The sequence below is a fragment of the Pongo abelii genome, chromosome 17 (assembly GCF_028885655.2).
Source record: "Pongo abelii isolate AG06213 chromosome 17, NHGRI_mPonAbe1-v2.0_pri, whole genome shotgun sequence".
NCBI lineage: Eukaryota > Metazoa > Chordata > Mammalia > Primates > Hominidae > Pongo > Pongo abelii.
The window spans coordinates 40,704,604-40,992,961 of NC_072002.2; the positions used below are offsets into that span (position 1 = coordinate 40,704,604).

At 41.9% G+C, this 288,358-nt stretch overlaps 2 protein-coding genes, 1 non-coding gene and 1 pseudogene across 6 annotated transcripts; 2 read left to right on the forward strand and 2 right to left on the reverse strand.

Moving 5' to 3' along the window:
* Positions 1 to 5,010: 5,010 nt before the first annotated feature.
* On the reverse strand, positions 5,011 to 210,615 carry KCTD1 (potassium channel tetramerization domain containing 1). 4 transcript variants are annotated; one of them, XM_024235808.3, is made up of 5 exons: positions 210,491 to 210,615; positions 51,808 to 51,986; positions 26,419 to 26,563; positions 9,648 to 9,953; positions 5,011 to 5,931 (listed from the first exon to the last, which is right to left on the reverse strand). In XM_024235808.3, the coding sequence occupies exons 1-5, from the start codon at positions 210,497 to 210,499 to the stop codon at positions 5,773 to 5,775; spliced, it is 798 nt and encodes a 265-aa protein (XP_024091576.1). In that variant the 5' UTR covers positions 210,500 to 210,615; the 3' UTR covers positions 5,011 to 5,772. The 4 variants fall into 4 exon arrangements, with proteins under 4 accessions (XP_024091576.1, XP_054393727.1, XP_024091577.1 ...); XM_054537752.2 differs by lacking the exon at positions 210,491 to 210,615 and adding an exon at positions 133,349 to 133,368; XM_024235809.3 differs by lacking the exon at positions 210,491 to 210,615 and adding an exon at positions 102,336 to 102,422.
* Positions 145,305 to 147,013, forward strand: LOC129051523 (glutamic acid-rich protein-like). The gene is made up of 2 exons (XM_054537754.2): positions 145,305 to 145,732; positions 145,911 to 147,013. Exon 2 carries the CDS (start codon positions 145,914 to 145,916, stop codon positions 146,454 to 146,456), a length of 543 nt encoding a protein of 180 aa, XP_054393729.2. The 5' UTR covers positions 145,305 to 145,732; positions 145,911 to 145,913; the 3' UTR covers positions 146,457 to 147,013.
* Positions 150,831 to 153,432, forward strand: LOC100451041 (anamorsin-like; annotated as a pseudogene).
* Positions 210,616 to 242,502: 31,887 nt separating the features above from the next.
* LOC112130024 (small nucleolar RNA U3) lies at positions 242,503 to 242,715 on the reverse strand. The gene has a single exon (XR_002912338.3). It is a non-coding gene; the product is annotated as a small nucleolar RNA U3 (small nucleolar RNA).
* Positions 242,716 to 288,358: the final 45,643 nt, after the last annotated feature.

Consider the following 288,358-nt stretch of genomic DNA (forward strand, 5'->3'; position numbering starts at 1 on the left):
GTTGCAGTGAGCTGAGATCATGCCACTGCACTCCAGCCTGGGTGACAGAGTGAGATTCCATCTCAAAAAAAAAAGTGGAATTCAGAAATCTATGGGGAGATGGGGTGGAGGGGTGGTGCTGGGCTGGAATTATAACTTAAAAAATGCCTTTTGTGTGTCTTAAGAACAGGCAAGTTTGGAAATCACTGATAGAACCCATGATCAACTTTTATGGAAAAGAGCTGCCTGACAGTGACAAAGTCAGACACAATGCATATTCTCAGGGTTTTAGTCCTATATATGAATATTAGTCAGTCACAAATGTTATGAGTAATTCCTACCAGTAGATTCCTACTAATAGTTACTGCAATGGCATTTTTGTCTAGTGTCTTACAATGGAGCACACTGCAGCTGCCAATGACAGCAAGCTCATTTTTTGCATGCGTTGGAAAAGGAGAAATTGTTGAGTTCAAAGTATTATTCAGACCTGGTGTATGTGTATGTGAATAAGTGTTGTTCTTTGTGATCAGAAGATATTATCAAATCAAACTAAAAATTTGCATCAAATTTTCCTTTTTTATAAAGTATGTCCTCGATCAACTTAGTTTTTGTGATCTCACATGCAGTCCCACCCAAATGGAATTTTTCTAGAGTGTCTAAAATTGTTTTATTTCATAACTCTCAGAGTTGCAAACTTGTAGTCTGCAGATGTCTTGTTTGGGCTGTACATTTGAAAAAAAAATGAGTTAGCCCCAATATTTACACATCTAGAGATTTCACACAAAAGTCTGGATTCCCAGGTTTTCTAGAAAAATGAGATGTTTAAGTAGAAGGACGCCGTTCTCCTGTAGCTGCAACCTGCTGGGGTTGAGTAGGGGCTGCTCCTTCAAATGTTCCAGTTTGGCTATCTCTTACTGATTCATGTAACTTGCCCAGCCCTTGGAGACATCTGAGTTTGCTGTGCTAACACTAAGGTGATGTCTTATTTTCTCATACAACTTTATGTCATCAGCTCTTAGCCTGCTTCATTCATCATGAATGGATGAATGGGGAAAACAGCCACTTAACTGCCCCTCCCACCAACAGACTGTTCCCAGACAGTCAAGCCTGCAGACTCCCTAAATGAGTATCTGCCCACCTTCTGTGATTCTCCAGTGGTTCCTAAATAAAGTCCGAATCCTTGTCTGGCAGTCAAGATCAGCTTCCCTCTCACACTCCCAAAATCCAATTCCACCTTCCTTTTCTAGCCCATGCTTCCCTCGTCCCACACCATGTGCTGACCCTGCCTTGTGCTTCTCCAGCTCAGAGCCTCTGCCCCACCCCCAAATACTCCTTCCTTGCAAAGCCTACCCATCTTTCAAGCGCCACCTCCCCAAAGGATGGTTTTTCTAATTTCCCAGACTAGATATGATCCCATATGATTGGGCATTTCTAGAATCCTTGGTTTGTAAATATGAAACGACATATTCCATTGTGCCTTGGACAGTAGTTAGGTATGCACATACCTTAATTCACCTCTAGATGTGCAGAGAGCCCCGCTCCTCTCACTCCCCAGAAACCCACAGCGGAAACCATGTCATGGTCGCCCTAGTATCAGCAAAGCCAAGTGCCCAACATACTGAAGAAGATGGTCAAAATACTTTACAGGAGTGCATTTCCGTTATAAGGAGAAAATGCTGTTAACTAATAATCTACTCCTTCCTCCTATTGAAACGTAAAACTTACTTTTTCTTAAATAGTTGTTTTGGGTCCTCTTTATAAAACTTAATCGAACATTAGCCTTTATCATATCCTTTATTTGATGTCTCAGGGTCTTAGTTACTTTAACCAAGAAATAGGGATGGATAATACAACCTCCAGTGTGGTCATAAGGATTGAATGAGTTAACAGGTAAAGTGCTCAGTACGGGTCTGGCACACAGCAAACACTAAATGGATGACTATTATTATTATGGAGAAACTCATCTAATATTTGGAACCAGTTTATAAGTGGCTTGCCTTATTCTAGTTTTCTAAAATACTTCTTAGAAAAGAGCAGGTCAAATAGTGTAGCTTGTCTGCCCTAGGCTAAAGAAATATATTTTGCTTAAAAAAAAAAGAGAGATTATTTCAACTATCAAAGATTCAGGCAACAGTGGCTTTTTTTGAGATAGTCTTGCAGTGTCGCCTGGGCTGGAGTGCAGCGACGTGATCTCGGCTCACTGCAACCTCCACCTCCTGGGTTCAAGTGATTCTCCTGCCTCAGCCTCTCAAGTAGCTGGGACTACAGGCACGCGCCACCACGCCCAGCTAAGTTGTGTATTTTTAGTAGAGACAGGGTTTCACCCTGTTGGTCAGGATGGTCTCGATCTCTGGACCTCATGATCCACCCACCTCGGCCTCCCAAAGTGCTGGGATTACAGGCGTGAGCCACCGCGCACGGCCAACAGTGGCTTCTTAAAAAGCAAACTTTTATAGCTACCAAGGTAATGATTGATTCAGGAAAGGATTACCAATGGATGTTAAAACCATTTGGTGACAGTGTGTTGAGAAACAGGATATTTATAGTCTCATAGCGTCATCCCACAGGTAATCATTAATTACAAAAAGAAAAAGCTACCTTTACACTGGATAATTTGGTGAATGTTACTTTAACCAAGAGGCCAAAACTGCCATTACTAATATGGGTCAAACTGAGTCTTGTGATATGATGCACTGAGAACATGATATCACCTATGTGGTATTCTTGAAACCAAAAAACCTGACTCTACCAGTGAGGGACAAATCAGACAAATCCAAATTGTGCAACAATCTACAAAACAGTTGACCTAGACTCTTCCAGTAAGTCGATGTCATGGAAAGACCCCTCCGCCTCCAAAAAAAAAGGAAGGGGTGGGGGGTATTATTAATAAATACAATGCATAATCCTTGATCAGATCCTCTAGGTGAAAAGCACACCTATAAAGATCCTTTTGGGAACACTGGCAAAGTTTGAATATGAACTTTATATTGAATAATAAAAAGTAGTGAAAAATAAGATTGTGATTCATTCACGCCTGTAATCCCAGCACTTTGGGAGGCCGACAGGGGTGGATCACTTGAGTTCAAGTGTTCAAGATCAGCCTGGCCAACATGGCGAAACCCGTCTCTACCAAAAATAATAATAATAATAATAATAATAATTAGCTGGGTGTGGTGGCACATGCCTGTAGTCCCAGCTATTTGGGAGGCTGAGGTGGGAGAATCACTTGAACCCAGGAGGTGGAGGTTGTAGTGAGCCAAGATTGTGCCACTGCATTCCAGCCTAGGTGACAGAGTGAGATCCTGTCTCAAAAAAAAAAAAAAAAAAGGAAAAGAAAAGAAAAAAGTCGTGATTCAATTATATTTTGACATTTTGATTGACCTACTCTTTCCTAAAGTATTTTGGTATCTGGGAATCTACATGTTTCAAGACCTAAAAAGGTGAACATTACAAGTGAAATGTTTGCTCCATTGAACTGGATCAGAGTTTTTGTAGAAACAATGGGCAACTGGGATGCAGTCATATAAATGGACCGAAGAACTTAGAAAAGAACAAAGTGGATGCCAGTAGCCAATGCACACCATTCTGTGCAGTATTTGGCTGGGACAATGCTAACTGCACATGGGCAGTCCTGGGTAAACATTAACTGATGACAATAACCAGCAGAGTCCCAAAGTGATGCCCTTGCATTATTGATTTGAGGAAATTCTGCCTAATGAGAATGGATTGCTAGTAAATCATAGAGCAATTTTATTCTCCTTTCAGTAAGACATGGATGACTGAGCAGCTGGTGGGAGCAGCCCTGTCTGTCCCCATCTGAGAGAGTGGTGTATTAGTCTCAAATAGGGAAATTACACAGCAATGTGGAAGCCTGGCTAGCCGTCATTAAAGTAATTCAGTGTTTGGGCCGCCTGTGTTTCAGGCAGTGATAGCCATTAACAGCTCACTTTTAGTTTCAGAAGCCAGAGATATTTTCATTACTAGTGTCCTCAGGCATACACTTTTTAATTTAAAAAAAGAAAGTAAGCTCAGGATGGAAATAACCCATCACCACAGGAATATCTCTGCACCAGAAACACATTCTAGTTTACCTGTCAATCTTTCCAGCATGCCAGATTTGAGTGTCTGGAATGAGGAAGAGGAGGGAAGAAAGGTGGGTGTAGGGCTGATGGAGGAATCAGGGTCACTAATACCCTGGAAAAGCTGAGGACTTCATTCTAAAGTGCTGTTGAAATCTCAGGTTTTTTACTTCTCTGGCTAATAATAAAATGATAGTTCTGGCTCTGAGATGTTCCCTACTTCTTCCAAAGCCATAATGCCCTACTTTTAAGATGCTTTGGACAGGTGTTATGGTAGACTGAAGTTGGTCACAAATGCTTTGTTACTTTCCCCAACAGGAGGTTCTTATTTCCCCCTCCTTGAGTCTGGGCTGGCCGTGTGGCTGTTCAACCAACAGAAAGCAGCAGAAGTGTACTGTGCAGTCTGGGGCCCAGGCTTTTAGAGAACTGTGGCTTTCTCTGCCTCCTTCTTGGAATCCACTTACCATGTTGAGAGAGGCCCAAGCCACATAGAGGCCAACAGCCAAGTATTTGCAGCCATCTGGGTGAGCCATCTAGGACATTCCACGCCAATCAGACCCCTGGATTGGAGAAGTGGAGCAGACATGGAGCAGACGCAGCCCAGCGAAGGCCAGTATCACAGGCCAGAACAAAATGTTTTAAGCCATTAAATTTTGGTGTGACTTGCTCTGCAGCCAGAGACAACTGAAATAGGTGTAACCGAAAAGTCCGTAAGAAGGAAGATTTACCTTGCTAACCAATGCAGAATAACAAAGCACAGGAAATAACATTTGCTGAGTCGGAAGACAACTGTCTGGAACAGGTGATGACATTCTTAGCCTTTGGTAGGTTTTGACTTCAAAACTGACCCCGGCTTTCAAGCCTCTTTTTGATGCTCAACACGGACAATTTCAAAAAGAAAAAATTTCACTTTAATCCAGCCTCACCCCCACATGTGTGTTTCACACAGACCTTATTTTTTAAACAGAGTTTATTGTATTTAATACATTATAAAATTTGAAAAATTGTAGGAAAGCAGCAGACTTGAACTGGAGCAATTCTAACAAGGAATAATTCTGGCCCCTTGGCAAAACTGATCAGTTTTAAAACAAAGTAAAGTTCACATCTGTGAGGTGGACAAAAAAGAAGTGTGACTTCTGTACAAACTACATTTAAAATTTCATGTCTAACATCTTTGCAATGTGCTCATGAGGGTTTTTCTGAAGTCCTGCCTGGTCCCTGCCTAAAGAGAGACGTGGAACCTCCATATACAAACAAACTTGATTCAAGGTGTTTTGTCTGTTTTGTTTTTTAAAAAAAAGGAAAAAGAAAGACAAAGGAAAAAGAAATATGGATGGCTGTTGGCAATGGAAACTGTAAGGAGACTGTGTCCTCACCACTCATGGCTTATTTGTCAGAGGCCTCGGGAGGCCCAGGACACTTCACGGCCATCACAGCACCAACTGCGGCTATCACCTTTTTTTTTTTTCTTTTTTGCATTTCCTACCTTTTGACATATATATATATATTTATATATTTTTTACACCTTGAGGATATCACTATTCCAATTGTTCCCATATGAATACAGGTGTGGTCTCTATTGGATATAAATGTGTCTTTTATTCGATTTTAGGTCCAGGACTTGGTTTGCTGTCCCAACTGCACATAAATGTCCCTTTTTTGTTTGAGTTATTGGTTGTGTGTGTCTTCCTTTTTGCATAAGAAATATGTCCGTTTAGTCCAGAGGCTCTTGCTTTATCCGGATGACGGAGGGTACGCGGGGCGTCCGCCTCAGTTCCCGCCGAAGGACATATTCGCTGAACTGGGACGAGTCCACTCCTCCCCCACAGGAGCCCACGATTTCAAATCCTCTTTGCTGCAACCTCTCGAGGACCTGTGAGGGAACAAGACAAGCATCCAGTTAGGGGTGAGGTAAGTCCTATGGCTACATAAACACCCCAAAGTTTGAGATTATGCGCACTCTGGTTCATCTCATCCAGCACCCATGTCCCTGTGAGCTGCTCCTCTCAAAGGAAGGCCCTGGATTAACAGGCAGGAGAGAGGAAGCAAGCATTTCTAATGCCTAAAATGTGCCTTTACATGCTTGCTTTACACACACCAGCTACAACACTTGGTGGTGGTAGGCCCGTTTTATAGATGAGAAAACTGAGGTTCATGGCTAGTCAGTGATGGGACTAGGTTTCCAACTCGGGTCTGTTTGGCCTCAAATCTCCTGTTTTTGTATATGCAATGCTGCCCTCTCTGTCAAAAATGAGGATTCACATTTCAAAGCTCATTTATCACTAAAATACATCCTATGAGATGATAAAGAATCTGGAAAGGACAGTGATGGCAGAGTTTACTTAGCCAGTGATTCATTCGTACTCTCAACTCCGCCTTTGTTCAAGTTTCCTAATACCGAGTTGATATATATGTTTTGGCCTGGAAGACTGATGTAATTTCAATAGCAGAACAAAGGGATTACTGAAGACACTAGAGGATTATCTACAGGTTTTCAAGTTTGTAGCATTTGAAACAGATTTATGCCCTGCATGCATTCAAGGAGACAAGAATCAGCACAATGATTACATATTAGAAAATGTATGAAAAATAAAGATATTCTAAACTTCTTATACAAATGTAAGCCATAGAATCTGTTCCTTAATTTTGAAGTCAAATACCTAACGCCAGCAAGATTCCTGGGTTTGGCACTACATGTCTGACACTCTCAAATGCAGGAAACAGTACCTGTGACTCTTAGATAGACAAAAATACAGGAAACTGATCTGGAGCATTCTGTTTCTTTAAGAATCCAACAAATATTAGACTTGCAAATGTTTCCTGCCCGAGTTCTGAATATAATTAAATTACTTCCACACCACCTTAAAGGCAAAGTGATTCAATCATAACTTAAAAAAAAAAAACAAAACACAAAAAAACACCCACCTCAAAAAAACTTTTATTGGAATGAAGTGAAATGTAGTCAATGTAAAGTGAATCCTTACTTTTTAAAAAAGTATTATTTTTTAGTTGCCTACTTCAATATAGAATATAGTCTGCTATGTTGCAAAACAGCTTACTAGATGAGATTGGAAAGCAAGAGAGTATGTTTTCTAAAAATTAAAACCTCAAGTGCTGGCAAATTAAAAAAAACACACACAAGTCCTTATGAGAACAAAATTAACATTCTACCCAGCAGTGCTGTATTTCTGTAGGTAAATGCACAATGCATATGCATACCTGTCAGCATAAGGACAGGAAGAAAACAGTCCCTAAATTCAAAATCAAGGTGTGCTTTGGTGGCAGGTAAATACAAAGACGAAGAACAGCTCCCTCCATGGATTCCCCAGCAGAGGGAGGAATGCAGCCCTCAGCAAGAGGCACCCCAGCTTGCTTGGCCAAACCAGCACCCTGGAAAGGATTCCTTGCCATGATTAGGAGAGGAAATCCAAAGGGGAGGAAGCCATGAACAGCAGAGAACCTAACCCTGATGACCATTTTTCTTTGAGTCTTAAGGTCACTAAATGCTAACAGGAGGAAATCGCTAAGCTCTTCTTCGGAGTCCGATAGGCATCATGTGATAATTATTCAATGTGATCCAATGTTACCTTGGATATGGTCAAAAGCTTATTTCAATGTAATGCAAACAGCTGATGGAGCCATTACTTTGGAAACAACAACACGTTCACAGCAAAGTTCCTGAAACAGTGATCACATAACAACTTAGTGAGGTATCGGGTGTTGTAAGCCTTATCCCAGAGTCTCTGCGTGCCCATAGGCTGGTGCCTATTTCTTGGTCGGTGCAGCAGGACGCAAGGGTAGGTCATGGCTGTGTCATACGACCATGTTAATCCAGATGAAAATTTCCACATCTGATGTGGGAAACTGTCAAGCATATGAATTGATGATCGTTATTCACCGGCCCAAGGGTGTGGCCGAGGCCTTCCTGTGCTGGCTCTGAATGGTTCTGCCCCTCTGTCTGCTCCAGTGGCAGCCAGGGCAGGCTGTTGTGTGGAAGGGGACAGGCTTTCTGGGCTTTAAAGAGGCTTAAACTGCTGAGGCGGTCTCAGGAACGCTGTGCAGGGCCATGCGGGAGCGCCACACACCTCCAGGGGGCGCTCTCCGCACAGGTGAGAACGCGAATCTCGTCCTCCGGAACCCTGCGACCCAGCAGCCACCCTGCCGCCTGGGAGCATGTGCCTTCCGCTAGCATGCTTAGGGAACATTTTCTGCCAGTTTTCTGCTCTTCTGTTCTCAGACATCTGTTCATATATTTAAAGAGTTATAAATAGTAGTGGAACAATCCTCAAGAGGCAGCACAGAAGAGTGGGTGCTTCTAGTCTCTGTGCTTTGGGAAGGGTTCTGCTGACTAAATACTGAACAAAGTCATGGGCCCATTCCAGTTAAAAAGAAAGAGGGAAAAAACCAGAACCCTCACTCCATTGACTTCAAACAGTTTTGTGTCACACAGAGCTGAAATCAAGACCCAGGTGCGCTTCTGCCTTCCCATCAGCAAGACAGAGAGGATTAACAGTGCTTACCTGTTAGGGTTGTAAGAAGACAACACATGTTCAGGCCATGGCCCAGGGTAGGGCAGAGAGTCAGTGCTCAGCACACGTTAGCCTCTGAGTTCTCAATTCCACCCCCACATCTCCTGCTCCCCTACACTTCTCCATCTCAGGAAATGGCAGTTCCACTCACCCAGTTCCTCTGTCAAAAATCTTAGTCATCCCGGGCTTATGTCTCACAACCCACAGCCATCGTCAGAAAACCTTATTAGCTCTACCCTCCAGACACACACAACTGGACACTTCTCAACTGCTTGAACCACAGCTTGCTGCCTGGTCTCTTTGTTTCTCCTATTCTCTAGCTGCTGTGGCAATGTTCACTTTAAAATACGAGTTCTGTCAGTTCTCCCTTCTGCTCAAAACCCTCCAATGGATTTCCATTTGGCTCACGTACACAAACGAACCAAAACCAAAAGATGCCAAAATAAACAATCCTAGGGCACTTGCCACCTCCTAACGAGGCTCTCCGTGATCTGTCCCTGATTTTTCCGGGCCTCCTGTCTGGGTACTCTCTCTCCCTGAGTCACTTTCTTCAAGCCAAACTGGCTTTCCTGATAGTCCTCAATATGCCAGCATACTCTACCCCAGAAATCCACTTACCACCTCCTGGGCAATATATTTATGTTGACTGTTTGCCTCCCACTCCACTCCCATAATGCAGTTCCATGAACACAGAGCTGTCCATCGTGTTCTCTGTCTGTTTGTCTCACTATGTTGCTGAGGCTGAACCTGAACTCCTGGGCTCAAGTGATCCTCCTGCCTTAGCCTCTGGAGTGGCTGGGACTACAGGCGTGTGCCACCATGCCCAGCTGTTGTGTTCTATATCTGTCTCTTCTGTATCTCCAGTGCTCATCCCAGCACCTGGCACAATCACAAGACTTACAGAATGACTGCTGTAGAGGGTGATAATTCACCTACCCAACAGAAGTGTCACTGAGTGAGTTTCTCAGCTCTTTGGAGGAAAGGCACCATGTGAGGGCAAGGTTAAGTGACAACAGTACGAGTGACATTTGATGCCACACAGTGTGTAACAATGCTATACCTGGACTGAGTTGAGGTGACAGTAGCCATTTAGTGGAAACCTGATGACGTGCGTCGAGTCGTGATTCCAGCCTGCATTGACAGAATTACACATCACGTCGCCGATCTCTGGAAATACTTCTTCTATCAAGGATTTGTCACCGCTTAGCGTGATCCTTTCTCCGAGGTCTGGGGCCACACGCACGACGAGGCACTCACAGGGCCTTGAAAAACGACCAGTTTCTCTGTCCTGCTTCCATCTTTCCATCTCCAACAACATGGGCTGAAGCTGAAAATATTTTGCCTCTTCATATAACAAAGTGTAGTCCTGGAAAAAAAAAAAAAAAGGTATTTCACAGTGCAAACTGCAAACATAAAGTACTAAACATGTCCACATCTAAGAGGTGAATTTTTCCACTTCTTGTTATGTCAGTGATCAAATCTGCATGCGTGTTTTTCACTTACGACATGTTTGTAGAGGCTCAATTTGCATTCATTCATTCATTCATTCAGTGAAGATAAAAGGATCTGAGTAGATTAGGGCTGGTCAGGCCTCTTCTAAGTGCGTTACATGATTTAAATCCTGTAACCCTTGTCATTGCTCAGTGAATTAGGAACCATTATTATTCCCATTTTGCAGATGAGAAAACTGAGATGTGAAAGGATTCACCCAAGACTTGTTTCTTTTAGTAGAAAAAATGTCTCTGGGTATTTCAAGTTTGAGTGTGTCGGTGAGAACCCAATTTCTGTCCTCTTGGATGGAACGCATATATTGACCAAGGGGAGGCACAACCTTGCCAATGGGTACCCTTCATCAGAAGCTCCGGGTCACCTTTGGTGGCCATAGGAGGGTGTGGGACAGAGATAAGAGGGCTAGAGACAGGCGGGGATGGGCACCTGGAGGGCAGGCATGTTACTTTTACTTGAACTTGGGTGTTGATTTGTGATGGTTCGGGGGAGGCTGGTGGAGACCTGGAAGGCTAGTGTACTGCCCTGTGCCACCTGTTGGAGCTGCCATCATAGAGTCAGAGACATAAACAACATTAGGCCTCGACTCCTGCAAGATGTGCAACAAAGAAAACCTGTCCATTTCTGCATTTCTGAAAGCATGAACACCTGGTCTTTTGGCATGGTTTCCTTTCCTCCAGCCTTAAAATAATCTGTTGAATTGAAACAGAAATCTAACAAAACAGGTATTAAAACACACACATAAGCCACTGAATGGGAAGACAAAAGAGAATGAGGGGGAGGCAGCAACTCAGGAACAATGTTAACAAGCAGGTCAATGTTATGGCTAAACGTAGCTATGGCCACAATCATTTCTGGGTGTAAGATAAGTGGATACTTGTCTAGACATGTTGACTGAGAACACTTTAATCAGCTGACACAGGCATTTGTGCCTTCCGTCCATGGGCAAGAGCTGGCAGGGGATGCCCGGTGCCTGCATGACAGCCAATGTTGCAAATATGTGGTCCGAGTGCCTCAAAGAGGCCCCTGATGTCCAGATGGGCTAGAGCACAAGAAGCAGAAGATGACCATGGGATAATTATTTTTATTTTGCACTTTGCTCTTTCTCTTGCAAATCAAGCAATAGCAGCAGCAGCAGTAGCGGCATTATTCAACAACACTTCCAGAGAAAACAGCATGGAGAGATGAGAGTACTTGGGAGTCTTGAGCTGGGTAATCCACTTTCCATATAAAGAAACTCGGATCCGGTAGAAGATGCTGATGACAACACTCATCTCAGTGGAATGGGCTGCAGCTTTATTCTGTCCTTTTCCTGGCAACCCCCTTACCACAGGAGTCTTGGTTCCCTGAAGGAAAGGAGCTCATTGCTCTGAAAATCTTCCTTGCACATGTTCTACCCGCTTAGGCTCCTGACCCAGAGGAGATACTGTTTTGCTTTAAGGAGCTGAAAGCTAGGCTGAGGTGTGGCCACTCTTAAGACAGGGCAGAACTGGGGCCCCTAGACCAGCCTGAGGGGTAGGAGTGGGGAAGCCTCTGCAGGTTCCTCCTGGTTCTACCTGGGATCCCCACTCCGGGGCTTTGTCATCTTGGCATCACACCAACTGTAAGATACTGACCTAAATACTTATTTACCAACAGGACAGCTCTCAAGGAGATTTTAAAACAGCAATGAGAGTTACACAAGCGAGAGAAGCGAGAACTTATGCTATTGCTTTTTATTTTTTTGTGAGATTTAATTACAAAACTTAGCACAAGGAAGGATCTAGACTCCAGTGAAAATATCACTTATAGGCTGGGCGTGGTGGTTCACGCCTGTAATCCCAGCACTTTGGGAGGTGGAGGCAGGTAGATTATCTGAGGTCAGGAGTCTGAGACCAGCCTGGCCAACATGACGAAACCACGTCTCTACTAAAAATACAAAAAATTAGCCGGGCATGGTGGCGGACAAAGCCCTGATCTCCCAGTGTGTCCAAAGTGAATGAAGTGAATGAAGCTAACAGGATTTGGGGTTAGAAGTCCTCCCCACACTGACCCTGAGTTCTCACCATCTTTTCTTCCTTCTAGGTTCACAAGCCACTTGTTTAATAATCCACTCTGAGGTCTGGCCCTGGATGGGCAGTGAGGCTTACAACATAATGTTGCTCCAATTCATTGTTACCCACTCTTGGAAAAGTCGAGAAACACTGGCCCTTTTCAGATTTTTGGTCGTGCTCAGTGACCACTCTGGGATCCTGCTAGGTTTTATTAAAGTGAGAGTCAGAAGCGCTCCTATGAAGTTCATGTTGCCCCTGGGTTAGAGTCTCATGGGCCTAGCCTTGAACTGCTTTAAGCCACCAGGTGTTCTTTTACTCTCTCTTGATCATCCTGGCTCCATTTTTTCCTTTACTATGCTGTTCTATCTGGTCTCCAGAGTAAAGCCACTGCTATGTCATGGGGAGCAGATGACAGAGAACAGCCGAGCACTCATGCTTCTCTCCGGTGACTGCTCACCGTGCTGCCTTGCCTCTAAGCACTGGCCGGCCAGAGAACTGAAATGGTCCTTCTTGCTGTGTTACCATTTTCTGCACATGGTGAAGTGCACATTGGCCATTCATTTTCTTGGCAGGTTCCTTTGTGTCTTTCTATCCTGCCTAACACCCGCTTACAGTCTCAGCTCATCAGAAATGAACCTGCAAAGCAGCGTCAGTCCCACTGGCTGCTGTCTTTAGAAACCTCCTTTCCTTCCTTAGATGGGATCATTTAACTTTACTCTCTAAATACCATGGTTTTTAAAGTTTAGTGTGTTTCTGTTAGGTTCTCTGGCCTTGTGCTTATTTCCTTCAGGCCTCTGAATTTTCCAAAATCTTTCCTTAAGCCTTTGTTCTAATCTGGCAATGTCCTTTCTGGGGCTTTTACAAACTCGAGATGACTGGTCTCTTGTTTCCAAGGTTCTTGGTGGAAATAGGCAGGGGTTTATGGTGCAGCAGCAGGTTCAGCACCTGTTTTTCTGAAGGAAATGAATTCACAACATCCACTTTTCCTCCCTTCTGAGCAATGAGCTTTCAGCAAAGCCACTCAAGAGTGTGCTAGATGCTAGCACTCTTCTGCCCTGTCCTATGTCCATTTTATCTTCTCTGATTAAGAAGCACCATCTGGCCAGGCACAGTGGCTCGCACCTGTAATTCCAGCACTTTAGAAGGTGGAGGCAGGAGGATTACTTGAGGCCAGGAGTTCAAGACCAGCCTGGGCAACATAGGGAGACCCTGTTTCTATAAAAAGTAAAAATATTAGCTGGGTGTGGTGGCCCGGGCCTGTGGTCCCAGCTAAGTTGAGGCTGCAGTGAGCTATGTTTGCATCACTGCACTCCAGCCTAGAAGACTGAGAAAGACCCATCTCAAAAAAAAAAAAAAAAAGGCACCATCCATATTTCTTGCTTAGCCCCATATACATTTAAAGGGAAAGCAGTTACTCACAGACCTATTATCATGTTTAAATCATTTCAAAATCTTAGAATACTTTTTTTTTTTTTCCTTGAGATGGAGTTTCGCTCTTGTCATCCAGGCTGGAGTACAGTGTTGTGATCTCAGCTCACTGCAACCTCTGCCTCCTGGGTTCAAGCAATTCTCCCTCCTCAGCCTTCTGAGTAGGTGGGATTACAGGTGCCCACCACTACGCCCGGCTAATTTTTGTATTTTTAGTAGAGACAGGGTTTCGCCATGTTGGCCAGGCTGGTCTTGAACTTCTGACCTCAGGTGATCCACCTGCCTCGGCCTCCTGAAATGCTGGGATTACAGGCGTGAGCCACCACGCCCGGCCTGAACACATATTTTTAAATAACTTAAGATTTACAATGATTTTTTTTGAGGCAGGAAGATCAAGATCACATTTTACATATGAGCTTCCCTAAGATCCTGAGGACAGGTACATGGGACAAGAAAACAGACATGGGTGGTGGACTCCAAAATGCAAACAGGCCAGGGTTTGATAATTGGAATTCAGAAAACATCCTCCCTAGAGGGAGGAAAACGATATATTCAGTGTATTAGGTTCCTACTGCTGCTGTGAGAAATTACCACAAATTTGGTGGCTTAAAACAACACAGATTTATTCCCTTACAGTTCTCCAGGTCAGAAGTCGGAAATGGATCTCACTGGGCTGAAGTCATGGTGCCAGCAGGGATGCCTTCCCTCTGGAGGCTCTGGGGACAAATCCACTTCCTCATCTTTTCCAGCGTCCAGAGGCTGCGAGAATTCCTTGGCCCATGGCCAGCAAGCACATCACTTCTCTCATCCCATCTTCTCTAACCCCGGCCCTCCTGCCTCCCTCAAATAAGGACCCCTGTGATTATACAGGGCCCACTTGGATTATCCAGGCTAATCCCCCCATCTCAAGACCCTTAACTTAATCACATCTGCAAAGTCCCCTTTGCCATGTAAAGCATCGTATTCACAGGTTCTGAGAACTGGGGCAAGCTTCCCCTCACAGTCAATGGTTCCGCAAAACAGTTGAAAGGTTTATTTTCTGAATGTACCTGAGGCTTTACCCAGTAGCTGACAGGTCCTTACATTCAAAAGGCAACTCAACTGTTCACCCACTTCATTTTAAAAACTGTGTAGATGCCAGATGCCATGGAAGGCACCGTGAGCACAAAAAGGATTTTTCTCTGAGGAATGTCTCCAATACCTCCCAGGAGCTCTAGCTCTCCTCACCCCCAGGCTCAGAGCAGTGGGATCCTGCTCTTGGGACCCTCGGCAGTGGGTGGTTCCCTAGCAGGCAGGGCACCTATGTATCAGGGGTACCACCAGCAAAGCAGGGGTGCCAAGAAAATGAAAGGATTTTACCTTTTCCATTTCCAAAACAGCAACCAAGTAGTGGTGATGATAAGAAAAGACAGATCTCTGCAGCACTTACTTTGCTTTTGTTTTAAAGATTTTGTTTTTCCTGTCGGGGACGGGAGGTTGGGGGAGTGGCCACTGCAGTTTTTTCAGTGTTTAGGGTACTAAAGCTCTTAATTGCCCTGGCTTGTAATACTCCTTTGGGCTGGAATAATTTTTTTTTTTAACGGAGTTTCTCTCTCCTTGTCCAGGCTGGAGTGCAATGGCATGATCTCAGCTCAGTGCAACCTCTGCCTCCCAGGTTCAAGAGATTCTCCTGCCTCAGCCTCCAGAGTAGCTGGGATTACAGGCGCCTGCCACAACACCCGGCTAATTTTTGTATTTTTAGTAGAGATGGGGTTTTGCCATGTTGGCCAGGCTGGTCTTGAACTCCCAACCTCAGGTGATCTGCTCACCTCAGCCTCCCATAGTGCTGGGATTACAGGTGTGAGCCACCGTGCCCAGCCCATTCTTTCTTTTCTTCAAAGCCTGGAGGGCCTGGCCCACGTGCCCCTTTTCTCCTGCCACTACTTGAAAGTTCTCACCAGGCGGTCCCCTCCTCATGCAGGGGCATTGACTCCCAGCTTCTCCCGACTACTCTTGTTTTCCTGGGTCAAGGATACCCAGACTAGGATTAGTCTTGATAGCTGTTGAAAGAAATGGAAGCAGCAGCAGTGTCCCGTCTATGCCCTGCCACTGTCTCCACTCCCATCTTACAGACAGAAGCACACACAGGTGACCGTGCCAGGGTGCTGACGGCGGGATGGAAGGCAGGCCCACCAGCATTCTGAAACAAAACCCTGGCTTGGAAAGTCACGAGGACGGCACACCACAGGAGCTAGGCCTGATGTCTAGGGCGTGCTGAGGGCGGGGGCCAGAGACACCATCAGAGATGGTGTCGGGGTAGGGCTGGCTGCTCTCCCATCCTCCCAGTCCTGCCTCTGGGAAAATATCCTTGGGAGGAGAAAAGAGGTCATGGGCAGTACTAGACAGCGCCAGTCACCAGACCACGGATACAGCCTCGGTGGCGGTAGCTGAGGCCGTGGTCTGGGGCATGTCCTGAGTGGGCACTCCCGCAGGTACCAGTGAAGAAACTCCGGCGAGTGGGGGCTTATCCAAGTCGCCACTCTGCCTTCTCTGAGAAAGTTCTACCCGCAGGAATGAGGACCTAGAAGCAATGTGTGTGTCGCCACAGCTGATTGGCTAAAGGACAGGCATGGAGCCAAGCTGAGCCAATCAGATGGTGTCTCTGTAGGACCAAGGGAGGGGAAAGAGGCCCTGGGCTTGCTGGACTGGCACATGTTAATGGCAGCTCCTGCAATTTAAGTCTTCAGGGCGGTCCTGGTGTTTCCACCCCTGAGAGAAAGCTTCCACTAATTCTATGAGATAAACTAGTAAGCGCTTCCTGTCAATACTCCCTTTAACTCTTCCTTAAGCTGGACGACTGGTTCTCGAGCAGGAGTAATTTTGACACTAGAGGGCATTTAGCAATGTCTGGAGACGCTCTTGGTTGTTGTAACCGGGAAGGGGGTGCTACTGGAATTTGATGGGTAGGGAGGGATGCTGCTGAAAACCCTATATTGCACAGGACAGCCCCACCACAAAGAATTGTTTGGCCCCAAATGTTACTTTGAGCTTGACAGAGATCGTTTTTATTGCAGCCTAAGGAGCATGCAACTCACCTTGATCCAATGATCAGTTCATTCCTAGCATCATTAATGGTGGCTCAACCACATGCCTTTGCTACTGTGATGTAGTATGAAGCAAACAGCATCACTGTGATGTATTCTCCCCAACATGTCTAACTTAAACCCATCATGTCTTTAGAGATGACTTCCAGTTTACAGGAAATTAGGGGATAGATTCATGAACTAAACTACACATGACAAGGCAACCACACAAATCGAGATGGCAGGACATTTTGCAGGACAGCTAGCCCAGTCTCCAGCAAGCTGTAAAGGGCATTGTGGGGTCAAGCAGGGAAACTCAAATATAGTTGCAGAATTGGAGGAAATAATTGTTTTTTTTTTTTTTGGAAAATGGAAAGGTAAAGTTATTGTCCAAAATAAGCACAGGAAAAGATCCAGAAGGCTACTCACTAATGTTTTAACATTGGCAATCTGAGTGGTGGGAACATACGGTATAGTTTTTTTTTTTTTTTAGTTTGTCTATATTTTTAAATTTTCTACAATGTACATGCACTTCTTCTATAATATTAAAATGTTATTAAAAATAAACAATAGAGGTTGGTTGTGGTGGTGGCTCACACCTGTAATCCCAGCACTTTGGGAGGCCAAGGCAGGAGGATTGCTTGAGCCCAGGAGTTTGAGATCAACCTATGGCAGCATAGTGAGACCGTCTCTACAAAAAATGAAAAATTAGCTGAGTGTGGTGGTGCATGCCTGCAGCCCCAGCTACTTTGGGGGTGCTGAGCGGGGAGGACTGCTTGAACCTGGGAGGCTGAGACTGCAGTGAGCTATGATTGCACCACTGCATTCCAGCCTGGGTGACAGCACAAGACCCTGTCTCAAAAAAAATTTTTTAAGGCCGGGAACAATGGCTCATGCCTATTATCCCAGCACTTTGGGAGGCCGAGGTGGGTGGATCACCTGAGGTCAGAAGTTCAAGATCAGCCTATCAATATGGTGAAAACCCGTCTCTACTAAAAATACAAAAGTTAGCTGGGCATGGTGGCGGGTGCCTGTAATCTCAGCTACTTGGGAGGCTGAGACAGGAGAATCACTTGAACCCAGGAGGCGAAGGTTGCAGTGAGCCGAGATTGCGCCATTGCAGTCCAGCCTGGGTGACAGAGCAAGACTCTGTCTCAAAAAAAAAATTTTTTTTTAATTAATTAATTGAAAAAATACCCAATAGACTTTTGAACATATCCAGGGCTAGGTAAGTTGGGAGCTGCCTGCCAGCAAATTTGTCTATGTCTAGGAATGGTGGATATACAGACAGACCATGAAAGATGTGAGCAACATGGGGGACACTTACCAAAGATGATGTTAAAGATAAAAGGCTACAGAAAGAGAGAGAGAGAATTGTATGGTTCTCCATAAAAAATGGGGCCGAAGCTCTAGACTCTTGGTGTGCTGAGAGTTGCAACCACGTGTGTGTGTGTGTGCCTATGTATGCGTACACGTTCATGTGCAGAGCATAAAACAATGAGCAAATCAGTAAAGTTGGAGGGAGGGGAAAATTAAGGGAAGAGGGACAGTCATATCCATAATAAAGCACTGCAGAAAAGTTCTGCAATCACTTATGCAGAGAACAGATCTCAACAGCTTTCCATGGAAGCCAGGACACAAGCAACTGCCACTTAAATGGTGTTCTGAAATATGAAATTATCTCAAAGATGAAATGGGTATCCAGCTCGGACAGCACATTTGCAGAATGAGATTTTAGGCGTGGAGGATCTTGTGACTTCAGGATTGAATGCACTTGTTCACCCAGTATTAAATGGCTAGGGAAAGAAGCAGGTAATCAATAAACATTCTCTCTAGCAAACTTAGTGAAAGAGATTCTCTCCTCATGCAAAAAACCATGTCCTGGCTGGGCATGGTGGCTCACACCTATAATCCCAGCACTTTGGGAGGCTGAGGTGGGCGGATCACTTGAGGTCAGGACTTTGAGACCAGCCTGGCCAACATGGTGAAACCCCATCTGTACTAAAAATATAAAAATTAGCTGGGTGTGGTGGCGCGTGCCTGTAGTCCAGCTACTTGGGAGGCTGAGGAAAGAGAACTGCTTGAACCCGGGAGGCAGAGGTTGCAGTGAGCTGAGATCGTGCCACTGCACTCCAGCCTGGGCGACAGAGCAAGACTTTGTCTCAAAGAAACCAAAAAAACCCCAAAAACCATGTCCCTCCCAGGTTCAAGAGAAAACTCTGACGAGGAAGAAAGCACCAATAGTACTGTTCGGGACGCGCAGACTGAAAGCTCCTATGTGTACCTGTATTTGTGACTCCTGTAAACTGCACTGCTCCTGCTGATGCAATTCCATCACCAGCCACCAGAGCGGAAGGACCCCTTCAGCTTCTGCTGCCCCTCCCAGGTTCCAGAACACCCTGTACTGTAATTTACAGCCTGTCACCAGAGGTTCTGTGGGAAATGTTTTAAGGCCCTGGGATACGTGAGTTTCATTTGACATGCTTTTGTTTTTTTTTCCTGAAGCGTGGGTTACAGCTAAATCCTTAGCCAATTAAAGGGTGTGTTTGGTACTTAGAATTGATAAATAGCAGGTCTTTAAGAGCTCTGGAATCCTCAGGAAGCATGCAAAAGGTGCAGAGAAGCAGCTGTGCCAATCCTAGGCAGGTGGGTGGGCGAGTCCTTAAGGAAACTGGCCACAGTTGAACTCCGTGTGGAAGTTTTTCCCTCCCCAGCACCTAACCTGAATGCTCCTGGAGGAAGAATAATGCCTGCTAGGTAGGTTTATGTGCTGCGGGTTAAACCAAAGTACATGGCTAAAATACCTGGCTCAGTTTCTGGAACATACTGCAACTAAAAATGAATGGCTACTATCATTTCTAACTGTAATTCCGAATATATTCTTTTGTGATTCCCTGCAGCCTGCATCCTTTTTAATAATGGGAATTATAAATTAATATTATTCTGATAAGCAGCACACAATGATGATATTATATACACGTTTTGTATTTTCTACTTCGTCCTATATAATTTTGAAAGGAAGTGCATTGCCTACTCATATTTAGATTGTGGCTTCCTGCATCTCTTTTAACCCTTTTCTGTTGTATTTCAGTGAATTAATACTAAGCATTGATTATGTGCCCAACACACAATGTCCTCTGGAAAAACATAAAAATGTCCCTGCCTGGAGAATCGCTTGAACCTGGGAGGCAGAGGTTGCAGTGAGGCAAGATCGTGCCACTGCCTATCTCAAAAAAAAAAAAAAAAAAAAAAAGGCCCTGCCTGCAAGAACCTTATAATGCAGCAAGGAAGTGAAGATATATACACAAAATATCCAGAGTCCAAACATCAGGAAGTAGATCAGCAGGTTTCAGATGAACTGGCGGGAACAACAGCCTAGTTTGAATGTGAGCCTCACTCCATTCATCTATTTACCCATCCATGTGTTCATTCACTCACGCCACAAATATTTACATGCTTAATATGTGGCAGGTGCTGAGGGTGTGGGACAGAGGCTGCTGGCTAGCTTCCCCAACAGCTATTTCAACCTCTTTCCCTTGCCTATTTCTCTTACTACAGAGGCTAAAAATAAGTAAAGAAAAAAAAATCCCTTTCTCAGCCACCAAGGGGAGGCTCCGTTCTGGCCAATGAGCCACAAAGGGAAAGTCTTCTGTGGGATCGTCTGACAAGGACAGAGTCTTGTGAGTTGAAAAGCTGTCTGTCCCTTTATCCTGCCTTGACTGAGGATGTAACGCCTGGAATGGTGATGCCTGGTGCTGTGATGCAGTCACCATATGATCTTGAGGTGACAGGCATGAGGCCAGAACGTCAACACTGAGGATAGCAAAACAGAAAGACAGAAAGCCTCCTGGTCCTCGATAACATTGCTGGGCAGATACCTCTGCCAACAACCACAGGCCTCTGACTTCTCACGTGAGAAAAACAAATCTCCAATAGTGTAAGCCGCTGTTAACTGGCTGTTCCCACTCTCGTAGCTGGAAGCATCCCTACCTCACAGCTGCGCAGATGGTGCTGCACAGTGAGTGACAGATGCACTGCGTGTGACCATGGAGAGTCAGGGGTACAGGTGAGCCTAAGCTACACTAGGCCCAGGTGGGTTTGCTGGGGGATGTGGTGAAAAATATGAGTCCTGAATTCCAGTAAAGGCCAGGGGAATGGCTGCATAGGCGCACAGAGGGGCAGTTGTCAGGGGGCAAGAGGAGGGTGTGTCTGAGGGACCAAGAGAAGTCCTGTAGGGACATGTGGAGGGTGACAGTGGGTGAGGTGGGCAGGGGCCAGAGCTTTCTGGGCCTTGTGGGCTCTGACAGGGATGTGGTGCTTTGCTCTATGAGACAGAGAAATGAATGGAAGAAGCCATGGCTGCTCATTTCTGCTTGACCCTCTGACTCTGGGAGGACGTGCAGGTCTCCAGGAGAATGCCTTGAAGACACAACAGAGCCGAGCATACGGCCCCTGCAGGTCCTCTGCCTGAGTCACTACATTCCTTAAGAGATACATGACCCTAGTCCTTGCCTTTTCTTCCATATGAGATAAAGTCTGACAGGTTGGTGATGACGCTTCTGTAATCTATAACACGCTGTACTCTTATACCCAAAGCTCGATGTATTCTGCTTGTAGCATCTGAGCAAGTGTGATGTGATTTTCCATATACTGAACCTCCACCGCCTGTATAACAAGCTGTGGGCTGAAATCCTGTGTGGGACCTCAGTAAGTCTTCTGAGTAAAACTAACTTTAATTCTTGAAAAGCTTGGTTTATCTTCTTCATTCGACAGTTTCAGGAACAAGAGAACGTCCCTGCAGAATTTCAAGCAGGAGCAACTCATGATACAGTATCCTTTTTAAAAAGTGTCACATGGTCAGGGATGGCGTAGGATGGTGGCAGGGAGAGAGAGGGGTGGGTGTAACTGTCAAATGACTAAAGGAGGGATCCTTGTGGTGATGGAACTGTTCGGAACCTTGACTGTATCAGTGTCAATATCCTGGTTGTGATCCTAGTATTTTGCAAGATGTTATTATTGGGGGGAACTGGGTAACACAGCATCTCTATTATGTCTTACAACTGTATGCAAATCTATAATGATGTCAAAATTAAAAGTTGAATTTTTTACAAGTGTCTCATAGTTTCAATGCAGAGAACAAGTCAAAAAGGGGTAAGAGTGGGAGAGGGGAGACCAATTATGAAGCCACTCCAAGGAGTCCAGAGAGCTGCTGGGCCTTGGGCTAGGGAGGTGGGATGAGGGTAATGGATTGATTTGCGATACGTCCAGGAGGTTAAGATGACGGATGCACTGACAGATCACATGTGGGAGGCGAAGAAGAGGAAAAAGTCCAGAAGTACTGCAGGTTCCTGCCTTGAGCAAGTAGGTGGATTCTGGCATCTTTTACTCAGATAGGATACAAAGGAAGAGGAGCAGATTTTGTTCTTGGTGGTGGTGGTGGCAGAGGGGGAGGCAGGCAGAGTGAGCTCATTTTTGGGCATCTGAAGTTTAAAGAGCGAATGAACTATCCAGGCAGGGATTCTGGGTCGGCATTTGGAAATACAATCACCTAAACATGAGGTGATTTTCATGTTGCACTAACCAAACCTTCTCCTGATGAAGTCCAGGCTATACATAACTTAGCGAAAAATATAATGAAATCCTATGGCAGTTTTTCCTTACTAGTATACATGTCTGTAGCTGTGATAACTTGACTTCTTTTTTGACAACTTTATTTAAAAATTATTTTATTGTTTTATTTGAATGACTTAAGTCATATGTGAATGCCTGCTCACTGTAAAAACTAATGATAAAATTCATACTAAAGCATACGGAACTAAAAGTGAAATATCCTCCCTCACCCATTTCCAATTCTACTGCCTTTCCTCTAGGAAAATATGAGAGAGTAAGAAATCGTTCCCCCACCTCTCCACATCATGCTTCGGCCCTTCTCTCTACATGAGCTTACTTACTCCCTAAAGTGGGAAAGGGTCCAGAGCTGACTGGGGAGCGCCTGACGTTGGTGGCACCAGGTTGGACTAGTGGCCAGTCACTGCTGGAATCTGTGCCCTGAGCAGGGACCCAGCTTCCTGACTCCTCTTCCTGTCTCCACATGTGGCAAGCACCTGCTTTCTAGAACAGTCCTGGTTCTCTCCCTAGGTCTCTCTGTTTCACCTGCAGCTGCTGTGGGAAGCTGGCCTGCTCTCTTCAACTATGCTATTCATCAGCTGTGGCCTCAAAGACATGGGGCTGCTGTCTAAACCCAGTCAGTTCCCTTGATCATGTCTGAGAGTGTGTGACCCCAGGTGCAGACTGAGTGCTGGAGGTAGAGACTGCACTTTGGCCTTGGGCCTGCAGAGTGTTGTCTAATCCAGCTATTATCTGAGAGCCCTGGATAAAATTTTTGCCCAAATTAATAAAGTAGCATGGAGAAAAAGGCAGGAAAGAGGTTCAAAAGTTGTCATGCCAAGAAAAAACTGTATATACTATATTGAAAATTATCCTTGAAAAGCCTCTAGGAAGCTACCATATTAGAAATCGCTCCTTGGAATACCATGCAGCCATAAAAAGGAATGAGATCATGTCCTTGCAGGGATATGGATGAAGCTGGAAGCCATTATCCTCAGCAAACTAACACAGGAACAGAAAACCAAACACTGCATGTTCTCACTTATAAGTGGGAGCTGAACAATGAGAACACATGGACAAAGGGAGGGGAACATCACACACTGGGGCCTGTAGCAGGGATAGGGGAGGGAGAGCATCAGGATAAATAACTAATGCATGCAGGGCTTAATACCTAGGTGATAGGTTGATAGGTGCAGCAAATCACCATAGCACATGTTTTCCTGTGTAACAAACCTGCACGTCCTGAACATGCACCCCAGAACTTAAAATAAAATAATAATAACAATAATAATAAAAAAGAAATTGCTCCTCAATATGCTTCCTTTCCTGAGCTGGAAGAGATCACTACTGATGAAGCGGCTTTCGCTTAGGAGCCATGTTGCACAAACCAAGCCCGCATGTCTTCAAACCCTGGAATCAAGCTCAGTGCGGTGAGATGCACGCCATTGAGGGGGCCTTGGGAACTGCCCTTGGCTGGGAGCAGCGGGCTCCTGTGCCTTCCTCAGGCTCATTCCAGGGCTACGGGAGGCTCATTCACTGGCTGCAGTTATTACACTCTCTATTTTCTTGCCAATTGCATATAGTTGCCATGTAAAATAAATGTGCACATGATACAACTCCTCCGTGCTCTCTTTTACATTTGGCTAATAATCCTTGGCATGTGCCCCACTGTTCAAAGCCCTGAAGGAGAAGATAAATAAGGGGGCCCTGAGCTTCTTATTAATTTGGGATCTACTCTTCTGGATCTTTTTCTATGCATTTATATATGCGTACATACCTGATCTTTTACATAAACAGAAACATACTATACATATGGTTCTGCAACTTAATATTTTCACTGAATCATGGAATTACGAGATTTTCCCCTCACATATCAACAGATATAGATCTACCACATCTTTTAAACTAGTCCATAGTATGTATAGTCTATAATATTTGTAACCATCTGCCAATGAACTTTCTTTTTTAGAAAGTCCAGTTTTTGCTATTATAAACATGACTATAATAAACATCCTATATATAAATATCTTTACAGATTTACCTGAATATTTCTAGCAGATCAATGAGTATGTATATTTGAAACTTTAACATTTACTGCTGAATTGTCCTCCAAAAATGTTTAATGATTTTGACTTCCAACCACACTGTATATTCCCTAACACTGTATATTATACATCTTTTCAATTTTTTGCCCATCTAATGGATAAAAGGGAGTATCTCATTTTATTTTTATTTGATACAAAAGAAACTGAATGTCTTTTCAAATGTTTATTGCCAATTTCTGTTTTTTCCTTTGGGAAAATTTTGTTCATAGCTAAAAAACTTTTTCTACTGGGTTGTTTGTATGTTTCTTATAGATTTTTAAGATAGATCTTTTATGATGGGTATTCATCTTTTGTTGCAAATGTTTCTTATGGTCTGACACTTGTATTTGTATATGATGTCTTCAATTCAACTATCTTTTTTAAAAGATAGCTTCTGGGTATGAAGTCTCATTTAGACAGGCCCCGTCTGCCTCAAAATTATACTTTTAGAAATTTCTTTGTATTTTTTCATAATACTTTTATTGCCCTCGTTTTTGTATTTTTTCTGAAATTTTTGTGAATTTATGATGTAGGATAGGGCTCTGGCTTTACAATTCCCTCAAATGTCTCAGTGCTGATCATCTCAGCGCCTATTACTGACTATTGCTTTCTTTTCCCACTGATGTGAAATGCCACCTTTATAGTACATCAAATTCCCATGCGCCTGTACATCTATCTCTGGACCCTGTTCTTCTCCATTGATTTGTATATTTCAGCGCTGTCAGAATGACACCTTTAAATTATAGCTCGAAAGTCGGTTTTGACGTTGATAGGACACATCCACCATTACCCACCTTTACACCATTACTATGACCAGAAATACTTTTTTTAGCTATCGTTACACTTTTTTTCTTCTACACAAACTTTATAAATCGTTCAAATTTCATTTTGAAAAATCTATTACTTAAGTGGGTTTGCACTGACTATATAGAATAATTTGAGGATAACTGACATCTTAACAATATTGAGGTTTCCCATCCAGGAACCTAGAATCTTCCTTCATTTATTCAACTCTTTTACACTTGTGTGTAGAGATCTGTGGTTTTCTTAATCAGCTTTTGCTTGTTTCTTGTTAGGTTTATTCCTAGGTGTTATAATTTTTGTTGTATATTTTTCTATTACAGCTTATGATTGGCTCTTGCTATTCTCTAAAAAGGCTATTGACTGGCCGGGCACAGTGGCGCATGCCTGTAATCCCAGAACTTTGGGAGGCTGAGGCAGGTGGATCACCTGAGGTCAGGAGTTTGAGACCAGCCTGCCCAACATGGTGAAACCCCGTCTCTACTAAAAATATGAAAAATAAGCTAGGCATGGTGGTGGGCACCTGTAATCCCAGCTACTCGGGAGGCTGAAGCAGGACAATTGCTTGAACCCAGGAGGCAGAGGTTGCGGTGAGCCAAGATCACGCCACTGCACTCCAGCCTGGGAGACAAGAGCAAAACTCCGTCTCAAAAAACAAACAAACAAACAAAAAAAGCTATATATTGATCCTGAATTGAGCTGCTTTAATGAGTTCTTTATAAGTTCTAATAGCATTAAGTTGACTCTTTAGAATCATCCATTTGAAGAAATATTATCAGCTGCAAAAATTAGATTTTCGTGAATTCCCTTCTAATATTAACACTTTCTATTTGTTCTCCTTGTCTGACTGCATTGCCTAGAGTTACCAGCACAATGTGGACTATCTCAGCGTGACTAACCTTAACACTTGTTACTAACTGTAAAGGGAACAATTCTAAAATTTTACTGTTCATGTTTGCTTTTGATTTCTGGGAGTGGGGAGGGGGAAGTCTTCATTAAGCTAAGGAGGTTTCCTTTTATTCTCTAGCTCTCTAAGACATATCAGAAATGAGCTTTGAATTTAATCAACTCCTTTTCAATTTGTTCAAGTGAATTATAATTCAATTCTTTAAATGAAAAGCGATCCTCTTTTAGTCATGTAGAAGTTTAATGACCATAACCACTATTTCATGAATAGTGAACCATGTCAAAGAGAACTCTGGCACCTTTCGAGTTGGTGTACGTTAATAATGTAGAACTAGAAATATTTTTTTGGAGCACATAAAAAATCACATATTTATGCTATTGGTGATTTAACATGGATCCCTCACCTTGAAATCATCAGGAATGAGGAGTTTGGATGTTCGTAGAAAATTCAAGATATATCTGAACATCTGTCCATCTCTGTCAATGAAATAGTGCTGTTTGAGACTGTCCAAAACAATGGGCTCTGTACCATCAAAAAGTCTTCCGATTCTGTGATAGAAAAGAGGGAACAGTGAAGACAATTAGATCAATTGTTCGGCCACTAGGACTAAGAGGTGTCTTTTATCACTGTCAAAGGTAGCACTTTTTAAGATGGCAGTAGGGAAAAATTACGATTGTCTGCAAAGTGTTGGTCCCCGCTTGATAAATATCTCAGGATGAGACCATTCAAAATAGTCCTAGGCTTTGTCAAATAAATTCTTTTATTCACTGTCTTTCACCTGCAAAGAAAATGTTCCTGACATGGTGATTACGGCTAAGTGCTGTCACTGTAATGGAAGATCACATCTTTCCCCGTGTTACTTAAAACAAGCGTCTCTGCTACTTAAAAAATGTTATTGCTCCAAAGCATCTTTGAAACAGATTCTACTAAAAAAGCAATTTTGTTTTTAAGAAATCGTTTTCTGAGTTTTCCCCAACCACGAATCCCAAACTTTCTAAAAATAAGGCAGAGCCTATATGTTGACATCTACATTTAATTATATAAAAAATAATTTAAAATATCACTCATCTAGGAGAATATGTTTTCCAATAACAATATACACTACAGTTTCTTAGGTCTCAGCAAAAAGCATTTTTAACAGCCAGGCATCATTACAAAAAAATATTTGGCCACTCCCAAAATATGACCTGTTCCGGAACATGAGTAGCTATGCTTAATAACAAGGATCCACAATATGCTTTTCCCAATTTTGGAATGAACATTTGTATGGTGTGCTACAGTTAAAGTGTTTTGCATCTATCATCATTTATCCCACTAATAAAGGCTGAACCTATACACATTAGTATATATTCAGTTAATAGAAGGTGGTCATATCTATACTGTGAAAACATAGAGGGCTGGGTAATGACATGTAAGCATTCCACATCAGAGAATAGAATTTACAAACTAGAAATCAGTTGCTGTACCAAAAGGTACATTGTACTTTCATTAACATTGTGTGGGCAGGCAAACGGCTCCATTTTTTAACGAAAAGCTTTTGCTGATCTCCTAACAAATCTCTCTCTGATTTGGAAGAACATCATTTTGTTGCTCTGAAGATGATTTTCAAATTATACATTTTCTAATCATAGGTTGAAGTGGGGCAGGTGTAATGATAAATCAATAATTTCACCCCTCTTAAAATACAACAAACAAACAAGTAGGAAAGCTACTTCCCTCTCTCCCCCAAAAGAAAAGCATGTGAATTTTTGTTTCAATAAAAATCTTTTAAAGATAATTTTAAAGCTCCTATTTTAAAATCACGTTTAAAAACTCATGTTACCTTACTCTGAAGGTAGTAAGTGCAAAGAGGAAAGCAAGTAATTATGGTAGGGTTATTTTCTAAAATTCAATAAATATTTTTGAGCTAGCATTTTATCCAACTTTCCATGAATTGCCTGTGATTATCCAGGGTGTGGATTACAACCTTTCTGGGATTCTTTCACTGCATGCCACCTAGTCATTCATTTCTCACTGACACATCAATCAAACAGTAGGCTTGAAACTAAAATATGCTTAGTCACTTACTTGTAGTGTTTCCAGGACAATTTGATACAGGATGAAAAAGAATGAGATTTGTTTGCCTATTATTAAAACATTTTACTCTTCACTCTTAATAACATGATAAATTTCCAATTGACAGGGGAAGAAAAGGGAGCTATATTAAGTGCTTTCCAGATGCCTTGTACCATCCTTAGTACTTTATATATGTAACAAACCCATTATCGTCATTTTAAAGATGAAGAAATAGGCTCAAAAAGATGATTAACTTGCCCAACTAGTTAAGCAGCATTGGGGGATTTGTACACAGTCTGTCTGGTCCTAAAGAGGCCTCCCTTACAACGATCGGAATGAAAAGAATTACCAATATCGAATGAAAGCTTATGGTCTAGAGTTTTATTTCTGCAATATATTTGTGGAGTGAGGATTTTACAATGAAATCCAAGCACCTACACCGAAATAAGTCAGTATCAGTGATCTTGTCACTTCAGTAAGACAGGAAAAGTAGGTATTTTGTTCTTTTAAAAATCCTGTTTCTTAATTTTTAGATAAACTCTCATTTTCAGGTCTACACTTGGATGTATGCTTGCAACATCCAATGAATGAGTGATTAATAAACCTATACGGAGTGAATGTGTAAAGGAATCAGGACTGAGGAGTGCTGAATGAGAATGGGGTTTGGCTAGTTACTAGCTGTAATCTAGGTGAATCGACTTCTCTGTCTCCATTTTTTTTTTTTTAAATTAAGTCTCACTTTGTTTTATAAAATAACTTTACCTTTTTCTCAGGGTTGATGAGGAAATCCAGTGTGCTCATGGTGAACTCAAACAATGCACCGCAATGGAAAGTATTCCAAGCCGGCCAACAAACATTTCTATAAAAGAAGCTCTTAAAAGACTGCAAGTGCTAAGGCACAGGATTTAAGGAGAAAAAGGAACAATCCTGGAAGTGCATTGTTTATAGACCTTTCTAAAAATAGGAGAGAAGTGTCATTTAAATGGTTTTTAAGATGCAAAAACCAAGAACAAAAAACAACCTCGGGTGTGGATGCAATGAGGCATCTTCACTTCCAATGTAGTTAAAATGGAAAAAAGCTGCAAAGAGAAGAGCAGGAGGGAGACCTGAAGCGAGCACTAGCAGAGCTGGCCCCACGAATAACCTAGAGGCCGCCTGGGCGTCCGGGCGGGAGAGGCAGTGGGGAGAAGTGGACTCTTCAGGCGGCCTCCACCAAGACCAGAGGAGACGAAAAGCTGAGGAAGGCCTGGATTCCACCCAGCACAAGAGGAACCCTACCCAGGGAATTTTTCTTATGAGGGGGTCCAGTCAAAGGGCAGCAAGAAAGGTCCAGGCCCTGTCTCGGGGGACCCCTTGTCTGGGGAAACCGCAGGCACCCCGCCAGGCCGTGGGAACGCTAGCGGCCAGCTCGGCCAGGCCCGATGGAAGGGGCTGAAAAATGCGCGCTGCCAGGGCAGAAAAGGCTGCGTGGGCTCCGTGGGAGCAGAGCAGGCAAGGGGTGTGGAGAGAAAGGGGAAAGGGCTGGAAGGGAAGGGTGCTTGGGCCGCGGAGGCACAGGCCTGGCGGAGGTGAAAGCCTCTCAGAGCAGAAAACGTTCCCCATTGGAAGCGACAAACGTTGGGAGTAATAAAAAGAAACGCAGGGCTGCTGATTTCTGCCAACTTTAAAAGGAGGAACGTTGGAGTTGTGAAAACACGATGGAGGGGGCATGTGGTGCCAAGGGTCGTAAAATGGCGTCCCTGGGTGGTTTTTGAGATTGGCAGGACTGTGCTGTGGAAAAGTATTGTTTGGCTAAGCAAATAATGGGGAAAATCGGCACAGGCTGTATTTCTTGCGGACATGTGAATGGTGTTACAAATCAAACTGCAGTGATTTGTAAACTCTGATGCCTGAAAACTATGTGGAACTCATTACAGTTTACTAACCTTGGAGAACATTCCTGTTTTTCAACTAGCCAAGACCAAGCTGGCTCCAGACGATGTATGGCTGGTTTTGGATTTTTTTTTTTTTTTCACTGATTGAATCAAGTGGCAATGCTGAGAACGACTTTCTTCCACCAATTTCTTTTTGTTTTTTAAGGATGATCATTACTATTTTAACTAATTTTTTTTACTTTTTAAAACATTTTATTTTGAACAATTTCAAACTTAAGCCAAAGCAGAGAAAATAATAGAATGAACCCCCCATATGACCATCAACCAGCTTCAAAAGCTGTCAACTCCTGGTTAATTTTGTTTCAACTCTACCTCTATGCCTCATTCTCCTTTCCACTGGTTATTCTGAGGTAAATCTGAAACACTGTATTATTTTACTGTACATATTTCATTAACTAATAAGATTGGAACATTCACTAAAAATATGTTCACTAAAAAAAAGTTCATTAAAAACGACAGATACTGAATTCCACTCTTAATATTAGCTTTTTAATATTAGCACTCTGAGGCCGGGCATGGTGGCTTATGCCTGTAATCCCAGCACTTTGGGAGGCCGAGGCGGGGAGATCCCAAGGTCAGGAGTTCAAGATGAGCCTGACCAACATGGTCAAACCCCGTTTCTACTAAAAATACAAAAATTAGCCAGGCGTGGTGGCGTGCACCAGTAATCCCAGCTACTCGGGAGGCTGAGGCAGAGAATTGCTTGAACCCGGGAGATGGAGGTTGCAGTGAGCCAAGATCGTGTCACTGCACTCCAGCCTGGGCAAGAGTGAGACTTTGTCTTAAAAAAAAAAAAAAAATTAGCACTCTGTTGATTACTCTTGTTTATAGAGCAAATAATGCAAGACCTAATCTCTGAGGAAACCAAGCTCATTTGGTGGGAAGTGAGTCTAGTTCTCTCCACTCTCCCTGGCATCGTGTGCTGTCCACACTGTGCATTAAAGAATGGTCTTAAGTCAAAGAGAGTATGGGGCTAGGATCCTACATTTGGCTTAGCGTGAATCATTCATTAAGAATTTTTTCTTGTGTATTCATTCATTTTATGGACCTGATTTCTCTAATTTCCTGTGACTCAGGTTCTTAAGAATTTCTTTGTTTCTTGTGTAATCATTCAGTTACTCATTCACTCTTTCCACCAGTATTAGTGGGGGCTCACTATGCCAGATACAGGGGATGCAGTAGTAAATAAGTCACAGTCCTTGCTTTTGTGGAATTTAAGTCGTCGGGGCTGGGAGTGCGGGTCAAGTGCAGTGTGATCAAGTGTGTCACTGGGTGTGCACAGTGGGCTCAGGAGGTGCACCTGGCTCACCTAACTCAATCTGGGGTTGGCAGGGAAGAACGAGAAAGCTCACTGGAGACCTGAAGGAGAAGAAGTTGGCCAGGTACAGGGGCAGGAGGTAAGGTTAGGTAAGCAGGGAGAAGGGTGGGGAAGATACAAAGGCTTGTAGCCAAACCCTGCCATGTGGTTACTCTCTATTGGGGTGTAGTCAGGCTGGCTGAAAAATGAGGCTGAAGCAGCAGAAGCCAGATCATAACAAGCCATGTGAGCCAGGTCAAGGAGTTTAGATTTGGTCTCAAGGGCAATGGGGACTGGTGTCAGGCTATGTTGTCAGGGACAGTTAAGTAAAAGAGCACATTTAGGAGTGAGACAGAGTCAAGATGCCACATCTGAAATCACGCCTTCTCCCAGACACAGCTTCTGGCTTATCCAAATACTGTCCGTTTTGCCTTGCTTTAACTACGTCATTTGCATAATGCAGTGGTTCTTAACCCTGGCTACACAGTGGCATCACCTGGGCAACTCTGAAAAAATAATGATGCTGGGCCCCCATCCCCAGCTACTGTGATGTAATTGGTTGGGAATGAAGCCCAGGCATCTGTATTTTAAGAAAAAAAAAACTCTCTAAGTCTCAACTGAGTTGAGAACCAGTGTAAAGGAGGTTGAGCAGAGAGACCAAAGAGGAGGCAAGTCTACATCAATTGAGACCCTGTCGTTCTGAAGTGTCAGAGCATACTTTCTTAAACTATGAAGGATCTCCAGGACAACCAAGTTCAGCCTCTCATTTACAAATGGAGACACCGAGTCCCAAATATATAACACTCAAGGATGCATGGCTGGCTAGACACAGAGGTGGCTCCAGACCCCACCATGCTGCCCCTATGGTGATCGGCACAATGGTCAAGTTCAAGCCTACAGGGGACAATGGCTCTAATGCCAGTTACTACTCATCGAATAGCATTATGTGCCAAAGAGTGAGCTGGCTGCTTTAAGGGTTTATATCTCATTTAATCTTTAAAATGAGGCAAGGAAATCATTGGTAGACTGAGAAGATACCATACACTGAACTGAACCAAACCAAACTGAAACACCCCAAGACTTCTGAGGTTCCTTTCAAACTGCTGGTACAATCATGAAGAGGCCTAAAGAGGGATGGGAAAGAGGATTCTCAGGGCAATGGAAACCTCCGGGAAGAGTAGTACACATGAGGTTTCATCTCCATTTACCTTGCAGCTCTTGTTCCATTATGTGCTGTGTCCCTACACTTTATCCTGAAAACTCTTACGGGATTTGTCACTTTACAGCTAAGGAAGTTTAGCTTGAAGAGACTGCCAACTCTGCTGAAGCTGCCTTCTGGCTCCAGGCTCTATACCCCCAACCCTTCCCATGCTGCGCTGTCTAGGGCACCCCATGCCACCTCATGCACCAAGGCATGTAACTCGACACCAGGCCCGGCTTTACCGAGAGGCCAGCAGGTTAATCCTTTCAACTCTCCCCTGCGGTCCATGCATGGTAATTACAGAGGGAGGGCTCATCTGCATTGCTGCAGGATCGACCAACCCAGAAAGGGTGGAGACATCCTGCTCAGGGGTGAGGCTGGGGAAAGAAGTGCAAAGACAGGAGATACCATCTCACACCAGTTAGAATGGCAATCATTAAAAAGTCAGGAAAAAACAGGTGCTGGAGAGGATGTGGAGAAATAGGAACACTTTTACACTGTTGGTGGGACTGTAAACTAGTTCAGCCATTGTGGAAGTCAGTGTGGCGATTCCTCAGGGATCTAGAACTAGAAATACCATTTGACCCAGCCATCCCATTACTGGGTATATACCCAAAGGACTATAAATCATGCTGCTATAAAGACACATGCACACGTATGTTTATTGCGGCATTATTCACAATAGCAAAGACTTGGAACCAACCCAAATGTCCAACAATGATAGACTGGATTAAGAAAATGTGGCACATATACACCATGGAATACTATGCAGCCATAAAAAAGGATGAGTTCATGTCCTTTGTAGGGACATGGATGAAATTGGAAATCATCATTCTCAGAAAACTATTGCAAGAACAAAAAACCAAACACCGCATATTCTCACTCATAGGTGGGAATTGAACAATGAGAACACATGGATACAGGAAGGGGAACATCACACTCTGGGGACTGTTGTGGGGTGGGGGGAGGGGGGAGGGATAGCATTGGGAGATATACCTAATGCTAAATGACGAGTTAATGGGTGCAGCACACCAGCATGGCACATGTATACATATGTAACTAACCTGCACATTGCGCACATGTACCCTAAAACCTAAAGTATAATAATAATAAATAAATTAAAAAAAAAAAAAAAAGAAGTGCAAAGACAGATGGACCACAGGATGAGGACGGCGAGAAAAGGGAAGGGCCCCAGTGGTTGGGCCCTTTTATCCATTTGGCTCTCCTTTGCCAAGAAATGCCTTTTTTTCCTCTATGTCTAGGCTTCCAAGCCATGGGAAATATGGTTTGGACTTTAGGAAAAGATTTCATTTAGTTTCTGGTCCAGAATTATTTTGCTGGCTAACAGATTCAGAGGCTACTTACAAATGACATTTTTAGCATTTGGAGATATTTAATTATAAAAGTGATATCTGCTTATGTTGTCAACTGGAAAAGTATAGAGGGTGAAGGAGCAGCAAAACAGAAGAACAATCTGCTGTGAGCCCACCACTCAGCAGGGAATTACTTTTAAAAAATCTGATTTAAAGAGTATTTTTCTTTCTTTTCTTTTTTCTTTTTGTTTGAGAGTGAGTCTCGCCTATCACCCAGGCTGGAGTGCAGTGGCATGATCTTGGCTCACTGCAACCTCTGCCTCCTGGGTCAAAGTGATTCTCCTGCCTCAGCCTCCCAAGTAGCTGGGATTACAGGCACCCGCCACCACACCTGGCTAATTTTTGTATTTTTAGTAGAGTTGGGGTTTCACCATGTTGGCCAGGCTGGTCTTGAACTCCTGACATCAGGTAATCTGCCCACCACGGCCTCCCAAAGTACTGGGATTACAGGTATGAGCCACCACGCCCAGCCTAATGAGTATTTTTCTATTGAACCATTTTGTTTTTGCAAGCACTTGTAGCTTCATACTTTTTTATGGCTACTAATTTGGATTTCCAACCAACTTTTTTTCCTAATATCTGAAACCTAAGATAGATAAATCCAGGGTGGAGGCTGGGTGAAGGTGTGTAAGTTGTGTGCATGCACAATGGAGATATGTGTGTGTGTGTGTGCATGTGAGAGGCATGTGCAGAGCTGACACCGCAGGTGCAACCTAAACTCAGGACAGCAGGAAGGGAAGGAGTCCTGGAGAGAGGAACGAAACAAAGTGGGTGGAAGGGAAGGAAATGCTAGGTTAATATATGAAACCTTTGGAAAAATAGGGGTTCAATATTGTATTCTCCCTGTTTTTGCATATATTTTTAAATGTCCATAATAAAAAGTTTTTCTGTTAAAAAAGGGAATGCGATGCTGGAGGAAATTATAGTGTAAAAAATGTCATCAGTCAATTTGTTGTTTCAGAAGTCTGAATTATCATAAACAGCATTTAATTCGTTTAAAGTATTATAACTGTTAAAAATTCTAGGACTAGCTCTTTAAGATTTCTAGACTCAAGAAATTTCATCTATATTTCATGAACACAGATGAAAATTAATTCAGAGCTTGTTATAGAAATGGATAGAAGTAATTTAAGAGAAGGGGGAAAAATACCTTCTAAGTAAAAACAAACAAAACAAATTATATCTACTTATGAGGAGATAATGTTTCTAGTACCTGTTCCCTGAGGTGGCATCATTTTCTTAAATGATACATAGAACTGAAGAAAGTAGGGGAGAAAGGAAAGGCAAGTTTGAAATATAAGAAAAAGTATGAGTGCAATAACAAGTCAGGAACTCGGCGTTTTGGAGAATCCATCACTGAGGGCTCAGGGCCACTCGGGGGTAGCTGATTTTCTAGTAAGCTTATGAATCCTCCCCTGACTTCGGTTAGAAAATTTTTAAAAATTAGAGGGTTACATTGACTGTTTACTATGAAAAGTACTGTTACAAATGAAACTGAATTTTTTTAGAATTGACATAAGTAGACTTTTTGTTTCTTCATTTACTGAATGCCCACCATGTTCCCTGTGCTCTTTGGGGCCTTAAACTGGGCATGATATGGTCCCACTGGGTGTCATGGAAGGACAGAGGAGAGGGAACCGGCTGGCCTAGGCAGGCAGGGAAGGCCTCCTGCTGGAGGCAATGACTCTGCAGGGTTTGGAGTAAGGGGAAGGGCACGGGGGCTTGGAGAAGAGATTTTAGCCCAAGAGCTCAGCTGGAGGGAGGCCACGGAGGCAGGAAAGAACATGATGTTTGATGGGTGAGGTACAGACACAGCCAGTGAAGAGCATTTCTCTCAGTATTGACCTGAGCGGGGTAGGTAAGGGTGCTATTATTCACAAGAGTTTTGGCACAGTCCTTCAGTCATGTCTTAGGAACTTCCTAGCATGTTCAGCTCCAAGACCCATAGACCTGGGTTTGAAACTTGCCTTGAGTTTTGATTTCTTCACCTGAGCAATGGGATAATACCTACCTCAAATAATTCTCATGAGGAATAAGTGGATATCTAATAAGCCCTACATTGAACTGAGTGTTCATCCGTGCAGGGCACAGTATAGAGTCTTGACACCTCCATGAGGTAGGTACTATTATCCCCATTTTAGAGGCAAGGACACCTGGCCAACTAATCAACGGTGAGGCCAGAATCCACAACCAGGCAGCTGGACCGCAGGGCCCGGCTGGGACCCGCATCCTCACTGTGGCCATTCTGCTGCTCAGTAAAGCACTGTGCAGGGCCTTGGTAAATGCTGACAGATTTGCATCCTTGGGAGAAAATGTGCTATGCCAGAACAGAGTTCTGACTGAATAGAAAATCCTGCGTGCATCTTGAATTGAAAGAAAACTTTTAAGATCACCTGGGCCTGTTCTCTGACTTGAGTGTTTGTTTAAACATGATTTCTAGGGTAAATGGCTATTTGTCTAAAATCAGTCGAGGATCAGATCATCACAACCTCCCTGGGAAGCCCAATTTAGTATTTTTTCAGCTAGAACGGTTTCTGTTTAGGTTTTCCCTTGCTTTTTATTTGGGCAGGCGAGCATGAACATATGCACAGAACCTGCCCCACAGCCCACGCCCACCCTCCTCCCAACACTGTTCTATATTTGGAGGTATTTCTCACACACTCCTTAGTCTCTTCTCTTAATTTAAAACTCCATAATATGTTTTCCATTTCACAATAATAATTACTATTCACAGAAAAAAATGTTAAAATAGCTAACATGTATTAAGAGTATGAAGTACTCCGCTAAAAACTTTATGGATTATCTAATTTAATCTTTTTTTTTTTTTTGCCCAGGCTGGAGTGCAGTGGCATGATCTCGGCTCACTGCAACCTCCACCTCCTGGGTTCAAGTGATTCTCCTGCCTCAGCCTCCTGAGTAGCTGAGATTACAGGTGTGCGCCACTAGGCCAGCTAATTTTTGTATTTTAATAGAGATGGGGTTTCACCATGTTAGCCCCCATGTCTCGAACTCCTGACCTCAAGCAATCCACCCCACTTGGCCTCCCAAAGTGTTGGATTACAGGTGTGAGCCACTGCACCTGGCCCTGATTTAATCTTATTGCAGCTCTATAAAGTATTTTGATTTTCCTGATGGAGAAACTGAGTTACAGAGCCATCAAGTAACTTGCCAAGGGTTTCTGAGCTACACAGTCTACTGTCCCTGAAGAGTGAGGGCCAGCACATGCTCGATGCTGTCCCTGACTCATAGTGTCCATCTGTCTCAGAAGTCCCAGCTCCTTTCCTGCTCTGGTACCTCCTGCCAATCTTTCTTCATCTCTCAGTTGCGCTCTTTATGAACTCTTTTGCATGTGTTCCCAATGAACTTAATCTGTGTTGGAAGGACTGTTCCTATTCCTGGGTTTCTCAGTATTAGCAACCCTAACTACTGGACTGGGGCCTTCCTGTGTGAAGAAACATTCTTGATTCTTCATCCGTGGTATCAATAGCTCTAACAAATGGAACAGACTCTGGGCCCATCCCCCTGTGACTGCTGCTCTTCAGGTGGCCCCATCTCTCCCTATTTTTTGATTATTTCCCCTGGTGTTTTACTGTTCCAGACTGTTGGAATTAACTTGCATGTCACTGCAGTCACTTCATATAAAAACGCCAGATTAATTATATGACACTATGAGAGGAGTATGGCCAAGCCAGCTATATCTATTTTCAATTTAACAATTTTTCCCACTTGTAATCATGCCAGCAAAAGAACAGTATTTAAATCTTTTGCTTTTTACCTATAAGTGAAAAACCAGAGGCTTAACACGGTGCTTAATTCAAAAAGAAAGAACTAGAAAATAGATGTAATTTACTTAGAGACTAAGGTAAATACATTTTGGACACCTAACAGAAGATATTTGGAAGCAAATAACTGAATCTACCCTGATTCCTTCACACCCCCACCTTACCCCTCCATACTCAGACACACACACACGACTTCATTGATGGTATCAGTCAACAGAATCTCTCTTCAAATATTTACAGTATTGAAAGGTGGTTGGATGAATGAAAAGGAATGAATTATTCTGTCATTTATGATGTCAGAGTGACTAGGAAGCTTAAAAACACATTCAGAACCTAAGCCTTGCAATGACAAAGTCAAAGGAAGGAGACAGCCTCAGGACTGTGAGCTGTATCTCTTGAAAAGGAGGACAGAAAGCTGAAAATTGGACAAGAATCCTAATATACAACTTCAAAAGTATATAGACATTTTAAAGAATCTATCAAAAGTCCATATTACCTAACATTTTAAGAATGTCTAATTGCTTCTTCAAATCACAGTGGAGGATGTGCCTGGTTGGCTTTATGCTCTGAGAAGCTTAAGGTTTCTAATTTATGTCGCAAGCTTATTTAAATAGTCACCAAATCAAAATGACGTGAAAAATATTAAGTTTATATCAGCTAATGATTCAAAGACAACACTTGTGGGTGTGTGTGGTTGGGAAATACCCAAGAAGGCGCTGACAGCATTCTGCCCTTGGGTGCACTGTGGCCAACAACGCACGGTCTGTAGGTGTGTGTCTTGTGCAATTGTCTACGCCCTTCTGGGCTTAGTCGTGGTTTATCATAGTTCAAAAATTTACCTAGAGGCCCCAAGCCAGTCCATAGCCATGCTAGGTGATAGGAGTATCTATCAATATTTCTCCCTACCCCTCAAAGAACAGAACCAAGCCCTAACCTGAAAATCATTTAAAGAAATAAAAGTTTCCCAGCTAACAAGGATTCGTCATTTTTTTCCTCTTCCTTTTAAGATGATCATGCATAGACATTGAAAAGTTTTAGTAGTAGTTTGATGACTTCACTTCCCATAACTTGTTGTTCCACTAGCTTTTCATTCAGAAGGCCTGGGTGAGAAAGAAATACTTTTCTAATTTAAAAATCTGCGTAAAGAATTATCAATGGGTTCCTCAAGAGCCTGACACATGGTATACTTGGAAATACAAAACATATCTTCCCTGTTCAGCTTTTCTAATCGTTATAGACATCAAGCTAGGGTGAAGAATGGAACTTCATTTTTTTTTTTTTAACGTTCCCTAGGTTTCCTTGGTTGATACAACAACCTTTATTCCAGTCCATTTTCTCTGAATTCCACCGTTAATGCCATTTTGTTCCTTCTGCAATGTATCATCAAAATGATGATGTTTTAATGACATACCTTCTTTCGGGCCCCCAAGATTACAGATCAGTGGGATATACTTAAAAGAGCATTCTTTTTTTTTTCTTTTATATTGACTGTTTGTGTTGCTTTGAGACTAGGAGAGTTTTCAGTTTTTAGGTAAGCTCTAAAGCCCTCAGGACTTTCTAAGCTTTTTTTTGAAAATCAATTTTTGGCGGGGTGGGAGGGGCCTCGCCAAGTTTAATGAGGCTGGGTGGGAGTTCAGGAACACACTCAGCTCTGATCACAGAAACAAGTTCAGGCGAGCTCAAATTCACCCTTCAGCTATGAAGCCCTCCCAGCCTGGCAAGGTTTGCCACTGTTTGAAAGTGGTGGTTAGCTGTTATGTACAGTTGTAATTTATCTTCTGAATATGAAGAACACAATAAGAAAAGCTGCATAAGAATAAAAATAATCATTACCACCAGAAAAGATAAACAGCAATGTTATTACTAAGCAAACTGACACTTGGCATTTGACACTCGTTAGCAGCAGGAAGCCATTATCCAACGACAGTGTCTTTTCCACCGATACCACGTCTTGAATAGATACAGTTGGGCAAATAGCTGATAAAACTGTGCCACTGAAACATGATTTTTAAAAAACATTTTCATTTGCAAATGTCACTGCCGTCAGATTGGAGCTTCCAGGTGCCTACTTGTGAAATATGAACGCATGAAAAACACACATCTTTTAAGATTACACCTGACTCTCATCCCCTGCCTGGACCAGGACCATCCTGGGTACCTTTGAAAGGCCAGCACGGAAAGCATTCTGCACCAACGCAGCTGGCTGCTTTGGGGATAAACTGTCACCACTTCCTATCTCCAGGCAGCTTGAGAGTAATCTTTCAGAAGCCAAATATTGGTAATTCATCTAACTGAGGCTATAAATCCTGCATTTTTAGTAAAAAGAAATGGTATTTTCATATGCAACTTATATAATAATAATAGACTGAACTGTCTGGTGATGTGGTGCACCAGACTCTTCTCCTAACATAGCTCACGTTTCAGTGATCCACATTTCAGTTATGTGGCAGTGGACCCATGAGATATCTTTCAGAGGGACTTTCTGATACTACTCATAGGAAGTTTGAATTAGAGATAGTGTTTCCCTGTGTTTCCCAAGCTGGTGTTGAACTTCCAGCTTCAAGCAATCCTCCTGCCTGGACTTCCAAAGTGTAGGGATTACAGGCAATTGTGCCTGGCCTGTTTTTTGTTCTTTTAATCCTGAATATTTAAATGAAAATTATAACATCATGGTTTTGGGGTGTGAATAAATGCTTCTGTTTGGGAGCTGGGGGCAAAGATTATTTTTTCGCATTGGCCTGATAAAAAACATTTTCTCAGCTTGAGAATAACTTGTACGGGATTTTCTTCCAGCCTAGCATACACATAGCATTGGTATCCTTGAAAGGAGATGCGTGAGATTCATGGGCTGGGCTGTATGAAATAACATCTAAAATTTTAAACCCCTTTGAATGGAACTGTTCTCAAGACACAGTAAAGTGGAGCATATCTGTCACATGTTAACGTTGTAAGAGATTATCTGAATCTTCTATGAAATGCCTATGAATTTTTCAAACGAGTAAATCAATCACATGGTTTATTATTATAAAAGTTCTTTCTGGTATGATGAGGGTAGACTCGAAATACGATGAAAAAACAAAGCAAAAATGCCTGGGGTGTTGCTCAATGATATTATTCATGACTGATCAAAAACGAGTACAGTCAGTATTATTGTCCCAAGCGACGTGGATTGTGCCAGAGTCAATAGGAAAGGCCTCACTCTGCCAGTGAGTCTCCTGCCACACCACCATGGTGCCCATGGTACTGCATGGTGACGAGTTTACGTCTCACCACCTTTCTCTGCAGCTCAGGTGCCCCGACTTGGAGAGGCATGTGGATTGCGGGGAAACTTATTCAAACTAAAGATTTTCCTCACAACCTGGGAGATATAGATTAAGTAAACAGCAGGTGGAGCTCAGGAATCTGCATCATTAGAAGTACCTTGAGATGACCCTGACACAGAGGGATTAGGGAAAAGCTATCAATTGGAGGAAAGCATTCTGAAGGCAGGGGTCACTCTTCTGTTAATCTGGTTCATTGCTCTTTCCCTCCAGGATAGCGAGATTAGAAAATTCGTTTCTGGTTTGTGCCTTGAATTAAAAACGATGTAAATCTTTGCTGCCCATATTAAACTAGGCCAGGCAGGTCCTAAAGCTACTCTAGCACCTAAGACTCAAAATGTTTGACTTTCACACTGCAGCTGCCCTGGGGTGGCTGAGTTGCTCCAGGTCATAAAGGGAGATACTAAGCAAAATTAATTCACATTCAACAAATATTTATTAAGCGTTTGCTCTATGCCAGGCACCGAAGACTACTGGTGGATCTGTTATTTGTTTTAGAACCTAGGGCATAGGTTTAGAGGGTTTTTTTTTTTTTTTTTTTTTTTTTTTTTTAAGATAGAGTCTTTCTGTGTCGCCCAGGGTCTGGAGTACAGTGGCGTGATCTCGGCTCACTGCAATCTCCGCTTCCCAGGCTCAAGCGATTCTCATGCCTCAGCCTCCCGAGTAGCTGGGACTACAGGGGCGTGCCACCATGCCCAGCTAAGTTTTGTGGTTTTAGTAGAGACGGAGTTTCACCAGGTAGCCCAGGCTGGTCTCAAACTCCTGAGCTCAAGTGATCTGCCCACCTCGGCCTCCCAAAGTGCTGAGATTACAGGCGTAAGCCACCGCACCCGGCCCAGAGAGCATATTTTTACAATAAAAATTTAAACAAAGTTTCCTGGATTGGTGTGTGAGTGTATGCATGCATGCGTGCTTATGTGTGTTCCGTGTAGGAGTGTGAACCTTGAGTGCCACACTGGTTGTTGCATTGGCGGGGTGTTTTGGGGTCTACTGTTCCAGCAGCAACAAGAAAGGAGGGCACAGCAGGAGGGTGGTGACTAACACAGCCACGGGCCTCAATCCTCCCAGCCTGGAGAGCAGCCCTCAATACCCCAGTGTTGTCAAGTGCACCATTCTTTCCGGTGGGCACACAGTGCAAGGATCAAAGCTGGTCACTGACTGTTGCTAACAACTTTCTCTTCATAGGTACAAACAACGAGCCATCAGACAAATGGCAAGGTCACTGGTCCAAAGTCAACTTTGTCCCTGGCTGCAGGCAGACTTGTACACTGGACATGGGGGCCTGAAAGAAAAGGACTTCAGAAACCCACATGCAAATAAGAACAAGACCCACTTATCCCATTGCCCAGTCCAAGGCGGTCCTTTCCAAACTGTTCCAAGTCATGATACACACAGAAAATGATGGTGCCATATTTGTATGACACAAGAGTTTTGTTCACAGCAGGAAGGACTGGCCTGGAGCTCTGGCTTCCTCGGGGGCTAAAGGGCTCACATGGGTAACCCATGTCCCAGCACTAACGGAGATGCAATTGGCTAGGGAATAAGGTGAAGGCTGCCTTGAGAAGAAAGTGGCTTGAAATATCGTAGACAACTTAACCTTTTGTCTAAAAACCACTCTTAGAACACAGTTCCAAAAGGGGTGTATTGGACTATATGGCTGAACATGGAAAACATTAAAAAATCCTGTGCCCAGTCCCTGCCCCAGACCAATAAAATTGGGATCCAAAGATCCCACTTGGGGTGGGCACGGTGGCTGATGCCTATAACCCCGGCACTTTGGGTAGCCAAGTAGGGAGGATGACTTGACCCAGGAGTTCAAGACCAGCCTAGACAACAAAGTGAGACCTCGTCTCTACAAAAACATAAAAAATTAGCCAGGTGTGGTGACATGCACCTGTAGTCCCAGTTACTTGAGAGGCTAAGATGGGAGGATTGCTTGAGCCCAGGAAGTTTATGCTGCAGTGAACTGTGATTGCACCACTGTACTCCAGCTAGGGCAATAGAGTGAGACCCTATCTGGGAAAAAAAAATTGGAATCTTTGAGGGGTAGAGGCAGGCAATTTTTTTTTGTTGTTGTTGAGTCCCAGTTGATTCTAACCTGCCCCTGAGTTTGAGAACCATCATTATGAGGCTGGGAGCCGTGGCTCATGCCTATAATTCCAGCACTTTGGGAGGCTAAGGAGGGTGGATCGCTTGAGCCCAGGGGTTCAAGACCAGCCTGGGCAACATGGTGAAACCCCGTCTCTATAAAAAATAAAAGATTAACTGAATGTGGTGGTGTGTGCCTGTAGTCCCAGCTACTTGGTGGGAGGATGGCTTGGGCCTGGGAGGTAGGATCATGCCACTGCATTGCACGCTGAGTGACAGAACAAGGCACTGTCTCAATAAATAAATAAATAGAACCATTGTTATCAAAGAGGAGGAAACAATAAGCACCATGGAGTCAGAGTGGGAGCTGGAGGCCTGGCTCTTACCCCATTTCCCAAAGAAGACTGACTCTTAAGGTGAAGCCACTTAACCTCTCAGAGTTTCAGGGCTCTTCTCTGTAGGGATAGAGGGATAAATACAGTCCCTACCTGTAAGGTTATATGTGATATAACCTTATATATAAATACAGTCCCTACCTATAAGGTTATATGAAATGAACCCAGCCCAGCCTTTAAATGTAACTTTATAATTTGAATAACGTTACTCAATTATTTTCCCTTCATTCTTTGGAGGATCTGGCCTCTGAGTACAATATTTTACCCAATCATTAATTTATACATTGAACAAACTTTTGAATGTCCACCCTGCGGCTGGGATGCTACCAGGTCCCAAGGATACAGGATGAAACCTCCCTTCCAGGGAGAGGGTTTCTGTCTATGATGAGACTGAGTTTTGGGTAAGTGAGAAGTTACTGGAAATTGAGTGTATGACCCAGAGTCCCGCCCTGAGTTATTTCACATTAGGATACCCAGTATGACTCATCTGGCCATCAGAGGCTCTGGCAGGGATGCAAATGTGCGATGTCTGTGGCTAGCAGAGTGGCCATTTCATAGATCCAGTGTGATTTGTGTTAGTGACAAAATCTGCTTCTAAATCTAAACTGACATGCAAACTAGATTTTGTCTTGAAAATATAGATGAATAAAGATGTATTTTTTTGGGGAAAAACATGTAGGAATAAAATTAGTTTTAATATAAGGAGAGAACTATATGTCAAAGTGGGCCTATTTATCATGTGTGTTCTTTTTCTTTCTTGTTCTAGAAAAAGAACACCTAGATGTCACGCTTCCATCTAGATGTTCTTTAGCTTTTTTGAAAAATTTTTGTGGGTACATAGTAGGTATATATATTATGGGGTACATGAGATACTTTGAAACAGGTATGCAGTGCACAGTAATCACATCATGGAGAATGGGGTATCCATCCCCTCGAGGATTTATCCTTTGTGTTACAAACAATCCAATTGTAACTTTTAGTTATTTTAAAATGTACAATTAAATTATTATTGACTATAGTCACTGTGTTGTGCTATCAAATACTAGATCTTATTTGTTCTTTCTAGATACTTTCTGTACCCATTAACCATCCTCTCTTCCCCTCCACCCCCAGCCCACTACCCTAGATGCCATTAGCAAAAAGCTCAATTACTTTTGCACCAACCTAAATATTTTTCTTAATATCACTACTCACTGAAACCTTGCTTACTGGTGGTTTACTTGTTTACTGGCTGTCCTTCACCCTCACCCAGGTAAACTATAAGAGCAAGGACTTTTGTTGGTAACTATTTGTGCATTGGCAGATGAGGAGCACACAATAAGTCTGTTGAAAGAATGAAAAAACAGGCCAGGCTCAGTGGTTCATACCTGTAATCTCAACACTTTGGGAGGCTGAGGTGGGAGGATCACTTGAGGCCAGGAGTTTGAGACCAGCCCTAGCAACACAGTGAGACCCCCATCTTTACAAAAAATAGAAAAATTAGCCGGGTATGGTGGTGCATGCCTACAGTCCCAGCTACTCAGGAAGCTGAGGTGGGAGGATCACTTAAGCCCGGGAATTCAAGGCTACAATGAGCTATGATCCTGCTACTGCCCTTCAGCCTGGGTGACAGAGCAAGACCCTGTCTCAAAAAACAAACAAACAGGACAAAACAAAAACAAACACAATAGAGGAAACTCAGACACTGTATGGCTATCTTTCCTTTAAATTAGGCTCCAAGACTTTATGAGCTAGATTACTTTAAAAATACGGCCTTTTTTGTTCCCTAGTGGCAAAGGAAGTTTGCTGAATCCAGCAGTTGTGCAAGGTAAGTTACTGAAGGACTGGCTTTTCAGCACTAAACATAAAATCCAGTTTCATTGTTTTTTTTTAAGTCATTTGAAGCCAACCATTTCATTTACTCTTTACCTATATAACTGAGGAGCAATTTTGGAAAAGCAATATTGTAAGATGAAAAGAAGAGAGAGAGAGAAGAGGAAAATTTCTTCTATTACCCTGGAGAAACTTTCCATTTTTCATTTGCCAGGTGCTTTCCCCCCTTTTAAGTTCCTCCATAAACTAACTTTCTTTTTTTTTAAAGATTAACCCATCTTACCAACCAAAACTGTTCATCATTTTATGCGTTTCCTTAAGACTTTTCATAGCAGCAGGGATATGCTCTCTTTCCATTTGTGCCGAGACTACATAACGAAGGTTGATTTCAACTCATCTAAAAATCCCTAATACCTATTCTGTGACTTTTAAATTTGCTATCGACATTGAATTATAAAGCATGTGGATGTAGAGAGCAGGTTATAATAAAAAGCTCACTATTCCATGTCACGCAGTGATTCCGAAAGCAAGTGTAGTGAATGAATTGAATGCATTTTTTTTTTTTTTTTGGCATTTTTGTTGAGATCCTAAAACAATGGCTTGCGCCATGAGGCTGCTGGACCCATGTCTAGGAACTGTAGTGTTAAAACTGGAACTGTAAAGTCATAAAAAGTGACGGCACAGAATCCCCAACCTTAATACAGGATTACAGCAAACTCCCTAGGCTGGCATACAACAATTACACAGAAAGCCAAATATTTGAATGCAGTTATCCTCTGAATGTATGCACCAATCCCTTAGTGTTGCAGTTGTCTGAATTTCCTTTTGGTGTAGCTCCACATAAGCAATCCGGTAATGGCTAACACATCCGAGAGTGACGCACGCCAAAAGCTGGATTGCTGCTGGCAGGGCACACATGTTTGGCATCTCCATCCTAAAGCTCCAAATACACACACCCCTGGGTGGCCATGGGTGTCGACTGCAAGGCTGAAAGTAGAGTCTCTTGCATTTTGCAATTACCTACATATGCCAGCGTGCTTAGTAACTCTACTGCTATTTAGAAGAGACCAATTTAACATAATCTACTTATGTGGGAGTTAACTCATGTACTGGGTTTAAAATATACAAAAGCTTTGTCAAGCAGTCAGGTTGGATGGCTGAGGGGACTGAAACATGAGATCTTACCTTTTACGTCTAGGTCATTGGTTGACAATCAGTGCTTTTATTTAAGACCCCTGTCTTATTACCGCTTGATAGGTTCGATGAATTAGTAGTATCAGTCTACTTCTTGGTTTTAAAAATGGTTATCCACATCTGAATAACCATCAATACAGCTGCTATTAAGATTGTTTTTGTTGGAGGTAATAGCAGAGGATGAATAGACCTAACTTTGAAATCAGACTTGTGTCCTCTTTTAAAGCAGAAATAGAATGTATTTTCATTATGCATGTGGCTAAGAGGATATTTCAGTGTCAACAGTAGATCTTAAAGAGGCCATATAATATGGTACCAATATTAATTACTTATGAAAAATTACTTAGTTACCTAGATCTTTTATTACCAATGATGTTAATAAAGGGTGCCTTGGATTTTTGACTAAGATATAATCAGGTCTGCCCTTAAAATTTTCAGGGTCCAGGGCAAGAGTGCGAGTGGAGGGTCTACTTTGCATACTTCTAGATATTTACAAGCTACAAATCAAGCTAACAAACTATTAAATAAAATATGTTCTATCTTCTTTATCCATTTATAATTCTTTTTTGATGGTAATATATTTTTCTTGACTTAATACTTATTTAAAGTGAAATTATTGCAAATTTGAACTGGGTGTTTTTCTTGGGGATTACAATTCAAAATGGCAGTCAGAATTGGAGACTCTTATGATCCTCTGAAAGGAATCAGTGTTTACCACTGAGATGGTGGAGATTAACCTCTGTCTCAGAAACACCTCCTAAAGAGCTGTTTTGCATCTTACATACACATTGGTTAAGACAAAATACATTACTGATATATGTAATACTTCAGCTAATTTGAAAACTTTAGTCCCTTTAGCTAAAAAAACACCTGATGATGGAAATGAATTAACAACATGAGTGGTTAACCTTGAGGTGTAAAAGTCAATTTACTCACTGAATCATTACTCAGGGTTTACAAGCTAAAAAAAAGCATGTGCGCGCGCACACACACACACACACACACACACACACACAGAGGAACCACTGGAACCACTGGTAACCTTGGTAATTAGAGAAAGGAAGATTGAAAGCTATTTTCTTTTGGTGAAATGGCCATTATGAGATACATGAAATATTCATTGAGGAAGAGGCCTACATTCTCCAGAAGGGATCATACATCTTGGTGCCATTCAGAGCCAGATGGTGAAAATCAAGACCTCTTTGGAAAATTGCAGAGGTTCCTGTTTTATTGGTCTGGAGCAGGGCCTTGCATGGCTTTTTAATGCTTCGCAGGTGCTTCTAATGTTCAGCTGTATAGTCCATCATACTGCTTTTTGGGGACAAAGTTCTAAGGGTGCTCTTTAGCCAAGAGGGTAGGTTAAGCAGAGACAGAATTTTAAAAATACCTACAACATTTCAAAATGGAGTAAAGGTTCTTTGCAGGAACTCTGAAATTGTAGAAAGACAATATTACATCTTTTAAGGTCACTTTTTACACACAAATTAGTATTTTTAAACTACAGGTCTTTTCCTTGAAATCTTAGAAAAAGCCCCCCTATCCTCTGGGTGACACTAAGGAAGAGGTAGGTGAGAGTGGAACCAGGGGATCCAAGACGGTGGGGCAGAGAATGGTCCCATAGGGTAGGAAGGGTTTGAAGCACCCCAGAATCTACAAAACTAATTGGAATTATGTGTGATTCCATGGCCATAGGCAACCTAATATCCATGGAGTTATCCAAGAGGGGTTAATAATATGCAAGAGATTTTCCCAGAAATTGGAAGGAGCACCTGACGCCTATGGGAAAAGCATGAAGAATTAGTTCTTCTCTGTTTCTTTGATTACTAAAATTTGCATATGGGTCCCATTAAATTGGATGTTGCTTTGACATGAACATTTAATTACCTACAAAAATATGCCCCCCAAAACCCAAGAGGAAACAAAGCAATACCCAATGGTCAATTCGACAGCAAAACCAGTGTTACCTGAGCAGTGTCATTTGCTTTAGGTATTAGCAGCTGAAACAGAAGTTACTTTGTAAAGCTTGTTTCAAAGAGTCTTGACAAATTCTTAAAGATATCTCCTAATGATAAGGATGTCTCGGAACTTGTGACCGGCTGGGGTATTTAAGATAAAGGAGGAGAAGGTGCAGGCCAGGAGTCCCCTGAGACGGGAGTCATCCAGGCAACAATCCAGATGTAAAGCTGTTTCCACGGCTAGGAAAGCAAGAAATGGAAAATATTTGGAATTTGAAAGGCAGTTTGAAAAGAAACAATTCCTGGGTTTGGCAGAAGATTAAGTATGAAGACAATACTATGTGTTGGGCACAGGGCCACGGTGTGCTTTTCATAATCACATTTAATCCTCCCAATAACCTTGCAAGGAGACCTATTTGTGCCTGTTTTACACGAGAGATGACAGGTGTTCAGAAATTAGACCTTTCCATAGCCAAAGAACTGTTTGCCATTTGCCAGAATCCAATCCTAGAACTAATGAATCACAAATTATTTTTGCTGTTGCTCCTGTGATACTAGGACTTACTGGTGACAGAAAGCAGAGGGAAAGTCTAGGAAAGGAAGATCAACAATTCTATCTTTTCTAATTACATTGGTGAAAGAGACATTCACTTTTTTATGTATTTCAGTATCAGGTTGGGGGAGGGGTAGGTTTAGTGAGATGCTTTTATAAAAACATCTGTTTCATAGTTCAGCGCTGTCCAACAGAAATAAAAAGCAAGACACATGTAATTTTACATTATCTAGTAGCCACATTAAAAAATCAAAAGAAACAAGTGAAATTAATTTTAATAATAGGTTTTATTTAACTCAACATATTATCATTCCAACATGAAATCAATATAAAAAATTATTGAGTTTACTTTTTTTGGTACTAAGTCTTTAAAAATCAGTGTATATTTCACTCTTAGATGATATTTCAATTTGGATTGGCCATATTTAAAGCACTCAATAGCTGTACGTGGCTACTGGTTACTGTATGACACAGCGCAGGTAAATAAATTGATGAGATCCATGGAATTTGATGCATATTTCAGGGTTTGGATAAGAAGGAACAAAAGTAGACTCTTAGAAATATCCACGGAAAGATGGACTGAGAAAGAATCTCCAATGGGACACTATTTGAAGTCTTTACCTCATAATATATAGCGCCAGAATAATGAAAGCAGCAAATTATTTGAGAGATAGGAACTGAATGAATAGAGCCTCTCTCCCTCTGTCTTCTACTTTGGCCAGCAGACCAAGTGATACCAGGGAGCTTCCCAGGGGCTAAATCCTGGCAGGAATGAGTCAGTGGAAGGAGACCCACCTAGTTACAATGAGCACAGAAGAAAACCCATTGCTTAAGTCACAGAAAGTGTAGTTTTCATTAACTTCCCTCCTGTCTCAAGGTTTAATTTGCAAAAACTGAAGCAAAAGGCCATCAGACCAGACCAGTAAATCTTGCTACAGTTGAAGGTTTGCTTTTTGTCTCTTAATATGCATTTTGTGACTTAAACCCTAGAATTAAATTCATCTAAAGAGGCAGCTGTGATTTTCTGTAGTTGATGGTGGTATTAACAGAGGGTCGGAAGGAATGGAAATAGGCATTTTCAAAAAGAACACTACTTATATAACAAAATTATTGAAAAATAAAGCCATTATTATAATATGATTTTTTGTAGTGCCTATTCCAACATACTTAGGGAAGGTGGGGACTAAATAATACTAATAGATGACTAATACAATCATTTCATTTTAAAGTATATAGTCTTTTGGATAATTGAATAAATGGAAACCTATTTTATTTAAATCATTTCGATTGTAGAAATTAAATCTGGAAATTAAGAGAGAAAATATTTCATCTTTCTTCTTTCCAACCTTCACATTCTTTCATAAATTATCAAGTAATGGAGTGAGATTTTAAAACAAAAAACAAAAAAGTCGGCCTTCATGTAGTATGCAAGGTGACAGTGACTTTTATGTCAGTGCTGTCTACTTAGACTGTAAGCTGTTATCTGTCACTTCATACGACATTCTGAAAAATGTGGCCGGTGCCCTTCTGAAGCTCAAGGAGTGTGTTTCCAGTTCCTGTGATCAGAAACAGAGAAACACCCTGTTTCCCGATATTACCCCACACGAGTGCATGCCTCCTCCCCTATCCACCAGCAAAAAATTTCCCTTACAGGATCTGGGCATAGCCCCCAAATCTGGGGCAGAGCCAGGCGGGCTGTCCCAGGGTAGAAAGGAAATTATTTCTTTGGAACTCCTTTAGAAATGGGTGGTTGGGGCCAGGTGCAGTGGCTCACGCCTGTAATCCCAGCACTCTGGCCAAGACCAAGGTGGAAGAATTGCCTGAAGCCAGGAGTTTGAGACCAGTCTGGGCAACATAGTGCGACCCCATCTCTACAAACAATAAAAAAATTAGCCAGGTGCAGTGGCTCACACCTAGAGTCCCAGCGCTTTCGGAGGCTGAGATGGAAGAATTGCTGAGGCCAGGAGTTCAAGACCAGCCTAGGCAACACAGTCTGACCCTGTCTCTACAAAAAATAAAATAAAATAAAAGCTGGGCATGGGGGCATGCACCTGTGGTTTCAGCTCCTGGGAAGGCTGAGATGGAAGGGTCACTTAAGCCCAGAAGGTCAAGGCTGCAATGAGCCATGTTTGCACCACTGCACTCCAGCCTGGGTGACAGAACAAGACCCTGGCTCCAAAATAATAATAATAATAAAAAGAAATGGGTGGGCAGGGGCATGGGAGGAGATCTCTCATAAACATAAATGTCTACTGCCTATTTGTAAATCACTCTCCATCTTTAAACAATTTGTATATTTATTTATCTACCTTAGGTTCATAAGTTCCATGGCTCTTCATTTTTTTTAAACTATACTATTTTGGCTTCTTGGACTTTTGCATACAGATCTAAATATAATGCCTCACTGCTGAGAATCTCTTTCTTTTCTAGTTCACAAGTTGATGAACCAACTGATTTCCTATAAAATTATCAGAACCTATAAGACAGCATGTTTTTAAAGAAGGAAGGAACAAAGGTGTTGGGGAGAAATCACCATCTTTTTTTCTACTACATTGAGAATTATGAATATCATTGTAGAGCAAAATATCACAGTATTCCATTCTCCTGTGACATTTTTACACGGACTGAACTAAGCTGCGGGTCCAATCCTGATTCAAAGACGTCCAGCCATTGTCCAAGACATCCAGCCTCGGCAGCAGGGTGGCTCACATAGTGCTTTCCCGTCCTGCCCCCTGCCTCCACGAGGCTAGGCTGCTATGCTGGTCAAAGGAAAAACAGTTAGGTTATCAAATACATGCACGTCGGAGTCTGATTTTTCAGTTTTTCAGATTACCTGGATTCAGGGTATTTGGTGAGGGTGGCCAGGCTGCTGGTGTACATGTGGCCGCCCACATCAATGTGGACAGGCGCATTGGATTTTGTGAGTTGTGCTGGAGTAGGGATGCCTTGGTTGTTCAGTGGAGATGCAGGGGATCTAGTGATCAGAGGTCTTGACATATTGGGCCGACTGTCCTACAGAGAGATAAGCAAGTTTAGACACTTTTTCTCTTTACAGTAGAAAGATAGGAAATACATATAGCATAAAGAATAAACGAGTGATTAACGGTACTCATTCAGTAATGAAACCTGAAAAAACGGCAAGCTCTTGCTCTTGTTATAATGAATATCAGAAAAACAAATTCTGTAGCAAAGAAAAGGAAATCTTGACATACTCAGAAATAAGGAGCTGAACTAATGCTCACTTCAAATAACTGAGGACTATGAAGGCTTATTATACTAAGAAATTCTTGCATTTAACAATTGACACATGGCAACTAGTATGATATGAAAAGTCTATTCATTCCAAATAAAATGACAATCAAACACTTCAAACAATACATATCTAAATAAAATGCATATGAGTTAGCCCTCTCTTTGAAAACTTCCTCATTGCTATGCACATGGAATAAAAACAGACCTCTGACACCTGTGTTCTACAAAATGTTTTCTTAAACTTTTATTTTTCAAATCAGGAAAAAGAGAGCATACTGGTCTAGCCATCGGCTCACACACTTAAAGCAACCTTGCAAAGAGATACCACAAGTTCATCAGTCAACAGAATATACCCTCAAATGATAAATATGTGCTTGTTCATGAACCACAAGCGAACTGCTCTTCTGCATGCCTGACTTCTTGAAGAAATCAAGTTCCCAAAGTGTAACTGAGGCAGATGTTGATGTGCGGTCACACAAGCAAAGGTGCAATGTGAGCAAACAGACCAGAATGAGGATATCACCTGGTGGCAGTAAGAACATGTTTAAGAAATTGTACCTTTTTTTCTTTTTTTTGAGATGCAGTCTCGCTCTGTCGCCTAGGCTGGAGTGCAGTGGCACGATCTCGGCTCACTGCAAGCTCCGCCTCCTGGGTTCACGCCATTCTCCTGCCTCAGCCTCCTGAGTAGCTGGGACTACAGGCGTCCGCCACCACGCCCAGCTAATTTTTTGTATTTTTAGTAGAGACGGGGTTTCACCGTGTTAGCCAGGATGGTCTTGATCTCCTGACCTCATGATCTGCCCGCCTCGGCCTCCCAAAGTGCTGGGATTACAGGCTTGAGCCACTGTGCCTGGCCCGCCCAGCTAATTTTTATATTTGTTGTAGAAACAGGGTTTCTCCATGTTGCCCATGCTGATCTTGACTTCCTGGGCTCAGGCGATCTGCTCATCTCAGCCTCTCAAAGCGCTAGGATTACAGGCGTGAACCACCTCACCGGGGCAGAAACTATACTCTTGAGAAAATAAATTATTACACCCTTTCCATGGATACAATATAAATATTTCAAATGCTATCAAAACATGGTTGTTTGCTTTTAAATTAGAGCCCAAACCACAGACAAGTAAAGATAGGTCTCTGGTATTCAATAAAGAAGGGGTCAAACATTTAGAGTATCTAAGTGAAGAGTAAGCTAAAATAGCATTTATGTACAAATTCTGTAACACCGATGACACACGTATACTCTCAGATTTATAATTTTAGCCAAAGATTGTTTTCAAACATGCAAACAATGTATGGCAAAGCCAGGGATAAGGCACACTGAAGGGATTTTGAAAAATGCCTTTGATGGAGACCACAAAGGGGAAGTCATCTAGTTTTTGTGCATAAAATGCAGCATGATAAAATATAAATTTGCAAAACATCATAGATTTTATGATCTGGAACAGCTTCAGGAGTTACCTGGGGCACAACTGTTAGACTACTTAGCATTAACCACATGTCCAAGCAAGACTGTGAATGCACATGCTTTCTGAAACTCAACATCTACTGTGAATGGGGTGGTGACTGGGCCTTTATGCAAAATGTTTACCATCTGTGTTGTGCGTTTCTGCATGCTGAATTAACAGAGCCTAGAAATGGTTATAGAAAAACAGTTAATGTTTTAGTTCTTAAATCGGCTGGTCGGCTCAAGGGTGTTTACTACATTATTCTTTATATGTTTCTAGATACTTTTAACAATGCAAAATAGATATTGAAAAACACAACAGGATGTTTGTAACACACAAAGAAGAGGAGTTAAAGGGGTATTGGGTATTGGAAAAAAATAAAAAAAACAAGACAGTTGATAGGAAATATGAAACAGGTAACGTTCAGAAATACTAAAAGTAGCATTTTAAAATCTGGATGACAGAAAACACATTTTTCCTTTAAAAATGCAATCATACAACCTCCACTTTTAAGAGATACATACTGACTTCCTTTTAGAAATGATTTCCTGGCTACGGACACACAAACACACACACACAGGCACACACACACCTCCCTCCCTGTTACATTTCAGCCCATCACAGCGCAGCAGAGTCTGTAATAGTTTTTCAATTGGACACATTCTCTATCCTGCCTGAGGGTGCTCAGGCGAAAATGAACAGATTTGCAGGGTTAATATTGTCGTTAGACTGTGACCTCATTCAGCATGGCTCTAACACTGCCAGGTCTATACAGAAAGGGAAAAAAATGAAAGCGTAACTGATCGGTTGAAGCATTCCAGATTTCTCAGAATATATACCATTTACATTGTAAGTCATAAATGCAATGGATATTGCTAAATTTAAAATTAAACCAGTGTTTCTTCAGCTGGGGGTGGGGTGGGCTGGGTGGGGATTGACCCTTAAGGGCAAGGATTAGAACTGCCCTTCTTTGGTGAGCCCTCTTGGTTCTCCTAGGTGCTCTCCCCATCCTGGATGTTCTCCTCTTTCTGCAGGGTTGCTGTGGCTATGCTCATTTCTAAGGCATTAACTGATAATAGTTAACATAGTCAGGGCTTTTCACTTGGTATTTTCCATATGGGGCAGATTGTGAGAGCTTTTTTTTAAGAGACAGAGTCTCTCTCTCTGTTGCCCAGGCTGGAGTGCAGTGGTGTGATCAAAGCTGCTCACTGCAGCCTCAAACTTCTGGGATCAGGCGATACCCCCACCTCAGCTTCCCAAGTAACTGGTACTACAGGTAGGTGCCACCACACCCAGCTAACTATTATTATTATTTGAGACAGGGTCTCACTCTGTCACCCAGGCTGGTGTAATTTCAGTTCATTGCAACCTCCACTTCCCAGGCTCAAGCGATGCTCCAGCCTCAGCCTCCTGAGTAGCTGACACTACAGGTGCAGGCCACTAATGCCCAGCTAATTTTTGTATTTTTAGTAGAGACAGGGTTTCACCATGTTGCCCAGACTGGTCTTGAACTCGTGAGCTCAAAGTGATCCTCCTGCCTTGGCCTCCAAAGTGTTGGGATTACAGGCATGAGCTACCACATCTGGCCTAATTTTTTATTTTTAACGTTTTTAGAGACAGGGGACTCACTGTGTTGCCCAGGCTGGCCTTGAACTCCTGGCCTCAAGCAATCCTCCTGCTTTAGTCTCCCAAGTCACTGGGATTACAGGTGTGAGCCCTGTACCTGATATATAAGAACTTTTAAAATCCTTAGGCTGGGGTTAGGGGAGGATATTTGGGGCTGAGAGTTTGGGCACTTGTAATAGACGGAGTTGATGCTCAATATGTATCCCATTGACTCCAGATGCTTCATCTAACACAATTGTGGCAACGTCTTCCCTTGGCCAGTAGCTGGAGCTGACACTTTCTCAACTTTACCTGGATGGACACTGAAGTCCAGGATGGGATGCTGCTACCTGCAGCTGCCATCTCCCTGCCAGTTTAAGGATGAAGCCAATGCCCAGGATGGCAGAGCTGAGAGCTGGAAGGAAGCCAGGTCCTCGCTGACATTGTTGACACACTGCATCAGCCATCTCTCAGCCTCCCACCTCTAGATTTCCTGTGACTTGGGAAAATAAATCTCTATATTTGTAAAGCTAGTTTGAAATGGGATTTCTGCCACCTGTCTTGATAAGGAATCCTTCCTGTTCCTTTCCTGCGAGGTCATTTGGCTTGGGGGGCCTTGGCCAGGGATGCCAAGCACGGCTGCCTGCTGAGATGCAGCAGAGCCTTCTGTCGTTCATCATCGTCCTCAACTCTACCTTCCCATCATCATCTTAGTTTGTGTATGTCTTTCAGGATTACTTCTGGAGAAAAGAAAACCATAACCTTTAGCCAGAAAGAGTTCAAGGGACTTGGATGTGCCGTCACACTGCTGAAGAAACAACTCAGAGTGCTGAAGACTATTTCGATTTCTGCGCATTGCTCAGGCAGAGAGCTCTGTGATAAAACTCCCTCCGGAATACAGACGAAGAACCCAGGAGAGGAACCCTGTCTTAACATGAAGCTACTTGATTACTGCTCCTCCCCTGTGCAGCCCATTGTTCTCTTGTTCGAAACATTTTTACTAATTTATTTTTATTTTTTAGAGACAGGGTCTTGCTCTGTTGCCCAGGCTGCAGTGCAGTGGCGCAATCATAGCTCACTACAGCCTTGGGCTCCTGGGCTCAAGTGATCTTTTCGTCTCAGTCTCCCAAGTAGCTAGGACTACAGGTGTGCATCACCACACCTGGCCAACTAATAACATTTTTTTGTAGACACAGGGTCTTGCTATGTTTGCTCAGACTGGTCTTAAACTCCTGGCCTCAACTGATCTTCCCACCTAGGCCTCCCAAAGTGCTGGAATTACAGGCATGAGCCACCAGGCCCGGGCTGTGACATTTTATTATTATTATTATTATTATTATTATTATTTTGAGACAGGGTCTCACCTCTGTCACTCAGGCTGGAGTGCAGTGGCATGATCTGAGCTCAGTGCAGCTTCCGCCTCCCAGGTTCAAGCAATTTTCATGCCTCAGCCTCCCGAGTAGCTGGGACTACAGGTGTGCGCCACCACACCTGGCTATTTTTTTTTTCATGTTTTTAGTAGAAATGGGGTTTCACTATGTTGCCCAGGCTGGTCTCGAACTCTTGAGCTCAGGTGATCAGCCCCCCTTGGCCTCCCAAAGTGCTGAGATTACAGGTGTGAGCCACTGCACCCAGCCCATAACATTTATTAACAACTCTTGAGTGCCAGGCACTGTTCAAGGTGATAAGTGAACAAGAGTAAACAAAACAGGCTGGTCTCTGGCCTCACCAGTCCTGCTGTTCAGTGGGAGGGAGCCCATGAAACATGCGACTGCAGTCAGGACAGAGGAAGGCCAGGCTACTATGGCAGCTGATGGAGGGGACATTTAACCCAGGGTTGGGGGCTGGGAAGGATGGGGAAGGATCCCTAGAGACTGAGAACTGAGAAGTGAACAAACACTGGGAGGTTGGAAGGAGAGTGCCCAGTGCTATTCCCAAGGCTCCAAAGTGGAAGAGTGCATGGTACCTTCCAGAAATTAAAAATTCAATATAGTGTCGCAACCATTTATTTTTTTCTCCAAGGTTGAGGGATAATGCGGGAGACAGAAGCTTGTATGTTGATCTGTGGTCTGAGAACCACAGAATTAAATGATAATTTACAATGAAAAAATAAATGAAGCCCACCGTAACATCCTTGTGTCTGCAGAAGAGGAGGTAGAAAGGTAGGGAGCTAAGACCCCACATTCTAAACAGAGCTGTCCATAGAACTTTCTGCAGTAGAGGAGATGCTCTGGACCTGCACAGTTCAATATGGTCACCACCAGCCACAAGTGGGTGTCATAGTGAAACCGAGGAACTGAATCTTTAATTTTATTTTAGCTAATTTAAATTTTAATTTAGGCTAGGCGTGGTGGCTCACGCCTGTAATTCCAGCACTTTGGGAGGCCGAGGCGGGCAGATCACCTGAGGTCAGGAGTTTGAGACCAGCCTGGCCAACATGGCAAAACCTCATCTCTATTAAAAATACAAAAATTAGCCGGGTGTGGTGGCAGTTGCCTGTAATCCCAGCTACTCAGGAGGCTGAGGCAGGAGAATCGCTTGAACCTGGGAGGTGGCAGTTTCAGTGAGCCAAGATTGCACCACTGTACTCTAGCCTGGGCAACAGAGCAAAACTCTGTCTCAATAATAATAATAATAATAAATAAATAAATAAATAAATAAATAAATTTTAATTTAGATAGCTACCTGTGGCTAGTTGCTATCATTTTGGACAGTGTAGTAACTTTGGGTAGCAAGTAAACTTTGCTAGAATTTTTCTTAATATTTGGAAGCCCAAATTATGACAAACTTGAATTTTCCACTTCTGTGATGCAGAAGTGGGGTATTTTAGAACTGAATACAATTTATTCTCATTTCTTAGAGACAGGGTCTCACTCTGTTGCCGAGGCTGGAATGGAGTGGTGTTATCAGGGCTCACTGAAGCCTTGAGCTCCTGGGGTCAAGCGATCCTCCTGCCTCATTTTCCCAAGTAGGTGGGACTACAGGTGTGTGCCACCACACTTGGCTAATTACATTTTTTTTTTCTTTTGTAGAGATGGGGACTTGCTATGTTTATCCAGGCTGGTCTTGAACTCCTGGCCTCAAGTGATCAAATGCCTTACGACCCCTCACAAACACATTCATTTCCCTCTCCCTTTCTAACAGTATTTCTCCCTCCTTTACTGACACTATACTTTTTTTAAAAAAAAGAATGATGCCCTATGGATTTGGTAGAGCACTGAAGAAAAGGTGTCAGGAACAAAAGGGCACATACTGTATGAGTGTATTCACACGAAGTGACAGGCACGCAGGACGATGACAAAGATCAGAACACTGGCCACCTTTGGGAGTAGTGACTGGAAGAGGGAGTGACCAGCAAAGCTGTACATCTTGATCTGAGTGGTGACACAGTTGTATACATATGCACATGAAAGATTCATTCACTTTAAGTTCTATTAAATAAAAATAAGATAAACTGAAAATAATCTTGGAAAAAAAATCCTCCAATCAGAACACTTTACTGTTGAAATACTTACTTAAATTTCTGTGAAATAACACTTATTTTTAAAGCCAAAAAAAGTGCTTATTATTTCCTTTGATAAAATTCACCAAATCTGACTAAAATATACTCTGACATGAAACAGCCCTTAGGAATTCTCTTTCTAATTCCTCCTTTCCCATATCTGTCCTGTATGGATTTTCCAGGCGTGCTGATCAGTGTATCTTTAACATTTCCATTTCCTAGCTGCTTCCCGTAGCTTCATCATCCATCTCACCTACCCAACACAGGAGCAATGATTTTTTTGGTAGTAGAATCCTTCAAGGGATTTGACTTCAGGCATCTTTCAAAAGAAGTAAATGAAAAATCTGCCTTCTAACCTAGCTGTGTGCTGTTCAAACAGGAGCCCTGGGGGTACTGCCTTGAACAAATGAGCTGAAGTTTAAACTGAAAGTTTTAATGACTTTCTTTGTTAAGAATGTATGTCCCTGTCTTATGTCACGTTTCACTATTGAGTTTGACCACATTACCTCTTTCACTGGAGAAAGAAACAGGCTTCTTAGTGATACCTCCAGAAAAGCATGTCAGTGGTAAAATACCTATATTCTTTGACATTTTAATTCATAACATTCAGTAGAGCAGTGAAAGAATTTAATACAGATCATAACTTTTCCACAGATTTCAACCCGGATTTAAATATATTTCTCTCTCTCTCTCTCTTCAACCTGGATTTAAATATATTTCTCTCTCTCTCTCTCTCTCTCTTTCTCTCTCACACACACACACACACACACGCACAACATCTGTATTATATGGCATACTTGGATATGAGAATGTTCTGACTAATTCTGATAGTCTGACAAGGGTAATCAAAGTGTCTTAGGCAAGGATCTTGCTTCCTGGGATGGAAATTTGTGGTTGCCTTGGGAGTGTTGTTTCAGGAATGACATAATCATTGGACTCTCAATAAAGGTTCTTATAAGAAAACATCACTTTACTGACCACAGTTACTTAATTGTATAGCAAGTCTCTCAACCATAACGTCAATGTGTTTTGAAAGAGGCCTCACTGGTTTCTTCATTCATTCAAGCGCTATTTATTGGGCACCCATCACCTGCCAAACTCTATGGTCTCTATTGACTTTAATTAAATAGCAGAATGAGCCTGAAGAGAAAGAAAATGATCTTTCCGGTAATTTCACTTAAGTTAAAAAAAAAAAAAAAAAAAACTCAGCAGTGATTCAAAATTGATGAGTACTGTATGCGTAATTTATTTAGATAACAGTTTCTGTCAATCTTGACCATTTGGGAAACAGCAAAGAATTAGCCCAAAAAAGTCTTTTGAGTATCCAAATTTGATGTCAAGTTTTCTAGTCACTTTATTCACAGGAGCCCCCTTTAAATTCATAGAGATTACTTATTCTTTTTTTTAAGAATGTAATAAAATTTTTTTAAATTTTATTTTTGACACTTAATTGTACATATTTATGAGGTACTGAGTGTTAGTTCCATATATGTATACAATGCTCAAATCAGAATAATTAGGATATCCATCACTTCAACCATTTATCATTTCTTTGTGTTGCTTTTTCTTAATCATTATAAGAAGTGGGATTATTGGTTTTCTGGCTCACAGGACAGTAGCTACTTGCTAAAATCATCTAAAATTAAGTCATCCAAAGATCAAACCTCAGACAAAATTAGACTGGAAAGCATATAATATATTGAATAAAAATTTCCATCCCAAAACAGTAAAGGAAAACATTTTTCTAAGTTAAGACAATTTTCAAAACTCCATATAGCTGGAAAAGTCACATATACAGGGCACCCTAAGTAAGGGTACAGGAGAAAAAGCCCTGTTCCTATGGAATCTGAAGACCTGGTTTGAACTCAGCCACTTGCCCTGTGCGATCTCTGAGAAGTTACCAAACCGATCTAACCCCAGTATCCTCATCTCTAAGACAGGAATAAATCGCCCTGCCCGACAGAGGGGCAAAGATGGCAGTAGATGAGACAGTGTTTGGGAAGACATCTAACAAGAGTGTCTGGCATTTAGAAGGAAAAAATGAAGTTTATTTCTTTCCTCTGAGCACAAAAAAAGTGAAATTTGACAAGCCAGATGGACAGACAGACAAGCCTTCTATGGGCCTAATGAGAAGTACAGTGAACTACTTTAAGGTCGCTGAGTGGCAAGGCCCAACAAAAAGGCAGTGCTTTGCATTGATGTAACACAGTATTACATTGAGGGCTGCAGATAAATAAAAAGAAAATGGGACAAGATGCTAATTATGTGCCTTGGACAAAGTGTATGAAAGGAAGTAGAGAATGAAATCATCACAGTAGGTTCATGAAATGGCACTTGAGCTGTATTGCTTTTTCTTTTCAGATTAAAATCGTAATTTCACAGAATTAAAAACAAATTAAAAATAAGGTGCTTCAAAGTTGTTTCAAAATGACCAGGGACTGTGTTAAATTAATCTGCAGTTCTTTCCTAATCTGAAGTGGTAAAATGTTACCCTTCTTGCTGTGGGGCAGGACAAAGCGTTACTGCTGTTTATCTATTTCACTGCACAGCCTGTCTGCCAGATACAGAGTGAGTGTCCTCAACATGCCTTTTTGTTTTTTTTCTTTTTCATAGTGAAGTATGTATCTGAGAAGCTCCCTTATTAGATTACCAAGCTAAGGCCATGAAAAGAATGACTATTGGCCAACATTTCTCTGCTTTTAGTTCAAAAGGAAAATGGACTTGAGAAAAATAACATCTGAATAGAATTTCACGTTTTTTAAAATTAGATTTCTTACATATTTTTAAATACACTTAAAACACTAGAGAATATTTTAAATACGTTCTACAGCTCAAATATAGATACTATTCACTTTTAAAAAGTTAAAACAGCATTAAAAGTGACAGAGCCGCTTCAGTAATAATAGTGCTATAGGGAAAGGTCATTTTTGCAAATGTGTGTAGGTACAATAAAAAATTCTAGCATTAAATGCACCAAAATATTAGTAGGGATTAGGACTGGGTGATGATGCTATAGGCAAAAATTTTCAGTTGTTTTTATTCCTTTATGCTATACAGAGTTGAATATTTACTACTTTTGAATTTTAAAAATGGAAAAAACAGCACTCGATGGCCCAATTAAATCATTTAGTACATACTCTTGACACACTGCTATATTTTACCTTCATAATAGGGATTTTTGACATTTTTAAGAGGCCAGAATGAAGAAATACAGGTATGGAACTAAACTTAGGGATAATACTTCCCTTTCCTTAATTTTCTTGCCAGGGAGGAAACGCGTGGAACTGAAAATTAAATGGGCTTCAGGTCAAGGGAGCTCGTATTCAGCTGACACAGAAGACGATTTCATTTGATCCTGAAAGACAGGGGCAGTCGCCTATGGTTCCCACACTCTCGGGGTCTATCTGGTCATCTGCCCCCTCTTCCAGATCCCTCCACTCCCAGCTCTAAAACATGGTAAGAGCAAAATGATCAAAGCTATCCAAGCACACTGCCTGTGTTTCCTGAAGTCGCCCTGCACACGCTGTTGTCGGGGGAAGATGCAAACGACAGCAAAGGTTAGCAATGAAACAGCGTCTAACATGTGGAGAGGGCCTTCGAGTCTGAAATCAGAAACCTCTGCACAATGTTAGGTATTATCACCATTTCACAGAGAAGGAAGTTGACTCTGAGGTCAAGTGGCTTAGCCTATAATTATCTAGTAATAAATTTACTGTGATATTTTACATGCTAGCCATTGTGTACCCAGATATGGTTGCCACTCTCTTATTACTAGGCTATACATGCTCTGACATTCCCTGGAGAAGGGAGAGATTTGCCTTGTTCCTTTCACCCTGTCTGTGTTTGGGGGTGAACATACTGGCTGGAGGCTTAGAAGGAGGGTCAGTGATCACAGAGAAGGCGGGGACCAGCTGGCCCAGGAAGTGGACACCCCCCCTACCACAGAGAATTGGCACTTTATTCACTCCCCTAACTCTTAGTTCCATGTGCATTTAGCAGGACACATCGGCCTCTACATAAATCATAAACTTATTAACTTCTTGGATGTGGTCATTGAAATTCCTCATTCAGCAGAGTATCAAAGCTAAATGTACTCCTTTTAACTGAATTGAGTCTTTGGGAACCTCCTCCGAGATTCTTTTTTGGGGATATGAAGTCTCACTCTGTCGCCCAGGCTGGAGTGCAGTGGCGCGATCTTGGCTTACTGCAACCTCTGCCTCCTGGGTTCAAGCAATTCTCTTGCCTCAGCCTCCTGAGTAGCTGGGACTACAGGTGCACGTCGCCACACCTAGCTAATTTTTTTATTTTAGTAGAGACAGGGTTTCACCATGTTGCCCAGGCTGGTCTCGAACTCCTGAGCTCAGCCAATCTGCCTGCCTCTGCCTCTTAAAGTGCTAAGATTACAGGTGGCTCACGAGCCACCACGCCTGGCCTCCTCTGAGACTCTTAAGTGCCCATTTGCTTGACTTTTTTGCATTAAAAAAATAAAAATTAAAATACACAGGTTTATACGTACATGACTTACTCTATATAATAAATGTGTTCATAAAAAGTTCATTTGCTCATGCGTTCATTTATTTAGAAAATGTTGGCTGGTTGCTCTATTTGTTGCCAGGCTAGGGCACTGTGGAAATGAACTCCTCAGGGAGTCTGTAAGTTTAATTTGAGAATTAGTCATATGCACAGGGAATTCCTGATGACAAGAGACTCCATGTAAATAAAAATTTTTTGGCCGGATGAGGTGGCTCATGTCTGGAATCCCAGCACTTTGGGAGGCCAAGGCAGGTGGATCACTTGAGGCCAGGAGTTCAAGACCAGCCTTGACAGCATGGTGAAATCCCATCTCTACTAAAAATACAAAAATTAGCCGGGTGTGGTGGTGCATGCCTGTAGTCCCAGCTACTCGGGAGCCTGAGGCAAGAGAATCACTTGAACCAGGGAGGTGGAGGCTGTAGTGGGCTGAAATCGTGCCCCTGCGCTCCAGCCTGGGCAACACAGAAAGATTGTCTCAAAAAAAAAATTTTTTTTTAAATCAAATTATGCCTGAAATATTCTGAGAACTAAATAATACTTAAATACCCCAAAGAATGCACCTTTCTGGGTTTTATAAATCCAGGGTGTATTTTTTTTTTTTTTTTTTTTGAGACGGAGTCTCACTCTGTCGCCCAGGCTGGAGTGCAATGGCGCCATCTCGGCTCACTGCAAGCTCCGCCTCCCGGGTTCACGACATTCTCCTGCCTCAGCCTCCCGAGTAGCTGAGACTACAGGAGCCCGCAACCACGCCCGGCTAATTTTTCGTATTTTTAGTAGAGACGAAGTTTCATCGTGTTAGCCAGGATGGTCTCCATCTCCTGACCTCGTGATCTGCCCACTTCGGCCTCCCAAAGTGCTGGGATTACAGGCGTGAGCCACCGCGCCCGGCCTCCAGGGTGTATTATTTTTAAATAAGACATACCTATATTTAGTAATTCCACGTTACAAAGATCACATTTCTAACTTTTGCCCCAATTACCTTTTAAAGAGCAAACTATTTGTGGCACTTCTAACAGTGTTGACATGGAGTAAGGTACCTAAACTCAGGACGTTTTCCAGAGGATGTAACAACATAGAGACCAAGTTTTAGCCTAAGCCATGTCACCAATGAGCTACGTGCCCTTGGCAAATTCTTTTCTCTCTCACTTCAGCTTTCCCATTTATAATCTATGCAGTCGGACCAGATGCTCTATAATGCTCTTTCCAGTTCTGAATTTTTACTAGTCTATGATTTTTAAAAAATATAAGCCATAGAGATTCAAATATCTTAAGAAAGCTAGCATTTTAGAAGGTCAGAATTGGAATTCAAAATGCCTTTGAAAGAAAGGAGAACTGGTCATGAAATGAAAGGCATTCCAAAAGTATGAGTGCAAAAAAGAGCTAACCCAGGGAGATTCCTTAACAATCACACCATTTGCTCTAGCTGATCGGGAAGATTACGTTTTAATCACTACTGCTTTCTACTTGCCTCCACTGGCAGGAGAAAACAGCAAATAAAATATGGTGCTTAATAAGCAAAATGCCTACTTGGGAAAGATTCTTAGTGTCATTTTATTGGGGTATCATTTACTTATTTATATCTTTCACTGTTCTAGAATATTAGTCTGAAAGCAGCTTGAGATTCCCTTGTAGAACAGAAAAAAAATTTGTCTCAATGATATAAAGTGATGCTTTTAAAAAATAAAGTAACGATCTCTTGTAAGCAGAATCAGTGCCAAGTTTTCCAAAAGACATATTCGGTAATAAAACTTTTTAAAGGTATGGGGGAGGAGAGAGCCAAGCACAGTGGCTCATGCTTATAATCCCAGTGACTTGGGAGGCTGAAGTAGAAGGGCTGCTTGAGGCCAGGAGTTCGAGACCAGCCTGGGCAACATGGTGAGACCCTGTCTCTAAAAAGATTAAAAAACTAGCAGGGCGTAGTGGTCTCAGCCTACAGTCTGTTGACTCAGGAGGATGAAACAGGAGGACTACGTAAGCCCAGGAGTTCGAGGCTGCAGTGAGCTATGATCATGCCACTGCATCCTAGCCCAGACAACAGAGTGAGACCCTGTCTCAAAAAAAGAAAGAAACGGCAGAGAGATGTTGGAGGGAAGTAGTGTCACGTTTACACCCAGACCTAATGGGTCATGTGTCCTGTTGATAGGCATGCTCCAGGCCTGACAGTTTGCCAGAAACACTCCCCCTGGACCTAGGTGACATCTGGCATTCACTGGGATCTTTGTCCTCAGAAGATATAGACCAATTCTCCTATGGCTGTTGGGCTGTCCAGTTCTTAGTTACATTTATCCTATTTGGACCAATAGTGCTTGCAGCTGAACTGCCAGACCTGGTATTAGCACAGGAGATTTGTTTCTTGGAATATTTTGGAGAGGATAGTGGTTGATGAAACTTCCTGCTTAGGAGCAGATGGGTGAGAAGATACCAGTGAAAGCTTAGATTAAGAAGCAGGCATTAGAATGAGCCCTAAAGACAGCAGTGAACAATCATCCTCCTCAGTATTTTATTGCATTGAGCTATTCTTTACAATTTTCACACTGTAAAGGAGACATCTGTGTTCTTGGAGATACATCTTAAAATAAAAACCAACAAGAGTACAAAACAAACCAACTTTTAAAAGATCAACCTGACTGGGAAGAAAAGTTTCCTATAAAAATGGAAATGCATTAGAAAACCATTGTAACTTGTATTCAGATAGTGCCTTATGCATATGAAGCCATCATTTATGAGATCCCAGAACTCCAAAGACTTTACGAACAATCATGACCCTTGTAAGGTCCAAAGGAAGCAGAAGGGAAAGCCAATGCCATCTTTTGCAAAGAAGGAACACATGGAAGCAGCAATATTTAGATCAGTTGCTCAAGTTCAAATAAGCTAGTTGATTTAAAAGTTAGAAGCAAAATATTCCAGGATCTAAACTTACATCCTCCTATCTTAGATGTCTAGGGCAATCTGGTGGTGCCTGACCCACTAGGGCTTAGACTCTGAAAACAGGCGTCTTTTTTCTTTTTTTTTTTGAGATGGAGTCTCACTCTGTCACCCAGGCTGGAGTGCAATGGCTTGCTCGGCTCACTGCAACCTCCGCCTCCTGGATTCAAGCGATTTTCCTGCCTCAGCCTCCTGAGTGAGTAGCTGGGATTACAGGTGTGTGCCACCAAGCCCAGCTAATTTTTGTATTTTTAGTAGAGACGGGATTTCACTGTGTCGGCCAGGCTAGTCTCGAACTCCTGGCCTCAGGTGATCCACCCACCTCGGCCTCCCAAAGTGCTAGGACCAGGCTGGTCTCGAACTCCTGGCCTCAGGTGATCCACCCACCTCGGCCTCCTAAAGTGCTAGGATTACAGGCATGAGACACAACGGCCAGCAGAAAATAGGCCTTTCATTTGCCTGTGGCAGCAGACGGCACTGCACTAGAGCATTCCTGCCCAAGGAAGTGAAATGGGCGGCAGAATTTCTTTGGTATTGTTAAGAACCCAGCTTAATTTCATTAGATGTTTTTTAAAGCAAAAGACACAGTATATAATGCCAAGACAATGACAGGGGCTGGGAGAACACAGCAGATAAATGCAATTTTGTCTGAGAAGAAAAGGGGTCAGGGTCAGGGAAGCAGGAAAGGGACAGACAACAGCTCCAAAGAGGCCAAGAAGTGAGAAGAAAGGGAAGGGGAGCAGGAAGTGAGGAAAGGACAGTGGTGTGGGAGGGAGTGAGAAAGAAACTGATGGAAAGGAAAATATAGGAGATGAGAAAGAGACAGGAAGACGGGTGTGTGTCGGGAAGGAGGGATCAGACTAGTTTTACCTCCTCATTTTCTTGACCTCCTGTTTACTTACATATTCAGGAGGTCAGCTGCTAATGCCTGTGTGCTTCCCTATAGATCTTGTTTGCCTGTGTGCTTCCCTATAGATCTTGTTTATCCCACGGGAGGAACTTACTTGATCCCTCTGCAAGTGGGCCCTTTTGCATGAGAGAGGTTTGGAAGAAAAGTTTAAAGGGTCCTCCAGGTCCTGCATTTTGCTTCAGTCCTCCCGCCAACCAATCTGAAAGATCCCTCTCTGTAGGGCTTCCTTCTGAAGATCCTGGGGCTGAAGCCTGATTTTTAGAGAATCAGGTTGATCCTTGGCCCTGATGGAAAGTTCACCACTAAATGAGCTCACAGATAAATGGTTACAGCAAGCAGAACAGAAGATCACAGGCATCAGTTGAAAGCCTGCAGATGCAATCAGAATAAAATCAGGTGGTAAGTACCATCCAATTACTTTTCCTATCAACTCCCCACAGTACTTCATGAAATCCTTTTTTATTTTTGGTACTTGGTAGAAAATGAATAAACAGTACTGATGATGACAAAGCAAGCCGATAAGGCTCTAGAATGGAGTGCTCTGATCTCTTTCCAGTAAGTGACCTCAGTAGTGATTTGTCCCTCAGGACAGTGGGCATCAAATGCTTTTTGATTTGTTACCTACCCATCCCAAATGTCAATTAAGAGAAAAAACAAACCCCACAATTTCACGTTGCTAATAGGCACACATGTCAATTAAAGGAAAATCAAACACTCACAAGATGATAGAGATTTTGTGGAAATAAAGTAAACACATAATACTTCCCAGGACAGAAACACTGATGCAGTCACCCTGCACAGCAAAAACTCCAGTAACCAGGGGGAGCTAGGCAGCCTGTGCTCGCTGAGGAATCTCTGGGTTATCAGCCCACACTCTGAGAAGCGGGACATTAGGAGTGCTGGTAGTACTGAAGTTTTAAAAAATGACAAGAAGGCAGCTGATATGGTTTGGCTCTGTGACCCCACCCAAATCTCATCTTGTAGCTCCCATAATCCCCATGTGTTGTGGGAGGGAACCGGTCGGAGATAATTGAATCATGGGGACAAGTCTTTCCCATGCTGTTCTCGTGATAGTGAATAAGTCTCACGAGATCAGATGGTTTTAAAAAAGGGGAGTTTCGAGGCTGAGCATGGTGGCTCACGCCTGTAATCCCAACACTTTGGGACGCTGAGGTGGGCAGATCACCTGAGGTCGAGAGTTGGAGACCAGCCTGACCAACATGGAGAAACCCCGTCTCTACTAAAAAATACAAAAATTAGCCGAGCATGGTGATGCATGCCTGTAATCCTAGCTACTCAAGAGGCTGAGGCAGGAGAACTGCTTGAACCCAGGAGGCGGAGGTTGCAGTGAGCTGAGATCGTGCCATTGTGCTTCAGCCTGGGCAACAAGAGGGAAACTCTGTCTCTGAAAAAAAAAAAAAAAAAAAAAAGGGTAGTTTCCCTGCACAAGCTATCTTCTCTTATCTGCCGCCAAGTGAGACGTGCCTTTCACTTCCACCATGACTGTGAGGCCTCCCCAGTTACGTGGAACTGTAAGTCCAATAAACTTCTTTCTTTTGCAAATTGCCCAGTCTCAGGTATGTCTTTATCAGCAGTGTGAAAACAGACTAACACAGTGGCCAAACACCTCTGCGGGGCTGACTCTGGATTCCTGCAGCTATAAGAGACAGACTCAGAGTGGGTGGGGTGGGGTCCCCCCAAGTCCCCCAACCAGGGCAAAGTGTTTTCAAAAATGAAATATGGTACTCAGAATCACCTAGGAAATCAGACTACCTGCAGGCTCTGCAGGGGTAGGAACTATGATTTGTTTGCTGTACCCACCATCTCTAGCACAGAGCAAGACACTCAGTAGGCACTAAATAAACATTAATATGGAATTCCAGAAGAGAATTTAAAAGGTGGGTGCATCGTAGCTCCTCATCTTTCACCTTCCTTCACATAAACTTTTTCTTCTCTCCAATAACTATATGAAATATTAGAAAACACTTTAGTATGGAGAATAAAAGCAGAAAGGGAAACAAACTAATTTGAAAAATGCAAAGCTATAATTTTTTTTTTTTTTGAGACAGAGTCTCACTCTGTTGCCCAGGCTGGGTCTGCCTCCTGGGTTCAAGTGATTCTCCTGCATCAGCCTCCTGAGTAGCTGGACTACAGGTGCGCACCACCATGCCTGGCTAAATTTTGTATTTTTAGTAGAGACAGGGTTTCACCACATTGGTCAGGCTGGTCTTGAACTCCTGACCTTGTGATCCGCCCACCTCAGCCTCCCAAAGTGCTGGGATTACAGGCGTGAGCCACCGCGCCCAACCAAAGCTATAATTTTTCATGAAGGTTTTCAAAATTTTGCAAATGATTGTTAAAGATTTAATGATTATTTTTAAGGGATACTTACAAAATGACAGTCTACACATGTTGCTCACACACCATCCTTATTCGTTTTTTCTTTTTTTAAAATTAAAACAAAATTTTGTAGAGATGGGTTCTTGCTATGTTGTCCAGGCTGGTCTCAAATTCCTGGCCTCAAGTGATCCTCCCACTTCAGCCTCCCAAAGTGTTAGGATTACAGGCATGAGCTACTGCACCAGCCGTCCTTATTTCCTTATCCCCTCTGTTTTCCAGTGATTCTGAACTTACTGTGAAATCCCAACACACTTTATGCTGCACAGGACACTGTGCTATACAAAGTAAACTTTATAAGTATTATAAATGTAAACTTTACAAGTATTATCTTTTCTGCTGAGGGACAATGTATACTAATGAACTTCTGATGTTATTAATTACAAGAATAATATGTGGTAAATTCATTATTTTTCCTGCTTTTATTATATTCTCAAAGCTTTTTAAATACAAATTCTATCTCAATTAAGACATGGTAAAACAAAATTTGCCCGACTTTGACATTTACGCTTAAATCTCACAAGTGATGATTTTCACCTGTATTCAGAAATGCCTAACTTTAATGATGGTCTTAGATAGTCACTGCTTTAAGAATCCTCATGTAAATGAAAAAGTGCCCTCAGAAGTACAGAAGATACCTCCTTCCTGTTTGTCTTATCTATGGCAAATATGCAAAAGATGAGACTCTGGTATGTGAGCGATACTAAAATATTAACCTCTTGTTCCTAAGTCAGTCCAGTATTTTATGGAAAAATGTTTTGTCGAGACAAATTAAAAAATATTCTAAGTCTAAGTTATTTGAAAATGCTCTGGTCTTCTAATGAAAATCCTAAACTAGAAGTAATGAAATGAAGTTAATAATAACGACACTTAACGTTCTGGCCTGTTTATCACCATTTAGAGGCAATGACCTGATATTAACCGTCACTCAACCATTTATATAAACTAAGACTCAAAATAAATTCCATCACTGGAATTATTTCATCTGCTAATAACATACTTGATATCCTGTTTCATGTACTCGGTCTGCGGGTATTAAAATGTTAAAAAAATTAAGCAGTGATTACCACATCTCTCTCTAAAGATATATTCAGTTGTACTAATATAATTCAGTTGGACAAGAATAAAGAGAAAGACGGGAAGAGGTAAGAAATTAGCATATTTGAAATGTAAAAAGTAATTGTGGAGAGGGACTGTGGCTGCTCTAGGTAAAAGTCTATCTATTCGGAGCCAATTGCTGCCATTTGTTACTCTCAATTTAAAAATCTGTAAGAAAGCATCAAAATCAATTCAGTTCAGTCTTAATGAGACAGCTCTAGCGAGAGCCTATTCACTGTACCTGTTCTAATTAGCATGAATATGTCCTCAATGTCAAATCTGACAATACACTTAACTAAATGAATGTTAATCCCGTAACACAGGACTATATTTGAGTTAGTAGCTCTAAAATAGATTTTGCATATTAGCATTTTGATAATGAATAGCAAATGAATTCAGGGCTGGAAAAGATCTGGTTCATGATCATTTCTGAGAAAAGGGAAACTGAGGCTCAGGGCGACTGGGTGGCTTGCTCAGGGTCACAGCTGAGAAGCACCTGGTAAGCACAGCGGCCAGCTTCCACACACACATGTGCCGGCTATTTTCTTTCTGCTATCTCCCCAGAGAGAACTGCAGCCTGCATAACCATGTAAAACTAAATGGAAGTCAGACGATAGCCCCCTAAATTATTGATGACTAACAGTATTTGTCAAGACTCTACAACAGAAGACCTCAGGTGCCCCCACAGAGGTTATTAAGTATAATCCTTGCTTTTTAATTGCCACTTAAGCTGAAATTACTACCTCTTCAAGATTTATACGAAGACAATTTAGAGATTTAGTTTGAGGTGGATGTCGACACATGCTAATTGACCTTAATTCACACGTATTTCTGAAGTGATGTGAAAGATGAGGGATGAGGAAATTTGACAAATCAGAACTCCCCAAAACCCCCAAAATTAAAAATAACTGCTAAAAAGATGGTGTCAGCTGACTCCATGTTTTAGCTCTAAAATGTTTACTATGTCCCAAACAAGAGGCTGGAAAATTATTAGCTTTCAATTTATGCCTACAAACTCCTCCTCCAGCTTGCCTGGAGGTACTGAGATAGTAAGAAGAGTCCTCACTTTGAACTGGCATGACATTAAAATATCTCAGTGTTGGGCTGGCATCTCCCTGTTTTAATTTCCTAAAGGCTGGAAGTTCAGAGAGCTGAGCTCCCGGCTCCTGCACACACCTGCTGCCCAAAGTCGCTAAGCCTTCTCATGCTGTAAAAAGGAGGCAGCAGAACCCCACTGGTGGGGTGCCCACACCTGTTCATTGTGGAACCTTTTCTTTTCAGAGGAAAGCTTACATTTTAGCTGCAGATAAAAACCAGAAGGCAAAGCTGCCGGGGGAGCGGGAGTGAAGGACAGGGACAGGCCAAGTCCTCCCTGGAGATGGGGGGAACCTCAGGGCCCTGAAGGGTGGAGCGCTGGCCTGGATCATCACAGAGGGGCTTTGGCTGTGACAGCCTGCGAGTCTGCTAATCACAATAATGCCAGGTGGCATTTGGGGGTGCCCACTGTGTGTTAGGCACCATTCTCAACCCTTGACATCACTATCTCATTTAATCTTTACAGTGGCCTTGTGACACTTCACTAAAAACACCACTACGGGCATACGCCAATATTCTTAAACGCTTTTTTGCAAAAGCTCAAAATCTCTCAGTTCAACCCATTTTCCAAGAAACAATCATCAAAGACTTAAAAAAAGATTCCCTAAGAAACTGCCTCTTTTATAAATGGAGAAAAGAACACTTACTTCACAGGGCTGTCTGGGGATTTAATGAGGGTATGAGGTGTCTCCTACAAGGCTACGGGCACAGTAAGAAAACAATAAATTTTTCCTTAAAGATCTATCAAGATTGTGCCCCAGTAGCTACAAAATTCTAAAGGCTGGATTTATAGTTATTAAAAACTTCTATACTCGATTCCTGTGGACTCACAGTCCACATTAAAAGAAGATAAAAGCAGAAAGGTCAGCATAAAAATAATAGGCTGTATAATTTCATTTACATGAAACTCTAGAAAACGGTACAGCTACAACTAATCTCCAGTGGCAGGAAGCAGAGCAGTGGCTGCCTGCAGGCTGGGACATGGGAGGGGAGCTCCTGGGGAAGGAGCAGGAGGAAACTTTCTAACCTGTTGAAAACGGTCTATACCTTAATTGGGGCAGTGTATTTGTCAAAACTCACTAAACTGTACACTTAAAAACAGATGCACTTTGTTGTATATAAACCATACCTCAATAAAGGTGACTGGAAAAAAAAGTAGTTGTAAGGAAAAAGAAGTAAACACAAAATTTCACAACTGGATGCTTAGCCAAATTCCTCTTGCACATTCTTCCAGGGACTGACAGACTACACTCATGTTGTGAGTTGAACTGTGTCCTCCAAACACTCATATGTTGAAGTTCTAACCCAGTACCTCAAAATGTGACCTCACTTGGAAATAGGGTTGCTGCAGAAGTAATCAGTTACAAGGAGGTCATACAAGAATAGGGTGGGCCCCAATCCAGTGATTGGCATCCTTATAGAAAGGGGAAACTTGGACACAGACAAGCACACGGGGAACACGCCACGTGAGCATCAAGGCAGAGATCGATCGGCTGATGTGTCTACAAGCCAAGGAACATCAAAGATTGCCAGCAACCCACGAGCAGCTAGGAAGAATCATGAAACAGATTCCTCCGCACAGCCCTCAGACGGAACCAACCATGCCGACAACCTTGATCTCAGACTTCCGGCCTTCAGAACTGTGAGACAATCCATTTCTGTTGTGTAAACCACTCAGTTTGTAGTACTTTGTTATGGTGGTCCTAGGAAAATAATATAATCTGGTACATGTGTTTTACTCCAGCTACATAAGATTAGACACTTCAACCAACCGTAACTTTCTCAGGTTTAATCAAATCTTGAGGGCACCTCTTTCTGGAGCACGCCCATTACCATTCTCAAGACAGAGGCTACTGGGTTCTTCTGAATAGCGAATCTGCTTGGAGCTCACGAACTAATAATAAAAAGTTGGTATTTTCTGAGCACTGACTATGTGCCAGGCTCTGTGTCAAGTGCTGTGTGCGAGTCAGCTTATTTACCCTCTTCAATGACCATGAAATAGGAATAAATATCATTTTCTGATATAGAAACTGAGGCTTACAGAGGGTTCAGTAATTTGGTCAAGTCACAAAGCTAGTAACTAGCTGAGACCTAAACTAGATTTTAAACATCTCCCACAGTGCCTTGTATACTGCTCCATGAATCTGGAAGTATTACTGTTAGCTGACAGCCATGGGGATAACTTTTGGAGTTTCTGAATTAGAGTTAAAGTTATTTTAAATAGAGATACATTTTTTTCAAGTTACGCAAAAATTACATTTTTTTTCCCATGGTGATGTTGTAGATTTGCGTTTCCCAAAGTGTTATGAGAAACCGTGGTGCTAGATATTACCAAGTGGAGGCAGGGGAGGATTAACCATCAAGTAAATTTGGGAAACACTGAGTTAAACAGGCTTCTTTACATAGGGTTTCCAAGAGGATGGCACTGTTTGCCAAGCTTCCGTGACCCTGGAGAACTCTATTTCTTTAGATACCTATTGAAGGGTCGGTGTTCCCTCTACTTTGGGGGAAACTCTGTTGCAGATAGTGACTTACTTTCTGTATGAAATTGTCGTGGGATTTGGCTATTTTGAGAGTCAATTTCTGCATTTATAAAACGTAGATAATAGTCCTCCCCCTGCCACCCAAAAGAGTTATTGTAGGGATCAAATTAGATATATGTGAGAAGCACATTAAAATCTGAAAAAAGCTGAGTGTGGTGGCTCAAGCCTGTAACCCCAGCTACTCAGGAGGCTGAGGCAGAAGGATCACTTGAGCCCAGGTGTTCAACGCCAGCTGGGACAACACAGTGAGATCCTCTCTCAAACAAATAATAAAATTAAAAAATTTAAAACAAAAAAATAAAATCCAAACCATCATATACCTAAGGTAAGCCTTATGTGGTTTTCTGAGAATCTTACTATCTAACACAGTTTTTTGAGTCTGGAAAAATAGTGGTGGGGAGCCTCCCATAATCTATTGTTGATTCCTCTTTCCTAAATTAAGAAAAGCTTCAAGCAGCTTGGGAAATGCAATTTGTGAAACAACAATTAATGTTTAGGAGATCAAACTCTGGCTGGTGCCGGAATGATGACCTGGATTCTGGGGTCTGAGCACACTCACTGCTGGCCAATGGGGCTTCAAGCAGAGAACAGACTCGAATCTGCAGTCTCAGAATGGCTTAGCCTGAGCAGGATTTGGAGACTGCAGCAGTCACACTGGAGACAATGTAGGGGACAAGAGGGAATGAATTCATAAACTTCTCAATTATTATCTTGGTATCTTCTAACGCAAATACCTTGAGCCCGTCATTGAAAAGATGCATCCTACCCATAACAACTGGATTAGGATCTAGTCCTCACCAGGCACACACTGCCTGCTTTCCAGCAGGGGTAGGGGGATGCCTGTTGCTAGGAACAGCTCCCAGGACCACATCCACCCTTACTTATGGGCCAAGGTGAAGGCGCCAGGGAGCATGCAAGACAGCGCTCACAGGCCCCATCACTATCCAGCTTTAGTGACACAGAGAAAGAGACAAGACTCCCAAAGCTTCCCCTATTACAGACAAAACGAGAAAATTCAAGGTCTGTTTTATTTCAAAACACTCTGTCTTTACAGATAGAATTAGCTCACTTTAACTGTATGTATTATTTATATTTTTTCCTGTAGGAATGATCTGCATTATTTACATGAGCCCCCAAAGTCACTCAGGCTCAGGAATCAGTATCCCAATGATATTATTCATTCTGTATTGTTCTTTTTTCAATATTGTTCAATTTTTCCCTAACCTTTAAGCAGCTGCCATACACCCAAACATTTAAGAAAGCTCTACCTTTCAAAACCCATATGTGGTATGTACATATATGTTTAATTTGCATATGATATCTCTGGAAGAATCTACAAGAAAATGTTAACAGTGGTTGTCTCTAAAGAGGAAAATGGGGGATTGGCAGTCAGAAATAGGAGGCAGAGTCATTTTTCATGGTATATTTTTAAATTTTAACATGTACATGTGTTAAATTTTAAGACATTTTTTAATTTAAAAAAAAATCTAAAGGCACAAACCGCATATGCTCTTCTGGAGTCATTTGTTAGACGCACAACTTTTAGTTCTCCTTTAACAAAATGCCTTGATCTCACTGTTTATATGTACTGCCTGCATGAACTCCACCCAGAAAGGACCTCTGGAAAGAATGCTGAATATCAAAAAAGTTCATTTCCCTAAAAAAAACTCTCTCATAGAAAACCCAGCCAATACTAACTGCCAATCCCCAACACCTTCCTTTGATGAAGGCAGGGCAGAATGATCCAAACACCAACTTTAAAAATCTTGGTTTCTTTTGCACATGCAACTCTCTTTTTCTATCAGTATGGTCTTTCCAGAAGGTCTTAGGGGTTAGGAGGAAGCTCCATTGTGCTAAGCAGGGTGCGGACACACTGTGGTGAGGTAGGGCCACTAGTATCCCCACAGATCAAATCTAGTTTAGAGATACTAAAGAAACCACATGACAAACTGCAACAATGCATGTGCTCTGATCCGCTGGCAGAACAAATCTGCTTCATTTCCAGGGCTGAATTCAGGGATGTGATTACCTTTTGTGAGCCAATATTCAATAATTGCCCACAGCCTCCAGTGAGGTCCAACTAACTGCTCCACCTCATTCCCTTCTCTGCAGCCAAGTCAAACTGAACTAACTTGGTATTTCCCAAAGATTTTCCAAAACCTTTGGGTGATCTGATCCCTCTGCCCGGGATACTCTCCTATGGTCAGCCTCTTCCTGCCTCTGCAATTTCTTTCCCGAAGCCCACATCTAAGTAGCCCCACTCCCCTGATAACCAACTGTCATGTCCCCTTGTTTTCATTTTCTGTAGATACATTTACATTTACTACTATATAATATTTCCTCCCTCCCTGCCTGGCTTCCTTCCTTCCTTGAGACAGGGTGTTGCTCTGTCACCCAGGCTGGAGTGCAGTGGCATGATCATAGCTCACTGTAAACTTGAACTTGTGGACTCATATGATCCTCCCGCTTCAGCCTCTCAAAGTGATAGGATCACAGACATACGCCACTGTGCTCAGCATATTTTCTTAATGTTACCTATTTCCCCTTTCTGTCCATCTCGTTCCCCCTAGGATATAAGCTCTTGAGAGGGCAGGGCGCTTGTCATCTTGTGGCCTGCTATCATTCCCAGAGCCTACACAGCCCCTGTAGTAGGTGTTTAGTGAAGAGTAGTTCAGAGAGAGACATACAAATTATTCAGACAGTTTACCAGATCCTATGTTTCTGAAGGCAGGTGGCCAGTCTTTAACAGCATTTTCTTCTGGGTTGAAAAAAAAATCCAGGGCGGCACAAAATTGTGACAGTGTAAATGTGAGAAAAGAGACCAGTGAAGAAGCAGCCTTCTCTGAGGAAAGCCCGTGTGTTGGTTATGCATTTCTGGAGATTTGGGGAGCAGCAGGAGGGAGACCATGCTGCCCATGCACAATGAACCTCCCTGGGCCTCAAGGAATTCATGAAATTCAAGAAATCTGCGGGATTCCTTCCAGCTCTTGGAGGCTGTCATCTAGATCCAGGTTCGCACATAGAGGACCTCGTGCCACTGCAGAGCTGCAGGATTATTTGAGGTGGCACGCGATGACCATTTTACGGCTTCTAAATAGTCCTACATATGTTTGAATAGGTATTAGAAAATATAACTAGCACATCAAACCTGGGATTTCGTGGTGACTGTCACTTGAGATGAAGCTGGAATAGCCAAGAGAAAGATGCTAGGGAAATAGAAATACGGCAAAATCAGAAAGAGCAAAAGTCAAGCCCAAGGCACACGGAAAGGGGTTCCTCTGCTCTGCTGCCTCCTTCAGCGTGTCCAGAGGGATGCTGGAGACCCAGGAGGGGCTCAGTCAACACTAAATGCTGAGCCAATCCCACTTGAGAAAAGATAAAGAAAAGAAAAAGACTAGGAAATGGAGAACATGTGTGGATTAAAAGCAGCTTATCTCTGAGGGAGCCTTTCCCTGAAGAACTGGTATTTTCAGTCCCATTTATCTTACATTTTGGGGTTTGTTTTTTTTTTTGTCTCCAACAACTTTCAAACCACAAAATACACAATGACCAGTTTCCTTAGGATTAAAGCAACCGATTTTCTGTAGAATGTAGTGATGCGTAAACAGTGGAGCTGTGAGCACTAATGCTTTAACCCCTTAATTCCCAAACTACCTGTTTTTAACTTCCCTGCCCTCTGCCTGGGACATTATCATCAGCAACTTAAAAAGCCAAAGCTTCTCCTCCTTGGCCCTTCAGGGACAGAAATTTACTCTGCAGTGTCAGGAAGGGCCATACACATCCTCACTGACTGGCTCTTTGCAAGGTGGGAGGTGAGGGTCAAGGACAGGTCTGCCTGCCCAGAGGAGGGAAAAAAACTTCTGCTGAAATGGGAACTACAGAGAGCTTTAAAATGGGAGGGAGAGAAACTAACAGAGAGAAGAACAAAGCTAGCATTCGATGCGGAAGGCAATTGAATGACCTACTGCTTTAGTGTCCTAATTCCATGTCAGCAACTGGATTTTTCTTTTGTGTACTCAAACCAAAACAAAGCTATTATTAAGGTTGTGTCAAGATCGTCAAACAGGTGAGGCTGAAAAACACATTTTTATGTTTACATGAAAGAGGGCTACTGTGGGGCGGCGGGGGGGCGGGTGGGAGGGATGACGAGGTGGAACATAGAGGATTTTTAGGGCAGTAAAACTATTCTATATGATACCATAATGGCAGAGACATGTCACTATACGTTTGTCCAAATCCATAAAATGTACAACACTAAGATGAACCCTTCTGTAAAGTATGGACCTTGAGTGATAACGGTGTGTCAATGTTTCAGCAATTGCAACAAACGTACCACACTGTTTCTAGATGTCAATCTTGTGGTAAATTGTGCCTTTTTAGGGGCAGGAGGTTTATGGGAATTCTACATAATTTTTGCTCAATTTTGCTGTGAACCTAAAACTGCTCTGACAAATGTTATTAAGGAAAAATAAATAAGAGAAAAAAGTATAATTGTTGCAAATCCAGTAATTTTTTTCCAGAAAAAGCCAGCAAATAGCAGCCTAGCTCTTCCCTGATGAGCATCTAGTCTACTCAGGCCCAACTCAGCCTGAAATCTAGAAACTCTCTCTGCATACAGGCACTGCACTTAAAATCAATTAAAGTAATGCTAACAAGAGCCTATTTTAATCCCAAAAACACCAGACCCAGCATGTTGCACAGAATGGAACTCATTGGTTCTCTCTGTGGTCTGAGAAATATTTCTAGACAGTATTCCTATTTTATTAGCTTTTCTTTCAATACTATAGGCCCCTACCTTGAACTTGATCCTCAGCTTTTGTCTCCTACTCAAAGTAAAAAGGATGCTGGAGTTCATCTGGTTGAATGAGGAACAGCCTTTAATGGGGAGCCAGGATCCTTTCCGTGGGAGTACAGGGGGCCCCACGTGAGGAGGACGGTCCCAGGATGGTGGAGGGAAGGTGAGACCACAGCGCCAGCTGAACGTGGGTCAGTCTTTTCCTTCTGAGTTTAAAGTCTATAAAAAGTTAATAAAACAATCTAAAGCCTATCACTCCACCTGTCCTCAGGATCCTGCCATGCCTACACCCTGCCATCTCTCTTGCTCTTTCTAAACAGGTTCAGGTCCTCTCTCTCCTTAAAAACGTACGGGATCCACCTATCATCTCCTGTAGAGCCCTGCCTTCCTCCAGCTGCTGCTCTGCTGCCTGCTTGCTTGACAGTCAAACTGCAGCCACGTTTCTGTTCCTCCTTCTTCACCTCTCAGGTTCCCTCAATTCTCGCCAATATGGCTTCTGCCCCATGCCCCACAAAACTGTTCTTGCAGAAATGACTAATGGCCTCCCTATAGAGAAGCTGCAGGACACACACCCAGGCCTCATCTCACTTGAAATCTCAGCTGCATTGAACAAAATGGACCACTCCCTTTGCCCCCGAAACTAAGGCCCACAGTTCCCCTCCTCCTCTCCGGCCACTTGTTGTGGTTCTATGCCGGCAACACCTTCTTTGCTTTGCCTCCATAGATTCCAGTTTCTTGAGGCCCTCTTCTCTTCTGTCACTGTAATTTCTTTCTAAGCAAAACAATCTGCCCCAATAGCTTCAATTAACTTCTGTAAACTGATGAAATTCCAAATTTAGTCCTCCAGCCCACACCTTTGCCAAACCTGTATATCTACCTGCTTATCCAACATTTCCACCTAGTCACACCATAAGCCCCTCAAGCCCAATGCTTCTAAAGCAGACCCATCACAGCCTCTTGTACCCCCCTGCAGTGGCCTCTGTTTCCACACGCAGCACCAGCATGTCAATATCTACTTCTGTTCACCCACTACTGCCATCCTAGTCCTCAGACACAATGGCCTCTCCCCTTGCTCTGATCCCTCTGCAATCCATGGTCCGCATCTCCCCCTCCACTCAAAACCCTTCCATGCCTACCCTGCCTATAAGATGAGGCTTGAAACCTTTAAATGGCCTTCGCACTTGCACCTTAGGGCCCTTGCTGAACTCTTCAGCTTCCTCTCCCACCACTTCCCTATCCTCTCTAGGCTACAAGCCCGTGAACTTTCTTTTCTAGAATATTCTGGAATGTTCCATGTTCTTTCCTGTATCAGGGCCTTTGCTCATGTACATTTCTGTCTACCACATCTCTTAGTCCAAAATCCTTCTCTCTGTTGCTCTCTCTGCACCCCCAGAAGTTAAAACAGAGTAAATCCCAAAGGAAAAGAAGAACCAAGAGAAACTAACCAGTTGAAGAAAAGTGCCAAGAAAGAAAAACAGGTATGTTCATCTCCTTTTATTAACTGTACTTTGTCCTCTCAGACCACATTCTTTACATTTAAAATAAAATGTAACCCAAGAAGGTTGTGCCTAACAGAATATAAATTTCCAAATGATATTAAATAACTTTGAGAATACTGATTTTAATTTCTGCACTTGTGAATGATCAAAAGGACAAATGGGATCCATGACCAAATCCCATAAAAGTAAAAAGTAAAACAGGATTAGTGACAATAGTCACTGATATTTCCTAATAGAGCATGTGCTATGTCCTAACAGTAACAGAATTAAACTCAGAAAGTGAGAAGAGGTGCTAAACATAAACAATGTCAACAAAACCCTAAGGTGGACGGACGGCTAGACCTACAGACAAGGATCCAGGCCTGTCTCTGGCCCTTCTCTTCCGTAGAATGGGTGCTTACTTATGAATCAGTCTCCCAAGGGAATGGAAATGGAAGGCTAGACAGATTCATGCCCTGGATTGATATTTATTCCCTTAGTATTTCAAAGCAGTATATCTAGAGTTCTTTTTACTCTTTTCTCTACACCCAAATTTTAACATGGACCCCCTCAAGTTGGAGTTCTTTCCCTAAGAACTTCTCAATTTTGCCCTGTCAACCCTACACTTTGAGTAAATATATATTGGGTGATTCTGAACCTCTATTATACAGTTTATCTTTGTTGTATTTCCAAGGAGTTAGAGGTTGAGCCAGGGAAAGACAGAAGAGATATGAGGGTTATAGGGAAAGGAAAAAAGGAAAGAAAAGATGAGTAGGCTTGAGGTAGAGAAGAAAAGTACATCCATATAGACTCGAAACACAGAAGAGGCTGAAAGTCCAGATTTGGTGACTCTAGGGCAAGTCCATCTCGGTCCTATCCCTCCCTCATCCACAGAGGGCACAACCTACCCAAACGGACCCACACCTCACTAGGATAGCAGTATTACCATCACAACCACAGTTAATTTGGCTGATGATTTATTTTGGGTGTACGTGATTCCTACTATGTGCTAAGAAATCAACAAAGGAGAACAAATTAAAATTGGAACATACATGGTAGAGCACTTGACTTAACCTTCAGGGCACTGTCTTAATCATCTGCCCCTGCAGAGAACAGCACAGTGCCAGGCACACAGTAGGTATGTAACAACTATTTAAGGGACGATGTGGGTTTTTTTCTTTATGTGCTATTGGAAGAGCTTTTTGTTTCTAACCTTCACAGCTAAGGAATTTGTTTTCATCTTTTCAAATAGGGGTAAAATACTTAGATCCTTTCTGTTCAAGGCAAAGAGGGCAAAGATTATCAAGTAACCTTAAAATGTTACTATAACATATTTTTATTCATTTCTACAAGTACTTTCAGTACTTAGTACGTGCCAACCACTGCGGCAGGCATGGGGAATAGGGCAGTGAGCAACACAGGCCATGTCCCTGCCTTTGAGGAACAGACTTTATTTATTTAAAGAGTAGAAGGAATAAAAATCATTAAAATATTAATTCTCACTCTTAAAAATATATAACCATTATTTTTTTGAAGAACTACTCTGATTACAGCAAATATAAAATGAAACAGGGAGGCTGGGTGTGGTGGCTCACACCTGTAATCCTGGCACTTGGGAGGCTGAAGCAGGAGGATCCCTTGAGCTCAGTAGTTTGAGACCAGCTTGGGTAACATAGGGAGACTGTGTCTCTATTAAAGAAAAATAAATAAAATAAAATAACCCAAAATCAATTAGAAAATTTCAACCACAGGTTGAAATATTTTAAGTCAAATACATACACATTTCATTAAGTCAAATATTGCAAAAAAGAAGTATATGTGTATATACCCTTAAAACATATAAATCCTAACCAAAAATGACAACATCGTAAGGTATACCAAAGTATGTTTAACTTTAAAAAGCCTGACCCAGTATCAAAATTCATATCAACGACAAATGGGAGCTATAAAAACAGAATTTCCCTCAGTGTATTTAAACTTTGATCTAATTTAGAAGCATTTGATTTGCAGACTTTTTTTTGCCAGGATAGAATCATAGGTTCTTAGGGTGGAAAGAGATTCTAAATGTCACCTGACCAGGTATTCCTGGATCCTAGTTGCCCTATTCAGAAGGGCTCTTCCTAAATTTGTTTGGTGAGGTCACCTCATTGACACCAAGTGGGAGGATCAGGATACAGTTTAGCTGTGAACAGCGGCCTCCCGAGCTGATCTCATTCTCCAAAGCTAATCCCATGATTCTTTAGCATTACAAATATGGATGAAGCATTTCACAAACAAGTGCTTACCTTTGTTAACAGTTTCTTTTGATTCCATCAATAATACCTTAGCTACTTTCTTTTATAAGAATGGGGGAGAAAGGCCTGATTTCTTGACAGACCTATCTAGAGAGCGGTAGTTGGAAGGAAAGTGTGTATCCCAGAGAACAAAGATCTCAGCCCTTGAGCAATTCATTGAGATTTTGAGTGGTATGCGGGGATGAGGATGGGCTGAATAAGGCAGGATGTAATCACACCATAAAGGCTACACATAACCTAATAGGTGAGGAGAGGCGGCTTTGTCAAGAAGGAAAGAGATTCTGAGTCTATGAGTCAGGATCAATTCCTTTTTTCTTTTTCTTTTCTTTCTTTCTTTTTTTTTTTTGAGACAGGGCCTTGCTGTGTTGCCCAGGCTGGAATGCAGTGGCACGATCATAGCTCACTGCAGCCTTGAACTCCTGGGCTTAAGAGATCCTCCTGCCTCCAGGGTAGCTGGGAGTACAGACATGCACTCCCACACCCAGCTAATTTTTAAATTTTTGTAGAGATGGGGTCTTATTATGTTGCCCAGGCTGGTCTCAAACTCGTGGCCTCAAGCGATCCTCTAGCCTCGGCTTCCCAAAGTGCCGGGGTTACAGGCGTGAGTTACGGCTCCCTGCTGATCACTTCCTGCCTCTAGGCCAGAAACTGCTACTCACCTTCTCTGGGCCTCCACCTCCTCACCTGTGATGTCTACCCTACCTAACAACAGGTTGAGGTGGTCAGAGAAGTCTGGCTCTGGGTTTACGCCGTGCCTTATTGTGATTATGTTGGCATGAGTGGTCAGTGTGGCCTGCTTCTGTGGGGGTGGGACCCAACTGATGGGGAAAAAGATGACACATTAAGAAGAGGAATCCTGGGGACTACAGTAGCTGCTCAGTTACTTCCATTTATATTAATCATGGTTTTATTAGTTTTCCTGTCTTTCCCACTTGACTGTCAAGTTCATGGGAAACAAGACCTTCACTGCCTTGTTCTTTATTGCGTCCTCAGTGATCAGTGAAGTTGGTGCTCAATAAATGTTTGTTAAATGAATAGAAGAAGTGAAAGACCTGGGATCCAGTCCTAGGTTTGCCACTGACCACCTCCTTCCTGGAGCAGGTCACTTAACCTCTGTAGCCTACGAGATTGCTGTGAGGATCATATGGAATAGAGGACCTTGAGTAGTTACATAACATGTGATACACAGATGTTAGTTATTGGGTTGATTGTGGGAACAAATTCTTCAGGAATGAGATATGTAGTAGCCCTCTTACCAAGCAATACATTGAAGGCTAATAATCTAACTGCAATTCACACTTTATGATGCAGATAATGTTTGCTGACTTTATTTCTAAACAAGCTAGTATAAACTAAATTACGACTAAAATGTGAATTATCTGATAGTTTTTGTCAACTGAGCAAGTATTTTATTTCAGTCAAGTAGGAAAAGGGGGCTAAGAGAATGACTTAATTTGTCTCAAATGAGCACTTTATTACAAAGAGTGCTACTGTTCTATGTAATACATTGCCAGAAAGTTTCATATTCTTTATTGTATTTGGATGAGATCTTTTCTAGCTAAGTGGCCATAAGAATTTTTTTTGTTTCCTCTGTAGTGCAGGCTGTAGTGCAGTGGCACGATCTTGGTTCACTGCAACCTCCACCTCCCAGGCTCAAGCAATCCTCCCACCGCAGCCTCCGAGTAGCTGGGACTACAGGCATGTGCCACCATGCTGGGCTAATGTTCGTATTTTTTGTAAAGATGGGGTTTCACCATATTGCCCAGGCTGGTTTCGAACTCTTTGAGATTAAGTGATCTGCCTGCCTCAGCCTCCCAAAGTGCTGGGATTACAGGTATGAGCCACCGCTCCTGGCCTGTGAGAATATTTTTAAAGGTATTATTAAAAAAAAAAAAAAAAAGCAAGCCATGGAATTTGCAATTTATCATCTGGTTGTATGTGTTAGATTTTCATAATAAAAGTATAAGAGGTTCTAGTTCCATATTCTAGATGACTAAGATATTTATTGAAACACATTTGGAATATGGTTTACTGGTATCATAACATTCTAATGAAAATTATAAATAAAAAGTGACTGATCTCCATAAGTACACTGCTTATAATTAGGAAAAATCAATTTGTATATTTTTTTTATGAGATGGATAATCTTACTGAAACCTGAAGATTTATATTGCCCATACTTGTAATTCATTTCAATTTTTTTATTTACAGTCTACTTAAAAATATACATAGAAAATAAAATCTACTTAGAGTTTGTTCAAAATTAATCCTTTAAATATTTTACATAAACTATATTTAAATTTTTCTCTCTGTGGCATAAAGGAGAGAATAAAAGTTTGTGTTTCATTTTATTTTTATATTTTAGTGAGTCACATAGTACCTATACCTATAATTTAATATCCATCTTTCTCTAAACTTTAGTTTTTATTATTTGTCCCTTGATTATCATTATTTTATCCTTGCCAAAGATGTGAGTTCTCCAACTGGTTTCTTTGTACATCTCCACACTTCTGCCTGTGTTTATAAATATTTTGTAATTTTTTTGGACCCTTTGTCTTATCTTTCAAAGAGAATACTGAAGATCATCTGTAAATTGTATGTAATCTCTCTCATTTTCCTCTAACCTGTCAATAAATCTCTAACCAATAGAATATATATGTATATTTTATACATATGTATTTTAAAGCTATCATTTTTTCAGCACTTACTATGGGCTTTTAATATAAGTGTATTTGTATTATCCCTATTAAGAAATGTAGTAACCTGCCTAAGATCATTCAGGTCAATGATTCATGTAACTTTAACTTGGTCTGTCCCTTGGTAATTCTACCAGAACCCATAGAGAATATTAGTTTTGCTCCAAACTGATGTACCTCTTCCTTTATGACCAGAGGTTCCTTAACCACTTACTTCTCCTATACTTTTTTCTACTGTCTTTTCCTCATTTTCCTTTTTACTCTCATATCACCAAAGTGTTCTTTATCTCTTGTGTTATCTGTCATCACCAGCAAAAGACCTACATGTATGTGATTTTCACTTCTGAAGGATGTTCCTGTAGTGAGAAGTCAGGTGACTCCAAGACAGCAGAATCTTTTCACTCACCTGTTCTGGCTGGGCAAGAGCTCCCTGCCAAGGGCATCATGGAGGGAAAAGTCTGGGGTTGGGGGGGGTTGTCATCCTGTGCCAAGAGGTAAACCTTTCCCCCATAAAGTACCTTGGTATTACTAAACATTTTCTATTTGTCAGGCACTTTATAGTCATTTTTATTGGTTCTTTTTACTAGTTATAACTGCATCAGAACTGCATTCCTTTTCTCTTTTAATTAAGTGCTCTGAATGAAGTGGCAAAGACTGAGGGCCTTGGGGAGCAAGTCTTCAACTGCCAAACAGTCAGTGAACAGATAAAGAACCACAGAAACAGAGGACTGGTCCCAGCGAGTGTCAGACCCCCAGCAAGGAACCAGTCTGCACTGACCCACTGAAGAAATGGCTCCAGGGGGCTTGACTTTGTATTTTAAAAAAAGTCCCCAAGTCAACCTAAGACTGTAGCTTTCAGCCACTGATGTCTCAGGTGTATACTGACATTTGGAAGACTGGGCTGTTCATTTCACCCAACCCATCATGTTCCCCTTTCTTTTCCTGAGGCTCCAAAAACACAAAATCACACTAAGATTTTGTGTTTTCTAAAGACACATCCATCAATATACTTGTGTTTTGGTGTCCTTTTTCTCCTCTCTTTAATACCTAACTGTACCATGTTTATAACTTTATCTATAAGGTACAGCTTTAAAAGTACCACTGTAGAAGTGGCCTGGAGCTGGAACCAGAACTTTAACTTTGCTTCTTGGTAGGTAGGTGAATGTGAGGGTCAGTTTTCCTCATCTGTAGAATGGGTATGATGAAAGTTCCTATCTTTCCCCTTCAGCTTGCTAATATTCTGTGCATAGATTCACAGGACTTATCACACAGTCAGGGTTTATTCATTTGGTTACTTATTTGCCTCCCCCACGAGACTGATTCCACCAAAAAAAAAAAAAGATTTTTTTTCTGTGTCCCCTCAGTCCGTCTAGCCCAGTACCTGACACTAGGAACTGCCCTACTAAGCCCTTGGAATGAAATCACATACGGGAAAGCCCTTTGCCAACTGTGAAGCACTATCTACAAGTACCTTAGTGATTACTCATAGTGTGGCCCCACAGACCTGACAGGTGAATGAAACCACGCTGGGCTCCAAAGCCATACATTTAGTGAGTGTGAGTTGTAATTAACATGTGAACTGTACAGGGTACCAGTTCTGGATTCTGTGGGATTATTGTACATATGCTCAATCTTAAAATATGTGGCTTCACAATAGGGTGAACATTCAGAGTGGCTCATATGTGGTGGAATGTGGCAGCTTACCTGGAGTCAGAACACCCAAAACACAAGTATACTAAGGCTTACTGGAGAAGCCTGCAATGTTACAGCAAAGAAAAGGCTTAAATTTTTTGACAAGGTAATATTTTATTTTTTCCTGGGTTTCCACATTCCCCGTACATGCACTTCAGGTTTAACTGTTTAGTCTTTCAGTTCTGTTAGGCCACTTCTGGTCCCATTTCTGAGATACTAATACACACCCCTTACTCTCCAGGGCTGACCTGGGAACACGCACCAAATGAGATAAGACTGATCTCCAGCCAGTCCTTTGGACTTGCCCTAGGTATTCCACTGTAGTTTCTCCAGTGTCTTCTCTTAAATATTTCTAAGTTATTTTTCACCTCCAAGTTCCTACCTTGCACACAGTAAGTGCTCAATAAATGCTTTCAGAAATGAATCTGGTTTTCCGAGTTTTTCTGAATAGATTCTCCTTCACCTTGCCTTTCTCTCCTTAGATCTTGGCTCACGTCCCAAGAGGTGGTTCTAAAAACCCTTCAAGGGAGGAGTTATAGGATGACATGGGATTCTATGATTCCATGATCCTTTTCATAAACTAAAAAAAAAAAAAAAACCCACGAGACACATTCCTGGAACATTACCACCCCCACCACCTCCATAAAGTGGTCCTGAAAAAAACAGTAAAATCCAGCATTGTGAACACCCTACCATTAATTATAAAAGACGAACATGTGAAAGAACTCTGGGGTGAGCGGAAAAGAAGCTAGCATAATCAGCTTTCTAATGTTCTTGTTATACTTTTATTTAGATCTGTGTGTTTCTACAGCAACATGTTTCTAAACTGCTACCTCAATCCACTGAAAAATAAACATTCAGCAAGTCTCTTTTTTTTCTGGAGTAAAAAAACAACAATATTTGTTCAAGATGTAAGAAAATATCTAAAATCTATTTAGATATAGTTTTGTCAGAAAGAATATCACAAAATAGAAGCCAATATTCCATATAAACTGGCTTAATACAATATGCTATTCTATAAAACCCAAAAACTTATTCCATAAGGATTATGCTGGCTGCATACTGTAAGTATTTGGAGGGCAAATTAAATCAGAGGTAATAAATCCCTGCACTGTCACACTAAAAACAAGTCACAAAAGATCATTAACTGGTCAGCAATAATATATCAAAATACCAACCAATTTTCTTAATTCTGTAGTCTATTTCAACTGTATATTAGTACACCTCAACTTTAAGTGGCATTTCTATTGATTTACATAGTATCCAAGACAGAAGTCAAGTATTAGAAAATTGTAGTGCATTTTTGCATTAGGGAAACGTTAATGTCATAACATAGGCTCTAGCCAAATATAGACCCTACTTCTAGAATACTGAAATTAAGAGGTTTATGTAGATTATAGCTATAATGACCTTCATAATATTTTAGGAATCCCAGTATAATGACCACTCCCTTCATCTCAAGCCATTCCAAATAAAATGTAATCTCTTTTGAAAAACTGTTGATCTCATTCTGTTCATTGTTGTCTCATTTCATCTGTGAATGTGCTGTAGCCTGGGCAGCAATTATGCCCATCAGTGGGCTGCCCAAGTCCTAGTGCTAATTTTTTAGCACTAGAAAATTTCCGGCCGGGCATGGTGGCTCATGCCTGTAATCCCAGCACTTTGGGAGGCTGAGGCGGGTGGATCACCTGAGGTCAGAAGTTTGAGACCAGCCTGGCCAACATGGTGAAACGCCGTCTCTACTAAAAATACAAAAATTAGCCGGGCATGGTGGCACACGTCTGTAATCCCAGCTACTCAGGTGGCTGAGGCAGGAGAATCGCTTGAACCCAGGAGGCGGAGGCTGCAGTGAGCTGAGATTGCACCACTGCACTCCAGCCTGGGAAACAAGAGCAAAACTCCGTCTTAAAAAAAAAAGAAAGAAAAGAAAATTTCCATGCCTCTGTAAAGAGAAACAGGAAGGGTCTGCAGAACTAAGTTAGAAGAAGGTGTGGAGTTAAATCCCACATGGGCCACAGAACATGCAAATCTTAAGGAAAAGTAGAGGAGAGAAAATAGGCTTTGAGGTAAAGCATCCACACGGATGGGCTTTTTTAGGTTAACTGTGAGAGGGAAGAGGGCCCAGGCAGGCCAGAGTGCAAGAGCCTGCACTGAGATTTCGCATCTCCCAGAAGACCTGCAAAAGTGCTACTGGCCAGAGTCTATGGACACCCCAAAAGAAGAAATGGCAGAGAGGCCCCCGGTGCAGCACCTGGACAAGCTACTTCCAAGAGCCAAACTGAAGGCTGGGGCTAGGACTTTATGATAAAGATCTGCATTTGTTCAAATGTAAAGCATTCTGCACTGAGATAACAAAATGATAGCAAATATTCATATAGTGCTCATATTTGAAGCACTTTTCAAGCAGTATCTCATTTAACACCCACGCTCCTGTGAGATCAATGTTATCATCATCCCCATTTGAGGAGGAAACTGAGGCACCCAGAGATCTGGGCAGAGCTGAGATTTGCTCCAGGGGATGTAGCTCTGGAGTCTGTTCTTAACCACTGTGTGATATAGTTTCTCAAATGAGGTTGCTCCAAATCCCAGACTCAGCAAAGGCTGGGGGCCCCACACAGCAAAATGCAAGCATGCCACACACCGGAAATATTCTTTTGTGTGTCTCTGCATACTTATGTCATTGCTTTGTAATGCTGCCTTTTAACAAGTTCTCTCTTCTTCAGTCATTCCAGAAAGCATCACAGGTAATAATGTGATTTCATGTTCTATCAGCTTCTCTTTATTGGATTCTTTTATTTGAACAGTTGATAAGAATTTTGCAATCGACAGGCCATGGGTTTGAAAACAGACTGTGGAATCTGACAGGCTGGGTTCAAATCCCAGCATAGTTACTTACCAGTTGTTAGGGCTTAAACAAGTGAATCAACATCTATGACCCTTAGCTTGCTTCCTCCTTTATAAAATGAAAATAATAACCATAATTCCTGGAAAGGCTGCATGAGGATTAAATGAGAGACTACATCGGCCAGTGCTCAAGATGTTCAGAGCACATGCACTGCCTAGGAGTCTTTTCAAGCGCAGGGGCTGATTCAGGGGCACAGAGTGGCGGGATTTTTGCATTTCCCACAAGCTCCCAAGTGATGCAGATGTTGCTGGTTGGTGGACCACTTTAAAGCTTTCAGTATGTCTTCATTATTATTAATGTTAATGATTATATTCTACTCCATAGCTACAGAACCAGTTAGAGATTGTGACAGTTTACATCAGAACTCTCCAATGAATGAATCAAGTTTGTCTCTGCAGACTGCAGTACAACGAGATGGGTGCCTCGTGCCTTATGCCCCTACAGTGCTCCCCACATTCACTCCTGCCTGGATCTGGTCTAACAGTCCACTCACTGACCCATAACAGCCAGGAATGTGGAAATAATTCACGTTTCTAAGTTAAGTTCCTTAAAACCGCATGTCAAAAACCATAGCAACTTGAAATAGCAGAATTAATCCACAAGCAAAAGAAACTTATCCTCAACACTTATTTCTCAGATTATGATAAAAATGAAGGATTTTTTCAAATATCAAGTTTACATATACGTATATATATACATGAAGATATTGTCTATGAACATTCTGTCTAAATAGAGGGTGAGAAATATGGATAGTGTACTTAACTAGTTTGGTCCCTGGCACACAGTGAAAGGGCCCAAATGGGAACTGGTGCTATAAATAATTGCTTCCTTTTTCTTGTGTTAAGACAGAAAGGATGGGGATTGAATGGGGAGATACTAGGCTGAACTGGGTTAAACTGGACTAGGGACATGAAGTAAAACTAGAAATTCATGATCACAAGCTCCCAAACTAGTCCTGACATTTTAATTTGGCAACTGAATTACTCACAAAGGAAGTAACATCTGTCTCTGTCATCCCTTAGCATTCCTTTCTGAACTCCTCCTCTTGTCGCCTAGAGGCCTAGCACCTAATGCTGTCTTAAATCTGCCAGCCTCTTCGGGTAGCACGTTTTTCCCCCCTTCCTCCCAGACTGGATCAAAACCTTCCAGGGTTCACTGCCAGTCAGGGGAAAGCAGTACACTTGACCCTTGAATGACAGGGGTTTGAACTGTGCGGGTTCACTTATATGCGAGTGTTCTTCAATGAAAGTCACACCAAGTGTGCCTGCCTGTCCTGCTTCCCTTTCTACCTCCTCTATCTCCTCTGCCTCTGCCACCCCTCAAACAGCAAGATCAACCCCTCCTCTTCCCCCACCTCCTACTCAACCTAAAGATGACAAGGAGACCTTTATGATCATCCACTTCCATTCAATGAATAGTAAATATATTTTCTCTATCTTATGATTTTCTTGATAACATTTTCTTTACTCTAGCTTACTTTATTGTAAGAATACAGACGATACATAAAGCATACAAAATATGTGTTAATCAACTGTTTATGGTATTGGCAAGGCTTCTGGTCAACAGCAAGCTACTACTTAAGTTTTGGGGAAGTCAAAAATTTGTTATAAGCAGCGTTTTGACGGCAGGGAGTTGGCGTCCCTAAGCCCTGAGTTGTTCAATGGTCAACTGTAATTCAGGGTGTGAATGAGTCCAGATACTCCCAGAAAAGTTCTGGATTATGAAGAGGATTTTCAAGTGGCATTGGCTCTATCTTCCGGTGGAGATGGTGCTGCAGGGTTGGAGGTGCAGAATGGGCTGGTGGAGTGGGGATCACTAAGAAGCTTGAGTCCATCCTCAGCCCTCTCCTTCCGGGTCTCTCCAATTCCCTCAGCTATCTGGGGTTACATAAATGAACTCATCACTAGAGGCCCGCACCATCTTCCTGCTGCCCTGCAGCCCACAGGATTAAACGCAACCAAAGTCCCTGCCTGGAGAAAGAGGAGCTGAATCACACACCTCAGGATGGAGAGGGTCTTCAGAGAAAGGAAATTCTCATTGGGGGTGAAAATGTGAAAAGCTAGCCCAAAGCAAACTATGTACATGCAGGAGTTGCCTAAAAGCACATATGATTAAAAACTCCAAAAAAAACGCAGACACTTTTGACTTACGATACTGTAAGACAGCTTCTACCTCCGTTATTTTTGAAAATTCTGTTACCCAAGGCTTGGGCAAAATTTATGATATGATATGACCCCTGCCAAATAAAAAACCCTGTCTGTCATGAATGAAAGTTTGCTGTCATATGTAAGTGGATCTTTTTTAGGGAGAAAGAAAAGGCTCTGTCAGGTTGCTATACGCTATAAGCTAAAAGGTAAGAAGTCTGGCTGTAAAGAAAGTGTTGAAAGGAATTTGGAGAATCACTGAAAACCCAGAACATGCCTCATTAGGTTCAGCTTCCTGTAGTGCTACTGTGGGCATAGCAGGGTCTGTCATCCAGTTTATGGTCATGGGTATTAGATAACACAACCTCATATTCAGGTTTAATCTCAACCCATACCCTTTGCTGTAGTGTATCGCAAAGGGCTGAAAAGATCATTTATTTCTGGCCATCTAGAAGCTCATGCTGTCATAAAGACTCAAAACCATTCAGCACCCATCTTCTCTTGAAAGAGAAGAGTAGGCAAAGGAAAAGTTTTCATAAATCTGAAAATCCCAAAGAACTTTATAGGGCCCAAAACTTTAAGAGTTCACCTGTTTCCCCTCTGATGATCATGTAGCAAGCAGAGAATTATTTCAGCTTTAAGGGTATAAGTCCACTAATTGCCCAGCCTCTATGAATCCCTCTTGAGGGCAAGGACTGAATCCTGCTCCTCTCTGCAGCACTTAGCAAGCAGAAAGATGCTCAGTTAACAGTGGATGAACTGAATTCAGCATCTTAGAGCAATAAAAATGTTAATTAAAGAAGTGTGCCTGTGCAATGTTTCAAATCCTAAAGCTACGTTTTCTTTCATGTTAGTTTATCAAGGTCAATCCATATCCCCTTTTTTTGAACCAATTAATTCATACTACCTTATCCCTTATATAAATTCTCCAAAGAAATCTTTAAAAAGGCAACTTGACTATTGGTACAATGCAATGAATGACAGATAAGTCAAGAGAAGTAAAATCGGTTCTACAAATAAAAGTTCTAACATATGACAGACCTACAGATGACTAGTTTACATGTACATTCCTAAGACTTCAAAGACACATACTACACAGGAACTCCTGTATCAATTCTGCTTTCAAAATGGCAGTTAAAACACCAAAAGGTGTCTTGAAACTCAAGTTTTATTGGATAACTGAAGTAGGGCTTTGACTGGCCTGGACCCACTTGGATGATCATCCAAGTGGTCTCACATGTAGCTAGTGGTCCTCGGAAAAGAAAGGTTTCTTCCTGCTTGAAAACTACTTAGTAATGACAAGAGGGTGGCCTTTTGGTGACATTTGCTTGGGGAGCCAAATTTTAAAATCAGGGTGATACAAAGATTTAAGTTTTGGATGAATGTGATCCACTTTCTCCCTGGCAACAAATATTTCTTTTTCTGTTTCATGGGTCAGCTTGAGTACAGAGTGAACTGACATCAGATATGAGTTTATATCAATTTAAAATAATACTCCTGAATACTGGTTGCAACATTAATATGTGAGTGCATGGAAGAGAATATAAAGGTACAGATTTCTTTCCCAAAATGACTGCTGCAAAACACTGAGTGCATCACCTTTTAACTGTCTTTATTTTGATCTAGTTTAAACAGATAAAGAAGCCAAAATTTTGCCAATGAGACTACTTGCCAGGTGGAAAACGATTAATTTATAGATTCCTGGTACAAAAGCCAAAACAGTAGGCGCTCAGTAACTACTTCCTGAATGAAGAAAGTTATATACTTATGTACAAAACATTTAGTTTATCTACCAACTTGAACTTTTCATAAAAGAGAGCAAACATTCTTGCAGTAGAAAAAGGAATGTAGCCACAAACTAATATTAAAAATCAGAAAAATACCCACTCTTTAAAAGGCAGTTAATCTTAATAGCTCCAAATAACCATGGCAAGAAGTCTTGTTACAATTGCTATACTCCTTTCATGTTTATAAAAATTTGATTCCATCTATAAGGAATAAAGAACACCCCTCCCTCTTAGTCTTCAAATTCAAAATAGGACCTTAGCAGTTATTTCAATAATACATAAAATACATGCCTTTCACTATTAAGTAGATACATTAAATATTCCTTCTTCCTTGCCCCTACAGCACCTGAGTGGATTCCCTGAGCTGTCAGCCTCTGGCTTCTCCTCAAAGGTAAGTTAATGAACAACTGTGTCAGCCTGCTTGCAGCCTGCTGCAGTTCCCACCCTGCTAACTATAAGGACCAACGGCCCACGTTGAAGACAATAAAACACAAACAGGGGATGTGCACCAGCCCCCAAAATCTTTCCACTAATAGATGTCCTCTCTACAGAATTCCTGAAAAGTATTTCTGGAAATAATCTAGGTTAGGGTCAAGCAAGTGCAACTAAAGACACCTTTGTCACAGCTTGCAAATGCTTCACACTTTTGTTTGGCACAGCAGAGACATGTCTACAAAAACTGTAGTGACAAAACTATGACATTCAGAATCTAAACTTTATTAGTATTTTTTCCTCTGAGAATGATAAAGAACAAAATTATAAATCTCTATCATCCCTCTAAACTGAAGTACTGTTCTCTGAGGTAGGAAAAATGCTCTATTTTTATGCAAAGAGAATAGTTATAAGGATGGAAGATACAGTGGTAAGCAGTTTAAAATGGACTACATGACCTCCACCTGGGAGCTTGCAAACCGTACCAATAACTGGATCATTTTAGATCACAATAGCTATTTGGGGGACAAGGGACCTAAAACTACCCTTTACTTTTAACACAACCATTCAAGAGAATTAAAGAGTGGACCAGTTAAAGCAACCATCACAAGCATTGCCCTAATTCCTCACTCCCCCTAAAAGCGATACTTTACATGAGCAATCACACATTCCATCTTTGTTAATCCTTGAATGCATTCATTTTTCAACCAGTCCCATAAATAATATACTTAATAATACCCTCAAGAAGTAAAAAGAGTAAGTGCATTTAAAGAAGCAGGCTCTTCATCTTTTGAGAAACTTGCAACATTAGTAGAAAATCAAAACATCAGTGTGTGACCTCTCTGTTATCAAGATGTCTCTAAGATGGTCAAAAGTGGAATTCCGTATGACACTACTTGATAAAGCCCAGTCAGTATTAGGCTAGAGAGCCTATGTTTATGATTAAGTAATAATGACTGAAGCTGGAGCTGCACAGGGCATTTCCTGGGGATTAATGACCAGCCAGAAGAGTTGATGACCCAAAGCAATGCCACAGGCCAGCAACCTCCGCTAGGCATTAAGCCCCAGGAAATGCACTGAACCTCAACTCTTACAGTGATTTTACTACACAAAGAAGGAAAAAGTTTGCTGTCAGCTTTCTACTGAGCAATACTTCGACTGCTCAGACTTCATAAGTGAAAAGCTGACTATTAAATATGTGCAAACTGAACAACTTTTTGTAGTGTTTTAACTAACAGGGACTTGGAGCTAAGATCTTGTTTGAGAGCCATAATAATCATATAAGCCACATATGGACACTCAAATCTATATTTAACTTAGGAGTTACCTGACAATAATGCAAGAATAATAAAAGCATCAGTATACAGTTTTTTGGAACTGATTTATTTTACTCAGGTAAATAAAAGATAATGACTGAAAGATTGCATTCCTTAGAACAAAACCAAACCAATGAAACGAAACCCTCTTATCTTTTGTGGTTCTTTACGTCACAATTCTATATTACACCGGTGTCAAGAAACCAGCAGACAGATGCCAGTAGACAAACTGTTTCATTGTTATCCCAAGGCCATGCATGCCTTAATAAACTTTCTTAGGCTTTTAACTCTTAATTAATCAGGTGCTATTCTAAACTAGGGCATTTCAAGGGTTTTTACTGTATCAGAAGAATGTGACCATTTATTTTTGCTTTCAAAGAAAAAGCAAACCCTCAATTCTCCTCTCCATTCTTAAAACTCACTAACACAACCTGTCAGAAATGGACTACACACCTGAAGTACAGAAGACACATACCCTACAGGTCTTGTGTATTTTAGAGAACTTTGGTGTTTATATTACCACTCACAGCCCCTTTCTCAGTTGGCCTTGAGGCTTGCGCATTAGCTGGTAAACTTTTGAAAGGGTCAATGTGTCCAGAACTGGAATTTCCACTTTGGAAAAAGCACAGAGGTACCTGACATATGTTCCTGGAGGGCCTGCACTATACCTTCAGACTTGCAAAATTCCTACTTCTGCTTGATGGCAGGCAGGTCAAAGTTGTAAAACCTCCAGTGGCTACTCCTGCCTGCAGAATAGAACACAGTGTCCAAAGACCCCTGGTTTCTGACTCCTAGATAGTGTCCAAAACATGAATGCAACTTTAATAATACTCACAAAAATACCACACCTTGGGGAAAATAAGGAAAGAAGAATCTAACACTAGAGGCCCCAATCTCGACCCAGAATTTGGCACTGCTTAGACTTAAATCATGTTAGGGTGGAAATAGTTTCTTCCTCTTTGATGAGGACAGTGAAGCCAAGGAGAAGTGAAGGGATTTGTCCATGCTGACTCAGCTGCTGGGATAGCACTCTTACTCTAATTATCTACTTCATAGGTATTATCTGCCCCCTAGATAGTGAGCTCCGTGGGGCTGGGGGGAGACAACAATGTTTCAGTGCCCACAGTGCTGGGCATCACAGGCCCATACTCCAATTTGTAGCCTGACTGGAATTGCAGATACCACGTTCCCACTTTAGTTTATGGAAATTGCACCCCACACTGCCAGTTTACATTCAACTACATGTTACAGTATAAACTGGCACTCAACTGCCTGGCTCTCCACTCTCCACCCCTTTTCTTTAAAAAAAAAAAAAAAAAAGCTACAGGAAGAGGGATTGGCACGTTTTCTTTTCAATAATTTATAACTGTTTTTCTACCTTCTAAAGTCTTGGCGAATAAGTAATAGAGTGTTTTAAGGGTTACTTGATTCAAATATGTCTTAAGTAACTGCTTCCTTTACATTTACAGTGTTCTCGCAGTCTTTGCCTTATAAAACTCACGCATTCAATGAAGAGCGGCTGCAAGAGTGAGCTAATCCTTTTGTTCGGCGAACTTTGAAGTTTTTCGCCTTACTGCACAGCAGTGATTTGTTAGGTAGCATGCCCTCTCTCACATCTTTTAAGGTTAGGTGTAAAGTTGCCCAAAAAGCACCAAGAGAGTTAACTTCTAAGGGTGAAACGAAATCCGATTCAGTACATTACCTACTTTTTAAAACTTCCCCCCTACCCAGAGCTGCATTAGCACAAAAGTTAGTCCCGAAGTGGTACCAGAGAAACATTTCATGCATAGAGTTTGGTTTGGTTACCTGGGTGGGGGAAACAATAGCAGGTGAAACTACTGTGGGAGAATTGGTGCTTCTGTGCCCATTGGCTTCTGGAAGAAGAGGCAGGGGGTCGTGTTTCACGGAAACCACCACCACCGCATCCACAGGCTCCGAGGGGCGGATACAAAGTCTTTTGGGGGAAGTGGGGCCGCAGATTTCCCCCGACCCGAACACCGACTCGTACAGGGCGCGCTTGGGCGCAGCCTCGGATTTCACGTCGGGCCCGACCTGGCTGTCTTTGGGGAGGATGTAAGTGTTCCCCAGCGAGGGCGGCTGGGGGCGGTGGTGGTGGGAGGGATGGGTGGGGGGGTGGTGGGAGTGGTGCCGTGCCGCCCCGTTCAGAGCCTCGGCGTAGCAGCCCTGCGGGGCGGGCGAGCCCAGCTTGGTGCCAATGCCCGCGATGCTGTTGAGCGTGGCAATGGAGACGGCGCCGATGCAGTGGTTGGTGTAGGTCTTGGAGAGCTTGGCCGCCTTGGAGAGCATCTGCATCCGAGTGCCTAGCAAGTTCTTGCCTATGGCTTTGTTCTCGTACCAGGTCACATCGCCCTCGCTGCAGTGGTCCCGGGGCCGCTGGAAGAACGCCTTGCAGAGAGGGTTGCGTTTCGACAGGTACTTGACGAAGCTGGCGTAGGGGCAGAACTCGGTGCCCGTCTCATACATGCGGGGCAAGTTCTCCTCGTCGCTGCTCTCGGCGCGCTTCTTGCTCCACGAAGACGAGCGCGACTTGTGGTAGGGCCCGAGGGACTTGAAGTAGACGAACTTGCGACCGTCCTCGTCCATGGCCAGCCCAAAAGAGTCCTCCTCCAACTCACGCTGGTTCTCGCGGCCGCGGGTACAGAAGTACATGCACGTCTCGAACCAGACCTTGTTGAGCAGCCCGAAGGGCGTGTTGGTGCTGAAGACGCTGGAGGTGTACAGCTTGCGCAGGTCGGCCCGCGTGATGGCTTGCTTCTGCACCACCGGCCCGGCGCCCTGCTCCTCGAGCTTGCGGATGACCGCGGCCAGCGTCAGGTTGGCGCTGCGCAGCTCGGGATCCTTGGTGAGGTCGAGCGTGCGGCAGTACGGGGGCTCATTGAGGTAGCGGTTGAGGGAGCTGCGGATGCTGATGAGCGACGACTTGCTGTAGAGCTGGCCGCTCTTGGAGCGGGCCTCGGCATAGAAGGAGCGCAGCACGCGGCACAGCGCCCCCTTGTCCATGGTCTCGAAGTCCGGGCTCTGCGCCTTCTCGCTCAGGTACTCCCGGAAGATGCGCACGGCGTAGCGGGTGGCCAGCCGGGTGTTCTCGCTCAGCCGGGCCCGCTCGGGGCGCTGCAGCACGTCGGGGTCCAGCTCGGCGCCGTCCCCGGGCGGCCCACCGCGGGCCCGGGGCGCCAGCAGTCGCGGCGGCGCCTCGGGCTCCAGCGCGGCGCTCTGGTCCATATTGATCATATGGACCGGCTCCGGCTCCAGCTCCTCCCCGGCCGAGTCCTCGGGCTCCAGGGGCTCGTCCCAGTCCAGCCCCATCTCCTCCTCTTCCTCCTCCTCCTCGTCCTCCTCCAGCCCCCCACCTCCGTCCTCCTCCTCCTCCTCGTCCCCCGTTATCTGCACCTCCTGGATCTCGTCCTCCTCCTCCTCTTCCTCCTCCTCCTCGCCCGCGCTGCAGTAGTGCGGACGGCCGTGGCGGCGGCCGCGGCCCCCTGCGCCGCGCTCGCCCTCGCCCCGCTCCCCATTGTTCTCGGCGGCGGCGGCGGCGGCGCTGGCGCTGCCGCCCGCGCTGGTGTTACAGTCCCCGCTGCCAGGCATTCTCGCCATATTGCCGTCTCTCTGCCAGTCCTCGGGCAGGGCGCATGCGCTATATTGGACCGCAGCGCTGAGAGCTTTTGTGTTTAATGACCTTCAGCTACCGGGAGGCAAAGCCGGGCTCTTAAAGGAGCCGCGCTCCAATTGTCATTCCCGAGCGCAGCTCCGGAGGGGCAGCGGCGCGCAGGGGATGGAGGGGAAGGGGGAGGGGGGAACAAGTTAGACGGGAGAGATAGGGTAAAGGACGGAGGCTGACCAGACCTTCTTCCTCCCCCACCCGGCTCCCACTTCTAAGAAAACTTTGAAGGAAAAAAAAAAAAAAAAGGAAAGGGAGGGAGAGCTGTCGGTGGGGGCGAAACACTCCCAACTTACCCTCTGGCGGAGAATTGCGCGGGCCCGGGCGGGAGAGAGGGAGGGCCGGCGAGAGGGCGGGACGGTCTCGTTTCTCTAAGTAATGCCCGAGGAGCAGTGCCCCTTCCACTGCCCCCTCATTGCCCCCCGGAGCCGGGGGTTCGGGGCGGCGGCTGCGCCGGGCGGGCCGCGGGTGCTGCCGCGGGAAACCCGTGTCTGGGGCCGCCCGGAGCGGAGCGGAGCAGGCAGGTTAATGAGCAGGGTGGAGGAGGCACGGCGAGGCCCCGCACCCTCTCGGCGCCCGCGGCCAGGGCGCAGCGGGCGAGGCTTGGGAGCGGGATGGGGCTGGCGGCGGCGGCGGCGGCTCCCCCACCTACTTGCTGGCGGCGAGGCGCGGGGGCCTGGGGCCAGCCGCGCGGCTCCCAACTCCCTTTCCGACTCTTGCAAAGGAGCGAAACACGCCCCACGTCAGCCTCATCCCTTTCGACTTTTCCAACAGCCACATTTAAGCTGTCATTAAAGACCTGGGGCGCTCCCCGTAGGTCTGGGGCAAGTCCGCGCCGGTCCAGCCAGCCCCGGGAAGGAGCGAGGGAGAGAAGACTGGGAGGGGCCGGTGGGAGGGGAGACGAGGGAAGAGGCGCTCGGGACCCCAGGGGCCACAGGGACCCTTCCCCACCCGCCCAGGGCGCCGCCCTCCCTGCCCCCGAGCAAAGTGACACAACTCCCTCGGGCGAGGCGCTCCACCAGGCTGGAGCTGAAGTCTCCCTAAGGCCCATCGGGCAGGCGGAAAAAGCGAACTTGGGTCTCGGCCGACCCTGCCGCAGCCACAATTCGGTAATTCGGATCCGGAGCGCACTCTCACTCAAAGTTTGCCAACCGCCATTCGTTCGCCCTCCGGGCTGCGCTGCCTCAGGCGCGCGGGGGCGGGCACCTCGGAAACTGGAAAAGCAGCCAAAGAGCTCGCCGGGTCTCGCTTTCCCATAGGAGACACTGCCCCACTTCCAGCCAAACGCCCGCCCCCGGCGCGCCCAGGCTCCGGGCGCGTCCTTGCGTCGCCGCCTCCCGCTCTCCCGGCCCAGGGGCAGCGTCCCAGAGCCAGCCGGGACCTCGGCTGTTCTCTTAGGAGGCACGGCCCAGGCCACTTTCGGAGCTCGCGCTGCATCCTAACTTTCACTTCCTCCCGCAGCCCGTGTGTCCCCTGGCGCGCGGGCCAGCTACGAGTCCCTGGGGTGAGGGGACACGAGGGAGTCAGGTTCCCAGCAGCGCGCCCCGGTACCAGGCCGTCCTTCTGGGAGGCAGCCTCGCCTGCTCCTCGGGTGCGTCCTCGAATTTGCCTCCAAGTCCGAATTCTCTGCAGTTAGGCTGTGAGAGTCATGTCAACTGCCTGTTTCCCCCTTCCCGGGCCCTCCTGTCTTGCTCTCAAGGGATACATTTTACGCATCAATTGAAACCCATCCATCAATTTGTATTTTCTTTTATAAGAAAGAATGAAAGACCAGGTCTCAGGGCCGTGCGGGCTTCTGAGTGGGAGTTGACGATGTCTTTTTCTGCAGCGAACGCTGCTGGTCCTCCGCGTGCCTCCCCGGCCCTGGACGCCACCCGAGCTTTGGGGAAACCGCGCCAGGTGTGAAACAAGTTAGAGCAAGTCCCTGCTTCGCGGGCCGCCTCCGGCTCCTTAGGGAAACACACACACACACACACACACACACACACACACACACACACCACGCTCTCATCCGCCCGGCTCTCCGCGGAGAACCGTCCGGGAATCGTCCCCGAGGTGCGGCGCGCGAGGTGGCCGGCTTTGTTCACAATGCACTGCCCTCCGCACCCGCCCTGGACACGTGCAGAAAGGCGTGTTCGTTTCTCCGAGGCTGCGGTGAGCACCTAAGTTAGTTGCACACTGGGACCCCCACATACGAGCTGGCACACACTAGTCACACACGGCTACTTCCAGAGGGCTGGCCCTTTAACCTGGGACGCTCCCAGGTTTTCGGGCCGCGGTGCGGAGAACTCAGGTGGGTGCCCGGCAAGTTACCCACCAGGGGCTGTTCCCCCGCGGCCCTCGCCATAAGCGCAGGGACCCGGGGGCCGCGCTGGCTCCGGGCTGCGCTCCTGGCTTGGCAGGAGACCCAGGCCCACGCTCCAGCCTGGGAGCGGAGCCGCCACCCAGGTCTCCCCACCTGTGCGGGCGGCGGGGTCCACCCCCTCCCACCAGCTCCCCTCCCTACTGGGCGAGCTGCTTTGAATTGCTCGCAGTTTGCCGGAGGCGGTGTGCTGGGTTGGACGCTCCGGGAAACAAAGCAACCCAAAACAGCTCCCAGTTGACGTCAACTTATTTCCAGAAAAGAAAATAGTTTTGTGCTCCCAGGACAAAAAATCCCCCAGGGCAGGTCTCTACTGGCAAAAGTCAGGGGAAGGAGGTGGGGTATAGCAGAACCGAAAAACCCCAAGCGCAAATAACTTCTTAACGGACTTGGAAAAGCAGCAGTTTTGGGTGCTGCTTGGACAGTTTGCAAACAACGGGCAGGACCCGCGCTTAAATTCGGTATGAAAAACGCACCTTGGAAAGTATGCCTTGGCCTGATTATCGGGCAACTGTGGATCTGCTTCGTTGCACCAGCTCCGGAAAGGCTACCAAAATGATCTGCCCGTAGGATACTTCATTAAATACTGGAAAAGAAGACGTCTTTGGGCTACTATCTGTAGGAGTCACGGAAAGAACACCCAGAAAAACAGATATAGATATATACCCTGCTTCCCCTTGACCAAAAAAAAAAAAAAAAAAAAAAAGAAAAGGAAAGTTGCTTAATTTTTAAAACCCAATAACACAAAATTACAGTGGAGTTCATAAAGTAGTTCAATTCCAAGTTTAATAAATGATCCCTTAAAAACATCCTGTGGTTCCATACACTCAATTCCAAAATGAAAGAATCAAAAAAGCTTTCTTCTTATTATTTCTGTAGAGGCAATATTGGTTGTCGTTCTGCCTATCAGCCAGCATCCGATTCCTCTACTTGACCTCTTCATATCATGAAGTCCGTTCAGACTACCACCTTGACAATCGAAGCTGCTGGTCACCCCTTTGAAAGGATGCTTTATTTCTTGTGCAAGATACTGACTTCTTTATAATCCCAGTACTATAGGCAACATTTATTCCAATTATTTAACTGTCAGAACTCTCTAAACTATGGTAAGATGTTTACAACTTTTAACAAGATTCTCCACCTTTTGCTGGTGGGGGTGGGGGTCTCTGTATATTTGTGCTTCTCCACTTCTCAGAATACTTGAAAATAGTGACATGGTTATTTCGGCATGAAAAACTCCAAATGTTTCCCCCTCGATTCATAACCCAACTACTTCCATTTGAGGCTCACATTTTATGAAAGGTTATACTATACAGAAACATATTCAGCTCTTCCTCCTTTTTGCTTCCAGTTTTCTGAGTATCATCTGTTAATATACTGGATGTAGTTGCTTTTTATCTGCCTGTTTCCTCTCTACTAAAGCAACACACACCCTTGTAGTTTCAGTCTGGTGCCTGGGGACATGGTGAGCACTTGTCATTTATATCGAATGAAGAGAATCTGTGTTTGGTTAAATCTTACATTTAGCAGGGAAGTTTTTGTGAAAAATTAAAAATAACATGAATCTGAAGTTCTGTATTAAAAATCAGGACAAATAGTAACTACAAGGCAACATTATTGTTTGCAAGTTAAAATGAATTTAATGGCTGCTTTGGATGAATATTTCCTTATCATTAATTCCCTCTCTAGTGGAACATGCTTTAGAAAGTTATTGCAGAAGTAGAGTGAGGGACCCTTTTCTTTCAGCAGAGTTAATGTTGCCCCTTCTGAAGGCAGATCTGGGGAATGGAAGTGTCTCTATTAAGAGAGGTGGGCTGGGGAGGATTTAAATTGTTAAATTTCAGGAATTTTGTGGGCTCTTGAGAGCAGAGGCCAGAAAAAGCATTTAGTTCATCATTTTAAAGACACAAATTAAAAGAGATGCCATACTGTCTTGATGTAATTACTAAAAGATTCATAAAGGGCTTTCAAGGCTAAATATGAATTCAAATTGAAACTATTTTGGTATATCTTGGTTTTAGAGGTTTTTTTTTTTAATTTTGAGACAGGGTCTTACTCTTTCACCCAGGCTGGAGTGCAGTGGCATGATTATGGCTCGCTGCAGCCTCAACTTCCTGGGCTCAAGTGATCCTCCCATCTCATCTTCCCAAGTAGCTGGGACTACAGGCCTGCTCCACCAAGCCTTCCTAATTTTTGTATTTTTTGTAGAGATAAGTTTCCCCATGTTGCCTATGCTGGTCTTGAGCACCTGGGCTCAAGTGAGCCACCACTCCTGTCTCAGAGTTTAGCTATTAATTCTGTTGAATTCAACTGAAGATCATCTTGAGTAATTTTTTTGAACTCAGATGAAAATTGAACCCATGTCATCTAAATTGACAAAGTGTAAGAAAAGAAAAATAACTCCACATGAGCAGAAACTTTGTCTTATTTATTTCTGTATTTCCAGTTCATTTCCAATTCAGTTTCTTGGTATATTTTAGCAGAGTGACTGGCACATAGTAGATACCCAATAAATATACACACATTTATGTGTGGGGAGAAAGCTAACTTCAACAAAAGGTTGTATAGCAGAGTGGTGAAAAACTCTCTCTGAAGCCAGCCTACCTGGGTGTGAATCCTAGTTTGCCTTACTAGCCACCCTTTTCTATGGCTCAGTTCTCTCATTATATTACCTGGGTGATAATGATAACAGTCCCTACCCCTTGGGGTTGTTTTGAGAATTAAATAAGTTGATACGCACAAAACACTTAACACATTGTCTGGAACATTCATACACATTCAACCATTACTTCTTATTAATTAAGGCTCTATCGTTTCCCAAGCTTGATAGCAAACAAGAAAACTAAGGCCAGAGAGGGTTAAAAAAAAAAAAGGTGAAGACATTTGCGCAAGGTCTCCCAGACCTAACCAGGGCAGGCAAGTCTGGTTCCATAGGCCATGCTTGGACCACTTGACCATATTCAGCCTCTAGGAACCAAAGAATGAAGAGAGAAAGAGACAGAGAGAAAGAAAAGATAAAAAGAAAAAAGAAAAGATAAAAAGAAAAAAGAAAAGATAAAAGAAAAGAAAGGAAGGAAAGAATGAAAGAAATAAAGAGGAAGGAAAGAAAGAATCTTCAATAATTCAGAAAGAAAGAGAAGGAAGGAAGGAAAGAAAGAAAAGAGAGAGAAAGAATAATCAAGGGAACAATTCAGAAGGAAAGAAAAAGAAAGAAGGAAGGAAAAAAAGAAAGGAAAGAGAATCTTCAAGGGAAAAATTCAGAAAGAAAGAAAAGGCAAAAGAAAGAAAGAAAGAAAAGAGAAGAAAAGAAAGAAAAAAACTTCAAGGGAAAAATTCCCTATCATTAAAATACCCCTGTGTATAATAGGATTTGGGAAACTTGGAAAGGCAGAATATACTTTGCCAGGTCTTGGACTGTGACACATGTATAAATGGACTGAGAAAGTGTCACCTTTGACACTTGGCCACCTAAACACTGGTACATGTTTTCTTGGCTATTGGAAGTAGGGACCCATCTGTGTCTTAGAAGAAATGGCAGTGAAGAATTCAGAGACAAAAGGAACGCCCACAAATTCAACCAGACTAGAAAGAGGTGCTTTCTATTGAAATCCTGGGCTATTGTAAATCTCCTGGGGCAAAGAGGGTATTCCTATTTTTTTCTTCAATGCTTTGTCAAAAAACAGGTCAGAGTAAACTTAATGCAGTAATTGACAGGAATAGAATATTTAGTTCCTAATTGCTACCTGGTAACTACAATTCTAGGTCTTTCCACCTAATAATCACCTACTTGTTTCCTAGGCTATTTGTAAAACAAATAATGTACGAGAGAAATGTAGTTTTCCATAAGTAAATTGGGTTTTTGTCGAGCCTAAAAGTGTACCATCTCTCATTGTTATAATATTCTGATCATGAAACTTCACTTGGTTAATAAAGAAGTCAAATGTAAAGGTTGTCAAAGTTAAATGAAACCTAAAATTCAGAATGATAGTCATTTCTTTATCTTCTAGTTGTATATATCTGTAAAAGGTATGTGGGATTAAAGTGGACATTAGTCCTGTTATTAAATAAAATTTTATTTCAGTGTCATTGGAATACTAATTATGGTGGAAAAGGAGATAAAGGTATGTGATAATATGTCATGTAACAAATATGTATTTTTTAAATAATGGAAGAACTACTTACAATGGTCTCACAATCTAAAATATTCCTGAAACGGTTTGCTGTTATTTCAAATAAAGTGGTCTATTAAGTTAGTACAAGCAAAACAAATAAAAACTTAAACACTTTCTACCCAAATGTTGGTACAAAAATGTTATCCTTATCTTCTTTTACTGTCAATATAAATTAAAATATCCTTTTACAGGAGAATCGCTTGAACCCGGGGGGCGAAGGTTGCAATGAGCTGAGATTGCGCCACTGCACTCCAGCCTGGGCAACAAGAATGAAACTCTGTCTCAAAAATGAAGATAAAATAAATAAAAATGAAATAGCCTTTTAAGAATGCAATTATTAGGCAACCTCTTCAAAAGCCATGAAAATGTTCATATTCTTTGATCCACAAATGCTTCTAGAAGTTCATCTTCTTAGGAAATATCCTGCTTTACTTGTATTTTGGTAAAGTTTGGTTTATTGCATCCAGGCCACTTGGACAAATGAATTTTATAGTATATGTCACAAACTATACTGTAGAACTACATTTTATAATGTCTTAGAGACCTCTCTGTTCACAGAAGTTTAGAGAATAAGTATTTGTGGAATGGAGAAGAAACAAGGGTAAAATTAAGGTAAAATCACATCTTATCAATGTTCTATAGCAATGTCAGTTACCATTTAATGAGTATCGATAATGATAGTGAAATAAACGATATGTACTCAAAGGGCAAAACAAGATAAATTTTAAAGCTCGTATTTCAATATCTTCATGACATTGGGAAAGTTTAAGGACCAGATTTTGAAGCTCTAGATATCAGAAATTGGTGTCTGGGTGTATTGGGGCAATTCACAGGATGTGCAGAGGAGTGGGTATGTACCTGCCCCGTGGCTGTGTTTCTAAATGAACTAAAAAAGAAAAAAAAAATCCCCTTTTAAATACCCAGAAGCACTAACCCACATTTTGAACTAATTGACTTACTTTTTCTTAGGAAAGCTTAATTTAACTGATAGGGGCACATGGGTTTATCTGAATATTTAAAGAAGCCCTGGGATGGGTTTGTTCTATTTCTTTAATTTGATGATGGAGATCCAGGCTTTGCACCTGATGGAAGGAGACTGCCTTGGAGAGGGGCAGAGAAGCAGGAAACATTGTGACCTGGCCCCTCTCTTCTGTGACCTAAGTTTGCAGAGCCAGGGCATGATTGCTCCCAGGGGAAGCCTCACCATTCTTCATGTTTAGTCTTCCTACAGCCTGTCCCTGGATTAGGATACCCCAGGGGTCACATGGTGTCATTACTCCCAGTAAAAACAAACTCCCCTGACATGGATTGCATCTGTTGTTTTACAATCTTTTCTCTCTTTATAGCTCATTCCCTTAAACTAAAAAGCACAAAACAAAAATGTGGTTTATCATTCTTTTATGATTATACAAGCAGTATGTGTTCATTGGCAAAGATTTGGGAAGTACAGAAATCTGGAAACATATATGCATCATATTTCTTTCTTGCTAACATTTAGTGAATGCTTGCTGTGGGCCTAGGTTTTTACATTAACACTCTCGATTTCTTCTTATGAGTATATGTGAGGGTTGTTCCTATTCCTATTTCACATGCGTAGAAACCCAGAGAGCTTCAATAACTTGCCCAACCTCATAGAGTTAGTGAGGCCAGACTCTAGGGCACACACACTTTCTGAACAACTCACCAGACCAGGACCTTTCAGTTCTATTCCCACTGCCCAGAGACAACCACCCAAATACATTTGGGTGTTATTTCCGTGAATTCAATCACATGCCATTTACTGTTTAAGTACTACATACAGTATTTGAAAATCTGTAATTCAGACTACGTAATAAGTGGATTTTTGGCAAACTCTGCCAAGCACCTGCTAAGAGACAGGAAGGAAAGAAGGTTCTCTCCAGGAACTCCCTGACTCCAGGGAGGGGAAAATTTTCAATAAGCCCAAAATGGTCAATAGTGTTTCTTCTATTAATAGCATTCCTCCTGTCTGTCTCATGGTTATCTTAGTGCAATCTGCCGTAGAAAACACACAAACTTATTCTCTGTCCAACTCTGGGAAGTTAGTTGAACTGTCAGAGTTTGAGGATGAATTCCTCAAGCTTTTTTTTGCTATTCATATGGTATTACATACAGAATACAGCTTTTAAGTGGATGGTCACTGAAATGCCCAGGAAAGTGTTTGCTGTGGCTACCATTCCCAGTTCTGTGATACTTTGGATATTGAAGTAAGTGCTTTATAGACCTTAGTACCATGCTTTAGTGGTCAACATGCTTTCTAAATTCACTATTAACTTTGCTTTCCTAGAATTGTTAGTTTTTAGATTTAGAGCCTGAGATATAATAACTTTTAGAGTGCATCAGAATTAGCTGAATTACCTGGAGAACTTGCTTAAAATATGCAGATTCACGGGTGCCAACTTCAGAGATTCTGATTTAGTAGCTCTTGAGTGTGGCCCAGGAATGTATATTTTTAACACACAGCTCAAACAATTCTAATACTAATGTGACCACACTTTGAGAAACACTGCCTCAAAGCTCATGTATTAAGCAATAAAATAATTTCCTCTCTAGCAATCATTCTGGGGCGGTGAATTCACTTGAAAATTGAATGCAAGTTGTGAAACCTCTTCAGAAGATGCACACACATACACCAATTTTGCCTACCATTTCAGCAGAGATTGGAGTGAAGCTGCATTCTTGAAGCTCTGCAGCTACCTGGTCTCCAATACCACTTTAATACATATCCTCCCCTGGTCAAAACATCATCTTGGCTCCTTTCTTACTTTAGTTTCAAGTCCAAACTCCCCATAGTCTTGCCACAGTCTAATTTCCTGACATTCTCTGTTTCATCTCCCTGATATGAGTCCAGCTCTCTGTTGGGGAAGACTCCAGAGAGTTCTGGAGAGCTCAGACATCAGGAGGACATTTGGCTGGGAGTCCCCAGGACAGTGATCATGGAACTTGCGTGTGTTTCCAAATCACCCGGAAGGCTTGTTGAAGCAGGGTGCCTACATTTCTCAAAAGAAGACATACAAATGGCAAACAGGCACATGAAAATGTGCTCAACATCATTGATCATCAGAGAAATGTAAATCAAAACTACAATGAGATATCATCTCACCCCAGTTAAAATGGCTTACATCCAAAAGACAAGCAATAACAAATGCTGGCGAGGATGTGGAGAAGAGGGAATGCTTGTACGCTGTTGGTGGGAATGTAAATTAGTACAACCACTATGGAGAATAGTTTGGAGGTTCCTCAAAAAACTGAAAATAGAGCTTCCATACAATCCAGCAATCCCACTGCTGGATATATACCCAAAAGATAGGAAATCAGTATATAGAAGAAATATCTGTACTCCCATGTTTGTTGCAGCACTGTTGACAATAGCTAAGATTTGGAAGCAACCTAAGTGTCCATCAACAGATGAATAGATAAAGAAAATGTGGCTTGTATACACAATGGAGTACTATTCAGCCATAGAAAAGAATGAGATCGGCCAGGTGCAGTGGCTCAAGCCTGTAATCCCAGCACTTTGGGAGGCTGAGGCTGGCAGATCACGAGGTCAAGAGATCAGGACCACCCCGGCCAACATGGTGAAACCCCGTCTCTACTAAAAATACAAAAAATTAGCTGGGTGTGGTGGCACGCACCTGTAGTCCCAGCTACTCAGGAGGCTGAGGCAGGAGGATCGTTTGAATCTGGGAGGTGGAGGTTGCAGTGAGCTGAGATTGTGCCACTGCACTCCAGCTTGGGTGAGAGAGCAAGACTCCGTCTCAAAAAAAAGCAAAAATAGAAAAAAAAAAGAAAAGAAAAGAATGAGATTCTGTCATTTGCACCAACCTGGATGGAACTGGGGGTCATTATGTTAAGTGAAAGAAGCCAAGCACTGAGAGATAAATATCCCATGTTCTCACTGGAGATAGAGAGTAGAGGATGGTTACCAGAGACTGGGAAGGGTAGTGGGGTGGTTGGGGGAGTGGTGGGAGGATTAATGGGTACAAAAAAATTAGAAAGAATGAATAAGACCTGCTATTTGATGGCACAACAGGGGGACTATAGTCAACAATAATTTTACTGTATATTTTAAAATAACTAAAAGAGTATAATTGGATTGTTTGTAACACAAAGGATAAATGCTTGAGGGGATGGATACCCCATTCTCCATGATGTGGTTATTATGCATCGCATGCCTTACCAAAATGTCTCATGTACCCCCAAAATACATACACCTACTATGTACCCACAAAAAAGAAAACAAGAAAAGAGAAGAAACAGAGTGCTGGGTTCACCCTCAGAATGTCTGATTCAGCCAGTCTGGGGTGAAGCTGAGCATGTGCACACCCTCAGGTGATTATGCTGCTGCTGGTTCCTGGACCCCACTGTGAGAACCACTGGCCTAGAAGAGGCAGATACACATCCCCAGAGGGAAGAGTCAGCATAGTAAAGGAGGAATGGTGGGGCTAAGGATCAAGGGTGTGGAGCCTGGTGAGCCTCTCTGGGTCAATTCAGGAGGACTGCGGGGTTCAGAATCTTTTTTATGGCTCCCATGGTAGGAGGGGCTGTTAAAAGGCCTGAAGCAGAGTAGGCTCAACCCTAAAATATCAGCTTCCTTTCCAATGGGGAAATTTCCCCTCTCCTTTCCACTGATCTAAATTGTCTTGATTCTTTAAGGCCCAGCTCCAAATCCCATGTCTCTAGGAGGGTCAAAAGCAGTGACCTTCTGCTGCAGGACGCAATGGCCAGGCCCTTTTGCCAGTGCCCTTCAGTGGAGCACTCTCCCTTTGGTTGTAAGTTACAAGTTCTCGGATTTGCATTTGGCTTTTCTTCCTTCTACTCTCGTTCCTTGGGGTTCCTTCTCTTTGGGAGGCTTCACATTACACGTGATTCTCAACATTGGCTATACCTTAGAATCACCGGGGAGCTTTTAAAAATTTAAACACTGCAGAATAATTTAAGACAAATGTTAGCCCTTACCACCTTCCCCCCACCAGAAAAAAAACAACGGATAAGGAAAATATGGCAAAATTTTTTTTTAAGTATTTAACATAGGTTACATGGGTGTTCATTCTCTCTACTTTTGTGTATGACAAACATTCTCACAACAAAAAATATGTATCAGTGCTAGAGCCCACCCCAGATTTGTTAAAATAAAAGCTCCTCCAGCCACGTGTGAGCCCCCCAAGAGCCCCTTGTACACTCTGGTTTTCTGTTATTAAATTCTTTTTAATCCTTCTTCAGGCCTCTCCTAGACTGCAGTGGTTCTTGTGATTGGCTGCATGTTAATATCACGCAGAGAACTTGCAAAAAATACTGATACCCAGATCCTTTTCCAAAAGAACCAGATCGAATAGGTCTGGGAAGTGGCCTGGGCATGGGGACTTTTCAAAGTCCTGCAGGTGATTCTAATGTGCAACTAAGATTGGGACCCGCTCCCCTTAGACTGGCACCCATTCATACATGTCTATTCAGGTCTGGCAGGGGGTGGGGAAGGGTGTGTTCTGGGGTGTGTTTAGGTTGTCTGTGAACCTGCAGAAATTGTATGCGAAATGTTCTGTATATGTACATCTGTGTATTTTTCTAGAATTAAAATCCATAGCTTTCAACATCTTAAAGCAGTCTGATGCAAAATAGTTTAAGAAATGTTCACATGGGTGTAGAGCAATAAGCATGTGCATCCTCTATCATTGCTAGAAGGGTAAATGGTAGTCTTTTTAGAGGACAGTGGGAAAATGCACATCCCTTTCAACGCAGTAAATCATTTCTAGAAATGGGCTGCACACAAAGATATATGTACAAGGGTGCTCTTGAAGCATTGTTTGTAATAAAGAATCATTGGATACAATCTAACTTCAGAGGCAGATGGTGAATAAATAAATTATGTCTCACCTACTCAACAGAACACTATCTATAAAGAATAATGTAGGCTTGTAAGTGCTGAGTGCAGTGGTCTCCAAGACATTTTTTTAAGCAAGTAAAAAAATTAATGAAAAGTATAAGCCCATTTGCTGAAAAAAAAACTCTGACCTAAAATGATACATACATATTTTACAAATGTAACTGCAGTGGAGTAAAAAGAAAACACATAAAATCATTTACAGTGGTGACTTTGGGAGAAGAGAGTGGCATTGAGAGACTTTAACTTCTTATACTCCATGCTTTGGTATTGTTTGAATTTTGCAACGTGAGTATGTGTCCCTTTATTGCTTATTTAATAGGAATTGGGTCCATCCATGTGCTGTCATCTCTGAACTCTGTCTCCATGGCCTTCGTGGCTCTGTTGAGTGGCCCATGTCTCCAGGTGCCTATTGTAGATATACGTTCTGGGTCTCTCTGCTTGCATGTCAAGCAGGTCCTCCAAATCCAATAAGCCTAAAACCAACACAACGGTCTTCTTACCACGCCCACCCTCTGTTCTAGGTGTTTCTGTTGCGGTGCCTGCCACACCTCAGACCTTTCTAAGGATGCTGATTTGCTCATGGCCACTGATGAAGGGACAGATTTGTCAAGCCAAGTGGTCTGTCACATCACCAGCAACTATAATGGATGTGCCCAAGGATGGGTCCCTGGGCAGCCAATCCCTGGGCTAACTAGAAGGCTGGATTGAAACTCCTGAGCCAAACAGTCTCTCTTTCTCTAGGAATCAGGGTCAGAGTAGTCAGTAGTTAGAAGAAAGGGGGCAGGGCCATGGAATCAGCCCAGTCCCATGCTGGTGTGAGCACCTGCTGAGGGCCTGGGGCTGCTCTGTATCCAGACCCACCGTCTAGTCTGGCCTCCAAGGAGTCTCACTCTCCTAGAGTGCTGATGTTGGGTTTGAATGAGGTTCCACTTCCCTTTTAGTCTCACTACATCCCTATAGTTAATCAGCCCTGTCTTAAATTTCTCTTGCTTACAACCAAGAAATCCTAACTATGCCTTCACCCTCTGCCCAGGTGCAACTCCCAAATCTCTGACTCAGGGAAAGGCACCACCCCATCCTCCTTCTCACTCTTTCTCAGACTCCACTTCCACTGAAGCACCAAGCCCTGCCAATTGTATCTCAAGATTTGTTTGTTTGTTTTTGAGATAGGGCTACCCAGGCTGGCCTCCAGTGGTGCCATCTCAGCTCACTGCAGCCTTGACCTCCCAGGCTCAAGTGACTTTCCCACCTCAGTCTCCCAAGCAGCTGGAACTACAGGCACACATCACCATGCTCAGCTAATTTTTATTTTTTGTGTGTGAAGACTGGTGGAGTGGGGGGGTGGGGGCGGGGTGTTCTCCCTATGTTGCCTGGGCTGGTCTTGAACTCCTGGGCTTAAGTGATATTCCCACCTCACCCTCCCAAGGTGTTGGGATTACAAGCATGTGCCACTGCACCCGGCCTCAAGATTTGTTTTTAAATCCATCTATTATGTCTTCATCCAAAGGTTGAAAATAGTCTTTTCCTTTGTATTAATCTGCTTGGGGTACCATTAACAAAATACTATAGACTGGGTGGCTTAAACAACAGAAATTAATTTTCTCACAGTTCTGGAGGCTGGAAGTCCAAGATTAAGGTGTCAGCAGGGTTGGTTTCTGGTGAGGCCTCTTTTCCTGGTTGTAGATGACCTCTTCTCTTGTGAGAGCCTGGAGACAGAGGGCTCTCTGGCATCTCTCTCTTCTTATGAACACATCAGTTCTACCAGATTAGGGCCCACCCTTATGCCCTTGTTTAACCTTAATTACCTCTTTAACAACCCTATCTCCAAATAGAGTCACACTGCAGGGTTAGAGCTTCAGCATATGAATTTGGGAGGAACCCAGTTCCGTCTGCAACACCATCCAAATCTGCTCCTCCTGCTTTATTTCCCATCTTTGCAATGCACCTGAGCTAGGAACTCTGTAGTCCCCTTCCCTGCTTCCTCTCCTTTATGTCAAATCCATTCCATTCAGCCCATGCTCTCCAGTTCCAATGGCATCACACTAATTCAGGCCACTTCTGCTGTTCAGTGATGCAGCAAACAAAGTAGAAGGTGAAACTGGAGGCAGCACCACCCACAGGAGAGTGGGCAGCCTGCAAACGTGTCCAGGCTGAGTTTAGTCTCTGATCCCCGGTCCTTTGTATCCTTTAACTTAGACTATTGGTGTAAGTTTGTCTTCCCTGAAAACCAACAAACCAAACTATAACGTACTCCCTGCCTACTCCTTTACAGGGGTCCACCATTCTCCAAAACCAGCCTCACCCTCCAGCTACCAGGAAGTAATTGCTCTTCCTTGAAAACACTTGTCTCTCATCCTACCTTGACTCTTATGCCCTTGGCCATACTCTTCATCTCCTGGCTCAACAACTCAACTCCCAGAGATCTTTTTGGAATGATTTCACATGTTACCTCCTCTTGGAAACATTCCCTGACTTCAGCAGGCCTGGGCTTCCCTCTCTGTGAAAGCAAGAGAGTGTAGTATAGCGGTGAGTATATGGGCTCTGGCACCAAACAACTTGGATTCAAATTCTGGCACTGCCACTTATGTGTCGTGTGATCTTGGGCAAAATCCTTCACCTTTTTGTTTATAGAGTAGGGGATTGTTGTGAGGACTAAATGAGTCAATATGGATAAAGAGCTTAGAAGAGTGCCTGGCATACTGTTAAGTGCTTATTCATGTTAGCAGTGATCATGATCTTGCCTTGGTAGTGCCAACCACTGAATTGTGAGTCTTCCAGTCTTAGCTCAAGTCCTCTGAGGCGCCTTCTCTCACTCTGTATGGCAGATTTCTCCTTTGGTTCCCCAGCACTTTAGACAGGTATTGTAATTGCTATTTTTCTTCTTAACCAGACTCCTTAGGCTTCATTCAAAGAGAGGGGCTTTTTTTTGTTGTATTCACATTGCCTAGCATAGTTACTGGCACATAGAAGGTATTTGACAGATATTTCTTGCATGTATTGTAATTGTGAATTTACATGCCTGTATCACCCATTTGGCTGTGAGCTCCTTATATCCATTCATTTTTTGTACAAGGAGAAGGACTGGGGTGCTAACTCAGACTGAGCATGGACTTGGAGCCAGATAGCCTCACTGAGATCAGGCAGTGCTACTTTCTACTGTGTAAGCTTGAGTAAGTCACTTTTCCAGTCAAATTCCGATTAACTCAATATACACCCCAGGCCTGGGCTCTAGCTGCATTGCAGTGTGCCTTATACCTGGACCGTCAATTCCCATCCATGTCACGAGCCTTTCTCCAAACAGCTCCCCTCTGCCTAGGATGCCTTTCCCTCTTACACACTTGACACATTCCTAGTTATCTGTTAGGACCCAGCTCACACATGTCTTTGAAGCTTTTAGAAAGCCATCTCTGATCTTTGTCCTATGGTAATACTTCTATATTATTTTATTATAATAACATCTTCCCAGCAAGGCTGCTGTGTGTGTATGAGTGTGTGTAATAACAGTTTCAGGCCAGGCACAGTGACTCATGCCTCCAATCCCAGCATTTTGGGAGGCTGAGGTGAGTGGATCACCTGAGGTCGGGAGTTCAAGACCAGCCTGATCGACATGGTGAAACCCTGTCTCCACTAAAAATACAAAATTATTCGGGCATGGTGATGCATGCCTGTAATTCCAGCTATTCGGGAGGCCGAGGCAGGAGAATCACTTGAACCCGGGAGGCAGAGGTTTTAGTGAGCTGAGACCGTGCCATTGCACTCCAGCCTGGGCAACAAGAGCCAAACTCTGTCTCAAGAAAAAAAAAAAAAAAATTCAAAGGGTCATAAACACAGCCTGCAATATGTATTCAAAACCAGGCAAGAGGAAACACCACAAAGCATCAAAAGGAAAGAGATACTTGTGACTAAATCCTAGGCTAAAATGATAATGTTAGTCAAGTCTTCTAAAAAGTTAGACCAACTTTTCTTTAAAGAGTAGCTATTATGGAGAAGATGAGAGAAAAGGAGGTGAAGAATTCATTAATATTGGGAAGATCCTTTGAAGGTGAAGACTGCAGGGTGAGAGTGCTAAGGTGTCAGATTACTGTGTAATTAGGGACCAGTTCTGTTCCAGATCATCTCTATCTCTGGCAGAGTCTCCCTTTATTTTTGCAAACAATTGAATTCTTTCATTCATAACCTTTCCCTTTATATGGATGTGGTTCTGAGGGGATTCATCAAAGAGCTTGGAGATCATCAGCTGAATCAAGTTGTCTTTACATACCATGTTATGGAAATGAAATCTTTATCTCCCTTTCTGTTTTTAAAACAGGATTTAAATTCTGTCTTTGAAAATGAAAGCCTTCCCAGAGTATACTCTGGAACTTACATCTCTGAGAGATATAAACCCATCAAGAATGCCCAATGGTACATTGAAAAGTTTTTCCTTTTCACCTGCGAGAAAGAAACTTGTATTTCTTTTTTAAATGACTTTCATTTTGTGGGCATTCATTTGATTCTTCTGGGTCCCAACTTACTTTTCTGGATGAATTAGACTGTCTTTAATTTGCTGCTTGATGCTTGTGTGGGAGTGAGCCATGCTTTGTTTCCAGAACTTCTTCCCTGTGGGATGTTGAGGTGTTAGTGCCAATTTTTTTTTTTTTTTCAAAGAAGGATGGAAGAGTCAAGTTTAGTACTAAGGATTAGCTCAGCAGTGGTTGCTAAACTCTTTGAAATCATTAGATGAAAAGCAAAAATAGAGCTGTACTAAGTATACATATCATTGTTATTTTTGTTATTATTGTGGGAATTTTCCATTCAGAGAGTATATTATTACTGGATAATTTTCTCTCCAGATTTATGATGTTAAGTTTTGTTTAGGAAAAATGTGTTTCTTTGACAAGTACTTTTTACTCCCCCCCCCCCCCACCAAAAGATAACTTTCTTGTCTTGGTAGAAGCTGAACCCTATGGGATTCATTGTATCCAGGCATTATGTTCAGTGCCTAACACAGACCCCAGCACACAACAGGGACCAATTTGTTGAACTGAGTTGAATCTAATGGCTATTTTGAAGTGGTATCAAATAGCTGTAATCAAATATTGTTTCCTCTTCAATTAATTCAATGCAAGATTATGGCATTTTAAACCATTTTCTTCTTGAAATTCCAATTCTCCAGGTTTCATGGTCTGTCCAAGGATCCTAGCACTGTATCTGTGACCTGGGTAGGGAGTAGGAAGCCAGATTCCATAAGGACAGTTTCTGCCCAGGCTTCTGCCCTGTGTTTTCCCTGGCTGCACTTCCCACCCCACCAGGTCCACACCTGCACTGCAGAGGCACGGGACCAGTTCCACCAAACACCTTCTGGCTGTCCTGAAATAAACTGACAGAACTTGCCACTCCCGGTACACCACCAGGCTCTGAGTTGGTTAACAATTCGCTGAGAAGACAGCTCTAGAATTGCTTCTGCCTACGAAGGGTGAGGATGGGTATATATAAGAGATTTCCAACTTGACAAATCCATTTGGGAAGGCTGAATTTGCAGTCTGAGGAGGGAGTTTGTTCAAGGAGCATCTGCATGAACATTCTGCTGGAGCAGCCTGTGGGCCGAAATCCACAAGGCTGGCACTTTGAGGTTCAACTTGATTCTACAGGCTCTGTGGTCTCATCCCAAAGTCACAGCCCACACAACTGGCATTTCCCCTGGTGGTTTGGATTAGACAACAGTCCCCAAGCTCTACTTTGGAGGCAAGATCTAAAAAAAAAAAAAAAAGTTTGGGGGTGGGGGCAAACAGGGAAGGGATTATGATCTATGTATCTGTTCATTTCCAGTCAGGGATTTGTGCCCCAATGTCCTTGGGGTGGTGGAGGCATCAGCCTTGAGGGTAGTGCCACAAAAGGCTGTTCCCTGAGACAAACGAGCAGGGGAGGGTTGGTTTTCTTGGCTGCAAGTGGCTCTCCGGGAGCTAGGGAAGAAAGAAAAGGGAATAACTCTGAGAGGCTCCTGCAAACCCTCTCTTTGCCAGTAGAGTTCAGATACTGCCCAGTCTTCCCTTGACACTAGTTGCCTACTCTTCCACCAATTACATTTTAAAGAGCTATAGCCAAACACCACCAAGGTCTCTATCTTTTAGGATTTCTGCTAATCCTTACCTTCAGATAAGAAATCCCCAGGCATTTCTCAGTGTTTCAAGAAACGGAAGGTTATTTACATACAAACTGTGTAACAGCCACTCTGGAATCTATTTGCAATTCCAACATGCTTTCTTGAGAGTAAGTTAATTGTGTCTCCATCTTAGGGATGGTGTGGGGATGAGAGGGAAATGCTGTTGTTCTAGAGGCAGAGATCTGATGGTTTTTTGTTTGTTTGTTTTTGTTTTTTGAGACGCAGTCTTACTCTGTTGCCCAGGCTAGAGTGCAGTGGCATGATCTCGGCTCACTGCAACCTCCGCCTCCTGGATTCAAGCAATTCTCCTGCCTCAGCCTCCCGAGTAGGTGGGATTACAGGCATGCACCACCACACTTGGCTAATTTTTGTATTTTTAGCAGAGACGAGGGTTTCACCATGTTGGCCAGGCTGGTCTCGAACTCCTAACTTCATGATCTGCCTGCCTCGGCCTCCCAAAGTGCTGGGATTACAGGCGTGAGCCACCGTGCCCGGCCAAGTGCTTCTTTGAAACCATCTACTGTTACAGCAAATAGAAACTTTGAAGATTGAGATTTCTTTTAATCTATATAAAAAAGCAGCTGTCCTTCTCCACCTGCTCCCTCTCTTACTGCATCAGAAGGAGGAGAACAACAATGACATATTTTTCAGAAAAATAGTGTTTTGAAAGCAAAATCAAGATGATCAAGGCCTCATGTTTTGTAAACATTTGTGGGATTTTAAGTTAGCATAACATTTTAGATCTTTTTCTTCTCTGGCCATTGGAAAATTCATTTCCTACCCATTTCCTTCTACTTAATGAAGCATGATTAATAGATTCCACAAGGTGATGTTAAATGAAACCCCACACACAGCAAAGGTAATATAAGTGGAATTATCAAGAGGGAAAGAGTGGAGTGGTTAACAAATATAAATGGATCAGCTCATACAATTATTGTATTTTTTATTTTTTATTTTTTTCCAAGACAGGGTCTCATTCTGTCACCCAGGCTGGAGTGAAGTGGCACTCCTAGCTCACTGCAGCCTCGGCCTCCCTGGACTCAGGTGCTCTCCCCATCTCAGCCTCTTGAGTACCTGGGACTACAGGCACGCACCACCACACCCAGCTAATATTTGTATTTTTAGTAGAGACGGGGTTTCGCTATGTTGCCCAGGCTGGTCTCGAACTCCTGGGCTCAAGCAATCCACCCACCTCGGCCTCCCAAGGTGCTGGGATTATGGGTGTAAGCCACCACACCCAGCCTCAGCTCATACTTTTTTAACGATTTCTTTTCCTACAACATAAAAAAAAAAAAAATGAGGTAGGTTGTGTAGACAGTCATTTATATAATCATTGCATCTAAAACCGTTACACTGTAGAATAGTACAAATAAAAAATAAAGTAATTAACATGATCCATGGAGGGCTTAATCAAGGCCAACACTCTGTTTGCTTCCTGTTAATTTGTAACTAATTTGCTGCTGCTGGTATACTTTTGATACCCAGCTTTGTAGATTGCAAGCAAAACACTGGAAGCTCAACAAATTGCTCTGATATCTTTTGTGCTAAATTGACCCTTGTTGATACTGTTGAAAATACAAAGCTGGATTCCAAATATATTTTCTTTGGGAAAATAAAGAATATTTTCTTATTTTTTTTGGTTTGGGCATAACAATTTGATTTAAGAGGAAGGGACAGGAATTACTGTTTAATATTTTCAAAAGGCAATTAGTCTGTTAACTGATCCCACCTCTATTGCATAAATAGCATTTTAACAAAAGGACTGAGCTAAAGCACTTGTAATAATAATATGTTAATCATATGACCTTTGTATGGTGTGTTAGAGGTTACAAAGCACTTTTACGTGTATTATCTCATCAAAACTTCACAAGAAAAAAATGAGGAAGTAGTATTATTATTCTACACTTGACAGATAAGAAAACAGGCTGAGAGCATTTAAACAACTTGCCCCCAAATAATCCAGGTATTAAGATGCAGGGCCAAGAATTGAACCCTGTGCTTATATCCCAAATCCTGTATTCCTTCACTACACTACAGCTGCCACCTAAAAATTGCAGAAGTACTACATGGGGCTCTGAGAAATAATCTTAGTGCTTTGGGCAGAGCTTCTCTCAGTAACTGATAAAACCCACTCAGATCCCTTCCTTCCTGACAACTCACAGCTCAAATGTCATGGAAAAGAAACACTTCCTACCTCTCTCGCCTTTCTCCCGCCCCCGACAACACTCTTCTATTCAGGCTGTCAGATTCTTCTCGCAAAGCATTTGGGACACAAATCATGGAGGTGGGGGGTGGGGGGTGCGGGGTGCACATTGCCTTGATTCTCATGACAATGACAACTAAACTGTTACATTAATTGTTGAGGGGGAAGAAGGGGTACAGATTATTCACAAAGAACAGATAATTCCCAGCTCACCTCGGGTTATGAAATACCTGCTCTAACTTGATCTTAACCCTCTCCTAGCTCGGATCTGAAATCATCTATTGGAATTTAGTTTTAGACAGAAAGACACACAGCTTATAAAGCTATTCACTCCCAAATAATTAGGAATAATATATTGTCTGGGAAACTGAATTAATTAGATATTAGCAGTCAATTAACTAAAAGGTCACATAGGCTGGGCGCGGTGGCTCACGCCTGTAATCCAAGCACTTTGGGAGGCCAAGGTGGGTGGATCACCTGAGGTCAGGAGTTCGAAACCAGCCTGACCAACATGGTGAAACCCTGTCTCTACTAAAAAGACAAAATTAGCTGGGCATGGTGGCACATGCCTGTAATCCCAGCTATTAGGGAGGCTGAGGGAAGAGAATCTCTTGAACCCAGGAAGGGGAGGTTGCAGTGAGATGAAATCATGCCACTGCACTGCAGCCTGGGCGACAGAGCGAGACTCCATCTCAAAAAAAAAAAAAAAAAAAAAATATATATATATATATATATATATGATTTCAGCAATTCAAACCTTAAGGACAGGGGAACTCATGTTTCAGTTGACAGAAACAAGGAAATTTGGAAAAAGGCTTCTCATTGGGGGATTGTATAACTATTTTGTCCGAGGATGTTCCAGCCATACTCTGAGTGTAACTCCATTCTATCTAAGGATGTTCCAGTTTTACTATAATCGTAACTCTCTATTACTTTCTTTCTTTTTTGGAGACAAGGTCTTGCTCTGTTGCCCAGGCTGGAATTCAGTGGTGTGATCATAGCTCACTGCAGCCTTGACCTCCCGGTCTCAAGCTATATTCCTGCCTCAGCCTCCCAATTAGCTGGGACTACAGGCATGTGCCACCAGGTCTGGCTAATTTATTTTTTATTTTTGTAGAGACGAGGTTTCACTATGTTTCCCAGGCTGGTCTAGAACTCTCAGGCTCAAGATATCCTCCCACCTCAGCCTCCCAAAGTGCTGGGATTACAGGCATGAGCCAACACACTGGGCCTCTATTACTTTCTGAGGATGCACAGGTATACAGATGTTTCTCAATTTACCACGGGGTTACCTCCTGATAAACCCATTGTAAGTTGATGAATTGTGTTGAACCATCATAAGTCGGGGATGTCTATACTCTGAGTGTAATTCCATTATTCTCTAAGAATGCCTCAGTCATGTATAGCTCTATTATTCTGTGAGGTTGTCTAAATCATATACCGAGTATAACTCAATTAATCTCTGAATTTGTTTCAGGCACTTCCATGGTTCTAAGAATATTTTTGGCCAGATAACATTTCCAAATACTCCATTTGTATTTTTATTGCTAATTATAAAATATTTTTACTGGTAAATAGCCATTACATCTAAAATTCCTCAGCTTTTTCTTTTACATAATGTAAAGGCTTAATAGTAGATTTCTAAGTAACCATTGAATATGAAAAAAAGTCTTTCTCTCACTAATTAGAGGGTGGAGACCTAGTATCCATTCATTTCTGCATTAACAGAATGTCCCTTGCACATAGCAGGCCAGTAAATGCAAGTTATTGAATGAATGAATGGGTAAGTAAGTAAATGAATGACTGAGTTCCAATTCTCCAAGCTTTGGAAAAACTGCCATAGCCTTAACAAACAGAGAAGAAATAATCAAGAACACTTCATATTGCAATTTTAAAAAATACCCATATCTGGTTATACAGTTGTCCCTCAGTATCTGAGGGGCACTGGTTTCAAGATACCCTCACCAACAGGATATCAGAATCTGAGGATGCTCAAGTTACTGATATAAAATGGTATTGTGTTTGCATATCACCTACACACATCCTCCCGTGTACTTTAAATCATCTCTAGATTACTTATAATACCTAATATAAATGCTATGAAAATAGTTGTTGCACTGTATTGTTTTTATGTTATTTTAATTGTTGTATTATTATTTTTTACTTATTTATTTTTTAGAATATTTTCAATGTGAGGTTGGTTAAATCTAAGAATGTGGAACTTACAGATAGAGCCAACTGTATATAGATATTCTTGGATCATAAATATGGTATGGTGACTGTGCATAGTAACTGGCATTCATAGTGTAACCCATTTCAAATAGCCATTATTAAAAAAAGTCACGGGGTAGCAAATGCAAGCTTTGCTAAAAGGTGTCTACGTGTATAATGTTCCATGTTGCCTCTTTAGACAATGGTATGAAGTGTTTGGTGTAGAGGTCAAGAAGAACAAATTAACCCATTGAGTGAATTTATTCTGTTTGAATGTGACATAGTACATGATACTTAATTCTGTATTCATTAAAAAAATTAAACTTCATGCTAGTGGTAAGGTTTTTTGTTTTGTTTGTTTGTTGTTGTTGTTGTTGTTGTTTTTTGAGACATAGTCTCGCTCTGTTGCCCAGGCTGGAGTGCAGTGGCGCAATCTTGGTTCACTGCAACCTCTGCCTCCCAGGTTCAAGTGATTCTCCTGCCTCAGCCTCCTGAGTACCTGGGACTACAGGCGCGCACCACCATGCCCAGCTAATTTTTGTATTTTCAGTAGGGACAGGGTTTTACCATATTGGTCAGGCTGGTCTTGAACTCCTGACCTCACGATCCACCTGCCTCGGCCTCCCAAAGTGCTGGGATTCAGGCGTGAGCCACTGCTGGTTTTAAAAATTCTTGGCTGGCACCATTACAGAATGACAAATGAGATATCTTTCTGTGCAAGAAAATTAGGTAATTCAAGGAAAGTGAAAAGTCACAGGCATGGTACATGAGTCCGATTATAACAAGTTCTTTTTATTGGTTTTGGGTGGTATTTTATTAGGGCCAGAGTTATCAGAAGAGCTAAGGGATGTGAACATCAGAATGACTACAATATAATGATCCTATTTAAATGAATCAGTGTGTGGGGTTATGGCAATGGGATGAGGCACTCTGTTGCTTTTGATGCAGGAACTGCAAAGTAGACTATGGGGTTACACCAGTGAGCCACTTGTGCTGCCAAACATTCCAACAATTATTTATTCAGGAACTGCTCCCCATGGTGGTAAACCCTGAGATACTAAATAAATTAGACCATGAGCTAGGTGAGGAGCTCCCATGTTTGTAGACGAGAGGACATAAAATCGCAAGATAGTTGCAGGTCAAACTAGTGTAGGAGTTGAAAAAATGCTGGAAAAACTCAAGTAAACAAAGGTCCTCCTCAAAATGGCTCAGGTTTGAAGGAAATGATTTTATATTAAGTATACAACTAAGTTAATAGTTGAGTTTCTAAGATACAGACCATGTATTTATAGTCTGATTTATAGTGTAACCCTACAGACTCAATAACACCCCCCCCTTTTTTTTTGAGACAGAGTCTTGCTCTGTCACCTAGGCTGGAGTGCAATGGCAGTAACCCCTTTTTATAACAAATATTTCGTAACACCTTACCATCCTGAAATGTAATTCATAGATAATATAATCTAGTTTCACCTATAACCTCAAAAATCACTATATAGTGAGGTACCTGGGGAAGTCAAATTCACAGAAACAAAATTAGAATGGTGGATGCCAGAGGCTGTGGGGAGGGGAGAATGAGGAGTTATTGTTTAATGGATACAGGGTTTCTGTTGTGCAAGATGGAAATTCTGTGGATGGATGATGGTGATGGTTGTACAACAGTGTGAATGTACTTAATGCCACTGAACTATACGCTTAAAAATTAAGATGGTAAATATTACATGTATTTTACCACAATTAAAAAAATCGTGATGCTGCCCTACTTATAAAAGAGACAAAAAGGGCAAGTTGTTTATTTTGAATTAATACGAACAATAAAATGTTTATGTTTGGGCACAACTATGCCGGAAGACATGATAAGGTCGTGAGAAGCTGGTTATCTCTGGAATCACCATGAATGTGTGTGCTACAAATGCAGTCGGCTATAAGTGCCTTTCCAGAGCAATGCTGCTGTGCACGGGATTTGTCAAATGCTGGCCAACTCTCAGAAAGTTCTGCCCAAAGCAAGGCACAATTTTGTCTACATGTGTATGGTAGTTGCATTTTTGGAAAATTCAGTGTCTTTAAAATCTTGCAAAATATACATCATGTTTTTCAATTCAATATGTAAAACAAATTGAATTCATAGATAATTCTAAGCAGATTTTTCACCTACAGACTGGGTTGGATGTGAAAGTCGTGAGAAGTTTTTGTGTTTCAAGACTGGTCCTTGCATTTGCTGGACATCTCCTATCCCTGGTCCCTGCCCACCAAATACCAGTATTGCCCCAAAGTCATTGTGACAACCAAAGACCCCCCAAGTTTCCATCAAACCCCTTCTTGAGAGCCACTGACACGTGTTGGCCATACTTTGTGCCCCAGGTCCAGGGACCCTCTCACTAGTGCTGGTCAGATGCCTCTTTCCACTATGATTTTCTCCGTCTTGGAGCTCATAGTTTGATTGTCTCTTATTGATTATAATTAATAAAAAATAAAACGGCTTTTTAACAGTGCTGCCTAATTAGCTGAAAACCAAATAATAGAGGATCTTAAATAAACACATTCTCCTCTTTTATAAACACATGGCTCCTTTTATAAAAGCTGACAAATAAATGAGCTGATGTCAGATATTCGTTCTAAACATTAGCCCTCCGTGCACGTTGCTATGGGACTCGTGATGCCCTTAGGTAGCACAGTATCCTCCAGCCATTTGAGAAGGATTAACTTAACACTCAAAACAGTTCCCAGTTAACACAGATTTCTACCATTGTCTTTTCAAACACACAAAAAGTAATTCTCAAGAGCACAAGGGCTTTGAGGGCGGGCCTTTGAGTGCCTCCCAGGTAGCTTTGAGCATGGAAGGCACTCAATACATATCTGTTGAATTGAATTTGTCTATGTAAGATATTTATAATAACTATGAATATTAATTAATCAAAACACACTAGCTTCAATCCCTCCAGATAGACAGCATTTTAATGTACTATATTTGACTTTCGAGTATGTCGTCATCTCACAATTGATAAAGAGAAATGTGAGTTGCGGCGAAGATCAAAACTTTTGCACAGGTTCTTCTTCCAGTGATTTTACGATAGATAAAATGAAGAACCTGGAATCTGCAGAGTAATTATGTTAGATAGCTTCACATCATCATTTATTCATTCCCAGGATAAAACTGTTTCTCCTGGGCCCTACGAGAAACAAGTTTGGCTAGGACAAGCAACCCTCAATTATAGTGATATCTTTGCTGTGGAAAAAAAAATAAACGTGTAATTAAATTTTGCAGGTGCAACAATCCTGCTACCACGAACCATGGAGGAAATCTGTGAAATTATCCCGAGCAATTTTCTCCAGTGTAACTTGGAAATTAGCCCACCTGGAGACATAAACCCACAATTTCCTCTGCCATTGTCTTATCACATCCATCTTGTCTTAAATGCTGAGACTCCTGTTGCAGAAAGAAACAGGTTTGAACACCCGAATCTCAGCAATAGAGTAGAATATTTCAGAAGTTTGAATTCCAGACCCATTGACTTTCACGGTGGCTTTAAAAGACCATAAAAACCAACCGAAAGTACTGCAGGGCATAAACTAACCTGCCAGCAAAGCATCGCCGAGTCGTGGCAACTCGGATACGCGTGCAGACTTGAAAATGCAGAGCGCCGCGCCAAAGCCTGCGTTCCTGGGAAACCACATGCAGCGTCTCCCAAGAACGTGGTGTGCGTGCGGGCAGGGTTCGGGAAACAAAGCTACTTCACGCCAGAGACTGCGACCCCCTGGACAGGACCGTTTCTAACTTTCCTCTCTCTGTCTCTCCAGGGGTGGAGGGAGGGGCATGATCCAGACACCAGAACAAAGACAGCCAGGTCAGAAATGGTGTGGTCTGTTTCTGCAAGTCACGGTCGTTGTGACCTGGGGAAATGGCTTAGTCTCTAGCTTGCCAGCTAGAAAGGGAAAGCCTTTATTTGCTCAAGTGCTTTGGGACCTTCAAAGGAAGGCTCTGAACTATTATTCAAATATTTGTACATCATTCAGGTTGTGCTCTTCATACTTCATTATGCTCCCCCAAACTTCTCAGGGAATTTGGATCACTCAGAAACTTTAGCATGCTATCGTCCCTTCCTCATCCTGCCCTCCCTAAAGCCTCATTGAAAGCACTGAGCTTTTGATTATTTGGAGCTTCTGAAACAGAGCCAAGGATGAGGCTTTAAGTGTCAGCCACGAAGATATTCGGTGTTACTTTGCTATTAGCATGGCTTGCTTGCTTTTTTACTTCATATAAATACTTACACATTCCAGACACATGGACGTGTAAGTAAATACATATATTCACAGAAGGATACACCTCATACATGCCTTGGCACTCCTGTGTCTATACTCCTTGTGGATAGCATCGCCTCCAGGAAGCTTTGCTAACACTGCTCCATCCGCTTCAGTAGGAGTAGATGTCCCTTTATAGCCCTCTCCAGGTTCTTATGCATACATCTGTCACAGCACTTTTCACCATGTCGCGTAATTGTGTGTTATTGTTTGTTGTACCATTTGACTACGAATTCTTTGAAGACAAAAATTGTATTGTTTTTTTTTTTTTTTTTTTTTTTTTTCATTTATCCAACAGATTTATTATTATTCTTTTAACACAAACTATACGAAGCATGTACATGGGACTAGGGTTAAACATAGTGAAAAAGGCATTTAACCCTCTTTAGTAATGTCTGAGATATCCAGAGGACCTGGGAATAGTTACAGATACTCTTCACGTCTTCCTTAGAGCATATGTAAACTGAGTCACAGAAATGGTCCTAAACATGCTATAGTTGCCCAAGGTAAATATGCAAACTACTATTGGTTATATTTTCTGTGGTCTTATGTGACTGTATTTAAAGAAATGAACAAAATCCTCTGTCATGTCGATTACATGAATAAGTACTGAGTAAGAGTTTATTGTATAAGTAAATCAATAATCAAATGTTTTTATGAAATGATCACAGTTAAGTTCACTACCGCAGAAGTTAAAATAGAACTGAGTAGCTGCAACTCCTAGCTATTGTTTGTCAAACACAGGAAAAATCCCAGTTTGGGGTATTTTACAGACTTTAGGCTTTTTAGACTTGAGAGGTAACTTCACTGTCAAAGGCTGCAACTGAAGAGCCAGCAGGAAAATTTCCACACTGACCAAACAATGATAGTTGTCCTGTTACCCCCTGTAAAATTTATCATGATGTTGGCTGTTGGCAGGGGCTACAGATGAGATTGGGAAGCATTGCTGTCAACAGCAAAAGTACTTTAATATTTATGCTTTTGGCCTCAAATGAAATTTATATGGCTAACTAAAAAATAATTTATATTTACCTTAACAAAGTATTGATTTATGCTTTGTTTGGCACTCTCAATATCTGTATTCCTTCAATCTTGAAATGTTTTTAGGTGGTTCTTGTGGTGTAATAGAAAAAAATAAATCGCAGCACTGCCACATATGACAAGTTATTTAACCTCTTTAGCTTCCTATTGTATTGTTTATCGCTGTTTCTCCTGTGATTAGTACAATGTATATAGCACATGGTAGGAATTCAGTATATGTTTCTTAAATGGATGAATGGATCCATCATCCATATTCTACTCCCTTGCTGAGATTTGGGTGCTCAAACCTGTTCCATTCATCCATTTAACACACATATACTGAACTCCTATCAAATAAAATGTATAAAAATACATTTTAATGTATTTTTGCCAGTCTCTTGGCTTCCCTTAATTTATTAATCTTTGCAAGTTGCTTTTAAGCTTTCAAGAGTTATACATGCTCCTAGTAGTCATTTCAAACGATTCAGAAGTACATACAGAGGGGAAAAAATGAATCTGTTTTCATCGTTCCTCATCAATCCCACCCCCTTCCTCCAGAGGAAAGCACTGTTAAAGCCTTTCTTCACATTTATAAACACAAATTTAAATATACCAACAAAAATATTTTTTAAAACAAGGTTATATTTTAGGATTTGTTCTGTCTTGACATTTCTACTTAATATATAACACATCTTATTATTTTGTATATATAGGCTCAGAATATTTATTAATCAGGTATTCATCTATGTATTTATTATTAAAATGTTCAATGCACTTTTTAAAAAAAAATTTAACAGTGCAGAAGGTATAAAATGAAGAGTGAAACTGCCTTTGTCCATTACCACTGTTTATTCCATATTGCAGCGGTAAACACTTTGTAACCATGCCTAGTTTTAGTACTTTTGGTGGTTATCCCTGCAACTACGAATCGTTTCTTGATTTCTCAGCATTAGATAGTATCTATCAACTCCTTGATAAGTTGAAGAATTTAGTGGTTTATGTTTAGTTATTTTAGTGGTTACATTAATAACCTTATATAAAATACTAAAATTCCATCTTGCCCCATCAACCTTACTCAGAAAATACTGGTACCCTGCTGTGTGCTTTGTGGATGTTAGAACACCTACACTCTCCTTCCATTTCTTCAAACTTCTCTCAGCTTCACCATCCATCACTGTCAAGGTTTATGATATTTACATCTGGGCTTTAGTAGTTTCCATTTATTCTGTCCAATGTCTCTGCTTTTGGCTAGAAATTTTTTGAAATTTCTTATCTGCTAATGACACCTCCCTTGTTAATGTTGTTACCAATCAATTCTTTTCAGGGTATCTTTGTTATCATCTTGATGGGGCTTAGGGAGGTAGTAGAGCTAAATACAGGCGCTTATTGTGACATCTTGAACAGGGTTCTCCTTTTCTTTTCAATGTGATTATTTCTTTCGGATAAATTCATGAGCATTTCTTAATTTTTTTTTTTAGACTTCTTAGACAAATTTTTGCTCTGTCATCCAGGCTGAAATGCAGTGGCTCAATCATAGCTCACTGTAACCTTGAACTCCTGAGCTCAAGGATCCTACCTCCTCAGCCTGCTGAATGGCTAGGACTACGGGAGTCCAACACCATGCCTGGCTAATAGTTTTTAGATTTTTTTTTTTTTTTTTTTTTTTTTTTTTTGTAGAGATGAGGTTTTGCTATGTCGTCCAAACTGGTCTTGGACACCAGACCTCAAGTGATCCTCCTGCCTGAGCCTCCCAAAGTGCTGGAATTACAAGCATGAACCAGCATGTGTGGCTGAACATTTCTTAATTCTGATCACCCGTAAATACAATGGTGTCTGTGATCTGAATTGTGTTGGAAATAATTTAGGGATTTGGCAAGAAGTCAATGAAGATGATTATTTCTGGGCCATCACTGTAACTCACTGTAGTATTTTTCTATTTGCCCCATCTCCACCTTGCTTTTCTTTTTTCTTTTCTTTTCTTTCTTTTTTTTTTTTTTTGACAGAGTCTTGCTCTGTTGCCCAGGATGGAGTGCAGTGCTCCGATCTCGGCTTACTGCAACCTCAGCTTCCTGGGTTCAAGCGATCTCCTGCCTCAGCCTCTTGAGTAGCTGGGACCACAGACATGTACCACCACACCAGGCTAATTCCACCTTTTATCTTAGTAAGCAGTAATATCAATGTCCTTCTATAAATATTTTTGCTCTTCTATAAATCACTTTTACAAATGTTGGTAGTATATTGTTGTTTATAAAAGAACTGAACCGCCTTTAATGAAAACATATTTACACTAAAATTAAAACTCTATCAAGGATTTGAAATTGCTTGTGTCATAAACTATTGTTAGTGTTTGCTCCTATTTATATTCCCAAGTGCAGAGTAAGCTGCTTGAAGAATTATAAAGAACTTCCAAGGTTGCATCTTACTCATTTTTTTAATACAATTGTACCTAGCAAAGTACATGCCATGTAGTTGGTGTTCCATTAGTTTTGCTGAACTCAACTGAACCAACCTTGGCCATACCTGTGGATTCTCCATTGCAGACTCTGGGCTCTAACCCATGGGAATAGTATGGTTTTACACATTTCTTCCCTAGGTGACTGTATGAAGGAGCCCTTGACATGCCTGAGAAACTCCCTTTTAATCATAATTACATATGACTTCTCTTCCCCTCCTGTATGCCAATATTAAATGAACCAGGGAAACTGATTTCAATTACAGTGGATGCCTTACCCCTTCCAGTTGATCAAATTACACATCCACACTTCTGTAGAGGTTATCCAGTGTAATTCTTAGTACTGGGGAGCATGAACAGGGTACCAATTACTTAAGAAATGCTCATTAGGAATTAGAAAGCAAACATAATTACCACATGCCAGTTGCATAGGAAATAGGAAGGCTTCTCAACAAAGCCAGGCTTATTTTATGTATCCCATATAGTTCCTACAGGATGTGTTTTTACCTGTTTTGTTTTTTTTTTCAGTCCGTCAAATACTGGATGCATATACAAGTTGAAGACTTAACAAGTAGGAAATGTACAGACTGCAAACTCCTTATTTGTCTCACTCCACTATACCTCCAGCACCTAGCTGGGCACACAGTCAGTGCTCTAAACGTATTTATTGGATCTTTTTAATATCTCCAGTAGAAAATAAGTTAATTTTATACAGTGTGAGCTTTTTCTCACCCTCACACACACACACAAAGCATCCAAAGTTTTGAATGTCCGGTTGGTGTCCAATTAGTGTTGGACACACTTGGCAATCAGAACATATTTGGTGATTGGTTAATTGCTTTATTTTATGCATGACCTAAGAACTAACTAAATTAAATAACAATTTTGCAGGTGACCACAGAGAAAACAGAAGTTGTAGATTTTTTCAATAATTGTCATCTGGTGAGTTCCACCTGATTTAGATAAAGTTAGGGTTTTCTGTACTGCTTCCCCTAAGAGGCTTAATTTCCTTCTTATAATTTAGCTGTGGTCTCTTAAAATATAAGTGTAACATAGAAATAGTTTGTGGAAAAAGTCAGATTTTCCATAAATTACATGCAAAACCCAGAAGTTATTTCCCATCATCAAATTTTCATATTTTTATTTCTTGTTAGCATGCAGAAATATTTAATAATGATGAAATCGTCCATAAATGGCCAAGCCACAGCCTGGGAACAATAAGTGGCACTTAAAAAGCTTGTTTTTGACTCCAGCTGGAAGGGGAAAACTGAAGCCATTTCTTCAGCTGGGCACCCTCTCTTCGTGCTTAGGCCTCCCACACATTGGAAGGAGCCCCGTTTATCCTTTGAGTCACAAAGGAAGTATAGGATGATGAAACTGCGAGCTACCCCCATTTTTGCCTCATCTCTATCTACTTAGCTGTGTGGAGAAGTTGGCCAATGGTAACCTAGTCCTTGTGGATTCTCTCAGAAGCAGGTAAGTTCCATTTTTAGTAAGGCTTTCCATGTTTCTGAGAGTTCAGGTTCCACCAGCTCAAAGCCAAGTGGGTGACTTAGAGAGGTGATTCACTGAGTCAACAAACATCTATTGAGCACCCACCCTGTGCCAAGCCCCATTCCAGGCTCTTGGTCTAGGCAGTGAATAAGGCAAAGTTCCTGCTTGCTTCTGGCCGGGGAGACAAACAAGAATCACGCGAATGCATAATATGATGTCAGGTGTCCTGAGTGCAGTGACAACAAGGACAGTAGGGTCCGGGGATACTGAGTAATAGGTGGAAGGTGCTGTGCAGTGGTGGGCGTGGTTTGCATCTAGTAAGGGAACTTAGGATACCCAGGGTGATATAGGAGCTCAGTGTGGTTCCCTGTTGAACCTAGCACCTTTATCATTCAGTCAGATCTAAATTCTGATAAGGACAGGGCACACTCTGTTCACCAACATAGCTAGGCAAGCAGCAGCTGAGAGCACACTCTCAGCCTGCCTTGGTGTGGAGTCCAAGGATGTGATTTATTATTAATATTGTTATCACCTCTGTCGGCCTTGGCAATGAAGTTCCCATTGTTTCTAAATATGATTCTCAAAGAAGCCACAGAAACTCACATACCAGAGGACACTGGGGAGGGAGTGTGGCAAAATGGCTTAGAGCTGGGGTCAGCGTACCATGGCCTGCAGCTAATCCAGCCCACTATCTATTTTTATAGGGCCCATGGGCTAAGGATGTATTGTATTTTACATTTTTTAATGGGTGGCCAAAAATGCATAAATAAACAGATAAATCAATAGAATACTTTGTGACAAGAAAATTTTATAAAATTCAAATTTTAGTGTTCATACATAAAGTTTTACTGGAACACACCCATGCTCATTTTGAACATGTTGTCTTGGCTGTGTTTGTGCTGAAATAGCAGAGTTAATAGTGGTGATGAGATTGTATGGTCCACACAGCCTAAACTATTTACGATTTGGTCCCATAAGACAAAGTCTGTTGGTCCTGGCTAATAGTATGGCTTGTATTCAGCAAGGAACTGGGTATAACATTTTGGTATGTGTTGGAAAAAGAATACTATACAAATATGAAAAAGAATTAGATTTCCATGTGGGTGATGTCTATGATATGTTAAGTAAAACAAACAAAAACAATTTGAGTGTGATACATCTGACTTCTCTAAATATTCCACTGGGATGTCAGTTCCATAAGTGCAGCCCTGTGTCTGTTTGGTACATGTTTTTGTTTTTAGAGATGGGGTCTCATTCCGTTTCCATGGCTCACTATAGCCTCAACCTTCCAGGCTCAAGCAATCCTCCCACCTCAGCCTCCATAGTATCACTAGGAAGCTGGGACTATAGGCACACGCCATCATGCCTGGCTAATTTTTAAATCTTTTAGATAGATGAGATGGCACTGTGTTGCCCAGGCTGATCTCAAACTTCTGGACTCAAGAGATCCTCCCGCCTCAGCCTCCCAAAGTGCTAGGATTACAGGCATGAGCCACCATGCCTGGGCTTTGTTCACTGTTATATCCCCAGTACCTAAAACCTTGTGTCCCCTGGTACACTCTCAATAAGTATTCGTTGAGCTGGGCACAGTGGTACATACCTGTAGTCCCAGCTACTGGGGAAGCTGAGGCAGGAGGATTTCTTGGGTGCAGGAGTTCAAGGCCAGCAAGACCTCATCTCTAGATAAATAAATACACACATATTTGTTGAATGAATGAATGAATACAACACAACACCTAGGGAGCTATATAAAATATATATGAAATTTGGTTTCATAAAAATTTAAAAGATAAAAATATATATTTTTTACATGGCCAAAACCATCATAAGTAAACTTAGTCATGATAAACTTCAAGAAATCACCAAGGGCCTATTACTTAATGAACTCCTACAAATCAATAAGATCAACAACCCAATAGGAAAGTATGCAAATAGGGCTGGGCATGCTGCCTCATGCCTGTAATCCCAGCACTTTGGAACGCTGAGGTGGGTAGGTCGCGAGAGCTCAAGAGTTCGAGATCAGCCTGGGTAACATGGTGAAACCCTGTCTCTACCAAAAAAAAACAATTAGTGGGGCATGTTGGTGCGTGCCTGTGGTCTCAGCTTCTCTGAGGCTGAGGTGGGAGGATCACTTGAGCCTGGGAGGTGGAGGTTACAGGTGAGCCAAGACCATGCCACTGCACTCCAACCAGGGTGACAGAGTGAGACCTCGTCTAAAAAAAAAAAAAAAAAAAGTCAGCAAATAATAACAGGCAATTTATAGAAAGTCACTGCAAATGGCTCCTTAAACCTATTTAAACATGACCAAGTTCACTCATAAGACAAAAGCAAATTAAACGAAATGAGTTACTGTTTTTCCACCTCTCAGCTAATGAGAACACATTGTACTAGTGGAATTGTAAATTAGCAGAACTTTGTAGGGAGTACAGTTTGACAATATGTAACCAAAATTTAAAGTGCATATACCCTTTGATCTAATGATTCTAATTTCAGAAAGTTATCCTATAGAAATATTCACGTTCGAAATGACACAATTGCATGGTTATTTATTGAGACATTGCTTACAATCCCAAAATATGGAAAATAATTTAAATGTCCATCAATAGGTGAAATAAATTAATGTGCAGCCTGCAAGATACCACGCACCTCTAGAAAAGAAAGAGGCAGCTTTTCATGTATAGATGTGGAAGGATCTCCAACATATGTTAAGTATGAAAAAGTAGAATGAGCATGTATAGAATAATACCATTTGGTTTTTTTTAAAAAAAGATTTATATGGAGTTCTTTGCATAGACTATCTTTAGAAAAAATACAGAAGAAACTGGTTAACTTTTACAAATAAAATTAATATTGAAATATGAACTTATGAATTCTATTTAGAGAAAAAATGAGTATACATAGAAAAATCTGAAAGAATATAAACAAAACACATTACAGGGAATTTTCACTTTTAAGTTATATATTTCTGTACTGTCTAATAGTAGATAGATGGTAATTTTTAAAAAATATGATGGAGATAAAAGAGAGCAAAAGTAGGCCAGGTGCAGTGGCTCACATCTGTAATTCCAGCACTTTGGGAGGCCAAAGCAGGTGGATCACCTGAGGTCAGGAGTTCAAGACCAGCCTGGACAACATGGTGAAACCCTGTCTCTACTAAAAATACAAAAATTAGCTAGATGTGTTGGCGGTTGCCTGTAATCCCAGCTACTCAGGAGGCTGAGGCAGGAGAATCACTTGAACCCAGGAGGTGAAGGTTGCAGTGAGCTGAGATTGCGCCATTGCCCTCCAAACTGGGTAACAGAGCAAGACTTCATCTCAAAAAAAAAAAAAAAAAAAAAAAAAAAAAAAAAGAAAAAGAAAAAAAGAAAGGACCAAAAGTGAGCATGAGCTTTCATTCAGAGATGTGGGTAATAGGACTTACTATGACAGCTACTAAAACTACCAAATCATCTAACAAATGTAATCTGGCTTCATGTGTGACATTATTCTATGCAAATGGTACTCTCTGATGTACTCTGTTTCACCTTATAGGAATTCAAAAGCACTTGGCCATATATAAGTTCCATTAAAGTGGATAAAAGTTTATTTCATCTGATGCTGCTATCATCTAAATCTTTAGCACAACGAAAATACAACGAGTTCACTAATGAGTTATTTCAGCTATCATTTTGATTACATATATTAACCGGTGTTTTAGGAAATTTAAAAATATCCTTTCTGTTTAAGAAAAGTTGTCTAACTTCTTTCTCCATCTATCAAAATACAAAAGTGGTTCCTAAGGACGCTGGAGGAAGACTATGACACTCTCAGTAATGGTAGCTGTTTTCTTAAGCACAGGACAGCCACCCAGCTTCCCTGTAAATGAATTCCAGGCACTTCTTGATTTTGAGTTGGGTCTGTTGTTTTGCGTCCTCAAGTTAACATCACTCCATAGATCGAGACATAAATCCTATATAGTAGCCTGTCTTTGTATTTTCCAGAATCCAGTTGGGTTTGGTGCCAGCCCAGAAGGTTTTGTGTATTTGAAGTCATTTCTTATATGAAAGACCAGGGTTCTGAGGCAATATTGGGATTGGAGTGAGGGCTTTGAGGGCTCATCAGGTGTCCTGGCAATACCCGGAACAGATATTTCTTGGCGTGGATCCACCTGTGTTATCCAAGAGTAGCCACTGGCCATAAAATGTGGCAAGACAAATTGAGATGTGCTGCAAGAATAAAATACAGACTGGATTTTGAAGATTGGGGGAATAAAAGGTAAAATATCTCACTAACAATGTTTTATATTGACTAAATGTTGAAAATAATTTTGTGATGTATTGGGTTGAACAAAATATATTAATAAAATTAATTTCATCTGTTTCTTTTAACTTTTTTATGTGATTACTAGAAAATTTAAAACTACATATGTAATTTGCATTACATTTTTGTTAGTGCTAAGTTAGGGGGTTTCCTATTCATTAGTTCTTTCAGTCATTCATTCAACAACTATTTATGAGGAGATTACTATGTGTCAGGCATTGAGCTGGGTCCAGGAGGTATCATGACAAATGAGACACAGTCCCTGCCTTTAAGGGCCTTTCATTTTAGTGCAAGAGGAATATGAGAAGTGCCGAGACAGGTATTCTCAGGGTGTTTTGTGAGTACCTAGGAGGGGGCTCCCGACCGCACTGGCTGTGTAGGGTGTGATGATGGAGGCTGAGGCAAGAAAGGGTTCCTAGAGTAGGTGAAGTATAAACTGAGTGCTGAAAATTGGCAGGAGTTAACCAGATCAGGAGAAAAAGGGATACAAGAGGAAAGTGTTGCAGGCATGGATAACGGCATGTATAAGACTGGGAGGCAGAGAGACGGCAGCTCCCTGTAGGAGGAGCACGTAGTCCTGCTGGAGTGTGGGAGTGAACTGAGGGACTGTGGGGGTGAAAGGCAGGTCTAGATTGCAAGGAGCCCTCCTTCTAGGTGTTTCCTGCTTCTGACTTTGGGTGACGCCTCATGAGCATTCCAGGCCACCCTTGCCCTGGTCTGATGCTGCCTCCCGATACCAGGCTGGAGGTTGCTTTTGGGAGCCAAAGAGAAAAGTGAACTTAACTGGACCCCTAACTGCCCCACCTGTGTAGCCAGAACCTCCATCTGTTGGGAAGGTACATTCCTTGTACATTTTGGCCACCGGCATACTTTTGGCAACCAATGCCTTTTAACAAACACATTTTCAATTATGGTAAGATCATTATCTATCCATATTGGTAATATACTTAAGGCCTAAATTAGTTATCATCCAAATGGAATTCTCTACCTGTACAAAGAATTCAGTGTTTGACTAAGGCATTGCAATACATTCTAGAGTCAGAAGTTTTTGTTCAACTATTTAATGAGTGACTTTAAACAAGTTAATTAACATGCAGGGGCCTCTGTTCATTTTTTAATGAGAGGTTTCAACTCAGTGATCTCTAGTTTTCTTTTAGTTTTAACTTTCACAGAGTCTGGTAAATGGTGTGCACACTAATAAAGAATTATCTAACTAGGAAAAGACCAGGTACAATACCAAGAAGGCAAAAATGGGATTTCATTCAGTTTAATGGTCCAAGTCAGAGAACTAATTATATATTTTGCAATTATTATTCAAAGTATCATATTTTATTGAATTATGCTGTGTGACACATCTAATTTAAAAAAAGACAAAATTGGCAAAATGAGAACAATAAGCACCCTTTGGACAGATTTTCCCTGGTAGTAATTTTTAAATCTCCCAAATATGATTAACTATAGTCGAACTTAAAAAGTACAGGTATGCTTGGGCAACATAGTGAGACCTTGTCTCTATTAAAACAAAACAAAGCAGATTAGCTGGGCATGGTGGTGCATTCCTATAGTCCTAGCTACTTGGCAGGCTTGAACCCAGGAGTTCAAGGCTGCAGTGAGCTAGGATTGGGCCTCTGTACTCCAGCCTGGGCCACAGAGGAAGACGCTGTCTTTTAAAAAACAAAACAAAACAAGCAGTCTCTTCAATACAATTCAATTGTTTTATTGTATTTCACTTTATAGCAATTCAAAGGTACTGCATTTTTTACAAATTAAAGGTCTGTGGCAACACTACATCTAGCAAATCGATCAGCACCATTTTCCCAACAGCATGTGCTCACTTTGTATCTTTGTGTCGTGTTTTGGTAATTCTCATAATTCTTCAAACTTTTTATTATTATTATATCTGTAATGGTGATCTGTGATCAATGACTTGATATTACTATTGCAATTGTTTTGAGGTGCCATGAACTGCACCCATATAAGACAGTGAACTTAATCAATAAGCGTTGCATGTGTTCTGACTGCTCCACCAACCAGCTGTTCCTCAGTCTCCCTCCCTCTCCTCAGGCCTCCTATTCCCTGAAACACAACAATATTGAAATTAGGCCAACTAATAACCCTACAATGGTCTCTAAGTGTTCAAGTAAAAGGAAGCATCGCATGTCTAAATAAAAAACTAGAAATGATGAAGCTTAGTGAGGAAGGCATGTTGATGGTCGAACTAGGTGGAAAGCTAAGCCTTTTGCACAAGTTTTCTAAGTTGTGAATGCAAAGGAAAATATTTTGAAGAAAATTAAAAGTGCTACTCCAGTGAACACACAAATAACAAGAAAGCAAAACAGCCTTATTGCTGATATTGAGAAAGTTTGAGTGGTCTGGATGGAAGATCAAACCAGCCACAACATTCCCTTAAGCCAAAGCCTAATCCAAAGCAGGGCCCTAACTCTCTTCAATTCTATGAAGGCTGAGAGGGGTGAGGTAGCTGTAGAAGAAAAGTTTGAAGCTAGCAGAGGTTGTTGGTTCATGAGGTTTAAGGAAAGAAACCATCTCCATAACATAAAAGTGCAAGGTAAAGGAGCAAGTGCTGATGGAGAAGCTGCAGCAAGTTATCCAGAAGATCTAGCTAAGATCTATTTCTTCAGTAAAGGTGGTTACACTAAACAGATTTTCAATGCAGATAAAACAGCTTTCTATTAGAAGCAGATACCATCCAGGACTTTCATAGCTAGAGAGAAGTCACTGCCTGGCTTCAAGGGACAGGCTGACTCTCTTGTTAGGGGCTAAGGCAGCTGGTGACTTTAAGTGGAAGCCAGTGCTCATTTATAACTCTGAAAATTGTAGGACCCTTAAGAATTATGCTAAATCTACTCTGCCTGTGCTCTGTCAATGAAAAACGAAGCCTGGATAAAAGCACATCTACTTACAGCATGGTTTACTGAATATTTTAAGCTCCCTGTTGAGACCTACTACTCAGAAAAAAAGATTCCTTTCAAAATACTACTGCTCATTGACAATGCACCTAGTCACCCAGGAGTGCTGATGGAGATATACAAATGAGAGATTAATGTTGTTTTCATGTCTGCTAACATAACATCCATTCTGTAGCCCATAAATCAAGTAGTAATTTTGACTTTTGAGTCTTATTATTTAAGAAATCCATTTCATAATGTGATAACAGCCATAGATTATGTGATTCCTCTGATGGATCTGGGCAAAGTAAACTGAAAATACTCTGGAAAAGATTCACCATTTAGATGCCATTAAGAACATTTATGATTCATGAGAGGAGGTAAAAATTATCAACATTAATAGGAGTTTGGAGGAAGGTGATTCTGACCCTCATAAATGACTTGCAGGGGCTCAAGAAACAAGACATCAGTGGAGGAAGTAATTGCAGATGTAGTGGAAATAGCAAGAGAACTAGAATTAGAAGTGGAGCCTGAAGATGTGACTGAATTCCTGCAAGCTCATGAGAAAACTTTAACAGATGTGGAGTTGTTTCTTATAAATGAGCAAATAAAGTGGTTTCTTGAGATGAAATCTACTCCTAGGGAAGATGCTGTGATCATTGCTGAAACGATAACAAAGGTTTTAGAATATGACATAAACTTAGTGATAAAGCAGTAGCAGGGTATGAGAGAACTGACACCAATTTTGAAAGAAGTCCTACTGTGGGTAAAATGCCACCAAACAGCCTTGCATGCTACAGAGAAACCTTTTATAAAAGGAAGAGTCAATCCATGTGGCAAAATTCATACTTGTCTCAATTTAAGAAATTGTGGCCAGGTGTGGTCCTGTGCACCTGTAATCCCAGTACTTTGGGAAGCCAAGGCCGGCTTGAACCCATGAGCTCCAGGTTACCATAGGCTATGATGGTGCCAGCCTGGGCAACAGTGTAAGACCCTGTAGAAAGAAAAGAAAGAAAGAGGGAAGGGAAGGGGACGGGAGGGGAGGGGAGGGGAAGGGGCGGGGAGGGGAGGGGAGGGGAGGGGAAGGGGCGGGGAGGGGAGAGAGAAAGAAAGAGAGAAAGAAAGCGGGAGAGAGATGGAGAATGAGAGAGAAAGAGGGAGAGAAAGAGGGAAAGAAAGAAGGAAGGAAGGGTGGGAGGGAGGGAGGGAGGGAAGGAAGGAAGAAAAGGGAAGAAAGGAAGAAAGGAAGAAAGAAAGAAAAAAGACAAAGAAAGAAAAGGAAATGAAAAGAAAAGAAAAAGAAAAAAAGAGAAATCGCCACAGTCACTCCAACCTTCAGCAACCGCCACCTTGATCAGTCAGCAGCCATCAACATTGAGGCAAGACCCTCTACAGCAAAATATTACGACTGGCTAAAGGCTCAGATGAACATTAGCATTTTTTTTTAGCAATAAAGTATTTTTAATTAAGGAATGTACTTTTTTTTAGACATCATGCTATACCACACTTAATAAACTACAGTATAATGTAAGCATAACTTTTAATTCACTGGGAAACCAAAGCATTCATATGACTCGCTTTATTGTAGTGGTCTGGAACTGAACCCTTGATGTCTTTGAGGGTATCTCTGGGCTATATCTCAATAAAAGTGTGTTATAAAAATATGAAATAAGCTAACAAAACTAGCACAGTTCTGACACAATAAATTTTCCAGTAGCTTTAGAGCATTTTCTAGCAGCCATCACAGAGCATTTGTGTGGAACGTTCTAGATTCTACTGTGGAATATAGAGCACTGTACTGGGAAATACTAAAACAGCATAGTGAAAAGCAGCAGTTCTCAAACTTTTTGGTCTTAGGATGCCTTTACATTGGTAGAAATTATTGAAGACCTCCTAAAAGCTGTCATGGGTTATATCTGTCAATATTTATCATCTAAGAAATTAAAATTGAGAAAACATTTATTTTAAAATTCATTTAAAAATAAACAATTACATGTCAGGATACACAATATACTGTAATGAAAATACCTATATTTTTTAAAACAAAAGATTTAGTGAAAAGCATGGCATTGTTTTACATTTCTGCAAATCTCTTTAATGTCCGTCTTAAGGGGCGACAGCTAGATTCTCATATCCACCTCTGTGTTCAACCTGTTGTCCTATCACGTGTCATGTGACCTCTGGAAAACTCCACTGTACAACTGTGGGAGAATGAGAGTCAAAGAGACAAATAATGCCTTAGTATCATTGTGAAAACAGTTTTGACTCACAGACTCCCTGGATAGTTTTTTTAGGAACCCCCGGGGTCCCTGGACCACACTGAGAACGTCTGGAATACAGATCAGCTGAAAATAATTTGTACTCTGTGGAAAATAGAGTTTGAATGCAGGGATTTATCAATAAGTATGGAATAGTGACAATTCTGCAGAGTAATGAAGAGTTGGGCACAGCTTTGAAGGGTGACAATTGCCTAGGGAGCAGTTGACATTAGAAACAAGGTAGCTGATGTGTGCGACACCTGTCATCAGGGGCCCAGAAAGCATTTCTTGGAGGCTGGGCTGTCAAAGAAGCACAGTACAGAGAAGGAGGCGCCGACTTGGGAGGGACTTCAGGCCATTTGGAGTTTGCATGAGATAGGAGACAGTTTGGAGAGCAGAGAGAGGCTCTGGAAGGTTCCTGATACCCCACTGGAGACATCATCCAATCCATTGCTTTTCACACTTTCTACAAGGAGCAGAACTCCTTTTTCACAAGAATCGAACGCAAAGCCCTAATATATACAGTATAGAGCAGTGTGTTGCATTGGATGAAATAGGGAAGAGGTCCATGCGGCTTGGCTTACTGAAGCATGAACTCAGATCCCTAGGCTCCCAGTAAGAGTGGAGGAAACCCACTGATCTAACTGCAAACAATCAGCAGAGCAGGGATAAATACTCTCTAAGGATCCCTCTCCTAGGCCTATGTGTGGGGGGAATGGAGGATATGAAGGGAGATACCTGCATGAAGCGACCTCATAATTAAAGGCTCTGTCTAGACCTGTGGCTGTGGGATAAGACCTGGGTGAGGACAGGATGGTAACATGAATGTGAGGGCAACAGAGAGACAAGACTCGGGCCTGTGGCTCAGAATTTCTGTCTTGGACCTTGGGTTGGCCATTGGCCACAGGAGGACATTTAGAAAGAGTGAAGAATGAATAACAACATTAATTGAGCATTTATTATATGCAAGCCATTCAGTTAAGCACTTTCCACGAATGGTCTTGTTTCATCCTCATGAAACCTCTATGGGATTTTATGACTTTCCACATTTTATGGAAACAGAATTGAAGAAATTAAGTAACTGGAGCAAAGGGGCATAGGTCACAGTGATGGAGCCAGGCTTTCTGAAATTCTCAATGTAAAGCCAGTTATATGAAGTCTTTCAGACTTTAAGTAAACTTGAAAAGGGTTATCAAAGACATCGCAACAATGCTTTCAAAGTATCTTGGCTACTGCGGTAGTTACTATCAATGGCCTAGCCATTGGCCACTCTCCTTTCTTTCTTGCTAACAGAACCCCATTTTTATTCAGATATCTGGTGGCTGTGTGCATCAAGGAAGGTTAGACCCCTCCCTAGCCCCAGTGGGTCAACCTTGACTGGTATAAGCACAGCATGGTGATTCCATCCCCTGCCAGAAATGAGCACACAAGGCAATTCTGGCCAGTAAGAGAGAAAGGGAAGTTTACTGGGAGACTACTATTATATGTGCCTGCTGATAAAGGGATGCATGGGAAGAAACAGCATCTTCTCTGACTTCATGAAGTCATAAGTACATGTGATACCCAGATTATTGGCAGCCACCTTGTGAGCATGCGGGGAGTCGATCTGAGAAGGCAGAACTGAAAGGAGGCAATGCTTCTGTTGTTAAGTTGCCAAATTTGTGAATCCTGGAACAGCCCTATCTCTGTACTTCATAAGTGAATGCGTCTTTTTATTTATTTTATTTTATTTTATTTTGTTTTATTTTTGAGACAGAGTCTCACTGTGTTGCCCAGGCTGGAGTGCAGTGGCATGATCTCAGCTCACTGCAACCTCTGCCTCCTGGGTTCAAGCAGTTCTCCTGCCTCAGCTTCCTGAGTAGCTGGGGTTACAGGCACATGGCACCACACCTGGCTCGTTTTTTTTTTTTCACTTTAGTAGAGATGGGGTTTCACCGTGTTGGCCAAGCTGGTCTCAAACTACTGATCTCAAATGATCTGCCTGCCTTGGCTACCCAAAGTGCTGGGATTACAGGCATGAGCCACTGTGCCTGGCTGTGAATGCATTTTGCTCATTTATTAGAAATGTATTAGACCATTTCTGAGTCTCTTATTATTAGTGGCCCAAAGCATCCTAAGCAAATTGTGACTTACATTGCCCTATCTATTTAGAAAGGTAGCTGATCAAGCAATACCTTAAAACGTATGGTTGTTTTCTTTTAGCAAGTCTTCTCTTAGAAAATATAAACTTAACCAGGCCTTCTTTTCTGCTTGTCTGGTACAGTTTTACCTGCTGAAAAATGAATAGCTATTTGCAGAGCAATGTTAAAAGGTTACATGATGCAACTGCAAATATTCACTTATTTAGGCTATTGTTTACGTTCTATTATGGATGAAAACTGCCTATATGCATTTTTGGTATTTCTAACTCCAGAAATCTGGATGTATTATACACATGAAGTATCACGTTTTATCTTGTGTTCAAGAGATTCTGGCTAGGTCCTACATGGTATCTCTTACAGGGACTAATTTTAAATAAAAACTAATAACTTTTTTCTAAAGGTTTCCATGCCTAATAGTCCTGATGGTAAACCCCAAATCATGGCTGCTTTGTTTGACACACCAGGAATGCTTATTACTTATATACACTAAGGAGAATATGAAGATCAGTGGTTCAGATTAGATAATGTAAAAGAAAATCACTGACTTTTTTTTTTTCAATTGAGTCAGGGTCTTGCTCTGTTGCTCAGGCTGGAGTGCAGTGGTGCAATTATAGCTTGAACTCCTGGCCTCAAGCCATCCTCCTGCCTCAGCCTCCCATGCAGCTGAAACTACAAGTACATACCACTACACCAGCTAATTATTATTATTTTTTCCATAGAGACAGGGTCTCACCTTGTTGTCCGGGCTGGTCTCAAACTCCTGACTCCAAGCAGTCCTCCTGCCTTGGCCTACCAAAGCGTTGGGATTACAGGCATGTGCCACCATGCAGGGCCTGAAAATACTTTAAATAACTAAATTATTTTCAATCTCCTTTACTCATCTTTTAAGGATAATTTTATCCTTTCAGGAAGGGTTACTGAAGGTACAAGATAAAGCATGTTGCTCAAGGTCTCCTAACTAATAATAATAATAATAATTTAAAAAGGCCCTGAGCTGGGATTAAACTGCAAGCCCGTCTTACTACAGAGCCACATCCCAAATTCTATTCAAGGTGCAGGGATTTCCCCAAGGCCTTCGCCACGGCCACATTCCTGCAGAAATTGCAATACATACTAAACTGCTCAAAAGGTGTGCAAAAGGAGAGGGTGGAAGCAACAGACCTCCATACTCTACATACACAGAGTAAGCTGTACAAATTCTCTAGTTACCCTTAAGTCCTGCCTAAGGCAATCAAATAAACAATCTTGGGACACTAAATTATCTAATTCGAACCACCGAACTTTATATTCCTCTTAGTGTATATAATAAATAAATTAGCACTCCTGGTGTGTCAAACAAACCAGCCATGATTTGGAGTTTACCATCAGGACTGTTAGACATGGAAGCATTTTTAAAAAATCAGTTTTTGTGTAAAATTAGTCCCTGTAAGAGATACAATGTGGGACCTAGCCAGAATCTATTGGACACATGATACAATACTATTTTTAACATTAGAGCATAAATCATGCACTGTATAGTTACTGTGTAAGTAACTACAACTACTAGTTACTTTGTTAGTCTAGTAACAACTTCTGACACCTGGGCATATTCATGAAAGTCTTTACCATGTGTAATAATGGCTCATACAGAGCTTCCTCACTACAAATTATGAGAATTAAGGTCTCAGTTCCCATCTCTTAAGAGTAGGATTGTCTAATTCTTAAAACCATACTTGAAAAAAATCCCTTATGATACAAAAAGTTAGAAACAGTTTTTTCTTTACGAGAAAAATAATTTAAATAATCTTTCAAATTATGTAGTTCTTCTGCAGTGAAGTGTAAGAAGATGACAGTGAAATGGCAACATATGCTTTGCTGAGAAAATCAGGAAAAAGAGGAAAAACTCAGAATTCTGCAGTTGCCTTGGGATTGTTCATTTATAATAGTTCCATGGCTACCATCACCAAGCTGTGGGCTCTGTGCCCATCATTCCATGTCTGCCAATCTCTAGTTCTCCCCCCAGCATCTGTTCAGGGGTTTCTACCTTGCATGCATACTCACCTCTATTCAGCCCAGCCTAGTAAACCATCACTGTCGATGCTGATGGCCCATCCAACATGAGCCCTATATGTTCTTGCCCTTCTCTATTCCAAAGATCTTGACTTCCATCCAGTTCAGCAACCCATCCCCATGACCACATCCTTGACTTTGTCTTCAGTGGGAAGTGCTCCAGCTCTGAAAGCTTAAGCATTATAATCCCCTTTGCTCTGTAACCTTCCATTTTCTACCTTTCTTATGTCCCTGGAAGCAGATAATCTAATGGGGAAACGAGGGCAAGTTTTAGAAGCAGAGATCTGGGTTTAAATGTTGGCTCTGCCACTTGCTGGCTGTGTGACCTCAGGTAAATTATATTTCTGAGCCTTATATTCTTTGTCTGTGACAGAGTATTTTGCAGGATTGTAAGGTGGGCTGCATATGGCTGGAAGCACCTGGCAACACAGTTGATGCTCAGTGAAGCTAATTTCTCCCCTTCCCTCTCTCTTCCTCACACCTATTAACTTTATTGTTCAATCTCACAGAGAATGCTGGTCTCTCCAGTCTCTCGTCCCCCTCTGGGCTTCAAGGTCAGTCATTTCATTTCTCTGATGTTCCACCACATGGCTCAGGTTAACACCAAGCCTGGGACAATGCACCACTTCCATGCTTCACTCTTGCTCTTGGACTGCCCAGAACATTTAGCTTGGCCAGGGAGGCCCTGCACATTTCTGTTTCTGAAGCTTCTCATAAGGAAGGAGGAGGAGGAGGAAGACAAGGAGGAGGAGGAGCAATATGAGAAGGAGGAAGTGGAGGAGGAAGATGAGGAGGAGAAGGAAGAAGATGAGGAGGAGGAGGAAGACACGGAGGAGGAGGAAGACAAGGAGAAGGAGGAGGAAGAAGACAAAGAGGAGGAGGAAGATGAGGAGGAGGAAGAAGACAAGGAGAAGGAGGAGGAAGAAGACAAGGAGGAGGAGGAGGAAGATGAGGAGGAGGAGGAGGAAGACAAGGAGCAGGAGGAGGAGGAAGACAAGGAGCAGGAGGAGAAGGACAAGGAGGGAGGAAGAAGACAAGGAGGAGGAGGAAGATGAGGAGGAGGAAGACAAGGAGCAGGAGGAGAAGGACAAGGAGGGAGGAAGAAGACAAGGAGGAAGAGGAGAACAAGGAGGAGGAGGAAGATAAGGAGGAGGAGGAGGAAGATGAGGAGGAAGAGGAGGAAGAGGAGGAGGAGAAAGAAGAAAAGCAGGGGAGAAGCAGTCAAAACAGGATTATAAAAACAGTGGAATATTTTATGTTTAGAGGAAATACCCCAACCCCATCCTTGATGTCTTCACTTATGTGGAAGAAGAAATCACATTAGCATAACAAGTGGCATGATTTACCATCTTGGTGAGCTTGAAGGAGCTGGGCTTGGACAGCTCCTCTTCTGCTCTCCAGGCATTTCTCTGTGCTCTTCTACTCCATGGTCTAGAAGGGTTGCTCCTTCCTCCTCCTGCTAGGGAAGGCTTAGGTCAAGAGCTGCCAGTGACTGGGAGGGGAAGTTAGCCTAAATCAGTAGAGTATTAGGAAGATCACTTGTCTGCAAATGTATGCTGCATTCTCTAATATAAGCTTATTTAGTAATAAAGGTAAATTTTGGCATTTGTGTACAGACATTTCTTAATTGATGTCTAGAAGTCAGGTGGAGGAGAGAAGTGATTTTTGTTGGGTCTCCTTAAAATCCTAAAGTTTATATTTAACAAATTAAGTCTTTTAAAGTTAAGAATATAGTGCACATATAATTGTGCTGTTCCTATGACAGAGAAATTAAGACAAAAATCCCAGTAGACCCTAGGTGAGGGGATCCAGGTAACTGCAGCACAAATGCGTTGCAATCAGAGAGTATCTGCTCCTTTCAAGCCTGTTACTGGATCTGCAGGCCCCGGTGATGGCTAACTTTATGTCAACTCAGCTAGGCTGCGGTGCCCAAATGTCTGGTCAACCAACAGTCTAGACGCTGCTAAGAAGACATTTTGGAATGAGATTAACATTTAAATCAGTGAAGCAGATGACCCCCCATCATGTGAGTGGGCCTCATCCAGTCAGTGGAAGGCCTTTAGAGAAACGATTGAGGCCCCCAGGAAGCGGGAATTCTATCTCTAGGCTGTTTTTGGACTCTGGGCTGCAACATCAACAACTTCCAGCCCACCTGCCAGACCTGCAGATTTGGGACTTAGCAGCCCTCACAGTCATGTGAGCCAATCCCTTAGAATAAATATCTCTCTCTCCATTTTCCTCTCCCCCATTTCCTCCCCTCTCCCTCTTCCACTTTTCCTCTCCCCGCTCTTCTGCTCTTTATCTCTCTCCTCTCTTCATCTAATTGATTCTGTATCTGTGGAGAACTCTGACTCATACCCTTATCCTTGATGTATAACTCTATTTAGACATTAACTTGAAAGTCTAAATTTAGGGCTTGATGAATGATTTCAGGCCTGGCACAAGGGGCTTCCTCACTACCCCCTATCCCGTTCCTGTGATAGGTCCTTAGCATCACTATACATTTCTTATTTCCAACTTCACCTCAGCCCTCAGTTTCCTTAGAATTCCTTCATTCTTCTCTGATATGACAGAAGCCACAAGGGCATCTCTAGTAACCTGTCTCCATTCTTCAGTAGAAACAGAATCCCAGTTTTTAGGCAAACATTTGGCCCTCTAGAATAAAGATCACATTTTCTAGTTTCCCTTGCAGTTAGGCTTTGGCATGTGACTATATTCTGGTCAATGGATGTTAGAGGGAGGGGCCTGCACAACTCGTGGGCAATGTCCTTCCTTCCTCCTTCTTGCTGGCAGAATGGAGGGGCTAGACTGCCACAAAGTGACTTTGGGATAAGAAGTCACACACAGAGAAGCAATCACAGAGAAGTGCCTATGTGCCCTGCACTGTGCCACCACCACCTACCTGAGGCTCATCACTGCTGGACTTCTTGGGCTTCCATTTACTTTTAAGTAGACCCTCTTCTAAGTTTTGTATTGAATAAGGCAAAGCTTTAACATTAGAAATGTATTGTAGGCTGGGTACATTGGCTCACGCCGGTAATCCCAGCACTTTGGGAGTCCAAGGTGGGAGGACTGTTTGAGACCATGAGTTCAAGATCAGCCTGGACAACATAGCAAGACCCTATCTCTACAAAAAATAATTTTAAAAAGTTAGCCAGGTGTGGTAGTGTGCCCCTGTAGTCCTAGCTACTCAGGAGGCTGAGGAGGTGGGAGGATCACTTGAACCCAGAAGTTCAAGGCTTTAGTGAACCATGATCACACTACTGCACTCCAGCTAGGCAACAGTGTGAAACTTTGTCTCAAAAGAAAAATTAAAAATAACTAAAAGTAAAGTAATGTAATCCTAATTGTAATGGACTGAATGTTTGTATCCCCCACAGATTCATGTGTTGAAGCCCTAACTCGCGTGTGATAATATTTGGAGATGGGGTCTTTGGAAGGTAACTAGGGTTAGGTAAGGTCAAGAGAGTGAGACCTTCAAGATGGGATTAGTGCCCTTATAGGAAGATATACCAGAAAGCTCTCGCTCTCTCTCTCTTTCTTCTTTTTGTGTGCACAAAGAAGAGGTCATTTGAACACATATTAAAAAAAGGTGACCATCTACAAGACAGAGAGCCCTCACCAGAAAGTGAACCCTGCAGGACCTTGCTCTTGGACTTTCCATCATCTAGAACTGTAAGAAAATAAATTTCTGTTGTTTAAGTCACCTAGTCTACAGTATTTTGTTATGGCAGTCCGAGGGGACTTAATTCTAATTAAACACTAATTCTGACTCGTGTACCTGGCAAGGGATTTCTGGTGAGGGAGTTTAGTGGATAAACAACTGATGCTTTGAATTCAAATAGATTTGCATTTGGACTCTACATTACCAACAAGAGTTGGGTAATCTTGACTAAGCTGGTTTACCACCTTAAATATCACGTTCTTCTTCTGAAAAATGGAGGTAATATTCAATTTACAAGGTTTTTGTGAGGATTAAATCAATGTGCTGGGCACAAAGTAATAGTTTACTAAATGACAGGTAGCCATTGCTACTGTTGTTAAGAATGTTACTACTCTCTATAATGTTTGTCTTAAACATTCTTCTCTCTTCAAGCCTTGAGTTCCATTTCTGTTAATCTAAGAGATGTTAGTTGGAATTGCTGATGAAAGAGTTCTTAAAATCACAAATGGCTGTTTGATTTCCTCTTTCCCATCCACTTTGCTTCTTGAAAAATTTGGTTGTAACACCACTAGAGCAGAACCAAGTTGTCATCTGGGCCTGCTTTGGGGAAGCTGCAGTGACCCAGACAAGGCACTGGAGTCTCGGTGGGTAAAGAGAATATATGTGTAGGAAGGCTGCTTGTTGTAGGAATAGCAATCCCATGGGGTGAGGAGGACCTCCATGTGGGAGGGGAAACTGGCTCAGGTCACTGGAGCCCAGGCAAGTTGAGGAGGGTACCCCCAGAGAGGGAACACCGAGATGAAAGTTAGAGCCTGAGGTGAAAGCACAAGGGCACCCCATAAAGGAGTGGCCTAGTGTGGGCCGCTGGGGCCTGAGCAAGGTGATGATGATGTGCACATGGGAGGAAGGAACAAACTTGAGGTGTGGAGACTGAGAGGAGGGCATTGTGCAGGGAGGGGCAGCAGTGGTAATATTGATTACATACAGAGGCCTGATCAGATAATATCCTGTATCATATAGGATGGGAGATAACTACCCTGTGATTAGGGACTGGAATTGGAGGTATTGGTATGACCTGAAGTTTTGTAAGATAAGCAGATATAAAAACAAATGGGTATTTTTTGGAAACAAAAGGTGTTAATGACTATGTGTATGTACATACATGCTTCCTAACTCTTTCCACTGAGAGAGTCTGGGAGCAAACACACCAGTAGCAATGAAAACACCTAGTACTGAGGTCTTGGTGGTTTTTTTTGTTTGTTTTTTTTCTTTTGGAGTCTTGCTCTGTCACCCAGGCTGGAGTGCAATGGCACGGTCTCGGCTCACTGCAACCTCCACCTCCCCGGTTCAAGCAATTCTTCTGCCTCAGCCTCCCAAGTAGCTGGGATTACAGGGGCCCACTGCCACATCCAACTAATTTTTGTATTTTTAGTAGAGACAGGGTATCATCATGTTAGCCATGCTGGTCTTGAACTCCTGACTTCAAGAGATCTGCCTACCTCGGCCTCCCAAAGTGCTGGGATTACAGGCGTGAGCCACCGCACCTGGCCCTTGGCTTCTAGATACTGTTGCTCAGTGCAAGAAACGAGGACTTCTTGGAGAAATGATGGGTTCCAAGGCTAATTCTAAGACACTATACTAATTGACAATCACTTCCCATTCTGACTTCCCCTCAACTCCTAGCAACCACTAATCAATCAGCTTTCTGTCTCTGTGAATCCTGTACCTATTCTGGACATTTCATGTAGATGGAATCATAGAATATATGACCTTTGTGTTTGGCTTCTTGAAGTTAGCTCGTTTACAAGGTTCATCTATATTGTTGCATGTATCAGAACTTCATTTGTTTTCATGGCTGAATAATATTCCATGTAGTGATGTACTCCCTTCTGTTATCCAGTCATTAGCTGATGGACACTGAGATTGTTTTCAGATTGTTTTCACTGTTAGACTATTATAAATGATGCTGGAATGAACATTCATGTATAAGCTTTTGTATGGATATATGTTTTCAATTCTTTCTTTTTACACACACACACACACACACACACACACACACACACGTTTTTGATTTTCTAGGAGTACAAATGTGGGGTCATATGGTAGTACTATGTTTAACTTTTTTGAGGGACTTCAAAATTGTTTCCAAAGCAGCTTCACAAGTTTACATTCCCATCAGCCGTGTTTTAGAATTCCTATTTCTCCACATCCTAACCAATACTTGTTACTGTCTGTGTTTTAAATTATATAGCCATCCTAAGTGGGTGTGAGTATCTCATTGTAGTTTTGATTTGCATTTCCCTAATGACTATAAGATTGAGCATCTTTTTATGTGCTTATTGTCCATTCATATATATTCTTTGGAGAAATCTCTCTTTAAATTCTTTGCCCATTTTAAATAGGTTTATTTGTTTTTTATTGTTGAGTTGTGAGGGTTCTTTATATATTCTCGATGCAAATCTCTTATCAGATTATGATTTATAAATATTTTTTCCTATTCTGTGTGTTGTCTTTTGGACTTTCTTCATGATGTCTTTTGTAGCAAGAATGGTTTTAATTTTGATAAAGTCCAAATTGTCTATTTTTTCTTTTGTTACTTGTGTTTTTGGTATCACATCTAAGATACTATTGACAAATCCAAGATCACAAAGATTTAGTTCAATGTTTTCTTCTAAGAGTTTTACTATCTTAGCTCTTAGAATTAGTTATGAGTTTTTTTTTGTATGTGATAATTTTATAAATGGTATAATGTATGATGGCTTTTATTTCATTTTTATCACATTCTTTCGCATGTAGATATCCAATTGTTCCAACAAAAGTTGTTGGAAAGACTATTCCTTCTCCATTGAATTGTTTAGTGCTCTTTTAGAAATTCAATTGACCAGGGAGAAGCCAGGAGCGAGCCCAGGTGGCAGTCCTGATTCTCTTTTGGCCAGCAGTTTTTAGGTCCGTCAGTACTGCACTGCAAGAGTGGCAGATTTTGGGATCTCTGCTGGCCAGTTTGTGGCAGTGGTCTGGGATAAGTCATCCCCAGTGGAGGCTCTGAAAGGTCTGATGGATGAGCTTCAAGTGTTAACTGGCAATGAGGGCCTTGTGTCTGTGGAAAACATCAACCACCTGTTGCAGTCTGCCCACAAAGAATCCAGCTTTGACATTATTTTGTCGGGTTTAGTCCTGGGAAGCACCACTCTGCACAGTGCTGAGATTTTGGCTGAAATAGCCCAGATCCTTCGGCCTGGTGGATGTCTTTTACTGAAAGAGCCAGTAGAGACAGCTGTAGATAACAATAGCAAAGTGAAGACAGCATCTAAGCTGTGTTCAGCCCTGACTCTTTCTAGTCTTGTGGAAGTGAAAGAGCTGCAGCGGGGGCCCCTAACCCCTGAGGAAATACAGTCTGTTCGAGAACACCTTGGTCATTAAAGTGACAGCCTGATATTTGTTCAGATCACAGGCAAAAAACCAAACTTTGAAGTGGGTTCTTCTAGTCAGCTCAAGTTTTCCATCACCAAGAAGTCTTCTCCTTCAGTGAAGCCTGCTGTGGATCCTGCTGCTGCCAAGCTGTGGACCCTCTCAGCCAACAATATGGAGGACGACAGCATGGATCTCATTGACTCAGATGAGCTGCTGGATCCAGAAGATTTGAAGAAGCCAGATCCGGCTTCCCTGTGGGCTGCTTCTTGTGGGGAAGGGAAAAAGAGGAAGGCCTGTAAGAACTGCACCTGTGGCCTTGCCGAAGAACTGGAAAAAGAGAAGTCAAGGGAACAGATGAGCTCCAAACCCAAGTCGGCTTGTGGAAACTGCTACCTGGGCGATGCCTTCCGCTGTGCCAGCTGCCCCTACCTTGGGATGCCAGCCTTCAAACCTGGGGAAAAGGTGCTTCTGAGCAATAGCAATCTTCACAATGCCTAGGAGGGGCCTGACATGGGACCCATCTGCTCCTCCAGCCAACTCCTGTCCCTCACATCGCACCACGGTGGCTCCTCCCACCTCCTCTGGATTTGTTCACTCTGAGATCTATTTGCAGAGTGGGTGCTTAGCAGACAGAGTGAAGCTGGCTGGAGGGCGCAGTGGTGTGTAGTGCTGCCGTGTATCAAAAGACCAAAGTATTATGGGGCCCGGTTACTCAGAATGGGATGGGTTTCTTCACCTCATGTTAAGAGAAGGGAATGTGTACTGAAGAAGCCTTTCTTCTGATGTTAAAATGCTGACCAGAACACTCTTGAGCTCAGGCATCCTTGAGCATTAACACTCTGACAGAGCTGCAGACCCCTGCCCCGAGTCTCATCTCAGCAATGCTGCCACCTGCTTGTCTTTCAGAATTGTTAGTTTACTCCATTCTTTATGACATGAGTCAAGTGTCTCACAACCTCCTCAGGGCACCAGAGGACTCACTCACTGGTTGCTGTGATGATATCCAGTGTCCCTGTGCCCCCTTCCATCCCCAACCACATTTTACTGTAGCATTGCATCTGTGTCCTGTTGTTATTTATGTTAACCTTCAGGTATTAAATTTGCTGCATATCTTGAGATATCTTGAGATTCTGCATGTCTTGTAAAGAGAGGGGATGTGCATTTGTGTGTGATGTTGGATAGTCATCCATGCTCAGTTTGGACCATTGGAGGAACTTAGTGTCACACACAAATGGGGCTAGTCCTAAGTTTAGAATAGGGCCTGTCTGCCCACTTTGGAAGAGCCCAGGTTGGTGAGCATTTAGAGGGAAGCAGGGCAGAACTCTGAACGACAATAAGTCTCTCTGAGCAGAGACCCCTTTGTTCTTGTTAACCACCCGTATGGACTTGGGATCAATCTTGCCAAATATTTGGAGAGATTGTGTGGATTTAAGAGACCTGGATTTTTATATTTTACCAGTAAATAAAAGTGTTCATTGGTAAAAAAAAAAAAAAAAAAAAAAAAGAAATTCAATTGACCATAAATGTAAAGGCATACTTCTGGATTCTCAGTTCTATTCCATTAATCTATATGACTATCCTTATGTCAGCATCATATCTATATATCTATCCTTACGATTACTGGAGCATTTATTAAGTTCTGAAATTGAGGGAAGTGTGAGTATTCCAACTTTGTTCTTCCTTTTCAAGATGTGATGCAACAAACACAGCCGTGATTTTGATAGAGACTGCATTGAATCTGCAGATCAATTTGGGGAGCACTGCCATCTTAACAATACTATGTCTTCCAATCCATGAACATAGTATGCCTTTCCAATTCTTTAGGTCTTTAATTTTCTTCAACATAATTTGTAGTTTTCAGTTTACAAATCTTGCATTTCCTTTGTTAACTATATTCCTAGATTTTTTGCTGCAATTATAAATGGAAATGTTTACTTAATTTTATTATTGTATTGTTCATTATTAGTGTATACAATTGATTTTTAGTATTGATCTTATATCATGCAACCTTGCAGAACTTGTTTGTTTTGATCATTTTTGGTGGATTTCTTAGTATTTTATATATTAAAAATTCATGTCATCCGAGGATAGTTTTACTTCTTCCTTTCTCATATTTATGCCTTTATTTCAATTTCTTGCCTAATTGCCCTTACCAGAACCTCCAGGTACACTTCCATGATGAATGGAAGTGATGAGAACAGACGTTCTTCTTGTGTTACTGACTTTAGGGGAAATGTCTAGTCTTTCACAATGAAGTATGATATTAGTTGTGGGGTTTTCATAAATGTCTTTTTATTGGGTTGAGGAAGTTATTTAGTGTTTTTATCATGAAAGGGTGCTGAATTTTGCCAACTGATTTTTCTGTGTCAGTTGAGATTTTTGTCCTTTATTCTATTACTATGGCATAGGACATGATTGATTTTCACGTTAAACCAACCTTGCCTTCTTGGGATAAATCTCATTTGATCATGGTTTCATATGTTGCTGGATTCCATTTGTATTCTGTTGAAAATTTTTACATCTATATTTATAAGAAATGTGGGTATAGTTTTCCTGTCTTGCGATGGCTATCTGATTTTGTTATCAGGGTAATACTGACTTCATAGAATAAGTTGGGAATTGTTCTCTCCTCTTTCATTTTTTGAAAGTATTTAATTATTTATGCTTAGGCACAACAAGCAAATGGTATAAAATACCAAAGATTCAAAAGTGTTTTTAGTATCAGATTAAGTCATCCAGGTCCCTCTTCCAGAGTATCATCACACAATTCCTCTCTCCAGAGGTAAAGATCTTTATCTGTTTCTTCTACAGGCATCAGGAACTTATCAGCTACATGATAGATCTCATAAGTTCCCCTTAGAGATCTGTTCTTCCTCCTGGGTTAATAACATCATGATCCACATGAACTTAAGTTCTCCTTCCACAGCTGTATCAGTTCAGCATACGCTCACCTGTGAATAACAAAGATCCTAAAGAACAAAGGGCCTAAATATGAGAATAGTAGTTTATTTCTCCTTCATTTGATACTACAAAGCAACAGTAACCAAAACAGCATAGTAGTGGTACAAAAACAGGCACATAGACCAGTGGAACAGAATGGAGAGCCCAGAAATAAGGCCACACATCTACAACCATCTGATCTTTGACAAGGCTGACAAAAACATGCAATGGGGAAGAGAAACCTATTCAATAAATGGTGTGGGATAACTGGCTAGCCATATGCAGAAGATTGAAGCTGACCCCCTTCCGTATAGCATATACAAAAATCAACTCAAGATAGATTAAAGACTTAAATGTAGGCCAGGCCCGGTGGCTCACACCTGTAATCCCAGCATTTTGGGAGGCTGAGGCAGGTGGATTGCTTGAGTCCAGGAGTTTGAGATCAGCCTGGGCAACATGGTGAAACCTTGTCTCTACTAGAAATACAAAAAAAACTAGCCAGTCATGGTGGTGCACACTTCTAGTCCCAGGTACTTGGGAGGCTGAGGTGGGAGAATCACCTCAGCCTAAGAGGTTGAGGCTGCAGTGAACCAAGATTGCCCCACTGCGCTCCAGCCTGGGCAACTGGAGTGAGACCCTGTTAAAAAAAAAAAAAAAGACTTAAATGTAGGCCAGGCACTATGGCTCATGCCTGTAATTCCAGCACTTGGGAGGCCGAGGTGGGCGGATCACCTGAGGCCAGGAGTTCAAGACCAGCCTGACCAATATGATGAAACCCGCCTGAACTAAAAATACAAAAATTAGCCAGGTGTGGTGGCACGCTCCTGTTATCCCAGCTATTCGGCAGGCTGAGGCAGGAGGATCACTTGAACCTGGGAGGCAGAGGGTGCAGTGGGCCGAGATTGTGCCACTGCACTCCAGGCTGAATGACAGAGTGAGACTGTGTCTCAAAAAAAGAAAATAAATAAATAAATAAATAAATAAATAAAACCCCAAACTATAAAAACCCTAGGAGAAAACCTGGGCAATACCAGCCCATACATTGGAAAAGGCATTTGAAAAAGACATCAAAAGTAATCACAACAAAAGCAAAAATTGACAAATGGGATCTAATTAAACTTAAGAGCTTCTGCACACAGAAAAAAAAAGCTATCAACAGAGTAAACAGACAACCTACAGAATGGGACAAAATATTTGCAAGCTATGCATCTGACAAAGGTCTAATATCTAGCATCTATAAGGAACTTAAACAAATTTACAAGAAACAAACAAACAACCCCATTAAAAAGTGGGCAAAGGACATGAACAGACACTTTCCAAAAGAAGACATACATGTGGCCAACAAGTGTATGAAAAGAAGCTCCATACCACTGATCATTAGAGAAATGCAAATCAAAACCACAATGAAATACCATCTCACACAGTCAGAATGGCTATTATTAAAAAGTCAAAAAAATAACAGATGCTGGCAAGGTTGTGGAGAAAAGGAAACACTTACATACTGGTGTATGTAAGAGAGTTTAAATTAGTTCAACCATTGTGGAAAGCAGTATGGCAACTTCTCAAAGAGCTAAAAGCAGAACTATCATTCGACCAAGCAATTCCATTGCTGGGTATATACCCAGAGGAATATAAATCATTTTACCATAAAGACACATGCACACAAATGTTTACTGCAGGACTATTCACAATAGCAGGACATGGAATCAACCTAAATGCCTATAAAGAAAATGTGGTACGTATACACCATGGAATACTATGCAGCCATAAAAAATGAGATCATGTCTTGCAGGAACATAAATGGAGCTGGAGGCTATTATCCTTACAAAACTGACACAGGAACAGAAAACCAAATACTGCATGTTCTCACTTACAAGTAGGAGCTAAATGATGGGAACTCATGAACACAAAGAAAGGAACAACAGACACAGTGGTCTACTTGAGGGTGAAGGGTGGGAGGAGGGAGAGGAGCAGAAAAGATAACTCTTGGATACTGGGTTTAATACCTGGGTGATGAAATAATCTGTACAATTAATCCCTGTGAAATGAGTTTATCTATGTAACAAACCTTCACATATATCCCTGAACCTAAAATAAAAGTTAAAAAAAAAATAAAGAAACTCAGGAAGTAGGCCTGCAGTCCAGGGCTGACTTGGTGACTTTATTACCTCTTTAGGAACCCAGGTTCCTTCTAGTTCACTACCTTGCCATCCTCAGAGTATAGCCTTTATCTTCCTGTCCCAAAAATGGATTACTGTGTTCCAGGCAATAGGGTAGAGAAGGAAAAAGAAACAGACAAAGGGCATGCCTTAGTCGTCTTTTAGTAAAGGTTCAGGAAACCACCACATGACACATCTGTTCCGTTTCATTGATCAGGATGTACTCATATGGTCTCACTTAGCTGCAAGGGAAGCTGGGAGATGTGGTCTTTATTTTGAGTCAACATGGGCTGTCTACAATTGAGGGTCTTATTATAAAAAAAGAAGAGAGACAACAAATTAGTTACAACCACACATTCGACCTGGCAATTTTGCCCCAATTTTTTGCCAACTGTATCACCCTTTTTCCCTTGCCATTCCTCCCTTATACAAGTCCTTATAGCTTCTCACCTGAATTACTATGGCACTGTAGCTTCTTAACTGTGTGTTTTTTTAATTCCAATCTCTTCCCTTCAGAAAATTTTTCATTATATCTTTTCTGAAATAACTATGTAATCCCATCAAACCTTCAATGGTTTTCTAATTGCCTCCAGAAAAAATTTCCAGCTCCTACATGTGGCTTCCAAGTTTCATTCATGACCTGGCCCTAGACCACTGTTAAAGCTGTAGCTTCTGTCTGTCTCTCTTTCTCTACTTGAACTTTTTGCTCAAGCCATACCTAAATCCTGTCCCCCCCACCCCCCTAAATACACCATATATATATGTATATATACATTACATATTATATTACATGTAATATATATTACATGTAATATACAATATAATATTTATATTACATGTAATATATATTATATTGTATATTACATGTAATATATATTATATTATATATTACACATATATTACATATATTATATTATATATTACATATATTACATGTAATATATATTACATGTAAATATTATGTTACATGTAATATATGTTACATATATTATATATTACATCTATATAATATATGTAATATATTATATATATATATATTACATCTTAGTAACTGTGGTAGATTGATTACAAAAATTGTTTACCCTTCTCTTTGCAATGTGACTTTTGTGAACCCAAAAGTATCTGAGACAGGTCTCAATCAATTTAGAAAGTTTATTTTGCTGAGGTTAAGGACACACCTGTGACACAGCCTCAAGAAGTCCTGACAACATGTGCCCAAAGTGGTTGGGGCATGGCTTGCTTTTTACATTTTAGGGAGACATCAGTCAATATATGTAAGACTTACATTGGTTCAATCTGGAAGGGTGGGACAGCTCAAAGCAGGAGATTTCAGGTCATAGATAGATTTAAAAATGTTCTGATCGGATACCAGTTGAAATAGTTATTATCAATAGAAAGAAATGTCTGGGTTAAGATAAGGGTTGTGGAGACCAAGGTTTTATCATGTAGATTAAGCCTTCAGGTAGCAGGCTTCAGAGGGATTAGTTTGTAAACGTTTCTTAAGGCCTGTGTTGATGTTAATGCCAGTTGGCTTTTCCTGAATTTCAAAAGGGAGGAAGGTATGATGAGGCATGTCTGACTGCCCCTTCCCATCATGGCTGAACCAGTTTTTTAGGTTAACTTTGGAATGCCCTTGGCCAAGAGGAGGGGTTCATTCAGACAGTTAGGGGGACTTAGAATTTTAGTTTTGGTTTACACTTTGTAGCTCCTTCCATCAAGAGATGGGTCCACTACCCCACTCTTTGAATCTGGCCTGGCCTCATGACTTGCTGGGGCAATGGAATGTGTGTGAAATAACTACATGCTAGTTCTGAGTGACAGCCTAAAGAGGCCGTGTGTGCTTCAACGATCTCTTGAACTTATCTCTGTCATTAGAATAAGCCTGGCCTAGCCTGCTAGATGATGGGAGGCCAAGTGCAGTGCTGCACATCATCCCAGTCAAGGCCGGTTCTGACCATCCAGCCCTTGGCTGACCTGCTGGCTGACCTCAGCTCTGTGAGCCAGACCATTCAAGATCAGCCAAGTCAGACTCAGATCAGCATAATGGCTTAGGTGACACATGGACTCGTGTAACATAAAGAGTGGTTGCTGCTTTAAGCCACTAAGCTGTGGGAGACAGCATTCACTATGGAATTAGATCAAGGACACAGTGCTTTTGCATGTGCTATTCCTTCACCTTAAAATGCCTATTTTTTTTTCAGCTTAGTAAACTCCTAAACTCATCTATCTATCAAGACCCAGATCAAATATAATCTTAACTGGAAAAGTTTCTTGTCCTTATCTGGGCAGATCTAGCCGCTTTCTTTCTTTTTAAATTTTTTTATGAGATAGGGTCTTGCTCTGTTGCCCAGGCTAAAGTGCAGTGGCACAATCATAGCTCACTGTCACCTCTGACTCCTGGGCTCAAGCAATCCTCTGGCTTCAGCCTCCTCAGTAGCTGAGACGATAGGTGCAAGCCACCAAGCCAGGCTAATTTAAAATAATTTTTTTAGAGATGGAATCTTGCTGTGTTGCCAAGGCTGGTAACTTTGGCCTCAAGTGATACTCTCGCCTCAGCCTCCTGAGTAATTGGGATTACAGGCATGAGCCACGTGCCTGGCTAGACACTTTTTTGACAAACCTCACACCTCTATTATAGCATGTAACATATAGATACTTGTTCACACAGCCATTTCTCCTTTTGGCTGAGCTAGCTGAGGGCAAGGACAACCTATCCTATGATGTGCACCAAAAATATCTTTTGCACGAATGAAAAAATAAATTCTAGGATGTTAAGCATATGTAATTCTTTCTCTTTTATTCTCTTTCTTCCAAACAATAAATATAGTTTCTTAAAATGCCTAGGTCCTTCCTTCTATAATATGTCCCCACTCACCCAAATTTCAGTCACTGATCACATATTGGAGGATGTGTTTACACCTCTTTTTCCTTCTCATGTGTGGCTTTTAAGCCCATGCAGTGTCATATTTTCATTGATTGGTAATTTCCTGTATTGAACAGTCATGTTACTCCTTGAAGTTTTTGAATTCTTTTATTTTTTAAATTCATTTACTTTTTGAGACAGGGTCTTACTCTGTCATCCAGGCTGGAGTGCAGTGGTGTGATCTTGGTTCACTGCAGCCTCGAACTCCCAGACTCAAGTGATCCTCCTTCCTTAGCCTCCCAAGTAGCTGGGACTACAGGTGTGCACCACCATACCTGGCTAATTTTTAAAAATTTGTTTGTAGAGTTGGGGTCTCACTATGTTGCCCAGGCTGGTTTCAAACTCCTGACCTCAAGCAATCTTCCCACCTCAGCCTCCCAAAGTGCTGGGATTACAGGTGTGAGCCACTGCACCTGGTCTCAAATTCTTAAAGTTTCTCAATTGTTTGATTTAGTTTTCAACTACATTCACCACTATTCTTGTAAATAAATTTTAAAAGTTTACCTGTTAGCTTTTTAAATTTTAAAATTTTAATGTTTAAAATAATCCTTTGAATGCATTGCTTACTTTTAATGTCACTATTGTCAGCTCCTTAAAAGTGATTAAAAGACACTGTTTGATCTCTTGTCTTACCTGCTTCACTAATTTTCTATTTCCAAGTGAGAGTGGAGATGGCTGAGAAAATTGTTCTAACCACAGGCTATTTGGCAACTAGGTAGGATCTTGTGACCTGTGGTTTTTCAGTTCTTTAGTTCAACCGATTCACCTAGAGCTTCATTTGTTATGTGCCAGTTGGCCACGGCTCAAGCGTCAGTTCTTAGAGCAAAATGATAAGTTTGTGACAGAAAGAACCTGAAGAAAGGCATGAAAGCCATCCTTCTGCTCACTGCAGCATTCCCAGAAGGAGCCTGGGGGAGCACAGCAGTCCATATGGGGCAGGGTCGGTGGGCTGCTCCCACCCTCTGCACCGTCACCCCCCAGCCCGCTGCCCCCTCATTATTCTTTGTTGTATTTTATGTGTCAGTCCCCAAATGTCTGAATGTATAATTAATCACCTCCTAAGTCTTATTGTGCACAGTGATGCTTTACCCACTTTATATTGAACACAGTATATTTGATTATTTTGAAGAAGGAAATCCATCAGCAAGAAGTGAGCTGCATCTTTTCTGCAAGTTCTGATTTCATCAGAAAGCTCTTCTGGAACAAGCCAATTGCTTCTGATGTCAAACTTAGCAATCATTTATGAAATAATACAACAACAATAACATTTAATGCCTTTCATCAGATCAGACTGTAAATACTAATTAGTTATAGTTCATCGTATTCTGGTGGGGCTCAGTAAATTATGATGCTTGTTTTATAGATATTGAAACAAAGACAAGAGATTAGAGGCACTTGCCCAAGGCTGCAGAGGACGATGTCAAAATTGGGGCTGTAACTCTTGTGTCCTGGATTTATAGGATAAATCTCTGGATTTATAGGATAAAACTCTCTGGATTTATAGGATAAAATGTTAAAGTACTACTAACACCTAATATCATGCAATGAACAAGTCCTGCCATGTCAGCCATTGCACTTTATATGATACATTTAAATAAAAATCCCTTAGCATTAAATATTTAAGAAGAAAAAATTTTAATGAAAATAGTAAACATCTCAAGCGCCTGGCATTAATGCATCATGGCCTAATTCTTCCTAATGGGCTGTGATATTAAAATGAATTCAGCTCCTGCCTCACTGTCCACTGCCAACGCTGGGAATGAAGCAAAAGATTTCTTGCTTAAGCACCGAGTTCAGCCCTCGGAGGTTAATGGGACCATATTACCAGGTGATGGACCACCATGTCTAAAAGTGTTGTCTCAATAACAGTTCAAAGGATGGAGATGACTTGCTGTAAAGTTCTTTGCTCTTTAAAATCCTGGATACAATTTACTTTTTAAATAATTGATTTCCCCCTCATTAAGACTGTTTCTCAGAATGTGGAAACCCTGCCTTTGAGCTCTAAAAGCGGGTAGTTCAGATTGACTCCAATGCTAAGATTGTTAACATGTCTGCCCATCTAACCACCAGTAGGATTTTCTGTTTTCTCAGTGACTAAAACTACAGCCTTCAAATTCCAGAAAGAGCCTAGAACATAACTTTTACAAGGATAAAGTCAATTGTATTTCATTTGGGATAGTTCATTTAAATTCCACGGGCTCCAGTGACAAACTTCTAAAATGCTTTTGCCAAAAGTGATCTAAATTTCTGCCATAAAACACATGAAGTGTGTCAACTTACTGATTTTGGTTTGTAATCTGCAAAATGGGGATATTTGCACTATAAATACCCATTTCATGAATATCTTAACTGAAATACTGAACATTTAACAAGTTTTTAAAAAATGCTTCATTCAAAAATTTATTTAGAGAAGCCAAGAGAATAAGGCATTATCTCATGATGTTATGAGAATAAATCTAAGATGTGGGTACATCTATGGTGTCTGTCCCTATCTATCTTGTAAGTCCACTTTGAGTTACCTTTTCTTCTTTTTTCCTTGTCAGCAGATTCCAGTTGAGTTACTTTCTGTATATAGTGTGAGGTATAGCTCAAAGTTTAACTTTTTCCTTATGAATAAACAATTTTAAGTCTCATTTGTTGAAAAGACTATCTTTGGCCAGGCATGGTGGCTCATGCCTGTAATCCCAACACTTTGGGAGGCCAAGGCAGGTAGATTGCTTGAGCCCAGGAGTTCAAGACCAGCCTGGGTAACCATGTGAGACCTCACCTCTACAAAAATAAAAATAAAAAAATTAGCTGGGTGTGATGCCACATGCCTGTAGTCCTAGCTACTTGGGAGGGTGATGCAGGAGGATTGCTTGAGCCCATAAATTTAAGGTTACAGTGAGCTATGACAGCGCCAATGCACTCTAGCCTGGGAAACAGAGTGAGGCTCTAAGAAAGAGAGAGAGAAAGGAAGGAAGGAAGGAAGGAAGGAAGGAGGGAGGGAGGCGAGGGAGGGAGGGAGCGAGAAAGAAAGAGAGAAAGACAGAAAGAGAGAAAGACAGAAAGAAAGAAAGAAAGAAAGAAAGGAGTCTATCTTTTTACTACTCAATGGCCTTTGTCAACAACCAGCTGCATGCACCTGTGGGTCTGCTTCTGGACTCTGACAAGATATCACTGTTACCCTTATTTTTATTCTTCTGTACTTAATATGTCTTTTTTCTCTGGCTCTTTTAAGATTTTCTTTGTATAACTGAGTATGAGCAATTTGACTAGGACATGTCTTGGTGTTCATTGTTCATGCTTCTTGTCTTTGGGGTTTGTTAATCTTGGATCTGTGGGTTTACAGTTTTTGTCAAGTTTGGAAAGTTTTTGGTCATTATTTCTTCAAATATTATTTTTCTATCTGGCTCTCTCTCTCTCCTTCTTTGGAAACTCTAATTACAGGTATATTCAGCTGCTTGAAGTTGTCCCACATCTCACTGGTGCTTTTTTCATTTTTAAAAAGTTAATTTTTCTCTTTCATTTTGGATAGTGTCTGTTGCTATGTCTTCAACATCATTAATCTTTTCACCTGCAATGTCTAATCTTTATCTATTTTTTTTCACTTCAAACATTGAATTTTCATCTCTAGAAGCTTGATTTGCCTCACTTAACTTTTTGGACATATGGAATACAGTTATAGTAACTGGGTTTTGTTTGTTTGTTTTAGTTTGTTTTGAGATGGTGTCTCTCACTGTCTCCAAGGCTGGAGTGCACTGGAATGATCTTGGCTCACTGCAACCTCCACCTCCTGGGTTCAAGCGATTCTCCTGTCTCAACCTCCTTACAGGTGTGCACCACCACACTCAGCTAATTTTTATATTTTTAGTAGAGGCGGAGTTTCACCATGTTGGCCAGGCTGGTCTCAAACTGCTGACCTAAGGTGATCTGCCTGCCTTGGCCTCCCAAAATGTTGAGATTACAAGGGTGAGCCACCAGGCCCAGCCATAATAACTGTTTTAGTGCCCTGTCTGCTAATTTAACATCTGTGTTAGTTCTGGATTGGTTTTCATTGACTGACTATTCTCATAAGTCATATTTTTCTGCTCTTTTGCATGCCTGGTAATCTTTAATTGGATGCCAGACATTGTAAATTTTACTTTTTTGGGTGATGAAGACTTACATGTTGCTGTAAATATTTTTGAGCTTTGTTCTGGGATGAGTTAAGTTACTTGGAAACAGTTCGATCTTTAGGGGTTTTGCTTTTAAGATTTGTTAGGTGGCTCTGGAGTAGTGCTTAGCTAATTACCCACCACTACTGAAGCAAGACTTTCCTTAGTCATCTACCCAATGCCCTATAAATTATGAGTTTTTCCAATCTGGCTGGTAGGAACAGGCACTATCCTGGCCCTGTGTGAGTACTGGGCACGGTTTCCTCTAATTCTGTTGAATAATCTTTCCCCTGACTTGGATAGTTTCCTCATATGCACGTGCTGATCAAATTCTGTTAAATAATGCAGGGGACCCAAGGCAGACCCCAGGGCTTCTCTCTGTGCAGCTGTTTCCTCTCTGATACTCTGACTTGCAAACTCTGGCAGCCTCGGTGTCCCTGGAATCTTGCTTTATCTCTTCAACTCAGGGAGTCCACCAGGTTCTCTCTGGGGTCCCTATCTATTTTGGGTTGAATTGATCCCCTTCCCAAAAACATGTTTAAACCCTAACCCCCAGTACCTCAGAATGTAACTGATTTGGAAACAGGGTCTTTACTGAGGTAATCAAGCTAAAATGAGCTTATTAGAGTGGGTCCTAATCCAATAGGATCGGTGTCTTTGTAAGAAGAGGAAACTTGGACAGAGACGTGTACAGATGGAAGACCACATGAGGACACAGGGAGAAGATGGTCATCTACAAGCCAAGGAATGCCAAGGCACCCAGAAGCTAGGAAAGAGGCATGGAGCAGACTCTCCCTCACAGCCTTTGGAAGGAACCAATGCTGCTGACATTTTGATTTCAGAATTCTGGCCTGCAGAACTGTAGTCAATAAATTTCTGACATTGAAGCCACTCGGTGTGTGGTACTTTCTTACAGCAGCTCTGGCAAACTTAACACATCTTCCTTGTGCTGTATCCTGGGAACTCTTCGGGCAGTGAGCAGGAGCAAGCATAGGGCTCAGCACATGTGTTTTCCACCTCCCATTTTTTCGTTGCTTGATGTCCATTGTCTTAAAAACCAGTGTTGGTTTGGTTTCTGTTGTTTCAGGTGGAAGGGTAAATGTGGCCCTTGTTATTATTGCTTGTTGGCTGGAAGCAGAAGTCCTCACTCATTTGATTTTTAATTGTACAGTGTCCAGTGTCACTGTTTCATATTCTGGGGACTATGTTTTGGTTTGCCAATGGGATTATAAACTTTGAGACCAGAGACCTTTGCGCCAGCCACAATGCCTGAACTAGTCCCCTGTGCACGACAGGAGTGCAATACGTATCTGAGCTAAACAGTGTATTTTTGGTTTTTCGGACTCAGCACACTGAGGATTGACTTGTGATGAAAAATCAATGGATGTGAAATTTCTTATTCTACTTGATATTTTTAGTGTGTGAAAAATAGCCTGAAACTAAAATATTTTAGTTCCTATCTTGTTTTCATAGAAGTGACACTCTGATGATTTCCTTTTTAAATTAACAGTCATGTACCTGGTAGCACAGAGCTGTGGGAGAAATTCTTGGGCCCAAACCACCCAGCCTGTGAAGTAAAATGAACAGCCTGTCACTGCTCATCTGGATTTTCTATCTGTCATTTTTGTCTGTCTCTCAGTTCTTTTCAAGGAAGGAGGTAACACGATTTGGTACCCAGGCTTTCCTTGACATGGGTGTGAAAGCAAAAGGAGAGAATCACATTTTTTGGTTTCATTCTGGAGATTCAAATTAACTCCATTTTTTTATTGTACTGCTAAAGTGTCCACAGAAAGCTAAAACATACACAAGAAACTTTGGTCCAAAATTTCCCAAGTGTAAGCTTTTTAAATTGTAAAGCTGTAGACTCATGGCTTTAGTATATCATTTACAAAGCAAGCATTTTTGTCCTACTTTGAACAGAGAGAAGAGGCTCTTTCATTTGACCAAACTGCCGACAGAATGTGCTGAAAACATAATTTCATACATTTATTCACAATCATCAAGCATGTCCCTATATCGGGGCCTTTGCACATATTGTTCCCTTTGCCTGGATTGCTCTTCTCCCAGATATTTACATGGCTCACCCCCTCATCTCATTCAGGCCTACACTCAATGGTCATTTTCTGAGCAAGGCCTTCCCTGCCCATTCTATTTAACAGAGCGTTGCAGCCCCACCACCCCTTCCTCATGTGACATTCTTTTCACTTGCCTTCTTTTATTTTCTTCATATCACTTATCACTTACCACCTGACAGTCAGTCAGAAAAATATCTACACATATACGTTGATCTAACACACATGTGTTTATTTATTTATCGTCTATCCTCTTCTCCTAGTCTACTGTCTACTCCATGGGAACAGAAATTGTTCCTGCTATATTCTAGCACCTAGATCAGTGCCCAGCACACAGTATGCCTTCAGTTAATATTTGTTGAATAAATGAACACGTTTGCTGATTTCCTCTCTGTGCAAAGGCACTGGAGGGAGGAGCTATGATGTGAATCACCCCAGCCCTGAATTCCAAGAAGTTCACCTTCTAATAGAAAAACAAATAGAAAAAATCCATGACTATGCTCCAAAGCAAAAGAATGGGTTGAATAATGTATTTTGAAAGCACAACGAAAAAAGGCGTGGGAAGAGGCAGGGGAGTTTTTGAGATGAGCCTGGTGCAGATGTGGGATGGGCAGAGAGGAGAGGGATGAACTGCTCAGCCTCACAACACAGAGTGCGCAGATATTTGGAACCCTAGGAGTTGACAGAATGCTTTGGACCCAGGTGGAAATCTGTGTGGGTTTGTGAAGATGTAGCAGGCAAGAAAGGAGACTGGGAGCCTGATCTTGGAAGGCTTTGGAATGTTTGGAATTTGGAATCTATCTTAAAGGAGTTAAGTGGGTAGTATTTTTAAACCACCTCTAGCGAATCAATCTCCTATCCAGGAAACTTAGTTGTTTATCAGCATCTCATTGAATGTGAATTCGTTAACGTGGTGACCTACACTCATCTTGTTCCCTTAAACATATGTACAGAGATACCTTTTCTCTTAGCAATTATGTACCATGAAAGTGTGGGACAACTGTAAGAATACTTAGCAGCTTTCACTAACAATTTGCTCATTGATTGATTTGCTTTCTAAAATTTTCAAAGAACAGCTTGCCTTCATTTATGTTCCTGTATAAAAATGAACCCAGCACTTTCTTAGGAAGGCTCTTGATCTGGTTACATGGACCAAATGAATTCCATGCAATCAGTAGAAGGACAGAATGTGAAGTGAAACAAATCATAACATCCTTCCCACCTGGGCAGGGAAATGTTACGGGCTTATGGAAACCTGATAGACTACAGAGCTTTGTAAATAACTGCCCCCCGTCCCTTCCCACCCCATCCAACTCAGCCCAGTCCTGAGGCTCAGCCGACTGAATGACTGGTTCTGTGGCTCCCAGCTGCTCAGTGGCTGAACCAAACCTGTGAGTCAGGTGAGAACTTTTTCTACTCCTCTCATTAATGGAGCAAGGGTGGGTTATGTCAAGGCTACTGGAAAAAAACAGCATCAATGTGGATTTTTTTTTTTGCTAGTCTGTCAGATTTACTCAGGGTTTTAGGGGAGGAGTCTGTGGATAGAGAAGGGGATGGGAGACTTAAATAATTTAAGAAACAAGTAGTACTGAGCATTTTGATGTGCAAATGAAGATCTCTTATGAGACGAGTGCAAAATCAACTTAGGTCTTAAAGCTGGAACAGGAGATATCAAAGAAATATCTGTTTTGGGTGGTCCCCTCCAGCCTCAGTATCCTGTCCCCTTACAGTACTGGTCCCCTGAGAAATTTGAGATACAGCATTCTACCCCGTTCTGATTAGAATGTGATCACTTATCGACCTGTTTTCAAATGGGCATGTTTTTGTTGGTTGGAGACAAAAGGGATTTCCAAGGAAAGGACGTGGACTGTAAAGAAACATCTCAGTACTAGCTATAGGAATTGGGATCACTAGTGCTTTTTTTTTTTTTTTTTTTTTTTTTTGAGACAGAGTTTTGCTCTTGTTGCCCAGGCTGGAGTGCAATGGCACTGTCTCAGCTCACTGCAACCTCTGCCTCCCGGGTTAAGTGATTCTCCTGCCTCAGCCTCCCAAGTAGCTGGGATTACACGCATCCGCCATCACGCCTGGCTAATTTTTGTATTTTTAGTAGAGACGGGGTTTCACCATGTTGGCCAGGCTGGTCTTGAACTCCTGATCTCAGGTGATCCTCCTGCCTCACCCTCCCAAAGTGCTGGGATTACAGGCGTGAGCCACTGCACCCGGCCCACTAGTGCTTTTAATTGTCATGGGAGACAATAATTTTTTTTAAGTGTTTCTTTTTTTTTCTTCTCTTTTTATTGTTGGACCTCAGGTGCTGAGTTGGAATTAACCATACCCTACAGTACATGGCTCATCATCATGGGTCAGTGATTGATTGATTGATAGATTGATCAAGTGCTTTAATCCCCATCCTCTCCCCTAAATTTCCCAACCACAGGTGGCCTTCCTCATGGTTTTTAAGGTTTAGTTCTTACCAGATGTGGATTGTTGTTTTATATGCCTGTTTCTTTTTTACTCTGTACAACTCCCTCAAGGCCCATCTATGACACATGTTTACAGCTAATCCTTTACTTTTATATATGTACACATATATGTATACATACATACATACACACACACACTCATATATACATAAAGAGACAGAGTCTCACTCTGTCACCCAGGCTGGAGTGCAGTGGCACAATCATAGGTCACTGTAACCTCCAACTCCTGGGCTCAAGTGATCCTTGTGCTTCAGCCTCTTGAGTGGCTGGGACTACAGACATGTGCCACTATGCCTGGCTAAAAAAAAAAAAAAAAAAAAAAATTTGTAGAGACCAGGTCTGATTACTCAGGCTGGTCTCAAACTCCTGGGCTCAAGCGATCCTCCTGCCTTGGCATCCAGAGTGCTGGGATTACAAGCATGAGCCATGGCATCCAGCCTAATCCATCACTTCTAATGCAATCTAGACTTCTTTTGCTAATCCACTCTCCTGGTGATGGACAGAGACCTTGCCTTTTGGGAGGCTATTTCAAAGAGAACAAGATGCTCAATCTACATCAATAGTTTTACATATAAATTCAATTGTTTTGTATTTCAGTAATGTGGAAAACAAGCAAACCTTGCCATTGTTGTTATTATTGACCAGATAAACACAGAACTTTGCCCAGACTGTTAAGTGTACTCTGCCTGACCTTGATTTGGTGGAGTAAGGAAGAGAAAGGGGTGGGAATTGCTGGGTATGTCTTGCTCTGCTCACTTAACACCTATGAACCTGTGAGTAGTGGACTCATGCATTTTAAACAAATTGGCCATTCCAAGATAACCTTTCCAGGTCATTTCTCCAGGCTAAGTCCATTCAAAAGCACTGCTCAAAAAACAGAGTATGTCTTGAGTACTATTACATTCGGGGTCAAGGAACAGGCATTACAGTAATCCACAGAGCTAGTTATGTCAGCCAAGAGGAATGTATGCTGTCAACTGCTGTACAAAGATGTGTATCATAGCTGACGCTTCTCAACATATCTCTCTCCCATGCCGTGTTTGAGGAGCAAAGGCTCTTAATAGGATGACTAACAATTTAGCTTTTGAAATATGATACGGGAAAATCAGGATAAACAAGGGTCTTTCCATCAGTTGGATACTATTATTGAGCTGAAAATATGAGAAGCTAGAGGGAATAATGTTTTATAAATGATGACATGTATTTTAAGTAGCCAACAATATTGTTTTAATGCATGTAATTTTTCAAATTATGCCATAGCCTCCTATGTGGTAGAGAATGGTTTTGGCGTGTATAATGCGGTGTCCAAATCTCCCATATGTTGGTTATAATTGAACCAAAAGTTGGATAGAGAAATAAAAGAGTGTGGGTAGAAGAGACAACGTAGTTAAATGTATTTGTTTTTATCCCCAAAACCACAGCTGTGAGCTTGGCATTAAGCAATCAGAGGAAGAAGGAAGGAAGGGAGGGAGGGAGGGAGGGAGGGAAGGCAAGGTAAGGGAGGGAGAGGGAAACAAAAAGAAGGAAAAAAAAAAAGGAAGACAGAAAATCCATGTGAACTTTGAAGCTATAACAGTACATCACAGTACAAATAATTAGTTCTTCTTTATTGACTGGTTCTGCCTACACCCAGTTATGAAGGCAGTGTTAATGAGGAAAAAATGCTGAACTTGGGTAAATAAGAAGACCTAGGTTTAAAAAAAAAAAAAAAAAGACTCTGGCACTCAAAGCCATGTGACCTTAAGCAGTCTTTTTATCTTTCTAAATCTTATTTTTCTCATCTGCAAAATAGGCAAGACAATTATCTTACAAGTGGTTATGCAGACTCAGTGGGAATGCCCTTAGAAATTGTCAAGTGTTGTTCAAGTGTGAGGGTTCAAAAGAAAATTTACCTCCAAGAAGTTAATTGAATGGATTAGGAGATGAATCAGCATATTTAGTTTTGTCAGTACTCCTGTAGGATAAATTATGGTTTCAGAGAACCCTGCCAAGTGGACTAGAGCCTTTGCTTCAGGAACTAGGTGCATTCCACCTACTACTTACCACTCTGTCCTCAGAGAACCGCAAATCAAGGACTCAAGAAAACACATTCTCAGAATAAACGATGCCTCTCTCTTCATCTTTCTCAGACACCCAGATCCTGTGATAAGGATAAAGGTGAACGAGGAAGGACCTTAAGGCAAGACTGTTTCAAGATTGACTCTGTGGGCCAATTTAATTTACAGTTCTGTACACGACTTGATGTGCTGCAAATCCAATTAGTTTCTACCATTTTCCAAATCAGGGTTGTTATTATTTAGAATTAAAGTAGTTGCATTTCTACTGATACTTGAAAAATTCAACTATTTTCCAACTATCTTCAACTATTTTCCAAATCAGGGTTGTTATCATCTAGAATTAAAGTAGCTGTGTTTCTACTGATATTTGGAAAACTATGCATAGATGAACTGCATTTATGGTTGGATGTTTCCTTTCACAAACTGCAGAAATCATCTGTCCCAGTGTTTCCCTAAGAATAAGTAGTTGGCGTTTTACAGTCCTCCAGGGAAAGCCAGTGTCCATTTCTGTTTGCCTATAGAGTGAGGCTCTGCATTCCGTGGAGTCTTCAGCCTTCTCTGGAGTCTTGGATAATTATTGTCTATTTGGCAGAATTAGCATGATTGGTACTATCCTAAGTGTCTAATTTTGAGTACTAGAAAAAAAAGTTTAGCTTAGATATATGTTGTGTATAGATGCCTTTGTTGCTTAAAAACTTTAGTGTGTCTTGCTTAGATAAGTAGATATCAAGTTTCTTCTGTACAGGAGCTATAGTAGATGCCACTGGTATCTGTACAGGAGCTATAGTAGATGCCACTGGTATACCCACTCCATACTTCCTGCTACAGTGTGTCTTAAATGATGATCTCAAAGTATTGCTTATATCCTTACTTGACTTTGTAAACAGATTTCACTTCTGGTTGTAAAAAGAATGTATGTTCACTTTTGGCAATAGAAAAGTAAAAAGAAGAAAAGGAAAAATTTCCATACTATTACTTCGCAATAAGACCACTAATAACATTTTGGTATATGTAATTTTTTGTTTGTGCAGGTGATATAGATGTATTGTAGGTGACACTGTGGGTTGTCTCAGAATAGCCATTTCTCTTTATTTTCATTGCTACCAGCATGTGGTTTTGTGTAGGCTTCCATAGCCACGTGTTTGAGGGATGCTGGCTTTCGACAGCTATTCAGGTCTCATTTTACCAGGCCAATGATTGCTTAAGGCCTGGTCACTGGAACCAAGCCTGGGCAATGGGACCTGAGGAGACATCTGTGGGCAGTGCGGGCTTGTAAAATAGAAGCAAGGGAAAGATGCCTCTTCTTCACTGGACATGGCCCTGTCTGCATCCTTGGACTACAAGGGGGGCCACTGCAGAGTGGAGAGATGAAGAGCACACTTATTCTTGAGAAGCCACCAAATGCACCAGCTCCAAAATGCGTTCTTGGGCTTCCTATTATGTGAGATGACAAGTGGCCTTCTCATTTAAATCACTTTCAACTGTGTTTCCTGTGACTTTCAGCCAAAATCATCCTACCTTATCTTGCATTCTTTCCTCAATAGTATATTGTATGCACTTACCTAGTCATACAATATTTTTCACAAGGAAACCCTGAATAATGGTAGTTGCTATTTGCTTGTGTCTCTCCTCACAGGTCTCTGAACTCCTCGAGGGCAGAGATGAGGGGTTTTTGTTTGTTTTATGGTATTTTTTCTGTCTCATAATCAGACCTTAACACAATCTCTGGCACAATGTAGACACTAAGATTCTGTGGAATGCGGGGACTGATGACTGAATTCCTTATTGTGGCTAAAAGGCCCCGGTAGAAGGTGACAAGTATTTATTGAGCATGACAGATTGTCCTCACTGTTCTCCAGGGAGCTGTCCTTACGAAATTCAAACTCACTTGTGAGTTTGCATTTGCTGAAGGTAAATCTTAAAAAAAAAAAAAAAACAAAAACAAAAAAACTATAACGAGTTAGTCTGACACTTTTATGACAGTGAACAAAATTGCATTTTTTTTTCTTTTTTTGAGACAGGGTCTTGTTCTGTTGCCCAGGCTGGAGTGTGGTGGTGCAATCACGGCTCACTGCGTCCTCCACCTCCGGGGCTCAAGCTCTCCTCCCACCTCAGTCTCCTGAGTAGCTGGGACTAAGGCATGCAGCACCACGCCTGCCTAATTTTTGTATTTTTTGTAGAGACGGGGTTTCGCCATGTTGCCCAGGCCGGTCTCAAACTCCTGGGCTCAAGCGATCTGCCCGCCCCGGCCTCCCAAAGTGCTGGGATTACAGGTGTGAGGCACTGAGCCTGGCCTAAAATTGCAAAATTGATGGCAATTTAAAAATAAAAGATAAGGGTGGTGGTGTAGCTTTATTCACCGCATAGCAGTCATCCTGAAACACTTGAAAAGCTTTTTTTCTTTTTTTTTTTTTTGAGACGGAGTCTCCCTCTGTCGCCCAGGCTGGAGTGCCGTGGCGGGATCTCGGCTCACTGCAAACTCCGCCTCCCCGGTTCACGCCATTCTCCTGCCTCAGCCTCCCGAGTAGCTGGGACTACAGGCGCCCGCCACCACGCCCGGCTATTTTTTTTGTATTTTTAATAGAGACGGGGTTTCACCGTGTTAGCCAGGATGGTCTTGATCTGCTGACCTCGTGATCCACCCGCCTTCGCCTCCCAAAGTGCTGGGATTACAGGCGTGAGCCACCGCGCCCGGCCGAAAAGAATTCTTTACAAAGCTATGCTGAAGAATTTATTTCTTTGGGGGGATTTGGGGTATATGTTTCTTTATCTTTTTACTTTTCTTTTTAAATATAGGGGTGCTACTTACTCGTTTGGATGAATGTGGTTGGGTCCTCTGACTGTTGCTCCCCTAACCTCTTGTGCTTCCCATGTCACAAAATACACACTCCAGCGTCCATAGACACTGTCCATAGACTACCTGATCGTGCACGTTTCCTGCTATACGGGAAGCTCGGCACTTCCTAGTTGTTCCATAAATACCTGCTCAATGAATGATTAAAAATTGGGGCGGCGGAATTCGTGTTTGCACAAAAATATTAGCCGTCCGAGAGCTGAGTCTGCAATCTGGACTATACGTGGAAAAAGGAGACAAGCAGGCGCGACATTGGGGGAGAGGAGGGAGGGGAAGGCAGAGGAAAGCAGCAGCCCATCTTCGCCCCACCCGGAGCCGTCCTAAGGAAATGCACTAACAGGAAACTTGCACAAGGGGGCAGAGCAGAGCCGCGATGAACGCCAACCTGTTGGCTCTTGGTCTTTGCTAATGGTATTCTTTAAATGGTATCGGTTAATACGGAGTTGGTTTGAAAATACAATTTCTCTTGTTAAAAGGCACTGGAAGACCCAAACCCTTCTTTCACAGTGTCATCATGCATTCCAGAAAACACATTTTTTGTTTTGTTAAATAGGAACAAAATATGCATTTGATGGTCCTCACGTGCTTTCTATGGCCTCTTTGCAGGAGAGTTAAATTGGTTCCAGAAAAGAGCCAAGAAGTTCATGGATTTCTGACAATTCACCCCCAAGGCTTGACCTCCACTTCTGCACTGAATATGGGCTAATGAAAGGGCACTGAACTGGAATTTTACAAAGATGAATTCTAGTCCAGGTTTTTTGTCTAATTAGCTGTGTGGCTTTAAGTCATTTAACATCTCTGGGACATATTTTTCTTATTTGCAAAACAGAGGGACTCATTAAGGGCATTTCTCAATCCAATACAACTATGGCTTACAAGCTGTCTAAATTCTCTACTAAAGATCACAGAAGTAAGAAAAAAAAGAGGGTGAGGAGAGCTAAGAAGAACCAAGTTGTAAGAACTCAGGAGAGGAGCAGAAGAGGAGGTGCAAAGGCATGGGTTGGTAAAGAGGTACCTCATTTTGAGAAAACACTGGACTAAGTTTTCTTCAAGCTCTACATTCTGAGGTTCTGCTACTTCTTATTTTATATCTCCATTTGGATATCTACTACAGACTCAACTTGCTCCACATCAAACTCATTTCTCCTCCCCATAAACCATCTCTTTCCCAGCGTCCATGCCTGCTGGTGGGTAGCACACTGAATGTCACCTACACCCAACCCTGGAGTCCTTGCCAACCATTGTCTCTGTTTCCTACCATAGAGCTAAACTCTGGTGAGGGAGACAGTGAAAGGGTCAACAAATAAATATGCCAATATAAACACTGATGAATTCCATAAAGAAAGGAAGGATTCTTAATAAAAAATAACGTGAATATGCATATGAGATAAAGAAAAGAGCCTAGTTTGGGTGGCAGAGGTCTCTGGCAAGATGACATTTAAGTTGAGATCTGAAGCAGGAGCCTACCAGATGGGTAGGGGTGGAGAGGGTAGAGAGGGGGTGGCAGAAGTGCGTACAGAGGCTCTGGGGCTGCAGAGGGTGCGTCAGAGGAGACTGAGTGTTGAGAAGACCAGCATGACGTGGGGGTAGTGAACAAGCCATAAAGGGGCAAGACACAGGTGAAGAGGCATACAGCATTCTTCAGGCCAACCAGGGAATGATTTTCTTCTAGGAAAATGGCCAGTCATCTTTTATTTAGTCCTCTTATTCATCAGCTATATGCAATCAGCCATCAAATCTGGTTAATATGTGTTGAACATCTTTTCTGTCTCTTACATTGTTATCATTTTTAATGTCTGGTCTGGGCCTTCACCTCATATGCAGACAATCTCTTCATTGCCTCTCCTGGCTCCAGATCTCTTCCCTCTCCCTGACTATCCCTCCTACCTGCTACCCGCCCTTAACATTTCTTCTCACTAAGTCTGCAAACTGCTGCCAACTGATGTTCCTCAATGCTTCTTTCATTCTATTATGCCATCACTCAGAATCTTCCATGGCTTCCTATTGTCTATCAAATGATGATTAAATTCCTCTTTCCTTAAGAGGTATCCCCATTTTGGCTGATATGGTTTGACTGTGTCCGCACCCAAATCTCATCTTGAATTGTAGTACCCACGATACACACGTGTCATGGGAGGGACTCAGTAGGAGGTAATTGAATCATGGGGGCAGTTACCCCCATGCTGCTGTTCTCATGAGAGTGAGTTCTCATGACATCTGATGGTTTTATAACGGAGTTTTCCCCCTTTGCTTGACACTTCTTCTTTCTGCCACCATGTGAAGAAGGACATGTTTGCTTCCCTTTCCACCATAATTGTAAGTTTCCTGAGGCCTCCCCAGCCCTGCAGAACTGTGAGTCAATTAAACCTCTTTCCTTTATAAATTACCCGGTCTTAGACAATTCTTTATAGCAGCATGAGAACAGACTAATAGAGTAAATTGGTACCAGTAGAGTGGGGTGCTGCTATAAGGATACCTGAAATATGGAAGTGACTTTGAAACTAGGTAACAGGCAGAGGCTGGAACAGTTTGGAGGCCTCAGAAGAAGACGACAGGAAAATGTGGGAAATTTTGGAGCTTCCTAGAGATTTGGAGGGCTCAGAAGACAGGAAGATGTGGGAAAGTTTGGAACTTCCTAGAGACATGCTGAATGGCTTTGACCAAAATGCTGATAGTGATATGGACAATGAAGTCCAGGGTGAGGTGGTCTCAAATGGAGATGAGGAACTTGTTGGGAACTGAAATAAAGATGATTCTTGCTATGCTTAACAAAGAGACTGGTGGCATTTTGCCTCTGCCCTAGAGATTTGTGGAACTTTGAACTTGAGAGAGATGATTTAGAGTATCTGGTGGAAGAAATTTCTAAGAGTCAAAGCATTCAAGAGGAAGCAGAGCATAAAAGTTTGGAAAATTTGGAGCCTAATGATGCAATAGAAAAGAAAACCCCATTTTCTGGGGAGAAATTCAAGCCAGCTGCAGAAATTTGCATAAGTAATGAGGAGCTAAATGTTAATCACCAAGACAATGGGGAAAATGTCCCCAGGGCATGTCAGAGACCTTCATGGCAGCCATTCCCATCACAGGCCCAGAGGCCTAAGAGGGAAAAATGGTTTTGCGGGCAAGGCCCAGGGACCCCCTGCTCTGTGAAGCCTCAGGACATGGTGACCTGCATCCCAGCTGCTTCAGCTCCAGCCATGGCTAAAAGGAGCCAAGGCAAAGCTCAGGCTTCAGAGGGTGCAAGTCCCAAGCCTTGGTGGCTTCCATGTGGTGTTGAGCCTGTGGGTACACAGAAGTCAAGAATTGAGGTCTGGGAACTTCCACCTAGATTTCAGAGGACATACAGAAATGCCTGGATGTCCAGGCAGAAGTTTGCTGCAGGGGTAGAACCCTCATGGAGAATTTCCACTAGGGCAGTGTGTAAGGGAGATGTGGGGTTGAGCCCCTACAAGGAGTGCCCACTGGGGTACTGGCTAGTGGAACTGTGAGAAGAGGACCACCGTCTTTCAGACCCCAGAATGGTAGATCTACTGACAGCTTGCACCATGCACCTGGAAAAGCCACAGACGTTCAATGCTAGCCCATGAAAACAGCTGGAAGAGGGGATGTACCCTGCAAAGCCATAGGGGGAGAGCTGCCCAAGGCCATGGGAGTCCACCTCTTGCATCAGCATGACCTAGATATGAGACATGGAATCAAAGGAGATCATTTTGGAAATGTAAGGTTTGGTGATTGCCCTGTTGAATTTCGGACTTGTGTGGGACCTGTAGTTCTTTGTTTTGACCAATTTCTCCCAATTCGAACAGGTTTTGCCCAATGCCTGTACCCCCATTTTATCTGGGAAGAAACTAACTTACTTTTGATTTTGCAGGTCCATAGGTGGAAGGGACTTGCCTTGTCTCAGATGAGACCTTGGACTTGGACTTTGGGTTAATGCTGGAATGAATTAAGACTTTGGAGGACTGTTGGAAAGGCATGATTATGTTTTGAAATGTAAGGACATGAGATTTGGCAGGGGCTGGGGAGGAATGATATGGTTTGGCTGTGTCCCCACGCAAATCTCATCTTGAATTGTAGTTCCCATAATCCCCATGTGTCATGGAAGGGACCCAGTGAGAGATAAATGAATCATAGGTGTGGTTACCTCCATGCTGATCTCATGATAGTTAGTTCTCATGAGATCTGATGATTTTATAAGGTGCTTTTCCCCTTTTGCTTGGCACTTCTCCTTCCTGCCACCATGTGGAGAAGGACATGTTTGCTTCCCCTTCCACAATGATTGTAAGTTTCCTGAGGCTTCCCCAGTCCTGCAGAACTGTGAGTCAATTAAACTTCTTTCCTTTGTAAATTATTCAGTCTTTGGCAGTTCTTTATAGCAGTGTAAGAATTGACTAATACATTGGCTATTCTGTTGTAATGTCCTATAACATTGTTCCTTCATACTACAAGAAGCCCCATTCATAAATAAGATTCCAGATATCTTCATGCACTCAAATTTTAGTGATGATACAATAGGTGTCTTTTGCCTCTCCAGTCCCCCTTCCTAACAGGATCCAGCATTTCCTTCTCGTTTCCATATCTATTCCACATAGTCCACCCTGGCCAGACCATATATTCCCCTTCCTTGGCTACAACTGTTGCCTTGGAGAGAGCATGCAGAGTGGCCCAAATCAGGTCAATCAGAGTGTATTTGGGACTTCTGAATCCTAGAACAAAGATGCTCTGTCCTGGATGATGTACATATGGATGTGAAGCCTGGAACTGCTCTGGTCATTTTGCCACCATGAGGTTTAGGCTGTAGCTAACACTGTGAAAGCACAGTGAAGACATGGAAAGACACTGGATCCTTCCTTAATGGGACACTGAACTTTACAGTTTCATGAGCCAAAAAAAAAAACGCTTTTATTGTTGGAGCCAACTCGATTAGGACTTTCTGTTTACTTGTAATCAAGAGCATCCAAACAGCTTAAGCCTATGCCAGGAACTGTTCCAGAAAAGTCCTTATTCTCATGAAGCTAACCTCCTACCACAGGGCTTGAAGGAAGCAGACCAAAAACCAAGAAATAAATAAATAAGATATCTTTATCTATTGGTAAGTTCAATGAAGAAAACAAAACAAAATGATAGAGACAGCTTGGGCAGAGGGATGGCTACTTTAGATTTGGGAGTGAGGGAAGGCTTCCCTGAGGAGGTGATTTTTTTTTTTTTTTTGAGGCAAGGTCTTGCTCCATCACCCAGGGTGGACAGCAGTGGTGCAATTATGGCTCACCACAACCTCCACTTCCTGGCTTAATTAATCCTCCTACCTCAGCTCCTGAGGGGCTGGGACCACAGACACAGGCCACTGTGCCTGGCTAACTTTTTATTTTTTGGTTGAGACAGGGTCTCTATATGTTGCCTAGGCTGGTTTTGAATTCCTGGCCTCAAATGATCCTCCCTCTTTGGCCTTCCAAAGTGCTGGAAATATAGACATGAGTCACTGTGCCCAGCAGGAAGTAATATTTAATAAGAAACAAGACCTATCCACAGGCAGATGAGTGGGAAGAAGATTTCAGGCAAAGGGAACAGCCAGTGCAAAGGCTGTGCAATGGGAAATTGCCTGGTGGATTACAAGAACAGAAAGGAGCCATTACGGCTGAACAAAGGGCATGAATAGCAAATAATGGTATCAAATAAAAGGTATGGAATAGTGATGCTTGTTCCTCTTTCTTAATTACATCCCCCTCTTTCTAAACATCTTTTGAAGATTTCAAGGCCTAACTTACACCCCACCTCCTTCTTGAACTCTCCCTGACTGAGCTAAGAATCACTTCTCCTTTGTATTAAAGAGTTCCTGGGCTCTCCCCTCCTTTGCACCTGGAAACTGGAAATTGGAAAGTAGCTCCCATGTACTGTCTTCTACGGCTTTTGATTTTTTCTTATGATTTTATTGACTCTCCTGAATTTGATTCTAGTCTTCGAGACAATCTTCTGGTTTGTGTGTGTGTGTGTGTGTGTGTGTGTGTGTGTGTGTGTGTGTGTGCGCCTATCACAAAAGCTTAATGCCAGTAAGCCTAACTGTTGTGAAAACACACCAAGCTTCTAGATTTACTGTCTTGCTACCAGGGTGCATTTGAAATATTAGATTGAACCATGTAAAATTGTCATTCATTGTGGGGTCAGAAATATGAAACATCAGCATTGTCATATGGCTCAACACACACTAAAACATCATTTTCAATGACAATATAGTTCAATTGTGCAGCTAATTATCCCAATGCATTGGTGATGGTTCCAGAAAAATTCTCTTTTTGGAACCTGGGTCCTCTAAGGAAATGCTCTGTTGTAATGAAGCTATGTATCTTTGGCCACCTGACTGTCCCTTAAATTAGTTGTTGGCAGCAAATAATTAAAACAGCAACAATAAACAACACTATGCAATTTAGCATTTGTTTTCATTTAGGCTTAGATGCTGCATTTGAATTTTATGATGTCATTAGTTTTTAGTGATATAATTTGAGGAAAGCAATGGGATATTAGTACATATGTGACCTTAGTCAAGAAATTCCTGGCCACTCTTAATAGAAGCCATGACTGTACCTAGTTATCCATAAAGGAAGAATCCACCTGGTTCTTGCTGTAGGAACTTGGCGGTGGAACTGCTTTACCATGCCTGATTGGAAGAAGACAAGCCAGAGCCCCCAGGGATCTGCAGGCTGCTGGGAGGTTGCCTTGGCCGCCACCCCACTTCCCACCACATGATCTGCCAGGAGTGGTGAAAATTATAACCTTCCCTGGGCTAGAGGCCCTCCTTTCCCTCCAAAATGGTAAAGTGGCCATATAATTTACTTTTGTTTTATGAGTCTGTGTTCTCTATGTAAGATACATGTGTTTCAGAGTTAATCATTTATTTTTCATCCAGACTAAAACATTTATATAAGCCTTTGGACCTCAGTCTTCTCACTTGTAAACAGGACCTGGACTAAATATTTCTAAGGTCATTTTTGGTAGCAGGCCATGTGGTTGACCAATGACATTTTCATTGGTAAGATATTAATGCATCTATAATACACACACACACACATGCGCGCGCGCACACACACACACACACACACACACACAGACCTTTTCTCATAGATCTGATTTTTATCATAATTCCCATGTACCATTTCCATGCGAGTTTCTTTTAAAGAGTGGAAATAAATCTACTTATGGGCAATTCACATTTTGTGAACAACTTCAGTACAGCTCAACCAAATTTCTTCAAACATGCCAAAGGCACTAAGAAGGACAACTTGAAAGTTCTAAAGGAAGCAGTTTGCATTTGGGAAATAAAATAGTAAAAAAAAAAGTGTCTGAGTGATTTCTTAAGTGGTGAAATCCCCCTTTTTTTGCCCTTTTTCTTATGTTTTAAAAATAGCCTAAATTAAACCTTACTCAACTTTCTACAGAAAAATATACCTTTAGGCTGAGAGACAGCATTAGAAATTTCATCCTAAAGAATTATTTTTGGGGAAGGCGTATGAGGTGGAGTTATAAGAGCCTGAAGATAGAGGCTTCTAATTAAATTGGCCTCTCAACCAGAACTGCAGAGTCTATGCTATAATCACCACAATTCGGTTTAAATCTGGGACAGAATGATAATTTTGTTAGTTCAGAGGTTTTTAAACTATGGCTCATAACTGCTGGAGAGTTTCTGATTACTCTTCTAGGTTCTGCAAGACATGTGTATTTGCTGGGGGACCAGGGGACTTTTAGTAAATGAATAAATAGGAGAGATTTCTACAGTCTCAGGGAGTTTAAGTGGGTCTCAAGATGATCAGGAAGTGCTGGAGTTGTCTTTCTGGCTTTGCAGATGGCAACAAATCTACAACAAATTATGAGGGAGGAAGCGTGGAAGGGTTTTCTTACTTATGGTGATGGATTTGCCTTTATTCATCTGCACCCTCCATCCCAGTTGGTGTGCAGTGCAGGCTTGAGGAGGAAAAGCTGGTGATGGGAGCTGTAAAAGGAGAAAAGCGTAAAATTGGGCTAGCCCATGACCTTAGCCTCTGCCCTGCAAGCTAACCAACTGAGCTAACCAGCCATAAGTGAAACAGATCATTCACTCCTTAATTTGTTCAATAATATTGATTGAATGCAATAAGTAAGTAAGGTGCAGAAGATACCAAGGCAGAAGAGGTAGGCAGAGCCAGAAGTTTACACTCTTGAGGGAGCAGACATTCATGGATAAACATGCAGGTAAATGTTAATTACAATTGTAATAGGAGCTGTGATAGAAATGTCAAGGTTTACCGAGAGCACAGAGCAGAGCAGCTGAGCCTAGTTTGGGCAATGGGCCCTGTGAAAGGGACATTTACATTGCAACCTCAAAGATGAGGAGAAAAACGGACCAGGCAAAGTGTTGTCAGATAAGCATTCCAGTCCAAGGGACCAGCATGTGCAAAGTCCCTGAGTTAGGAAAGAGATTGACCCCCTTTTTTTTTTTTGACAGAATCTTGCTCTGTTGCTCAGGCTAGAGTGCAGTGGTATGATCTCAGCTCACTGCAACCTCTACCTTCTGGGTTCAAGTGATTTTCCCACCTCAGCCTCCCGAGTAGCTGGGATTATAGACGTCTGCCACCATGGCCAGCTAATTTTTGTATTATTGGTAGAGACGGGGTTTCACCATGTTGGCCAGGATGGTTCTAACTCCTGGAGCTTGGCCCTTTCAAGGAACAAGAAAGGAGCCTCATCTCTCCAGAGCAGTGGTTCCTAAGGTGTAGCCCACAGAACCCTAGGGTCCCTTGGGACCCATATGAAAGATCAGCAAGGTCAAAACTGTGTTCATAATAACACTAAGGTGTTATTTGCTTTTTCACTGTGATGACATTTATCTGAATGGTGCAAAAGCAATGATGGGTAAAACTGCTGGTGCCTTCCTGCTAATACAGGCAACAGCACCACACTACGTGAGTGATCACTGTATCTTTCAATGCTGCACACCCCCAGTTTTTAAAAAAATCCAGTTTCACTTAACAAACCAGTAAAAATTAATTTTATTAAGTCTTGACCCTTGAGTATATGTCTTTTTTTGTTTTTTTAGAGATAAGGTCTCACTGTCATCCAGGCCGGAGTACATTGGCACAATGACGGCTCACTGCAGCCTCAAACTCCTGGGCTCAAAAGATCGTCCTACCACAGGCTTCTGAGTAGCTAGGACTATAGGCATGCCACCATGCCCAGAAGCTTTTTAAGAATATTTTGTAGAAACAGGGTCTTGCCATGTTGCCCAGGCTGGTCTCAAGTTCCTGGACTCTTAGGAATTTGAGAGGCCAAGGCGATCCTCCCACCATGGCCTCCCAAAATGTTGGGATTATAGGCATGAGCCACTGTGCCCAGCCCACGTCTGCTTAGTGTTCTGTGTTGCTGACTGGAAAGTATGCATAAAGCATTTTTGCTGCATACTGTGCTATGAAGATGATCTCAAGGAAAAGTACTTGTGTGGTTGAGTTGTGAGCTGCACTAGCCACTTTGTCATGGAACGCCATTTTTATCTGAAAGAGCAAGTGACAGACGAACTATGATTATTCAGTCTTGGGTAATTGGCAGATGTTTCCTTGAATGAAGGATGCTTATCACCTCAAGGAAAACAACTGGTTGCTGCTTTGAGACCTTCACTTGAAGCTCTTAAGTGAAAGTTTTAGAATTCTGGAAAACTTCTATCTGCAACTGTGATCTTGATATCCTCCCTACACTTACACATGCTTTTCTGATTAGATTGGTGGTGATACTATTCTAGTTACCTGTCAGACAATATAATCTCTCATTTTGCCACTGAAACTTACCAAAATCTCCTTTGTGAAAAACTCTTTCATTTATAAATAAAGATACTGGAATTCTAAATAGAACAGAATCAAGCACCTTATCAATAAACCAGGTAGGGCTTATTCCAGGAATGCAAAGTATTTTCATAGCAGGAAATTAACATATCATTACATTCATGTATCACTTGACTATGAAGATATGTTCTGAGAAATGTGTTATTAGGCAATTTTGTCCTTCCTTGTTCAAACATCACTGGGTATATTTACACAGACCTAGCTTTTATAGCCTGCTCCACATTTAGGCTATATGGTATAGCCTATTGCTCCTAGGCCATAAACCTGTACAGCATGTTACCGCACTGAATACCGTAGGCAATAGTAACACAATAGTATGTGTGTATCTAAACATAGAAAAGGTACAGTAAAAATAAGGTATTATAATCTAATGGGACCACTACTGTATATGTGGTCTGTCATTGACTGAAGCATCATTATACAATGCATGATTGACTGTACTTCAACAATTAAAGGAGAAAATTAACACAAACATATCAATAAAAGATTATGAGGAATTAGAGGTCAACATAGCAGCTATACCTAATAAAATTCTCACAAAAATATGACTATAAGGAAATCACTTAAATAGAATAAAAATATTTCCAAAAAACCCTCCATTAAATGCACTACAACTTTACAACCATTTCTTGGCCGGGCGCGGTGGCTCACGCCTGTAATCCCAGCACTCTGGGAGGCCGAGGCGGGCGGATCACGAGGTCAGGAGATCGAGACCATCCTGGCTAACATGGTGAAACCCCGTCTCTACAAAAAATACAAAAAAAATTAGCCCGGCGTGGTGGCGGGCGCCTATAGTCCCAGCTACTCTGGAGGCTGAGGCAGGAGAATGGTGTGAACCCAGGATGTGGAGCTTGAAGTGAGCCGAGATGGCGCCACTGCACTCCAGGCTGGGCGACAGAGCGAGACTCTGTCTCAAAACAAACAAACAAACAAACAAAAAAAACCATTTCATTTAAAATCAACATACAGGCCGGTGCAGTGGTTCACACCTGTAATCCCTGCACTTTGGGAGGCCGAGGCGGGCAGATCACTTGAGGTCAGGAGTTTGAGACCAGCCTGGCCAACATGGTGAAACCCCCTCTCTACTAAAAATACAAAAAATTAGCTTGGCATGGTGGCAGGTGCCTGTAATCCCAGCTACTCGGGAGGATGAGGCAGGAGAATTGCTTGAACCTAGGAGGCAGAGGTTACAGCAAGCCAAGATTGCACCACTGCACTCCAGCCTGGGTGACAGAGCAAGACTCCGTCTTAAAAAATAATAATAAAATTAAAAAACAAAATAAATCAACATAAAGACAGGAAAGTTTGCTATAACCATTACAATTTGACTTTGTCATGGAAGAGTTAGTGAATGCAATAAAAGGGCAGTAAATAACTGAAATAAACAATTGGAAAGAAGAAATAAATATTTTTGCTGATGACATGAAAATCTAAGAGATACTGAGTTTTTTAAAAAACTAGAATTAGTAAGAGAATACAAGAGTTTGAGGATACAGGATAATGACACATATATTAGCTTTTATCTGTTCTAATGATAAGCATATAGAAATGGAGAAGATGAAAGTATCCTCTTCGTAAAATAGTGAACAAAAACAGCTAGGGATATAATTAATAATATAGCTACATCTATATGAATAAAATTCATTCTTAGTAAAGGTCTCAAAACAATGTCTGAACAAATGAAAAGATATATCAAATTCTTGGATATGAAAATGGAATATGGCATAAAATTATCAATTATTCCAAAGAAATATAGAAATTTGATGTAATTACAATTAGAATTGCAACAGTCTTGGGAGGGGGTGAGGAGGGGCAGGAACTGGATGAAATGATTTAAAATTTCATAAGGAATACATTTATTCACTTCAGAATAAATGCTCAGGAATAGCAGGAAAATAATAAAAAAGAACAGTGCAAGGGGAATTACCTTCCCCAACATCAGAGGATATTATAAAGCTGTTATGAAGTAAATATTGTATTGGTATGAGAATGAGAAATAGATCGGTGAAAGAGAAAAGAGGATCTAGAAGTCTTGGATATGAGAATGTAATATACATCATATATCAAATGTGGGAGTTCAGTGTAGTGGGAAAATAATAAATTATTTTAAAAACAATACTGGCTATTCATCTGAAATAAAGTAAAATTAAATCCCTGTTTTATACCATAAACAAAAATACATTCCCCAGAGAGTAAAGTCTTAACTGTAGACAACAAAACAAGACAAATTATCATAGAAGGAGGCTTCATATATAATCCAAGGACAAGGAAACCTTAACAAGACTGGAAAACACAAGAGGCCATAAAAGAAACATATAGTTGACCATATCGTAAATGTGGTATGATCCCATAATATACACAATTATTATCTGTCAATTAAACATAAAATAAAATAACTACCCCCCCAAATGTGTACAGTATTAAATATTGTAAGCAAATTCAAAATGCAAATGATAGATTCGGAAAAAATACTTGTAACCCAAACTGCAAAGAATGTACTTATATCATACAGAAAGAGATTTTATAATTTGTCAACTCAATAGAAAAATGATGAAGGAATAAGAAAAGGCAATTTATAGAAGCACAAAAGCAGAGAGTCAACAAATGTACAAAAAGATGCTTGAATTTACCATCGTTAGGGAAATGCAAATTAAAGTACTAATGAGACATCATATCTGCCTATCAGGCCTGCCAAAATTAAAGACAACTACAACATATATTACAAAGTTGAAATGTAAATTGTACACCATTTTGGGGAAGTAACATGGCAGTATCTATTAAAATTTGAAATATACATACTCAGAAGAATAAGCAAACTGTGGTATATGCATACAACGGACCACTCAGCAATCAAAAGGAAAGAACTATGCTACACTCAACAGCATGGTTCAATCTCAGAAACATGCTGACAAAATAATCCAGATACAAAAGATTCCAGACTGTATGATTCCATTTATATCAAATTCTGGAACAGGGAAAACTATCTACAGTATTAGAATATATGTATCAGTATGTTTAAATATAGCATTATTCAGGGTGGCAAAAAGTGGGAAAAAAATGAATCCTCATTAGTACAAAATGAGAAAATGAATCATGGTAGTGCACCTCTAGACTAGCATACTGCCAAGGAAAAAGCAAAGAATAGAGCTACACTGGTTGGCTGGAGGGATTTCTATATGGTATGATTTATAAGTGAGTGCAGAAAAGCATTTATGATATAATCCATTTTGTGAAACAACGATCCCAACCTCCGTATCAAAATGTGTACATATGTATATGCATGTGTGTGTTGTGGTCTGTACCTTATTATAGAAATATAAAGGAAAATATGGAAAATACATATCAGGCATGTTAGCATGAGTTACACGGGGAGGGGAGGGAAGGAAAAGAGTAAGAAAGGGGCATTGAGCTAAAAGACCGAGCTAAAAACAACAGTATGTATGATATGATTACATGTGCACATTTATATAATTAAAATTTATATTTATAGAGGATTACTCAAGTAAATGCTGTCAATCTTGTAGATATTTTAAATTTGGATTAAACTAGAACTTCAGAGCTCTGTAATTGGACTACATCATCTTGGTCCTTCTTTATTTTTACTGAATTGAACTTCAGCTCTCTCTATTTTACGGAGAAGAAACTAAAGCAGTAAAGCTTAATTGACTTCCCCAGATGAACACAGCTAGGAATTGGCCAACCATGGATCTGAATGCAGGCAGTCTAACTCCACAAACCACACACAACTCTGGCCATTTGCTAAACGCCCTCTGAGGCTCTAGCAGAAATGAGTGAGGCAAAATTTAAGGGGGTGCCAAGAGACTCAGAAAGCAAAAGAAACAGCATTTTAAAAATAATAACATTAATGTTAAAAATCCACATTGAACAAAAACATCAAAAATTTTAATGTAATTCCAGCTGCCTTGGAACCTTGTCTTTATTAACTTTTGATCTGTTTCTCATTACGGCTTTTTTTGCATTAATTTTTATTTCAAAAAGTATTGCATTAAAATATTATTTATCTCAATTTCTGAGTTTTTTCTTGTCCCTTAAATGTTGTGCTGGACATGTTTGTCTCTACCGTTTGGCCACCAAGTGACACTAAGCAAAACCTGTGCATCTCAAAGGCTGTTTTCTCTTCTATAAAGTAGGAATGATAAGAGTTTCCCTGTCCACTGTGCCCACAGGACTAGGGTGAGAAACTAAGAAGATATGAATACAGAATTGCTAGTGCACCAGGCATATTCTTGCTACTGGAGTTGCTCATGAATGGATAAGCAAGTTGAATCCCCAGACCTGGTCGTGCTCCTGCGCGCTTGGCGTGCCCACACCCATGGCTGGAAAATCGCCTGGAACCTAATGTTTGTTTGAATGGCAGCCGCAGGAGCCTTCACCCATCATGCACCCCTCTCCGCCGTTCTGAGCATGTGGTGCAAGAATGGATCTCTTAAGCTAGAGCAGTGCTTCTCTAACTTAACTGCAACACAGATCCCCCCAGTGATCTTGTTAAAAACCACATCAGTCAGTCCAGTGTGGGGCGCAAGTGTCTGCATTTCTAACAAGCCCCAGGTGATGCTGAGGTTACTGGTACACAAACCACAGTGCTTTGAGGACTGAGGAGCCAGACTAGATGCTTGGTGAGATCAGAAGGACTGTGAAATGCCCCCAAATAGTGACAGCCCTCTACACACCAGGCACAGTTGTGCACAATCCTTAAAAGAGCCCTGGGAGATAGGTTCTTTTATCATGAAGCCCCCCAACCAAAGACCATCAAGAACACACTTCTAGCCACGCCAGGGTAGATTAATTCAGCTTGCTGCAGCAAGTGAGGACACACACCAGGGAACCGCAGGAGGGCGTGGGAGGGGTTGTTATGGGGTTGGGGCTTGTGCTGGGAGAGTCTAAGGAGGGGTTAAGGAATGAATGGACAGTTTTAGACTGAGTTCAGTCCAAGAGCAAGGGCCATTTGATGATTGGGGGTATCTTGATAATTTGTCCAGGAGGGTGGAAGATTCAAGTGGGCTAGGACTGCCGTGAACAGAGAAGCAATAGTCAAGTTAGTCAGAAGAGGGGGGAGTTTATGTTTGTGGTTGCAGAGTGCCCATCTCTCTATTTCATGGTGCTCTGGTTGCTGGTTTGTTCCCACAAAGTCATAGAGAAACACTGTCTGATTATTGTTTTTATTATGTGAGTGATGGTTATGTCCCCTTAGGAACATCACAGCTAGTATTGTCCTTCGACCTGAGCAAGCTGGGACCCTGTGCCTCTCAGGGCTCCTTACATTGGCGCAACTTCCTGGAATTTTCTAGGTCCCTCCCTGCTGCCTGAGACTGGCCAGAGCCGGTAGTGCCATCACACCAGGGTGCCCTGAGTCCCGACCGAAACTCCCATTTCTCCCATCCAGAGTGCTTTCTGAATTTCTATTGGGTTGGTGAAAAAGTAATCGCGGTTCTTCTTATTACTTTCAATGGCAAAAGCCATAATTACTTTTGCATCAATGAATACCTGAGCATTGGGGTCGTCGGATGCCCTCAGGACTTCACACTCATGTGATCACCCGTGGCCCTGTGTCTGGACACCTCTTCCAGGAGGGCAGCCTGGCGAGCGGCTTGAGCTGCCAGAATGATCCTGCCACGCTTCAGAGAAACCCAAAGTGTTCATACAGATGGGCCCTCACGAAAGTTATTTGCCTGGGGCCTGGACATCCAACAGCTGGACCCCATTCCAACCTAGCCGGGAGTTGCTGGAACTATTTTCATTTTCTTGAATATTATCATCCTCATTATACAGAAGAGGAAACTGAGGTTCCCAGAGGTTAAGTAACTCCCCTGGAATTCCACAGCAGAGAAGCGGTGAAGCGGGGATTCCTCCCACTGCTCTCACCCGCTGCGGTCCCTGCCGTGCCTCGCTCACTCCAGAGCACTTCGGAGGGCTTCAGACCCCTCGCGTTTGTGCTCCATCTACTGCTGACGCTTCCAACACTGTGCCTAGTTTTCAAACTGTTTAAATTTTTTTGTTGTTTTTCCTGTGTGGTACTTGGAACTCTCCATGCCTCTCCCATGTTTTGTGCTTCCCCTCCTTCCTCCTACTGACTCTATCGTCTCTGGATTGCTTCTGATTAGATGCCTCCCATGCTCCTTCTGAACCCCGGGCCAGATTTGTCACAGGACAAAAGAACACTCCAAAGTGTAAACTTTGGCTTTATGTGAACCCCAGAGACTGTGAACAACGAAGAATGTTCTCTCAAATGGCAGGAGGACTATCCAGATTGCTGGGGGTGGTGCTGATGTGAGCTGCGAGGAGGAGGCGCTGGGTGTGTGGGCAGAAATGTGAAATGTGTTAAGGCTTCTATTATGGGGTCAGCCCACCTAGTGTGGTCACCCTCCCCTCTGCCGATTTCAAGAGCTGGAAACAGAGGGAAGTAAAGCCATGACTAAGAAGCCTGGCGTCCTTTCAATGGAGAAAGGTAGCCCTGTCGCTTCAGTGGGATGAGGCCTGTTTCTTGCTGTTGGAGAAGATTCCAGAACACAAAAGAAGGCATGTCTCTGTGAGTTGATTCAGCGGTCGGCTCACCCTAGAGGCAGTGTCTATAATGGGAGGAGCCTGGGCTTTGGGGTCCACTGACCTGGGCTGGAATCTCAGCTTTGTCAGTTTATTAGCTGTGCAGCCTTGAGAAAGTTATGTGCCTCAGTTTCCTCATCTGAAGAGTGGAGACAATAATGCTTTCCTCAAAGGGTTGTTGTGAGAATTGAATAAGAGGGTGTCAGTGCAGTGACTGGCACTTTGTGGCTATTGTTATCATTTTTGTAATGTTAGACTGTCTTAGCAAGGACAGTCTGAATTTGTAGGCTGGCTCTCCTGGGTGTCACATCAAAGACTTAAGGAAATCTCTCCCATGTATACATAGTTTGTCTTTAAAAAATCAGTTACAAATTAATCATCTATCAGTATATCCAGGTCTTTTGCACTCACTTTACATTTTCAGCCTGTATCATACCTGCAGGTAACAAAGTTCAAAAGCACCGCAGCTTGTTATGTAATAGAGCATCTTTCATTTATCCAGAAACTCCCACGCTCCACAGTTCAATGTCAAATCAGTCCAAGTTCATTCTATTCATAACCTTCATAACTTCCTAGAAGACACTTGAATATCTTCTTTTCCTCCTTTAATATTTTATTTATCTCTCACCAAAGTTTTTCCAGTAGTTAAAAAAAAAAAAAAAAGTCTTAAAATACAACTGCAAAACTATTCCAGGCCTAAGCACTGCATACAATTCATTTTTTAACCTCATCATTTCTGAAGGCCAAGAGATCTGCTGGCTGTTCAGGCTGTAGCAGCAGCCGCAGTGGAGGAGGCTTAGTTAGCAGCCCCCGTTTTGGGGTCAGTTGTGTCAGGTTTGAATCACGTCTCTACTGCTTAACAGTTAGCTGTGTGACTGTGTCTCACGTTAGGTGGCTACGACATTAGTACTGGTCACAGAGGCTGGTGGTGGTCATTGGATGTGTTGGGGGAAGTGCCCGGCAGGGCAGCAAAGGACAAGTGGCTAGAAACAGGAGCTGTGGGAGCTCTTGGTGCTGTCTTCAGCGGTCAGTCCACCTGAGAACAAGACCTCACCCCTTTTGATTCAACTACAGCCAACTGCCTCTTTCCTGACTTTCTGACCTCTGCACATTATTCATTTTGCATAATATTATTGCCCATATCTGTTCCTAAAAATGTTGCTTTTATCATGCTGTCCTTTAAAAAGTCTTGCAAAATTCCCTCTTGCTGTGTCTTGTTTTTAGAGTCCTGCATGCAACAGCCTCCCTTCCTTCTTTGCCTCTCCATCCCTCTATCTCTCTTCAAACCTCGGAGGATTCTACAGATGTCTGGAGATGCCCACGGGACTGTGACCCAGCCTGGAGACTTAGGGACCACTCGGTCTTTATGAGCAACGCATGTTGCCCCAGAGTCCCCCGGGGAGAAACATCTCCCCACAGAAAAGCTGGGATCTGAACCACGGAGATTGCTTGAGTCCAGGAGTTCCTAGTGTGAACAGGAGTCTCGTTGGGCAGTAGTGCAGTCAGAAGAGCTGAGAATCCCTGCGAAGTAAGGACACAATAAAAAGAGAAGACGATGCAGGACACAGCATCTGGGAGCAAAGAAGTCTGGAGAAGCTGGAGCCTGGAGTGCAAGTGAGGCAGTGGGAGCTGTCGCCAGTCCATCTGGCTGAGGCCAGCAGATGCGGGGCTCCCGAGGCCGGGCCCAGGGCTTTGGTTCCTGTCTTGTAGGCAGTGGGAGGTTATTGAACCTTTTTAAGCAAGGATGTAACATCATGTAATATCCAAAGAAAAGATCAGTTTAATGCTTGTAAAAGGATTTCATGGTTATTATACAGAATTGGAAAAATATAGAAAAAAATGAGAAAATAAAAATCCTAGGGCCCAGAGTTAAACGTTATTGTATAACAATACAATAATGATAAACATTATCGATAACATTACTGTATTCTTATTATCTCTCTCCCCCATCCCATCGTAGCTATTGTGTAATGGGTGCTGATTATGTGCCTGGCTCTGTTACAAAGGTTTGCTTTGTTTAATCCTCACAACACCGCTGTGCTGTAGGTCAAATGCTGATCCCCGTTTTCAGATGAGGATATGTTCAAAGCCTGGGTCGCATAGTTGGAAGCAGCAGCGTAGGGGTCTAGGCCCAGATAATCAGGCTCCAGCACCTGTATTCTGAATCCCTGGGCCACACTGCTGCTTGTGGGTCACACAGCATAGAATCAATACACACGTGCATCAGTAGATGGCCAGTTTTGTTTAAGATAGAGTTTGGCATCCTAATATTCTGAACTGGGTTGTGGAAAGAGAATTTTGGTAATAGCAGGAAGGAGCTTGTGTTGGTGGGGAGTGGTTTACAGGGAGGAGGTAGGAGGGACAAGTGTGGTGGCTACAGCAATGGTCCAGAGAAGAGAGGTCTAAAGGAGAAATTCCAGTGGTCCAGAGGAGAGAGGGTAGATGAGTAAGTGTAGAGAATGAGAGTGTGGCTGAGCGCAGTGGCTCATGCCTGTAATTTGCACTTAGGGAGGCTGAAGTGGGAGGATTGCTTGAGCCCAGAAGTTAGAGACCAGTCCGGAAAACATAGTGAGAACTCATCTCTACAAAAAATTTAAAAATGATCTATTCATGATGCCTCCCACCTGTAGTCCCAGCTACTGGTGAGGCAGGTGGTGGGGTAGTTGAGGTTCCTGGGAGCTGAACCTGGGAGATTCAGGCTGCAGTGAGCCGTGATGGTGCCCCTGCTGCCCAGCCTGGGTGACAGAGTAAGACTCTGTCTCTGAAAAACAAACAAACAAAAAGGAACGAGAGTGAGAGGGGATGGGGGCGTGCAAGTAGGAATGACCTTGATGAGTCTGTGTGTGAGCAAATGCATAGGCACCATGATGCATCTGCACATACTCGTGTCCGTGTGTGTCCAAGAGGGATTGAGGGAAAGAAAAGAATCAGGAAAATCATGGGGATTCTGTACTGAGCACCTGAGCACTTATAGGAGGGAGAAATGTTCAGGACAGGAGGAAGGTGATGAGTTTACTTTGGGACCTTATAAGAGTGGGTGCTGTCTGTCAAGCGGGGGTGTGCACTGGGCAGGTAGACACACGCAGGCAGAAAAACAGAATGGAGTCAGCTGCACTGGTTTGTTCTCAAGTCAAGGAACATGAGGTTCCCTGGGAAGAGTGGTCAAAATAGAAAGAGGAGGCATCTGCGGAGGAAGCTTGGGGACACAGAGAGGACAAGGATGGCAGAGTTGGATGGTATTGTGGGATCTAGATCCGAGAGAGTAGCCAAGATCCCAGAAGCAGGGTGGATAGGAACAGGAATGGGGGCTGAATTTGCGATTCTCCTCCCCAAACTCCTGTTTCTGCCAGACTGATTTCTTACTTGCCTTTTAAAATCATTTTTACCTGCAGTTCATCTCACTGTCCCAGCCTGGCTTGCTGTGTGTGTATGTGAGGCCTGTTTATACCCTCACCTCCTCCAGGAAGCTTTCCCAACCCACTGACCACTGGGCCTTGTACTTTGTTCAAGTTCCCTACCCCATTGTCATTTACCACATTTTCCCCAAGATTCCAAACATCTGGAGGCAGAGCCTTTGCATTCCTTGTAGCCCCACGGTGCCTGAGAACCAGATGCTGATTAATTGGTTGCTTGTAACCCACAGCATAGAGTGTAATATTTTACTTGTATAGTTTGGATTTTTAAAAATATTCTTTCTCTAGACACCAGAAGCTCCTCTGCCCTTTTTAGCTCAGACACAGCTTTGTGAATGCTTCCCGTGGCATATTCTTTCCTGTTGGGCTAGCATTTTGCTACTCTTCACAGGCAGCCCAAGAGTGAATTTTCACCTTCTGTTCAGTTTCCTTTTTTCATTTCCCCACTGGTCTCCATCGCAGTAAGCCTCCCACCCCTCTTATCCCCAATTTATGACAACCCCCCATCCTAGAACCCCTGGCGCAGTCCTTCTGGCATGCCATATTTGCCTAGCTGTTTAACTCTTTGTAGGTATTCATTGATCTGATGGGGTTAGGTGGGCAGAGCCTGTTCCATGCCCCTTCTCTAGGCACAAAATCAGTGCCTAAAGTGACATTTCAACCAGCCTTCTAGACAACTCTAATGGCAGGTATCAGATCTCAAGATGAGCTTCACCATTTCACCTTGGGTTCCTTCAAGACTCATAGGTTCCATTTAGAGCCAGAAGGAATCTTCACTCATATACACATGCATATGTGTACAATACATATGCATATATATATTTATATGATGAGGACCAGTAATAATTATACCGACAATGGCACCGATGACAATGACTACCATGTTCTGAGCACTTACTACATGCCGGGCACTATGCAAAGTGCTCTCTAGATGTTGCTCTATTTAATCCCCTCTTCCCTGCCTGACACTTTTCCATGCCCTACAGAATCGGGCTTGATCTTAAATCACTGCTATGCAGGGTGGGTTTTTTGTGGTGATGTTACAGAGTCGACCCAGGAACTCTTTGTAATCAGTGCAGGAGCTTTGGAGGAAATCCACAGCAGTGGAAGTGAATGTCCTAATCCTGCCTCATCTCTATGTCTTATCATCTCTCCTTAGAGCGAGGGACCACTGCCCTGGATGCAAAATGTCAACTTGGGGAAGCAATGACACTTGTCCCCTCCCAGAAATCGGTGCCTCTCAGGCATGTCCTGTGATAATATTCCACTAAATAAGCAATGGTTGATGAGATTCTAATTAATTAAAAAGAGAATACAAAAGTTTAGCAGGGAAAATTTGCTGAGAAAGAATAAACCAGCTTCCCAATTTTGATTTTTAGTCCTGCTTAGGGCTATTACCATTCAGTTGGAAAGTGGTAGGAAACCAACAGTGTTGATGTTGAAAAATACAAACTAGAGCACTAACTAATCTCTATTTCCCTAAGTCATTCAAAAAAACTGTTAAGGAAGTAAAAAAGGGAACTTCACTGAGAAATATGTTGGATTCAGTGACAGGCAGAGATTACATTTGGCGTTTGAGGTCAGTTAAGTAGCGTGAAACACTGAAAGACTGCAGAGGTTGCGATCCCAAGAGAAGTTAAAAATAAAACCTTTTACAGCATGTTCCATCCTATGTTTTGTAATGCTGTCCCATTTTGAAAAGGCGTAAGAATGCACTAAATGAACACACTAGAAGGAAATGTAATTTGAAAAGTACAACCTGCGGGGAGGGGAGGAGGGCGGAAGGTGTGAGAAGCCAGATGGCGGTGGGTGGAGGGGCGTGCGCTGGCGTGAGGGGAGGCAAGGCAAGTGGAAGCAGGAGGCAGGGAGGTTCTGTTTTGTGTTGAAGGATGGTGTGTTAGTGAGTTCGGGCTGCCATAACAAAATAGCACAGACTGGGTGGCTTAAACAACAGAAATTTATTTCCCACGGTTCTGGAGGCTGGGATGTCCAAGATCAAGGAGCCGAAGAAACAGATTCTGGCAGGGCTCTCTCTCTGGCTCGCAGACAGCCACCTTCTTGCTGTGTGCTCACACAGCCTCTTCTTCGTGTGAGAGCAGATAGAGACTGAGCTATCTGGTGTCTCTTCTTATAGGAACACTAATATTATTGGATCAGGGCCCTACCCTTACGAACTGGTAATTACTCTTAATTATGTCCCCAAAGACCCTATCTCTAAATACAGCCATCATGGGGGTGGGGTTTCTACATACGAAATTCGGGGGTACACAAAAAGATGGGTTGTTCAACAGATGGTTGTAGGCTACAGGAAGGTGCCAATGGAGAGAGGAAAGACAAGATGTTAGGAGGGACAACAAGAAAGAAAGAGAGGATTAGTAGTGCCATGGTGGAGACTTGGTGTCAGGAGTAGAGGGAGTGGACATCTCATTAAGTCAGGAGGCAAAATTATCTGATAAGTGGGAATGAGTTTGGAATTTGGGAAGAGTAAAGAGATCTAGAACAGCCTTCGTGGGGAATGAAATAAGGAGTTAGCTGGGTACTGCCAGGCAATATCAAGGGGCCTGCTGGCCGGGCACAGTGGCTCACGCCTGTAATCCCAGCACTTTGGGAGGCTGAGGCGGGAGTATCACAAGGTCAGGAGATTGAGACCATCCTGGCTAACATGATGAAACCCTGTCTCTACTAAAAATACAAAAAATTAGCTGGGCTTGGTGGCAGGTGCCTGTAGTCCCAGCTACTCGGGAGGCTGAGGCAGGAGAATGGTGTGAACTCGGGAGGCGGAGCTTGAAGTGAGCCGAGATAGCACCACTGCACTCCAGCCTGGGCGACAGAGCGAGACTCCGTCTCAAAAAAGAAAAGGGGGCCTGCTAAGGTGAGCTAACATGACTGCCACCCAGAGATCAGCTTACACATCACCTCTTTATGGAGGTCTCACCTGCTTTAATTTTTTGGCATAGCACTTAATCCTTTCTGATTTGGTTCTCATCCCCATTCCCCCTAGAAAGTACACTCTGTGAGACCTTGGATTTTTTGCCTTGTATTTCTAAGGCTTAAAGTAGTGCCTAACGTAGAAAAAGCCATGTGAATACTGATGAATGGATGGATGTTGTAACGGCAGCAGGAAGAATTATGTGACAATCCACCAGTGCCACTCAGGGCCCCAGGATCAAAAGTGAGGAAAAAGGAAGGTTATCCAGGACTGACCGTTGGCAAGACAGAAAAGACTGAGAGGTCAAGGTGATGAAATAATTAAGGGTGGCAGTGAGGACGCTGTGGAAACAAGTGTCCACTGAACCCAGGCTGAGTAAGTAGGGAGAGGTGACAAGGAAGACAGGCAGTGGGGGTGAGTAAAAAGGAAGCAGGGGGCGGGTGCGGTGGCTCACACCTTCATCCTGGCAATTCGGGAGGCCAAGGTGGGCAGATCACCTGAGGTCTGAAGTTCGAGACCAGCCTGGCCAAATGGTGAAACCCTGTCTCTACTAAAAATACAAAAATTAGCTGGGTGTGGTGGTGGATATTTGTAATCCCAGCTACTGGGGAGGCTGAGGCAGGAGAATCGCTTGAACCTGGGAGGTGGAGGTTGCAGTGAGCTGAGGTTGCACCATTCCACTCCAGCCTGGCAACAGAATGAGACTCTGTCTAAAAAAAAAAGAGAGAGAGAGAGAAAGAGGAAGCAGGGAAGGGACTGCAGATTGCACTGAGGTCGAAAAGCAGGCTTAGTGGGAATAGTTGGAGAATAATATACTCTGCCCAACAGAATGCTGGGAGTAGAAGATTGCTGAGCTGCAGAGATGCCAAGTGATGCAAACGGCCAACCTGTGTCCATGACAGTGGGTTGCCCACATGAAGCAGAAGTGAGGGATACTGAAGTTTAGCCCATCAAGGCACTGCAAAATAGGGCAGCCTTCCCTAATGTGTATGTTCCAAGAATAGTAATTCTGAGAGTTAAATTGTACTGAGAGAATAAAAGGCTCTGTGGTCAAATAACTTTAGAAAATGTAAGTTAGAAAATGGATTCCCCATATTGCAAGACTTCTATAAATCTTCAAAATACTTAAAAAGGCTTCAAAAGAGGGTATCATGTTTCCCAGACTTATTTGACTGATGAATCCTTTTTTTATTTTTTAGAGATAGGGTCTCACTGTTGCCTGGAGTGAGACCCCATCTCAAAAAAATAAAGTGCAGTGGTGTGATCATAGCTCACAGCAGCCTCAAAGTTCTGGGCTCAAGTGATCATCCTGCCTCAGCCTCCTGAGTAGCTAGGATTACAGGCACATAAATCCTTTTTTGTTTCTCTTTGAGACAGGGTCTCTCTCTGTCACCTAGGCTGGAGTGCAGTGCTGCAATCATAACTCACTGCAGCCTCAACCTCTTGGGCTCAAGCAATCCTCCTCTCTCAGCCTCCACAGTAGCTGGGATTACAAGCACACACCACCATGCCTGGTTATTATTATTATTATTGTAGAGATGAGGTCTTAATATGGTGCCCAGACTGGTCTCAAACTCCAGACCTTAAGCAATCCTCCCACCTCGGCCTCCTACAGTGCTAGGTTTACAGGCATGAGCTGCCATGCCCAGCTGTGTGAATCCTTTTTTATTTCCCTCCAGGAGCATCTCTAGGGTCGACTATACCCCTAAAACAGAGGTTCTCAAAGTGCGGTCCCTCGGACAGCAGCATCAGTATCCATTGGGAACCTGCTAGAAATGCAAATTCTCAGGCCTCACCCTAGACCTATCTAATTGAAAACTCTGGGAGTGGAGCCAGAAATCTGTGTTTTAACAAGCTCTGCAGACAATTCTGTTGTACACTAAAGTTTAAGAATGACTGAGCTAGAAAATACTTTGGGAGGGCTGATTTGTTTTCATACTTGGAAAAGACTGGTAAGGGGTTGGATAAGTCTTTCATATTAATGCTGAAGTCATATAGTAAGACTGCAGAAATTGAAATGGAGAAGAAAAATATGAGTCCAATAGTAATATGCAAATTAAGATTGCGATATTTAATACTAGCCTAATTAATACATCACATCAATATATTAACAAAAATGATATTGGATTGACTATTCCTTTGGATTTTTCATGCTGCTACCTCCCTCTGTTAGCATGGATCAAGAGCTGACTCCTTTCCAAGATACTTTGTCAAGTTGTTAGGGAGAAAGAAAGAGAAACGGATTTGAAATGTGTTTCCTTTCTTTTCTTTTCTCCATCCTTTGACAGAGGCACCAGAAAAGTAATTATGAGGCCAAAAAGTAGACAACAGTAAAAAGCAAAGAGAGAAGATACATCGTATGTAAACTATATCATCAGCTCTTCAATAACCAAACTTATCAGAAGATTTAATTTTCAGGTGTTAAAAATGTATCTGTCATGCTCCTTAGCAGAATAATTTGGAGACGTTCTTACCAGACATTTATAGTTTGCAGAAGAGCTGTCAAAAATAACTCAGCTATATGAACACTTCAACTGTACAATGAAAAAAAAAGTGTGACTCTAAAAGGAATCTGGGTGCATGTTTTCAAAAGTAAAATTTGAATCTCAGCCTAAAATCTAAAATGCATTTTGACTCAGAATTTTTTTAAGAGGGAAAAAGAAAGAAGACCCCTTGAACAATTATGCATAGCTAAAATATTGAGCTTTTTAAATGATTTGAACTTCAGCTAGAAACATTCTGTTTCTAATGCATTTAGACACAAAGACATCAGAAGTGAAAGAATAGCATGTGCAAAGATTTGCATGAACACAAAGGTTTAATGGGAAGAAAAAAAAAAGAAGAAATGCCCCTGATTTCTTAAGGTGGAAGTGTGCAGAATTTCCTTTGTCTTTCACTCACTCAACCCTGGCTCACCTTGCAGCAATATACATGATTGGTCAGGTCTCTGTGACTCCACTGGTCTTGAACTCCTGTGGCTATTTCTACTAAGTGGGGATGAGCTAGACTGGAGCAGGTCTAGATAAAGATCTGTTTTACCTATAGAAAACCACCTGCACTTCTTATAGAGCTAGTGTGACTTATGCGACCTTTGAATGACTCACTTTTCAGATACTTTGGATCTTTGAAATATAATATTCTCAGCCACTAAAAAAGGCTGAATTCAGCTAGGCGTGGTGGCTCACGCCTGTAATCCCAGCACTTTGGGAGGCTGAGGCGGGTGGATCACGAGGTCAGGAGTTCAAGGCCAGCCTGGGCAAGACAGTGAAACCCCCCCATTTTTACTAAAAATACAAAAATTAGCTGGGTGTGGTGGCAGGTGCCTGTAATCCCAGCTACTCAGGAGGCTGAGGCAGGAGAATCACTTGAACCCAGGCAGCGGAGGTTGCAGTGAGCCGAGATCATGCCACTACACTCTAGCCTGGGAGTTAGAGTGAGACTCCATCTCAAAAAAAAAAAAAAAAAAAAAAAAAAAGGCTGAATTCTGAAATTTTGGCCTCATTTTGAGAGTTGTCTCTTCTACCAAGCTTCATTTGTGCAGACTGCATTAAGTAGGGTCCAAAGTCATTAGACTCCAGATGCTAAAACCTGCCTTCCATCCCAGACTTGGAATGGCATTTCTGATAAGGGAGAGACCAATGTAGTTCATACTGCAGGTGAATTTCTTTGACCATTGTGAGTTCCCAGAACTCACGGGCAAAGGAGCTGGCCCTCATAGGTGATGGCCATTTAACAAATCACCTAGATCTTTTTTTTGTTTTGTTTTGTTTTGTTTTTTGAGACAGAGTCTCATTGCTCTGTCATACAGGCTGGAGTGCAGTGGCATAATCTCGGCTCACTGCAACCTCTGCCTCCCAGGTTCAAGTGATTCTCCCACCTCAGCCTCCCGAGTAGCTGGGATTACAGGCGTGCACCACCATGCCTGTATAATTTTTTTGTATTTTTAGTAGAGATGGGGTTTCACCATGTTGGCCAGGCTGGTCTCAAACTCCTAACCTCAAGTGATCCACCCACCTCGGCCTCCCAAAGTGTTGGGATTACAAGTGTGAGCCACTGTGCCAGGCTTTATATCACCTAGATCTTCTTACCTCTTCATCAAATGATGATGGTGACTCTTAGCAGGGGAAAGCAGCGCTATAAATGGGAGTGGGACCAAACCAAATCTCTGCAGACCATTCACCATTTCTGGAAATGGCTGTGAGGCTATAAATATCCAAGGGCTCCTGATGAAAATTTTAAAGGCAACACAATTTAAAAAATGTTTACATACCTTGTCACGTACAATGGGAGCATAAGCCCCATATACTCTCACTGTGGATTTCTCTTATCGCTAAGTCAGTTACAGAAGGAGTTACAGGGGGACCCACCCTGTAGCATTTAAATAGATTGCAGTCTTGTCATTAATTTGTTTACCCGTATCCAAGTGTAAATTGGAGCAGAAGTATTTACACCTCTTTGGAATTACTTTATTGTGTTTCCTACTGAGTGGACACAGAGTAAATATTTTTTCCTCATTTGTTAAGATGAGGAAGGTAATCATTCCCACCTTTATAGAGAATGTGAAAATATGAGAGGAGTTAAAATATGTAACGTTCCTAGCATATGGAAGATGCTTAATAATTATTAGTATTAGTAATTACTAATCAGTATTAGTAAGAGACAGCCACACCTAGAGACTAAGAGCAAAGACTGGAAGCTTGAATGCACAGATCAACTCCTGGCTCGGCCACTCACCATATGTGAACCTGGGCAAGTTACTTTATCTCTCTGCACTTCCATCTCCTCATCTAAAACATGGGGATGCCAATAATATCACCCTCTTAGGTGATGGATGAGGATTACACGAGTAATATCTTGCAAAGCCCTTGAAAAACAGTCTGGCACTTAGAAGCATTGTATTGGTGTTACATATTCAATTCTTACAACAACACTCTGAGGTGGTTTTCCTCACCCACATTGTATAGATAATGAAACCAAAGCTTTGGGGTCACACAATTAACAGTGGGTCTCTATTTCTAAGCAACCAGAAGACCAAGTCATTTCACGACCCCACATGAGAGGACTTCACATGGGTCTTCAGCAGCACACGACACTGTTCCATTCCCTGGCAGCACGTGACTGTCAAGACTGGGTTATTATCTTTACTAGTATTCCTGATCACTTTTGGCATCAAGTGCTCTCAACCCAGAGCATGGTAGATGCTGGAGGTTGACAGCACTTTCTTCTGTTGATTTGATTAAATAAACAGGAAAGCAGGCCTCTTATGGTCCATATCTCTGGGAAACTGGCAGTAAGTGGATTGCACCAGATAACAAGGTCTGCTTTCTTTCTCCTCCCTGCTCCACAGCCCAGGAAGAAACAGACGGCTCGGAGGTGCTGATCCTTCCAGCTGTCCCCGTTGAGCCTTGGTTGTTTCGGTGAAGGAGCAAAGACAGCTTTTTTGTTTGTTTGTTTGTTTGTGTTTTTTGAGACGGAGTCTTGCTCTGTCGCCCAGGCTGGAGTACAGTGGCGCGATCTCGGCTCACTGCAACCTCCGCTCACTGCAACCTCCGCCTCCTGGGTTCAAGCGATTCTTCTGCCCCAGCCTCCCGAGTAGCTGGGACTACAGGCACGCGCCACCATGCCCGGCTAATTTTTTTGTATTTTAGTAGAGACGGGGTTTCACCATGTTGGCCAGGATGGTCTCGATCTCCTGACCTCGTGATCCACCCGCCTCGGCCTCCCAAAGTGCTGGGAAAATGCAGCTTTTTAAAGCCGGCTGGGTTTTCCTTTTCCAGGAGAGAGAGGCAATGGTGAGAAACTAACAGCAAGACCAGAGGCGATTCCAAGTTTACTTGCCAATGTGTGTCACTGCCATCTGCTGGATGGAATGGGTATCAGACCAGGTCCCGTGTTTCTTTCCAGTGTTAATACGCAAATTCAGTGATTCCCATTGTGGGGGTTCAGAACCTAGTGGTGTATTTGCATCATTTCATAGCATAAGTGTGTGCAGATTTCGGAAATCCCGTGACAACTGTGCACAGGACGACCTCCACGTGAGTAATCAAAAGGCAAAACAGGACCATCTTTGAGGCAACGTCCTACTTAGCATCAATGCTTCCCCAGATCAAATTTGATCTGTTCCCAAATGATTGATCTAATTGGTTAGAAAAAGCCCATAACTAGCAGGTGAGGGCATCTGGCAGAACTTGAGTCCTCTTGTCAATGGCAAAAAGTACTTACAGGGAAGTGAAATCAACATCTGGCTTTATTCTTGTGTTCCCTGAAATTATGTGTTCATGTATCCAACAGTTATTTATTGAGCACTTATCCTGTGTGCCAGCCACTGTATTAAGGAACTGAGAAAGCAAAGGTGAATAAATGCAGTCCCTGCTCTCAACAATATATGGATATTTTCTGAGTGCTTATTCTGTGCTAGGCATATACATCCTGTTACATCTCATTTTATTCTCTGAACAACTCTAGGACTATTATTATCTCCTTTACAATGATCTCATATTATTATCTCATTTGTAGTTCAGAAAACTGAAGCTTAGAGAGATTCAGTAATTTAACCAAGAAAATACAGCACAGATAGAGATGGAGTGGGATTTGCATATGGCGTGGTGGGAATGGATGGATAGGATAGAGAAGGATCAGTACCATGGACCAATGTAGCTTTTTCTCCCCCTCATACAGAAAGTCTGAGTCTTTTGTTTTACACACATTTTCTGTTCCATTGGCTACAAATTTCCAGCAAAATGAAAGTGCTACAAAAACAAGTAAGTGATGATAGCAGTAGATGCTTTGGAAAGATTTATCAGGAAGAATATCCCTTCCTCTAGCCAGCATTTGAAATCTATCTCGTTAACATTCTCTTCAGTTCATAACTCTTCTTCTTAATAGCAGCGTTGGTGTCGGCAGCAAGGGCTGAATTGTTGTCAGTTCCCATTGGATAGAAAACAAATCCCTATTTTGGTCAGCATGACAGAGTACTTGTGAGTAAACGATTTGCTCAGCAAGAGATAGAGACCAATTCACATGTTCTGATCACAATCTCTCACAACAATCTCACACTGTTTTTGTTTTTTTTCTTTCTCTCTTGGCATAACAGTAGGGTGCTGGTGTGGCAGGGAGATACAGAAGTGGGGGTGAAGAAAGAACAGGAGGAATGGAAGCCGGTGGCAGAACAAGCAAGCCCTTTGCCAAGTGCCCTTGAAAAGGGCTTAAATAGTATGTCCTGGACAGAAAGGACTATGGGTGTAGATGAGAAAGGAGAATGGCTAATGGGGGCTAATGGCAGGGTTTTGTAGTCAGCCAGCTGAGTTAGAATCCCTGCTCTGCCACTAGCCTAGTCTTTGACTTCAGGCAAGGTACATAACCTTTCTAATCCTCCAGGCAAGAGGAGATAGAGCTAGGGTTAGGGTAGGGGGAACACTGATGGAAGAGTCTGAGATCTATTTAGAAGGTAAAGTTGGCCGGGTGTGGTGGCTCACACCTGTAATCCCAGCACTTTGGGAGGCTGAGGTGGGCGGATCACTTGAGGTCAGGAGTTCGAGACCAGCTTGGCCAAAATGGTGAAACCCCACCTCTACTAAGAATAGAAAAATTAGCCGAGCATGGTGACGGGCACCTGTAGTCCCAGCTACCCAGGAGGCTGAGACAGGAGAATCGCTTGAGCCTAAGAGGGGGAGGTTGCAGTGAGCTGAAATCGAGCCACTGCACTCCAGCCTAGGTGACAGAGCAAAACTCGGTCTCAAAAAAAAAAAAGAGAAAAGAAGAAAAGAAGAAGAAGAAGAAGAAGAAGAAAAAGAAGAAGAAGAAAAGAAGGAGAAGGAGAAGGAGAAAGAAGAAGGAGAAAGAAGAAGAAGAAGAAAGAAAAGAGAAGAAGAAGGAGGAGGAGGAGGAGGAGGAGAAGGAGAAGGAGAAGAAGAAGAAGAAGAAAAGAAGAAGAAGAAGAAGAAGAAGGAGAAGGAGAAGGAGAAGGAGAAGGAGAAGGAGAAGGAGAAGGAGAAGGAGAAGGAGAAGAAGAAGAAGAAGATAAAGTGTACAGAACCTAGTAAAGTGTTGGCCATAGGTGAACAAGAGAGAAGTGTCAAGTGGACACCAAGGTTTCGGGCATGTTACCTAGGGTGGGTGCAGAATAAGATGGGTGCAGAATACTACTTGCCTCACAGTCTTGTTTGGAGGGCTCAGGGAGACAGGTATTCCAGATGGCCTCTGCTACTTGTTCCCTAAATCTTAGCCATGGATGTTAACAGTGCCTGGGGTTTCAGAGGCAGCTGAGTTAAGGTGAGACTGATGTGGACTGAGGGACTGAGACAGCAGGGGCCAAACTTGGGGTGGCTCCTCCAGAGAAAGTGCCCTTTGGGGTTGATTGATACTACTTATACGCACTTCAGTTGGACATACTCTTATTTTTCCTCTTAACAATCCTGTAAGGCAGGTTAGAGAGATGACATCGTTCCCATTTTTATAGAGAAAAAGGAATAGGCCAAAATGACGGTTGTTTTTCCAACTGGAGTTTGCCCTCAGGGCCATGCACATGAGAACCACTAAGAAAAGTAGCTTATGGAATTGCATTTGTACATCAAACCCCTATGGAGAGAGTGATATTCAAAGTGTTTTCAGTTGAGTGATTTGCATAATTGTGTCAGTTATTTGTATGTAAACGGACTTTTAAAAAGCGTCCAACCATTCATTTTATAATCATCTGACATGTTTATAATATTTACACAATTTATAATATTTACACAATTTATAACATGTTTATAATATTAACACAATTAATTTGTACTATAAGGCACAGGTTTGCTTCAGAAGGCTCAACATAGGCCTACTTCAATGATGAATTCCAACTTAGTCAGACTTGGATAAATGGAACCACATGGTACACTTCATAAAGGAAAAGGCATTTTGGATAACAGGATAAAAAGAGCAGGCCGATGAGTGCCTGATACACTGTAGGCACTCCAGACCTAATTGTTGAACAAATGGAGGGAGGGATTAAAAAATGACTGGATGCTTTGGTTTCCTTTGTGAATGCTGTTACACCGGATGTGAATGAGGCTTCTCACTGCTACTTAATCTGGCTATTAGAAATGACGTGAAAGATACAAAATCCACCCAGGCTTCAGAATTCCCGCGTCTATTCAATTAACATGCCTGAAACTTAGGTGTCCACTTGACACTTCTCTCTTCTTGTTCACCTATGGCCAACCCTTTATTAGGTTCTGTAAACTTTCCCCTCTACATAGATCTCAAACCCTTCCATCAGTATTTCCCCTACCCTAACCCCAGCTATATCTTCTCTTGCCTGGATGACTATAACAGCCTTCCAAGGGCTATGCTTCATCCATCTGTGTCCCTCTAACCACTTCCCAGAGTGCCAGCAGAGTCATTCTTTCCAAACACCAATCTGATTACTGCTGTCTCTCTCCCAGTCCTCCCCATCACTTACTCATAGGGTGAAGACCAGGTGCCTGTCCCTGCAGTCTGCATCACTGCTTCCTCCATCTCTTACTCCGGCCAGTTAAGCCCTGAGTTCCTCCCCCTTTGCTAAGCCTCTCCTGGCTTGGTAAAATACTGTTCCTTCTTCTTTCTCCCTGGAACTTAAGTCTCTGTTCTGTCTCTCTTGCCCAGGCCCCTTCATCCTTTAGATCTCAGTGTGTGGCACTTCTGACCCTGGTCCAGGACATTTTGGCCCTCTTTAAGTTAATGCTACCAGAACCCCATATTCCTTTTCCTTCAAAGCACTCATCTCTGTCAGTTGTTCAATTATTCGATGAATGTCTGCCTCTCTGTCTGGACTATAAGCTCCATGAGATTGGAGGCTCTGAATGCTTTTTCTCACCATTGTGTCTCCAGCATTTAACACAGTAGTTCTTATACAGAAGGCACAAATATTTGTTCAATGAATGAATGAATGGACCTAATGAACACAGGCTTATTATGCTTAAAGGATAATCTCTCTGTTTTGTTTTCTTCAGTTATCTCAAACCAAACTCATCAACAAGCAAAATATTATTTACATCTAGCATGTTTTTATGAATGAAAAGCCAGAGCGAGTTGTGTCTCACTTCTGCATGAGTAAGCTATTAAAATAAGCATACATGCTTGCATCCAAAAATTTCATTTTTATTCCCAAGATAGTTCATCCTAAAGATGGAGCAAATAAATGCTGTGTTTGTTTGGGAAATTATAAACTGCAGTCCAAAAGGTTCAGAAATGCAGTTTAATAAACAACTAAATAAAAACGTTGGTGAAGTAATGGTTCACAAACATCATTTGAATGACTCAAATGCAATGCAAATGGGAAAAGATCTTAGTTAAAAACATCACATCAGAAGTAGAAAACTATCATTCTGATTCAGAAACATTAAGACAAGAAAGCATTTGCGCAAGCAATTGTTATTGCTAAATGCAGAGCTAAATGGAAGTTTAAGAAAGTTCTCTGATAAAATACATCTGTCACTAATTACTCTTACATTTAAAAACCTAAATTGCTTTGGATAAATAATTTGATGCCAAAAGGTCCATAATGCATTATTCAACGCAAATCGAATAATATGCTTTCACCATCATCTAGCTGAAGTCTTACTGAAGTTACTTTCCTAATACTTAAGTGGTATAATTTGTACAATGATTACTGAAGGCTTCCCCAAAAATAAATATCTCACATCAGAGTAAGTTGAATGGTCAGTAAATCACATTACTTAAGTAAATATGAACCAAGCTATTACTGTGCACCCCTACTATGCAAGCTCTGGCAAAGAATTACAAACACAAAAATCTTACAGCTAGAAGAGAGACCTCTAGTGTGTGTTGGAGAACTTTATATATTGCGCTTCAGGCATAATTAATACAGCAAAATCACTGCAGTCGTTTTGCATACTGTGGTGGGAGATTTTTGGCTAATATCTTTCACCCTCAATTCATTTCAAAATTTCTTCCCGGCTGTGTGACATTTTTGCCTAATTAGATACCTTCTTCTTACAAACATAAGCCTAACCCAATGAAATTTTCTCCGTGATGCAAAGTTTTAAAGTTTCATGGTCACCTTTGCAACCTAATTAGTAAACATTTAACCTACTGTCATCATAACAACTGCTCACAATTCTTTCCATTCAGGCAGCAGCAGGACTCCCGAGTCAAACTGTTGCAGTCAGTGTTTTAGTTTCCTGAACATCAGCCCCTCGTAGTAAGCCAAATGCCACACAAATACAAACACGAGGAATAAATCGGCACACTGCCCATTATCCAGGAGACAAATGGATCCACTGCTATTTTAAATTCACCAAGTAGGCTATTAGTTGCCACAGATTCCCATATATGTAGGTGAATTCCTTGATGTAGAATCAGGTTTAATGAATCATTCTACAGCATCAGCCTCAGCCTTTTAAAATCCTTTATTTTCTCCTTTTCCACATTAAAAACACATTTGAGATACACACAGAAAATGTTTCTCTAAAAAACGCACACATACACACAAAACAGGAGGTCTCTTAAGGAGTCTACTGCTGAGAAGGTAAAAGCATTTTGCTCATTTTTAATTTGCTAAAACAATCCAAGCATGCTTGGTACCCAGAGGGTATTCTCAAATAAACTTGTATCTCTAGCTGCCAGCTTAGTTGATTGAAAACAGAAGGCAAACGTTTCTTAAAGAATATGTTAAACTGTTATGTCTCCCAGTACCACCCAGGATACACACACACACAGACACACACGCACACACACCGCATAGTTAAGGATTTGCTTGAAAGCAGCCAGTTCTATTATTTAAAAGGTAATACATTTGTACCAAATTACTCCTGCCTACTGCGGTGCACCTTTTAGCGAAGAAGCCAGTGCCACTGGGATCCTGGACAGTTCTCGTGTGCCATTCTCCACGTACAAAGCCAACGGCCCCATTTGCGACTTTGCTAACTTAGTTGGCTTCCGCCCAACCGAACCCCGAAGCACAGTCACTGAAAACGTTTTGATACCAGAAAATCATTTCCACGACAGCGCAAGTGTTCGAAAGCACAAAGGCAGACACTGTCTACCCGCGACAGTTCGCAAGTTGCGGTGGCGGGGCGGCTGTGCGGAGCGCGCGTGCAGGTAAGGGATTCCTGCACCACAGGTCTGCTTTCCTCTTCCTGGATGTTTTGGGGCTCGACCTCACTTTTAACGCGAATTCACCATTACGCGCCCCCCACCCCGTTCTTTTTCCAGGAGGCGCGGACTCTGTTTTCCAGCCAGGTCCCTCTTGGGGGCGGGAGAGGAAGCACACTTCACATTTCAATAAAGAAGGGTGGCGGGGGTTGGCAGGGGGGCGGCGGGAGTTGGGGGGAGCGGAGGAGGAAAGAGGTCAGAAAGGAGCCAAACTGAATCCCTCCCACCCACCTCTGCGCCCCGAGCGCTGGTTCAGACGGCGGAGGCCAGAGGCGGCCGGGAAACTGTCCCTTTAAGGGAACCTAGGCCGCCAGGAGGGGAGGGAAGGATGCGGGCTCCGGACTTGGCGCTGCCGGCGGCGCGGGGAAGAGGCGAGCGCAGCAAAGCCACAGCCATTACCTGCAGCGCTCGCATCCTCCCCCCGTCCCAGCGCTGCCCCCACCCCCTCCCCGCCTCCCAAGGAGACTTCTAAGCCGGAGCATGTGCCGTGCCCTTTATCCGGGGAGGAGGTGGGGAGGAAAAGGAATGAGAGCTTTTTAAAAATAAATGAAACGTTTGCATCCAAAAGGGGGAGGGGGGCTGGACATGGGAGGGAGTGGGAGGGGGCTTTAAAGGCGCCCGGGTGGGCGGAGGCGGCGAATCTGGATCAGCCCGGCCGGAGACGAAGAGCGCCGGGCACCGGCCGCGGCTCACAAAGGGGAGCGGCGCGGTCCGGCCCGGGCAAAAGGGGGAAGAAAAAACCGCCCCGGGCCCCAGTCCGCTCGGCCGCCACAATGGCGTCTTTCACGGGGCGTCCGGGGGCGCCGCCGAGGCTGCCTGCGAGAAGGGGGCGGCGGGGCCCCTACTCCCGGCAGGAGGGCAGCCCCGGGCGCCGCCGCCCCCTGCGCGCCCCGCAGGGATGTGCGCTTGGCTGTAGGCGCCCCCGCGGCGCTGGGCGCTCTCGGCGGGGCCGGTTCGCGGGCGCGGAGCTCTGCGCCAGGGAAGAAAGGGACGCGCGGGGCTCGGGGGAGGAGGGAGGGGCTCGGGGAGGGCGGGGGAGAGCCGCGGCGGAGCGGCCGCCGGGGAGGTTGGCGCGCGGAGCGGCTGGCGGGCGGCTCTGGCACGGGCTCCCAGAGCCGCGGCGGCTCCTCTCCGAGATCCGGAACCCGGCCCCGAGATCCGGAAACCCGGCCCCGGCGCGCCGGCTCCCGGCCCCCGGCCGCGGACCCGGCTGGCCGCACCCGCTCCTCCTGCCCGCTCTGCTCCGCCCTGCTCGCGCCAGCTCCCACTGGAGGAAGAAAGCCGAGAACCAGGAGCGGCAGCCCCGGAGGAGGCGGCGGCCCCTGCCCCGCTGCGGGTCCGAGCGGATTGCTAGTCGCCCGCCGCGGCGGGCGGCGTGTGTGCGAGTGTGCCGCGCTCTCGCCCCATGCCTGGCACATGCGTAAAAGCGAGTTGCGCCCAAAGTCCCAGCCATACCCTCCTTAGCAAATAATAACAAACCCAAACCGTCAGATCTTACCTGAAACATTGAAGCACAAAGTCTCTCTCCAAGTCCCCTTTTCCTTTTCCTCTCCCCCCTTTTCCGATTTCTCTCCCAGCGATCTGCTCGGCTCGCCACACCAGAGAGAAATGCAATAGCTTGGCTAAGGTAGACAGAACAAAATACAGAGAAGAGTTGCTCCAGGGCTTTGAAACCCCTCAAGGCAAGGATCAGGATACAATTAGCTCATGCCTCTACCTCTAGTCTAAATCAATCTCCAAAATAAAACTTAAATCAAATTAACTGATCACAGGGCAGACAATTGATCTCCTTCAAAAATAAAGCTCTACATATACGTATAGAGAAATATACACATAGGAAATTTTTTTCCAGATTTTTTTTTTTTGGTGGAAAAACAGTCTCATTCCAGCCTCCAACTTGCTTTTTACCCTCCTCTTGCACAGAAAAGCTGATTTTAATCGTTGTGATTAGTTTTGATGTAACGTTTCCGCGGGCGATTTCTGCAAATGGATGGAGTGTTTCTTTGCCAAAAGAGGGAAAAGCAGCAGATGATGATAATTATAAAGATTGTTGGTTGTTTCTTTTTATTTGTGTCTAGGGCTCTCTCTTCACTTTCTCAAGTTGACCTGACATTGCTGTTACACTAAGGTCGCACAACTTGTTGAGGATCATCGCCCTGTCTGATCAAAGGATAGGTGATAATTTGGCAATAGAGCAGCACATTTTTGGTTCCTTTGGCGACATAACGTCCCAAATGATGTGGATAAAAATAAGCACATGCAGTCTGCTTTGCCCCAATCAAGTCTGAATCAGCGCCTGAGGGTGATACACAAACTCATTTCAAATGTTCAACCATGCAGAATTGTAGAAAGATTGAAGGAGTGACACCGCATTTTTTTAAATGGCAAAATTAAAAGAAAACAAAACCCACATTAGGTGTAGCCAAGGACCTAGCATTCAGTTTTATTTGATCAACCTTCTGAACACACCTCACCTCCTCCCTTCTCTTTGCTATTCTCCACCTGGTATCTTTTATAGGGGGGTTTGTATAATTCCATTATTTGACGGAAGTGCTCAACAGAGCTAGACAGGCTAACATAAATACATTTCCCCAGATTGTTACTCTGGTTCTCACCTCCCCCACTCCTCATCACTTCTTCCTCTCTAGGTCTTTGTTCAAGGAGATTGTGCCTGGGCCAGTGGTTATCTTAGTTCTTTTTGGTTAGGGTGGGATATTTGGTTATAAACTCAAGGATCACCTCCCATTACTGTTATATCCTTGCAGGATACTTTTTGAGATGGTATGTTTTTGAGCACTTCACAGTTCATTAATTCAAAGACTTTGCTGACATTTCTTATGAAAAAGATCAGGTTATATGGCCAAGGATACTAAAGAAAGAAAGTAAAAAACCCTAAATAGAACCAGACATGTTCTACAAATACCTGCAACTGGCAGCATTTCACAGGAAGTATTTTTTAACCATCATTTTTCCTTTAAGGTAAGCAACTGCTGCAATGCCAACAGAAAAGGGAAGGACCAAGCTTTTAAAAAGTAAATAGAGTCAATCAGATTAGTGCTATAATACATGAAAGATTAACATCATAATGAGAACCAGGGGTGTTGGCAGATTTTTTTTAATGTAACAAGTTTATATTACATGCGTATCTTTGCACATTCTTTTTCTCTCTGTCCCCACACACAAGGTTGATACGTTCTCTGATCAGCAACAAAAAATTTTAAATGTCCACAAGCCCTAAATTCAATGGAATAAAAACTTTGTTCTTGCCCCTAAATGGCACTAAATGTTAATACAGGAGAATGTGAGAAGAAAAGAGACTATGGAATAAATATCCCCAATCACTGATATGATGACTGAACACATTAAAGGTGTGGCCTAAAGTGACTTTTAATTAAAAACAAACAAACAAAAACAATCAAGTGTCACATAGAGAACCATGCATCATTGTCCTAGAATTTTAGAACTGGAAAGATCCTTTGCAGGCATCTAGTCCTTTGGCATCATTTTATAGACGAGGGAAACAGGCAGCTTGCCCAGTGTCAGGAGCCAGCCATTGACAGGGGATCGGCCACAAGAGGCAGGACAAGAAGAAAGGTGAGTGACGTTCCTCTGTGAGCCCTGACCCTGCGAAGTTGAGCATAGCATTCTAAATTTTGTTGACATGGCTTGAACCGTACTTTTGAAATTCCCTTTTTGAGATTATCCTCAAATCCTGTAGCACAATCTTCTAAATATCTTTGATGGCAACAAAGTTTTGATCTTTGATCATTTAACTTTGGAAACAACAACACAAAAAATTATTGCCAGGTCTAGACATTGAGTAGATGAGAAAGATGGCTTATGCTACTTAGAGTCAAAAAAAGAAAATAGGACTAAAAACAGGACAGTTTTCTTATTAGTTCCTGAGAGGAATAAAGACAGTTCTCAAAATCTTTTAAGCAATGAAATTATTACTGGAAAAAGGGCTTTCCTTTTTAAGATAACTGCTCTGAAGGGAATAATATTCATTTGAGTGAATTAAGTTCTGAAATGTACATTTATAAGACATTTTAATATTCCAGAATGACGTCACTTACAAAAAGATGATCTTTTAAAACATTAGGCCATTGACATTTTAAAGTGATTCAACCTGTTTGGTTGATCTTGAACTTGTAGTAATTCCAGTGGCAAATAGACTGAAGGTAAATTTTCGTTCTATTGTGGTGGGGATCTTTATCTTCTTGCATTTCAAAGGGATCTCAAAGTTGAGGCTGTATAAAATATTTTGAAAATTTATTTTGTTCCATGCAATACAAAGAAATCAGTAAACTTCGTGACCTTTCAGTCAAGAGTAATGACAATTTATTTTAAATTTTAAAATAGGCTGTCAGTGAAATAGCATGTGAAAAGTCAGGTTCATATCTTGCCAAGTACGAGATACAAACTTAACAGACTTCAGTCAGCCTCTGCAATCATAAAATGACCTGAAAGTACTTTTGTACTTTTTATCTAATTAATGATCTGCATTTTGGGGTGTCTGTAGCACCTTTTTTGCCCATCTTTAAGAAATTGGGAAAAAGAGTATATTAAAAATCCATCTAACCTCCTTTTTTTTTTTTTTCCCCCGTAAATAACTGGTATGAGACCAGCAGCCTAACAACCATTACCCACACGAAGACAATGGCAATAAAATTGTCAGCAAGAAAACAATCAAGAAGAAAACTGGTTTCTTTCTGTTTTCATCTTTCAGGGTCTCACTATCAAAATAAGTTCTACCACTTTTTAAAGGCAGAAAAAAACAAGATAGGATATTTTGAATTGAAACTAGCAGCTCAGCTGAAAAAGGTTTGCACTACAACAGTTGTGGAAGAGAAAACGAGATGTTCTTGGAGGGGAGCAGCAGCCCCCCTTCTAATGTTAGCATGGGAAAGCACATTTGGTTGCATCACAGTCACTGAACCCTCAGAGTGCAAGTTGCCACAGAACAGCACGGTTTTGTCCAGGGTAGCCCTGCGGTACATTCTTGGCGGTGATTTGACAAGATCTGGACATTAGCTGCTGAGATGAAATGTGAAATTGCAGAGCCCTCCACTGAAGCAGTCAGACACTCAGATCAAATTTTAAAATCCCATTGCACTTTCCATTAGGAAGAATAGAGAGGCCTCAGTGCTTGGGCTTAACCTGGGTGTGCATAGATACCACTAGCTGTGGTGAGGTTGCCACAGTTTCCTCTACCTGATCACTAAACAACAGCATTTCCATCATTGCTGCAGCAGAATCCACCTGTGACTACCATGAGAGGCCCTGCTGCATGGGAAGGCTAATTATATTGTTTTATTTTATCCTTGGGTGGGTTTTTTGTGGGAAAATCACCTGTTTTTTATCAGCCAACCTGAAACCCCCTATAATGCTGTGGAATGTGCACATTTTCCTGGAGTTGAATAGAAGCATTAATGAGCTCTAACAAAATGGGTTTGTGATTCCTGGAGTTTGGCCCCAGCCACCACCTGTTTATAATTAGCCTCTGGAAAACCTATTAGTTTCCTGTATCACTGTCAATATTGAGTTTGTAATATCTCATCTTCTGAGAAGGTAAATCTTCTAACAGTTGCAGATATGCCAGTGGGCATATTTCTGATACAGAAATACGTACCAAGTCCTTGTATTGAGACCCTTAAATCAATGTGGTCTCTTTTTTTTTTTTTTTTTTTTTTTTTGAGATGGAGTCTTGCTCTGTCGCCCAGGCTGGAGTACAGTGGCACGATCTTGGCTCACTGAAACCTCTGCCTCCCAGGTTCAAGCGATTCTCCTGCCTCAGCCTCCCCAGTAGCTGGGATTACAGGCATGCTCCACCATGCCCGGCTAATTTTTATATTATCATTATTATTTTTTTTTAGTAGAGATGGGGTTTCACTATGTTGGCCAGGCTGGTCTTGAACTCCTGACCTCAGGCGATCCACCCGCCTTGGCCTCCCAAAGTGCTGGGATTACAGGTGTGAGCCCCCGTGCCTGGCCCAATGTGGTCTTTTACCAAAGTTTCTTCTCTGGTTGTCTAATGTGAACGCTAGTTATAATCTCACATTATAAAACAATACAGATGTATGAAGAAATAAAACCCGACTATGATTGGATATCCTGACAGCTGTTTTTGATAGTCTTATTCAATTGAGAAATCTGTTTGTCCACAAGGAGGTAGATGTGTGGAGAAAGTTGTGAAGTATCTGTATTCACTACCGGCATTTGAAATTCTTTGCTGGATACTTACCTTCTATATTTTAAATAAATAATTGCAAGTAGGTTTTATGACTCTAGTTGAGTTACAGTAGTAATTCTGCCACCTTAACTTGTGGTGTTACCTGATCCTTAGTTTCCTTAGCCATAAAATATGAATGAAAATATCTATTTTGAAGGGTTATTTTGAGGTTAAATGGGATAATATAGGGAAAGTGTCTAGAACTGAGCCTAGCACACAGTCAGTTCTCAATAAATGATAGCAACTATTATCATTTTGGTTTATAGTAGCTGAATAAGTCACATGGTCTCTAGTGTTTAAGTTAACAGCATAGAAGAAGGATATCTTTGCAATGGGAGTACTAATTTATCAACATCTCTGTGGCTAATCTTTTAAAAAGATAATAACTAAATCTTGTTTTATTATTTCATCTAGAAATTACATGGACATCTCACTTTGTCACATGTAAAATAATGGGGTGAAATGAGATTTTCTCCAAGGTAAATCCTAGCTATGAAAAATCATATGTTTGTGATGCTGCTTACTAGTGAACACACTTTCTTTTTGTTCCATTGAGGATCCTTGATTTTGACAAGACTGCCTCACACATATAAAACAATTAATTAAGCATTATGTATAATTGCTCGTGTAAGAAGTGGTACTTGACTAGAATTCTGCCATGAACCTCTTTCTTCATAATTATTTGCTTTTTGCCTTTCAGGAGTTACGAAATCAGTATAAGCAAGCACTTCACAAACAATTTAAAAAAAAGAAAATGCAGTTTTCAAAATAGGAAGAAATAAACTTCAGGGCTGATTGAAATCTCTAAGAAATAGTTCAATCAATCAATCATATCATACCATCCTATTTTCTACATTCTCCAGTTTATGTATTAAATATATTCTTTGCTAAGCTTCAGACCTTATCATTTTCAGATTACTCCATGTAATCTGTTAGGCTATCCATTTTAAAGCTAGTGGCTTTTTAAAGAAATGCAGTGGCTGTTTTAAAGAAACATTTTTAATAAGATATACATTTCCTTAGATATTTTGTGCTAGTTCATATTCCACAGTGCCTCCTAGTAAACTCTCTGGCACTGAAAGTTACTTCTGTTTGCAGTGTAATGTGTCACATGCACAGCCCATCCGGTACAGAACCACTTAGCTTTGCTTCACTGTTCTACTGTCTGAACCAAGGCCGTTCATGAGAAACCCCATAATACAATTGCGGCACCTCCGGGGCACCATATACATTTATGTAAGTTATCTCTTTTTGCATCCTTTGGGTGTCAGAACCTCTCAGCTTTGCTAACCATAAGAAATCCGCCTTAAGCATATCACTAACTTTAAAACTCTAATGATATGGATGTCATATTTCAATTTTTAAAAAACCTTTCCCTGCTCCACCCCTGAAAAAATCCAATAAAACTTATCCAGTGGAATCATGCTATGATTAAACACATAAAATGTATTTAAAACAAGAAGAATTGCGAATATGCTATAGCCAACCCCCCCACCAAAAAAAAAAACACAAAAAACAAAAACCACACGCACACACGCGCGCGCGCACACACACACACACACCCAAAGGTCAAGAACAACAAAAAAATCTTGTCAATAAGTAATAATTAAACAAGAAACAAGGCCAGGTGCAGTGGCCAACGCCTGTAATCCCAGCAATTTGGGAGCCAAGGCAGGTGGATCACCTGAGGTCAGGAGTTCGAGACCAGCCTGGCCAAAATGGTGAACCCATTTTTACTAAAAAATATGAAAAATAGCTGGGCATGGTGGCAGATGCCTGTGATCCCAGCTACTTGGGAGACTGAGGCAGGAAAATCACTTGAATCTGGGAGGTAGAGATTGCAGTGAGCCAAGATCACCCCACTGCATTCCAGCCAGGAGAGAGCAAGACTCTCGCTCAAAAAACAAACAAACAACAAACAAAAAACAAAAACACAAAGAAAAAAGAAAAAGAAACAAAGTATTAACTCTAACTCTGGCAAGAGCCGCTATAAACAAATTGCTACTGATAGCAAGAATCTGTGCACTTTCTTTAAAGTTATCAGGAGAGAAAGCAGTTTCTAGGGTCTTAATGAGTATTAGCCTGATCAGTTAAAATGTGCACTGGGAGATGGGGAGCAAATCAACAGGACTATTCAGTATGGATGGTTAAATGATTTCAACGTTATTTTTACTAATAACATTAATAATAGTAGTGATAAGAAACAATTATGACTGATGGTACAAAACTTCCATTGTGTAAAGACCATCTGGTTATCAGAGTCAGACATGAAAATCTGAAATTAAATCCTCAATCTGTCCCTCTAAGGTTGCTTTGTAGATAATGAATATCTTAATTTTTAAAAAAGGAAAAAGGAATCGATTGTACCAAATGTACAGCAGCTCCTGCTGAGAAAACAAAGTTGGTGTGTCTATTTCTTTTCTAATTGTAGATGTCCCTAAACAAAACAAAGCCTCTGTGAAAGAGCTTGCAGATAATGGTAACTCATCAGCCTTTTATTTTGTTTTTTTGTGTCTGAAGATTTTGATAGATAAAGCATTATTATACTCCTATTATTCCTTATTTCCCCAAGGCAAGGGCAAGCATTGCTGCAGGTTTTCTTCCTATAGTAAAGCCTACTTAAAGATGTCTTTTGCGGGGAGAAGAAGCTAAACCTTTGGTCTTCTACAATGAATACATAGTTTAAAACTTATCTTTATGTAGTAAAGACAGATATCAAAGAGAAAGCATCTAACTCAGAACCCAGAAGATGGCCAGTATTCATACATATTTGTTATTTTAGTTTTATTGATCATACCCAGGGTTTAACTCTTTCTAACTTTTGGATTTTCTGGCAATATCAAAATAGAGTGGAGATAGAAGGACAAATATTGTGTGATTCCATTTATGTAGGGTACTTAGGATAGTCAAATTCATAAAGATAGAAGGTAGAATAGTAGTTACCTGGGGTTGGGGAGAGGAAAGAATGGGGAGCTGTTGTTTAAGGGGTACAGAGTTTCAATTTGGGAAGATGAGAAAGATCTGGACGTGGATGGTGGTGATGGTTGGACAACAACGTGATTGTTGTACTTAATGCCAGTGAACTGTACACTTAAAAATCATTAAAATGGAAAATTTTATATATTTTTTGCCACAATTAAAAATGAGTAAAGTATACAAATATTAAACTCTAAGAAACAGGTGAGAGGAAAAAAGTACAATATGGTAAAAAACAAAGCAAGGCATCTAGTTCTCTGATTCTCTTCTTAATTAGTGTTACATCTGAGTTACACCTGGTCATGATGGCCCACAAAGAAGTGGGGCAGAAACCCCAGGACCTTGTGTTGACCATGTCATCACATTGAAGACCCAGGGTGAGTGGGAGCTGGGTCTGATCACCATTCTTTGTCCAGCGCAGCTAAAATGCCCCATTCGTTGAGGATTCCTTCATTGTGTTATAAAAACTTGGATATTCTGAGCCAAATCAAATCACTGGGAATTGCTAAATGGTGTGTCTGGATACTTGAAATTATGTAGGCAAAACAGCCTGGTGTTTGACAATATTTTAGACATGCCCTATGTGTTTGTCATTGTGTAGGTGTGAACTTGTACCTGAAAATACAAAATCTACAACAGCTTGCAGATTCATAAAATAATGAACTAAACTGGTTATTTAGAATCACGAAACAAAAACCTGTTTTTACCTTTTTTTTTTTTTTTTTGAGGTTTGGATTGGATTAGAGAGAGCTACAGCCTTGATTTTTTTTCATAATTTCTGTTGCCGTCTAGAGATGCCTGTTCTGTCCATTTAGCCTAAATAGCTACCTCTGGTCTCATTGTACTTGCTATAGTTTTATTGGTGCTCTTTTATTTTCTGAAAATACAGTTCTTTTTGTTGTTGTTGTTGTTGTTCTGGAAATCATAGCAAGAGAACCTTTTAGATTTTAAAGAGTAAAAACACATTTTTCTCTGCTTTCTTCATTTCCTATAAGGGTGCCACTCTCTGATTTTAAAATCTATTCAACCTGAAAACTGACCTCTATCTGCAGTTCACCTTTGATTATATTTTGTGAATTATTTGTAAGGAAGATTGGTGCTGATGGCAGAGTGGCCTGTCATAATCATATTTAGAGGTATGCCTTTTCTAAATACCGGGTTATTCAACTCATCCTCCCTGAACTGTGTCTTGATTCTCTTAGAAATGCATCAGTGCAGAAGAACTGAGGTTTTTCCTTGTGCTTGATCTAGAAAGAACTAACCCTATGATAGAAACTTAAGAAAAAATGTAAAATTGATAATAAATAAATTAAAGGACAAACACAAGCCCAAGCAGTCTGCTGCTTTGCAGGTTTATAGGTAGTAGGATTGGGGTTAGGTGGTGGAGAAGGTGTAAAACCACTTCTCCCTTTTCTTCTTTGAGTTCATGGACGTCACAAGTTCTCATTGTCATTCCTGGAAGAACCAGAAAGTAAACTAAGATGATAATGTTACTCTCCACTTTTAGACAACATGTTAAGTTTCAAAGCATCATGACACAGTTTTGGGTCTATATTTTAATCTCTGATATATTTAGCCTTAGCTAGCGCTGACATTATTTTACCTAGTCCTAGTATTTTCCTGTGATAATGTTCCTATTTTCTAACACTCCTTATTCAGAGAGAGACAATGAGAAGTTGTATTTGTACAATTTACCAAACACTCACCTCCACTGCTTCATTTTATTCTTTTACCCAGGGTTGTTAATCTAATTTTATTGAATATGAGGAAAGAGAAAGAATGACTTCCCCAACATCATATAGCAGAGGAGAAAGAGCCTTCGTCTGACTCCAGGACCAGCGCTTTTTGTACCAGATGAAACCTTGCATTTGTGTTATTCCTAACCAGTTGTCTTGCTCTCAAGTCCCTCTTTTCTATATCCATCTCTGGCTTCCTAGACAAAAAACAGGCTCTTGTAGGAAGCATATATAAACTAAAACAGTGAATAAACTTTTCAAATAATTTGTTCTGTCACAAAAGTCAATAAATAAAACAGGAGACATCAAATCAGCCAATTTCTTTATCCATGGGATATCAAGCTCCTTGTTTGAAGGAAGAAACTAATGACTTTCTCCTTCCTCTCCTCCTCCTCCTTCTTTCTCCTTCCCTTTTCTATGACGACTCCGACGCTTGTAGTTGTTCTGATGTCATACCCGTGGGAAGGGCTCCTGAGATTCTATGATGATCTCTCTGTAGACAGAGCTTGGTTCCTGGGAGGAGTTAATATGCTCATTCATTGGTGTGCTCGTCAAATGCATAACTCAGATATATCAAACAAGGTGCAGCTCTTTCTTAAAATTTAATTTAATTTAAAGTTCCAGGATACATGTGCAGGACATACACGTTTGTTACATAGGTAAATGTGTGCCATAGTGGTTTATAATGCAACTCTTTAGGAACCTCAGTAAGACCTTTGTCCTGTGAGTTAGCAGGAAATGGGTGGCTTTGCCCCAAAGGAAGGGTAACGATTCATGATGAGGTTGAGTTTTCTATTGCCCATGCCCACACCTATTTTTTTTAATACAAGGAAGGAGGGAGACAGGGAGGCAGATGAGTAGACAAGTGGCAGAAAATACCTTTCCAATGCTCCTATGCTGATCAATATGCCTGCACCACCATGCTGGGTCATAATCCCTGTAACTTGGCTTCGTTTACAGGGTCCACGCAGGATGCCTGGAAGCTAAATAGACACAGATAGGACTGAAGAGAACAGAACACAAGGTCTCCATTCTTTGGACACCCTATTCGTATTCTATTCCCATTTTTTTTAAAACTTGCATAACATCTTTCTTCTCCCCTTTGCCTTTCCACATCCTCTGTTGGTGATGAATAAAGGGAAAGGTGTTTCCCAGCAAAAGAAAGTTCTAGAGGAACGTCTTCACAGCCTAATTGGCTGGCTCTTAATTTTGAAGAATCTTGACAATGTCTGTTTCCTAATTAGACTAGGAGAACTTGATAGGGGTGCTGATATTACCTCCTCCAGGAAATTAAGTGTATAAGACAGCTTCTATCCAAAGGAAACTGTCCATTCTTTCTGTAAGTAATTACTTTCCCAAACTTCACATCAGTGAAACTTGAACCTTTTAGAAGAGAAAGGCCTTGCACCCTCTGCCCCGGTGTACATCACATGTGCCAAATCACAGGAAAAATCTTGAGGAGGTCTAGGTTGAACACTTTAAAGTTAGAAGATTCTCCCAGTTTTCTCTGCCTGTTCTATGTCTCTATATGTAGTTTCATATTGATTATAGATGTAGGTATGCACATTTCCTCTTGAAAAAGAAAAAGGAGTTGTGCTCCTGCAAATGAAAACCAATTCCATTGTTTCTTAATGACTCTAAGTTTTCCCAAACTGAATTGGACCCTGCAAAGGGTAGTCAGGTACTTGCCTCTGGCAGAGGCCACTACGTAATACATTAGGGCCATTAGGGCGAGAGGGAGGAGAGCTTGTCACACACGAAGCCATTGTACCATTTTATATACAACAGGAAATATCTCCCAAGCCCCACGGGTGGTCTAATAGCCTAAAGCATCAGAATTGATTACCCTTGGCTTGCTTAATTCCAAATGTCCTTGATAGTCAACGAAAGACTTGGTTGATGCAGAATTCTAAACTCCCTGTCCATGGTTAAGCACTGTAGTAGTAGCTGCCTGGACAGTAAGAAGAGATGTTTGAAAAGAGTATGAACCTAAGCCACTGACTTGTAATATAGAAATCAAGTCAGTCACCCATTATGCCCACAACATTTGTGTTATGCAGAGGGGTTGCTTCTCCCTTTCACGAGCAGGAAAAATGTGAACTGCAGTGAAGGCAGGCAGAGACTTTACTTCCTAGGGCATAGACTTATTTTGCTGATAGAAAGGCCCTGGGCCTAAGTAGGCTCCTAATAAAAAATAAGATAAACATAAAAAAATTAAAAATAAAATTTGAAAATAACATTAAAAGATTAAAAATAAAACTATCTATTCAATGGTTTCTCTCTGCTCTTGGAGTAAAGACCAAAATCTCCCAAGAACCTGCTTGATCTGGCCTGTCTCCCTCTGCACTCTCGTGAAGTTCCTCTCTTCCCACTCTGAGTACCCTCTGCTGCTCTCCTTTAGCTCTTCCAGCTCAGCTCACTGCTCCAGAGCCTTTGCACAGGAAGCACCTCCTGTAAGTAGAACGCTGTTTCCTTCCTCTAGCCTAGTAATGCCTGTTCATCCTTCAGCTCAGATATCACTTCCTTAGGGAAGATTTTCTTCCCTTTGGGACCAGATCAGTGCTCTCTGTAATAAGCACTCATAGTTCACTGGACTTTTTCTTTTGAGTATTAATCAATTTGCAAGTATTCCTTTATGGGATTATTTAATTCCCATTAGCTTCCATAAGGAGGAACTGTAGTCATGAACCACATAGTGCATTCCCATCAATGAGGGACCACATATTGGGTGGTAGTCCCATAAAATTATAATGCCGTACTTTTACTGTATTTTCTGGAATGAAGGTAACAATCCCATGTAGATTTCCAGGACCTCAGCCCTAGAGAGAGTCACTTAGTAAATTTAGTGTGAAAATCTGTATTCAAAACCATCACCTAAGGACATTGTGATGCAAGTAAGCCTCATCACACACTAGAAATGCTGGTCTAGATTGGGGATAGTGGCTCATACCTGTAATCCCAGCATTTTGGGAGGCCAAGGCAGGAGGATCACTTGAGGCCAGAAGTTTGAGACCAGCCTGGACAAACAGCAAGACCCCATCTCAATTTTTTTAAAAAGAAAGAAACACTGGTCCACATTACTTAGAGGAGGAACCTTTAGAGAGCACAGCTAAGTCCATATTCTTTGTCTAAATATTTTGTATAGCTCTATTTGTAAGAGGTAGGGAGAGGGCCTTGAGATTTCCCTCAGGATGAATTCAGTTCTCTGTGGGAAACCATTCTCCACAACCACCCCTTTAGTTCTAACCTAGAGCCTATATATGGTAGCTTTGCAGGGTTGGTGGTTCCTGATTCTATTGAGAGTACAGGAAAATGATGAATCAATGGTTCATGGCCACAGGGTAGGTGCTGAAAGAAGGTAAGAGGGCAGACTAATGGAACCCCATAACCAACCTACGTGGCTCCATGTTGGACATCTGAAAGAGGTAGTGTGGTGCAGTGAAAAGAACATCAGGCCAAAGTTGGTCCTGCCATTTACTAGCTGCACAGCCTTGCTTGAATGAACCTTTTGGGCATCAGTTTGCTTATTTATAAAATGGGGGCAATTAATATTACTTTGTGGTGGTGTCAGAAGGATCAGACATAACATATATAAAGCCCTTGGCATGTAATACACATGCAAAAAAGCACACATGTACGTACATACGTGTGTGTGTATGTGTGGTAGATTATGTGTATCTTGGGTTTCAAGGAAAAAGCCAAATTATATATTATTTTTTCTATTATAAAGCCTTGTTTAAAAAACGAGTAATAATCTCTGAAACACAGATTTCTGGGTTTTTTTGTTTTTGTTTTTTGTTTGTTTTTTTTGAGACAGAGTCTCGCTCTGTCACCTAGGCTAGAGTGCAACGGCACAATCTCGTCTCACTGCAACCTCTGCCTCCCGAGGTCAGTCAATTCTTCTGCCTCAGCCTCCCGAGTAGCTGGGACCACAGGCATGTGCCACCACACCTGGCTAATTTTTGTATTTTTAATAGAGAGGGGTTTTCACCATATTGGCCAGGCTGGTCTTGAACTCCTGACCTCATGATCTGCCTGCCTCGGCCTCCTAAAGTGCTGGGATTACAGGAGTAAACCACCATGCCTGGCCTCTGTTTTTATTTTTAGGGATTATGTGAATTTGAGTGGAAGCATTGTCACATCTATACCTTCTTGCTTCACTCAGGCAAGAAACTGAAAGGGAAATTCTGTATTTTTAACTTATCCTCCACTTCTCAGAATAAAGAAAGCAAAACATTTCAAACTCTCCAAAAATTTTGTCAACCCATTAAGTGTTTATTAGCATTTTACTTCCCAAGTACAAATCAGAAATAGAATAGTTTTAGCCAATGAAATGTTTACTGTCTAGTTAGGAAAATAATGTTTTATATAGGAAATAATCAGAGAACAGTACCAGGTGGTATGCAAACCTTTCTAGCTCACAGAAGGGCAGAGCAGAGGGAAAATGGACCATGTAATCCAAGTCTGTGACCATGGATTTGTGGGAATGGAAGAGAATATTCACACTGAAGAGTGTGAGATGGGGGCGAGGTGCTGAGGTGGGTCACTGAAGGTTGAGCAATAACCTTAGAGATAGTCCAAGGCCTCCCTGGGGTGGTAGAAAGGGCAAAGAAAGTCAAATTTTTCCAGACTTATCAGAGAGCAGAACATGGATAGACCCAGCAAGGGGAAGAAAAATTGGAGGCAGGAGAATTGTGGTAGCTTCTGATTAAAAATGGAGATGCAGTCAGGTGCAGTGGCTTGCACCTGTAATGCTAGCATTTTGGGAGGCCAACAGGAGGATTGCTTGAGTCTAGGAGTTCAAGGCTAGCTTGGGCAACATAGCAAGACCTGGTCTCTACTTAAAAAAAAAAAGAGAGATGCATCTCTGGGTGTTTGTGTTCATGCTTTGGTTGGGTTCACGGTGGTTGCTTTAGTTGGGGGTGGGTGGAGGACCCATGAGAGTCATTGCTGGGCTCCTCATAGCTGCAGTGTGGGGGTCAGGGCATGCCGTCAGCTGTCAGTGGTGGTCGGAACAGCCCTGTTTGGGCTGCTCTGTGAACATGTAGAGAGATTCCATCGTCTCTCACAGTACATTTTGCTTTCTGTAAAAATTGTCCTTGGGGTAGGAAGATCCTCATTTTCGGTACAGAACAAACACAAATAAGATATTTCATATCTTCTCTGCCATTTTCACCCTTCCCTGTAATTGGAAACTCTTGCCCCCAGTCTCACCTGTAGGATTCTATGTTCAAATGTAGAATTCTCTTCTCACCAACCCCTCCCTGTCTGTCTCATTTTTTCCCGGCTTCAAATTTTCATGATCTTTTATTTTTCAGTTCTTTTGATTAGTGATGGTAAAGGGAGTAGGGGAGAAGAGGGAGAGGACTCTTCTGTTTCATTAGTTTCTGATAAAGTGTGCAGTTTTTAAAGGCTGCTTTCAAAAATCTACACACTTTCTGTTGAACAGTCTTTAATTTACCTCCTCCTTTCAGACTTTGGTTTTGTGCTCAGAGGCATTCAGACCTTGTGCACCTCCACATGGTGTCTGAACTGCCTCCAGCTGATTCTGAGGGTTGAGCTTTTCTTTACCCTTCAGCTTGCTATTAACCATTTTCTTCTTGTTCCTGGAGTATGCTCGTTTCCCTCAAGTTCACTGCTGTGGACTTTCTCTTGGGAGTCACCCCCAATTATAATATCAAACCCAGTTTGTGGGATGATCTAGCTGCCCAATACAGCTCTCATACTCAGACACTCCCTGTTACATAAGACAAAATGAATTCTCTTCTCCTCACTAGTAGACACTCACCCAAGTTGCATTTAAGTCTGGGTTGCTTATAAAGCATCAACATATCACCTCCCCTGATTACACCTAGTATGTTTCATAGGCAAAACCTGAGAGAATCTTTGTTGTTCTAATTACAGTTATTGTGTTAGCAACTCAAGTTATTACTCAGTGACTAGATGTATGCATATTTCTTTTTAAAATCTTTTGGGTGCTTGGGATTTGAAACCTAAGGGCTTTTTCGTTTTTGTAAGTTATTTCCCCAATAAGACACATACAGCTTGGGTTGTTGAGGTTTGGGGAAAGGAGTACAGGGACTTCAGGGTGCTTGTTCCTTGGTAGTGAAAGTCACAGTAGGTGAATACTTTTGGGCTTCTTGGTGAGTCTTACTCTGTGGGAGTCCTCCCTTCTCCTTCCCTCCCTCCCTTCCTTTGTATCTTTTCATTCCTCTTCCTCTTCTTCATGACAGTTGTTCTTGCTTTCCTTTCAACTAGAAGTGAAGGTGCCTTCATCACTCTTAGGCTCTCTTTCCCCTTATCTTTTTTTGATGTTTTTTAAAATTTATTTTATTTTTATTTTATTTGTTTTTTTGAGACAGGGTCTTGATTGGTTGCCCAGAGCTGGAATGCAGTGGCACCATCATAGCTCACTGCAGCCCCAACCTTCTGGGCTCAAGCCATCCTCCTACCTCAGCCTCCCAGGTAGCTGAGACTACAGGGTGTGCACCGCCAACTCCTGGCTACTTTGTAATTTTTTTGTAGAGATGGGATTTCACCATTTTGCCCAGGCTGGCCTCAAACTCCTGGGCTCAAGCGACCCACCTGCCTTGGCCTCCCAAAGTGCTGGGATTACAGGCATGAGCCACCGTGCCAGACCCTCTTCCCCCTTACCTTCCTAATCATCTCTCCCCATCCACTGCACCCAGGCTTCACTTCCTCTTTAAGTCCTCAAGGTAAGCTTCGAAACCAACCTTTGCTTGTGACTCTGAGTCTTTACAGATGTCATTCTTGTTTCACTACTTTTCAGTCCAGCAGAATAGCTCAGCCCCGTATCAGACAGCAAGTTTCTTTCCATCTTTCTGTCTGTTCAAAATATTTTAAAGGCCAGGCGCAGTGGCTCACGCCTGTAACCCCAGCAGTTTGGGAGACCGAGGTGGGCGGATCATTTGAGGTCTGAAATTTGAGACCAGCCTGGCCAACATGGTGAAACCCGTCTTTACCAAAAATACAAAAATTAGCCAGGTGTGGTGGTACATGCCTGTAATCTCAGCTACTCAGGAGGCTGAGGCAGGAGAATTGTTTGAACCTGGGAGGTGGAAGTTGCGGTGAGCTGAAATCGTGCCACTTGCTCTCTAGTCTGGATGACAGAGCAAGACTCTGTCTCAAAAAAAAAAAAAAAAAAAAAAAAAAAAAGCCCAAAATATATTTAAAATATTTAGGACTTCTTTGGAGTTCTTAGGGCCTAAGAACATTCTGGAGATTTTGCACTTAACACTTGGGTCCAGTGCAATATGTAATGTAGTTGTGAACATGACCTTGCTCCTAATTCCCTAAAAGCCAACCAGATGTCCCTACTCTTGTTTCCAGACCTCCTGACCCCAAGCAGCCTCCTCTAAACCATCTCCTATCCTAGACTTCTGGGACTCTGAGAATATTGTTGTTCATTACATCCATTCATTCATTCTTACAGTTGGTCCACATATACCTGGAGAAAGGCCCATGAGGGGCTTTGAGGTGTATAAATATAAGACCTGAATTACAGTCTCAGGATGTTGCCCATTCCAAGTCTCTTAGGGTAGGGACCTAAGGACCCCTGGAAAAGGAACAAACAGGGATTTCGAATGTATATAATTTTCCTATCATAAAACAGGAATGGTTCTGTTTACGTATCTCTTGCTAAACATAATTCTGTATTGGCTTAAGTGCAAGCTTGATCAGAGACACTAGTAGAACGAAGCTTCTATGAGCTCTGGTCCTATGTATGAATTGGTCTCTAATTAAGGAAGAGTTTTCCCCTCAGGGTTATACACAGAATCTTACTCTATTAATTTGTTTCTGGGCCTTTGTTGCTTTGAATTTTGGCCAGCCTTTCACCCCCATCTGTGAACACACTCTGGGAATCCTGCGCATCCACACTTTCTGGGTGAGGAGAGAGACAAGTGGCTCCTGTTTAGGCTGCATCTGACCTAGCCCTGTCCCTCAAGGCTCCCACCCTGTCCAAGTGAACATAAGAGTAAGACTCCTAGCCCTGGCCTTCTCCTAACAACAAAAGAAAGTTTCAGTTTCCTGAAAAGTCTTGCACTTTCCATCTTTCTGTCTGTTCATCTACTCCCTATCATCAGAATCACTCTTCTGGATTGAGATTGGAAGGGAAATGACAGTGAAAATGTCATAGGAGCCAGAGCTTTTCCACCTTGACTGTGTCATTAAGCAGCACATTCTACACCATGGAATTTAAGATGCCATCAACTGTAAGACATAATGTTATTTTATGTCTGATATGGTTGGGCTATGTCCCCACCCAAATCTCATTTTGAATTGTAGTTCCCATAATCCCCAGATGTTGTGGGAGGGACTGAGGGAGGTAATTGAATCATGGGGGTGGGTTTTCCTCTGCTGGTCTTGTGATAGTGAATAAGTCTCACAAGATCTGATGGTTTTATAAAGGGGAGTTTCCCTGCACACGTTCTCTTGCCTGCTGCCATGTAAGATGTGCCTTTTCTCCTCCTTCGCCTTCCACCATGATTGTGAGGCCTCCCAGCCATGTGGAACTATGAATCCATTAAACCTCTTTTCCTTTATACATTACCCAGTCCCAGGTATGTCTTTTATTAGCAGCATGAGAATGGACTCATACAATGTTCCACAGGAAAAAAGAAACCAGCCAATTAAACTATGATAATCATTGATTGAAAAAATATGCATCCTGGAATCAACGAAATATGTAGCACAGTGATTACATGTACAGGACTTGGAGTCAGGCTGCTTGGGTTTGAATCTCAGCTCTGTTGCTTAATGTTTGACTTTGGGCAAGCCATGTAACCCCTGTGCCTCAGTTTCTTCATCATTGAGATGATAATAATCATATCTACTTGAGAGGGTAGTTGTGAGTATTAAATAAATGCCTACATGTAAAACACTTAACAGTACTTAGAATATAATAAAAGCTTAATAAATGTTAACAATTTTTAGTTGAATGCTAATAAAGTGTAGTTAACAACTAAAAGTATTGAGCAATTACTAAGTTTCTGGTGTGGTGCCAAGCACTTAGGATGGATTATCTTGTCTTGAGCTATAATCAAGTAACCTAAGGAGCACGATGCTATGATTATTCCATCTTAAACTCCTTTTCTTTTCTTTTTTTTTTTTTGTGTTTTGGAGACAGTCTCTCTCTGTCACCCAGGTTGGAATGCTGTGGCACAATCTCTGCTCACTGCAACCTCTGCCTCCTGGGTTCAAGTGATTCTCATGTCTCAGCCTCCTGAGTAGCTGGGATTACATGCATATACCACCATGCCCGGCTAATTTTTGTATTTTTAGTAGAGACGGGGTTTTGCCACGTTAGCCAGGCTGGTCTCGAATGCCTGACCTCAAATGATTTGCCTGCTAGGATTACAGGCATGAGCCACCGCATCCAGCCTTAAACTCCTTTTTAAGGAGATCCTTCCTTTTTTTTTGAGACAGGGCCTCACTCTGTTACTCAGGGTAGAGTCCAGTGGCATGATCATAGCCTACTGCAGCCTCAAACTCCTGGGCTCAAGCAATCTTCCTGCCTTAGCCCTCTTGAGTAACTGGGACTACAGGTGTACACAACTAGGCCCAGCTAATTTTTTTTTTTTTTTTTTTTTTGGTAGAGACAGTGTCTCACTACGTTGCTCAGGCTGGTCTCAAATTCCTGGCCTCAAGTGATCCTGGTGAACATTTTTTATTTTACTGCTTTCTAGGTCAGAAGTCTAAAAATCAGACTATCAGCAGGGTTATGTTCCTTCTGGAGGCTCTAGAGAAGAATCCATTTCCTTGCTTCCTTTTACAGTTTCTATAGGCCATCTGCATTCCTTGGCTTATGGCCCCTTCCTCAAATCAGTACAGCTTCTTGCTTCTAAATCACTCCAGCTTCTTGCTTTTATTGTCACATCTCCAACTATTCACTCGGATCCTCCTGCCTTTCTTTTATAAGACCCCCTCAGAGTCCACCGAGTCCACCTGGGTAATCCAGGATAATCTCATCTCAAGATTCTTGACTTAATCACACCGGCAAAGTCGATTTTTTCCATGTGAGGTAACACAAGTTCCAGAGATAGAATGTGAATATTTTTTAGGGGTCATTATTCAACTTGCCCCAGACATGATAAAATTTGCATTAAAAAATTGATGGAAGAGGAGAGAATGGAGTAAGAAAGACCAGTTAAGTGACTGATTAATACTACAGATGAGGGATGATCAAGTCATAGACCAAGATAGTCGCAGTGGGGAGAGAAAGGTAGAGTCAGATTGCAGATGTTGGGAGGTAGATTTGCTCTCAAAGCATTATCCTGAGCACTAGGATTTCTTTTTTTTAAATTATTATTATACTTTAAGTTTTAGGGTACATGTGCACAACTTGCATGTTTGTTACATATGTATACATGTGCCATGTTGGTGTGCTGCACCCATTAACTCGTCATTTAGCATTAGGTATATCACCTAATGCTATCCCTCCCCTCTCCCCCCAGCACTAGGATTTCTGACAAGCCTCCAGGTGGTACCCATGCTGCTGGCTCTTGAACAACAGCTTGAGTGGGAAGGTCCTGGGGAACACCAGCATTCAAGCGGTGTCAAAAGGTACCCAAGGCTGGGTGCAGTGGCTCACACCTGTAATCCTAGCATGTTGGGAGACTGAGGTGGGAGGATCAATTGTGGCCCAGAGTTCAAGACAAGCCTGGGCAACATAATGAGAACCCATCTCTACAAAAAATAGAAAAAAACGTTAGCTGGGCATAGTGGTGCACACCTGTAGTCCCAGCTACTCGTGAGGCTGAGGCAGGAGAATCGCTTGCGCCCAAGAGTTCTAGGCTGCAATCAGCCATGATTGCACCACTGCACTCCAGCATGGGCAACAGAGTGAGACCCTGTCTCTAAAAACAACAACAACAAAAAGAAGATGAAGAAAAAGAAGAGGAGGAGGAGAAGGAAGAGGAAGAGGAGGAAGAAGAAGAGGAAGAAGAAGAAGAAGGAAGAAGAAGAAGAAGAAAAGAAGAAGAAGGAGAAGAAGAAGAAGAAGAAGAAGAAGAAGAAGAAGAAGAAAAGAAACACAAGAGGCAGAGACCATAGCTTCCGTGGAGAAGAATCCCAAGAGAGGATGGTGTCCTGAAGCCCCCTGGAAAGGAGAGGATTTTAAGGAGAATGTGGTCAAGAGAGGAAAAGAAAGATGCTAAAAACTGTCCAAAAGATTTGGCTACTAAGTCACTGGTGTCCTTAAAGAGAGCAGGCTTGGTGGGGTTGTGAGAGCCCAAAGTCTATACCTTTTTGCCCTACCTTCTCTGAATAGATTCTATTCAGCTATATTTATCTAAAAATGTGGGACTGGGTTAGCAGAGAGGGGCAGAGGCACAGGGAACACTCTGTCTTAACTCCAGCAGCAGCTGTGCTGTCACCGGAGCTCAAAGCCATGGCATGTCAGTTTACGGGCCTGTTCTTGGCTGTGGGTGTGCTGCCATCTCCACCTGTGAGCTTATTTTGGGACATGCAAAATATTTATTTGCAAAAGTACACAGCAGCAGACAGCATGAAATAATGGGCCTCGTAAATATCCTACAACTGCAACAGCAACTCCAAATGCATAGCTTAGTGGACTGAAGGAAGAAGGGCACTTCAGGTGAAGGCTGATGTCTACCTGCTTTCTTATTCAGTTCACTCTTCCAGGGGGCTGCATCAGGCAGAATTATTTTCTTTTGGTGTTATATTCTATCTTATCTTTCCCGCCCTATGCATTAAAAACAGATTGTGTTTTTGTTTGTTTGGGGTGTACATTGACCTAAAATTATGGGATTACAATTTGGTCATAAATTGTAATCCCATCATTTTAATAGAGGCCATGCCTCTAAGAATACATTAATGATTGTTAGCTTGTCTTCATATTCTCTACTTTGATGTCCTTCTGTCGCTCTGGAGAGCCATCTAGTCTTTTAAAAGAGCACGGTTGCACATTCATTAAGGCATAAGGGGGCTAACTTGTTCTTTTCTGTATATGACTCTACTAACTGTGACCTTACAAAGCAGAAAGGAGATATCTACAGTATTATGGTGAAGATTTGTGCAGGAAAATACTAAGACAGAATGAAAATGGAAACTGAAAGCCCATTGGCTCTGTTTCTCTATTATTTTAAAAGGAAACAACCACTTAAAACTGGATTTTCTAAAAGGAAAAAAATAAGTAAAAATAAAAGCTAATTTTAGTTTAGGTTGCGTTTGCTCATTTGCATATTCCCCTTTTCCTGTTTGTTGGAATCAGGGAAAAATAACTGTCATCTAACCTTTTGACTTAAACACAATTTGGCATTTTAGTTGGCTCATTCTTTGATTGTCAAAGTTTTCCTTTAAAAAAAAAAAAAATTTTCTCTACCCACTTTGAGATTGATGTATTCATATCTATTCCACTGGAGTGGCATTTAAAAAAATCTGTTTTGACGTCACAATTATTCTACCATCAGAACACTGGATTCAAACAATTATTTCATTTCACTTTATCTGCTTCATAGACGATCACCAAAAAAATACACTAGTCATCAAGGCCTTCTTGGTGCTTTTTTGTCCACTTGGTGCATGGCTGGTGAGTCTAACAAACAAGGTAAAGTACACCGGGATAAGTAAAAGAGTATGTTTGTGGTATTTGCATTGTATCCAGGCTGAAATAGATAAATGACAACAGGAGAGTAGCTACTACTATTGACTGGGAACTGACAATGTTGGACATAGACTTCTGTGAACTCTATCTGAGCTGGCTCTGTCAGCCCCCATTTCTCTGGGAGGTTGGGGTTATTATTCTCTTATTCTAGGAGAGAAATCTGAAGCTCGGAGCAGCTAGGTAAACTCTTCCGGGTCACAAAAATGGTATATTTCGTTGAATTTTAGATGTCTTCAGTTGTATTGATTTTATGTACCATGAAGAAAGAAAGATATACCACCACAACTATACCACAGTAATTGTTTTATTCCTCAGAATTTTTATTGTATACCTATTGGAGGAGTTTCTTGGCTAGGCTCAGTGGCTCACGCCTGTAATCCTAGCACTTTGGGAGGCAGAGGTGGGTGGATCACTTGAGCCGAGGAGTTTGAGACCAGCCAGGGCAACGTGGCGAAACCCTGTCTCTACAAAAATACAAAAAAAATTAGCCAGGCACGGCGATGCGCGCCTATAGTCCTAGTACTCGGGAGGCTGAGGTGGGAGGACTGTTTGAGCCCAGGAGGTAGAGGTTGCAGTGAGCCAAGATTGAGCCACTGCACTCCAGCCTGGGTGACAGAGTGAGACCCTGAAAAAGTTTTAAACTTATTTTGGCATGGATTTCTCTCATGTACATGTCTTGTGGGTATGTAATAAGGAAAGTATACATGAAATAAATTAGTTAAGGTATTTATAAAACTTCACATTCTGAGTCTGACTCTTCTGAATTATTTTCCAACTTGGAGTCATCAAGTTCGTGTTTGGCTGCACAGGATCATCCTCTTTGCCATCGAGAGCATTGGTGATGTAGTATTTCCTAAGAGATGTCCCCACTCATCTCCGGGATTCCCTTCCCAGCCATTGCACAGTTTCATGCCTGTGTATAGGCAATGACAACTAAGGCTGACTGCTGCTGGCTGACAGCGAATGTGGGCTGCAGTATGACTTCAGAAATATTAAAATGTGAGTAAATATATGTCTTTAGGTTCAAATTTAGGTCTGTGTATCTCTTAACTCAGGCACAGAAAAGAGGCTTGTGCCGTGTGTTTCTAGAGGTTGTTGTTTCCCATCATAGGGCGGGAGCAGGTGTTAGATTTGATCTGAACTCCAACTTCTGCTCCTTACCTTTCACTCAGTTGTTAGTACCACCTATGTTCCCTTTCACACCTCTTATGGAGGCAGCTTGGTGAACTTTTGGGGGAAAAGGGAAATTCAAAACCAAATGAAGAACTTTTTCTGGTTGTTGCTGTCAAAACCTCCCTGATGATTTCAGCGGAAGTTCTCTGGAGCAGACAGTTTCACAAACATCTGAATCAAGTGTGCTCTGTCAGAGTCACCAGAGTGTGAAGATTCTGCTGTTTAGTTCTGTGCAAGCAGATTGGTTAAGAAAATTGTGAAGTATCCTAGAAGCAGACAGCTGTCGCTCTGAGGAACCGACTATATTGAACTTGCTTGGGATGCCCGCCTCTAACGGTTGCAGCTATAACCACTGCTTGTAGGCAGGGTGGGCTGAAAAGTACCACAGTCTGCTGTGGAAAAAAGCCTCATGTCCATAGGTTTTAGAGTTGAATCTACATCATCATAACTGAATTTTAGCACATAATTCGATCTGCTTGGATGGATGCCCCCTTTGCCTAAAACACAGGATGGATCACACCAAGAGAAGTCATCCAAGATGCTCATGTTTTGTGCATGAAAGTACGTCTGTATATATTTTCCATTTTGCCCTTTTCAGTTTTCTTTGAGCACTGGAGTTTGTTTATTTGTTTTATATTTTGGCAGCTAGGGACCAAGATATTTCTTTTCTGTTTGTTTTCTCCAACTCTTTTTACAGTTTAACAAGTCAAATACAAAACTCAGGGGAGTTAATAAGCCTCGTGATGGTATTGTGCATAGCATCACATTATTGATTGGATATACTGCATTGGAATGCTGTAGAAGAGCCCCAAACCAAAAACTTTCAGATGCCTGAAGCTTTGAGCTTTCCAATTAGGCTGAAAGGTTCCCCTGATAACCAGTAGTGCTGAAGCTTTTAATATTGTTTAGCTCTATCAGTTATCAGCAACATTTTCTAGTTATGGAGGGCGGAGGATCACTTGATGTCAGCAAGGTAGCTTATCTAATCTACTTGCCCCCTTTTCTAATCAAATATTCTATCTGGAAGAAAAGAAATTTTCAGTTTCACTTAAGCTGATCATAATTGGGAGCAAACGCTTCTCTCCCTTCTTCTATGCTATCTCCTCCTGTGCAGTCTGTTTTGCATCCAAAGATACATTTGAAAGTCGAAATCCCTTAAAGCTAAATATTCTGAACTGACAGAAGAATTTCTAGTGGCACAGCAGCCTAGAGCCATGTTTTTATGAGGACATCACTTTCTATTTCCAAGCTTCACCATGCACTCTTGCTTTCTTAGTGCTGGGAGCCATGCCACATCAAGTTGCCTCCCTCTCAGCTTTTAATGTTTTTTTAATGGAGTCCAGTTTTCTGCCTAAGTTATGGCTAGCTTTCTAACAAACCATCAGACACCTAAATGACCGTAATGGAAGTGTCCAGATGTGACATGGGAAAAGGCTATGGCTCACTTTCGTGCCTTTAAACAAAACCATATTATAACCGTTCATTTTTACTTGGCCTCTGGGTTTGCCGTAAAGGCTAAAATGGGGCTTAAGAAAACATTTTAAAAATTAATATATGATATGAAGTCTTTTCTTGTAATCCACAAGCAAAAGCAATCATTTCTAAATCTGGCTGGCATGGTGAGTATGCTGCCTGTACAGTGAAATAGCAGGAGTGCTGCATGTTTTTCTGAAGCAAAGAACTGCTCAGGTAGCAATGAAGTTAGTTATTTAATGAAATAAAGCAAATGCACTTTACAGATTCCCAGTTGTTTAAAAGAATTTAAGAAAATAAATGTAAATTAAAATGAATTTGAAATGAATGGTGAATCATTGGAAATGCAAATTCATCAGAGAATATGGGCATTTCTATGATAAAGGAAGAAATATATCCTCTTGAAAGTCAGCAATTTAGATGGCTTTATCTGTACAGTTTGGAAGACATTTGCAGAGCATTTGGTAATTAAATATGCCCTCAGCTGAGCAATAATGCCCGGGGTTGTCCTGCTGGCAAATAAAAGCTAAGCGTTCTTACTATGCCTGGGTTTTGAATTTCTGCTTGGAATCCTGTGAGTTGTCTGTGATACTGCTTGTGAGGTTGTACAATCCATACAATAATGTGAGTAAATCAATCTTTACTAAAAAACAAGCAGAATTCATTTTCCTAGCTTCTCAACAACTGGCTCTTTCTTGACATTCAGATTTTAGCTCAACATCTCCACCTACCCGGTGAAGCCTTTCCGTCCACGTTAGCCCACCCTATCTGACCACGTTCCTTTATTTTTATTTCACTGATCACTGTCTGAAATGGTTTTCTTCATTTGTTTGCTGGTTTATTGAATGCCTCTGCCTAGGAGAAAATAAACTCTTCGAGAGCAGGATGTTACCTATCTCCTTCATGTCTGATTTCCCAGCTCTTCAAAGCAGTGCTGGCACTTTGTGGGGTCTTCAGTAAGGGAGGTTACATGAATGAATGAATGAATGAATGAATGAAGAGTGCTGACTAGCATATAGCTCCAAAGGGAGTTATAGAACATTGGATAGCTCATAGGCTTGGTATAAGATATGGATATGCATGGAGTCTAATAAAATGTAGCCTAATGAGGGCAGGAACTATCTTTATATTTGAAAAAAATTTCCACGACAGCTGATATTTTACACTGTTGGAGGCTTATCAATGGGGATTTCTTGAAGAGGTGACTTGGTGGTGTAATTCATGCCAGCAAGTATATAGCGGGGGTACTGGGGGCGGACACTTTTCAGGGATCATAAGCCCATGGTAAGTCACCTGGATTGACGAGGACTGTCCTTTCCAGTGTGGACAATTCTGTTCACTTGAAATTACTTGAACAGAGTTTTTTTCTTAAACAAAGTATAGAAAGATATTTTACCATGTGATTAATATTTTGGGTGCTTTCTGTTAAACCGATCCTTGCCTTTACATAGGTAAAAACTGTTCTTAAAAAAGCAGTTTGGCTGATGGAGTCTGAGATTCATTAAAAAGATTAGTAACTTAAAAGAAAACAAAAACAAGAAAGTTCTTTGAATTTGATGTATTTTATAGGAATGGGCCTAGTTTGATGTTGCCCAGCTTAACTTTTATCCAAATTGCCCTTGAGGAATGTTTTTTAATTGGATGCATTTTTATCTGTATCTTCTGAAGCGACATTTTTTTTTTCTTTTTACAGGAGGGTAGAATAACATGGAAAGCAGCTTTTATTCACTGCAAGGACAACTAACTCACATACAACGAAGGGCAGAATAAGTCTCTAGGTGCATAGATTAGCCTCAGGGTGTCATGGGTGTGTGTGTCTTACTTAGGAACCTCTTTAAAAATAATTACCTTGTGATTAGTATCTGATGCTAATGGTATATTTTCATTTAGAAAGTCTAAGGTCTTTATTTTCTGAGACAGTGAATGAACTTCTTTTCACCTTGTTCCTGGCTGTTTTTCCTCCATTCCCTTAATAAAGACTCAGGTGCATAGGCACATACACCTTCCTGCAAATGGTAAATTTTCGAATAAAATAGTTTCCCTTTCTATTATAATTCCAGTTGGGTGAAATATAAAATACTTACCAAGCCCCTTTTTTATTTTTAAGGTATATATTTTCTGGGTGGTTTATGCATTTAAAAAAAGGAATGAATATTTTCTTTTTTTCTTTCTTTTTTTTTTTTTGAGATGGAGTTTTGCTGTTGTTGCCCAGGCTGGAGCACAATCGTGCAATCTCAGCTCACAGTAACCTCTGCCTCCCGGGTTCAAGTGATTCTCCTGCCTCAGCCTCCTGAGTAGCTGGGATTACAGGCATGCACAGCCATGCCTGGCTAATTTTGTATTTTTTTTTTTTTTTTTTTTTTTTTAGTAGAAATGGGGTTTCTCCATGTTGGTCAGGCTGGTCGAGAATTCCTGACCTCAGGTGATCTGCCCCCCTTGGCCTCCCAAAGTGCTGGGATTACAAGTGTGAACATTTTCTTATGGATTCTGTCTAATGTTTCTGTTTAATATGGTTACCAGGGGAAGCCCATCTATAAGTTTAACTAAAATGTGAGAAATGGAGATAGAGACACACTGTAGTGTTCTTTCCAGCCAAAGCTCATTAATACAATTTTGGTCATGTTCAAAGACTTTTAAAAAATGAGTTTGGAGACAATTTTATGTCCAGTCTTTAATCACTAACCACAGCGTGTTTCTCCCGTCACTTCTGTGATTCCGAGGTTAGCATATAATGTTTGGATCATGGCAATGGCTGCATTGTGAGCCACATATAAAAAAAGTTGTAATCAATTTCTTTGATGTCATAAAGTCACAGCCCACCCAATCTAATATCAATGTGATGGGATAGAAATTGTCAGGCTATAGTTAGTTACTGGCTTTAAAAAAAAATAAAGCATCAGCAAAATCTGCTTCTAGCAAGAAACATGTATATTAAAAGACTATTTGGGGAAAAAAAATGAATGTAAATCCTTCCTTGTTTGAGTGACTTCTAGTAGTTCATATGTTTTCTAAATAAAAGCGTGTGGAAAATGAAGGCCATTCCATGGAAGTTGGTGAATATCTAGGGTCCTCATAGGTCTAGATTTCTGGAGTTTGTCATTAAAGTGTGGTTTTATGATTCCTCCCAAAAAACGTGGGGGTAAGAGAAGGGAGAACCCGGAAAAAGGGAGAGAGGAGGAAGAATGGTGGGAAACAGGAATATGGACAAACTGGAGACTGATCTGTAAACTGGGGAGGAGATGGTTCCCTTAAGAAGTTTTCATGTAATATTTAAGTGGTGCATTCATATAACATCTTGATTTAATAAAAGAAAAAGAAAAGAAAAATGAAAGAAAAAATCTGCAGCAAGACAATAAAAAGTTTCCTCCTCACACCCACTGCCTTGGGGGTTTTTCCTTGGAGCCTCAGAGCTTATCCCACTGAAACTCATCAATTTTTGCTTTTATGCTGGAAATGCCCGAAAACATTTGAAGCTTCACAGCCACCCCTTGGGGTGAGAAGGTTTCACAATGCCCGCTGAGCCACACAGCCTGTCCCCAGGGAAGGCCAAGGGGCCACAGGGTGGGGGAGAGAGGCATTCTTTCTGTTCCTAGGCAGGGATCAAGTGCCCTTCCCCTGCCAGTCTGCAAACAAAGGACCCAACCTCAAAGCTCTTGCCCCAGCGCGTGACCTCGGGGTCCAAAGGCAAAACATTTTATCTCTGGGTCCTAGTGACATAAGCTCCTCAGGCTCTGCAATTGTAGTTTATGATGTGACTAGAAACCTTTGATGGAATGACTATTGCCTTCTATTTCTCTGCTCAGCCATTTATTATTCTGTATATTTTTGAGAGCTGTGGGAAACTTTCATAACCAAAGCCTGAGCCAGGCTAAAACTTGTTCTATTTGGAATCTCTAATGAAGTCAAAACATGGCCTGGATTTTCTGAAAGGCTCCTCTGGCTGCCTGCAACAGCCCCAGGGCACAATCAGACAGGGATGGAGAAGGCCTGGGAGCAGATTTTGTTACCAAGAATAGGACAGAACAATGTTTGCCTCCAAAACACTAGGGCTGCTATTTACCTTCTCAGCTGGAAGAAGTGAGGCATAAATGCATTATTGCACATAAAGTGTAAATACCAATTCTTTAATTTCTAAATTTTTAAGATTTTATTTTTTCTTAACTCCCCTTAAATAAAACATCAGGGAAAATTTTTAGCATAATTGATTTCCTGAACTAAGGGAATAAATTCTTCATTTCAGAAGTTTTGACCCTCTGAAGTGCTGTTACTTTGCCTAAAATGGAAGTATGGAGGAGGCAGAATAAAAATTGTAAGACATTTCCAGGTGATTATGGGGGTTGAGAACGCTTCCATGTGTGTGCTGTGTGTGTTGGCAATATCATTATTTCAGGAACTGCTATGAAAAAACCGTCTCCCTATGTTTGGATGTAAAACTTCATCTACTTTTCAGAAGCTCTCCAAAATTATTTACCAGCTTGAGCCTGCTCCCTCAAAAGGAGCCTCAGTTCCTAACAAAAGTGGTAAGTTGTAAAATGTAGGTCCTAGTTTTTACTTAAGTCAAAGGTTAATAGTAAAAGGGGGGGTTGATTCCTCACTGTTTCAAGTTAATGTTTATTTTTCACCATCATTTAAAGAATTTTTCAGGCCCTTATTTCACTGCTGAAAGCAGAGTAAGAGAACTCAGATTTCACGCCCCAGGGCTTGAATAAAGGAATAAAAACAGCACAACATTTGCATCTATTTAACTGTCTCAGTTCTAAGAGTCCCCTCACAGTAAGAGAGGGGAGACCGTATCTCTAGGTTAAATGAAGCTTTTCTGAGATATTTGCCGAAAACACAATTCAGAGAAAGATAATCATTGTCAGAAATGACCTAGGAAGTCAAGGCCTTATGATTGAAAACACAAAGCTTAGAAAGGTGCATTCTCTTGCTTCTTTGCCTGCCCGGATATCAATGAACATCAGCTAAAGGTGGCTGAAGAACCAATTTCATGCATCTACTGTACGAGGAAATGAACTGAGCCAAGGGCAAAAATAAAATTATACAAATGTTATTATAGACTAGCCTGCTTCTGTCCTAGTTTAATTCAAATTTTAGTGCTGCAGGCTTTGCTTCTGGCAGTAGCCTTCCTGAATAAATCAACATTTGCTTACATCTAAATTATTAGGGAAGCATGTGACTTTGTTTATTGTATAAATTATACGCAAGGTTAAAGCATTAACTGTTGAACTGGCTTTGTTCAGTCACCTCCCCAACTCTCCCCCAAATCATGTCTCCTCTAAATAGGAAATAAGAATCTGAAACTACTAATTGTTTTTAGACAAACCAAATAACAAAGCTGCATTATGAACCTGAGGTTACAGATGGAGAGCACTGTTAAAGGTGTGGCAGGAGACAGTCTTGGTGTTGAGGAAAAAGAAAGGCACTCTGGCCCAAGAAATTGTTCACCTGAGCTCTGATGGGGTGTCTGCACAAAGGAAAATGGTGATCTGGTAAATAATCGGTTAAGTTGATTAAGGCAGCCAACCAAATGGGATAATTTAATACAAAACTAAAGAAAGCCTTTTGGCTAGGATTTCAGTAAGCAAGGAATTTCAAATTATATTGCAATGTTGGACCCAAACATTTTTTTTGCCATTATCTGCTAGAAAGTTAGACATAGGCTGGAAAACACACTTAGGAACAATGATTTGCTTTTTGTTTGTTTGTTTGTTTTGTTTTTCTCTCTGCACATCACTGTGAAATGACTCCTGAAAGACCATCCATACGTGTTTAGAAAATAAGCCTGGGCTTTGATAACTAGACAATTTGACTTTCTAAGTGTTTAGACAAGCCAGGTATCAGGTGTGTCCTGCTATGAGAACATCCAATTTAAATAAACATCAAGGGTTCAGAATAGACAAATCAGAAGGTAATTGTTTGCTTTACAAAAGGTTCTTTTTATAAGATCATCCGCAATACACTTCTTTTTGTTGACCTTTCCCACAGTATAATTTGCAAAATTATAATTAAATTCAATCTTTTCCAAAAATATATATATTTTTTCTTTCTCAAGACTTTTTGTAGAAACTCTGCAGGTCAGAAGATTTTTGTATAGAATGATCTTCTCCAATCAATTATTTGAATCTAAGGTGTGCTCAAGAGGAGAATCAGTTTCCCATTCAACTACTTAGGATTCTTTCTCTCTGTGTCCTAAATTTGGCTTTGAGAACTTGGACAATGATTCTCCTAATCTGGTCAATGGACCACCTGCAAGAGTCACCCAGGACTGGAGCCCAGGAATCTGCTCAGTAACGTGACTAGGCTGCATGTGAGCTAACATTTAAGAACTACTTTTGCAGAGTCTAATATGGAAGCAAACTGTGTAGCTCTCTACTCTCTCATGCGCTTTGCATCATCTTCTAGTCATTGTGTCCTGGAGCCCAGCCCAAAAGGCCTCCCAACCCCTGCCCTGCTTTGTTTTGGTCAAGAAGGGTATCTCTGGAGCACACTTACCGTGGTAGATCTTGATTTGTATCAGGCATTTATGCAAAATTGCCACACATAACTAAAATTCTTTTTGAAATAACTTATTATACGTAAAATTAAATTGCTTTCCACTCAGTGAATATCTGTAAAAATAGCTTTTTAATTTTTTTATTTTTTATTTTTGATGCAGGGTCTCACTTTGCTGCCCAGGCTGGTTTCAAACTCCTGGGCTCAAGCTATCCTTCCACCTCAGCCCCCATGGTAGCTGCGACTACAGGCACATGCCACAATGTCAGGCTAATTAAAAAAAAAATTTTTTTTTTTTTTTTTTGGTCGGGCGTGGTGGCTCATGCCTGTAATCCCAGCACTTTGGGAGGCTGATGTGGGTGGATCACTTGAGGTCAGGAGTTCGAGACCAGCCTGGCCAACCAACATGGTGAAAACCCATCTCTACCAAAAGTACAAAAAAAATTAGTTGGGCATGGTGGCAGGCACCTGTAATCCCAGCTACTCGGGAGGCTGAGGCATGAGAATTGTTTGAACCCAGAGGCAGAGGTTGCAGTGAGCTGAGATCACGCTACGGCACTCCAGCCTGGGCAACAGAGTGAGACCCTGTCTCAAAAAAATAAAAATTAAAACAAAACAAAAAAAAATTTTTTTTTAAGGCATGGTCTTACTCTGCTGCCCAGGCTGATCTCAAACTCCCAGGCTCAGGGGATCCTCCTTGCTCAATCTCCTAAAGTGCTGGGGTTACAAGTGTGAGCCCCTGCACCTGCCCTTAATTAATTAATTAATTATAAATGGGAAGCACTGAAACTGTGTCCTTCCCCTCTTACTCTTCCAGAGGAAGAGAAGATCATCAGTGGCAAATGGCAGTTGCAGGAAAGCAACACCCACAGCTGGTTTCATACGTGTGGAGAGCACCCTGCGCCTCCCCCTCCTGGTTTCCCGTGCTCTGCAAGTTCAGAGAAACTTGTCTCACAACCAACTATAGAAACGATCTCGGAAAGTACAGTCTTAGAAATAGCTTTTTAATTGCAGCATATCAGAGTGAAAAAAAAACAGAGATGTTGGAATCAGACAATCCTGGTTTCAAATCGGTTTCATTGTTCATCCTCACGTGATGTTTGGCAAGAAATAAAACATCTCTGCATTCAGTTTCCTTGTCTGTGATATGAAATAACACATTGCAAATATGCTGAGTGTTGAGAAAATAATGAACAACATGCAAGGAGTAGTTGGGATATGGTAGCAGCTCAGTAGATAATGATGATGATCAATATTCACCATTGACAAGTAGCTGTGAAATCCACAAATGGTGGACATAAAAGGTTAACCAGTGAAGTGCTGGGACAACTTTGCTGAAGAAATATTGGAATGTTCCTGCTTAGATTGGCCTCAGCCTGAAAACTGTTTACTTCCTGCCCAATTGTGGGGCCTGTCTCCTCTTCCAGCATTCCCTGAAGGAGGAGACAGAGAAAGAAAGTATAGGCAGAAATCATAGAAGTCAGCTGCTTTCAGATAACTTCTATAGCTGGTATTTTTACAGAGACTACGTGTTGGGAGATGGTAAATTTACCTAGAAATTAATGTGATGAAGACTTTATACGTGGAATGGGAACTTTGGGATACTGACAACAGACAGACTAATGACTCTGTAGTGGTTTTTTGGGGGTTTTGTTTCGTTTCAGACAAAGTCTTGCTCTGTCACCCAGGCTGGAGTGCAGTGGCGCGATTTTGGCTCACTGCAACCTCTGCCTCCTGAGTTCAAGTGATTCTCCTGCTTCATGCTCCTAAGTAGCTGGGATTACAGGTGCCCGCCACCACGCCTGGCTAGTCTTTTGTATTTTTAGTAGAGATGGGGTTTCACCATGTTGGCCAGGCTTGTTTTGAACTCCTGGCCTCAAATGATCCACCTCGGCCTCCCAAAGTGCTGGGATTACAGGCATGAGCCACTGCACCCGGCCATGATTCTTTAGTATTATTAAAAGTTTTCATAAAAGGTATGTCACAGAGTAGGATACAAAAAAGACACACATCAAGCATACTTTGGATGGTGAAATGAGAATAGTGTACAGGGAAAGGCAGGAAAGACCTGGCTTAGGGATTCTCCAGCTCCCCAATTGGGCACCACTGAATGCTGGAAACAATACTGAAGATGAAAATTTTCTAGGGACCTAATCTGGCAGAGGGTAATAGTAACCCTCCCAGAATGGTGTCTTAACAAGTTTTCTTCCTGCTTGGAGATGTTACACTATGTATTTGCAAGTATGTTTTGTCATTCGATTATCACATCAAGCCTATGAAATTGGTTTTATTTTTAGCCCCATGGTCCTGGGAATATTTTGGGAAGTGGTTACATCTTGAGTAATGGAGAACACCAGTCGAATCCCACATTGTGTGAAATATGTCTCTATTGGAGAGATTTACCATTTGTCTTCCCAGTATCCATTCACTATTTTTAAGATAAAATGACACCTCAAATTCCATCTGGGGAACCACTCTCTCCCACTCTCAGGCCACATAGTTTAAAAAGCATCACATCCACTCTTAACATTCTCTTTTGTTAGAGGATTTGGTTCATTCATCCTCCACGTGACCCAGTCAGAATGAGGCACAAGGAGACTGTTGTTCTTTCCCAAGGGACTTGAACCTGGAAGTAGCTGAGCTGGTGCTACTGTTGCCACCTTGCCACCACAGGTAAGTCAAGAATAAGGCCAATGAGTGGATGAACACAGAGCCCACTGAGAGGTGGACAGAAAATGGGTCTTGACGACATTTTTGGAGCCTGAATGAAACTGTTATTGAAGAAAGTCCCATCCTGGACTTTTTACCTATGTGAGCCAATAAACTTTCTTCTGCTTTGAGCTAGTTTTGGTGGAGTGTTTTTTTTTTTTTTTTGTTTTTTTTTTTTCATTTTCAACAGAAGAGAGTTGATTTGCTTTGGCTGTGTCCCCACCCAAGTCTCACCTTGAATTCTAGTTCCCATAATCCCCACATGTCATGGGAGGGACCTGGTGGGAGGTAATTGAACCATGAGGGCAGTTTCTCCCATTCTGTTCTTGTGATAGTGAGTTCTCATGAGATCTTATGGTTTTATAAGCATCTGGCATTTCCCCTGCTTGCACTCCTTCTCTCTCCTGCCGCTGTGTGAAGAGGTGCTTTCCACCATGATTGTAAATTTCCTGAGGCCTCCCCAGCCCTGTGGAACTGTGAGTCAATTAAACCTCTTTTCTTTATAAATTACCCAGTCTTGGGTATTTCTTCATAGCAGCGTGAGAACAGACTAATACAAGAGTCCTAACTGGAAAAAGATCTCTTTCTCCCTACTCAATGCCATAGCAAACTATAGATAGACCTTGTCTGTTAGGTGGCTGTTTCGCAAACCAAGGACAAAATGGAAAACTGGCAAGTCATGGGCAATTTTATGCTCTGAGATAATGTAAAGACAATCTCCCAACGTAGAGCACATTTCTGCAGGGATTGCTGGTTACGTACTGTGATAGTTGTTCTTTCCGTCTTAAAATCCTGATTATAGCTGGGCATATAATCGATTTTTTAAAAAGACTTCATCAGACTCTTTTGTGACTCAGCATGGCCATCTGACTAATCTCTGGCCAATGGGATTTAAGCAGCTTCTCCAGGTAATTTCCTTAAAAGATGGAAAAGATGTACCCTTTGTCCTTTTTTCTTTGTCCTTTCCTTCATCGTGCTGCCTAAATTGTGGGTATGATGGCTGGAATTCTAACTATCATCTTGTATCATGAGGCCAGATTTCTACTTCAGAAATGGCAGAGCCATGAGCTAAAAAGATTCTAGATCCGTAGGAACTTCAGGGAACAAGCCATCTTACAGCTCTGGTTTGCCAACATTTGAATTCTTACTTGAGAAAGAAATAAACCTCTGTCTTATTTTAAGTCACTGTTATTTTGAGTTTTTTTAGCATCAAGCTTAATCCTAATTAAGGCAGTTCCAAGAATATGTTTTACAAGAAATTATTTTCTCAATCTTTCTTTGACTATCCATGAAACTGAAAATGAGTACAGCTAATGTATGTAAAGTCCATATGATGTTGATATATTCTTTCAATATATATTATATAAGCAATTGCAGCAATGTCCAAGTTAGATTCAGTGCAAATCAAAGTGACCCAATTCTTCTTATCTGCTGGGTGCTGTGCTAGGCCAATGGGATTTGTCAATGATAAAGGTACAAATTTATTTTTTCTTTCCTTAACAAATATTTCTTTTATAAAATTTTGTACCCTTTGACTAATAACTGCATTTTTTTCTCCCCCTGGTGCCTGGCAACCACTATTCTACTGTCTGCTTTTATGAATTTGATTATTTTACATTCCTCAAGTAAGTGATATCATGTAGTATTTGTCCTTCTGTGTCTGGTTTATTTCATTTAGTATAATGTCCTCCAGGTTTATCCACGTTGTTGCAATTGGCAAGGTTTTCTTTTTTTTCTTTAAGTCTGAATAGTATTCCAGTGTAGGTATGTACCACATTTTCTTTATTCATTCATGTGATGATGGATATATAGCTTATTTCCATATCTTGGCTATTGTGAATAATGCTGCAACGAACATGGGAATGAAGGTATCTCTTTGAGATCCTGATTTCCATTTTTTTTTTTTGATATCTACCTAGAAGTGGGATTGGTGGGTCATATGGTTGATTTATTTATTTATTTATTTATTTATTTATTTATTTATGTATTATTTTTGAGATGGAGTTTCGCTCTGTCACCCAGGATGGAGTGCAGTGGCATGATCTCGGCTCACTGCAACCTCTGCCTCCCGGGTTCAAGTGATTCTCCTGCCTCAGCCTCCCGAGTAGCTGGGAATCCAGGCATGCACCACCATGCCTGGCTAATTTTTGTATTTTTGGTAGAGACAGGGTTTCACTATGTTGGCCAGGCTGGTCTCGAGCTCATGATCTCAGGTGATCCACCCACTTTGGCCTCCCAAAGTGCTGGGGTTACAGGTGTGAGCCACCGCACCTGGCCATCATTTTTAATTTTTTGAGGAAACTTTATGCTGTTTTCCATAGTGACTTACGAATTTACATTCTTACCAACAATGTACAATGGTTCCCTTTCCTCCACATGCTCAATAACAACTTGTTATCTTTAATTTGTTTGTTTGTTTATTTATTTGTTTGTTTTATAATAGTCATACTAACAGATGTGAGGTGATATCTCATTGTGGTTTTGATTTGTTTATTTGTTTAATTATTTGTTTGTTTGTTTTATGATAGTCATACTAACAGATGTGAGGTGATATCTCACTGTGGTTTTGATTTCCATTTCCTTGGTGATTAGTGATGTTGAGCACCTTTTCGTATACCTGTTGGCCATGTGTATGTCTTCTTTGAAAACTGTTCAGGTCCTTTGCCCATTTTTTAATCGAGTTATTGCTTTTTGCTATTGAGTTGTAGAAATTATTTATATATATTGGATGTGTCAACCCTTGATCAGACATATCATTTGCAAATACTTTCTCCCATTCCTTATCCTGCCTTTGCATTTTGTTGATTGTTCTCTTTGCTGTGCAGAATCTTTTTATTTTGATGTAATCTCATCTGCCTACTTTTGCTTTTGTTGCCTGAATTTTGGTTTTATATTTAAAAAAATCACTGCCAAGGCCAATGTCAGGAAGTTATTTTCCTATGTAGTCTTCTAGGAGTTTTACAGTTTCAGGTCTTATGTTTAAATCTTCAATCCATTTTGAGTTGAGTTTTTGGTATGGTTTAAGATAAAGGTCCAATTGTCCAATTTGCATGGAGATATACAGTTTTTCCAGTACCATTTATTGAAGAGACTGTCCTTTCCCCATTGTATATTCTTGGCACCCTTGTCAAAGATTATTTGACCATCTGTTAGTCTATATGTCTGTTTTTAAGCCAGTACCATACTGTTTTGATTGCTGTAGCTTAATAACATATTTTTATTTTATTTTGAGTTTTATAGAGACAGGGTATCACTATATTGGCCAGGATGGTCTCAAACTCCCGGTCTCAAGCAATCCTCCTGCCTTGGTCTCCCAGTGTGCTGGGATTACAGGCGTGAGCCACCACACCTGGCTTGTTACATATTTTGAAATCAGGAAGTTTGATGCCTCCTTCCAGTTATGTTCTTGATGAAAGTATGAGTTTTATACACAAATTTAATTTTTGGTTAAAAATCAATTAAATTATAGTTTCAAAGATAAGATTTTGAGGTGTTTTAGGAGAGAAATGAGAAGCAAGGTGCTATGTATATTGTAGTTTGGATAAATGTTGTTCATAAAGGTATAGACACTGAAAGCCTTTGCTTCACAATAGCTATGGTTCAGATGCTATAGGGTGGAAAATAATTAGTCAGGGCTGAAATTAATAAACTACATAGGAATCACTGGATTCAATTCTATTTGTTTAACAGAGGTATTTCACATTGCTAGGTGACTTTGAAGGAAAGCAAGTATTTTTCAGCTTTAAAATTAGAAAAATTAGTGGATGTTAGGCAATCTATGAAAAAATTTGAAGTAATTATTAGTAATTTCTCAACAGTAGGTAAATTCAAATGTTCATTCCCATGTTAAAAGATATGGAGGCAGAAAATGAAAACTAAAAATGATCATGGGAGTGGTGTTGGTAGAATTGGGAATAACATTCATATCCTTTAGCTTGGTGACTACCCATCTACCCACACATTCATATATGGGAGTTATTGATAGTTCTGATTTGTTTGGTTGGTGAATGTCATTTTCCAAGATATGTTGAAATTCCTAGAAGAAATAAGTGTTTTGTCAGGTGTGATGAATGCAGGGAAGGAAGAGAAAAACAAGACAACATAGATGTATCAGTTTTCTCTTGCTGTGTAATACACTACCCTAAAGCTTAGTGGCTTAAAACAATAGCATGTGATTCTGGAGGTTGACAATTTGGGCTGAGCTCAGCTGGGCAGTTTTGATCTCATCTTTTTCATGTGTCTTTTGCAACCCTGGGGGGACTATGTGGGTCTTCTGGGAGTTGAAAGCTGTTGGTTGAAATACCTGGACTTTCCTCCACATGGTCCCTCATCCTCTAGAAGGCTAACATGCACTTATTCCCATAGTAGTAGCAGAATTTTAAGAGAAAGTGGGGCTGCATGTGGTGGCTTACACCTGTAATCCCAGCACACTGGACAGCTGAGGCAGGCAGATTGCTTGAGCCCAGGAGTTTGAAACCAGTCTGGGCAACATGGCGAAATCTTGTCTCTACAAAAATTACAAAAATTAACTGGTCATGGTGTCACGGGCCTGTAGTCCCAGCTAGTCAGGAGGCTGAGGCAGGAGGCTTGAGCCTGGGAGGCAGAGTTTGCAGTAAGCCAAGATCACGTCACTGCACTCCATCCTGGGCAATACAGCAAGAACCTGTCTCAAAAAAAGAAAGAAAGAAGAATGAAAGAAAGAAAGAAAGAAGAAAAAAAGAAAGAAAGAAGAAAGAAAAAGAAAGAAAGAAAAGAAAGAAAGAAAAAGAAAAGAAAGAACGAAACAGGACACATGCAAGGAAGGTATTCTAAGGATTGGTTTTGATCTCATCTTCTGTTCCTTCCACCGCATGCTACTATAGTTTCCAAAAAACAGTAAGACCAGTCTTTTTGATGAGAGGAGCTGCAGTCACATTTCAAAGGACATAGATACAAAAAAGGGAGTGGCGTGGCCATTTTTCAATCAATCTACTATCATGAACAGTATTGGGAAGCTGAGGGAAAACAGTCTTGATTTGTTGTTGAAAAAATGTGCGGATAAATAGGAGGAAATAAAAAGAGGATACAGGCAGGGAGAAAGAAGGGCATCAAAGAGCAATGGCTGGTTAAAATGTGATACAAATAGCAATAGGGAACCCCAGAAGACCCTTAAGCAAGACAGAAATGTAGACGAAGCAGAGGGCATGTATAAACATCCGCAGAGTTATAGGAGACTTCTGGCTGAGGGCCTGGCAAGATAAGTAGAGCGTTTGTATCTCTGAGTTTCTGAGTTAATGATGCCAGCAGTCTCTGGACCAGCCAAATTGTGGTGGATTTATTATTTACATTACAACTGCATTGTAAAATGAAAGCATATGTCTGTATTTTCAATGGTTTGAAAATATCATTGAACATACTGTAGAATTTTATATCCAGTATCAGGATGCAATTTCCCTATCAAATAAAATTGTTGTTTGCTTTCTGTACTCTATATTATTATGGAAATTTCACAGTTTATCAGCTACAGTGAAGTCAACTGAAATGAGTAGGCCACATATTATACAAGCTGTTTTCTCCCACCCCTCCGAATATCCTGATTCCCTTTCTATTTATGCTAATATTGTTTTATGCTAATAATGTACTTTTTCTATTTGTCTGTTTTGATGCCATACAGCCTGATTCATAGGAGAAACGCAAATGTTTTAAAGCTCTCTGGTGGAAATGATAGTGTTCTGAAATAACTCTAGCCAGGAAACATCTTGGTGGTACCCTCTAGTTTCACTTTTCTTCCTGCCTGTCTTGATGATCCATTGCTGAACCCAACAAATAAGAAGTTGCTTAGGGCCTGGTTAATTTTGCTGATTTCTGCAAAGTATGCCTGTGTTTGTTCCTAGTGACCATAAGAGTAATAGTAACTTACTGTGCAACTGGATAATGTTGGGGGAGACCCCCTTTTCCAAAAGCAATTGACCCCCTCCCCCTTTTTAAAATTGCAGTGTGAAACCAGCAAGTACCCAAATCCTGTTAGCACATAATGTTCTTATATTTCTGAGTTCTGGAATAACAATTTAATAGGGTGTGTCTTCCCTTAATGGTTGTGATGCAGAGCAGGCAAGCCCCCAAATTTAAGGGCTTATCCTGGAGAATTCTTGGCTTTGTCCAGGAAAGAATTCAAAGGCAAGCTGGCGGTGTTAAACAGCAATCTTTTATTCAACAGTAGTGCTCCTTGTGGAACAGGGCTAACTCCTAGGCAGCAGGCCTACAACCTGCAATGTAGGGGCTGTTGGCAACTGTATTTCTACCCACTTTCAATTACATGCAAATTAGGGGGTGGGTCAATGCAATTTGAGGGGATGGGTTATTTAGAACTTTCTAGGAAAGGGGCAGTAACTTTCAGGTCATTGCCATGGAAAGGGGTGGTAACTTTCAGGTCGTTGCCATGGCATTTGTAAACCGTCACAGCACTGGTGGGAGAGTCTTATGCTAACAGTCAATGAGGGCAGCTAGCTTTCCTCACCATCTGCTGGGTCCTGCAGTTTTCTTCACTTTATTCCCTTGGAACCTGGAAATGAGTCCCGCTGGTGTCCTACCTCAGTTGCATGTTTTGAAAAATATACTGCATTAGAGCTTGGTAGCTCCTATTTTCTCTAAAAGTGGTCTTCAGGTCTTGTGTCCATTTTCTCGTTTTAATTTGTTGCCTTGCATTTGGCTGACTGTGGATTCTGAGCAGGAGGGAAGGATCAGCTGGCAAAGCAAGGAAAAGTATGGTGGGAGGGTCCTTCCCTGGTTAGGGGTCTAGGGGATATTTATTTAACCTGTAAGTGTGAGAGATTTTATAAAGAAAATATTCAGAAAAATCGCTTCTCGGCCTTTTGGTTAAGATCAAGTGAAGAAAATATTCAGAAAATATCCGCTTGTGTAAAATAATATTTAAAGAACAAATGAATGTTTGTGATAGCATGTCTGCATTATAAAGCCAGGTCAGTTAATCCTTGTGGCTGAGAGCCTGACCTTTGACGCTAGTTTCCACCTCTTCCTAGCTGCATGACTGTGGGCAAATATGTTAAACCTCAGTCAGTCTCGGCTTAATAATAACTCATAAGAATGTGTCAAAAGTTAAATTAATAAGTGTGTTTGGTGCACAGTGCTTGGCATACAGTAAGGGCTCAGCACTGGCATCATCATCATCATCACTGTTGTTGTCATCATTGTCATTAACCAGCCTCCTCACATCTATTTTCTTATGCTGGTGTTCAAGGCCAAACTCCATCAATCATATGATGTTGACTAGTAGGTGCTAGGTACATAGCCCTCAACAAGTTTATGAGAAATAAGGGAATGAGTGAATGAATCTATCAATCATATTGTAATTACAGTGGTGCAGTTGTGTGCGTGTGTGTGTGTGTGTGTGTCTTTAAAAGGAGGAGTCATTAGCTGAGCGTGATGGTGAGCACCTATAGTCCCAGCTGCTCAGGAGGCTGATGTGAGAGGACTGCTTGAGCCCAGGAGTTCAAGCCACTGCACTACAGCCTGGGTGACAAAGCAAGATCCCTCCTCAAAAAGAATAAATAAATAAAATAAAATAAAAGGAGGATTCAACCCAAATAAGTAGATAAGTGCTTTTGATGACCTATAAATCGTGGAATGACTAGTGACAAAACACTTTCACCAGGGATTTATTGATGTGTTTGAAAATCCTAAATGGAAAACCAATAGCAAGTATATAAAAGCAGCATTGCCTCAAGGCACCCAGGCCCTCACTTGACTTATCTCTGTCTTATCTCCCAAGGCTGCCCCTGAGGCTCCCCCTTTGGAATTCTAAGGCTCAGAGGAGTCTGGGTGAAAACAAATGCCCTAAAGAAATATTGCAATTAATGTCTTTGTAGCTTGACTGTTTTAATAATGCTTTAAAAATTGTTTGAAAAAAGGGCAATGTTCATAGCTAGAGACTGAATTTCAGGCAACAAATACATCACATTATTCCAGACATCTCAGCCATCACAGCTTCATGATAATGTGCCCTGTTTTTCAGGAAAGGCTGGGCGTGGTGGCCCATGCCTGTAATCCCAGCACTTTGGGAGGCCGAGGTGGGAGGATTGCTTGAATCCAAGAGTTTGAGATCAGTCTGGACAATATAGTGAGACCCCGTCTCTAAACAAAAAAACAAATTTAAATTATCTGGGAATGGCGGCACATGCCTGTAGTCTCAGCTACTTGGGAGGCTGAGCAGGGGAGGACAGCTTGAGCCAGAGAGGTCAAGGCTGCAGTGAGCTATGATCACACCACTGAACTCTAGCGTGGATGACAGAGCAAGATCCTGTCTCAAAACAACAACAACAATAAAGTCCCCCCTGCCCCCAAAAAACACTGAGGAAAACTCTAAAATTATGAAGTACAGAAAGCGTCAAGATTGTTTTCAAATTTACTGAAGTCTCTGACTTTCCACACTCTGGTCTCTAATCAACCTCTTTCCCAAGACTTCCCAGGGTGTTATCTTCTTCCAAACTGGTGCATTCTCGTTAGCGCCCCTCCTTAAACAACCTCCTCTTGCTTTTAGGGACCTCTCTCCTTTCCCTGTTTAAATCCTAGCCATCTTTCAAGTCCTAAGACAAATTCTATCTCCTCTAGGATATAGTTTTCTACAACTCTCTCCCTTATTTAGATCCACACAGTGTAGCATTTAATTGTTCTGTGTTAGCTTTGTCTTCCTAAGTAGGTCACGTTCTCCTTGAGGGCAAAGATTATGCTTTAGTTTCCCTTGTTTCTCACTTGGAGAGGCTGGGAGTGATATATACATAGTAGGTGCTGATTAAATATTTGTTGATTGATTCCCTGCAAAGGGGTAGCTGCAAACTAAAGTTAAAGCACTAAACAAACCAAAGCAGTGATCTGAATCTCCCTTTGGGAAGATACTCTCACGGGAATGGAAAAAATTCTTCAAAGAGCCTTGTCAGCTAATGTTCTTCTTTGAATGCCCTTCTAATGAGGTATCAGGTGAGGGTGGCGCAGGGCTGCAGGAGCACTGTTCTCCTTTCCTGTAGAGTTTGGGGTCAGCTACCAAGGATATCCCAAGAGAACAGGGACTCTGGGGTACAGAGGCATGAGGATAGGATATAAAACAAAAAGGAAGTGCAATGCTTGTACACTCATGTCTACACCCAAGAATGTGTAATGCAAGTCTCTTACCCACAAACCAGAATGAAGAGAGGTTTGATCCTGCAGCTAGAAAAGAAGAGCAAGAGTGTGTGTGAGAGAGAGAGAGAGAGAGAGAGCGAGCCCTGAGGCTCTTTGGGGTTGATAATATTCTCTAAAGCTGGGGAGGGGAGAGCTGATAAAAAGTGCTTGTTCGCACTTAGCAGCATGAAAGGTGACTGAGAATTAGCCTAAGCCTCTGTGCCTAGCCTCTTTATAATGTACTGAAAGTTTTATAGCTCTATGCAGGGCAGAGACTGGGCAGGGTACAATTCTGTACAAGACTAAATCTTCAGCGCTCTAAGGAAAGGGAAAAGAATGAATGAGAGGCACACTAGCAGGGTTGGGATAAATGGGTGCAGGAGGAGACAAGCTGCTTCTTCCGCTTCCCTGGAGAGATCAAGGATGAGTGGATGGAGGGCTGTGTGAGCATATACACTTCAGAACCTGATGATGGGTAGTGGCTGAGGCCACTCATATCAACATGCAAACCACTATGAGTTGATGCACATGCATTTCTGATAGCTCAGCAATCTTACTATAAATAGAGAACAGTAGATGCCATTCATTCTTCTGGAATTGGAGGCATGGGCTCACTGTCTTGCTTGAGATATTTGGACCAGCATCATTTATTAATCTAAATATTCAGTAAAAGTGGAAAGTCACGGATTCTCAGGTTATGGAAATTAGTGATACCCTCCAACAGAAATAGATGTCAACTCTACTCTTAGAGATGCTGATGAAAAAGTAAAATGATTTGGTGGCCCATTGGCCAATTTACCTATTCATCTCTCTACCATCTATGAATCTATATTTTTGATGCATTTCAAAGTAAATTGCAGACATCAATACACTTAACCCTAAATACTTCATAATGCACATATATAACTAAAGTTCAATATATGTTTACAGTTTTTTTTCTTTTGATATAAGATTAGCAAGGTTGCTTATATACAATGTAAATTGCTTATCTATAAGATGGAATGGTCCCTAATGTGGATGTTATCATCCTTAAGTGGAATTTTAATGTCCACTCTAGGTCCAAAATATTTCCTTTGTAAAATAATTCCTTTGAAGTGATAATGGAACATATGAAACACACACATACACACACACACACACTTCATCTCTCCTCTTGGATCTTTGAACACACACATCCACTCTCTTCATCTCTCCTCTTGGATCTTTGACCTTTGCTTCTGCTTAAAATCTCTCAGGATGGTTTCTGTAACTCTTTTTGGGGAGCGTTTGTTCCCTCTGCGTATGAGGCTCATCCATGGGTTCTTAAACATTGTAAAACCACCCATGTCCCACAGGTATAGCTGGGAAGACTGTTGGGTGATTCTAAGAAAGGAAAAGCAGGTGAGGAGAAGAGGTTAGGATATTTTTTATGGGAAAAAGCCATAACCAATGTCTAGATGGTTGAATATGCAATAAGCTGCCGGCTATTGCCCTGGGTTCTCAGCGGATATTCATAGCACAGAATATTCCAGGCAAAGTACTAGTTTGGTTTCACCCTTGCTCTGCTTGGCAGTCCAGCAGTGCATGGGTAGGGGAGGCCTCCCCAGCAGAAGACGCTTTCAGATGTGACTTTTCCTCACTACTTACATTGAGAAGGAAGAGGGCAGAGCAGAGTAGGCTGGAGATTTAAGAGCACAGTGCTCGGAGGACAGATGGTGGGAGAGAGAACCCAGCCCCAGTCACTCTCCTTTATGACTTCCGGAGTCCGCTAGTGCCACAGTTCTCAAGTGTGCTTTGGGGGGTGGAGGGGGGTGCTCTGGAGGTCCCTTATGACTTCCGGAGCTCACTAGTGCCACAGTTCACTTAGGGACCCTCTCAGGATATGTGTGAGGCCATCCCTTTTCCAACTGCATAGTCATGTGAAGCTGAATTTTCTTTAGATACACCAGTAAAACAACATATTGCAACAAAGCGAATGCAGAAGTGGATATGAGAACCTAGCTGCCTTTTCTTAACATAGGTGTTAAAGAGACTTGCAAAAATGCAAAATAATGTTACTCTTCTCATAAATTTTTCTCTTTGGAAAATATAGTTTTTTAAATGGAATAAAAATGCTATCTACGTGTTATGTACCTTAACATGTAATGGGTTTATTGTTCTTTTAAAATAAATGTCTACATGAATATTTAAAGTTTTCTTACTTTTAATTTCTTTCTCTCTCTCTCCCTTTCCCTCCTTCCTTCCTTCCTTCCTCCCTCCCTCCCTCTCTCTCTCTCTTTCTCTCTATCTTTCTTTCTTTCTTGACAGAGTTTTGCTCTGTTTCCCAGGCTGCAGTGCAGTGGCACAGTCTCAGCTCACTGCAACTTCTTCCTTCCAGGTTCAAGCAATTCTCCTGTCTCAGCCTCCTGAGAAACTGGGATTACAGTCGCCACCACCATGCCTGGCTAATTTTTGTATTTTTAGTAGAGACAGGGTTTCACCATGTTGGCCAGGCTGATCTCAAACTCCTGACCTCAAGTGATCCGCCTGCCTCGGCTTCCCAAAGTGCTGGAATTACAGGTGTGAACCATTTTAATTTCTAATATCATCACTTATAATCTACATAAATAAAAGCTCTTTGGGGTTCCCGATAATCGCTGAGTGTAAAGAGGCTCTGAGACTAGAGTTTGAGAACATCTACCTAAGGAAGAGCTTACGAATTCCAATACCATGGCAGGAATGGCGATCCTTAGAGAAGATGGATTCATTTCAGGGACATGATAACTGTAAAAAGATCAACTCTTCCTCTCTGAACCAACAGCCTGTGTCTACTCCCAAGTGCAAGTGTCCTGAGAGAGGTATGGCTGCATGCCTGCCAGGGAGTTTCCTTCCTTTACTTCACAGCACTGTTTGTTCACATTTTCTTCCTTATTGACTCGAACACAAGGACACCGCCTACCTCATGTCTTCCTTCTTCCCGTGGATGTCCAGATGAAGCACTCCACACTCCTTTGAGCGAGATAAACAGGGAAGATGTGTGCTTAGTCCAGAGGTTTAATCAAGAAATGAAAGCAGAGACAATAAAGTTTTGGTCTTGGTTCTCCTGTTGGCTTCAGAATGAACATAATTAAGATGATTAACGATCAACCCAGGCCTGAAAAATGAGTAACTGTAGGTCATGTTGCCATGAAGTTACGAAGAAAAAGAACTCTTCAGAGGTGTATACATGTTCCTGGCCACTCTGCTTCTTAGGGTGGAGTTAGAGGACTCCCCGCCCTCCTTGCCTGCGAAGGAGGAGGCGTGGCCACACAGATAAAGCTGGTCTGAAAAGAGCACGGCTTTATTTGTTCTGGGGCCAGGTGAGCTTGCAAATCTACAAACTCAGGATCTGGCTGACTTAACCACCCAGCACAGGTGTCTCTGGAAAAAGTTGGCCACCACCCCTGGGTAGACCCTTTCACCAGTTAGCGAAAAGGGAGGCGCTGAGTCAACATCACCAAATTATTCTCCCTGAATTTCCCAATTAGATACTTTAGTCTTTCTCTGCTGGCAAGGAGTGAGAATGTGCAGACAGGCAAAGCGTGTTAATGCTGGTGCAGCCCCCTCTGCTTGGAAGGAGGTTCAGGAATCAGGTACAAGTCTTACTGCCAAGCACATGCCTTCATTTGTCCAAGGGTCACTGAGTGCCTATCTGTGGCACTGACCTAGTTGCGGCTTCTGAAAGAAACTATCTTGAGCAGGGAGCTTCAACTGGGCACTGGAGGAGCTGGGAGGCAAAGGAGCCAGCCTGTTCATTGGCTGGAGAAATCCAAGGCTGATATCAGAGATCACATGATAAACACCAGGCAAGAGGGCTCAGAGATGGGCATCAAGGTCAGCCCTGGAGCCATGAGCTCCTTACATATGTGAGGAACTAGAAAGGGGTGGTGTTCCAGACAGTTGTCTTGCTCCCTGGCTTCCACACTTGCAGCCTACCTCTGGGAGCCAGCGGGATGTTTTGTACACAGATGAGTAAGGTTTGCTAACAGGGCCAAGGATAGAGTGATCAGAGTTGTGTTTCACAAAGATAATTTGTTAGGTACCTACTACACGCTAGATGCAGGTACTAATCCAATATTGTACCTGGGTCGCTAAGACTCCAACTTCCCAAGACCCCTCCCTTTCTGGGGGCAGAGTTAGGGCACTTGGTAATCTTCCTCAGCATCCACGGTAGCTTGGCTGCTGCCGTTGCCTTTGGTCGCAGCTGTGGCCGACCCTAAGCTTCTTTGATATGGGTGTTCTGCTCTGTTCTTCCTGTACTTCTGTTTCTTGTGTGGCTGCCTTTCCTCATGGCCAGTCCTCGTTTAAGCACCACTATTCTAGGTCCAGCATTCTTTTTTATTTTTTATTGAGATAGAGTCTGGCTCTGACACTCAGGCTGGAGTGCAGTGGTGCGATCTTGGCTCACTGCAACCTCCACCTCCTGGGTTCAAGTGATTCTCCTGCCTCAGCCTCCTGAGTAGCTGGAATTACAGGTGCCCGCCACCATGCCCAGCTAATTTTTGTATTTTTTAGTAGAGACGGGGTTTTACCATGTTGGTCAGGCTGGTCTCAAACTCCTGACCTCAGGTGATCCACCTGCCTCAGCCTCCCAAAGTGCTGGGATTACAGGAGTGAGCTACCACGCCAGGCCATGGTCTAGCATTCTCAAGCTGGAGGGTGTCCCTCCTCATTCCAAATAATTGCAACTCTTGGGCGATCAAAGAGTCTTGCTTATTGTATTTGGTAGTGGTTTCTGCCGAGACACTTAGAACGGATTCTCTAGAGTCAGAGCAGCTGGGTCTGTAAAGGGCAATTTTTGATGACACAGCAACTTGCTGGTGGAACAGCAAGAATTCTTGAATTCTTCACTCACTCTGAACCAGGGTCTGAAGCTGGATCATGTGTAGAGTGATCACATAATTTGTGGTCTGAGCTGAGATAATTTTGAGAGTGAATGGAAGTGCTATGAATAATGACACCAGTGCAACAGGGGCCCCTGAGATTGCTGTTCTTTTCTTCCTCACATGTGCCTGATCTTTTTAGGGGTAGTGTTCAGTGATTAGTCTGACAGTTTCTTCTTCCTTTTTCTTTTTTTGGTTTAAAGACAGAGTCTCACTCTGTCACCTAGGCTGGATTGCAGTGGCACAATCATAGCTCACTGCAGCCTTGAGTTCCTGGGCTCAAGCAATCCTCCCATCTCAGCCTCCTGAGTACTTGGAACTACAGGCATGCCACCACCACACTCAGCTAACTTTTAAACATTTTTTATAGGGATAGGGTCCTGCTATGTTGCCCAGGGTGGTCTTCAACACTTGAGGACTGAACTCAAGCAATCCTCCCACCATGGCCTTTCAAAGTGCAAGGATTATAGGTGTGAGCCACATCACTCAGCCTGACAGTTTTTTTATTTTCTCCCAGGAAAACCTAGGAAGTTTTCATGTGAATCCCGTGCCTGCTGAACTGCTCAGATAAAATAAAAATAGTAGCTAACATTTGTATAGCACTTACCATATGCTAAACACTGTTCTATGTGTTTTGCATTTGTTAACTTATTCAATCTTCCCAATCCCATGAGATTGGTATTCTATTTTTGCTTCCATTTTACAGATGGAGAAATAGGAACACAGAGATTAAATAGCTTGTCTAAGCAGCAGAGCCAGAATTTGAACCTAAGAGGCTCCAGAGCATGTGCATGTGAATACTGCACCATGTTGCCTCTGCCCTGCAGCCTTATAATTTAGTTCCAACCAACATTTATTGAGGACCTGCTACATGCCTGGATGTGTGCTGGGTACTAGTGGTGCCAAGTCTAATAGACATGATGCCTGCTATGTTTCAGTTCGCCATCAGGGAAAATGAATGAGGCTTACTCTTGTACTGGGAAAGTAATCTATAGGGTGTCCTGTGGGGAGGGCCAGCTATACCATCATGCAACATGCAGATTTATATTCAGCTCACAGGTTATTTTATTTGGATGGCCACTGCTGAACTGCCTTAGTTCTCAGTTCTCAGACTTCTGTGTTATGAGTTGTCCTTTGAACCCATAATTAAAATCTTTCAATCAGAGGCAGTGCTCCCAAAGCAATGTGCACTATTTATGAAACTACCAAGGGAATGTTCTCAATAGGCAAGGAAGGTTAATGAGAGCACACTGGTGGCTTCGTTTGTGGCTGCCTCTTGGCAGCCCCATGCTGTTACCCCCATCTTGTTTTGTACACCAAACATCTTGTTTTGGGGACTTTGCAGAAAGAAGATGGGAGCAGACTCTCCATGGACAACATTTTTTCAATCTATTTCCTTAAGAAGTATGATGTGTAGGATGGCGATGTGCAATTCTGACTACCTTAATACGGTTTTCTCTAAGAATTCATGATGTTGAAAGAGGCGTTTGAATAAAACAAGGGGAGGGTTTTCGTCTTGGCGAGGTACAAGGGCTTTTTTTTTTTTTTTTTTTTTTTTTTTTTTGGCATGAGCACATCCTTGAGAAACAGAGCGCTTATTGTTCAGCATATCAGGGCTCTGTGCCGGTCAAGGAAATGCTGATGAAGTACTTATGCTCGGTGGAGGGGTGAGGAGTGGGAGGTCCTCAAGAGATGGGTTTATTTAGCCTGCCCTTCGAGACAGCCTTCCAATCGTGTAAAGGCAGTGGTGTGTGTGTGCATGCCTGTGTGTTTAAAATTAGAAAAATCACAGAAATGTACAAGGAACCCTCGTGCCCTGACTGTTCCCAGTCCATGGAATTGTTTGCCTGCTTTGGTTCACATCGTGCTGCACTATGTACAATGCACACGAACATACCCTGTCTCATCTGAGATTGTTTTATTTGAAAAACTTTGAAGGAAGTTAGGATGTTAAAACAGTGTGTTTCCAAATAGGGCATTTCTCAAGCACAGTTTTCCCTAAATGAAGAAGTATGTAGTGTGTTGAAGCTAACCTGCTATCAAACCAAATTGATCATTGTTCATTGAGTGCCCATCGGATGAGGGTCCATGTATCGAGCACTCGGTAGGGGTAAGGGATTGGCTGGTGATTAAATGGATCATACCACCTTATACTGACTCACAGAGGTGGGTGATCATGAGCCATTTTACAGATAGGGAGAGTGAGACACAGAGAAAGTAGACAGCTTTTTCTAAAGTAGTAGAACCAGGATCCAAGCCCAAGCTGGTCAGGCAGCAAAAACTTGCCATGGGACTACCATGTTTTTTCCTATGCATGCCGAAGGGACCCTTAGAGGAAGTTCCCACAGATATGTTCACATTCAAATTAATGAACTTTACACCTGGGATTGGAAATTCCTAGAGAATAGGGTAATGTGTGTGTGGGGTGTGTGTGCGTGTGTGTGTGAAAGAGAGAGAGACAGAGATTTGCTAATACAGATTAAACGTAGTCATAAATCTTAATAGATTTATTCTCCACACTTTATTTTATTTTATTTTTGAGGCAGGGTCTAACTCTGTTGCCCAGGCTGGAGTGAAGTGGTGTGATCATGGCTCATTGCAAACTCGACCACCCCAGGCTCAGGTGATCCTCCTTAGTAGCCGGGACTACAGATGGGCACCATCAAGCCCAGCTAATTATTTTTATTTTTTATTGTAGAGACAGGGTTTTGCCATGTTGTCTAGGCTGGTCTTAAACTCCTAGGCTCAAGCAATCCTCCTGCCTTGGCCTCCCAAAGTGTTAGGATTACAGGCGTGAGCCATCTCATCTGGCCCTCCACATTTTATTATAAAATTTTTCATACATGGTGGGTGCGGCGCACCAGCATGGCACATGTATACATATGTAACTTACCTGCACATTGCGCACATGTACCATAAAACCTAAAGTATAATAATAATAATAATAATAATAAAAGAAAAAAAAACAAAAAAAAAACAAAAAAAAATAAAATTTTTCATACAGACAACAAAGATGAATGAATTATATAGTGAACACTTATATACAATGGAGTGTCTGCTATTAATATTTTACTATAGCTGTTTTTATCTATCTAGCTATTATCTATCAATCATCTATTTATCTGTCTAATTTATCTATTCATCTATCCATCTATGAGTCTATATTTTTGATGCATTTCAAAATAAATTGCAGACATAAATACACTTAACCCTAAATACTTCATAATGCACATATATAACTAAAGTTTAACATATGTTTACAATTTTTTTTCTTTTGATGTAAGATGTACATGCAATGAAATGCACAGGTCTTGAGTACAGATTTACAGAGTTTTGATAAATACTGTATAACCCAAATTTCTCTCAAGTTATAAAATATAACTATCACCCCAGAAGGTTCCCTCACACCCTTTCCCAGTCAATTTCTGCCTCTCCCCAGCCCCACCCCTCCAGAGACAACCAGTGTTCTGACTTTCCCACCAGTGACTCTTTTGTGTGAGTCTTCTTCCACTTAGCATAACATTTTGACATTTATCCATATTGCTGTGGGTAATGTTGTTTGTTCCTGTTACTTGCTGATTGATATTTCATTGTATGAATATTCTATAGTTTATTTATTCATTTTTTTGTTGATGGACTATTTCCTAGTTTTTGGATTTCATGGATAAAGCTGTTCTGAATACTGTATAAATCTTTTTGTAAAGATAGGTTTTTGTTGCTCTTGGGTAAATGCCAAGAAGTAGAATTGCTGGGACAAAGGAGAGATACATGTTTAGTTGTATAAGTAACTATCAGAACTTGTCACAGTGGTTCCGCCTTTCCGGTCCCACCAACAATGTATGGTGTTGCTCCATGCCCCTGTTGGTGTTTACAGTTGTCTGTCCTTTTTAATTTAGCCATTCTGGTGGGTGTCTAGGTAGAAAATTGAAGTTGATGGCAATGGCAATAGTTATGATAGAGTGATAGATACCTCTCCATAGCAAATTACAGTTGCTGTTCCTTAGATTTCACTTGGAAGCTCATCATTTTGGCTGTTGGGTCTGCTCTTAACTCTCTAAGTACCCACTCTAATGTTTTCTGATTGACAGATGGAAGTGCTCCCGGGCAGTACTGATTTTCAGGCTAATGCTCCCACTACAATCAGCTCACTTAGGGCTTCTTTGTGTAGTCTGGATGCTCAGCTTTAACCCTTTGACATTTCTTTGCTTTACTTCTTTGTCAGACAAACTTCTTAAGCCAGATTGCGATTTCTCTTCCTTTTCAGAGTTTTCACCCAGCAAAAGGTTGATGATTTAAATGTCAAAAGAGGCAGACTCCAAATAAAATGCTGAACAAACAATTTTGAGGACTTAGACCTTCGTTTCTGCCATTACTACTTCTCAAGCTTCTTCTGATTCCCAGAGAATGGGATGGAAAAAATGAGGTAGGGGTTGGAAGGACGGGCCTCTGCTCTTACCTGTGCAGCTATGCTTCTGGGTCTCTTCATTCATGTTGATTGAGTGCCTTGAATTTCTGGGGCCTCAGTTTCCTCACTTGTAGAACAGGGAGACTGGAACAAATGACATTTAGGGCTTTCTGTCTTTCTGAAATTTCAAAACTAACTTTCTATTTTGTTAGAAGTTAAGAAATTTCTTAAAGCTTGGAGGTGAAGCTATTGCTTTAAAAAATTATAAGTGATTCTTTAATATTTCCTACACCTTCTCCAATGGCTTAATAATAACCTGATATATTCATGGAAACAGGTCTCACTTTTATATTTTGATTTAAGTGTTTTTTTAATTATACCATTTACTGTTTTCAGATGCTGCAGTTTCACTCTGGTAGGATTCAGTCTCAAACTGCAGAGGTACTGAGTAAGCTGGTGTTTATTTTACATTTGTTTTGGGATTCTTTCAGACAGACTGGATGTTTGCACTGCACTCATTGATTTTTCCCCCCCACTTACATTGTCATTCTATGCTATTCAGTTGTATTTTATAATTGGGTGGTGGCAGTAATGAGAAAGAAGAGTATGAGAAATGATGTTTAGGTGGGCAGCAGTCTCTGTCTGTAGGCAATCATTGTGAAGCAGGAAGGAAGGGGATGGGAACAGCTAGAGAGAATAGGCTTAAGGGGAAATAGCCCAAATCTCAGTTAAAACAAGATAAGGGTCGAAGAGATAGAATCTACTGATAAAGGTGTGTTCCTTTGCACTGCCACTAATGCGCGGGAGCATTAAATGTAAGGGAGATTTTCTGGGGTTGTTATTCCCTGCAGTCTCAGGAAGAGAAAGTATCCCAGTCACAGAGGAAACCTTCAACTACAGACAAACCACAGTCCCCAAATCCTCTCAAGCTATAAGGTTTCAAGCACAAAATTCTTGAGCAAACACACCAGGTGCCTCTCTGCATTGATTGTGATTTTTGGTGCTAAACAGAGAGCATTGCAGATGAGGCTGAAGGTCAAATGAAGGTGGAGAAACCGCAAAACAGCACGACACACCACCCAACTGCAAGCTAATTGGGAAGAAAATGGTTTCAAACTGACAGACTGTGGCCTGATAACCGAAATCTCATAGGGACAAAAGGTTCGTGTCATTTAAAGGGGTAGCTTTGCCTATTTAAATTGTGCAAACAAAAGAAATGAAAACCCCCTCCTGGGATGGGAAGTTCTATTAGCAGATATTACCATCCTTGCTTTTATGCCCTCCTGTGTGACAAGCCCTGAACATGTGCTGTGTGTCCTCAGGCATTCATTGGTTAATTTACTTATTCAAAGTAAGGCAACAACAACAAAAAAGCAACAGAAAAACCCCAAACAAATTACATACTGGGGCACAGACAGCATTAAGATGCAGTGCACAATTTTAATATGTGGGCTTTTAAAAGAAATGTGATTGGTCTGAAATTGTACATATGTTAAACTCTGGAGAAAGTAAGACGCCTCCTACAGTGGTTCTTCTGGGAATTGAAAAAAAAAATTCTTTGAAGGTATGACTGTATTGAGAACCAGGGGTATTTGATATAATATCAGGTACTCCATTGTGGCCAAGAACAGTCAGTTTGGGCTTGACCTTAATCAATGTTCCAGTAAAGGCACAGGAGAAGGCCAATTTTTCTACCATATGGATATGGCAGAAGTTAATTATATACTTAATTATATCCTTTAGTTTTGAAATTTTTATGGAATTACTTCCAAAATAACCTTGTGTAATATATCCCCTTATATTTTAAAGCTGAATTGTAATGAGTGAAATAATACAAAATAATTAATACTTTAAACTTTGCATTTAGTTGAGTCTTCAAAAGAAACCATTCAACAATCTATGATGACAATACTTTGGGGCTGACAAGGCCTACATTTTTCTAATGGGAATATTAAAGTCTAGAAAGATTAATGAACATATTCATGTCATGAAAGAAGCTGAGGTAGGGTTCCAACCAACCTTTTTCTCTTGTCTCAAAGATTAATTAATGAGTTTTTTTCTGTCATGGACTGTGATAGTACCCATGTATTTTGTGTATCTTAATGCATTTAGTTCAGCATCTGTGACATCATAATATTTAACTTTGGTTTGATGACAAGTACTTGTGTTTAAAAGAAATAAATATGACCTAGAGTAAGAAAATTGTAAATTCACAGTTACTTCCCATTTTCTGCTTCTGAATAGAACATTCTTTCCAGAGCAATACTACTACTAATACTAATAAAAACGAAACAACCTTAAAGTAAAAAAAAAGACTTGTTGCTATTGTAAAAAAATTGAGACAATTTCCTTTGTGATTTATCTTAATTACATAATCATTGCTTCACAAGATTTCCCAAACTTGAGAGCATTAGACTCAAGAAACCTAAAGTAACATGTAATATTTATTGTATTTAAAGGACTTTCCCATTCAGTTTAGCATGCATGACAGGTCCATGGCACTTATGGGACAGCTCTGGTCCATTTGAAGTTATCAATTGACCTACAGAACATTTAGAAACGTACCAGTGATTGGTAAGTAAGCTTTTCTTAGGTAGCTATGATTTGGATGGCTGGCATGTGAATGCTAGCATTCCCATGAGAAATACAGGTTACTAGGCAAATGGAGTTTTATTAAACTCTGAGCTCTGAGAGAGTACCAGCTCTACATGCAAAAAAATAGTTATTTGAGAGAAAACTTTCCTGTCCTAAATTTCTCTCCTACCAATTTATCATAGTAGCAGAAATGACCAGTATTCACAGCCATTTCTTAGGTTTAAGGCTCTCTGTCCAGAAGGTCTCTATTAAAATGCAAATATGTTACTCAGAAAGGGCTACTCATCAATCCATTTGCACTTCAGGAAAGATTAGTTTATCAGATCAGAGGAAAGAAAATAAGACCCCAAGGAATAGGAGATAGAAAGCCTAGTCTGATTGGAAAAGAGGCTGGGTAAAGTATTTTCAACAGGCCCTTTGCTATCTTGACTATGGGGCCTTTGTGAATTTATCTTCTATTGCTTTAAATATACCCTTGCTGCCATTGAAATTCAACTCTGACTCAACTGTCCACTTCCATTCTTATCTTTTCTCTGCAGTATTTTCTGAGCTACCTAGGAAAAAGTAAGCTCTCCTCCATCTGAATCCCTCATGTTCACTACCTGTATCATTCATTAGTCAAATCTTGTCTTTGGGCTGGTGTATGGCTCACGCCTGTAATCCCAGCACTTTGGGAAGCAGAGCTGGGAGGATCTCTTGAAGACAGGAGTTCGAGGTTACAGTGAGCTGACTGTGCCACTGCACTCCAGCGTGGTTGACATAGCGAGACTCTGCCTCTGAAAAAAAAAAAAATCCAGGTGCAGTGGCTCATGCCTGTAATCCCAGTGCTTTGGGAGGCTGATGCTGGAGGAGCACTTGAGCCCAGGAGTTCGAGACCAGCCGGGGCAACATAGCGAGACCCCTGGCCCTATTTTTAAAAAGTTAAAAGAAAACTAAAAAAGTAAAAAGGAAAATAAAAAAAAAAAGCCTGCTCTTTGTTGTAGATATTCTTTCATTTGTATACATCTTATTCACCAACTTTATAGTCAGCTCCTGGAGTGCTCAGGAACCAAGTTAGTGATCTGAGGGAAGAGAGAGGCTAACTTGGGTAAGAGTGGAGAGCAGTGACTGCTGCCTGTTCCTGAAACATCCTGGATTCTGTCATGATGCTTTTACCTGGATTCTTCCCTTTGCCTCTTTCCTTTGGATTAGTGACTTTCTGGCTTTGGTTTTGGTTTTAATGTTCAGGTAGTCCTTAACCCCTTGATCCAGAGGCCACACACATTGTTACTCATCAAGCTCTGAATCACTGCAGGGCCATTTTGCTAGTAGGGTGGCTGTTCCTTCATTCTGGTAGGCAGGTCTGTGCAATGAATGGATGCAGGTACAGGTACCACTCTGGAAATCACTATACATCTGGCTCCTTGGTCATAAGAAGGGGATTCTGGCTCTAGTAGGACACTAGGTATCAGGTTCTGGCTTGCAGATCAATGCTGTGACAGAATCATGTCATTGGAAAATAATCCAACTTCTGGTTAGCAGGTATAACTACTCAAAAAACCCAAGGCCTGGTTAAAAAAAAAAAGTGAAGAATAGGGACCAGGAGACAGGAAGATCAGTCAGCTGGTTACAAAATTCTGGATGCAATAAGCTTTGATAGGAAGCCTGTGCTGTTGATGCATTATTTGTAAAAGTTCTTACCTGGGTCATATGGCCATGGCCCTCTTCAGCTGATTATACAGTAGGGTGTTGATACCTTATACTTCTTGATATTCTGTTAGATCACTCAAGATTGTTTGGTTGCATGCAAGACAATGACTTGGGTAACCTAACTAAAGAGAACATTTAAGGGCTTTGTAAATAAAAAGCTAGGGATAAAATTTTAGATGCAGCTTAATCCAATACTCCAAATGCCATTAGAGCCACATCTCTCCCATGTTCACTTCTCCTCTCTTCTGGGTTGATGTTATTCTCAGGCCCAAAGATAAACATCATCAGTGTCTGGCTTATGTGGTTCTTACAGCACATGGTTGTGTAGCAGAAGGAAAATACTCTTTGTCACTCTCAGAATCTTCATAGCAATCCCTAGAAAGAGCTCTCATTGGTCTTACTTGGGTCATATAGTTGTTTATGCTGATAGGCCAGCCTGGCTTGCAGGTCTACCATTTGCTGAGGACAGTGTTTTCTTTTGATTGGCAACCCTGCCAGAACTGCAGGGAATAGGCAAGAGGCAGTCTTACAAAGAAACTGATACAAGGAACCAACAAAGTAACAATGTCCAAATCACCCCACAAATGCCTTCACCTTATAGATACTTAACTAATGTGTGTTGATAATGATGATGAAGTGTTTGCAGAAGAAGTAAGACTAGGGATCCAAAGAGGGGGATTCTGGGCATCTGGGGGCACAAGAGGGTGCTGCTGGGGGTGTGGGAAAGGTCAAGGGCACTGAAAATGAGAAAAATTTTGCTCCAAAAGGAGGCTGGGAGCTAGGTACAGTGGCTCACGCCTATAATCCCATCACTTTGGGAGGCTGAGGTGGGAATTCAAGACCAGCCTGGGCAACATAGTGAGACCTGTTTCTACAAAAAAGCAACCCAACCCAAACCAAAACAACCAAAAAGAGGCTTGAGTGAGGGATGTTGCTCATAGTGAAGATCCGACGTTTTTTATTTCACACTTTTGCCTGTGGCTGACGCTGACTGACGGGAAAGTATTTGCTGAACCAAATGATTCTATAAAGATAACATGCTTTCCAGCAGTTTCCTTTTTGGGGGGATGGGGTGACATGGCACACTTTCTGGTTTTGATGAATCACCCCAGATAGCAGGAGACTTTCGTTTGCTTATGTACTAGATCAATTTCAAGGTCTCAAACTGTGTATTATAATTAGCAATGCAAACCTCCAGAGAATCATCTCTTACTCTAAAGAAAATATTGTGTGGATCTAGTAGAGTATTCTCATAAGCTATATTTTTCCTCACCCCTCTACTGAGTTCTTTCGGTGTCCAAGCTGACTGAGAAAGCCACTCTTTAGAAAGTAGAATCTGATGTTGAGATCTCTTTATTAATAAGCATAGGCCCAATGGTTGCAGAATTCTCTTCTATGTTTAATGGCCCTTTATTAATTAGTTCTCAGTATCATAGAGAGAATGAAAATGAGACTATGGTTCTATGGGAGGAAGAAAAAAAATCTCTGTTGGGACAATCTGAAGTATTGAGACTCACTTTTTTTTTTTTTTTCCGAGACAGAGTCTTGCTGTGTCACCCAGGCTGGAGTGCAGTGGTGCGATCTCAATTCACTGCAACTTCTGCCTCCTGAGTTCAGACAATTCTCCTGCCTCAGCCTCCTGAGTAGCTGGCATTATAGGCGCCCACCACCACTCCTGGCTAATTTTTTGTATTTTTAGTAGAGAGGGGGTTTCACCTTGTTGGCCAGGCTGGTCTTGAACTCCTGACCTTGTGATCTGCCCACTTCAGCCTCCCAAAGTGCTGGGATTACAGGCTTGAGCCACCACGCCTTGCCTTCTTTTTTTTTCTTTTGAGATGGAATATTGTTCTGTCGCCCAGGCTGGAGTGCAGTAGCGCGATCTCGGCTCACTGCAACCTCTGCCTCCCAGGTTCAAGCAATTCCCCTGCCTCAGCCTCCCGAGTAGCTGGGATTCAGGCATGCACCACCACACCTGGCTAATTTTGTATTTTGTATTCACCATTTTAGCCAGGCTGGTCTCAAACTCCTGACCTCAGGTAATCAGCCCGCCTTGGCCTCCCAAAGTGCTAGGATTACAGGTGTGAGCCACCGCACCCCACCTCACTTCTCTCTTGTTGGAGCTCTCAGGAAAGTGGACGCTTACTCTTCTCCACCAGTTAAAAGTAAGAGTAAGTTCTGGAATGGGATGAGTCCCCATGAGTGTAGAGCCAATCTGGAGGAGAGCAGAGTCAAGAGATAGAGAAAGGGACACTGAATCTTTGGTGACATTTTTGAAGCCCTGATCAAGCCTTCCTAAAGTCTACTTCTGTGTGCTAATTATGTCCCTTTCTCATAAGCTAGTTTGAGCTGGTTTTTCTCTTTCTCCCACGTCAAGAGTTCTGATAGTCACAACATATGACAATAACCTTCACCCATCAAACAGATGCTATAATGGTGAGGAATGGTTTCATGAGTTAAGACCGCTAAGATAAGCATTGGAGGTCCAGCATTTACTTTCCTCTAGTGATACTCCTTGCTTTTTCTTGACTTTCATATTGCTAGGGTCCCATTCTGTGTGAACCTGCAAAAAAAAAAAGACCTTAATTAGTGACATTTCGTGTCTAGGTTGCAGTGTGTTCAGAGAGGACTGGGCTCGATGCAGGTGTTAGGAGAAGTGTATATCGGTCATCTTGAGTGTAGAATTTCTGCAAATAAGAGCTGACTCTACAGAAGCAGTGTGCTGGGTTCAAAAGAGCCCTGGGCAGGAGGCAGGAGAGAATGGGGTTGTGCCTCTATCAGCTTGTGACTTGGGGATAAGGAAGTTAAGTGGCCAGGGCTCAGCTTTCTCATTTATAAAATGAAGGGCCTGAGTGAAATGGTTTGGAAGATCCTTCCAGCTCAGAAGATGTATGACTTAATGAATTGAAGCACCCAGCCGGCCCTTCCAGGGGAGTGGGAGGCTTCTTAGCCTCCTAGGATGCCCCTAATGTGGGGTGCCCCGTTGGAAGGAGGTTTCCAGTTTGCAGTGGCTCATTTCAGAATGGGTAGACTGAGTAGTAATGAGCTTTACATCTGCATTCAGTGGCTGCTCAATTTTTAATTTACTTTAATTTGTATTATTTTATTTTTCATTTTTTTGAGACAGGGTCTCACTTCGTTACCCAGGCTGGAGTGCAGTGGTGCAATTATAGCTCACTGTAGCCTCCAATTCCTGGGCTGAAGCCCAAGATTAAATGCAGCTGCTATTTTATGAGAGGAGAAAAAATTACTGTGGGTAAACCCCCTTCCCTCATTCATTAATTTGAGGCAAAGAGTCTGAAGGTTTAGCCTATTTGAAAGAGCACTAAGACTTGCCTGAAGTCAAAAAGGAAGTGAGTGCCAAGGGCCCCTGACACTTTGCCCAGGGCCAGCTCAGGATAAGGACAGATAGCTGGGAGCTGGAGAGACTGTCACCTGCTTCTGGGCTCTGCTGAGGGCTGCCTTCCCTGCACCTGTGCATTAGGAATGCTGGGTCCCCCCACAGAGTGACATCCTTGCTGTGAGCAGTGGAAGCAGCAGGAGCTGACAAAGGCACTCTTCAAGGAGGCTTTTTTTTCTTTTTTTTTTTTTTGAGATAGGGACAGGGTCTCACTGTGTCTTCTAGGCTGGGGTGCTGTGGTGAGATTGCATGATCATAGCTCAGCTCACTGTAGACTCAAACTACTGGGCTCAAGTGATCCTTCTGCCTAAGCCTCCTGAATAGCTGGAACTACAGGTATGTGCCATCATACCTGTCTAGTTTTTAAATTTTTTTTTTTTTAACAGAGATGGGTTCTCACTGTATTGCCCTGGCTGTTCTCAAACTGCTGGCCTCAAGTGAGCCTCCTGCCTCTGCCTCGCAAAGCACTGGGATTATAGGTATAAGCCATCACATATAGCTCTTTTGTTTTTTCTTTTTAAGGATTGTGTTTCTTCTTTCTTTTTTTTTTTTGTTTGTATAAATTTAAAGGGTAGGCCAGGCGTTGTGGCTCACACCTGTAATCCCAGCACTTTGGGAGGCCAAGGCAGGTGAATCACTTGAGGCCAGGAGTTACCAGCCTGGCCAACATGGTGAAACCTCGTCTCTACTAATAATACAAAACTTAGCCAGGCAGGGTGGTACATGCTTGTAGTCCCAGCTACTGGGGAGGCTGAGGCAGGAGAATTGCTTAAACCCAGGAGGCGGAGGTTGCAGTGAGCCGAGGTTGCACCACTGCACTCTAGCCTGGGCGACAGAGTGAGACTCTGTCTCAAGAAAAAAAAAAATTAAAGGGCACAAGTGCAGTTTAGTTACATGGATATATTGGATAGTGGTGAAGTCTGAGCTTTGATCTTAACCATCACCCCAATAGTGTACCTTGTACCCATTAAGTAATTTCTCACTGTTTACCCCACTCCCACCCTTCTGCGTCTCCAGTATCTATTATTTGACACTCTATGTCCATGTGTACATATTATTCTTTTTTTTATGGCTGAGTATATTCCATTCTGAGACTCTTCCTGGGCTGTGACTCTCAGGGTGGCAGGATGCAGGATCCTCATCAGCATCTTGATTAGCCACAGCCCATTCATCTCACTTTTTAAATTGAGATATAATTTCCATATTGTGAAAGTCACCACATTACAGTGTACAATCCAGCAGTTTTAGTTTATTCATGAGACTGTCCAGTCATCAGCACTATCTAATTCCAGGACATTTTCATCACCCCAAAAAGAAATCTTGTACCCACTAGCAGTCACTCCTCCTTCCTGCCCTGGCATCTGCTAATTTACTTTCTGTCTGCGGATTTGCCTACTCTGGACTTTCATGTAAATGGAATCATACAATCTATGCTCTTTTGTGTCTGACTTCCCTCATGTTCATCCATGTTGTAGGATGTATCAGCACTCTATTCCTCTTTATGGCTGAATAATATTTCTTTGTATGGATATATCACATTTGATTTGTCCATTCATCATTTGATGGACATCTGGGTTGATTCTGCTTTGGGGCTATTATGAATAATGCTGCCATTCAATAAAATGCTTAATTGAACATTTTTGTTCAATAAAGGTTTTTATTTCTCTGGGTACAGTCTTAGGATTGGGATTGCTGGGCCACGTGGTAACTACATTTAACTTTTTTTTTTTTTTTTTGAGACAGAGTCTCACTCTGTTGCCCAGCCTGGAGTACAGTGGCACGATCTCAGCTCACTGCAACTTCTGCCTCCCAGGTTCAAGCGATTCTCCTGCCTCAGCTTCCTGAGTAGCTGGGATTACAGTCGCCCACCACCATGCCTGGCTAATTTTTGTATGTTTAGTAGAGACGGGGTTTCACTATGTTGGCCAGGCTGGTCTTGAACTTCTGACCTCAGGTGATTTGCCTGCCTCGGCCTCCAAAGTGCTGGGATTACAGGTGTGAGCCACCGCACCCAGCCACGTTTAACTTTTTAAAGAACTGCCAAACTCTTTTTCGTATCATTCATCTCTTTTTAACTGCAGGGGCACGAAGAAAAATGGAAATTGCTGTCATCTTTGGCTGGAAAGGATGGTGCTATCATGTTATTTTTTATGTAGCTCCCTTATAGCACATTCTTTGCTCTCTGAGGTTATAGTCAATAGTGAGCTGGAAAGAATTTCCACAATGAAATTGGAAAGGCCTGGAACAGTGCCTTAAATTTTCTGAATCCTTTGTTTTCTCATATGTAAAATGTGTCCAGGATTGCTGTGAGTCGTGAACAAGATAACAGTCACAGAGCTCTTGGCAGGGGCCCAGTGCTAAGTGGGAATTGACTCAGTGCTATGCTCCTTGACCCTCTCCAAGCAAGGGATGGTGTCTTTGCTCTCTGCGTGCTCAGCACCTGGCAAGGGTCCTGACACTGAAGAGCTTGTTCAATAGTTGTTCAATGGATGAATCCATGATGAGGGGATGTGTGAAAGCATCATGAGCAAGAAAATGCCTGCATATAGTAGGTGTTCAATAAATGTTAGGCAATGGGATGAATGTATTAAAGAGAGCATTAAAACTGCAGGAAAAATGCTATTCTTAACAGAAGCTCCCAACAGAAATATTTTTCTTGGCATTTGGGAGACTCTGCCTAAGATCACTCATAGGGAACATATGTGCAGCTGTCTCTTCCCCTTTGAAATTAATTGGTCCTTGCTCAAGCTTCTGTCTGTCTCCATAGAGGAGGAAGTGCCTTCTTCTTTTTTATGGAGTAATAATCACGTGACATTTTCCTGCCTCTCATCATTGGGAGCTGAGTAGTGGGAGGGCCAGAGAAAGCCTGTCTGACCTGTCTGAATGATCCTGTTTGCTGCTTTTATGTCCTGGCATCCTGGGCCATGCTGGGATGCCATTCTGGACATGCTAGGGAGAGCCTGGCACACAAGGAGATAAGACAGTTTAGTTTAACACAAATTGAATGATTCCAGCCTCAAGTCCCAACCAAAGAGATTTACTGCGTTTTTAAAAAGACACAAATGTTGACTTGACTAGTGAAAAGATGCATGGAGGCTGCACCAAGCAAGGAGCCTTATAGGAACCATTAAATCAATGTGGCTACAGCATATCTTAGTTGTGATCCCTCAGAAGTATAAATCAACCTTGTACTCTGAGATTAAGATATGCTCTCCAGATAGCTGGCACTTTTAAGAATGGCACAAGTTTTATGTTAAAAGACCTTAAAATGCACAAAAGATGTATCAATAAGAGCCGGGGCAAATTTCCGTTTATGAACAGGAATAATTTTCTCTATTGTGTATACAGAGGTCAGGCAAAGTGCATTTATTTATGTAACTCAGGCAGAAGCATCCTGTTGAGGGGAGGGTGAGAAGGAGTGGAGGATCCTGGATTTTTACAGATGGTGTGTCCTTATTGATCATGTTCAAATGCTTGAGTCCCTGTTTCATTTTCTCTGAGAAGAGGGGACTCACTTATCAATTCACCACAAAATACATAGCATAGCATGGGTTGGGCGTGCTCTTCTGGTGACAAGGAGCTCGTATGCTGGGCTGATGGTGAGAATGAGGTGTCTTTTTGGGGAGTTTTACGGGCTGTGTTGGATGATCTTATATGCGTAACTCCTCTATGGTGATCATTTCTTATGGGAAGAAAATGTGGGGCTGAAGGTGAAACAAATTGCTCTTTGTCCAAGAAGGTTACTGCACTTTTGTAAATAACACTTCAAATTGAGTGGGTCAACATGGAACACCTGCCTGGTATGGGGAATAGGGAGCTGAGATTATAGGTTCACGAGGGTTTTTATTTTTTTATTTTTATTTTTTTGCCACTTTGGAAGAGTTCACTATGTTTGACCTTGGACAAGTCACTTCATTTCTCCGGGGCTCTGTTTCTTCTCCCCAGTAAGAGTATCTACTAATCAGTGTTTTCCAAATTGCTCTATGAGAAGACCTAGGTTTTGTCAGATAATTCTGTGGCAGCTGGGGATGGGGGTGGAGGCAGGTGGATGGGGCTCTGGAGCCCCAGACTCTCCTTTAAAACAGTTTTGCTTTTCCTGTTCTATACTTTAGCACTCACTCAATGGTGTTATTTGCAAAATGAGATATCCTACTAAAAAATATTGAAAACCCACTGGACTTGTGTGTCTCTTACATTTCTTTTTCACTTTAAAATTTGGAGCCCTGCATCCCTAGCCATTCCCTGCTCCCCAGGGTCCTTTCTTTGTGCTGGGGGAGGTGAGTTGTCAAAATGAGGCTGTGGACCTACCAAGCCTTAGCTCAGTGTCACTGTGAGAGCCCATTTCTCTAATTCAGGACCTGCCATAAATACAGAGAGGCTCAACCCACGGAAGGGGAGCTGAGGAGCCTGCCAGCTCTCATTACAAGTTTCAAGCATTCTGATGACCTTATTTAGGAATAGGTGAGTCTCTGCATCTGGCTGTTAAGTCCCATGAACCCAGAAACTTGTCATTCTTCTAGGATTTCTTAAAATAAATGGCTGCATGTCTCACAAAAGGGGCCTCCAGAGTGGAATGAGCAGGCTATTTTTTTGCTTAAAATATATTGCCTGATAGCCTGAAGGCCGGCTCAGGAAGAGGGGTGGGGAGGCAGGGCAACACCCTGTAACTGGCTGCCTGGTGTGTATGCTAATGAAGTGACCATCTGCATCAAATAATTATAAGTGGTCTCCCCTGACTGATCTCCATGTGCTGACACAGACTGAGAGGAGGCGTCCCCTTTACGGCCGCTGCAGCCTGGGGAGGGGAGGCTGAGGAGGAGATCATGTGTACTCCTCCACTTCAAGGCACACAACCTGCTGAGTGGACAGGTGCTGGCAGTGTGATGTCCATGGGCAATGAAGCCTGCCTGTCCTCCGAGCTGACATCTATATCTCCGTCGATCTGGATTTCGAAACTGACACAACATAAGGAATGTCACTCTCTATTACTCCATACTCACATTCGTCTCCGTTGCATTGGAAGTCCTCTGAGCAAATATCTTGATCACAACTGCCCTCTTCTTTCAGCTGGACAGGATAAGCCACTGCATTGGGGCAGTGGTGTGTGTTATCAACCTTCTGGTTGTGTCTTTTGGTTGTGGGTACTGTCCAGCATTTGCTAGAATGGTGAAATGATTGCAAATTGATTTTGGGGTTTCATAATTCTGGCCAAGTCCAGTTTTTCCTTTGTTAGTGAAATAGAGTTGGCATTTAGATCTGGTATTTGGATGCCTTTGTGCATGGAAAGTTTCATTTGTTAACTTTCAAAATAATTAATGTCACTTTGGAACCTGGACACCAGCACAGTGCAAGTATAACTCAGCTCTGCCCATGCAACTCACTCTTGTCTCAGGTGTTCTGACTTTGGCTCCCTGACAATTATTTCTCTGGCACTTTCTCCAGTCCTGAGAAAACCTCTGGCAGGGCAACTGCAGGCCTGACTGGGCAGACATCATCCAGTGAGTGTTCGTGGTGCAATTTTGTACAACTAGAAGCACAGAACCCACTTCTATTTGCTGAGAGGAGCTAAGAAAATCTTTTGAGATTTTGAATTTGTGTTTTGTGACTGAGAGATGATGTCAAATGTACTTCCGTTTGTGTTTTAAGGCAGAATTTTAGAAGGTCACTGCAGGGGAGGGGTTTTCTTATGTACTGGATGGCAGTTTCATTGCTTTTAAATAAAAACACATATAGGTATATTTAACGTTCCTTTAAAAAACAGAAAATAAGAAAGAAAACCTTTTATTTATATCTATTATCTATCTATCTATCTATCTATCTATCTATCTATCTATCTATCTATATATCTGTCTGTCTCTCTATCTATCAATCAATCATCTATCTAGCTACCTCTATCATCTATAAATCATTCTAAAAATCCAGCACTAATACACTTTGGTGTTCTTCATAAATATACTTCAGGACTTTTCTGGGAAGAGTGAGAGACCTCAAATAGGACATATGCAGACTAGATAAATTTATTAGTGAAAGAGTTAAATTCTTAATGAGAAATTTCATGTTTGACTTCCAACTCAGTCGAAATAATATACTGGCTTTAATTATAAGCCTTTTGTTTGCTTTCCATTTGTGCAGCTCCTTTATGTCATTATTTAAAACTAAGCTCTGAGAGTTACAAGAAGGTGGACTAAGCACACACAGTGTTCCCCTGTTCCAGGTCACTAGAAATGATAGAAACACACACATACGTGTGCATACATACATATACATATATGCACACACATGTTCATACATACATATACACATATATGTATTCAGAGGCTGGAGTAGGAATCTTCCCATGGACCATAAACTGTGAGGAATCCTGGCAAGGAAAAACAGACAGAATCAGATTGAAGAAGAAACTCGAGATGCTCAGAGAAGATACTCTTTGTTGGAGGTGGAGGTGGAGGACTCCTGAAGCAGGGGAGCTGGAGGCAACTAACATGCCACATGCCCATCTGGTGGTAGGTCATGGTTCCAGAAGGGAAACCCAGGCCTTTCCTCTCTAGTGGCCATATTTCCACCACAGCTTCTAGAATAGGCACAGGAAACTAGCAGGGTCTACACAGCACGAAGTGAATAGAAATTTGGCTGCATCTTATCAATTTGAGCACTGTACTTTAGTAAAATGTGTAATCCAGGATTAATTACAATTGTTTCTTTTTCTTTGTTTGATTTCATATAATTTGCTTTAAGAAATTAGCTTTTTTGAGGTGCAATTTATATGGAAGAAAATGGACCAATTTCAAGTGGACAATTCAATAAGTCACTTAATCGTAATGTAAGTGTACAATTCTGACAAATGTATACAGTGTGTAACCACCACTGCAATCATGATAGAGACATGGTTCCTCAGAAAGTTAAACATAGAGTTATCATGCAATCTGGTAATTTCCTTTCCCTGGGGGTGTACCCAAGACAAAAACATGTTCACACAAAAATGTCTACACAAATGTCTACAGCAGCAAAATTTATCGCCCCAAAAAGTTCTCTTGTGCTGCTTTATAGGCATTCCTCTCCTCCTACCTCTTACGCATGACCATCACTTATTTGCCTTTTGTCAATAGAGTTTTGACTTTTCTAGAGTTTTATTTACACAGAATCACACAGCATTTGGTCCTTTGTAATTGGTTTCTTTCGTCTGGCTTCCTTTTTTTAAGATTCATCCATATCATTGTGTGTATCATTGGTTTGTTCCTTTTTATTTCTAGGTAGTGGTCTATTATATGAACATACTGAGGTTTGTTTGTCTGGTCAACAGTTGATGAGCATTTAGATTGTTTCTAGTTTTTGGTTCACATGAAGGTTTTTAATGTTAAATCTTGCATTCCTGGGATGAATGCTATAAACATTTGAGTACAAAACTTTGTGAAAACGTTTATTTTCATTTCTTTTGGATAAATACCTGAAAGGGATTGCTGAGTCATATGGTATGTGCATTCTTTAAAACAATTTTTTTAACTGTTTTCCAATGTGGCTCTACCATTTTGTATTTCTGCCAGCAATGTATGATGGATGGTTCTGGTTCTTCCACTTCCCTTGTCATCATCCTAGTCAGCATATTCTTTTAAATTTTAGCCATTCTATGAGTGTGGCATGGTATCTCATGGTTTTCATATATATTTCCTTAAAGGCTAATGATGGTAAGCATCTTTTCCTGTGTTAATTTGCCATTTATAGATCTTCTTTAGTGAAGTGCTTATTCTAATTTTTTGTCCTTTGTTTTCTCAATTTTTTTTTTTTTTTTTTTTTTAAGAAAGACAATGTCTCGCTCTGTCACTCAGGCTGGAGTGCAGTGGTGTGATCATAGCTCACTGCAGCCTTGAACTCCTGGGCTCAAGCGATCCTCCGACCTCAGGCTCCTGAGTAGCTGGGACTACAGGCATGCACAACCATGCTCGACTAATTTCTTAATTGTTTGTAGAGAAAGAGTCTCACTTTGTTTCCCAGGCTGGTCTCAAATTCCTAGCATCCTCCCGCCTCAGCCTCCTAAAGCGCTGGGATTACAGGTGTGAACCCAACCCTGTCCTGTTTTTAAGTTGGCCTGTCTTTTAATTATTGAGTTTTGTATTTGACATATATTTTGAAAGCATTTTCTCCCAGTCCATGAGAAAAAGAAATCCACCTTGTTCCTGATCTTAGGGTGAAAGTACTTAGTCTTTCACCATTAAAGATAGTGTTTGCTGTAGGCTTTTTGTAGCTGCTGTTTATCCAGTTGAGGAAGTTTCTTTCTATTTCTAGTTTGCTGAGAGCTTTTATCATAAATGAATGTTGACTTATGTCAAATTCTCTTTCTGAATCTATTGAGATGAACTTGTGGTTGTTCTTTTTGCATTTATTAACATGATGATTACATCAATTGGTTTTTAATGTTAAATCTTGCATTCCTGGGATGAATTTTACTTGGTTATAAGGTGTTATCCCTTTTATGTATTGATGGATTTGATTTTCTCTAACTTTGTTAACATGTTCACGTGCAGAGACACACATAGGCTCAAAATAAAAGGATGGAGGAAGATCTACCAAGCAAATGGAAAACAAAAAAAGGCAGGGGTTGCAATCCTAGTCTCTGATAAAACAGACTTTAAACCAACAAAGATCAAAAGAGACAAAGAATGCCATTACATAATGGTAAAGGGATCAATTCAACAAGAAGAGCTAACTATCCTAAATATATATGCACCCAATACAGGAGCACCCAGATTCATAAAGCAAGTCCTGAGTGACCTACAAAGAGACTTAGACTCCCACACAATAATAATGGGAGACTTTAACACCCCACTGTCAACATTAGACAGATCCATGAGACAGAAAGTTAACAAGAATACCCAGGAATTGAACTCAGCTCTGCACCAAACGGACCTAATAGACATCTACAGAACTCTCCACCCCAAATCAACAGAATATACATTTTTTTCAGCACCACACCACACCTATCCCAAAATTGACCACATAGTTGGAAGTAAAGCTCTCCTCAGCAAATGTAAAAGAACAGAAATTATAACAAACTGTCTCTCAGACCACAGTGCAATCAAACTAGAACTCAGGATTAAGAAACTCACTCAAAACTGCTCAACTACATGGAAACTGAACAATCTGCTCCTGAATGACTACTGGGTACATAAAGAAATGAAGGCAGAAATAAAAATGTTCTTTGAAACCAACGAGAACAAAGACACAACGTACCAGAATCTCTGGGACACATTCAAAGCAGTGTGTAGAGGGAAATTTATAGCACTAAATGCCCACAAGAGAAAGCAGGAAAGATCCAAAATTGACACCCTAACATCACAATTAAAAGAACTAGAAAAGCAAGAGCAAACACATTCAAAAGCTAGCAGAAGGCAAGAAATAACTAAAATCAGAGCAGAACTGAAGGAAATAGAGACACGAAAAACCCTTCAAAAAATTAATGAATCCAGGAGCTGGTTTTTTGAAAAGATCAACAAAATTGATAGACCGCTAGCAAGACTAATAAAGAAAAAAAGAAGATTCAAATAGATGCAATAAAAAATGATAAAGGGGATATCACCACTGATCCCACAGAAATACAAACTACCATCAGAGAATACTACAAACACCTCTACGCAAATAAACCAGAAAATCTAGAAGAAATGGATAAATTCCTCAACACATACACCCTCCCAAGACTAAACCAGGAAGAAGTTGAAACTCTGAATAGACCAATAACAGGATCTGAAATTGTGGCAATAATCAATAGCTTACCAACCAAAAAGAGTCCAGGACCAGATGGATTCACAGCCGAATTCTACCAGAGGTACAAAGTGGAACTGGTACCATTCCTTCTGAAACTATTCCAATCAATAGAAAAGGAGGGAATCCTCCCAAACTCATTTTACGAGGCCAGCATCATCCTGATACCAAAGCCGGGCAGAGACACAACCAAAAAAGAGATTTTTAGACCAATATCGTTGATGAACATTGATGCAAAAATCCTCAATAAAATACTGGCAAACCGAATCCAGCAGCACATCAAAAAGCTTATCCACCATGATCAAGTGGGCTTCATCCCTGGGATGCAAGGCTGGTTCAATATACACAAATCAATAAATGTAATCCAGCATATAAACAGAACCAAAGACAAAAACCACATGATTATCTCAATAGATGCAGAAAAGGCCTTTGACAAAATTCAACAACCCTTCATGCTAAAAACTCTCAATAAATTAGGTATTGATGGGACGTATCTCAAAATAATAAGAGCTATCTATGACAAACCCACAGCCAATATCATACTGAATGGACAAAAACTGGAAGCATTCCCTTTGAAAACTGGCACAAGACAGGGATGCCCTTTCTCACCACTCCTATTCAACATAGTGTTGGAAGTTCTGGCCAGGGCAATTAGGCAGGAGAAGGAAATAAAGGTTATTCAGTTAGGAAAAGAGGAAATCAAATTGTCCCTGTTTGCAGACGACATGCTTGTATATCTAGAAAACCCCATTGTCTCAGCCCCAAATCTCCTTAAGCTGATAAGCAACTTCAGCAAAGTCTCAGGATACAAAATCAATGTACAAAAATCACAAGCATTCTTATACACCAATAACGGGCAAACAGAGAGCCAAATCATGAGTGAACTCCCATTCACAATTGCTTCAAAGAGAATAAAATACTTAGGAATCCAACTTACAAGGAATGTGAAGGACCTCTTCAAGGAGAACTATAAACCACTGCTCAATGAAATAAAAGAGGATACAAACAAATGGAAGAACATTCCATGCTCATGGGTACGAAGAATCAATATCGTGAAAATGGCCATACTGCCCAAGGTAATTTATAGATTCAATGCCATCCCCATCAAGCTACCAATGACTTTCTTCACAGAATTGGAAAAAACTACTTTAAAGTTCATATGGAACCAAAAAAGAGTCCGCATCACCAAGTCAATCCTAAGCCAAAAGAACAAAGCTGGAGGCATCACACGACCTGACTTCAAACTATACTACAAGGCTACAGTAACCAAAACAGCATGGTACTGGTACCAAAACAGAGATATAGATCAATGGAACAGAACAGAGCCCTCAGAAATAATGCCGCATATCTACAACTATCTGATCTTTGACAGACCTGAGAAAAACAAGAAATGGGGAAAGGATTCCCTATTTAATAAATGGTGCTGGGAAAACTGGCTAGCCATATGTAGAAAGCTGAAACTGGATCCCTTCCTTACACCTTATACAAAAATCAATTCAAGATGGATTAAAGACTTAAATGTTAGACCTAAAACCATAAAAACCCCAGAAGAAAACCTAGGCATTACCATTCAGGACATAGGCATGGGCAAGGACTTCATGTCTTAAACACCAAAAGCAATGGCAACAAAAGCCAAAATTGACAAATAGGATCTCATTAAACTAAAGAGCTTCTGCACAGCAAAGGAAACTACCATCAGAGTGAACAGGCAACCTACAAAATGGGAGAAAATTTTCACAACCTACTCATCTGAGAAAGGGCTAATATCCAGAATCTACAATGAACTCACACAAATTTACAAGAAAAAAACAAACAACCCCATCAAAAAGTGGGCAAAGGATATGAACAGACACTTCTCAAAAGAAGACATTTATGCAGCCAAAAGACACATGAAACAATGCTCATCATCACTGGCCATCAGAGAAATGCAAATCAAAACCACAATGAGATACCATCTCACACCAGTTAGAATGGCAATCGTTAAAAGTCAGGAAACAACAGGTGCTGGAGAGGATGTGGAGAAATAGGAACACTTTTACACTGTTGGTGGGGCTGTAAACTAGTTCAACCATTGTGGAAGTCAGTGTGGCGATTCCTCAGGGATCTAGAACTAGAAATACCATTTGACCCAGCCATCCCATTACTGGGTATATACCCAAAGGACTATAAATCATGCTGCTGTAAAGACACATGCACACGTATGTTTATTGTGGCACTATTCACAATAGCAAAGACTTGGAACCAACCCAAATGTCCAACAATGACAGACTGGATTAAGAAAATGTGGCACATATACACCATGGAATACTATGCAGCCATAAAAAATGATGAGTTCATGTCCTTTGTAGGGACATGGATGAAATTGGAAATCATCATTCTCAGTAAACTATCACAAGGACAAAAAACCAAACACCGCATGTTCTCACTCATAGATGGGAATTGAACAATGAGAACACATGGACACAGGAAGGGGAACATCACAGTCTGGGGACTGTTGTCAGGTGCGGGGAGGGGGGAGGGATAGCATTACGGATATACCTAATGCTAAATGGCGAGTTAATGGGTGCAGCACACCAGCATGGCACATGTATACATATGTAACTAACCTGCACATTGTGCACATGTACCCTAAAACTTAAAGTATAATAATAATAACAATCAAAAAAAGAAAATTGGTTGTAATTTTCTCTGATAATATCTTGCGTGGTTTTTGTATTAAGGTAATGTTGATGTCATAACATGAAATAGGAAGCATTCTCTTCTATTCTTCTGGAAAAATTGAGTGTAGAATTTGTATTATTTAATTCTTAGATGTTTGGAATAATTCATCAGTGAATTCTTTATGTGAAGTTTTCTGGAGTTTTCTTCATATAAAGGTTTTAAACTATGAATTAAATTTACTTAATAATTTAATTTAATTCTTTATTGTGAAGGGGCCATTCAGATTATTGATTTCTTCTTGAATGAGGTTTGCATCTCAAAGAATTTTTTCATTCCATCTAAGTTATCAAATTTATTGGCATCAAATTCATAATATTCCCTTATTATCTTCTCAATAGCTGTAGAATGTGTAGTGATGGCCTATCTTTCAGTCCTGATGTTGGTGTTTGTATCTTCTTTTCTTTATTTTTCATCAGTTTGGCTAGAGTTTTATCAATTTTATTTATATTTTCAAAAAACAACTTTTGTTTCCATTGTTTTTTTGTTTTCATTTAAATTAATTTCTATATGTATGTACACACACAAATGAACACACACAGACTTGTTTTATGGCCACCAGTATGATCTATCCTGGTGATTGTTCTAGGTGTACTCAAAAAAGAATATACCTTCTGCCAGTGTTAACTGGAGTGTTTTATAAATGTCAGGTCAAATTCATTGATAGTGTTGTTCAAATCTTCCGTAGCTATACTGATTTTCTGTCTACTTGATCTATCAGTTACTGAGAAAGGAGTGTTAAACTCTCCAACAATAATTGTGGATTCATTTATTTTGCCTTTGAATTTTGTCAGTTTTTCTTCATATATTTAAAGACTTTGTTATTAGGTACATATATTTAGGATTATTGTGTCCTCTTGATAAGAGGATCCCTTTGTCATTATAAAATATCCTCATCCTAGGTAATATTCTGTGTTCTAAAAATCTACCTTGTCTGATATAGCCATTCCAACTTTCTTTTGATTCTTGTTTTCATGTATAAAATTTTCCATCCTTTTACTTTTAACTTATCCATGTCTTACTCTCCACCCTGCCTTGCCCTGTCCTGCCTTGCCTTTCCTTTCCTTTCTCTGTCTCTTTCTTTCTTTTGACAGGATATTGCTGTTGCCCAGGCTGGAGTGCAGTGGCATGATCACAACTCACTGCAGCTTTGACATCCTTGGCTTAAGTGATCTTCGCACCTTAGTCTCCCGAGCTGAAACCACAGGTAGCCGCCACCATGCTCAGCTAACTTTTTTCGTATTTCTTTCTTTCTTTTGTTTTTTTTTTTTGAGAGACAGGATCTCCCTTTTTTGCCCAGGCTGGTTTCAAACTGCTTCAAGCAATCCTCCCATCTCAGCTGCCTAAAGTGCTGGGATTACAGGTGTGAACCACCACGCCTAGCCTAGATTAATTTTTTTATGGTTTCATTTCATCTTTACTTTTAACTTAGTAGCTATACATTTGCAATTTTTATTATTATTTATTGGTTTTAACACTCTTATCTGTTAGTCCCATCATTCTGTTATTTCTTTGCTTGTTTCCATGTATTGATTTTCTGTTGCTATAGAACACATTTTCTTGCTTCTTTTCATACCTTGTAATTTTTTAAAAATCAGATATTGTACAATGTAAATTTTGTACTGTTACTTGCTGGATTTTGTGCACTGTTAAGTGACTTTGAATTAGCTTTTCTTTTTGATTTGCTTTCATACTTTGTTACAGCAGTTTCACAGCAGTCTTTAATTTAGGTCTAATTTAATCTCATTGTTAAGGCGATACCCTTTTGTGGATCCTACCTGATGCCCCATATTATGATATCTTTCTGATTTATGAAGCCAGATTAAATAAGCTGGGAGTTCTGGGTTTTCTTGAAACAATTAAGGATTAATTGATTTCAGTTTCAGTTAACTGCTTTGTCTGGTGGAGTACAGATTATTTCCAGCCCTGTACAAGCTTTGGAAATTATTCTGTGTATCATTTCTGGTGATTCTCTTTCTCACCTCTGGCAATTTCTTCTCCTTCTCCTCTTCTTCCTCCTCCTCTTTCTCCTTTGTCTTTGCAATTGCAGATCAGTACTCAGCCAAGTACTTGAGGATATTCCTCTATAGATGCTGGAGTTCTCTCTGTGTATATAGTCCTTTTGCTCTTGGTTTCTCTGCCCCTCAAGTTTTAGCTGCCTTGGCTTCTCTGATCTCTAGTCTCTGACTTCACAACTCAATAGAACTGCTGGTCTGTGTTTGGATTCATCCTTCCTATCCTACAGCCTGAAAATGGCTCTCACCAATTGTAGCCAGTTGCTATCTTCTTGACATCACAGTCTCATATTGCCTGTTGTTTAATGTCTGAAAACCAGTCACAGGTTTTGTTCTGTTTTCCTCTTGTTTAAGCAGGAGGATAAATTCAGTTTCTAGTATTTCATCTATAAGCAGAAGTTGTCTTATGTGTTATTTTCTCTTGCCAAAAGCATTTTAGAGTCGGAAAGTAACAAGTTCAGGGGAAATTTAAAGGCACATCCTTTATCTTCCATCTCTCTGCCTCCAAACAGAAACTTCAATGTAACCCACTTGCGTGCCACAACTCCAGGACTTTTTAAACTTGGCCGTATTGACAAATAAACTGAAAATAAAAAAGATGGGCTGGATCTGTTTATTACACACTGAGTTCCTCATGGACGTGTGCTGTTTGCCTCTAGGAACACCCCACAGCACAGCCTGATGCTTCTGAGGACCTACCAGAGGTGGTCCTGTTTTTTGGCTTGACCATTTTACATTTGTTTTTCAGAAGAATGAAGGTTAGCGGTTATCCCTGTGCCTCAGAGGATCCTCTCTGAGAATATGTCTATTGAAACACTTGAGTGACAAGTACCATTAGTGGTATCAAAAAAACTCAAGAAATTTGATGTAAGTTCTTAAAAACTTCCATCAAAGAACCACTAAGGGCAAAGGGAAGTGAATATGTCCTTTCGAGCAGGACAAGTTGAAGCAGCATGGTACACACATTTTGTTGAAATTTCATATTTTCTGCTAAAAATTCATGAAGACATCTATGGATTTAACTGTGTATGCTTCATGTTTTGAAATTGTATATTCCTCATATTCAGTGGTTGAATGCACCCGAATCCCTGCTGTTCCTTGACCACTGCGTAATGAGTTTTCAAGAGCTGGCCTGTGCAAACCCCACTACACTTTGTCAGCCACATGTGGGATTAAGCATATGTTTTACTCACTCTTTCTCCTTCCATCCTTAGCACTACAGAAGAACAGGAGCTGACCATTTGTTACTTCGTTTTTGAAAGTTGCCCACATCTGTTCTGCTGGCTTCATAAGTGGATGTCTTCTCCATGGCGAGATTATAAATAGGGTGTGGAGATCAGGTCTGGAAGGTCTCCTGCATTTCCTCCAGAGGCTGGTACAGTGCTGGAGACAGAAAAGGCACTGGGCTTTTAGTGACTTATGAAGCTAGATCAAGTTAGCTAGGAGTTCTGGGTTTTCTCAAAACCACCAATAATCAATTGCTTTCAGTTAACTACTTTTTTCTTTGAGTCCTGCTGTACAGAACTCTCTTCTACTTCTCTGCTCTTAGCTGGATGGGATGGTAGGAGAAGGAGGGGGATTAGGGGATGGAATCGGTAGTCAAATCTTTATCCCCTGTGTGCACAAGGTAGAAGAAGGAGCCATGCTGTTATTTCTGCTAGCCATCCAAATGTCTTTGTGTGGTAAGGAGAGCTGAAGTCATTGCTTTCAATTTACTAATGGGAAACAGAGACTCAGAGGGGCTGAATAATTAGTTCACGGTTACTCGGGTAGAATTGAGAGAAAGAGAAGACAGCTTTCCTAATTCCACTGCTCCTGCCATTGTGCTTCCCATGTGGTCCAACAACTCAACGAAGTGACATTTGCTCTTTAAAAAATGCAGATTTGCATTTCTAAAGGGAACACATTTTTTGAAGTGGATAAATCAATTTGAGATATTTGGTCAAATTAAGGAATGAGGAGAAATGAAGTTAGTGTTTTGAGCATAACACAATGGCGAGTTCGTGACAGTTCCCCCATTCTCCCTGACCACAAGTTCCACTTGAGCCTTCTTTCTTTGGTGGGGGTGGGTGGGAATCTCAAATTGCATTTATCCCAGAATAATACTTAATGCCCTTGCAAAAATTAGTCTTCAGAATTCTATATGGAAAGGGTTCATCTTTATTTCCCCAGCATTTTAAAGGTGTCACTTTAAAAATCCTATGTACAATCTTCAGTGTAAAATAAGCCAGTATGATTGTGTAGATTATACACCATTCCATAATACAACTAGTCTACTAACGTGGCCTTAGACACCTGAGATGCACGCTGCATGGTGTTTCATGATTTAAAAAAATCTTTTGGCCAGGCATGGTGGCTCACGCCTATAATCCCAGCAGTTTGGGAGGCCGAGGCAGGATCACGAGGTCAGGAGATCGAGACCATCCTGGCTAACATGGTGAAACCCCATCTCTACTAAAACTACAAAAAATTAGCCTGGCATGGTGGTGGGAGCCTGTAGTCCCAGCTACTCGGGAGGCTGAGGCAGGAGAATGGCGTGAACCCGGGAGGCAGAGCTTGCAGTGAGCCGAGATTGCACCACTGCACTCCAGCCTGGGGGACAGAGCGAGACTCCGTCTCAAAAAAAAAAAAAAATCTTTTATCATTCAGTGAAAGGCAAGAATAACAACTAAACCCTAAAAAAGCCCTTTTGATTCAGACTCCTGCATGGCCACTGTTCTATATTCCATACCCAGTGTGCAATTAGTCAAGGTGTGTGCCTTTGAATTCTTCAAGGGTTAAAATTCAACATCCGGCACCTAGTAGCAAATGAGAAATTCTGTTGTTTTCTCTTAGACCGTCAGTCTTTTATAAGCCTATTATAAAACCAACACTTCTCATTGCCAGGCCAATCCTAAACTATTAAATAGAGGCTAGTATTCGAATTAAGGGTGTTACTGTAATCGTTTTAAATTTTGAGATGGGCTCTCACTGTGTTACCCTGGCTGGAGTGCAGTGGCGGGATCTCAGCTCATTGCAGCCTTGACCTCCTGGGCTCAAGCGATCTCCCTATCTCAGCCTCCTGAGAAGCTGGGACTACAGGTATGTGCCACAACGCCCAGCTAATTTTTGTGTTTTTTGTAGCGAAGGGGTTTCGCCATGTTGCCCAGGCTGATTTTGAACTCCTGAGATGAAGCTATCTGCCTGCCTCGGCCTCCCAAAGCGTTGGTATTACAGGCCTGAGCCACCACGCCAGGCCTTATTGTAATCTTAACACATAAAAGTGTAGGGCTTGGTTAAGATTAGGGGAATGTCTTGAGCTTGGTTCTTTTGGGGGAGGCT

Excerpts from the sequence above, each read along its gene's own strand:
- LOC129051523 (XM_054537754.2), top strand. The coding sequence starts at position 145,914 with ATGCTGGTCTCTCCAGTCTCTCGTCCCCCTCTGGGCTTCAAGGTCAGT.
- KCTD1 (XM_024235807.3), bottom strand. The coding sequence starts at position 99,433 with ATGGCGAGAATGCCTGGCAGCGGGGACTGTAACACCAGCGCGGGCGGC. Across the intron at positions 51,987-97,624 it reads CTATTGTTTCCCCCACCCAG|GACAGTCGGCCCAATATGTC; the intron begins GTAACCAAACCA and ends ATCTCTCTGTAG. Across the intron at positions 26,564-51,807 it reads ACCAAATACCCTGAATCCAG|AATCGGAAGACTTTTTGATG; the intron begins GTAATCTGAAAA and ends TTTCTATCACAG.